Genomic DNA, 280,100 nt, shown 5'->3' with positions numbered 1-280,100 from the left:
ATTTTTTGTGACGTTCCATTAAGACGTGCGGCACTCAATTGCAAAATCTTTTTGAAGCCTAAATAGTCATGGACAATGCGACCAACAACATCTCTTGAAACATTAGGAAAAAGAAGGGCAGGTGAGAAATCGTTGGGCGACAATCTTTTCTGATTTCATCATCGACGCGTTTCAACAAATCCTCGGTGATTATCAAGGGCCTCCCCGAACGTTTTTCATCATGTACATTAATTCTATTATTTCTAACATTTTCGGACGTTTCTTTTATTCATTACATTATCACCGTACACAGCAACCAACTGCCTGTGAATTCAGCCGGCTTAACGTTCTGATGGTTTAAAGAACGTATCACTCCACGTATTTCACAATCGGCGGCAACATCGATTTTCCTATTCATTTTATAACGTAAAACCTCACACGTAATCAAAGATATTAAAACGCGACAACTTACAGACAGGAATGCAGTGTATACGTTACTAGCGTGGCAATGAATGACACAGGTTCTCCAACCTTAAGGAGAAAAATTTCCCAGCTGTCTTTAGCAGTTGTACTTAGAGATATCCTTCTTAGTATTTTATTAAATTCAATTTGAATGTTAAAACATTTGAAACAATTTCTTTCTTGCAAATATTTTGCCGTTGCAGAACGAAAGATATTGCAAATATCTTTTGTACTTTCAGTTGTTTTGCTTTTAGAATATACTATATATTCCGAAGGAATGTAAACGCCGAAATATATACATCAAGGATTTGTTGAATGCGTGATCTATGTATCGCATAAATATTGACTTGAATTTTTTTTTATTTTAAAAATTCAGTCTTGTCTTAATTTCTTATAAAGCTAACAATAATCATCGGTTGAAGGTTGGAAACGCGTTTGTTTCTTTTTTTTACAAATATTATCTCTAGTGAAATAGTTCAGTTCAGTTATTTAATCTATTTAAAAGGACTTCTAAATGTTCATTTTCTCTGACAGGGATGTTTGAAATCTTTATAATACATTTATCATATTAACTTATTACTCGTACATTATACATATACAGTATTAACTTATTATATTTATACATATAATACATCATATCAACTGATGATTAACATTTGTTTTAAAGCTGCTTAATGTTTTATTAATTTCCTGAGATTTTTATGATGTATCAGTTTATCAAATTCTTCTTCTATTTTATTAAAATTAACAATAAACTGACTTCCCTATTAGCATATATTGTGCTGAGCGGTGGAGCTGTGCACTCCACCGAGTAGATCTACTCTACCTGTTTCTCCTCCAGCAAACAGTGTTTGATTAACAGCATTGAATTTTTTTTTTCCAGCTTTACATTTTTTCTTAAATAAATAAGACTCAAAACCAACAATTTAAATGAAGTTAGCCTAAAGCTGGTTGTTGATTCAAACAGAAAAGTTTTTAAAACAAGAACAGTTCTATTTACCACTCGATCGAAAAATTTAAAACAAAATTCACAGTAAATACTAATTTACTATGAATTTGTCAACACAGTTGACAACAACAAAATTTAAAAACACAACATTTTTCAACAAAGTTTGAGCAATTTATAGCTAGTGAATCACTGGAAGTAATAAATAAAATAAGTCTATAATATTTGTCTGTTTAAAAACTGAACAATCAAATGATTGCAATTACCTTGGTTTGCTTTTGGATAGACAATTAAGATTAATTTCCCCATTAACGAGCTTTCTCTCTCACACCCCCCCTCCCCACACACACACACACACATTTTTTCCTATTTAGCCTCCAGTAATTACCTTTCAGATAATACTTGGATGAAATGAGGATGATATGTATAAGTGTAGTTTTGTACAGTCTCAGTTCGACCATTCCTGAGATATGTGGTTAATTGAAACCCAACCACCAAAGAACACCGGTATCCACGATCTAGTATTCAAATCCGTGTAAAAATAACTGACTTTAGTAGGACTTGAACACTGGAACTGTCGACTTCCAAATCAGCTGATTTGGGAAGATGTGTTCACCACTAGACCAACCTGGTGGGTTGCACCTAAAGTTTTCAAAAAATCAACTCTACGCTTTGGAAAATTTGCTCTGATATTGTTTTTCAAAGAATCGTTTGAAGATCATACCATTAAAATTTCATTAAGCAATATTAACATCAGGCTGAGATACAGCAAGTTACACAAAAAAATCATGAAAAAATATTTTTCCTTTTTTGGCAAAAATGTAAATTTTGACAGCATTTCTCCAGTTCTAGATCAAAATAAAGCTAATATTTAAATTCAGGATCCTCGAAAACATAAAGTAATGTGTAAATTAGCGATTAGAAGTATGCTGATCAGTTTTTCATGTTTCTAAGCGACATTTTGGGTCATAAGCTCTCCTATATTATGTGATGAATTAATAAACTCATGAAATTTGGTTTTCATCCCCTAACTCTTAATAATGGATTAGATAAAAGATTTTTCATTAATTCACTAGTAGTTTTCAATCTGCTTGCTCTACTTACCATATAAAATAGCTTCTATGAATTGAATCATAGAGGAATCATTATCACATTAAATTTAATGCTCATTTCTTTGTAGCTTTATAACTATTTTCCACGCTATTAATAAATTAAATTATAAAACTATGTACATACAGTAACAATGTTTTTAAAAATGTATAACTTAGTGAAAAATCTTTTGTATTGTTACTGATTGTTGAAAAAGCTTTTTTTAAATTGCTGCGATAGTCAAATAAATTGTCAGATAAATTAAAAAAAAAAAAAATTAACAGCAGATATAAATCTTCAATAGTTTTACATTAATTTTTTTTATGTGACTTCTAAATGAAGTTATATAATACTGAAATTGCAGTCAGAAAACTGGCAAAAAATGAATTACTTTTTATTAATAATTTTTACCGTTTTCTTTTAGTAAATTAAATAAAACTTTCAACTATATGTAGAAATGACAAAGATGTAATATGAAAAATAAGCCAATTTTTTCTGTTATTCATAAAATGTAACTTTTAAAATAGAAGTGTTTGTCAGGATGCATATAGTTGTCACTGTGCTATGCTATAGCCTAAAGATAAAAGAGCAATGAATAAAAGTTGGACATTTCATTTTCTTATGTATTTCAGATGTATCATTTGTTTTTGAACTCCATATAAATATAATTTTCTCCAATTTCTTGAGTTAAATTGTTTTTAGAAATTGCTTTTTTTAATAGTTCTATATTTATGTTATACTACTACTCTTTTAATTTACATTAATTGTGAGTTATAAAAATTACAGAATGAGTACACATTTTTAATATAAGTATTATTTTTTTGCCTCAAAAAATTTGGGTTTGAATAAAGAACAACATTTTGAAAGTGATTGGAATACTCAACAAACTAATATAATCTTTCTCACATGGATTAAGTCCTTTTACAATCATTATTTCTTCTCAGATTTTTTATCGTTAAAAATATCTTCAAGTTCATGTAGTGTTTTGCCTTCAGTTTCTGGAAAATATAAATATACATATGGTAAACCAAATAGTCCAATTGTTCCATATATAAATAAAGAACCATGAAGATGAAACCAAGTTGAAAGATTTACATATGTTTTAGTAAGCACAAACATCAAGAAGTAACTTAGAGATCCTGCTACTCCACTGGCTACACCTCGGCCCCTATAATCAAAAAACATAATCCACATAAGCAAACTATGGCATAAAGAAGAATATGCATTTTACATGAATGTGTATAAATCTGTAATTATAAATTTGTATTTACTATATATATATTACACAACTCAGCCTGCTTCCTAATGTTTAACGGGGTTTGTGGTTTGTAAATTATTTACAGTCAGTTTATAGAAAGGCTGGCTACATAAGTAAAGAAGAAAGAAGAATGAAAATCTGCCTACCGACATGGTCTGGAATCTGGCCAACTGAGCTCAGCCAAGATTCAGAAGCGAAGAAGACAACCCGAGGGAGGAAAGTCCCCAAACTTCACCTCATCAAATACCCACCATCCTTTTCCTAATACTTACAATTATGTCCCAGCCAGCACATGCAACTCCCTCTGGAAAGAGGAACGCATTGCTTCCTCCAAACACTAGGGCTTCTGAAAGGTATATTCCTGTTAGACCAAAAGGTGCTAGCACTGAAAGGACTTCAGGGAATGGACTGAAGTGGAATCACACTGGGAGAATGAAGCTCATGTGCGCTTATTCTTCCACAATAAGCCCCGGTCTACAAATTCTAACTGGTCTAAAGGATCGGATGTAAATACCTATTCCATCCATAAACAAAACAAAATAATTATAATCGCTACTAAATAAATAATGTTCCACCTGATAAATGGAAGATACAGCAGCAAGGGATATTTGTCTAGGTTCTGTGATTAGTAGGGAGACACAAACTCTTCCGCTATCCTTGTGTTCTGTTTCGTTCCTGTTTCACTGGTTCCCATTTGAAGCATCTGCTCAAGTTTATTTTACAGTAGTACTGTTTTTGGATCATTAGGACTATGTGCAAGGAATTCTCTAAGTTTAGTATCACATATTACTTGATTCTGTGACTATTATTTTTCTGAGCTACTCTCCAACACTAATATACATATAACAAATAGTGTTCAGATTTTGACTGAAAAATTGTGACTTGCTGTTTTCAGTGCAATATAATTATTTTCCTCCTGCCTAGAATTTGTAGCAAGGCAATATTAGGGATTAGGTAAAATTGTAAGATTCAATGTTTAACGATCTCATAGTTTACTAACTATGAGAATATATAGTTAGAATAAATATATATTAGAATAACTATATATTTTATAGTTAATCCAAGCCATATTATGAGACTATTAAATCATATTACCAGCATGTGAGTAATATCCCAACAATGTTGAGAACTAAATACTTAAACTCTCAATGACAAGACTTATTGCAGATTGCATTATTTAGAAAATACAGATCAATGAGGTTACCATCCCTACCCAGTCTCCCACCCAAAGAGAAAACCAGCCTCTTTATTATCAATAAAGGCCAGTTAATTTATTGTGTCTTTTCCTGTAGATATTATATTCTCCCTTCAGATGCTTTTACTTCCCAAAATATTATTTCACTATATTCTCATAGTTAGAAAACTTAAGTATATAGTTAGTTAGTTAGGTAACCTCATTGATCTGTATTTTCTGAATATTGCAATAAGTCTCAAATTGCATAGGACTGTTTACTTTAACATCAAGGATCATAGTAATTTGTATAATATTATTTGTACTTTGGGATAGCATCTAACAATTGTGAATCAAAATTTACCACATGAAGCAATGAGAATTTTTGCATGGTCTTGTAATTGAGAGTTTAATAGTTAGTTCTCAACACTGTTGGGCTATTACTTACTTACATGCTAGTAAAATGATTTAATAGAAATTAGGAAAATCTCATAATGTGGCTTGGATTAACTATAAATGTGAAATTAGAAAAAATGTTAGTTGTTTTTTACCTTTTATAATAAGTTTTGAATTGAATTTTGATGTGGTTAAAATCAGTACTGAAAATACTAATATAAATGAACAATATTAAACTATTCTAAGATTCGGATAGAAATTTTCAGAAGTATAGGAATTTCTAATCAATGGCCTATTGAATACTGTTACAGTCATGGTATCTAATTAACGCAAAAATATTACATTTTGTATAATAATTTTTCTAACAAATTATATTTGGCCTTATTAGTTTTTTGACTTCCATTAGGTGGAAAAACATTTTTTTAAATAAAAATAAATCATTGATTATTAACTTGCATTGAACAGAAAGTTTAACTCTTTAACCTTTGCTATTTTTAATTGTGTGTAAAAGATCTTATTTATAATTTCAGTACAATCATTGTCTGTCCATTTGTTCTACTCTCCCAAGATACTTTTGCTAAATGCACTGGGAGATAACTTAAAAGGATTAGAAAGTTCTTCATTAATAGGCTGAAAAATCATTCATTAGATATGCATTCAATCCCTTAACTTTAAATATGGACAAAAGCATAAAGTATGCTTCTCAGGACTAGAAGTGCAATTGCTAATTGCTTAGTTAACAGTAACAATAATAATAATATTAGTGCTTTTGTTGTTCATTGGGTACAAATTTCAAGTTCTTAGATGATAACATTTCAAAGAATGTTATCATCACGATTTCATTTATGTCTATCAAATTGTACCATTTTACTTTGAAACATCTTGATACAATGTTTTATTCATTAAGTTCTTTTGATACAAAAATATCAGCAAGAAGATCTTTCTTGATGATGATAATACGAGCTATGTAGACTGAAATTTAGAAAATTAATAATTCGTGTTTATGAATTCACAAAAAAATTTCCTTAATACTGTATATAGTTATTTATTCCTAAAAAGTAATAACAGTCACCTCTATAAAGTAAAACAAGTGAACTGTTTTTGGGTTTTATAGTGTAGTATTTATTGATTAATTCCAGCAACTATGGGCTGAAGCAAAATCAACCTATCCTAACCAATTTCCTTTCTGATCAATTTTTAAAATTAGTTGCACATGACACAGTTCTAGCCATATTCTTTAGTGTAGTTACTTTCTGGAACACCAAGTACTAAAAATATAAAAGCTCTTTACAATAAAGTTTTTAACCAACTTATTGAGGTAAGCCATACGTACACTAATATATATTTTTTCCCCTCTACTCCCCTGGGCCGGACCAACTTGATGGTATTACGCCACCCAGGGGAGTGTCTGTTACTCTAATTAGCCCTCCCCACCTACCGGCAATATACCGGCATGGCAGGTCAGGCTAACCAGTGGCTCTTTTGAGGTTTCTTTCATTTTTGTCCTTTATGGCACCACACCATACCTCAATGCCGTGGTGTGGCCCATGGATCTTTTGTTATTTTTTATTCCTACCAAACACACCCAAGGAGTCCTCAGCAGATCTTTGAAACCAGCACACCTCAGCATGCTGGCTCTCACTGCTGAGGCTGTCCACCCCACCTAAAAAACTAGTACCCCATATTTCTTTCATCTATGCTCTTTTGCTTTAAAACTGTTCTTATGTAATCAGCAACCTTTTTCCATTTTACCTCACTATCAAGCATATAATCAACTGTTTCCTTTGGCGTTTTCCCTCTAATACCTGCATACTGCCTTAACTCCTGCCATTTGTGGCACCTCAAAATGGTATGCTCAACATCATCTTGTTCTACACAGTACATACACATAGGCTGATCTCTTTTGACAATTTTATGAAGATATACATTGAAACAACCATGCCCTGTTAAAAATTGTGTAACATAATAATCTATTTCACTGTGACGCCTACTTGTCCATATTAATATGTCAGGTATTAATAATCTAGTCCAATTAGCTACCCCTGCATCCAGCCATCTTTGCTGCCATAAATTATATATCTCTTCTTTTACTTCATTATCTATTCTGCCTAAGTATTTCTCAACTCTGTGTTTAGCGATAAGATCTATAGGGAAAACTCCAGAAAGGACACAGAGAGCCTCATAAGAGACCGTTCTGTAGGCCGATACAACTCCTAAGAGTACCCCTCTGTGTTTCTTCTTCATTCTATTTCTATTCCTACCAATATTGAATGCTGACCACCATGCCAGAACGGCATACAACATTGCAGAAGTCAGTGTCGATGCAAGAAGTCTTCTCTTCGAAGCCCTTGGTGTTCTCTTCTTTGACATTAACGCATTCAAACTTCTCATCATTCTTTCTGCACTATCACATATTTTTAAAACATGTTCTGTAAAACGACAGTTCTTCTGCAATGTGACTCACAAATATTTTAGCATCTGTAATTACTTCCTCTATTCTGTGACCATCGATGTGTATATCAACCGATTCTAGTACCTTACGTCCGGTGAACTTGACATATTTACACTTATTCACAGATAATTGTAACCCTCTTGTACGCAACCATCTAGCTACTATTTCTAGTAACAGGTTTGTCTTACCTCTAACTTCTTCCATTGTTTAGCTTGTACGAGCACAGCTAAATCATCAGCATAAGCAATAAGCTGTACCCCTTCTGGATACCTTAAACTAAGTATGCCATCAAAGACCAGGACCCATAGTAATGGGCCCAGAAGTGAACCTTGCGGCACACCGCCTGGCATATTGAAGTGTACTTCATCTTCTTGTGTACTAATCTTACACCTTCTTTCACTGAGATATTCCTCAATTTGTCTCTGCAGGTATGAGCTGATTCTCTTCTCTTCCATGGCCATATTTATGTGTCTCCAAGCTATTGTGCCGAATGCATTCTTCACGTCAAGTGATACCATTAATGGAATCTGTCTAGTTCGCCAAGTACCTCTTCTAGACTCCTCGGCCCAATTAATCACCTTACTGATGGCCTGAACGGTGGATCTCCCCTTCCAGAAGCCATATTGATTTGGGCTTATGCCCAAGCCTTCCTCAACCTCGCTCACTATGCGGCCAGCCAGCATCTTTTCCACAAGCTTTCCCGTTGTGTTCTGGAGGCTCAATGGTCTATATGCCATATTTCCTCTTTCATCTGTGCTCTTCGGTAATAACACAACACTCGCCTCCTTCCAACACTCCGGGAAAGTCTTGTTTACTAGTCCATGACTGACCACCTCTAGCATCTCCCATGGAGGTGATTGATAAGTTTCTTGATAATTGCCGCTGGGATATAATCCGGACCAGGACTTTTCTTTATAGCTAACATACGTCCAGCGCATAAGAGCTCACTCATTGCAAAATGTCTGCTCTCACTTCAGTGTGTCTTCTCTCATCGGGCGGGAATAGGCTGGGGATTATCCTTTCTGTTTTTTCCTTTGTAATTATAGGGAGACACCTACCGAACCTTTTGGTAATTATTCTGTAAGCCATGCCCCAGGGATCTTTATAGAGTTCTTCACATAGCCTTGCCCAATGGTCTCTCTTTTCTTTTCTTATTGTTCTATTTAGTGTTCTTCTTGCCTCTATGTATCTCATGTTGGGCTTTTCATATCTCAGTCCGCCTGCTATTCTGAGCCTCTGCTTAATTCGTCTTTTATTTTGCAGAATCTGCCTAAGAAAAGCGATTTCTCCTGTTCACCAATACACCATTCGTTTTCTAACTCCATTGTGCATCTCCCTATCCATCTCTTGTTTTATTATATTAGCAAGGGTTTCTGGTGTCAGTTGTTCAGTAGCTGCTAATCTGATGGCAACCTTGCCTGTAATAGTCTTTATCTGTTCTGCAGTGAATCTAGGAACAGTTTCTCGATCATAACTATTAAAACTAATGTCTTTCAGTGTAACCATTGTTGCATAATGATCACTGGCTATATCCTGTTGTAGCACTTGCCAGCTCCACTGCTGTCTTCTCCATCTATCATCCAGGATAGTGAGGTCTAAGATTGAGGTATGACCTCTAGCCTCGAATGTTGGAGTGTCATCATTTATACATTGATATCCTACTGTCTCCATTAATTCCATCAACATTTCTCCTCTCCTATTGGTACTGCGGCTGCCACCAGCCTACTATTGAAGTCACCTAGCATTATGATCTTTTTGTCTGTGTTAGTAATCACATTTTGAATTACGTCAAGTGTCCTATCAAATTCTACATTATCCACATTTGGTGATATATAAACTCCAACGATTGTTGCCGACAGTGTTTCTGCAGCCACAACACCTTTACCTCTAAAAATAAGTTTCCAAGCAATCTTATGACTGACATCTTTAATTGCCACATTTCCTACAGTGTCAGTACGCCATCCTGTTCTTGCTACCTCATAAATATTTGGCTCAGTTACAATTAAAAAATCAACATTTTTCTCCACTATCAGCCTAGACACAAGATCGTGCGACAGCCTACTCCTGTTTACATTAGCCTGTAGCACTCTAAGCATCCTGGTGTTTTCCACATTGCCATGCCCCAGTCCTATATTCATTACTATCACATTTGAGACATTTTTTGGGCTCCTGACAATCAGCTATTGTGTGTCCTCTACCCCCATAGTTAAAGCACAGGTCGCTTCTATCAGGGCCTTTACATTCATGGCGTCTGTGTCCAGTTCCCCAGCACCTGTAGCATTTCTCAGTGTCTTCTCTTATGAATGCATAAGAGAAGTTAACCCAGCCTATTCTTATTCGCTGCTCTACTATTTTGCTCGCCGCCCTGTATGATGTGACAATAGTCACATTTTTAGTTTCAGCAAATCCTGATCTAATTGAGGAGATTTTCATATCCTCTGCTTCGCCAATCCTCATCTTTAATGCGGCTAGGATCTCTTCTTCTGTAGTATTACTTTCTACATCTCTTATATGTACTATCGTTCTTCTTCCACCTCTTGTTCTGAGATCGACTTTTAAATTCGCTACCTTATCTTTGAGGATATTTGTGAATTCTGTTGCCCGTTCTGGTCCTTGTATCCTTACTAAGACTTCTTCATTTCTCCCTTTTTTTACTGATATAACATCCTTAGCGTCATCTCTATTTTGCTGTTTTCATTGCCCCAAAAGTTCAGCATAGGTCTTACCCTCTGATTTTACCACTGTGGTTCTACTATTCTCCACAGGTGGGGTGGCCTTCATAATGCGCGGCTGTCCTGGTCTTACCTGTGTTGAAGCTACATCAAGTAATGTCAAGACTTTAGTGGTTTCCTCATTACTCCTATTCAGATAAGACACTATCTTCTTCATGTAATTACCTACATGATTATTAGGCACTATGTAGGACAGATTAGTGGTATTGTTCATAATTCTTCTGAAAGCTTTCAGAATTATCATCATTGTATTCTTTACCTCCATGTTTGAGTCATAAAAGATTTTATACTTATTTCTTTTAACCTCTGTATGTTCACTCAGTATCATTTGCTCATCCCTTAGTATGTCACCTGCCTTATATTTTAATCTACCAGATTTCATCATCACTTTTCCACAAATTTTACTGATATCACTCAAACTACAAGTATTGCCCACTTCAGTGGGGAGCTATGCAACCAAACTCAATTTAGACCTCAATGCATTCGGCCATCTCCTATTTAACATCCCTATTAATTCTTCATCAGATAATTCCTTATTAAGTATTTGCTCCTCGTAATCATCTCCAACCATAAAATCTGTTTGTGTTGCCTGCGTTATCTGAACTGCTGGCGAAGTAGGCATCTCAGCCAGAGCGTTTAGGCCCTAATAAATTTTTTTCAACTTCGACTCGTGTGTACCTATGTATTTAGTCAGTCCAGGACCAATGTGTTGCTTTAATGCAGTCATCGTCAGGCCAAGTTGGTATATCAGGCTGCCTAGTGTTTCTGGCAGCTCCTCCTCCTTCTCAGAGGATCCTTGACGGGCTCTCTTTTTACCTTTAAGATCCACTTTTTTCACATGTGGCAATTTCTGCGCACTGGTACTACTTTGTCCGGACGTACCTTCCAAAGGAAGCGATCCCCGGCGTGGCATTGTGTGGTATTGTACTCAGGAGACAACCCCGCTTCTAACGAGTACATGCAATAGCTTACGCTCAGCTATATAATAGCATACATATATAAGGTACTAATAGTCTCTATAATAATAGTCTGTTATCAAATAGATAACCAACTGCTTCTCGTTATCACTAAAATTGAAATTAATAAAAATTAAAATTAATGTACTTCTAAAAATGTTAAATGTAACCAACGTAGATAACAGTCAACAATATTTAAATGATATGCTATCTGTTATCAGCTGGAGATAACCGATTAATCACGTACAACGAAGAGATGCTCCACTATAATCCTTATTGCCTGTGACAATAAGGTTGAAACGACAAAAATCACAATAAAAAATCCTTCCGTTAACCAAAAATCGTAAAAATTTCAAAACATATCCAGTAAACACCCACCTAACAATACCTATTGTCCGTCTCCAAGAAAAAGACGGAAAAACCAGTCCAAAAATATTATAATTGCGGAGCAGCACAACAACATGTCCGTACGGTACGAGTACACTTACTCAACTACATACACTAATATTAACAACATGAAATGTTACAGATAAACATAAGTTGTAAGCTGCATGCACTTGAACAATCAAAATAATCAAACAATAAAACTCTTACTAATCAAAGTTAATAACATACTATCTTTAGTTAGATACATACTATACATAATAAGTTGGATACAAACTGCGTTTAAACATAGAGCATAAATAAAAACTGATGTGGACAACACATGACTTCCTTGTACACCTATTAAATTACATTTACACAAATTTTTTTTTTTAAATTGAAAAGTACATAAAATTTTATTTCATTAAAAACTTCTGATATGTTATCATATTTTTTTTTTGTTATTGAATTATATTCATCGTAAATTTTTTTTACAATGAGAGGTTAATAATTATTAATGAATCAATATATTTAAATAAAAAAAAAGAAGATGAAGTCTGATTCGAACCGATGTGACTTCTTCTAAGATCCAGATATTTCATTAATTAAAATTTTATTTGGCTATAATTCTGGAACCGATGAAAATAAGTACCACTTATGATATATCGTCGAAAAGCTCTCGATGAGGGCTTATTACTGCAGTTAAGAAAAGTAAAAAATCCAGTTTTTTTTTGATTTTGGGCTTTTTTTGAACACTTTTAGTACAATCGATTGCAATCAAAAGGGGAGGTGCACTACTAGATGTTACAACAGTCCTAAATCCAAAATTTCAACATCCTACGGCCAATTGTTTTTGAGTTACATGAGATACATACATATATATATATATATATATATATATATATATAATATATACATACAGATGTACTGCCGAAACTAGTCAGAGTGGATTCAGGGATGGTTAAAATGGATATTTCCATTGAAATGTGGAAACCGAAATTTTTTGTGATCACTATACTTCCATTACTTCGTACAAGGAAGTAAAAAGGATTTACTCATTGGACTGATTCTTTTTATTTAGGTATTATTATCATTAGTGCTCACATGACTATTATACTTAATGATATTATCTAATTTTAAAATAATTATGTTACCTTATTTATATTTTTTAAATTTTATTGTGGCTATTTTTCTGATTTCTAACTATACTATATCTGACAAACCTCCTTATGCTAAAGAGAAAAACACTTTAGTACAAGAAATATTAATTTTGCAACCATTGCAAAAGATAATATTTTATACCCTCTAAAAATGTTTATTTTTTCTGCAGTATCTTATATAGAATCAATTTAAATAAAAAGAAACATCTTTTTATCTTTATAAAAAGATACATTTTTTTACATGCTATTCTTTTTCTGTAAAGTTTGATAAAAAATGCAAAATTAAAATGTGCGTTAAATGTATGGATTTGATACATCTGTTTTTTTAATGTTTATTAATGCCGTAATGCCAGTCTTAGAATGACTGCAAACTAAAAAAAAAAAAAAAAACTTGTTTGAAACTTTATATGGAAATGAAAGATAGATGGATTTATTAAAACAATTGGGATATATATCTATTTTAATTACCATTATTATGTGTTTGTTAAAATATTAAAGACATGAAAGATGTTTAACATTTGATACCTTTCAGATTTTTTAAAGATTGTTGTGCTAATAGTTTAAACTAATTATTTGGCAGAGAGCTATCAGTAATCCCTTTGAAAATTAAAAACAGATGTATCCTTTATCAGTTATTGGAAGTTAGGCACAATAAATGTTTTATTATGAAATAATAATGTTTTATAAATTGCATCCTTAGGGAGTAAATTTTGTACTAACTTTTTTCTATTCAAGAGGAATCAGGTCACTAAAGAGAAATCATACCTTTCTACTGACAAAATTCAAAGAACCATTTCTTAAAGGAATTTTACAACTGCCCCTGTATTATTTCAATCTGTTGTAAACTAATAATTCCAATTTAAGAATTAAATATCATTATAAAAGTATTTATAAAATCTATTACTACATAGCTGCAAAAATGAAACTAATATATCAACAAATAAAAAGAAACAAATCACTGATCTTTACTAAGAATATGGCAATAAACCACTGTTACATGTTCTCAGTTACATAAAGAACTGCTGTTACATTTACTTAATGATACATTTATGTGTTTCCATAAATCTGGTCAATACTAGCAAGAATAACACTCACTAGAATGGTACTGTTAATTGTAATCAAACAATAACAGAGTTGCTGAGATGTACTGTGTGGTAGCTGCTACAACAGATAAACATATAAAAATATTCATGCTGTATGGTCTTTTAGTAGGTGTTATAAACCAGATAGGTTTCATATTAAAATTCTGATAAATATTAGGCTAATCATTTACTGCTATTAACTAATGTAAAAATATTCTAAAAAAATATGTAGATGAAAGTTGATATCTGTCAAACTACACTGATATGGTTTAAAAGAAAATCAATAAATACTAAACTTAAACACAGAGTGTATAATAATAACTACAACATAATATAATTAACAAAATCTTGATAAACACAAAATCTTATTTATAACCACATATGAAATAAAGTCCATGAAATTATAAGAGCAATTAACTCTGTTACAACATGTTTCTTATTAATGACTTTTATAAAAATATAATCAGCAGTATACAATACAATTGATGATTATAATTGTAAGAGGTACTGTTGGGTATCAGTGAGGCATGAATATATCAGATAATTACCCATCAGTTGTCATTGCTATTCTAATTTTTGTACTACCTTATTTAGCCTGATCAGTCATGAGCTAGAAGTAAAATTAATTTACAATTACTCGAAAAGTTGTGCAGATAAAAAAAGAAAATATAAAAGCTAATAGAGTTTAAAGCAGGTAATTGAGGATGAAAAATGTTTTTCCTTTAAAACTGACAAATATTTAATGTTAAATCCCTATAGTGATTTTATTAAACTAATCATTATTTTACATAGTTTCTTGTCAGGAAGGATATAATTTAAGAAGAATTAAACATTTACGATTCCAAAAGCTTTTAAATGTTGCAAAATGTGCATAAAAATCCAAGCATTTGTAATGGATATTGTTTATCAGTATTTAGCTTTTGTTTCTGATAAAAAGTATAATATATAAATTCATAATATTGAAGTTCTGTAAAACTATTTGAAGATGTCATTTCTTTTCTAATCACAAGGGTAAAATAAAAACACCATACATTGTAGGGCACACTCATCGCAAAGTAACATATACAATCCCATAAACAATATATGTTCAAACAAAAGTCAACACCTTACAATCTTATTAGTACTATTTATTAGCTAATATACGTACCCTTATTACCGAAAAGTTACACTAAAGAGCTCCATACAATATTGTATTGGGATATTTTATATGCATTTCAGAGGTTAGGGTTACTTATCCATTCTTACAGACAATGCACATTATTCAAAATTTAGAAACAGTAAAAGACACATGATAGAAATTACATGAACTCTAAAATAACAAAGTAAATTCATACAAAATTACCATACCAACTGCTGTAGCTACTTCTATTTGCACCTTCTGACCAGAAGGAAACTTTCAGCAGCAAATTACTTAGAATCTAGAGAAATCTACACAATCACAAAGTGGCCATTTTATACACATTAACATGATTGAACAATATAATTAAACAATCTAGATTTGACAGAGACATTATATTTAATTTAACAAATATCACTTATGTAATATATGATTAGACTTCACATTAAAGCAGTTTCCTTACTACATTGAGAGTCTTTATTACTGTACTACCTGCAATGCCAGCAATGTATCAGTTCTTAAATAAATCTAACACTTCTTCAGGAAGCACACAATTCCATGTATTTCATAATTATCATTTAATTTTGTTAGAAAATCAGTGATTAATATAATTAGTGTAATGTGTATAAATAATAAGATTTTCTATACATATTGCCTGCCCAAGATGGAATACACTTTACAAAATTATATTGAATGAGTTTAACAGAAACAATCTGGTGTGAACAACTTTGCAGTTTACATTTTATAATTGGTGGTTTTGTAATGTGATAAAATGCATTTAAAAAAAAAAAATCTGTTTGGGAGGTTTTACTGTATTTGATTTTATTTGATATTTTCTGATAAAATATACTTACTCTGAAGGGAATATTTCAGAAATTAAACTCCAAGGCAAAGAAATTACTCCAAATCCAGCAGCAAAAAATATAGTGTTGAAGCAAATAAATGGCACCCATGGAGAAATGTTTTCTATTATTAAGCTAATTCCAGTGGTGTAACAACATAAAACACATATTAAGATTGATGATAAATAAACTAGTCTCTTTCCAAAGAATCTTATGCAGACCATTCCAGAGAAACAACCAATCATATTCAAACCTCCTGTCATTACCTGAAAAGAAAATTCAGTTTTACTTTATTTGTATTAAAAAATGTTATAAATAAAAATTTATTTCATTATTGATACCTATTGTTAGACTATAACTTGCTTCCTAAGCTTTGTTGGTGATACACCTACAGAAGTATAGATAGATTCCTACAGCATGATTTTTTTTTTTTAGTTATTCTTAAATGGTATCAGTTAAATTTGTTGTAGTGACACTGCATTGCACCAGAAAAATATATTTAAAAAAAATAATTTTAATCAAAATTGTATGTGTGTACTAGTACTCCAATGCTACAGTTAATAACATGTATTATTACAAGCAAACTTTTTTTTTACCACTCGCCCCACGGAGGCCTGCACTATAAGCAAACCTGGTTTTATCTTGTTGGTTATAATGTATTACCACTTACTCGTAGAAACAAGTAATATTCCTATAAAAAGTTCATACAATGTACAGTTTTTTAACTTTTGTTATGCACAGGAGGAATAATTTGAAAATTGTTAGGCCAGGAATGCTATTTTATAAATATTTAATGGCAAAAGATAAATTACATTTTAGCGGTGGTATATGATTAATCTCCATGTAAGTTTTATTTAAACTGGTAATATGATTATTATGTGATAAGCAAAAGATTAACTAGTAGAGTAGTATAAAATGGAATGTGAATGACTAGTTTGCATCAGGTTTTTTTCCTAAATGTTTAGGTAAAAAAACTGTAATGAAAGGAATAGACACAAGAGTTTAATGTTATATGATAGATTTCAGTAATAATTAACTTTCATAAATATTATTTATGAAAACAAAGCTCTTTGTGGCAACAAAGCTCTTTCATGTCATTATGAAAGACTTCTTTCATGTCGTCTCTTTTATGTCCTGAATAGATATATTTAGCTTGAAAATAAAACTGAATAACATAAAATTTTATTAATTTACGTGAAGTAGTAGACTGGTTGGCCAGCAGGGTTCAAACTTTCATACAATAATGTTCTTACTGCTGCCAGAAAATAAGACACTTTGAAAAGAACATTACATATCAATTTTTCAACTTTTAATTAATGGGAGGTCCTGTACCTCCCATTGTCTTTTGTGAGTAAGGCAGTCGAACCATTATTTTTAGATAGAATACATTTATAAGTTAAATGTTCAAATTTATCAGTATTTATACTCTTTTTAAAAAATAGGTTTAGAGGACTAGAGCTCTTTGGTATTAACTACCACAATATTTAAATTATTCAATGGAGGGTGCTAAGGGACTAGAGCCTTTGGGGAGCAAGTGCATCTGAACCTATTTCCAAGACTTTTCTGAGTTTGAAGAAAAAAGAACAACATTAATAATGTAATATTTCAACTTTTATGAACTTAATGATTATAAAGTTATAGGCCAGTGACAAAAAGAGCAGGAGTCAAGGGACTGCAAGTTCATGGGTTTTTTGATGCCCATTAACATAGAACACACTTGAAAAAAATCCCTTTTGGCACACTGGAAGGTGGAGAGGTAGATTTCACTGGTGCTAAGTAGGGGATAAAAAAGATTTCCATCTTAAAGTTAAGAAAAACTTCAAATTTACTAATATGACAATGGTTGAATGTGAAAAAAGTTTCACATGTTTAACATATGACAGCCCCATCTTCTTACAATTCCAGCAACATTTTATCATCCTTGCCATAAGGGTTGGTCATATCAAAAATTGTTTCAGACAAAAGTTTTAGGTAATGCTTAGAGGACTAACGACCACTTTAAACCGATTCAATACTGTACCTATTAAGGGAGGTATGATTTTTTGCCCTTAAAACCCCATTTTTTCCACCTCCTGAGCCAATGGTTGATGATATCAGAAAACTTTATTTAGTTAAGTTTTAGGCCCTTATCCAAAGAATAGTAGGAACTTTAAAACGAATTTGATATTTTATTTAATAAGAAATTTATAGCAACATTTTGTTTATTCGAAAAAGCCCTCCTATTTTCATCCCCATGACCTGATTTTGCCCATTAACAAACTCGATCGAGATTTTGGGTCGTTATATTTTATGTATCAATTTGAAAGTGATTGGTGTAAAATTACGGCAGTTATCATATCCACAAGAAAGTGAAATATATATATATATACATAAAATTTTGAACTGATGGTGGTTTTGGAGCCTGAGGGATGTGAAGTGCAAAGTTATGTCTAAATTTTCCAGAAGTCAAATCATGGTATCCATTTCTTATGAAACCCAGATTTCTTATGAAATCTACCTAAAAGAATGGTTCTAATAACATAGTCTTTCAGTTTTCTATTTATGCAATCCTATAAGGGAAATTGAAAAGAGGTATTATATAATGTATATTTTGTATGTAAATGTATATTATTATATATATGTATACATAAACTTTTGAACTGACGGTGGTTTTGGAGCCTGGGGATGTGAAGTGCAAAGTTATGTCTAAATTTTCCAGAAGTCAAATCATGGTATCCATTTCTTATGAAACCCAGCTTTCTTATGAAATCTGCCTAAAAGAATGGTTCTAATAATATAGTCTTTCAGTTTTCTATTTATGGAATCATAAGGGAAATTGAAAAGAGGTATTGGTATTCAAAATCTTTTTACCCTCTTAAATAGAATGCTTCTGGACAAGAGAAATCATATTCCACAGCATGGTGATTGAATGATTACATTGTACAGTGGTTTTAAACCATAATTTTTTATTACCTTTGCAGTAAATGTAATAATCTATTATTAAATCAATTAATATGAATCGTAAATTAGTATGAAAAGAAACAAAGTTAAGTGTTGTATATATTTGGGTACTGGTCATATATTAGGTACTGGTATATATATATTTAGGTACAGGTCATATATTTTTGTACTGTCTTTGACATTTGAATCATTATTCATTATTATTACTGGTTAAAGAATCATAAAATAGTTTGAATATTCTGTGAATTTAAATTAGTTGTAAAACATTCATGGGGACTGCCTCCAGAAATTATAGCATATGTTTATCGGTACTGTTCCATCATTCACAATTCTGCTATAAATCATTTGCTAAACTTAAATTACAAAATTCTTGAACAAAGTATTTTCAGTAATCATGGTGTGAAGATAGTGTGATAGTCGGGTAAGGAGATTTCCACAGTGTCCTTATAAAGTTTGGTACAAGATAATTGTTGTTCTTGGAAATAGTTATATCATTTTAAAAGTCACTTTTTTCTTCTAATGCTTTAAATATGTATTAAATGATTTTTTGTGACAGGCATGCTTATGGTAATAATAATACACTCTTTCACAGATTGAAAAAAATTAATAATAATTTTACTAACCACAAGCTGATACTTGAATTCCTATAGTTGCACTAAAAACTCATAGTTACTAAGTGACAGATTTCAATAAAAATGGGTACAACTGTTGTAAGGTTCACACACAAACAAAAGTTCACATTTTTGGCTACCTTCTGATGGGTTATATGGAGAACATGATTGTACCTTCTTAGGTAATCACCTTGAATTTGTGTTCAAACTGACTACCTTGTAACAAAAGTCAGCATCCTGATGTTAAAATGATCAGTGAACCAGTGATGTTTCTGATACTGGTGAACATCGCCAGCACAGATCATTAGGAAGAATGGGATAACCTACAAAATGCTTAATGTAACTCGCTACAATCACTTGGAGCTGTATTGTAGTTGTAAATTGTCTCTTTGAATAATTTTATCACTCTCGCCAGTTGTTAGATGCTATTCTGTCCATAAATTTTTGGCCTAGAGTGAAGTAATGCTTACTATGAATTCTCTATCTGCTGGATAGAATGTTTTGCTTTGACAAATTTTTTTTGTTTATGAACATAGCCCAAAGGGAAAATCATGGGGATTAACTCCTATACTTCTTCCACCACCTTTGTCAACCTGTGCCTCGCAAGTTTGTTCTGCAGTATAATCCCCATGATGTCATCGGGGATGGTGAATTCTCTTAGGTATGCTTCCCTAAGAATCGGTTGCATCAGAACTACACAGATTCAGTGGGGTGTAATTTTGAACAATATATGATAATTATTATTTTCTTCAGCTTAAATAGTATTTTCTACAACTCAAATGATGAAAAATAGCCTAAGCTGGCTTAAGCAAGCTGTGGGTCTGTAATCTTGTTTTACTATGGGAGGCTATTGATACCATGCGGGGGGGGGGGATTCAAAAAGAACTTCACAATTTTAAAAGCAAATAAAAATTTATTTAGATAACTAACAGATTCATTTGAGGTCTCATTTCATAGAAAAACACTTCTAATTTGTCACACAATATTCACCTTTGTTCGATACGGGTTCCATTTGTAATGCGACATAATCTCACCTGAAGTCAATTTCATTACAGATTGTAGCCAGGAAGTTGAGCAATACTTCTGCAGCTGCGGCGTTAATTCCGCTGCGGCGTTTAGTTAAGTATTAGCTAACAAGATCTGTAGGCAAAGGTGGTACATAAACCCGATCTTTAATGAAACTCCACAAGAAAAAAATCTGGCGGGTTCAAATCTAGGGAGTGAGGTGGCCATGAAACTGGACGTTCACGATCATTCCACTAACATCAGAATCGAGTATCAAGCAAATCTAGGACTTGTAGGCGGTACTGAAGTGGTATCCCGTCATGCCGATAGTAAAGGCGTCCATGTTGGTCATTATCGTCTAACTGAGGAATTAGACAATTTTGAACCATGTTTGCTAAGGTACAAAAAGCATTGACCCTAGGGCTGACACGAATGTGCTACAAAGTCTCAATATGGTTTTCGCTACTCCTTATTCAGAATTTATGAATATTTACCTAACCACTGATGTGGAACATTGAATCATTACTTAAATTTACATATTGTCTGCTATTCGATTCATCATTTACACACAGAACAGCGGCCGAGCAATTTTTCTCGTGATCTGTAATATGTTGAAGCATGGTTAGTTTGTATGGCTTAAGCCCACCGGGCTGGTCTAGTGGTTAACTTGTCATCCCAAATCAGCTGATTTCGAAGTCGAGAGTTCTAAGGTTCAAATCCTAGTAAAAGCACTTACTTTTATACGGATTTGAATATTAAATCGTAGTTATCGTTGTTATTTGGTGGTTGGGTTTAAATTAACCACACATCTCATGAATGGTCGACCTTTTTTTTTCCTCTCAACTCCCCTGGGCCGGACCGACTTGTTGGTATTACGCCATCCAGGGGAGTGTCTTTTGACTCTAATGGGGCCTCCCCACCTACCGGCTGTACGTCCGGCATGACAGGTCGGCCCACCGGTTCAGCTCTTTTGAGAGTTCCTTATTTAGATTTGCCCATTTCTGACACCACGCCATACCTGATTTGTCGTGGCGTGGTGTCGGGTCTTTTCACTGATCTTCCTTTTCAATACTCCTAACTTAGAGCCCCTGGAGTCCCCAGCGGCTCATTGGAACCGACACACCTCGGCATGTCGGCCCTCCCCGCTGAGGCTGTCCTCCCTACCCTAGTCTATACTAATATCCTTGGCTTCTTAATATTATATCTATATTTCTGGATTAGAATCTGCCTAACGTAACCTGCTACTGTGTTCCAGTTATATTCACTGCTAGTCATAAATTGCACTATATTGTCAGGTGTTAATCCATTGATGTTCTGATTAAATCTCAAGACGGCCCACCTGTCGCACATGAAAAAGGTGTGCTCCGCATCGTCAAGTTGGTCACAATACATACAGGTTGTTTCTTCCCTTCTGCCTATTTTATTTAAATAATAATTAAATACACCGTGTCCACAGAAAAATTGTGTCAAGTAATGATCCATTTCACCGTATCCTCTTCTTACCCACGGTGTAATCTCAGGGATGAGTCGCCTCGTCCATCGACCCACACCATCATTGGTCCATCTTCCTTGCCACAAAGTATTGATTTCCTCTTTGGCCTCTTGTTCTATTTTTCCCTTAGACCTCTCAACCCTATATTTCGCGATAAGATCGATCGGTGGCACCCCCAGCAAGCACTCTGTGTGCTTGGTAGGACACCGTCCTATAAGCGGCCACCACGCCAAGTAGTATCCTCCTGTGTATTCTTACAAGTTTCTCCTTGTTACGACCAATGTCTATCGTCTGATGCCATACATGAGTGAAGATAGTATTGTTGATGCTAACAGTCTGCGCTTGGATGCCCTAGGGGTGTTCTGCGTTGACATTATGATGTTGAGACTCCTCACCATATTTTCGGCCTTCTTACAGATGTTATCTATGTGTTCAGTGTATTTACCATTCCTCTGGAGGGTGACACCCAAATACTTCAGACTGTGAACCTCCTCAATGACATTACCGTTGATAAATACAGCAACGGGGTCTAGTACCCTTCTGCCTGTTATGGCAATACACCGACACTTTTCATATGACAAACTCAGACCCCTAGAGTCCATCCACTCATATATAATGCGAGTGGCCGCGTTCGCTCTTTCTTGTACCGGATCAACCGTTCGCCCTCCACCAGGACTGCGAGATCGTCCGTATAAGCCAGCAATTCCACTCCATCAGGGAAACTTTTAAGCAGGAGGTTGTCTATGACAAGCAACCATAGAAGCGGCCCCAGGACTGTTCCTTGCGGCACCCCACAGTGCATCTCGAAATGTATCCTTCCCTCCTGGGCCTCGATGCTACATTTTCTATCGGAGAGATAATCCTTAATTTGTCTACGTAAATAAGGCCTCAGCCTATTTGAGGTCATCGCACTATTTATATGTCTCCAGCTAACTGATCCGAAGGCATTCCTTATATCAAGTGAGATTATCAATGGTATGCGTCTAGTACGCCAAGTTCCTCTTTTGACCTCGTCGGCCCAGTTCGAAATTCTACTGATGACCTGCACCGTGGATCGCCCCCGCCAAAAACCATATTGGTTTGCGCTGATCCCGACTCCCTGTTCTAATTCCTGTATAATTCTGCTCGCTAGCATCTTCTCTACAAGTTTAGCCATGGTATTTAGCAGACTCAACGGCCTATAAGTGGCGTCCTCAGTCGTAGGTGAACCTTTAGGGAGGAAGACCACTCTGGCCTCCTTCCAACATGCAGGGAAAAACTTCCTCTCTAAGCCATGAATGGTCGACCTGGAACTGTACAAGACTACACTTCATTTATACATTCAATTCTCATTCATCCTCTGAAGTAATACCTTACGGTGGTTCTAGAGGCTAAACAGAAAAAAAGAAAGAAGTTGTATGGCTTCAAGTACAATCGTTTAGGTAATACGCGCCAAGCAGTCGTTTGTAGAATACTACTTTCATGTAACGCACTTCAAAAAACGTTGATTTTTCCGGAGTAAGTGCGAAGCTTTCTCTGAATTGTTCCCCAACAACTTGAGAGATGTTCTGGTGATTTTGTATGTTTAACAGAATACCCTGTCTCAAAGAAGGTTTGGTGCCAAGAGTAAATTATATACATACTAGAAGGCTCCCTATCATACTCTCTTTGAAAATTACATTGAATTGCAATTGCTTACTGCAAATCATGGTACTAAACACTCAGCGAGCATGTTACGCACTAGTAAATGTATCCATTTTTAACAACACTGGTGACAGCAATAGTGACCGAATTCGGTAGTAATGAACTATGCGAGTCAAAACTTGACGTGTTTTGCTATGAAATGAAACTTCAACCGAATCTGTAAGTTATCTAACTAAATATTTTTATACTTTTAAATTTGTGAAGTCTTTTTTAAATAACACGGTATAATGTAATGTACATTGTATATAATATCTATATATATATTTATTATGAAATTAAACCGTACTAAAATTCTTAGGATAAAAATTAGGAGCAAATTTGGTGCTTCCTTATAGTTTTTGGTCTAAGAAATAGAATAAAAGTGGTCCCAAATTTCTATCTCACAGGTTTAAAAAAATCGGTGTAAAACACGAAAAGGTTTTGTCAGAAAATACACTTTTTTATTTTTGGAATAAAATAACTTTTTTAATTTACCAATAAACAAATAAAAATTTATAATTAACTTTGCAGAAAATTTAATTCTGAGAAAAATTTTTGAAAATAACGTCTATTAAAATTAAATATAAATTTGAGAAGTTCAACTTTAATTAGAAACAAAACAGACTCTGGGAGTTGCCGACTTTTTAATTCTTTCAGCAACTTAGATCAGAAGTGGATGTACGACTTTCAATGCGCATGTGTACAAAATTACGGATTTCTGTACGTGAGATAGATTAGGGCTAGGACTTTCCCACGCCAGCAAAGCCTATAGTGTTGGGTATTTCACACAGGGGCCGATAGTTATGGGAAATACTTCACCTTGCTCTGATCCTACATCTCTGTATGGATGGAAGCAAGCAGTAGAACCCGATGGATGATGGGAGTGTAATAAGGTGAATTCCATGCGTACCTGCCTTTTCAAAATTTCCAGATCCGTCTTTGCTTATTTCAGGATAACGAAAACGTAGGCGAGCAGCGGGACTACAAACGTGATCAGGGTCCTAACTTTATTTTGTGATCCGATGAGTCCAGGTATAAGGATTTCTTTGGATCGTAGCTAATTCCAATATCTTCTAGAAAACCCAGATAACGAAAGATCTCACCACGCCTCATGGCCGTCATGACTGCCTGAGGCTCCATGGAAGGAACAACAATCACCGTTCTACGTCCATCTCCCTTTGAGTAGCATTGATCCCGCATTCATCGACGACAAACCTCATTCATATGTTGTCTCTGAATTTCATGACTTGTTTAACATGTTCGCTGCTTGGGGTCATACCTGGTTATTACTGCAGTGTTGATTTAAATTTTTTTATTTGTTTAGAAAATACTGCAATGGAGATGGGAAAAATTTCTTAAAATATTTAAATCCTTCCTATTACAATTAAAAAAAACGCGTGACGCACTTGTGCGTCATCAGTACATTGCATCTATATTTTTGATATGCGGTCGACGCATAATAATTTATTAATAAACATAAAAAAAGGATAGTGCATGGGTTTGTTTGTTTTATGTATGTGCTCATATTTTTATTTTAGCTGCTATTGGCGGAGAGCGGACCACGTAATGTGCCGGGCAGTTACGCGCAGCGCACGAACGATTATATATTTTTTTATACGAACGATTTATCTAAAAATTATAATTGTGTTTTGGTAATAAAAAAGGAAATTATTGGAGTGTCATATCACTAATACGTTAAATAAAAACAAGAAAAATGGCAATATGAAACACGTTAATGATAATTAAACTATAACAAGACAAGCACGCTACAATTCGTTAAATTGGTTTTGTTAATTGGTTTGCTTGGCATTTCTCCCGCCACTACCCCATTCGGTCGCTCTAAAGCATGAAACCGAATATCTGTGCCAAGACATTCGACAACTGAGCCTCGAACAGTTTAGTGAATAGTATCCTATCATAGTTCCTAGAGCTTACCTAACAGCGTGAACGGAATAAGCGCGGTGCCATACACCACCGGCTTACGTGTCCCAACCGCTCATGTGTCATATATTTGCTGAAATGGCTAGGCGCACACGTCAATTACTAAAAAAATATGACATCGATAGTAAAATTTATTTCGTCGTCAGCAATTCGCTGCCACGCCTAGGTCGCTGAATGCCAGCTAGTACCTGTCCACTATTTTATAGCGCTTTGCCACAGCCGTTTTTTATGGCTATTTTTTATGTAAAACTCTTCCCCTTAGTCAAACTATGGATGCCGGTTGAACAAAGCAATCGAATTTAGGAACTCCCACACGGACCGACAATACGGCTCTTGCCACATTGACTCGTCGCTTGTGAGTGGCCGATTTTCTCCTTGACATCTAAGTTCCAGAGTGGCCCAGTCTCTGGTCGTCCCCTCTAAGAGCAGAGTAGTCAAACATCAGGTGTTCATTTGACTGGACCTCCCCGCAGACGCACAGCTCATCAGCTGCCAGGCGGAAGCGAAACAGATATTAGTTCATGTTAGCGTGGTTGGTGAGCACTCGGGCACCCGTTGCCCTTAAAAACGAGCTCGAGGCATACTATCCCTCCAAATCCTGTAAAAACTTGTACAAGGATCTTCCCTTAGTCGTGGTGTCCCATTCCAGCTGCCATGCTTCCATCGCGAGGCTCTGCAGCCTCTTTCGCAAGCGGGAGATGGGCAACTGAAAGAAATTTAGATCCGGTGCATTGTGATCTCCGTTTTGCTCCGGTACTGGCCCGGCACGAAACCGCATCCCAAATCCCGGCCTCTTCGCGATCTTCACATGCTGCCCGAACTTTCACCACTAAATAGATTGGGAGATCCTTTCCCAATACGGTGGTAGCCTCGTAGAAGGCTGTTTTAAAAATACCTGTGCATACAATTAAGGCCCTGCGCTGGGCACTTCTTAAATTTTGAAGAAGTGCTCTATTCATATCCAACCTATGCGCTCAAACGGGCTTCGCGTAAGAGATCATGCTTTCGAAGGCACCGTGGTACACCATGCACATTTGACGGCCCGACAACCCATACTCTTTCCGAGCAATTCTCCTAAGTTTGTGCATCACTGAGGCGGCATCCGCCGCTACTTGCAAATGTAGTTGCTAAACAGTAACTTTTTATCAAACAAAACACCTAGGTACTTATGAACTCTAACTCGGCTGATTACACAGGCTTTATATTTAATATGGGGATTACGACTGTACGATAATTTGTCTGCACCCTTGAGAATGCATTTATCTTTAAATTTTGAATGTCGATCCAGCCCTCTGCGGTTGACAAGGCCACTGCGCCCAGTCTTCTAGTTGTAGTTGTGAATTACCACGAACTAAAAGAAGACAGTCATCGGCAAAAGCCTGCGCCGTGACCCCTTTTGGAAATGTCAATCACAGAAAGCCGTCGAATACCAAATTCCACAGCAGGGGATCGAGAACGGAACCCTGCGGGCAACCCCTGGTAACGCGATTTTTCCACAACTAGCTATAATTCATTAAGCAAACTGATAAGTAATGACGTAATCTGCTTAAAAAAGGGTGGTGCGTGATTATTCGATGACTTAAAAGTGTGTCATCCGCATAATGCATTTATCGTCACCAACGCACAAGTGCGTTATCCGCAGCGAACGTGTTAATGAGGAGCTAGATCCCTTTTTCAGTGGCTGAAAATAGTTTAATATATTCTATATGCATGAGGTGGTTGTAACTGTATTGGCTGTATTGTAATTGGTTGGCCGACTTGAATAAATTTGAAAATGGGTTCAGTCCAAGACAAAACCAGAGATCACGAGAGTATCATCATGAAATATGTCTCTTGCGATGTTCACTTCACGATCTTTGTGATTGCCATATGAGGGGGAACTACTGGAAGAGTGGTATGTCACTCATCCACTCACAATCCAACCAGAGATTCCATAATCACTGGTCGGTATTCGACAGAACCATCACATGGATAATGAGTGGAAAGCCTATTTGTAATCTATATATGCTAAATACAGGTTATTTCAACTTTTCTTAGCTAAACTGAAGAGAACCATCCACTACCAACTGCTCCTTGCAATGTCTGCTACCTTTGTGACAGCAAATTCTGCTCCTCTGCCATACTTTGATGCCATTTAAGATATTCATTGATTTTAGCAAGTATGATGGACATTAATATGTTTACATCGTGAGATAGGTGATTGGGCGGTATTTGGAAAGTTCTTCTTCTGCTGGAACTCTTTTAGGAATCAGGTATGTACTTCCTCGATGAAAATTTGGCAGTAGATACGCATCCTTAAGAATCTCTCAATAAAGCTTAAAAAATGAGCGTACTGTATATTGCAGTAAAGCGTTTCTACAAATAGTTTTTCACTCCATTAATCCTGGGTGCTCTTCAGTTATGAGTTATTGAAACTATGATGTACATCAGCAGCAGTTATGATAAGATCTACTATTGCTGGTGTCCCGTAAATCCTATGGTGACCTGATCGGCGAACAGTTTTAATAGCTGACTATAGTAGGCATAGGTCGAAATATTTTCATAGAGTTAGAACAACTAAGAGAGAATCTTGGCGTTCTTTTGGTGGAAGGAAGGAAGGAAGTAAAGACCCATGAGGGTGTTGTGTATAGAATTCTAGGGCATAAGTATAAGAAAGATTTTCTTCTGTTGGCTCTCTCATCCCAGGTAGGTGTAGTTTCTGATAAAGCTAAGATTTAAAAAAAACTTATTAAATGATTTATTCTGGATGAATAAATAAAACTTTACATCATCTGTGAGTTCGAATGGAGGTTGCTAATTTCCAGTCTGATGTTTTATGTTTGGAGATTGCAGAGACTGTGGTACACCTGTTGATTTGTAGTTCTGGTAGGAATAAAGCCCTGAGTTTTGATGGAATCAAGGTGCAGCTCCATGTTCGTTCTGTTGGGATCTTTAATAGAATACTCTTTGCTGGTTACTTTTCTGTTTGTTGGAAAAAATATTCTTAAACCCTTATTTGAATGGATGATCAATATGGTTTTCACCCAGGCAGGAGCATGAGGATGTTATTTTTTAAGATTATAGACATTGTTTCCTCTAGTGAATCTGAATATGTGAAGCTTTCTTTTTGGATATATCCAAAAGCTTTTAATAATTTTGGTGGCCCTCTTCCTGTTTCAACTTCAGAATCGTGATGCAGTAAAAATATGGGCTTAATGTAATATTTAGTTATGCAATCAAGACTGCAAAGGGAGTGGTATGTAATTGCTGGCTTCCTTAGTTTTCTGGCCCTCTAGAGGGTAGCTGAATGGGTTTATACTTTAGTAGATAGAATAACAACCCAGGTGAGCTAGGGACCTGCTTGGGCGCTTACTTCGCTAAGAAATAAGTTTTTGTATTGTTTTGGCATTGAGCCCTGATTGGTTGAGATATTTGTTTTTAGGATAGAGGAAGGATGTGTTATGAACTCTTGGTGGAACTGTGGTGTGGGAGGATGACCTCGCTCCTGAATGTGAACCAGATCAAAATTTTATTAAATTTCTTGAATGTGTTAATAAATCAAGAGATGGATCTGGGTATTGGTATGAGAAAATTGTTGTTGTTGTGATTAACACCTGTTTAAGATATGTGAGAGTAGAATTTAGATGTTTCTAATAGATCCAAATGGATAAATGTTTGATAGTAGAGTCTAGTATGAAAATTAGTTTTCGGAATTATTTTTTGTGTGATTCCTTTGGTGTTAGAGATAGGTGCGGGGATTGTACTTCTGCGAAATGGTTAATCAGTTAGTTGAAAGGGCTACAAATATAAGGGTGAGTGATATTAGGAAAAAACCTAATACGAAGGCGACATAGAGTTGGTAAACACACTGATGGAAATGACTGTCGAGGTATTTGCATCAATGGCATCCTGACAGATGCCAAACTGATGACACGAAGGTAATGAGAATCATTGAATCAAGGAGCTCTTTCAATACATCATCAAAAAGGCATGCGATGTCTTCTTTGGTGTCCATAGAGTGGTCAATCCCGATTGGGGTTTAAATTTCAGAACCATGCATGTTCTTTTTAAAGGTGCCTGTGAGGCTAAATTGATGTATGGTGCATCTGTTTGGGCTCACTGAATAAGGTATAAAAGTTATAGAAATATTTTATTGAGAGTTCAGCATCTTGTACTACTGTCAGTGATCAGTGGCTATAGAACTGTCTCTGTAGAGGTAGTCCTTTTTATTGCAGGTGTTTAGCCTATTGATATCATTGCCCCTGAGCACCAATTATGATATAATGCCAAAAACATAGGCCAACTTATCTCCAGACACATGCAAGAAATAGAGGACCAAGGTTTTCCATTCATGTCAGATCAGATGAAATGAATTTTTTGATGGCTGTGACATGCATGTTATTTTCGTAGCTCTGAAAGGTGTACAATTTGCTAGGTGGATTTTTCCGAATTGTCATATTACTCAGTTTCTTTCTGGTGGAGTGGTAGCATTTCGGCCTTTCATCTGGAGGTCCTGAGTTCAAATCCTGATCAGGCTTGGAATCTTTCATACGCTTAAAAAATTTTCTTTTTCATATTCCAAATTTACACTTCACACTTCTGTGGTTCATCAAACATAAAAAAAATTCGCCATAATGGTAATGACTTTAAATACTGTTTTTCTAATTCATTCAAAAAATACAAACATATACTAGTATGTTAAAATGTTTATAGCAACTAACATTAAAATGCAATGCATTTATTTGTCACGTGGTTTTGTTTGAGATTAATTTTGTTATAAATAAAAATTTTGTAACATTAATGGTTTTTATGATAAAATAAATGAAAACATACCAGCAGCCAATTTGGATTCAGTGGTGTTCCAATTAATGTAAATATATTAATAAGAAATGGTTTAATACTGTATAGTGATACAGCGTCAGATATCATAAAACATATCATCAACATCCTTAGTGGTTTGTATACATTTGGTTGTGTTAAAACTTTTAATTTGCTGATTATTCCACATCCTTCATGTACTGTTCTTTCTGGAAAAGATAATGATTTTATTTAATGATATAACAATGTTCAGACGCAAACTTCATCTATAAATTAAAGATTCTATTAAATTAAAAGTGTACTACTAAAGTGTTCTTTATGAAGGTACGTGTTTTACTCTGTTCTATGTATTAGATATTTTGATTAAAAATATTTAATTGGTATACAATAGTGAAATTCGATGGGTGTCACTCTACCACTTTTTCCTTATGATTTATAACTTTGATTCTGTCATAGAATCAAATATGTATGATTGAGCTGTATTCAATCATATATATATATATATATATATATATATATATATATATATATATACTACTCATACTTCTGAAAACATTGAAGGAACACATTAGTTAGTCAGGTACGAATTATGGATGTAATGACTTGCATTCAGAACCATTAGACAATAATGCTCATAAATTTTAGTGTATCATTATGAAATGGTTGGAGCAATAAAAAAATGTGATTCTATACAGATTCTTTTTTTTTAAATGATTGAATCATTGAGAGATATTACAGCTCATAAACAAAGATCAAAATTAAAGCAAGTGTAGATTACAAATTTTTGAAGAAGAAATAGTGTTTTTAAAGGTATCTTTTGATTACTGACTATCACTAGTTTCATTCTACAGGATGATTCAAAGAAACGGGAAATTTTGAAAGTTATGTTAGTAGCCGTGGGCGATTGGTACCACTTGATGTGGCGCCAGCCTCCCTAACCTAATCTGCCATTTAGTTGTCATTGATCCTTTGAGTGGTGCGCCACGTGCATTTGCTATCAAAGCGTTTTACAAAAACAATGTGGAAGGAAACTGGTTCGGCAATGAAAAAGAAACCTCCAGGCCGTGAGCGAACCGTCCGTAAACCACAGAATGTTCAAGCTTTACAAGATTCAGTCACACGAAGTCCACATCGGTCAATCCATCGTCTCTCAGCATCTTTACAATTGTATAGTACAAGTGTTCGAAGAATGTAAGTGAAGGACTTGCAATACCATCCATATAAGCTGCAGATCGTCCAGGAACTGAAACCGAACGATGCAGTTGTGCGAGCACAATTCAGTAATGTAATGCTTCAGAAGATAAACGATAACGAAGAGTTTGTTCACGAACTGTGGATGTCAGACGAAGCGCATTTCCACCTCAGTGGATTTGTTAACAAGCAAAATTTCAGATACTGGGCACAAGAAAATCCTACGCAGCTACACCAGCTTCCGTTGTACAGCCAGAAAGTGACCGTGTGGTGTGCTATGTCATGTTACGGTGTTATAGGCCCTTATTTTTTTGAGGATGACAACGGTCTTGCAATTACACTGACGTCGGCTCGTTACGTAGCCATGCTTGAAACCTTTGTTGTGGAACAACAAAAGAGATTTCCACCAATTCTTAACCCAGCCTGGTTTCAACAAGACGGAGCAACGTCACATACTGCACGAATATCGACGGCAGCTGTACGCCGATTGTTTGGACAACGTCATTTCACGAGATGGTGACATTAGATGGCCTCCCAGATCGCCTGATCTCTCAGCTTGCGATTACTTTTTGCGGGGTCAGCTTAAAAGCAAAGTGTCCCACAGTAGACCTGCTACAACGGAAGAACTGAAGGCAAAGATCCGAGAAGCAATTGCGGAAATTCCAGTTGAGATGTTACGTCAAACCATGAACAATTTAACGAAGAGACCTCGTGAGTGTTTACGTAGAAGAGGAGGTCACCTGGAAGATGTCATCTTTAAAAAATAAACTAAAATGTATGTATCCTAAAATGGCAACATTTGTACAATTACATGAAATAAAATTCATTTTCTAAAAAAATTTTTCATTAACGTTATTTATTTTTTTAAATTTCCCGTTTCTTTGAACCATGCAGCATAATTTTTTGTAATTTTTAAGAAATAATATCTTTTATAACATTAACTCAATTTATCTTTCATAAAATTTTATAAGTTTTTCTTATAAGCTCCTTTTTTAATGACTTTTTTCTAAAAATAGTATGGTAGTATAAATTTGAATTTCTTTCATATAATTTTTGTGAATTCTGATTTTTTTTTTATTGCCAAATTTTTACTTATTGGATTTTTGTAATGCGTTACTATACAATAATAGACACTTATTACGTTTTTTTTTTATTAAATTGTATGTATATTAAGTAACTTCGTAATTTTTGTGAAATACATTTATTTTTTATATTTTCATCTTTTTATTAAGTGTGATAATATTTAATTATTCTAATTAAATATTATAATAAATTCAGTTTGTATGATAAACCTTTTTTTTTAATCTTCTAATTATCACAATTGCCCTCACAAAGGTCAATCCGAAAAATTGGGGTGCCACTGTACAAACAATTGCAGTAAAGCTTAATTTCATAGTAATAGAACTCTATACTGTCTGTATTTTTTCTGGCATTTGGCTAAGTTGCTTGAATGATACTTAAAAAGAATTTAACTGCATTTAGCTCTTATAAAAGGATATTGCACTTCTTGAGTAAGATGAATAGCAGTAAGTAGCTTTTAAATTACAACTGTGTGAATATTGAAAATCCATGAAAATAAATGAGTATGGATACTGTAGTATGTAATTACTCACTTGAAGTGGAATTGCCAAATTGCAATCAAAATGGACCAATTTTTTAAATTAGTTCTTGTTTTAACTTACTTTAATTAGCTGGCTGCAATATTTTTATGTACTATCAACAGATTTCATAACATATTCTGCTCTAATTGAATTGGATTTCGGTTAAAAAAAAAATATTAAAAGTTAATGGAAGGTAGGAATTTTCAAGAGAAAGTTACAAAACAGGTTAATATGAGTTGTTAAATATTTAACTATGTATAATTGCCTTTGCTATTGTTTGATCCTGTAATTTTTTCATTTTTTTTTGCATTAGATGACTTTGCGTATTCTTGCAACGATAAAAATTCTTCTCTTACTTTCGAAGGGTGCACCCAACCTCGTAACCGACATAGGGATTTTTCTGCCTCAGAAGTACGATTTTTTATTAATAACCATACTGGTGACTCTGGAATCTAAAAATAATTACATTTTTACATAATTAATCTCATGTTTTAAAATTTATATATATATATATATATATATATATATATATATATAAATAATACTTTTAAAGAGAATTATAATTAATTACTATAATTCTCTTTTATTATAAAATTATTTTATTTCTTTATATTATTTATGATTAAATAATGATATAATTAATTATATGATATAATGTGTCATATAATTTTAGTGCTCATATTGTGAAAACTATGAGCATCCCCATTAATAGAACCTCTTTTTGTTTTTTAAGAATTTTTTTAGAATTTGAGTGGATTTCAGAAAAAAGACCTGACAACCAATGTTTAATGAGAAATCATTTCTCTTGGCATAAATAGTTGTTTTGTAATATATGGCATGTGCTATAAAAGGCTGATGAATATAGATTAATGACAACAACCAAAATGGAAAGCCTACAACCTGAAGAACTTTCTAAATTGTCAAAAATTCAACTATTCATTCATAACAAGAGCTAATATCAGATTAATCAAGAACTATGTGAAGGATACAATTAATTGGATACAAATTATGTTATAAGATTCTTACCAAAGAATTGGGTATGCATTGAAAAATCATGCATATGTTTTTAATGGTGTTATTTTGTTGCATGAAACTCCACACAGTATTCAAGGAATGGAACCTTTTTAGAAAATTTTATAACTGTAGATAAGAACTTGGTTTGTGGTTATGACTATGAAACAAAGAAACTGCCATCACATCTGAAACGTCTTGCTTTACCAGTCTTCAAGAGAATCAGACAGATGAAGGATAAGCTTCAATTCAATTGAAGGAAAGCTTCTATTGATTGGATTGCAGTCAGAATTTGACAACTGGCTTCACTTCTGAGCTAAACTTCCACTGTAAAGGTCATTTTTATGTTTTGTAACAATATTTTATTACTTTTTGTGACTGCCTTTATTTAACTGTTAGCACTACTTCTTCAGCCATTTTTTACCTAGGCAGGAATCCTCAATCTGTTGTATTTAACTTGTTCTTTGTAACTTTTTCTGTTCTCAAAAAGGATAACCAAAGAATGTTGTTTTAACTACCCCTACTGGAAATCTTGGTCATCAATAGGAATGTTAGAAAACAACATCTTAAAAAATATTGTTTCAAAGAATTTAATTGTTACCATTCTTCGTGATTTAAGTAACATCTACCAATCATAACATGATACTCAGTTACGCATTATGTCTATGTACACAATACAAGGACCAAAAATTACTTACTGGAGAAAATCTTTAGAGGTACTTTTCCACTGAAATAAAATTTACGTATATAAAGGTTCAGAAATTGTAATTTAATACAGAAAAAATAAATTTCTTTTACAATTTTACATATGTCTTTTTAATAGGTATGGAGATCTGATTGAATATGATATTGTAGATTCATGAAAGAAAATTTAAATTGCTATTTCAGGATTAATTTAATCATTAATAACACAATTGATATTATTATAGTAAAATTTATTTATAAAACTTTTAAATTAAACATAATTTATTTTTGTTGAATTTAATGCAATGTTGGATATCATTATTATTTTTAGTGGTAAAATCAGTTTCTTCAGGTTTGCATCCAAAGTATTTTTTCAATAAGTTTATTAACTGATAAACATAATTTTTGTTTCCTTACATGTGATACATGATTTTAATCTGTTTTTGATTCTGAAAATGAATATTAACTAAGAATTTTTCTATCACCCACCATTTTTGAAAAATGTTTAAATTTTAATTAAAGGATTTTTTCATTTTTCAACATATAGTTACCATTTTAAGCTCCTATATTGTATTTTGTTAGCTCATTTTTTATTGTTTAATTTTGTTAACATAATTTGTAAGCTATAAATAAACAATACTAGACAAAGAATTAAATCATATTATCTTCACATATTATGACATCATATCTAATACTGAAGAGTGAGCCTTCATGGAGAAGATTAATCATGTCTGTGCAGATCATAACATGTAGCTGAAAACACAGCTGTGTTGTTTGTATTAAGCACTGGATTTAGGAATGAATTAATTTTGTTCAGTCTTATTGTTGTTTTAAGTTTTTTAACAGTAGAGTGTCATAATGCCTTGAAATTGTGTAAATGATGTGGATGCCTTTTGTTATGTATGTGCTTATCAAAAAACCAAATCAAATAGAAAAACCATTACACCTTTAATTAAAAAAGCATATCATTTGTACTTTTAGTGTAAAATTGGTGATCAGGATAAGATGTGGGCTCCTCATATATTATGCACTAATTGAGGACTGGCGCCTTTTCATAGATTCATCCATGTATAGTTTAAAAAGTGGTTCTACTACGCAGCGGTAACAAATATCTGTCAATACCAATCGCTTATTAATTTGAAAGAGACATACTATGTGATAAAAGATGTTCATAAAAAAATAAATTATTAAAAAACATAGCTGGAACATATGTGGTGATTTGAAGGTTTTAGCTATTTTGTTAGGCATGCAATTAGGCTATACTAAGTACATGTGTTTTCTTTGCGAATGGGACAGCCGAGCTAGGGATAAACATTATGTTATCAAAGAGTGGAAGAAACGAGACAACTTAACTCCAAATGGGAAAAATATTATTCATGAGCTATTAGTTGAACCCAAAAAAATATTTTTACCCCTCTCCATATCAAGCTAGAACTAATGAAAAATTTTGTATAAGCAAAGAAGAAGGATAGTTCCGGATTTTTGTACATCAGGAGAAATTTCCAAACGTAAGTGAAGGAAAAATTAAAGAAGGAATTTTTGTTGGTCCTCAAATAAGAGAGTTGTTAAAGATGATATATTTAACTCGATGTTAAATAATGTAGAAAGTGCAGCTTGGGCTTCATTTAAAGACGTTTGCAAAATTTTTCTCGGAAAACAAAAATCCGACAATTACCACGATGTTATTAATCAACTTCTTACTTCATACAGAGCTGTGGAATGTAATATGTTTTTGAAACATAATTGTGTGCCTTCACTCACATCTGGATTTTTCCCGGACAATCTATGTGACGTAAGTGACGAACACGGTAAACATTTCCACCAAGATTTTTCGGTGATGGAAAACCGCTATAAAGGGAAATGGAATACTAACTAACTAGCCAATTACTTTTGGACATTAATTCTGGATGTGCCTGAGGCTATTTATAAAAGAAAAGCATCAGCGAAATCATTCTAACACAGGTATGGCCATGCAAAATTATAAATTTTACAGATTTACTTCATATTTCTCCTTAATTTTTTTTGAAGCATAATTTATTTAAAACTAAGGGTGATAAAAAAATTGTATTTACAGATCTGTAATGTACGCAAAAAAGCAATTCAAGAAATATTATCATACTTGAGAAACATTAAAACAATTTTTTTTTGTTTATCAGTTTTATTGGAAGCTGAGCTACATTGTTTTTTCCTATGGATTTATGTTTTGTGTTCAGAAATGGAACACTGTATAATAAACTAAATATTTGAATTAACATAAGCATCATACTTTTTAATTAGTTATTTCCTTTACCATGAAGAAAGATTGAGTACAATTATTTTATTAGGTTCTTTAATTGTTTATATCAGGCTTTGCAATTTTTTTTTCGTTTTAACCTCCGGGACCACCGTTAGGTATTACTTCAGAGGATGAAATGAATGACAATTTTCTAGCGTGTGAAAAATGCCATACCTGACCGCGATTCGAACCCGGAACCTCCGGATGAAAGGCCGAAACGCTATCATTCACGCCACGGAGGCCGGCCAGGCTTTACAATTTATACAAATTATTCATCACTTCATTCTTTAGCAGGTGAAAAATTAAAAAAATAGCACATGCAGATCATTTGAGAGTATAAGTCTGTGAAAACAAAGTGTATGCTAAAAAGGATATAATTTAATGATTCAAATCATAATTATTCAAATTCACTAAAGGAAAAGGAATGTAATTTTTTAAGGTTACACAATCTGCTAATAATATTATTTTTAAAACTATAAACGCCCATTTTTTTTTTCAAGTTTTCTGTATCTTTCGGTTTAGATTATAATATTCTGACTGTTTGGCGTATGATGTTTCTGCTCAGAAATACTTGGATGTAATCCTTGATGAGAATCTTCGATTGAAGGAACACCTTCAATATGTTGCCAAGGAAGCTGTTGCTGCCTTTTTTGGAATTCGAAGAGTTATCCATGTCGATTGGAGGTTGAATTTCCGTACCATGCGCATTCTCTACAAGGGTGTAAGTGAGGCTATTATGTGAGCCCACACAGGCTTCACCTGTCTAGGCTCATCGCATGATCTTTAGGTGTTATAGGGACATTCTTTTGAGAGCCCAGCATCTCCTTCTTTTGGCTTTTTCTTTTGCCTTCTTTTGTCGACGGTTACGGAACTGTGTCGCGGGAGGCAGTCTATGTTATTGCTGGCATTAAGCAGATAGTTATTTTTGTCATAGAACGTAAGGAACGTTATATTTCCAAACAGGATGGTCTTCTTACTTCGGAACGTATGCGGGAAATTAAAGACGAGGGTTATACATCTTGGAAGGCCAGGTGGGATGACTCCCCTGTTGTTCGTTACCCGCACATATTTCTAGTTGTGTCTGATTTGCGCGCGGTTAGGTAGATTTCCTCCATCGGTATATTATGCAATTCTTTTCCGAGCATGGTGCTTTTCAGGAGAGACTGGATATGTTTCGTTTAGTAGATTCAGGTCTGTGCCCAGATTGCGGGGTTGATGATAGGGTGAACCATGTCCTCCATGTCTATCCTCTATACGCTGGTACGAGGCTGAATGTACCAGAGCAGTTAGAGAACTTGAGAGAGTGAACTTCTTTCTGGATCTTCGAGTTAATTAGAAGGTCCATGGGGAGTCAATAGTGGCTAGTTTCCTCAGTTTCCTTGCATTACTTAGATCGGCTGAAGGTGTTTAAACGGAGTAGGATCCCGGATGGCTAGAGTTTTAGCCGAAACAGGGGAGGGGTGACTGCGCTACCGAGGGCATAGTTGTTCATGCAGCCCATGAACAGTCACAAGCATTGGTATTAAAATTGGACTAGGCACAGTGTTCGCGCTTCCGTGAACTCGGTTAGCTAATTCAGAGAGTGATATTGTAGGAACAGCAGAATGAAGATGTCCAAAAGAAGCCTAAAGCGAAGGCATTAGCTGAGGTAATACATTTTACTGTTGTAAATGACTGCCAAGGCATTTACATTGGTGGCATCTTAACTGAGGCCTAGCTGATGACTGTGAGGTGTAATCAGTTAGACGGTCTAAAGATGACCTCTGGTAAAGCTTCTCAGGGCTTGGAATGGCTCGTGACAGAAATCACCACAAGGTGGGTGTCTTTCCCTGCGAGGTTGGGATGGCTGGAGCATGAGGTTTCCTTTTATTTTATAACTACAAAGTGAACTTAATGCTGAAAAAAAGTTAACATTATAGATATGGAACTTACAAATTTACAAGTAATAGAAGATATAATAATTATAAGTAGTTATAATATCATACTAGGGTCAGAGCTATGATGGCTGCCACTGCAAACGCAGCACTAATAGCACAAGTGGTACGCCAATCTGTTAATGCACCAATTAAACTTTCGAGCAACATTCCAATGCTTCCAAATACGCCTGTTGATATACACATTATTCCTCGTAGTCGTGGTTCTGAAATTTCACCAATATATGATAATGCAGGTGCTTCTATGAATCCAAGAGTTACTCCTAATAAAATTGCTGCACAATCAAGGTACACTACACTGGTTGAGAAATATATGAGAACCCATCCTATAAGAATAGGTATGTTCACTGCTTGTAGTGTACGTTTCCTTCCAAAGGTATCTTGACAGAAGCCAGATAATAAAGTTGCAAAAGGGTGACAACCATAAATTATACTTCCTGTAAAAAAAATTCAATACCAAATTATTTATTGATATTTTATTTTATCCACCATTCAAATGTACAATTGCTATTATCAGTAGGTATATTGCTATGTATCAATAGGTATTTTCATATCAATTGACATATATTAAAAAATAATTGACCTAGACTGTAGAAGTGTATATTTTCAATGAACAAGTCCTGACTGGTAATTGAAATTTTTTATCACAACTTGAAGAAAAGAATTTAGTCTAGATATAATCTTTTAAGCGTAGATACAGTTTCATTATTAAAAACATATTCTTCTGCTCTGTAACAAGAATTGTATGATAGCTAATGAAATTCTAAAATTTACTCATTCTCAGTAAATGTTTTACTAGACATATGGGTTCTGATTAAGTCTGAATAGGAATAAACAGATCTAAAGATTACTGAATTAGATAATGGGCACAATTTTAATAAAATTGTAATTTTCACATTCTCAAATTCTATTTTCTTACAATTTAAAGTATACCAATATTGGTACTTTTTTTTTTTTTTTTTGGTCTTCAGTCATTTGACTGGTTTGATGCAGCTCTCCAAGATTCCCTATCTAGTGCTAGTCGTTTCATTTCAGTATACCCTCTACATCCTACATCCTACATCCCTAAGAATTTGTTTTACATATTCCAAATGTGGCCTGCCTACACAATTTTTCCCTTCTACCTGTCCTTCCAATATTAAAGCGACTATTCCAGGATGCCTTAGTATATGGCCTATAAGTCTGTCTCTTCTTTTAACTATATTTTTCCAAATGCTTCTTTCTTCATCTATTTGCCGCAATACCTCTTCATTTGTCACTTTATCCACCCATCTGATTTTTAACATTCTCCTATAGCACCACATTTCAAAAGCTTCTAATCTTTTCTTCTCAGATACTCCGATCGTCCAAGATTCACTTCCATATAAAGCGACACTCCAGACATACACTTTCAAAAATCTTTTCCTGACATTTAAATTAATTTTTGATGTAAACAAATTATATTTCTTACTGAAGGCTCGTTTAGCTTGTGCTATTCGCCATTTTATATCGCTCCTGCTTCGTCCATCTTTAGTAATTCTTCTTCCCAAATAACAAAATTCTTCTACCTCCATAATCTTTTCTCCTCCTATTTTCACATTCAGTGGTCCATCTTTGTTATTTCTACTACATTTCATTACTTTTGTTTTCTTCTTGTTTATTTTCATGCGATAGTTCTTGCGTAGGACTTCATCTATGCCGTTCATTGTTTCTTCTAAATCCTTTTTACTTTCGGCTAGAATTACTATATCATCAGCAAATCGTAGCATCTTTATCTTTTCACCTTGTACTGTTACTCCGAATATAAATTGTTCTTTAACATCATTAACTGCTAGTTCCATGTAAAGATTAAAAAGTAACGGAGATAGGGAACATCCTTATCGGACTCCCTTTCTTATTACGGCTTCTTTCTTATGTTCTTCAATTGTTACTGTTGCTGTTTGGTTCCTGTACGATAGTTCCTTTTACTTTCTTCATCACTATCATTCTTATATTTTCTACGTTCATCCATCAGCTGCAGTATATCGTCTGAAACCTAAGGTTTTCTACCAGTTCTCTTTATTCCGCCTAAGTTTGCTTCTGCTGATTTAAGAATTTCCTTTTTAACATTCTCCCATTCTTCTTCTACATTTTCTACCTTATCTTTTTTACTCAGACCTCTTGCGATGTCCTCCTTTTTACACTAGCCCTGACAAAGCAAAATTTGCTTTCAATTTTGTTGCAGGGAAGAAATTTTGAGTTTAAAATTGGTTACTTGTACCTTCCTTGAAAAAACAAATCACTTTGCATTTTGAATTTTAAGTTATTCATTCATGACAACCTTTGTCATTTTCATATAATGTTCCCCAAGTAAAATAATGTCTTGTGAAACTAATGACTGTGAATTTTCTGCAGGTTATAACTGAATTTGACCAACCACTGAACGAGCTAATATGAGAACTGAGCCACAAATAGTTCTTCTGAAACAAACAGTTATCAGAAAATAAATATGAAACATTAGCATTTGCTGATAATGTAACAAGGATATATTTAACAAACTCATTACTACTTTTTCTGCTTGTATTTTTGTTGTAGATATTCTATGGCTTGTACATAAATATATAAGTTATTTTCTTAAGATTTTCTGCTATAAAGTATATTGCTGTGCAAGGTAAGGAAAACTTCTGCTGGAAATCAGAACACAAAAATTGTATGATTTGTCTTTTCAAACATACGCTTTTCTCTTAATGCTCCATATAATGTTAAATAAAGAAATGAATCATTGTTTTTCAAACAATTTTTTTTCAAGCAGTTATACTCTTATTTCAGGATCAGGGTCATTGTTTATTTTGACAATCACAATTTCTGGAATATGTGTGAACTTTATGATCCAAAAATATAATTAAAATTAGTTCTGACCCACCGGGTTGGTCTAGTGGTAAACTTGTCATTGTAAATTAGCTGATTTCAATGTCGAAGTTCTCAGGTTCAAATCCTAATAAAGGTAGTTACTTTTATTCGGATTTGAATACTAGATCGTGGATATCGGTGTTCTTTGGTGGTTGGGTTTCATACATCTCAGGAGTAGTTGACTTGAGCTTGTTCAAGACTACAAATTTACCAGTACACATTACACTGATAAGTCGCTAATGATGGATGTAATGATTTGGTGGGAAATTTTGATTTGACCATCAACTTCCTTAACATCAACAAATGATTCAATTCAGAAAATTTTTACCAAGCATGGTACAAATGTTAAGATATAATATTCAAAAGGTTTGAATGAATTTTACTTGTTTAATATTTTGTTACTGAAACTTTAGAAAAAAAACAGACTTACTGGAAATTCTTTTTCTCCAGTTCTTAAATTGTGCTAATATGAATATTGCTGTTGTGTTCAGTATCTGTTTGATCTTTGTCATTACATTTTAACATACATCATCCCACTAGGTTATAGACCTTGTTTATCTCTATTGCAACACTTTTGATAACTCAATAAAAAGTGCTTCTTTCTTATCAAAACTAATTTTTAAAACATTTTAATTTGTATTTACAATCTATTCCTATTTGCTTTTCATTAATGTTATCTCTTTCAAGTTAAAAACTGTTCTCCTTTAGCTCTTTTCATTATTTAACATTTTGTTTTTATAACTTAATTTACTACATTTTACACTTTCTACTGTGTTATTTCTGTAACGCTATTTTCACTTCCAGAAGAGATTAAATTCTGACCACTACAGGAAAATAAACTTTCATTATTAGCATCACTCATATTTCAAAATACTTTAAGAACTTGAAACTTGTCAGAAAAATGTACCACTCAATAAGACAAAAGATAAATATTAAAAATTAAAAAACATGACTGCAAAAAAACATTGCTGACAAACATTGCTCTTTAATAAAGGATAATTACTAATATAGGACAATTAAAGGGCATGTGGATAACAACTTTGTTTATAGCATTTGTATGTAGTATAATTTTTTTTTCAATTTTTTTAAAATTTATTGAAACATATATATGAAGGAGGGGAGACTGTTGTGTGGAAAGTTAAACTTAGCATTAAGGAAGAGATTAATGAAATGTTTTATTTGGAGTGTGATGCTCTATGGAGCTGAAACATGGGTGATGAGAAAACAAATTGAGGCTTTTGAGATGCGGGAGTGGCACAGAATGATAAATGTTAGATGGCAAGACTATGTAACAAGTGAAGTATTAGGAAGAATCAAAGAAAATGGGAGAATGCTAAATGTGATTGAATATAGGAAAAAGGAAGTGGCTAGTGCATTGCATGAGAATAAGTTATTTATTACTGGATGTGGTAGAAGGCAGGTGAATGAAAAGAAAGGAAGAGTTTTCAAATGATGAATGGGATTATGGAAAAGGGAAAATATGCGGAAACAAAGAGGTTAGCAAAGGATAGAAAGAGATAGAGAGCAGCCGCCATGACAGGACCTGTCCTAATGACAGAACACTATGAATGAATACATATATTCATATTTATGTAGCTCAAACCTTACATTACACTCTTGGTAATGTAAGGATTCCAATGCAGGGTCATAGTTATAAATTGGTTCAGCTGTAGAGCGGTGGTATAAACATACATACATACATATATACATACATACATACAAACACCCTAAATACGTTACACTCCTTTTTGGGCAGTAGTGTAAAAACAAATCAGTATCATACAAAAGTGAAAAGATTAATGAACTGTTCTTTATCAAGAGTTGGTCAACTCTGAAATTGGCTGGTACTTATTATAATAAAAAGCACATGTTAAAACATCTATTACTTTTATGTAAATATGTGTAATTTGATTAAATGTCTTTTATCATTAGGCTGGAAAGTAAAAATCAGCATATCAAAATAATTGAAAATCTAAAATATAATATAAAATAATACAATAATTTGTACTAACCAAACCAAGAGGCATCATTTTCATTTAATGAAAAATCTTCTTTATCATTGTTCAATAAAGCTCCAATAACAATGGTTGGCATGGCAGTTACTACTGTATTTCCAATTACGAAGATGCCAAAAATAAACATTGTAGTTATCTAAAATAAAAGCTCTTCATCAGTTAAAAATTTGTTTATATAATAGATGAGCCTATATGGTCTAACAAGTTATTTTCCAACCATCTCAATTTGAGTGAATATCTTATCTTTTTCTAACGTATTTATGTTGCAATATTCGTTGTAAATTTAACAGGTTTAAAATTAATTTTGGAGCTATTTTTTTTTTTACACATTTTTCACTTTCATTTAAACTTTGTGTTTATCCTTCCTTAGATTTAAAAAAAATGGAAATATATTTTTCAGTAATCCCAAAATATCTCATGACAAAATGGAGTAAACGTAGGCCTCAATATACGTTCCTTAAAACTAACCTATGCAAACTTAAAAAGTGATAAAATTATATGAAAAACTTGTTTCTCACGTTTTAGAGCAAGCTATGAATTTTACTCCTTTCAAACTTGAAATAATCCTTCCCAACTCAAAGGACTAAAATTAGACATTTTATTCAACTTCAATGACTTCAATTTTAAAAAAAATTTGCATTTGCAAATAGCTTACAGTATAATTGTAATGACAATTTATATAATTCTTAACAGAAGGATGTAAATATTGAGTTATTATGCAGTTACCTATAATGTATAATGTATTATTAAGGATTTTATTCACCTATGGCCTATATAGATTGCTCACAGTGCAATGTATTTACCTTTTTTATTTCACTGCAAGGGATATTATAAAATTCTACCAGATCCAGGGTCATTGGAAGTGAGAATAACCTAGTTTGAGGAAGAAGTTTTTTATAAACAAGAAGAATGATTAGCAGCCACATTAAATGTAAATAAATACTTCAAGTATTTTAGCAGTTTCATTTCAGATTTACTGAAAAAGGGTGGTCAAGATTTAGTAATTCATTACTTGAACATTGAGATCATATGCCGAGTTGCAAACTTATTTTATGCAGTGGTATATTTTCCACTTTACTCTTTCAGGGTCACCATAATCTTAAAGTTACTGACCTGAAATGAACTTATTTGGTTATTTATATTGTTCCAGTATACAAAGTATTCTAAATACTTTTGTATTGTGCAAATACCATGTTCTTGTCTGAGTAGAATTTATAAAAAATTTCATTAAACAGTAATCTTTAAATTTTGTATTAAGTAAAAATAAAAAAAATAGAAATTAAAAGTAAAATATCTGAAAATGAGAGTAGTAGTAACAGATAACTGTTTCAATGCACAAGTAGATTATGTATATGACATATTAGATCAACATAAATAACACATGTCAGTCCTTTTTACTAACAACCATTAAAAGAGTTCTTTGAAACAGTATAAAAACTGAATACACAATTTTATAGATAAAAGTATAAAGTGATAGACAACTCATCCTATCACAACGCTCAGATAGATAACAAGTCATTCTTTACAGTAGTTATCCAAAATCGATTAAGAAATCACAACTAATCTTTCAGAGACGAAGAGCTAAAAGTTGTACTGTATGAACAAGTAAAACGAACAAATAACTGTCATCGTTGAAGTGTTAACTTCAGAAAGAAACATAGAGAAAGAACATATAATTATTCGAATTCCTCGGTATCATACAGAATTTAACACGAGTGAACTGATTTGTGTTGTGTTATTTGTGTTATTTAACGGTAGAACAGGATAATATCTCACAACCAATGTTTAATCTGGATGATGTCATGCATTTGTGCAAACACAGAATTTCGAAATTGGAAAAAAGATGTGGCAAAGAAATTTTGCATTCTCTCCAAAAAAAGTGAAAGAGCACCAGAGAACAATTTAAAGACTGATTGCGACGTCATCGAGTCCTTTGTAGTTAATGTTAATGATTCAGAAGTTTTGTCTGACTACAGAAAATAATGACATAGAAGCTGATAAAGATTTTTCCATAATTGTAAAATCGGATAGCGAGTGGACAATAAAAAAAAAGTTAAGTACGAGTAACTTTGATTTTTCACTTTTTTTTTCATTTCAATCTTATCTGTAGAAGTAATACGCAAATGTTAAAACAACTGGTATTATTAACTATTCTATTCAGGCTAATATAATTAATCCACCGGGTTGTTCTAGTGGTGAACGCGTCTTCCCAAATCAGCTGATTTGGAAGTCGAGAGTTCTAGCGTTCAAGTCCTAGTAAAGACAGATATTTTTACACGGATTTGAATACTAGATCGTGGAATACCGGTGTTCTTTGGTGGTTGGGTTTTCAATTAACAACCACACATCTCAGAAATGGTCCACCTGAGACTGTAGAAGGCTACACTTCATTTACACTCATACACATCATCCTCATTCATCCTCTAAAGTATTATCTGAAAGGTAGTTACCGGAGACTAAACAGGAAAAAGAAAAAGGCTAATATAATTAGTCAATCTAACTTTTATTAGATTTAGACAATCAATTTATAAATTCTTTAAAAAAATAAGAATTTTAGATTATTTTATAAAAATAGTAACAAAAACGTTATAAACATGTTTCATAAAATACATTCTAACCAACCGATATAAAAGACTAAGTGAATCGTTATATAATAACATTGACATTACTAGTGTTGCTGTGACCAGACTATCGTTCAGAGCTCACCTGCGAATCGACGTACTCTACATACTGCTATAAAATTTTCCATTTAAAAATGACGGTTGCTAATTTTGTAGTCTAGGTGTCGTAAATTGTGGTAAAGAGGATTTTTTTTATTTTAAACAAAAATTAACTAATATTACCACCGCGTTTCAAAGATCCAACCTTCTGCCAAATTTTTTCTTTAACATACTTAATTTTAGTTTTTTATGCGAGATCTTAGGAAATTTGTTCAGTCATTCGAAATTTATATTCGATAAACAAACGGAAAATTCTGAAATGGAAAATTGTCAAAGAGAATTCGGTTAACAATAAATTGTATCTTAACGGAAGTATGTTGGAATAAAGAAAGCTACTAACCGCTACCCCTATAACTATCGGAACTGGTACACATTTCCTTTACTACTGATACGATGTGAATAACATCTGTTGATGATTACTTGTTTTAATTGATTAGAAAACGACCTATTTCAGGCTTTTCTGGATGCAGTGATCATCGCATTTTATGAGCCAAATTCACAAAGTATTTATATTTGAAATATATTTCATGTTATAACATAAAACATTTAAAGAATGAAATTAAATCACTGTTAGTAAATTAATTTCAGAAAAACTATTTACAAACTTTAATTGATAATGAATGTTATGGAATTAAATTTTGCAACATTTCAACATTATATTATACACTTATAGCTCATAAGGGCTCGCTTATAATAATATAATATACTCGTAAATATATTATACACAAACATAATGTAGGATAAATGTACACGGTTTAGTATAGTTAATTATAAAATATAATTTTATTTAATGTCGTATAAATAAATTATAATCTATGCATGAAATATATTCACCGTACACTCACTTGAGTTAAGGTTGACCGCAATGATATTACTTCGCTATCACTGCTAATATTACGAGTAGTATTAGGTAGGTCTTCTGATGTAGATAATTTATGTATTGTATATACCTCATTCGTATCATCTAATTTTGGATCCATTCTGTTAAATTAGAGAAAATCTGCAAAAGAAAAAAATTATAAGTTCTTTATTATTTTCATATAACTAGATTTGTAAAATACATTACAATAATTTTTAAATGATAACATAAGTATATGAAAATGTAATAAAGAAAATTAATAAGAAAAAAGCCCAGTTGTCCGGATACAGTTTTAAAATTTTATTTAAAGATCTACGTCAGTACTGATAGGTGGGTCTATCTGAATTTATGTAGAAATATTCGATTGAATAATTAAAAATTTAACATGAAAATAGCGTAAATATCTTTTGTGAGCGAAAAGAAAATACTGGAATTCAAAGTTTACTTATTTATATCGTGAATCATGATAACAAAATTCTAAGTTTTAAATAAATAATTATTTATAGTAAATATCCAAAGGTTTTATGATTTGTACGTTTTGTTATATATGAAGAGATTTTGTAAATCTATACTATTAAAAATAAAATAAAATTGAGCATGTGCGTGCGCGTGTGTGAGTGAGTGTGCGCACGTTTTCGTAACGCTAATACGTAATCGAGCAAAAAAAATCTTATATTCTAACAGAGAACCAAAAATGACTTGATGAGACCACCAATTGGCACTTTGCATCAAACTTGATAGTTTTACAAAAATAGTCGAGGAGGGTATGAACATTTCACATTTTCAGGATACATTTCTGTTATTCCAGGGAAAGCTGTTTTAAGCCATAGTTCGAGGTCCTAGTTCCCTTAGGGGGAGTAGGATGGAGGTTACGGAGGTTCTATGTCAAGTACGAAGGAAACTTTGGAAGAAAGAGAGCTTTTCAAGTTTTAGTGTTATTTATTAGTATTATTCTCACAATCATAAAGATAACGAACAAAGTGGGGGGTCCTATCGTCATAAGCTAGTCGTTCAGGGCTCGCTTCGATCGCCCTTCCAGGCTAGTAAAATTTAAATTTTTTTTTTTTTAGAAGGATTTGTTCTTATTTTTTCTTTTATAAACATTTACGCTACCCTGTTATTAGATTTTGCCTTTAGAATTATTCGATATAGCTCATACAGTGATGTATATCACCTTTTTTCCCCTCTACTCCTCTAGGTCGGTCCGGACTGTTGGGTATAACTCCAACCAGAGAGTGTCTGGTTACTCTAACGAGCCTTTCCGCCAATCAACTGTATATCCGGCACGGTAGATCGGCTCGCCGGACAGCTCTTTTGAGGAGTCTTTGTTGTGCCCTTTCTTGAAGCCGTGTCCGCACATATCTGCCCAAAACACAGCGCCGGGTCTTTTCTCTTTTACTGTGCTTCCTATCCCCTGGAGTTCCCAGAGGATCATAGGCACTGGCATACCTGGGCATACCAGCCCTCACCTCTGGGGCTGTCCTCCTCCCGTTCCTACACTAATAGACCCGGCGCCGCTCCTCTTGATATTTACTCCAGATTACCTCCGTGGCATATGTGTTGACTCTCCTCCAATGTTCCTTGTAACATGTAGTTCACAAGGGTATCTGATGTGCTCTGTGCGATACCCGCCCTATTCCGTTGTATGTCCCACTTTCGGCATTTGAAGTCTGTATGTTCAACAGAATGCTCGTCTTCGCAAAACATACATGACGGTGACGCACGTCTGCCTATTTTATGCAGAAAAATCATGAAAATTACCACACCCCGTTAATATCTGCGCTATGTAGAAGTTTACTTTACCAAACTTCCTGCCGTTCCTCGCATCTAGGTCATGAATACTTTGCTTGGTCCATTGTGCCACCCCTCTTGCGCGCCACCTGTTCTTCCATTCGGTCACCATAAGTTCTCTACCGTCTCTCCTGCTCGAGCCATGAGCTATATCCAGCCTTTCTCTCACTTGAAGGTCAACTGGCGGAACTGAAGCGAGGACAGAGGGCCTCGTACGATACCGTGCGGTAGGCGGAAACTACTCCTATTAGGGCTTTCCTGTGTACGCTGTTAACTCTAGCCAAATTCCTTTTTATGCATAAGGATGTCTCCCACACTGGTGCTGCATATAAGATTGACGATGTTGTTGTTGACACTACCAATTTCCTCTTCGACGCCCTTGGTGCACTTTCCGACGTTAGTAAAGCGTTCAGTGCTTTTACCATGACTTCCGCCTTCTTACAACAGTTGATGATGTTACTAGTAAATTTACCGTTCTTATCCAGTAACACCCCTAGATATTTTAGGGGGCTTGTCTCATGAATTGGTTGGTCTCCTACTACTAAACTTATCGGTCGAATTTGTGTTTTGCCTGTCATTAGAATGCACCTGAATTTCGTGGGTGACCCTTTTTTCCTCATCCAGTTATCGATCATTGCTTACGATTGATTACCTCTATCTTGTACTTCCTCTTCACGTCTTCCTCTCACCAAGATCGCTATATCGTCCGCATAGGCAATGATCTCTATCCCTTCTGGCAGGTTTCCCTTCTGGCAAGTTCCAGAACCCCGTCGTAGGCTGTAATCCATAATAATGGCCCCAAAACAGAGCCTTGTGGTACTCCGAATATGCAAAATCCCATCTGTTCTTTTTGCGCATCCACAGCGCACCATCTGTCGGATAAGCATTCTTTGATTTACCTACACAGGTACGGATGTATTCCTTTCTCAGCCAGAGCAGTCATTATAACCCTCCATGGTACTGACATTGTATTTTACCTTCTAAACTCTTAAAATGTCATCATTGAATAACAAAAAGAGAAGTGTACCCAATATTGATCCTTGCTTCATTTCTGAAGTCGCTGTGAAAACTTTACTTGAAGTTGACTTTCAAATTTTACAGATTTAAAGTTGCAACTACCATTAAGTACGAAGCAATCCATTTTGAAAAAAAATATTGCTAAACCCAAGTTTTGGTAGCTTGTTTAGTTGAAAAATAATCAGCACTTTCGCAAATTCTTTCTGAAAACCAAAGTAATTAACATCTACCTGATTCTGATTTTCTACAGTTGGTCCGCTACTGTTAAAAAAAAAGTTAAATCGGTTTCCATAAAGCAGTCTTTCAAAAATCTACACCGATTAGGTGATACAATATTTTCATTTTACTTATATACAAAGGAGTGTAATTACAACTTTCTCCAAACATTTCAGGAATTGTTCCAAGTATAGGAACTGGTCTCTAATCGTTTATAGATGATGAATTAAGTTTTCGAATCAAAGTAAAAAATATACTATTTTTAATACTCCTCTAGTTTCTAACTAAAAATCTACCCTAGAATAGCAGCAATGAGTTAAAAAATTTCTTTCTCAATAATCTCGGAATACCATCCTCCTACAGCCGATTTACTATTTAATCGGTTTATTGCTGTAGTTACATCTTTAGAATTTATCAAAGAAATATCGTCCATTTCACATCTAAGTCTGGTTTTTAACGATGGTTCTATCTGTTTTATTGCAAGGTCATTTTGATATACCGATGCAAAAAAACTTTCTAAATTCAGTTCAAATAACAATCGGATGTGCTATCACATCATCTACTAAAGAATATATTAGTGGAATTCATTTTTCATTTACCGATGTTTATCTAGAAATTTTCTTTTTTCATGATAAATCTTCATGATAGATTTTCTTTTTTCATGATAAATATGATTTTTCATATAACCATCGATCATATTTTAGTAGATTTGTAACCACTTTCTAGGCCTTACAAAATCGTCATAATCAACTTTTCAACTTTCAGATTGCTTACAGTATTTATGAGCATTTCTTTTCAAGCAATCCAACAACGTTTTAGAAAACTACAAAGGACTTTAATAACAGGATTTTTTCTTTATTTTCTCAACAATAACATCCTGTGGACTCGCTCCGGTACTATCCACAATTTTGGACAAGAAAACCTTACGCCGATCATCTGTTGATAAAGTCTTTATCTGTTTCAATCATCTGTTGATAAAGTCTTTATCTGTTTCAATCATCTGTTGATAAAGTCTTAAATAAGGACCTCGCTTATATTTGTACTTTAGAATATTTTACCACGCAAGGTTAATTAAATACGGATTAAATAAACATCTTTACGGGTAGAACTTGTTAGATCGAACTAAGCTTTCAACGGTCTCTTCAATGTAAAGATTATAGCTGTCAATCACTAAATCAAACATCGAGTCCAGAAAAATATCTCTTTCATCGTAAATGACGTTAAAATTGAATGAATCTGTTAAATTACAAATCAATTTTACTTTCCATTTTGCGTAAAAACCTATTTTGAAACAGAAAGACCTACAATTCCAAGGTATGTTGGTAATATTAAAATTACCCAAAAATATAATGGCAAATTGAAAACCATTTAAATTTTTCATAAACGAATCAAATTACGATTCGATATCAGACTGAGAACGACTTCAACCCACATGACCTCAGGTGTTACCTTTTAATTTGTTCTTACACGTACAATATCTTTTTTGTAGGGATGAATAAACTACTTCCACATTTAATAGATCCATTTGTATAATGACGGTCGGTTTTAAATACCTTAAATATATCAGAAATAAAATTAACATTTTTGAGCTGATCACAAAGGCAGCTTTCCGACATTGCCACTACAATAATGAAGAAGCAAAAGAAATATCATGCCGGATACCCGACTCAATTCAATCGTTACAATAATTCTTAAGGTATTCATTGCATCCATTAAGACAGTGTTCAAAAAGTGACGTAACTTTATGGGAAAATAAGTAAGTTACAATAGTAGTTGAAAGTGGTCTCCATTATGCGATTCACATAATTGAATATGACGTTGCATGCTCTTAAACACATGAAATTGTTGAGGAATTGCAGCGAATCTTCGTTCAATCTCGCTCTGCAATTCGGGAATGGTGTGAGAATGAGTTTTGTAAGCAGCATCCTTAAGGTATCCCCACGAGAGAAAGTCAGGAGGGGATAAATCAGGAAACCGAGGGGGCCACAACCCCTTCGAAATCACTTTTCCATGAAAACACTGATCCAAGAAAGTCATAATGTTGTTGGCTGTATGAGATAGCATTGTCCTGCTGAAATCACGTGTTCTCTAGTCGGCGTGCAGGTGTAGTGTTTACAAATTGTTGCATCATCTGAATGCAGTGTTCATTGTTCACTAAGCCATGAAAGAATGTCATGAAGATTCGCCTATGTGACATTTCACACCAAATACCCATTTTTTCCGAGTAGCTGACGTAGATTTTCCGTACGCCAAATACGTGAATTCTGTACATTCAGTTTCCATTAAGGTGGAACCGTGCCTCGTCAGACCGGTCATCGAGTACTTCCCCATCTGACGTTACAAGGTGACATGAACCACTGACAAAAAGCTACACGTTTTTCAGTGTCTGCAGATAACAACTTGTGAAAACACGGAATTCTGTACGGACGCACCTTTAAACACTTGCGCAATGCCATGTGGACACTCCCAACGGAGAGACTAAATCGGCGTCGCACAGATTTCTTGGGATTAACAGAATATGCAGCTTGCTCGTTGATCAACTTTTCTAGTGTTTGCACCTTCGGTCGACCAATTTTGGATGCATCTGCCACATTCCCTGTCTCTTGGAACTTGTCGTATAGCCGCTTGATGGAGGACTTATTTGTACCACACCGTACTTTTCTGTGAAGGCATTCTGGGTCTGGGTATAAATGGCACATCTAATGTATTAGGAGACAATGAATATTCTCTGCTACATTGTATAACACATTTTCCCTCAATTTTCCTCAATTAAACCAACAACAAAAGAAGGAAACATTCTTCCATAAGGTTGCGTCACTTTTTGAACACTTTGTACATCACCATTACTACTTACTTATTATTCTATCTAATACCTTTCCTGCTACCAATAAATAGATCCGTAAAATTATGTACCTAAAATTAGCTATATCCCTGGTGCTGGAGTTGAAATAAATGCGTCTATAAAAAAAAATCCTGACACATCCTTGACAGGTTCAATTAATGAATAAACATACCCATACTAAATTATACATAGTATTATTTCTCAATAATGGGTTTCCAATTATTGATTTTGATTACAAGCATTTTGTTTCAAAAATTTAGCTACGCTGAGTATTACCCATTTTATCCATTTCCGATTATATCGCCTCGTTCAGTAACAACTGTTTCTCAATATTTCATTCACAATCCAAGTTTCAGTCGCTGTCGTAAAATATAGCGATCTATCAAAGTTTGTACAAAAGTATTAAAAACAGAAATTTCCAGAATAAAATTGGTTTACTGTCTAAACTAGTAGAATTAGGAATTACATGATTTGAATAATTCCTTACTGCTGAGCATTACCCATCATATTTTCTATTTCCGATTATTATTCTATTCGAATAATAATTGATTTTTTTCGATTATTTATTCTATTTTTTTTATTTTTATATCGTCTCCTTCAGCAACAACTATTTCCGCGAACAAAAAAAGTCGCGCTTAAACTCTAATGTCACTTTATCTTGCTTAGTTTAAGAATTCCATTTTATCCAAATTCTTAATAAATTTAATAGCTGTTAGATAATTAATGTTTTAATTTTAATACAGAAATATAATTCGAAAGCTTTTTCAACAAGCTGAAAATTTATTGTCACAAAACCAATAAAAGGACTGTAACGCTTATCAAATGTTATTACTCTCTATATACGAGATAATTTTTTCTTAAATTTTGCAACTGAAATAATTTAATATTTCAGAAAAAATGATAGACGGTTGTGCACCAACAAGTAATAGAAATTTTATCTTGTAAAATAATTTAAATTTTATCAAGAAGTATAATTAGAACTCAAAAATAATGACAGTGAGCGTCATGTGTTGTACAAAAAATAAGAAACTAAAATTCTGAATTTTTACTTACATTATTAGAGCTACCTTCTTGGCCGCGATATTTTACTCCATCACTTTCTTTCTTATAAATTATTTTAAACTTTAATTATCTATCCTTAACAAATAATTAAATATCTGTTTTTTTATAAACGACACAAAAATTGTGTGTGTGTAAAACATAAACGGAACTGTATAAAATAAATTTAAAATACGATCCAATATACGAGAGAAAATATCTAACTTAATGTGGGGCAAATTTAACGTAATCTCTTGTTCTTAGCCTTCGCCTCGCGGAGGAAAAGGTGAAGGTGGTGGTGATGTTCTGTCAGTACAGCCTAGTACAGCCACAAAATACCTGGGAGTGTGGCTGGACAGGAATCGAACATTCTCCATAGATGTGGAAGAGGCAGCCAGAAAGGGGGGTTCAGGCATTGAGTAGAATCATGATTAACAAAGGGAGTCCAAGGACCATGAAGAGGGGACTGCTGGCAAGTGTAATCTCTTCAGTGGTTTTATACGGAATGCAGATTTGGCAGGGATCTCTTTCTAGAGCTCGAAATGTGAGTCGACTAATGAGGCTGGAACGCAGACTTAACCTACGGATAATTGTAGGATGCACGATCAGAAGCACAGAGGCGGCATTGGTGATGGCGGGGGTTCCTCCGATGGATTTGCAAGCTAGGATGAGGATCCTCATTGTAGACGATAGAAACAGGAGGTCAGCAGCAGATGAACTATACACAGAGTGGAACAGAAGGTGGCAAACGACACCCAAGGGTAGATGGACATACGGGCTCATCAGAGATGTCAGAAGTTGGGCGGCGAGAAGTCATGGAGACACAAACTTCGAGTTTACCCAATTCCTGACTGGCCACGGTGTTTTCGTGATTATTTACAACGGATGAGTAGGAAAATCACCAACCAATGTCATGATTGCGAGGAACAGGACACCGCGAAACATGTAGTGTTCGCCTGCCCATGATGGTGAGATTTGAGAGTCGGACTGGTGGAGCAAGGAATAGTGGACACTAGCAATATAATGAGTAATGCTTAGCAGCAAGGACAAGTGGGATAAAGTATTGACAGTGGTCTCCACCATGATACATGGAAAGGCGCATGAGGAGAGAATTCGACAGGGTATGGGTCAACGGATGAACCGAGGCACGGAGTCCGAATGATCGTGGGGCCTGTCCCTGGGGGTGGGTGGTGGGGGCTCCCCAGAGTCGTCGTCCGTCAATCGCTTCCAGGGTACGTCACGGGGTCGTTTCAAATAGGATAGAAGAGAGCCCGGGTGATCACACGGGGGGTGGCTTGGAACGGGGGGGATGGTGTGGTGACTGGAAGCGTCAAAAGGCGGGTGTTTCTCTGTGAGGTTGTGATGATCACGCGGGGGCTGAGTAAATGAGACAAGGATTAGTTTCGGCCCCTGCATGACTGGAGGGGGAGGTTTTTTAGCGGGTGAGAGTCCCGCACTGCCGTCAGAACCGACCTGGCGGAGGCTTGCAGAGCTTTTTCCTCCCCCTAAAAAAATCTCTGTTCAACAACACTGAACTAATTACTCGCTTTTAAAATTAAAGGAAGATATTACATTCAACTAGAATAATTTACGTTTCAGAAAATTTTCTCCTTCCTTTATTTTTATAGTGGTGTAAACACGAAGACAACAGATACTTACTGACTGAAAGACTCGACATTTTTATAACTCTGACTAAATGTACAATGTTATTGATTTTTATGTGTTACAAACATGAAAAAAATTAGGAAGAAGGGTGGCTGATTCGGGTATATGAAAGAAAAAATTAGTATTCACAGATTCATTTACTAGATAAGCTTGAGGATCACAAAGATTCAGTATTAAATTTCTGTCATATTTAAAAGTCTCGTTTAACAATATTATTTGCAGGGGGTGAAAGGGGATCATTGAAAATATCAGTAATGAGGAAACGTACTCGTTCTATGAGAAAATGGATAAAAGAAAAGTTGTTTCCTCCCAGCATGATCTTCTTTAGTCACAAATAATACTTACTAGCCCACGCCCACTCTTGGCTGTTGAGCTATCTTGTGACGCGCTAACCAGTGTAGACGGGCTTCTGTGTAAACGGGGCCTTCATTATCCTTCTGCGAGTGGTTCAGAGCTCTGCAGGTTCCCAGATGGTCTGCATCCATAGTTTCCATAGTTTCTCTGCATCCATAGTTTCGTGGCCGCAGAGCTGGCATTCTGGAGAAGTCAGAACTCGTATGCGATGTAGGTGCGAGGCCAGATAGTTGTGTCCGGTTTCTAATCTAAATGCAGCAACGCTGACTTCTCGAGGGAGGCTATAGCTTATAGGGCCATGTGTAACAAAGCTTTCCCACTTCTTGCCTGCCACTGATTCTTTGCGGTATTCCCCAATCCATTTATTGACTGATGAGTTTATTTGCGCTTTGACTGAGTCAAGTAATAAATAATACATAAATGTGCGGATGCTGAAAACAATTTCGTTTGGTAGTTATAAACATTTTATGCATGTCTGACTGCCGGCAAAAATATTCTTTTAATTAGTACATATAAAGATTGAATTTTCCAAATTTATACAATTACGTAATAGTATGAAGTAGACGTAATATTATCTGATGCTATATCCATGGTTTTACATAATTCACTCCACTCCACAAACAGAAAATACGTATGCAGCTTAGACTTTACGTACCAAAACGAGCCTACGTCCAGTACTCTTTAGGAGAAAGTGAACAGTATTTTCTCGCTTCTCACAGCAAATGCGTCTATATTAGACGCATGAGATTGTAGTATTATTGGAATTCAATATGTTGTTGCTATTTATGAAAAAATAAATAAGATTTACGATTAGTTTTTTAGTAAGTAATCGATATTGACCTAATAGACGGAAAAGAACATGTGAAGCTTTTATTTAATAGTAAAGAAAAGAAAAAGTAACCTATTTTTATTGATTTGATGTCATGCTTTATTCAATTGTTTTTATCATTTATAACACACAAAATAAAATTTTTTTACTTTATGAAAGTAGCTCAAAAATATTAGCCGTAGTATGTTGAATTTTTGGATTTAGGACTGTTGTAACATCTATTTGTGCACCTTCCCTTTTGATTGTAATCGACTGAACCAAAAGTGTCGAAAAAAACCCCAAATCCAAAAAAAATTGGGTATTTGACTTTTTAACTGCAGTAATAAGCCGTCGTTGAAAGTTTTTCAACGATATATCATAAGCGGTACTTATTTTCATTGGTTTCAGCGTTATAGCCAAATGGAATTTTAATTAATCAAATATTTGGATCTTACAAGGGCATATCGGTTCGATCCAGAGTTCATCTTTTTCTTTTTTAACTTTTTTTTTTAAATTAAATTTATTGATTTATTAATAATTGTTAACCTCTGTAAAAATAAATTGCTATAAATAATAATTCAATAATAACAATAAAAAAACATCAGAAATTATTAATGAAATAAAATTTTATGGAGTTTTCATTTAAAAAAAAATGTGTGTATGTAATTTAATAGGCGTACAAGGAAGTCATGTGGGGTCCATATCAGATTTTTAAATTTGGCGGATAACTTATGTACCAAATAAAATGTAGCTGGAAAGATTGTTAGGATTAAATTTAGAGTGTTCATTTAGTGTTTATATATTTCATAATGTACAAGGGTGTTAAGATGTAGCTAAATACACCCGTAAAGATGGGCGTATATAATAGCAAGATTGTCGTTAATGTTGATGAATTTGTGTTTTAATAGATGGACGGGAGATGTTGTGAAGCCTACATTGCTGTGAAGCCTTCTTCAGTTCATTACAGGGTGTTCTTGAATTTTATCAGTTTCGATATTCTAGTTTATAATTAATAATTTATTGTCGATACAAAATTTTAAGTTTAATGATACCTAATAAACACACACACACACACACACACACACACACACACACACACACACACACAGGGGTATGAAATTATTTTATTAGTTGTATGATAAATCACTAACAGCTAATGATGACTAAATCTGCAATTTGTAAATTAAGATAATTATAATAATAATAATTTTAATAATATTTATTTATGAATACAACGACTTACACTACCTGGCTTCGCCAGTTGTTTTGCTGTCTTTGATATTCTAGTTGTTTGTTTCATTTTTTATCTTATCATTTTATATCACTGTCAAAAGTAAAAATCATAATTTAATAATTTAGTTATATTTAAAGTTACCTGAGAGAAGAAGAAACCCTGTGGATAGAAAAATATTTACTTGTTTTATATCTGTTCGTTGTTCAGAACGATGGTTGATTGAAATGAGTAATGAGTTAAAAAGGTACAAACATTTATGTGAACAAAACGTACCTTGTCTGTAAACCACTTTAAAACAAGTATAAAAGTGTTAAGATACAATGTGTATCTTTAAATACAATGCATATTTCAATGAAAAAATAATTAATCTTTTAAATACTCTACTTGATACCAGTGTTAGTAATTATACTACTTTAATAACCTCTATTATGTAAAAATAATGATAAAGTATTTTTTATTTAAATCCGTGTGTAGGGCAGAATTCAAATCAGTTATAAAGAGTATAGATTATAGAAAATTTTGTAGTAGAGCTTTTATGACGTGATCAGATTTTATCACTCAAAAAAAAAAAAAACTAAATTTCTGTTGAGGTAAAGAACTAATTTGGAGATTAAACTACCATTGTTTTTGGAAGTACCTGATCCCCGTAGGGGAAGATATTCTCCGCCATCCCTTCGTTCCTAGCCCTTATAGGCTTTACCGGAGGTTATCTTCGAAACCACGGCTTTTGACATATTCCAGTCTGCCTCGGCCAGGATGCCACCGATGCGAATGCCACAAGTGACATTCCTATCGGTGTACTACTAACATAAACTCCAAAGAAAATACATCTAACCAAGTCTCAAACAAGACTGAAAGGACTGAACTAAACAAAGGAACTGAACTACCTACCCGTAAAAGGTAAAAGTGAGTTCAATACACAACACGAAGCATAAAAATATTACAATTAACAATAACAACGCAGTAACATTGAAAAAAAAACAACAACAAAACATAATAAAACAAAACATGAACAAAACCAGAATACAAGAAAACTCCACGCAGGGCTCTAGATCCCCTCAGCAATCCTTTAATTTGCTAAGTACACTATAAAACTCTCCACTATTGCCTATTCGGCCTGTCTCCTCCAGATAATACGGAGATTCAACGCCCACCCGATAAGATCAAGCCGACAAATGTCTCCGTGCTCATTAACTCGTAATTCGAGCACTCATAAAAAAACATAGTAGTTACCATCCAATTGTCCACACTGAGGACACATCCCAGAATCTACCATGCCGAATTTCTACAGTATGTCCCTAAAAGCACCGTGGTCGGAAAGAAATTGCGTCACATATTTATTAGGGTGTAGCCAAGAAGCGTCCCGCAAACCAATAAGATTTGGAAAGAGATCATGCGTATAACGTCCACCATCTGTCTCATCCTATCTGGCCTGCCGCAAGGCATTGCCATCTTCAATTTCTCGAACTTTATCCGAAGAAAACTCACCGGACTTCTTACCAACTTACTATTGCTGCTACTCAGACGCAATGAAGTCTCTCGGTTTCACGCCTGCAATCACCAAGCAATAAGCGACAATTTTATTTAAAGTAATTTTTAAGTGTAAGAAAAGAGATAACTGACGAGATAAGAAATAAAAAAAACTTGCGCAGTTCTGCGCAAGAAGACTGACTTTTCGTTTCCGACGGAAAACCAATTTTCCAGACAAAATGCACTGATTTTCAGAGTACAACGCACTACTTACGTTCGATTAACGAGTAGACTCTGTATACAAGCATCAAGTTTTAACTCACTCATCACTGTGATTCACTGCGTAAGTGCGTCTGTAAAATACACCACTACACAGCCAATATAATCTCAAATTGAGGTTTTCTATTATCGACCTAAAATTGAGGGTAACTCAGGAACGACTCAACTAATCTTCATCAAATTTTCACTTGCACAACTTAGATACACGCTACAGAAAATCTAAATTTCAACGAAATTGATTCAGTAGTTTTGGAAATTTTCGAGCCACAAATTTTTGAAATTTTTTGGAACAATTGAACCACCTAATTCAAGAACCACCCAACCAATCTAACTATCCAGCTATACTGGTGGCTCCGATAGCCTCCCAGTGTCGGATCGGCGTCGGTAGTCTTCTACCGGCGCAGCCGAGGCGGTTCTTCCCGAGCGGTGCTTTTACAACTTCTTCTTCATCGCTATGCTTCCTAGCGCTAGCGGGATTCATGCCGGGCCGGCCAGTCCTGCTGTTTTGGTGGGGGTTGTCCGCATCCACTGCCAGATTCCATGTTTGGCTAGCCAGAGGACTTCTTCCTTTTTTTTTGATCTCCTGATGGTGGTCCGAGAATGAATACCGCATCGCCGCTGTAGTGGGAGTGTTGCGCAGTCAGCTAGCTTGGCAGGAAGTACTCATGTGTAAGCGTATAGGTTGACTGCAAGTCCCCTCAACATCTACAGGCTATTGTCGCGATTGTCGATAGTAAGCACAGAATGTGGCAACAATATAAATATAGTCTATACTCTATTAATGAAGCTAAACTACAGAAGGAATACTGAGATCACTATACACGTTTGTTTTTGTATTATGATGTAATCTTTTTTTGAAAAATCTATTTAAAATATTGTGCCAGGCACACTAAACTGATGCATTTCTGAACTGAATTCTTCCTTTGTTTGTTAATCACGCACGGTGTGTGATGTTCGTTTATGGTAGTTTAAATATATTGCCGGCCTCAGTAGTGCGAATGGTAGCGTCTCGGCCTTTCATCCCAGGGTCCCAGGTTCGAATCCCGGTCATGGCATTTTCACACACGCTACAAATCATTCATCTCATCCTCTGAAGCAATATCTAACGGTGGACCCGGAGGTAAAAAAAAGTTACATTATATACTGTTGCTTTCTTTCTTTTTCTTTCTTTTTCCTGTTTAGCCTCCGGTAATTACCGTTTAGATAATTCTTCAGAGGATGAATGAGGATGATATGTATGAGTGTAAATGAAGTGTAGTCTTGTACATTCTCAGTTCGACCATTCCTGAGATGTGTGGTTAATTGAAACCCAACCACCAAAGAACACCGGTATCCACGATCTAGTATTCAAATCCATGTAAAAATATCTGGCTTTACTAGGACTTGAACGCTGTAACTCTCGATTTCCAAATCAGCTGATTTGGGAAGACGCGTTAACCACTAGACCAACCCGGTGGGTTTATATACTGTTGCTAGTTTTTTTATTCGATACATACATTTAATAGTATATTTATTACTCAATGCACTCCAAATATAATGTATTATAAGGGTATTTTTCTTTCAACTATAAATCCATGCCATGCATATATTTTCAAACTCAATTTTTGTCTCTGCTAAAACAATTATACATCATTATCAAATCTTAAAATTTTCTGTTTTCTCCCCTGGATAGTTACTATAAACAAAGTTATTTAGTTTATATATATCATCCAACTATTGTGTGCAAAGAAAGAAACACACATACAGCCTAACTTCCCAACTATCCAGCGGAAAATGACTCCCTTAATATCCTGTTAACCTTGACCCATAAGGCCTCAAAAGAGTTTTCATCAGATGCAAGCCAAATAATACTCTCAACTATTTTCTGTTGAGTAGCATAATAATTTCAACAACAATCGCTTTTTTCCAGCAATAGAAGAGTCAATAAAAAACAGATAAAGGCTCCTAACGAAAAATTTTTTCTATCATGAAATAGCGTGGTATGTAGAAGTATTCAACTGAACTATTAACTATTCAGCTGGAATCGCAGTAGATATAAAAATGTACAGCAAACAATATGGTTCCAACCCCCAACATATTTTGTTTTGATAGCTGCAATTTCATTTTACTTGCTGCATGATACAAGTTAATTGTAAAAGTTTGATTAGTTGTAATTTTAATTAATGTTGATATTTCTGAAATAAATAATAAATGCTAATTTATTTTTTTTCCGAGTCTTCAACCAATTCCCTTGATATGATCAGCATGATAATCTTATGTAACAACACCATTTCTTTCTTATCATTAAGAGTTACCATTGACTAAATTACAGTGTGAATATCCAAAACCAATCACTCCAACCTTTTCCTTCTCATTGTCGGAGTATGAAACAAGAATCACAAGTGAAAGTTCTCATTAAAAATAAAAAAAACTTTTAATAAGAGACATTTCTTTTTTATTTTTGTACATAGTTAAATTAATTCATAAGTATGTAAAAGAAATTTTAGAAATTCATTAAAAAGAAAGTGGCAAACTTTAGTGTTTATACAGGAATAGGTTTATTACTCATATACCTCTTGGCATTTTATCCTTAAGCAACATTTTAATTGTGATAAAGCTGTTTCCCAAGAAGCTCCAGGTATTTTGGAAGCATCAGATATGCTATCAGGTGCAGTTCTTCATTTTATACAGTACCTTTAATACTCGTATATGTTGTTTATTATTATATGCTCTAAAGTGTAACATTCTTTGTTGCTATTTTTACATAAATCATCCTACATGAATAAAAAATAAATTAATTTTTACGTCAGAATCATATGCAGTCACATAAAAAAATTGTTTATTTAATATTTTTTATCCAATAAATTACAATAACTAAAATTTGATGGCTGTACAAAATTTATGGAACTTATTAATAACTTTCAATATATAATTGTTTCAAAATCTAGTATATGTGGTAAATAAGTTACACTGTTGTTTCAGGATATTTCTAAAATCAATAACAATATGTTATCATATTTAAATCAGTTTAATTAGATGTATGGTCAAATCTTCTGATCCATATGTTTGAGTATAGTGTCATTAATTATCTTACTTTGATATATATTTTTTGGAGTCAGTTCAACTCTTTTAAAATTGATATAATTTTCATCTGCAGTAGTAAAAATAAAATGATAAACATACTTAGGTCTATGCTTAGCGATAACTATTATTATTTGTTAAAGTTCTGAAGTTAATTTTACAATAATAATAACAATAACTGGAATTTTGGTCACCTACAGATATGGAAATTTAAATGATGAAGGAAACGGAATCACACCATCTATAGAGTTGACGATGTGGCGACCAGGGTTGAAGTGATTGCAGGTGTAACGGAGGCCCTTCTGCTGTCTTTATGCCTCCTGCAATGGCAAGCATGTAGTTAAGAAGCCCATGTATGTTGGTGCATGGGAGCTCTGAAAACAGGTGTGTAACGGCCTAGAGTCAGTGCAGAGACTGTGCATCCGCTCTCTGCCAGAACATATGCCAGTTCCACTGGAGTACCGGACTGGACTGGACCTCCAGGGTTGGTTGCCTTGGAGTGGGGGTGTACTCTGGCGGCTAGCCTTGCTACTGAAGAGATTGATCATCATGCAAGTTGAACAATCAACAAACTGACAGAGGATTCACAAAAACACCCTTGTCTAGTACCAACCGTTTCGCCTGAAACAAAATGGAGGAAGAGTTTTGAAACCGCAAAGTTAGAGAAAGAGGCTAAGAGTATCCAGAGAGCTTTGTACAACAGTAGTTTTTGTAAACCAAAATACTTGGTTATTAGAAGAGAGGATGGTAATTTTTCGAGAATACGCCCTTTCCTTATTGCTTGAGAGATAAATAATTGTGTGCTGGAGGCCCAGTAAAGGAAATCCACAAGACCTACAATGGACTTAATGACGGTTAATGACAATTAGTCACAGAAGATCCTTGGGCTAATGAAGGTAGGTGAGTTTGCTGTACGAGGTGATCCTCACAGCACCCTCAATACTTCAAAGGGTGTTGTGGTTTGTCGGAATCTACTCAATTCCACGGGACAGGAGATTATAGAAGAGTTGACACCTCAAGGAGTTATTGAATGCTGAAGGCTGAACATGAGAAGGAACGGCATAATTCTTTCGTCTACCTCTCATGTCCTTACTTTTAACAAACTAACCCTGCCGGAGAAAGTGCGTGCAGGATACACAGATTAGATGTGCGGGCCTTTGTGCCACTACGAATGAGATATTTCAGCAGTCAACTTTTTGGCCACACCGATGCTCGATGCGAAAGACCACAAATATGCATGTGTGGTGAAGAAATTCATGAAGGAGAACGATCCAAGGATCCTGCTTCTTGAGTAAACTACAAAGGAGCATTCATGTATATCAAGAAACTGTCGTGCTTACGAAGACGAAGTGGCTGTGCAGGAAGTCAAAACCCTTCAGAAGGTCAGCTACTTCGAACCAAAGAAGATTGTAAGCGCACGCAAACCTAGAGAAACAACTTATGCTCTGGCTGCGGCTGCAGTTCCTGCTCCAACTGTTGTTGATACAGACCAGCTTCTCGCAAACTTTCGCCCACTTTGGCTACCATGATTGAGATAATAATGGACAATAGAATAAAGTCTCTCACTCATAAGGAATTTACAAAACCTTTGATAAAAGTACAGCCTCTAGAGAATAACCTGACTAAGAACAAAAATGCTCTTGAACATAAGAAGACAGATAGATACCAAGTCAGATGTTCAAGTTCGTCTGTGTGACCTATTGGATGATGGTGCGAGGAAAGTGACTGCATCGCAGACTTCTATGGAGGCTTCCAAGCCTTCTATAACCAAGGTGGCCTCTAAACCACAGAAGCCACAAAAAAACCACACATGGGGACCTGTTTCCCCCCTTTATGAGGCGGTGACTGGTGCGATTCCCTTCGTGGGTCTCCCAGGTTCCCGCCCCTCAATCGGCGCGTAGACCAAGCGCTGATCCATGTCCATCGTCGTCCACAACTTCGATGGTCTCCAATTTGGAGGCCGGGAGCTATACGGGCGATGACATTCTTAATGAAAATGAAGCTGTTCGCAAAATGGAAAAGAGAAGGATAAAAGGATGGCCGAAAGGCAAACCTAGGGATTAAATAATATAAAACATTAGGGAGTCTATTATCTAATGGAACATCAATGGATGTTTGTCAAACATTCATGAGCTCTAGCGCTTGGTACATGATGTAGACACAATTTGCATATGCCAGCAAGAAACAAATTTCTGCCGAAATGAAAATTTCTAATTAAGAAGATTCAAAACATTTCAGCGAGATCAACCGCCAAATATAAGAGTTAAAGGTGGAGTAACATAGACTACAGTTATTACCGAGGCGGTTGAAATAAACAAATCTGCGAGGGGTCGCAATCAGAATGAAGCGTCCGCTGCAAATCACTATCTGCAGCATATAACAGTCGAAGTTTGATTGGAAGGAGATGAAATAACACGTTTAATTGCTCAGCTTCCCCCATCAATACAACTGGTGTGTGACTTTAATCTGTGTGTGCACACATTTCTCTTTGGGGGTCGGATCGAGTAGATCCCCGTGGAAGAGAATTGGAAAAGTTTCTACTGAATTCTGATTTCATTTTATTAAATGATGATTCAGGAACGTTTTTCAATGCTAGAGATGGATCTACGTCCTGTAAAGATCTAGCACTTATAAGTGGATCGATAGCATTGAGGTATCCTTTCCATATTTTAGAGGATATACATGGAAGCGATCATTTCCCGGTGTAAGTTGTAAGTGACATTACAAGGAAAACATATTCCGTATCCAAAAGATGGCTGTTTGATAAAGCAGAATGGACGTGCTTTTTTAGCTGGTACGGTACTCCCTGAAACAAATTGATTTATCGAAGCCGATTTCAATGCTGTAACTAACGCCATATTTGACTCGATATCAAGATATATTCCCAAAACATCTGGGAAACTCAAGAAGCGATCTGTTCCGTGTGGAACAATGAAATCAGTAAATATATTAAAAGAAAGAAAAAAGCGTACTACGCTTTTAAGAAACGTCCAACATCAGAAAATTTGATGTCCTTTAAAAAATACAGGCAAAAAGACTTATGATAGTTTTTTAAAAAATCCAAGCAGCAATACGTGTCATCCATTAACAGAAACACGACTGCTTCAGGGAAGAAAGTGAAGGCGATCTGTGGGCGTAACAACTTTACTCCCATAACTGGCCTTTAATATGAAGATGAATTTAGGGATACTTCAAACGAAACTGCAGAATTACTAGCCAGTCATTTCGAATAAGCCAGCAAAACGGCTAAGTACAATGAATATTTTAGGACGAAAAAACAGAACTTGAGGGTGTACTAAATTTCAGAACTGAAATAAATTATTCATATAATGTACCTTTCAAAATAGAAGAACTTGTGAAAGCGTTGGAAAAAGCCGGCAACACAGCTGCTGGTTCGGATGAAATTCATTATGACATGATCAGGCAGCTGAATACCTCACCGAAGTCCTGTTATGATCATCAACGACTATCCAATATAATTCAAGGATAATGTGAGATTTTTCGGTCTATTATTAGATAAATCTCTTACATGGTGATTGCATATACTGGACTTGAGTGATAGATGCAAAAAAGCCCTAAAATTATTAAATGTTTGTTCGACATCAATTGGGGCTCAGATAAAGAAATACTTACTACTGATGTTGTATAAAGCATTGGTTCAATCGAAACTCGACAACGGATGTATTGTATATTCATTCCCTAGAAAGTCGCATTTACGATAGTTAGACGTAATACATAACAGCGGAAGATATGCCACAGGCGCTTTCCGTACAAATCCGGCTACTAGTCTAATGTCGGAAGCCGGTATAATGCCACTACATTACAGAATAGAGATCGTATTGCTAAGATATGCGGAAAATATATGGGCCTTTCCTACCCAAATAAATAATAAAATATTTAACAATCATCCTTTGGATGCATTACACGAACGTCGTGCTACCTATTCTAAACCAGCCGGAATACCGTATCACGAATCGATAAGAAAATATGAAATTGCTCTTCTGGAGACATTAGCAATTTCTACAAGAAAAATACCGCCGTAGATCTTATCAGCAGTAATTACATAATTCGATCTCTTCCGTGGAAAAATAAAAGAGAAACCAGCAGTAATCATCCAACAGAAATTTTTATCAACCGTCAGTAGTTACGAAGAATATATTAAAATTTATACTAACGGTTCGAAAATCGAACAAGGTGTTGAATGCTCCATATATGTAAATGGAGAAATGGAGAAAGAAAGAGCCCAGGACCGGATGGCATTCCTGCCGCGATTCTCAAGAGACATTTTAAAAGGGTCTCTTGGGAGATAACAGATGCGGCCAATTTTGGTGCCCAAAATAAGATGTTTCCTAAGTGTTGGAAATCCTCGAGGACGGTGTTTCTACCAAAGAATACTGCTGGTTTTTTTGAGATTGGATACCGTCCGCTTTGCCTCATTAACGGAATAGGCAACGTGGCGGAACGACTTATTGCAGGTTAATACAGGTTATAACAGGTTAATACAAGAACTGAATAACAGCGACGGGCTGCATAAGAATCAGTATGGTTTTATTAAAGGAAAATCCGCCCTGGATGCCATGAACAAAATAATTAAATGGGCTATTAAAGTAAAAAGCGGAACATGGCGGACCAGAAAGATACCGTTATTAATAACTCTAGAAATTAAGAACGCTTTCGGTTCTATCAGATGGGCTACGATTATTACAGCACTCAGCAAAAGAAATGTAAGCGCCGGTCTTCGGAGACAGATTGCTGAGTATCTCTCAGACAGATGGACAAGGGTAAACACGTGGGAGGGTACACTGAATTATCAAATCCACGGTGGTGTCCCTCAGGATCAGTCCTGGGGCCACTTTTGTGGCTAATTGCTTTCGATGACGTACTGCGATTGCAGATGCCAGCCGGGACTGAGGTTGTCGCATACGCTGATGACTTAGCTATAATGGTCAACGCCAAGACTGAGCTAGAACTTGAGACCTCTGGTAATAGAGCACTTGAAACTGTATGCGATTGGCTCACTGAACATGGACTGGCATTATCTCTGGTCAAATGCGAGTACATAACGATTGCGGGCAGAAGAAATATTCGAGACCTCGACTTGTGGATTGGAGAACATAGATTAAGAAGGGTGGCACATACTAAATATTTTGGCCTAATAATAGATAACTCCTTAAATTTTGGTTTACACGTCACTGAGAGATGTAAATCTGCTGAAAAAACTCTGAAAGCCATATTGATATTAATGACTGGACGTGAAGCCCCACGATCATCTAAACGTAGGGTTTTAGTCTCCACATGCACCTCGGCTTTATTGTATGCTGCACTTGTTTGGTATAGAGCCATATTCCCCCAAAGGAATGCTAAACGATTGAGGGGTCTACATAGACAGGCTCTAGGGGTGATGTTTGGATACCCCACAATATCTTATGAGACAGCGTGCGTTCTGTCGTCCACAAAATCCATAGAACTCCAGGTTTCGGAACGTAGGCTTCGCTTTCAGGGCATGGAACGGGGTGATGCTTCTGAAGTGGTTATGCAGGCATGGCAGCGTAGATGAAGTCAACATGAGGGGGCTATGTGGACAAAAAGGTTGATTTCAGACATTAGCCAATGGGTCAATCGAAAGCATGGCGAGGTCAGCTACTATGTCTCTCTGATGTTCTCTGGACATGGAAATTTCGAGCAATATTTATTCCGCTTTGGCAAAAGAAGCTCTCCACGTTGTTGTTACTGTGAATGCGATGACACAGCTGAGCATACAATATTTGAATGCGATAAATGGACAACACTTAGGTTCCGCACGGGAATACAGAATCTCACACCCGAGAAACTAATCAGCTTCATATTGAGTTCTAGACAAAATTGGAATAATTTGGAAAAATTCTCCTTTTATGTTTTAAAAGAGAAAGATGACACTGAAAGACGTATGGGGTACTAATAAAGTAATTGTAGAACTAGGATATTCATGAGTATTGTCTCTTTATGAAAGCTACAACCGCGAGTAGGCGTTACGAGATCGGACTGGGAATGTAAAGACCGAGACCCGGCTTCGTAGTTGGTGGTCGGGAATGACATAGTCGGGCCTGGCCTACTTTCTGCAGGGTTAGAGGCAGGCAACACCAAAAGACCGAGACCCGGTTCCCGGGGCTGAGGCTGGGGACGGCATAGCCGGACTCGGTTCCTGCCCTGGGAATTTGAGGCAGGCAATATAAAGAAAACAAAAAGAAAAGATCCGACCGCGGGGGGGGGGGGGCTGACCTACTGTGCCGGACATACAGTCGGTGGGTGGGGAGGCCTCCTTTGAGTAAAAGGACACTTGCTCGGGCTGCGTATACTTAATTGGATAACCGGCCCGAGGGAGTAGGGGGAAAAAAAAATGTAAATGGAGAAGCCCATTTATGGAAACTGCCACATATGGCCAGTGTTTATACAGCAGAACTTATTGTCATACCGCAAGCTCTTCGCTACTCTGAACATTTCTGCAAAGAAAGAGTGTTTATATGTCAATTTAGAACAAGAATATCCTATCCATTATGTACGTTTTAAATGGACAAGGACAGAGATGTATATTTGTATGGAGTCCATGATATGCTGGTATTACAGGAAACGAAAGCGCAGACGAAGCTGACAGAAAAGCAACAGTCTGTGATAACTTGGATAGAATTCCTGTACGAGTGGCAAATGTTGAAAATTGTCTAACTAATACAGTAAGAAACAGGTGAAGTAATGATTGGAGAAGATTATGTACGAAACTAGATGCAGTTAAAACTTCTCCATGTAAATGGTAGAGCCACGTGAAGCTGACTCGCCGAGATCAAGTGGCGGTAACCAGACTCAGAATCGGTCACACGCGAATAACAAATTCGTATTTGTTAACGGGCGAAGAAAGACCACCGTGGGGTGTTTGTAACAAGGCACTTACAGTCAAGCATCTAATGGAAGAGTGAACCATATATGAGGACCAAAGAAAGAAGTTTGGGTTAATAAATAATATTGCTGCAGATTTGGGTAATGGAAAAGAAGAAAAAATAGTTGCTTATCTATACGCCAGTGAACTACTAACAATCTATAAGTAAATTCAAGTTGTGTTAAGGAATCTCTAAATGAAGTAGTTTAATTCCGTGGGAAAAAGGGCGTCTTGAAGCGTGGTACGTGTAGGTCCAGGAGGTAGCCCTCTTGCCTAGGACGCCTTGTCTCGCCTGCATACAAGAATGGGGGAGTCGAGGTGTATCCGATGATGGTGTGGGAGATCCTCGAGGGTGGACGAAGGGCGCGGGGCAAAAGGTATGCGCAAGGCACGTCTGGAGCCAGGTAGGTCAGGATCGGGAAGGGCAGCCTTCCCACCGAGGGGTTCTTTGGCCATCCTGAACAGGTGGTCGAATTGGTCCTATGACGTGGGGGGTCCCCGATGAGTTAAGTTCTACGAGACAATTTACAGGGGGGCAGTCAACTGCCACAGCATCTTGGGGCGGCTGATGAGTTGCTTAACGGCGGTTTCAGTTGCCCCGGGGGTGGTTAAAAATGAAAGGAAGGAAAAGAATTCTATGGATATGGGCTCTTTTTTTAATAATATTGGTACTGTAAAGCCATTCGTTTTTTATTTTTGTTTTATGTTTTATTTATTGTTTCATTTTAATATCAGGGCTATTTATACTTGCAGTGTTCTCAGTATTTGTGCTTAAATGTTCTGTGTTGTAAATAAAATGTAAGGGCCCTTTACACCCTTACATATAACGAACCTGATGGTGATTTAAATATTTTTTAAAGAATGTGACGAGGGGTAATGACCGTAGAAGTCAATGCCCATATATCTATAAAAAAAAAAAATAATAATAGGCCAACTCGCTTAATTAAACTCACGTATAATTAAAAATGAGATGATCAAATCCATAAAAAGTGTTTTTTGAGTTATCAGTTCTATTTTTTAGTAAATTCTCTTTATGAAAAGATTATACACAAAGCAAATATTATATTCTAAACTCAAAAATAACTTATCTCTTATCAAAAATGTTAAATTATCAATAAAAAAAATTGACTTTAGGTAATGGGATTAAAGAAAAAATGTTTTTTGTTTTATTTTATCTTTAAGTACCACTATTAATAATTATAAATAAAAATACCCTCATTATCTTATTACCTTTAATTTAAAGACATAACATTTATTATTTTTTACTTTTTAAAAGGTTATCATTGTCATGATGTAGTTACTATTATTATTATCCAAAAAAAAAAAACAAAAAAAAAGAACCGATGTAATTCAAATACACTTTAAAAAACACATTGCGTATTTTTATTCGTTATTTCTAATAATATTTTTAATCTATCATTCATTTACTATTAATTTAATTATTGAATTAAAGCTTTAAATTATTTTAATATCAAATTATTTTTTATATCAGATTATTTATATCTGTCTTTCTTGATTATCTGAAAACTATTTTATTTTTTCTTATTCAATTACTCAAGTACTGTGCTTTTAAAAAAATAAGGGTTTTAAAGATATTTTACTGCATTTAAAAGAAAAAAAAATTAAATATACCTATATAATGTATATAACCTACTACACAAGAGCTGACCTTCCACTTTGGAAAATTACCTTCGACCATAGTTATAAACAACGCACCTGATTTAAGATAATTTAAAAAATCTGATGTGAACTTCCTTGTACGCCTATTAAATTACATAACACTTTTTTTTTTTAATGAAAAGTACATAAAATTTTTATTTCATTAATAACTTCTGATATTTTTTCATTTTTTTATTTTTATTTTTTATTGTTATTGAATTATTATTTATGGAAGGATTGCTTTTACAATCAAAGGTTTAATAATTATTAATAAATCAATGTATTTAAGTTAAAAAAAAGTAGAAAGTCTGATTCAAACCGATGTGCCTTCTCTTGTAAGATTCAAATATTTCATTAATTAAAATTTTATTTGGCTATAACTCTGGAACCAATGAAAATAAGTACTACTTACGTATATCGTTGAAAAGCTGTCAATGAGGGCTTTTATTATTGCAGTTAAGGAAACGTCCAAAATCCAAAATTTCAACATCCTTCGGCTAATCGTTTTTGAGTTAAGCGAGATACATACGTTATGTACGTATGTACGTACAGACGTCACGCTGAAACTAGTCAAAATAGATTCAGGGATTATCAAAATAAATACTTCCATTGAAATCTGAAAACCGAAATTTTTCGTTATCACAGTACTTTCTTTATTTACTTCATACAAGGACGTAAAAATGAATCAGATAGAGAAAATCAAATAATCTGTTTGAATAAATTAACTCTTTTATTAGAGAAAATTATTAAACCGAAAAAGATAAAAATTTTAATAGTATCGTTTAAGAAATTTATCTCAAGTTTTGGACCTGCTACATTTTAGCAAAAATGTTAAAAAATCCAGTTTTTTATTTTGTTTAGCAGGCGGAAATGTCATTCGTGTTACATTCACTTACATCGAATAAATTGATTTATTAAAACTTTAAGGAAGATTGTTTTGTTTGTTTAAAAAAAGTGTTAAATTTATCAAGAATAATTACAAATTAATAATATAATTTATTCATGCACCTGAAAACAAAATAAAAGCTACGATGTTCGATTTTTCTGCCTTAGCTTCCTCTATATTGATGTTGTTTTTGCACGATTCTGTGTAAGATCTATTACGTACGGCTAATTAAGCTTTTTTGTGTTTATTGATAAGAGAATTATGATTATTGTCTATCAGTTAATGACTGACTAACATTGTGTAGTTAAGCGTTAAAATATTTTTTCCCAATAATTATGATCGTAACTTAAATAGTTACATTATGCAGAATGCAGCAATGAATCGGGTGATTTTAAAATCGTTCTTAAAAGTAAATTATTAATTTTATTTGGTTTTAGCAAGTATAAGTATGAACACAACATACACATAAAAGCATTTACTATTTTTGATTTTAAGTCACCGAAAAAAAATTTATCGTCCAAAAATTACATCTTTTAGATCTCAAAATCATTTTAGATCTCTAAGTAAAATTTATCAGAAATTAGTAGTTTAGTAGTAGAAATTAGTAGTTTGACAAAAATTTACCCTGATTTTATAGCCACGTTCGTGTACTGGATGAGTTATTTGAATTTTATGCGGGTAAGGTTTGAGGTCATGGTGTAAAATTTTCTCTTTCTTGCGGTCAGAAAGTCCGAATGACACAGAATGGTGACGAGCGCACAGTGTGCAATTTTTCAAATCTAGGAGGAAAAAATTAATAATGTATATATGTATATGTATATACTTTATTTAAACTCTATATGCAAGTTTATAAGTATATACAGAATGATTGAAAAAGTTTTCACAACTTTAAAAACGTATTATTTTATTTATGTAACATACAGATTCGGTTGAGGTCTCATTTTATTGCAAAACACATCAAGTTTTGAATCACGTAGTTCATTAGTACCGAATTTGACCATCAGTGCTGTCACCAGTGTTGTTAAAAATGGATACATTTACTAGTGCGGAATGTGCTCGCTGTGCGTTTCGGTTTCACGATTTGAAGTCATCAACTGCAGTAGTTCAAGAGAGTACAAGCAGTTCAATTGCTATTCGTACAGAGTTCGGTAGGGAGATTCCTAGTAAATATACAATTTACTCTTGGAACCAAACTTAGTTGAGACAGGGTATTCTGTTAAATTTATAAATCACCAGGACCCCCCACGCGTCGTTGAAACTGGTGTAGAACAACTCAGAGAATGCTTTGCATATATTCCGAAGAAATTAACTTGACGTGCGTCATGTGAAATTGGCATTCCCCTAACAACTAATTGGCACGTATTACGTAAACGATTGCACTTGAAACCATGCAAACTACCCGTGGTTCAACACATTACAGATGACGACAAAGTTGCTCCGCTGCAGTTTTGTGTGGAAATGATGGATGGAATTGCAGACAACGATACATTTTTCGACAATGTAATGTTTAGTGATTAGATAACGTTTCATATTATTGGCAAGGTGAACACCCATAACTACCGAAAATGGGGTAGCGTAAACCTTTATGAAACTTTGCAGCACATTCGTGTTAGCCCTAAGGTCAATATTCTTTGTGCCCTAAGCAAACAGACTATACAGCCCGTTCTTCTTCCAGGAGGCAATTGTCAATAGTATCGTTTATCTGGACTCGCTTCAAAATGTTAAATTTCTCAGTTAAACGATGATGACCAAGATGGATGCCATTATTATCAGTAAGACGGGTTACCACCTCAGTGCCGCCTAGAAGTCCGAGATTTCTTGATACTCGATTCCCAGGTTGGTGGATTGGTCGTGAAGGTTCAACTGCATGGACATCTTGATCTCCAGATTTGAACCCGCTATTATTATTTTTTTTGTGGGGTTTCATTAAAGACCAGATTTGTATACTATTTTTGCCTGCTGATCTTATTCAGCTAAGCCTTCGAATTAATACCGCAGCTGCAGAAGTAACGCTCGACTTGCTGGCTACAGTCTGGAATGAAATCAACTTCAGATGGGATGTATGTCGCATTACAAATGGAAGCCATATCAAACTAAAGTGAATGTTGGGTGAAAACTATGAAATGAGATCTCAACTAAGTCTGTGAGTTATATAAGTAAATTTTAATATGCATTTAAAGTTATGAGGTCTTTTTTGAATCACCTGGTACGTTTATATATAACTTTATATATACAACATATATAGTTTACATAAAGTTTTACACACACACACACACATATATATGTGTGTGTGTATATATGTGTATATATATATACAGGATGATTCAAAGAAACGGGAAATTTAAAAAATTAAATAACATTAATGAACATTTTTTTTAGAAAATGAATTTTATTTCATGTAATTGTACAAATGTTGCCATTTTAGGATACATACATTTTAGTTTATTTTTTAAAGATGACATCTTCCAGGTGACCTCCTCTTCTACGTAAACACTCACGAAGTCTCTTCGTTAAATTGTTCATGATTTGACGTAACATCTAAACTGGAATTTCCGCAATTGCTTCTCGGATCTTTGCCTTCAGTTCTTCCGTTGTAGCAGGTCTTCTGTGGGACACTTTGCTTTTAAGGTGACCCCGCAAAAAGTAATCGCAAGCTGAGAGATCAGGCGATCTGGGAGGCCATCTAATGTCACCATCTCGTGAAATGACGTTGTCCAAACAATCGGCGTACAGCTGCCGTCGATATTCGTGCAGTGTGTAACGTTGCTCCGTCTTGTTGAAACCAGGCTGTGTTAAGAATTGGTGGAAATCTCTTTTGTTGTTCCACAACAAAGGTTGTTCCACAACATGGCTACGTAACGAGCCGACGTCACTGTAATCGCAAGACCGTTGTCATCCTCAAAAAAATAAGGGCCTATAACACCGTAACATGACATAGCACACCACACGGTCACTTTCTGGCTGTGCAACGGACGCTGGTGTAGCTGCGTAGGATTTTCTTCTGCCCAGTATCTGAAATTTTGCTTGTTAACAAATCCACTGAGGTGGAAATGCGCTTCGTCTGACATCCACAGTTCGTGAACAAACTCTTCGTTATCGTTTATCTTCTGAAGCATTACATTACTGAATTGTGCTCGCACAACTGCATCGTTCGGTTTCAGTTCCTGGACGATCTGCAACTTGTATGGATGGTATTGCAAGTCCTTCACTAACATTCTTCGAACACTTAAACTATACAATTGTAAAGATGCTGAGAGACGATGGATTGACCGATGTGGACTTCGTGTGACAGCATCTTTTAAAGCTTGAACATTCTGTGGTGTACGGACGGTTCGCTCACGGCCTGGAGGTTTCTTTTTCATTGCCGAACCAGTTTGCTCAAAATTAGATATCCATGTTTTAATTGTATGTGCTGATGGAACACGGTCGTGCCGTCCCAGATTAAAATGACGGCGAAATTCTCTTCGCGCTCCCTCCACACTGTCATTGTTTTTGTAAAACCCTTTGATAGCAAATGCACGTTGCGCACCACTCCAAGGATCCATGACAACTAAATGGCAGGTTAGAGAGGCTGGCGCCACTTATCAAGTGGTACCAATCGCCCACGGCTACCAACACAACTTTCAAAATTTCCCGTTTCTTTGAATCACTCTGTATATACGAGGGCTATTCAGAAAGTAAGGAACGGTTCCACCTGACGCCGCCAGGCGCACGCCAATCGCGTTTATGTTGGTGTGCTCGTGCTCGGCACCTCAGTCAGCGTCCAGCCGTGACAACGGGAACATCGCCGCACTGCCCGTTGTTTTATATACAAATTTGGAATGTGTCCTGCAATCGAAAATCCCGCCAGTTGTGAGGTGCGGTCTGTGATTCGTTTTTGGTTGGCAAAAAAATTAAAACCAATAGAAATTCATCGGGAACTGTGTGAACAACACACAGTACGTAATGAGACGGGAACAACACAGTACGGAAACAACGTAATGAGTGAAAGTTCTGTCAGGAAGTGGTGCATTCAGTTTAAAAATGGCCGAACAAACGTTCACGATAAAGAGAAGAGTGGACGTCCGAGCATTGTGACTGACGATCTGGTCTCCAAAGTTGACGAAAAGATTCGTGAAAACCGCCGTTTCACAATAACTGAGCTTTCTCTATGTTTCCCACAAGTTTCACGGACTTTATTGTTTGAAATTGTTTCACAGAAGATAGGCTGCCACAAATTTGTGCAAGATGGGTGCGTCACTGAGTGGTTGAGATCACAGGCGGTCCCTCTTTCGCATGTATATAATAAAAGGTTTTTCTTGTACTTGGTTTTTTTAAAATTCTAAAACGTTCCTTACTTTCTGACTAGCTCTCGTATATATATTTGTGACGGATTAGTAGCGCGCGTGAATTTATTTTTTGAAAAATACTTCTTTATCTTTACTCTGATTTTTAATTTTGTTTGATCACTTTTTTCATTTCCAGCGATAAGACTACGGTTATAAATTGCAGAATTTCTTTGGTTTAGTTTATAGGAAGGATTTTCCAACAATCCAGCAGCACCACGTGGAAGCAGTCCTCATCCTTTAGCCCTTGCAAAAATAAATTTTCTGCCAAAAACTCTTCGGACGGAGAGTTCGCGGATTTACAGCTGTTTATTATAATTAAGATTTACTTCTTTTCATGCATTATTATATTAATTTTCATTATTGAAGAAGTTTATTTAATAAATTCCTATACTCAATACATTTATTTTTTGTTTTATAGTTCTTCTGAATTTTCCCTTGATATCCGATACAATTTATTAATAAACCCTTTGTTATTAAAGTGTGAGTTTGGAACATTTTTTTATACTTAAAATTAGAATTTAAAGAAATAAAACAGTTAAACTTATTTTGGTTTTACAGTTAACGGTTAAACTTATTCACTCTCTCACCCCCCTCCCCCCCAGGGGGAAGAGAGTGCTCCGAACTCCTGCCGCTCATCTTCCCTCCAAAAAGGCTGTTGTCAGTTGTAGGGGCGAAGCTTCTTATCTCGGGACCTGTTCGGTCCCTTCATTCGTTAGCCGCTTGTATATAGCAACCAACTTTAGTGTATACAATCGTTTCCCCCCTCACTACTGCGGAAAGGTGAATTTCAGGATTTTCCCTTCATGAAATCTAAGACCTAATTGACATTTTTTAGATTCTCTAGTACTTTTAGAAAGATAAAGTATATATCAGGGTTGATTAAATTTCGGGAAGTTACGTTCTTTTTTATTTCATCCTGACCCCAAAGAGGAAGGCACCCACCGTGTGACATTTCCGGTCGCCACGCCACCCCCTAGCCTTGATGGGCTTTACCGTAGATCATCTTCAAAAACCTCGGCGGTAGACACATAGCATGCAGTCTCCCCTCGGCCAGAATGCCACCGATGGGAATGTCGCTTACGGCATTCGCATCGGTGTACTTCTAACAAAGGTGGACACGTAGAGTTAACTCGTTTGCTAAAGGAAGTTGGTGTGTGATTTGTTTTTAGAATGATTTCTTCCTCAATGAAAACAATGTACAAACCTTAAATTGTAATTTTCGACTATTAGACAACGTTTCATGTCAGTTTCTCAGGGATTAATACCGATAAAAGACTGATATGACCTTAACAATGTGGTAAGAAAATTGCCCAGAGTATTTAACATATTAAGGAAACTTAAAGTGTAAGTGATTAATGAACCGATGAGGATAGCATACTTTGCTTTCTTTCATTCCAGTTTGGCGTACGGATTAAAGATTTGCTTCATCAGCAGTTATATTCTTAATTCAAATTTTTACGTGTTTTCAATGTTTATTTGCTCTTAACAGCAACTGACAGAAGCTGTAGCCTATTACAAGTACTAAAGTGTTTGTAATAGGCCTTATTTGACATATATGTCGTGTGACTGAATAATTTTAGTAGTGGTGATAATTGTAAATTATGTGATTTGTTTACATATGAGTTACAAGCTCAATTTCTGACGAAGATAAGATAGAACTTCAGTAATTGGCGAAGAAATAGGATTATTATTATTATTATTAATACGAGTAATGTACAATATTCGTATAGCATTTCCTTCTTGTTATAATTTTGGAAAATATGAATTTTTTTTCAAGTTATCGATGTTATAGTCAGTGGATGGGTAAATTAAATACAATAAATAAATGTTACTAATCCAAATTTAAAAATTCTTAAACACTATAATACTCATCTTAAAATCTTTGCTGTTTTGGTGATTTTGGCAGTGCATTTGTTGCTTACCCCATTATAAGATATGATCATAGGATTATTGTAGGATATAATTATTCAGCGCAGCATATTTCTGTAGAATATGCTGAATAGCGTTCGCGGAGTATGTTATTTTTATCTATATCAACTACTAATTACTAGTTTTTATTTAATTTGTTTTCAAAACTTTATCGCGTAGGTATAGAGTGAATTTATTCTGATAGTAGGCCATAATTCGATACTCAGGAGAAGCCCAGTGTCAGATGACAGTATTTGTAACCTTTTTTTACGGTAATATTCTGAAAAACTGATAAGAACTTTCTTCTCGATCTCTTTAACAGTTCCTGAAATGATACAGTTTATTACGAATAAATGAGCTGAGGCCTGAATTGAACAGTACACTTAGGTTAAAAAAAAATCATATAAGTAATACATAAACATTAAAAACTGAATAATACTTAAAGTAAAAACTGAACTAATTAACATTAAGTCTGGAGACAGTACATATATAAGAAATAAAACAAAAAAAAAATTGTACCTCAAATTTTGATATAAAGAAAATTTCTACATTTAGTATAAAGTTATAACTGTGTTTTTGTAACTGGAAGTATTACATTTTTTTTGGAATCAATAAATAAATGGTGTCTTATATCAAAACATAATTTTGTCTCCTTTTTGTATTTTGATTGTAACAAATTTTGAAATCATATATCAGGCTTTTGTATTTTTATTGCATCTTAATCAAAACAGTACTGTAAATGTAGAGAACCCTTCTTTTTTATTTTTTTTTTTTTATGAAAAGCTGTTTTAGGATGAAGGTTTTTTATTCAACACCACTGTATGTATAGCGTTGTGGGTGTCAAACAACTGGATCTATCTAGTGTTAAATACATTCTAGAGCAAGTGAAGATTCTGGTTTTATTTTCATTCACTATAAACTAGTTTTGGCAGAACCATTTGTTAAAGCAATTAAGCTTATCACTACTACACCCTAAAAAATGTATGGCAAGTCAACTGTAAGAAAAAAATGTTAGCATCAATATTTATTTTTCGTAATTACTTATATTATTTGTATAATATATGTATATATATATATATATATATACACTCATAACTAGGTACTAAGGACCTCCCTTTAACGGATTTTGGAAGCAGAGCATAAAATTTGGAGCAGCTGACTCAATTTAAAAGTCCTGCGCGTTATGGATGGAGCTGTGGCAACACTGGACACGAACCTCTGCTTCGAGAACTGATCGCTAGTTGACAGGCAGTCACTTTATTTACATCAGTGTAAAAAAATGTGTAGCTCATTTTTCCATGGATTTTGCCTCTTTTTTATTTACTTTATTTGAGTTATCAGAATTTTCTCTAATCATGCCCTCTGGAGGAAAAGGGTGAATTTTACAGTAGCACAAAAGCTTGAGTGATCAAAAAGTTAGAAAGTGGTGCATCTGTGAATCGGGTGTGTGAGAGATATGGTGTAAAAAACAAACAGTTTCAGATATTAGTAAGACATAATCCAAACATACCATATTTGCTATGATGGATATTCAACTAAGTTTGGTTCTGTAGTGGCCCGAAAGCATACACTTGCTAGCTGTATTTTTTAGTTTCAATAGAATTTATATTTTTTATTTTGTAGTTTTTTAATGTAAAACCTTGTCACAGAAAAAAGAACATTAAACGTTGAAGGGCTAATCTAATTGGTTGTGTATAGCTGGAGTAAGTATAAATTTCAAATAATACTCACTGATTTTGAAATTTGAATATACTCATCGAATAATTATGATTCTTGTGTAATATTAAAAATATCTCTCCAGTCAGAGAGGGGGTCTTGTAACTGATGTATTTTAAATTGTTGAAATCTGAGTTATCAATTAAATTGAGTTTGAGCTATAAATATTTTATATATAAAAAAAATCACTGCCCTGATAATGCTATCCAAGGTGGCGGTAGTGATCCTCCAAAGATTAACATTCAATTTAATAACTTCAAATTTCATTATGTAGTAATAAAAACAACAGATTATTTCATTTTAGTGTTTCTGGAATAAAATTAGATAATTGAATTACAAAACTTGAAATTTCTTTATTAAAACATGAAAGAAGTTTAAAGATTCTAAAATACTGATAATTTTGTGGAATTTGATAGAAATAACTGCAAAGTCCTAACTGATTTAATTTATGCATAAAATTAAGTTTTTGGAGGGAAAACATATCTAGAGAATTTTTTTCTTTGAAGTGTAAAAATAAGTATTAAAAATAAATTTGAAGTAGCTAACTATAAGTTTAATTTTCAAATTTTTTATACAAATAACTGAAAAATAATTTGAAAAAGTGAAATTCATTCACCATGTGTAAATTAATGTTGTTAAGTCCTCCATTTTGAAAAGTTACCTATAGGTTTCTTTGAAAATTTAATGGAAGTGATTTCAAAATGTAGTGGAAGCGCTGAAACATTGTTTAGGGTATATAATTGAGGATCATGAGTTGGCACACAAATCCAATACGTTAGTTTTGTCCCACTCTTTTATTAGATGTCCCCCACCCAACATGAAAACTGGATTTGGTCAGCATTTGTATCAATTAATTTTCCCAGAAACTTGCTACAGCTCTCATTTAAACAAGAGGTTTTTTTTCTCTCTTGATTATGCTTTCAATTATTTTTGAAGGATTGAGAAAGTTATAGGGTTCAAGATAGAAAAAATAATAATGCTGTTTGCTAATTCTGGAACTTAACAGTAGCCTAAAGCAGCATTATTTTCCATTTTAGGTAGCTTCTCATAAAAAAAATGTTGTAAAAAGAAATTAAACAATCAAAAAAGTAATCACACACATCTTTATTACCAATAGAAACACTTAATTTCATCCATGTTCCCTTATTATCAATATCAGGTTGACTAAATCTAGTAAGTTGGACTTACTTACTTAATTAATTAATTAGTCCAACTTGTACAATTAACATCACTTTTCCTTGTACGTTTATCTGAATTCCAACTAAAGAAACCTTAGTTAATTTTAAACTTTAGAAGTAAGGATGATTATTAGTACAGCAAATTTGGATAAAAATGTGAATTTTTCTCAAAAAATAAATTTTACACTATTTTACTACTGAAAAAATAAAATATGTAAAACATGTCCTTTTCAAAGTATTATAAGGCACGATAATTACAGAAGATAGGTTGTATCACAACATTGTCATTTGCCAGCAAGCATGTGAAATAAGTGTACGAATGGCTATACGTTTGCTGTAAAGGATGGCAGCAGGTGGTGTACTTGTCGTCAGTGCGGCATGGTACACAGAGGGTGTTGCTTGCACCTGCGCTAGCCACCACTTTGAGCATTATTGCATATATTCAACAAGCCGAGCGTCTCGACTAACCAGAATGCATACTGCCAGCTGTCACAAGCATGAGCACTTAAGTCTGTTGAAGTTGACAGTCAGGAGTCTAGTTCTTGCTGTTGTACTATTACAATTTTCCCACTATTCTGTTGTTTCAGTGAAAGTTTTTATTGTGTGTAAAAAGTTTATAATATTTTTTAAATATAACTTGCTTCAGTTCAAATTGTATTCCTAGCATATTCTAGTGCATTATTTTGTAAGTAGTCAGTTCATTGATTTAGTATACTTTTGGTTTAAAAGTTAAACCAAACTGGTTGTATTAGTGGTCCAAAAAAAATGGATATTTGCAAAAGGCTTAGAGTCCAAAATACCAAAAAGTAGTGGGCGAGAAGAAAAATAAAGTGAATGAAATATTAAATAAAACTGTAAAATCAGATTAATGTTTTTTTTAAATAAATCTAATATAGGGGAAACTTCTTCCTTCAATCTGATTCAACATTTTTACAAAGTTCAAGGGTCAATGAAGAAATATATAGAGTTGAAAAGATTTTTGTTGTTCCTGTTATGCCTACTGCTGAACAAGAGGCCCGATTTAATGATCAACATAGTCTCTTATCATTTTCAACCAAGCCATGTGAAGGTCTAAATAATCCGACACTGAAAAAAATGAAGATGTCATTTTACAAACAGATATTCCACTACCAGTATTACTGGTAACTTGAAGCCAAGTAATGATCCAGTATTATGAAAAATGAAAGACACTATTAGATAATATTTTGTTAAGAATAGTTTTAATCAAAATAAAAATGGTGACTTTGAACAATCCAAAAGAGTGTACTCTAATAAAAAAAAAATTTTGAACAAAGCTTGTTTGATAGAAAACTTGCTAATGGAAATCTAGTGAAAAGGGGTTACCTAGTTTATTCCCCTTGACAGGGATCATTGTTTAGTGGCCCCTGCAAACTGTTTTGTTTAACTTTAAGTCAATTCAGTGACGGTGGATTTAGTGATTGGAAACATGGTTACTAGTGGGTTAAAGAATATGAGCTCACCTCGAAAGTATGTTAACCTAAAAACAGAGAGTTGATGATATAGGGTAGATTGATAATCAGTTACAAACTCAAATTGAAGAAGTAAAATAGTGGAGGGCTGGCTTCAAAGAGTGTTTCCCGTGACAATTTTACCTAGGTCAATGGGTGCAAAACAAATAAATCTGGCTCTGATTTTACAGGGTATTATTATTCTTCAAGGATATTAGGGCTGTTATAGCTAAATGTTCTGTTTGTAATATATTAATAAATCTAACAGAAGAGTGCCATTCTTACCTTGCAATGGAATTTGCAAGAAATTTTTTTAATATTTCTTGAATAGATGCTAAATTTACAAGATCAGTGTCATAAAAATTTGATTTGGATATTTAAATCTTTGGTAAAAAAAAAATAAATCAAATTCATTCATCTCATTTTGACTGGGTAATGAAAAAAATGATCTTGTTGATTTAGAATTCTTTATTAATGACAAATTTAATCAGTAGAATTCTACAGATTTAACAATTATGACCAAGAATTGTTAGACATGTAAGAATTACAGACCTAATAATGTCCATTCAATTTTTTGGTGACAAATAATGTGGTTATTTCAAAATTATCTGCTCATAAAAATAAGAAATTACAGCCATGAATTGATCAACAGGATTTAATAATTAATTCATTAACTGATTATTGAAGTAAATTTGAAAGTGAAATTAATATTCTTCAGCACGCAAGAAGAAAATTTAAGGTAGAAGGCCCTAATTTTCCTCTTCATTTGTTTCTGTTTAGCCTCCAGAACCACCGTAAGATATTACCTAAGAGGATGATATGTATGAATGTAATTGAAGTGTAGTCTTGTACAGTCTCAGGTCGACCGTTCCTGAGATGTTCCTAATTTTCCACTTACATCTAATGAAAATTTAACAGAAATAGTAAGAACGATAGCTAAAATTGCAGGTTATAAACTGAATACATCAAGGTTTGTGCACATCAAGTTGCTGCATTTAATAAAAATAACATTCAGCCAATAAATGGGCGATTGGATAACATGCATCCAAAATACTTTACTAGATAATTTAATAACAATAAAAATAGTTGATCTTTTGAAATTAACAATGGTTTAGCAGGTAAAAATTATAAAGTATATGAAAGTAATCATCTCAGTCCATACTTTAGGAAAATTTAATAAACACAAAAAATATTGAACTTTTTTTAAGTACTTGTGTTGAATTGTTTTCAGAAATTCCTTTTTTTAATAGTTCTGTTTTGATAATACTACTACCTCTCTTTCATCTGAATTAATGGTGAGGTGTAAAAAATATTAAATGTACATAATCTTCTTTTTTTTTAAGTAGCTGTAATATTTAAACTGTACTACAGTTTCTATTCTTATAAAATTTTTCTCACATGGATTGATTCCCTTACAGTCATTATTTCTTCTCTGTTTTTTTATCTTTAAAAATATCTTCAATTTCATGTAATGTTTTACCTTCAGTTTCTGGAAAATAAAAATATACATAGGGCAAACCAATGAGTCCAATTGTTCCATATATAAATAAAGAACCATGAAGATGAAACCAAGTTGAAAGATTTACATATGTTTTAGTAACTATAAACATCAATAGGTAACTTAGGGCTCCTGCTACTCCACTGGCAACTCCTCGGCCCCTATAATCAAAAATATAGTCTATTTAAGCAAATTGTACCGTAAACAAAAGTATGAACCTTACATTAATATAATATATATATAGTAGATCTGTAATTTTTAAATATTTAACTATGCCATATGTCCTCACAAACCAACCTGTTTGCTTCTTAATGATTCACTGTTTCCAGTTTCTCAAGTTGTGTTTTACAAAAGTACTGTTCTTAAATTATTAGGAATACTGCAAGAAATTCAGTAAATCACAGTGTCACGATACTTAATTCTGTGAAGACTATATTTCTTATATCTGAGAATTTGGTAATCTATGAAAGAAGTGGTATGCTTACTGTTACTGAAACCTTCATTTATTCCAATTCTTTAAACAACACATATTTTTCAAGAAATATTATGTAACTCTGGTATATGTATAAAGAAAAATGTTAAAAAACTTGACTGATAAGTTGCCACAGGTTGTTTTCAAATAATCATAATCATTTCCTCCTGCTTGGGCTCATGATTTAAACAATATTAGAGATTAGGCAAAACTGTAGGCTTGAATTTTTAATGACCTCATAGTTTCCTTATTGTAGAAAATACAATGATATAATTGTAACATCTTGGTTGATTAGCTTTTAGATATGATATCTTGGAAAATTAGCTAGCCTCTGTTGATCAGAATATGGTTTATTTTCTTTTTGGATAGGGTTACTTCGTTTTGCTAATAATGACCTCAGTAGTTACAAAAGCAGTGATATCATCACTCTATGGTCTCTGAATACTACAATGAGACTCAGATTATGTATTATGGTTACTTTAATATCAAGTAACATAATAATCTGGGGTGGTGTATAACTACTGACAAATAAAATGTATCGTAGAACATGTAATTTTTTCCACACTCTTGTCACTGAAGTGAGTTGCTGTCCTACAATTACTGGGCTAATCAATCACAAGTTAGTAAGATCTTCTAATAATTCCTAGTCAAAAGGAATCAGGCCATCTCAACACTCTCCTCTTTCTTGACAAAATTAAAATGAAACCACTTCCAAAAGGTGATTCTAGAACCTCCTTGTGTTAGTTTAATCTGTTTGTAAATAAAAAATTCTCATCTAATTAATTTATGAATTAACTACCACTATAAAATTATTTGTCAAACTAAATCAAGAAGATAGCAAGAGTAAAGATATTATAACAATAAATAAAAGGAAACAAATCACAGGTCTATACATAGAATATGATAGCCCTTCACATCAACAACCAGTAATATAAGGAGCTGCCATTACATTTACTTCATGACGCAAGTATGTGTTTTCATAGATCTGGTCAACACTAACTATAACAATATTAAATATACTCTACTGACAGTTGTAATCAAACAATAACAGAGTTGCTGTGGTTTACTGTGGGTTGCCTGCTACAACAAATAAATAATGTTTATCTGTTTTTATGTCATAACCAATTAAGAAACCAATTAATAATTAGGCTAATAATTTACAACTATTAACTTAGCAAATAAAATTATTCTATAGATGAAAGCATGTTTGTCAAATGTCATTGACATTATCATATAGAGTAAATCAGTAAATACTAAACTTAATCAAAGACAGAATGTTCATATTAACTACAATATGACTAAATGATAATATAAAAATGTAGATGATAATTACAAAATCCTAACAAACAAAATTATAATAAATAGATTACATGAAATTTTATAATTAATTAACTTTGTAACAAGTACCTTATTAATAGCTTTTTTTATAATAGCACCTTCAGCATTACACATTATTACTGATACTGTTTACAGCATTCATTCTCAAAGTGGGCGATAACACCCTCTTCTGGGTGCTGGAGGCTTTCAGGGAGGACAGTAGAAGGCCCACAGAAAATTGGGGGCGTTCAGGCAATCTAAGAAGGCAATGGCTGATTAAAAAAAATCTGATGTGTATACCACATGACTTCCTTGTACGCCTATTAAATTAAATATATATACTTTTTTTTGCTGGACTTCATTTAAATTTATTTCATTTGAAAATGAGATACAATCCTCCAATTCTTTAATAAAGTGGACAGTTACACAATTGCATTGTGTGGACACTACATTGCATCACATTTTTTTGTGGTGTTCGTATCAGCATTTATTAGTTTATATATTAATTTTGTTTCACGTCACTCAAGTAGTTATGTGGTGTAAGTGAGAATGTGTTGGATCCGTACCCATGGACACATTGGTTAGAACCCGACTTCATATACATATATTTTTTAACTTTTTTTTTTTTAAATATGTTAATTTATTAATTATTAACCTCTTTAAAATTTTTTGAATTAAAATGAAAAGTACATAAAATTTTATTTCAACAATAACTTCTGACTATTTTCATACAATTTTCTTTTTTATTGTTATTGAATTATTATTCATTCCAATAAGTTTTTACAATCACAGGTTAATAATTATTAAATCAATATATTTCAATTTAAAAAAAAGTTAAAAAAATATATGTACATGAAGTTGGATTCGAACCAATGTGCCTTCACCTTGTAAAATCCAAACATTTCATTAATTAAAATTTAATTTGGCTATAACTCTGGAACCAATGAAAATATATCGTTGAAAAGCTCTCAACGAGGGCTTATTACTGCAGCTAAGAAAAGTCCAAAATCCCAACGTTTTGGATTTTGGGCTTTTTTGGCCCAGTCAATTGCAGTCAAAACGGGAGGGGCACAACTAGATGTTACAACAGTCCTAAATCCAAAATTTCAACAGTCTATGGCTAATCGTCTTTTTGTTATGCGTACGTACTTACGTACAGACGTCACGTCGAATTAGTCAAAATGAATTTAGGGATGGTCAAAATGTATATTTCCATTGAAATCTGAATACCGAAATTTTTCGCGATCACAATATTTCCTTTACTTCGTACAAGGAAATAAAAAACGGATCAACATGTTAATGTAGTTCTGTTAATAAAAGTTACTTAACGGTAAACTGGGTAATATCAGTTGCCGTGAAACTTTTAATCCTTTGTTATCTCTCGAGGTTAAACTGAAAAATCGACTGGTATAAAAATAATTTATACTTCTTTTCTTTCCTATATTCGTTACTTATAATAACTTTACGCGCTTTATTTCTCTTTTTGGTTTTTGTTTTTAATATAAAATACTTACTATTGAAAGAACGTAGAAATTCATGACAAACTGTTGAATATGTTATTACTATTATTGCTGTGTAAGTATATAGATACAATTGTAATTTGTGTGAAAGCAATTTTAATAAAAATATTTCCAAATATGATTAAATATGCGTTTTAATGGCTCTATTTTAAAATGTAACTTTCAACTCAGAAATAGGATATGCCATGTTTAAAAACAATAATTGCAATTGTTGTTTTTAAGAGTGCATTGATTTTTAGAATCAATGGTTTACAGTTGTAAATAGCTGTCAGGTTTCAGTTAGGTATTACAATCAGATACTCATCAACCTTACTACCAATACCATTCTAATGTTAATATTACTATTCTTTTTAGCCTATTCTGAGATGAGCTAAAAGTAAAATTAATTTACAACTGGTTGAAAAGTTTTGAAGATAAAAAAAACATAAAAGTATTTACAGGTGGATTAATACTTAAAGGAGTTAACTGAGGGTGAAATAAGTATTTTCCTTTAAAACTGATATGTACAGACAAATCTCTGTATAAATTTTAACAAGTCGAACATTATTTTTCATCTCTTCTCGTCAGGAAGGGCATATTTTAAACAGAATAAAACAACTAATGACTGAATAAACTTATAAATATTGGAAAAATACATTATAATTCAAGTATTTTTAACATATTTTGTTTAACACTATCATTAGCTTTTCTTTCTGAAAAAACAATAGAATATTAGATTAAGTAATACTGAAGTTCAGCAAAAATATTTCACTGAGGGTAAAATATTAGAATCAACTTGCACTCATTGCTAAGCAATGTGTTCAATGCCATAAATAATATGCTCAAACAAAATGCAATATTTTACAAACATATTTGGCATACACATTTGCATATAATTGTTATCCCATAATTATACTAAAGGGCTCCATAATGCATAAATTTTATTTTATATTTATTGGAGAAGTTAGAGGCTATACATCCACTCTTATAGACAATGTATGTAATACTCAAAACAGAAAAAAATTAAAAAGCACATGACAGAAAATACATACCACTAAAAATATCAATGAAAATTCATCCAAAATTGCTACTCCAAAGAGGAGACTTTCAGAAGCAAATGACCTAGAAATTAATGTTATGTACAAAATCACAAAGTGAACATTTTATATACTGCACTTTATGACATAACTTCAAGAAGATTAAACAGTGTAATATTTTTAAACTATCTAGATTTGATAAAAAAAACAAAACATTATATTAAATGAACAAATAACACTTTTATTATATACAAAGTGCTTCATACTAAAGCAGTTTCCTCACCAGTTTGAGATGTCTTTATTACTGTACTAACTGTAATGTCAACAGAGTAGCAGTTGTTTAATAGATCTAAAAGTTATTCAGGAATCATTCCACCTATTTTGTAAGTCATTTTCACTTTCAGAGAAAATCAATGATTAACATGTAGTATAAGATATTAAAGTAATTAAGAAGATTCTTTGTCTGATAGAGATCGAGTGACATTCACATTTATGATATTCACATTTACCAAATTGTTCTGAACGACTTATAATGAATGTGGAAACAACCTACTGGGAACAACTTCAGAAGTTTTTATGACATTAATTTTTTTTCATAAATATTTTTGAATAAAATATACTTACTCTAAAGGGAATACTTCAGAAATTAAACTCCAGGGTAATGGAAGTACTCCAAATCCAGCAGCAAAGAATATAATACTGAAGCAAGTAAATGGCACCCATGGGCTAATGTTTCCTATCATTAAGCAAATTCCAATTATGTAACAACATACCACACACATCAAGATTGATGTAAAGTAAACTTGTTTCTTTCCAAATAACCTTATGCATAACATTCCAGAGAAACAACCAGCCATAGATAAAACTCCTGTCATTACCTGAAAAGAAAATTCAGTTTTTTTATTCACACTTAAAATATATTTTATTAAATAAAATTTTTCTTATTTATTGATATGTTTATCAAATTGAAACTTACTTCTTGTACTTACTCAGAAATAATAAATAATATTTCAACAAAAAGTTCATACAAAAAACAATTATTATTAACTTTTATTGTGGTGAGGAGAGGTCATAGAAAATTATTAAATTGGTAATGCTGTTCGCAAACATTTCATGGTAAAAGGTAGATTTTATTTCAGCCATGGAGTATGATTAATTTCCATGCACGTTTTATTTAAACTTGTCTTGTGATTATTATACAAGGTATGTGAGAAAAGTAACGAGATTGGTAACACTGCGAGCGATCTGGCAACGCTGTGTCTACCAGTCTGTGCTAGACTGGTTTTTTCATCCCTTCCACATGCTCAGTATGAGTTTCAACTCAGTTCAAATAGATTATTTTTTGCAGTGCCATCAGTGAAGTTGTGTTTTTGTTGTGTGCTATTCCGAAAATGGAGCATCGGAATTTAGAGCAACGTTGTGCAATCAAGTTTTGTATTAAATTTGGGGAATCCGCGAGTGTGACTTTTGAAAAGTTGAAACAGGCCTATGGGGAACATTGCTTATCAAGAGCACAAGTTTTCTGCTGGCACAAATCATTTTTGGAAGGCCGAGAACACGTTGAAGATCAACCTCGCTCATGGAGACCTTCAACTTCAAAATCTGACTAAAACGTTGAGTGTGTGAGGGTTCGTGTGAGATCAGACCGTCGTTTAACAATAAGGATGATGAGTGAACAGTTAAATTTTAACACTTTCACAATACATCAAATTTTGACAGACAATTTGGGCATGCGAAAGGTTTATGCGAAATTGGTGCCGAAAAACCTCACAACGGAACAGAAGGACAATTGAAGAAACGTGTGCGTTGATCTTCTTGAGAGGATTGACAACGATCAAGAATTCTTCATTCGTGTGATCACAGGTGATAAATCCTGGATATTTGAGTACGATCTTGAAACAAAGTGGCAAAGCGAAGAGTGGCATTCTCCATCATCTCCTCGACTGAAAATATGTCGAATGAGCAAATCAAAGATCAAAACCATGCTGATTTGCTTTTTTGACAGTGGGGTATCGTGCATAAAGAATTTGTTCCTCCAGGACAAACTGTCAAACAAGTGTTTTACAAAGGTGTCCTTGAAAGGCTCAGGAAAAGAGTGATTCGCGTGAGACCCAGACATTGCAGAGAAATGGGTGCTTCATCATGACAATGCCCCGTGTCGCACGGCTATTTCCATCACGGAATTTTTGACCTCAAAATGCATTCCTACGGTTCCTCAACCCCCCTATTCACTTGATTTAAGTCCTTGTTACTTTTTCCTGAAACGTGTCCGGAAACGTGTCTTAAAAGGACGTCATTTTGGAACTCTGGAGAACATTCAAAAGACTGTGACCAACCAGTTAAAAGCCCTACCAGTTGAAGCCTTCCAGCACTGCTACCAAGAGTGTGAACAACGACTTCGTCGGTGTATAGCTGCCCAAGGGGCACTTTGTAAGGTATAATATTGTTTGAAAAAAATAAAAACTTTGCTAAGTAAAAAGTCAAGTCTCATTACCTTTCTCACACACCTCTTACCATAACAAATGATTAACTGGTTGAATTGTATGAAGTGAGATATGAATAGTTTGCTTGCATTAATTTTTTATTCTAAATATTTGGCTTGTAAAAAAAAAATTAAGGGGAATAAATATACAAAGTTTAATTTTTTATGACAGATTTCAGTAATAATTAACTTCATAATTATTAATTTTTTGCTTATTATACGGGTCATTAGATTTTCATAATTGAAAAATTCTGTGGTGGGTGACAAGAAGGGAAAACTTATTATTCACAGACATTATTCAGATTTTTCTCACATTAAAGAATAAGGTATTTTGAGATGGAGTAGTTCGGACCAAATTTATTTTAATTAAATGAATACTAGGATTAATTGAAGGCTTGGCATCATAACAGACCTCTTTCACATTACTAACATGTCCTGGATAAATATGTATCTTGAAAATAAAACTAAATATCATAAAATTTAATTACTTTATGTGAAGGAGTAGACTGGTTGGTCAACAGAGTTCGAACTTTCATACAATAATATTCTTATTATGGCCAAAGAAATAAGACACTTCGAAAAGAGCATATTACATATCTATGTTTCAATTTTTAATTAATGAGAGCTACAGGTCCTTTGTGAATAATGGAGCCCAAACCTCTTTTTTTAAATAGAACTCTTATAGAAATTAATTGTTCCAGTATATCAGAATTTATAGTGGGGTTAATAAATGAGACTGGGGTAATAAATGAAATGGGGTTAATAACAAAATAACAGTTTTATTCTACGAAAATTAACTGAAAAATACCAAAATATTTAAATTATTTTAATTGAGGGTGCTAGGAGTCTACAGATTTTGGGGAGCAAGAACATCTGATCCTATTTGGATTATACTTTTTATTTTTTTTTTATTTTGAAGTAAAAATAACATTATTAATATTGCAATATCTCAACTTTCATTAATTTAGTGGTTATGGAGTTACAGGTAGGCAGAAAGAGCAGAAGTCTCTTAGACAACTTCATGTTTTTTAATTTTATTTTTTAATATAGAACACATTTTTAAAAGAATGGTTCTGGTATCACAATATTTTAGTTTTCTGTCTATAGAATCCTGTGAGAGAGAGAGAGAGAGTTATTGGGGATATTAGTGTTCAAAATCTTTTTAGCCTCTTAAATGAATGTTTCTGGACAAGAAGAATTAGATTTCAGAGCATATTGGTAGAACAATTTCATTGCTCTTTTGACAATTTTTTAATTATCTAGGTAGAAGTTTTATTAATCAATTAGTATGAAAAGAAAAAGTTAAGGTGTGTAGGGTGAGGTCACATATTTTCTGTACAGGCTTTGACACTTGAGAAGGAGAAAGATACCTGCTTGCTACTTGCATAAAACTTTACAGAGCTTACGTCCCGATAATTTGATCACAAATATATAATTTCATCTTTATTTTTAACTTGGGTTGTAAAGAGTGATTAAGTACAAATCTTTTTTTGTTCAGTTAGCATCATTTTTCTTTCAATTCTATGTGTACCTAACAAAATATTTCACATCATTTTCGCCTTTCTGGATTTCATTCTTATTATTTTAATTTTCTCTGGAGCTAATCTTTCCCCCTACGATTTAATATACTAATTAGGTGTCATTATTGAAACTCTCAAAGTAACTCTGAAAGAAAATATTTTTATGTCCAGAAGTTTTCTCTTAGATTTACAACGTACTTTAAACAAATTAACCTCTTGGTTAGAGAATCAACTTCTTTGAATGTTATGTGAATTACAGTAAGCTGTAAAATGTTCACAGGTTACTGTTTCTAGAAATGAGAGTAACTCCAAGATAAACTATTTACTAAATTTGACAGAATTTTTGAACAAAGTATTTTTGGTTAAGCGTGGTGTGAAACCTGTATAGTTCCTGTGTTAAAGACCGATAAGGAGAATTCACTCCACGTTTCCTTATAAACTCTGGTTGGGATGCAAAAAAACATAATCACTGCACTTTATTATTAAACAATAATCTCTGCACTCTATGTTTCATGCTTGTTATTGATTTAACTTCTCTTTAAAATAAAGGAAATCGATCGTAATATTGGTGCTGGATGTAAAATAAAGAGAGAATTTCAGAATCTCCCCATCACCCAAAGATCAAAAAGAGTCAAATATACGTTCATTGAAATAGCCCCTCAAACAAGGAAGAATGACGCAAACCGCATATAGTTATCTCAATTATAAAAAAAGTTAGGTGTAAATTGTTTTTCATCCACCCGGTATACCGTATGTACAAATTTTTAATGAAGAAATCGATAAGTCTATGTAGACAGTAATCTTTTTCTGTAAGTGTAAATATATAAATTACTACGATAGTTAAGTTAAAATTCTAAAAACTTGCAGACTACCATGGAAATTGTAAAACTACGGGTTAAGACAATTGTTCATTTTTTAATGTGAGCAATCATTTCTTAAAGTTTCTATTCAAAACTTAAAGAACAGAATTCAAATTAAATTAACACATTCAGTATATATAAATAACATAATATATAATTTTTATTTAGTTTCCTTTACTCACAATTTACTTTATTACAAGTGTATGTTTTTTCTCCGTACATTATCATGGTGATTCGTACACTTAGAATATACATATCCTGATAGAGAATCAACGGATTAAAATTAAAGAACCTTCAGTTAAATTACTTGAGAAAATTTGACAAAACATAAAAAAATCGTACATGAATACACTCATGTCGTTTACAAAAAGAAACTTCCTCAGAATTACAATACTATAAAAATGAAGATCTAGTTAAAAAACCCCGAAATAAATTTCGAATGAAAAATATAGAGAGCGATTACTAATGAAATATACAGTTTCGATAGCTTATAAAAAATTAAACTGGTATATATGAATGCAGTAAATGGTATGGTTTTACAGGGAATTTTTTAAAGTGTATGTTGGTATGTATATATGTTCGGCTGCTAATGTGATATTTTACCTGTATGGCAAGATGGCCGCTCCTGCAATTGATGAAATTTTTATGTTCTCTAATTAGTGAAAACAAACTCGGTTACTGTTGTGCAGCAACGTTTCAGAACAAAATATGGTAAATCATCACCAACAAGAAAATCAGTCTATGACTGAAATAAACAGTTTCAAAATAGAGGGTGTCTGTGTAAAAAGAAAAGTGCTGGAGGGCCTGTTTCAGAACAAATTCATCGTGTTCGTGATGTGTTTCAACGTAGCCCAGGCAAATCGATTAGATCAGCAAGTTTAGAATTGCAAATACCCCAACTGACTGAATGGAAAATTCTGCAGAAACATTTGAAAATGACGCCTTATAAATTACAGTTAGTACAAAGTTTAAATGTCGACGAAAAAGTTTTACGTAAACATTTTTTGTGGAGGTACAGGAATGTGTTGAAAATGACGATGGCTTTTTGCATCCTCTAATTTTCGGTGATGAATGTACGTTCACATTAGTGGAAAAGTTAATAGACATAATGTCAGAAAATGGGGTGCAGAAAACCTTTTTTTTTTCTTTTCCCTGTTTAGCCTCCGGTAACTACTGTTTAGATAATTCTTCAGAGGATGAATGAGGATGATATTGTATGAGTGTAAATGAAGTCTTTGTACATTCTCAGTTCGACCATTCCTGAGATGTGTGAACACCCAACCACCAAAGAACACCGGTATCCACGTTCTAGTATTCAAATCCGTGTAAAAATAACTGGCTTTACTAGGACTTGAACGCTGTAACTCTCGACTTCCAAATCAGCTGATTTGGGTAGACGCGTTAACCACTAGACCAACCCGGTGGGTTGCAGAAAACCTAAGAGAAAGTTTACATATACGCGATTCCCCTAAAGTGATCATGTTTTGCGCTGTATATCGTGAAAGGGTGTACTAGCCGTTTTTTTTTCACGAAGTGACAAGTAAAACGGAGTAATTTATCTGAACATGTTAAGTGAATGGCTAATGCTTCAACTCGAGGAAGATGACAAATTTGTTTTTGTACAAGATGCAGCTCCGCCCCATTGGCACTTACAGGTTAGAAATTATCTGGATGAACGCCTTCCCAGATGATGGTTTCCCAAGTGAGGAAAACATGGTGTATAAGCGTTGGCCACCATATGGTCCAGACTTAACGCCTTAGCAACTACTTTTTGTGGGGTTATGTAAAAAATAAAGTTATTAAACCTCCCTTCTGTTGATACCGACGACTTAAAACAACGCATCACAAATGCTACCGTTGACCGAAATTTGCTTGCACGTGTTTGGGACGAATTCGACTAACGTGTTGATTGATATCTGTCATGTTACAAACTGTACACACATTGAACATTTAGAAATAAAAACTTAATAAATTCTGTATAATCATGTAAGTAATCATCTCAACTCTTAAGAAATACATTTTTAAGAAGCTATCGAAAGTATATATTTCATTTATAATCACTGTATGGTATAAATGAATTGCTTTCTTACAAATCTTAGGTGGTAAATGTTGTTTATTCTAACGATGCCTTTTTAAATCAGGAGGTGTTTAAAATTTATATGGACAATCAATTACAAAAAAATATCAAGTTTACATTATAATCATAGCTTCTATTGCAGAAGGAGCAATATTAATTCATAATAAAAAAATCATAGCTAAAAATTTGTATCTGATTCAGGTTCTATGCAAATTTAATGTTTATATTAATAAGATGTTTTCTTAACTAAACAGAGGTAGAAATATATTATCAGTAAATGAGCCCCAAATGGTGTTTAGTTTGAAATTCAAACTGAAATTCTCTTTATTTTACATCCAGCACCAATATTATGATCGATTTCCTTTATTTTCAAGAGAAGTTAAATAAAAAAGAACACTTGTTATGTAGTGTTCTGAGACCACTTTCAACAATTCAAAAATATGTTTGCATGAATATTCAGTATTGTGAACCTAATAGAAGTCATATAATGAATCTTTAAATTTTTTTGTTGACTGTTGGGGATGTGAATAAAAACCATTACAATCGATTTTGGAGGTTCTGAGGGATCTTATTGATTAGAATTTGTGTAGTGAATGAATGGCATGTTCTTTTAAAAAATAGATATCCATTAAAATTAAAAAAAAAACAAACTAAAATTATTCCCCTTCAAATTACATGAAAATTGTTTTTCCAAAGGACATTTCATAACTAATAATGCAGTTTCTCTTCTATTCAATTATATTAAACTAAAAAATTTCATAAGATTCTTTTTAAGAATATTTAATATATAATTTGAAAATAGCCATTATTACACTAATATAAAACTATTATAATTTCATCATTACTTCAAAGATTATTTTTCCATTTAAACAAAAAGTAATCATGATAATTCCTTTTAATTCTGTTTTTCTAACTCATTCAAAAAATACAAACTTGTACTATTACATTAGAATATTTGATTGCAGTAACTAAAAAAAAATTTGATGCGTTTATTTGTCACTTGGTTTTGGTAAATTTGTAAATAAAAATTTTATTTGATCTACATTTTTTGTGATAAAATAAATTAAAACATACCAGCACCCAATACGGATTCAGTGGTGTTCCAATTAATTTAAATATATTAATAAGAAATGGTCTAATACTGCGCAGTGATACAGAATCAGATATCATAAAACAAATCATCAACATTCTTAATGGTCTATATACACCTGGTTTTGTTAAAACTTTTATCTTTTTGATTATTCCATGTTTTTCATATATGATTGTTTCTGAAAAAAAAAATGATTTCATATAATAACAATGTTCAAACACAATATGGAACCGTAAAATTAACAAAGTTTAGCGCTAATGTGTTCTTGATATAGATACTTTATCAGTGCTGTTGTTGAGTATATTCTCACCATTTTTATGTATAAGAAATTTTGATTAAAAATTCTGTGTAGGTAAGTAGGAGGGTGGGTAAATTAATATCCTTCCACCATCTACTTATGATTTATGATTTACAAATATGTGGAATTAAGTTGATATTATTAAGTTATAAAGGGTTGTTTAAAATTCAAACTTTAAGTTTTTTCTTAATATAATGAAGATAAGATCTTTAAATTTCTGAGTTTATGCATGTTTATTAGATGTGTTGATGGTTCGACAGTAAATTATATAAGTTCTCTTTAGTGCTTTTTTAAATATTCACGGATGAATATTTGAAAAGATTCTTTGAAATTATTTGTCAAATCGAATTGCTGTTCTTATTGACAAATATTATTATTGAGGCAGTCTTTAACGGTGTTCAAATAAATTTTTTCAAACAAATATCCACATTTCTCATTGTGTACTTGATTAAAAAAAAAGTAAAAATATGGAATACATTTAATAGCATCAAAGAATATGTATGCAGACATAATTTCAAAGATTTTACTTGTATATTAAGAACTAAAACTCAACATATTTGTATTAGAGCAGTTTGTCGTCTATAATTCATATATAGTCTAGGAATATTTGAAGTTGAGTATAAATTAAATTCTTTTTGTGTTCCTTTTGTGAAGCTCTCATCTGGAAATCTCAGTAGGGAAGCAGTTATCTCTAGAATATTTTATTCTAGAAGACAACAAATTCAGCTGCATTCTTGTTAAAGCCCAAATATGTGTTAGTTTCATATTTACTGTCCCGACCATAATAAATTAATTGGAGCCATCACCTACTGAAATAAAATAATTATTTAAATAACTTGTGGGGTATTCTATCAACTACTCCTGGATTATGAAAAACAGATATCTAATGATGTAAATAGTAATTATATTGAGGTTAAAAGATTGCCACAAAAAAAAATGAATAGCATAAAACCAGTCAAATGATGGTAATTAAAAAAAAATTTAAATACTGCTTACTCTGTGACACTATGACAGAATCATAAATTTCAAAACTACCTTCTCATCTTTCAACTTTGTTAAATATAGACATCACCTACATTATTCCCCACCCCTATATAGATACTACAAATCAATATCTGTTTGTAATAGAACAATAGAAATATTCTTGATATCAAAATCAACAACACTTTTTCATCTAGAACAAACCATTATTATAACAGTAAAGACTTATTAGTTATATTTATTACCCAGTATTTATTAGTTTAAAACAATATTTATATAAATTAAGATGTTGAAATCCTAGAAAATAGTAAATTAATTTCATTACCATTAAACGTGCAGTGTTGTAGTTACTTAAAGGCTCTCTATGTTTCTTAAATCTCAGATGTTAAATATTTGAGACAGATTTGTTTGTGTCTGCCATCCTGAAAAGTATTTTCTGATATTTTACTGTCTCGGTTATGAACAAATGAAATACGTAATAGAGGTAATAATTAATATTAATGGGAAACTGAATTGTTAACGTCTAAGAATCAGAAAACAAATTTATTAGAGTATAAGATAGTAATAGATGTGTCATATAGGAAAATAAGAGAAAATAAGAGAAAAGGAAATGAAACCAAAAAATAAGTATCAGAGGTGAGGGTGGAAATATAAAGTACAAAGAAGGAGAAACTGTATAAAACTGGCATGAAATATTGCATACAGGAGAAAGATTATCTGATAAGTACTAAAGGAGGTGAAAAAAATTGATGGTAATTTTAGAAGATACTATTCTATGATTTAAATTTGATGTAGTTATGAAAGATTTAAGTATGATTAAAGTTGTAAAAATTGATGAATTACCGTATAAAATACAATACTGCCTGAGAGAAGTAGGATTGAATAAGCTTTTTATATTAGTAGTGGAATTATCAAATGTTTTTATTATTATTCAAAGAAAGAGAGATTGGATGTATGTGAGACTCATTTCATTATAATTGTTATGTCACACAGTCAAAATAGGCTAGTTTGCAGGTGTGTACAGTGTATGTGTAGAAGACATACACATGAAGTCTATTCATTGTCAGAAAGAGTATGTTTATAACGAAGTCCATCTGGCCTATAGAAAGAATTCTAGAAGTTAGGCGTGCAAAGAATAAAAAGTCAACTGCATTTGTAGATCTGGAAAAAGCATGTGATAATTAGAATGGAATTTGAATTCAAATTTAAAAAGAATAATTGAACTTAAATAAAGGGAAAAAGAGTTTTTTTTTCAGTTGAAAAGAGTAACATACAAATAAATCATTTACAAACAGAAGAGTCACACACAGCTGCTGTTTTTATTTATTGAAAAATGATTTTTTAGCATGCAAATACTTTTATGTGTTTTTGTAGAATGTAATCCCAAGGATGACTGGAAATTGAGTCTCAACATATCAGACACTATTACAGCCATGGATTTTAATAGATTATGTCAAGAATCAGGAAGTGAACTGCCTCATGGGTAATAAGAAGTGTTATATAACATTTGCTTAAGCAAATTACAGGAAAACTTAAAGGAGAAATATTGGTCAGAGCATGTAAAAAGTATAATGATACGTAAAAGCAATAACTAAAATAAAAAGAGATTTTAAATAAAATAGTATGAAGATAAAATAAGTAAAGAATTAAAAACTATATAAATGTGTAATGAATTTTAATACAATTAATAATGTTATAAGAATAGAAGAATGACCATGCCCTTACTGAATATGTATTGAAAATGAACTTTTTACAACTTGTTTAGTTTATTTTTCAATATGTTCCAAGGCTTCTAGTAAGATTCCACATCATTGCAGCAAACAATAATGTCCTTGTACTGGAAGAAGAAACTTTCAAATCTATACTGCCTACCACAGAAAGCAGTTATTTTAATATTGCATTTTCATCCTTTCAGTTGTGATGTGAGAATTTCTGCTTGATTCTTGGATAAATTTTAATCAGAACAAAATGATTTAATTCTGACTTGATTAATTAAGTGTGGTTGAGTATTAGCATTTTCTAAAATGTCTGAGTCTCTTCTTTGCTCATCATCTGACAATCTGTACAACCTTTAACATCAACAGCTTCATTTTCATCTAATTATAATGTTTTTGATGATACTGGAACTGAAGACTGAACAGTGGGGCATTGGCCTTATAGCAAAGGGAGTATAAAGATATTTAACAGTATGTCTAGTATTAACTGTTTTCCCTGATATTTAAAAAAAAATAAAAATAGCAGTCGGTGAAGTGATCCTTTAGTTTTCTGAACCATTGGAATTGCAAATGTTGTGATCAGATCCATTCAACCAACCAGTCACCAGTGTTGCACATGAATTGCAGCAAATGTGAGGAGCCCAGGATCTGCCCTGATCTCCTAATTTACATTCAAAATGTAGTTAATATGATTTTTTTTTTTATCAATGGAGTTATATTTCTCCTTTAAGACTTTAATGTTTACTCACCACAGTTGTAGTAAAAATTGTCTGGATGGTTAATGCAACTGTGGAATTTTTATTAAAACATTCACTGTAATACACTCAGAAATATTTATTACAAATTTAAACACATTTCACACAGTTTCTGACCTTAGAGGGAGAAAAGAAATCACAAATTTGCAGGAAAAGTAACTGCATCACTAAATCATACACACTTGACTGATGTAGTTGAGATTTTTCACGGCACATTTTTTATTGTTTACCCTATTACATCTAGCATTGATTTACCAAAACAGAATTTATATATGCTGCGCAGTATGTGACTAATTGATGACATAATTACATTTAGAAAAAATATGATATGAATCATCTGTGTATCGTATGTAATTACTGTGTAAATAATACTAATACTTATTTTTCATTACTATTAATCAACTCAAATAATTTACAATTTAATTGCTGCAATAAATAATATGTTATTGTATTAGCATTGTTCATGGACATACAGTTGCTGGAAAAAAGTAGGGCAGTTACAAAAAGTCTGAGGTGGTTAGGGAAATTTGTTAAGTCAGAATTTCTCTAACTGCAAAATACTGATTCTGATTATTATCAGAATCAGTATCCAAAAGTAGATAACATTCACTAAATATCGACCATGAAATAAAATCACTGTTGACCAGTGTTATAATAGAACTTCTCAGTATTGGAATAAAACAGAACTCTTTGAGGTACTTCTTTTGATTTTACCTTTTCTGATGTAAATTACATGTAATTGGTGAAATAAAAATTACAACTAACTGGTAAAAAATATTCCAGTTAATTAATTACAGATGTTATAAGGGAATTAAGTAATAAAAACAGAAAATAAAACAATAAAACGCAGTTAGTTGGTATAATTTACAACTTGTGTATATAAAATTATTCTCGAAACTACATGTATATTTTCTTCTTTTTTTTTTTTATTGAACAAAGGTTTATCTACGAAATTGTCTCTACTATCAATCATCACCAAAACTTATTTAAATAGTATTTAAAAAAAAATTACACTAAATTTTTTAGTTTCCCGTTTTATATTGAGGGAAGAAATTTACTTGTAATACTATTGTTATTTCTGGGATTTGAACTTTACCCGGAGATCCCGGGATGAAATCCCGGAGAGGCATGGCATTTTCACACGCTACAATTCATTTATCTCATCCTCTGAAGCAATACCTAACGGTGGTTATGGAGGTAAAAAAAAGAAAAGAAATACTATTGTTGTTCTTTGTTAAATATGTGCACTGAGCTAATGCATATTTATCATTTGAATGCTCATACTTTTACACAATAAAACGTAATTTATACATACGAGGTCTGTAAATAAAGTAATGAGACTAGTTTTTTTTTTGCAGCCAAAGCCGGTTTCTGAGTTCCAACACTGTTATGAAGAGTTGGAAAACCGTTTGAAGCGTTGCATGGCTTTCCAAGGGAACTATTTCGAAGGTGATAAGAATGCATGGGTAATTGTATTGTAAATAAAGGTTTTCTGAACTAGTCTCATTACTTTACAGACCTCGTATACGAATACGTAAGTGTGTAGGGTTGTATATGTGTAGTTTGAAATAAGTAATAAAATTACAGTATCAACAACAACTTTCAAAATCTTGCAAAATTTACTTGAAACATACACCTATTTTTACCGCTTGCGTTTTATGCACTTCCATAGAATGAAATGCAGCCAAACAGTAATAAATGATTCCATCCGTACCATACATGAAAAAATTAATTTATCAAAGTATCTAATTACAATTATGTTCCTGTAGCTCTAAAACGAAATTGTAATTAAGAATTCAATACTGAATTGTTAGACGAATTATAATATACCGAACTAAAAACAATTAGAATGCTGTATTTACTTAAAAAATCACAAGAATGGATGCATTTGACCAATCGGAAAACACTGTATTAACACTGACCACAACACTGAATAGTTTGATCAGTTACAATACAATAAATTCCTACCATTAGCAATTACCCAAATCTTTAACGAATCATAAGGAGAATACTTCTGGACAATAGGTATGCACCAAACTTAACCGTTTGCAATACGCAATTCCTTTGAATATTCACGGGTATAAACGATGTTAACACCATACCTCAACCTATTACTAAACCATATTTTTTAATCAGCCATAGTAAGCATGTATATATTTTTAAAAATTCAGAAAATAGCAAATTTTGACCAACCACAGTACAGTTATCTTGACCTTACAAAATTAATATTTCAGATCGGGTTAAATAAAATTTTCTTAATCTAAACATGCTATAATTCAACATAACAAAACACATTACAATTTCGTCTATCTGTTGAGACTGTGATCTAAAATATGAAAAGATATAACTGCATGGCTTTAGTAGTCTACTTTTTTTAATTACAAGCAAGATGATATAATACAGTAAGGCTTTAATTAATGTTTTAGTGGTTTGATTGTTTTTTATTTCACTAGTTGTTCAATATATAGTTGAAATTTCTATAGATTATTTCGGCCATTTGATTGCCATGTAGTCCTTACAAAAATGTTTTAAATTTGTAATTAGGAAGTATGGAGTACATTTTGTTTATTGTTTGAAATCAAAATTTCACATTCTTTCGTTGAATAAATCTTAGAAACTGATTAGAGAATTTGAATTTTAATTGGTATCCTTTACCCACAAAGGATTTTAATCGCTACAGCAAGTAAAGTAAAAATTTACAAGTTGTTTGTAGATTTTTCTCTTGTATGTCGCCGTATTTGTGTTTTTATAACAATTGGAATCTGTAAGTTTTCAGAAAATAGTGAAATAGTTCATGAAGGTTATATATTATTAAAAAAATGTAAAGTTATCTTCAAGTATCTGATTTGGTATATCTGAAAGAATGGCTAGTTTATCACAACACTCATAGTGGTTCTGTTTAAGCGCCCTAAATCACACGCGCGCGTTCACATACGCGATTTTTTGTACTACATAGGTGATATAAATTAATAACGAAAACGTTATTATACTAAATTTATATAAAAAAATCTGATATGGACGCCACAAGACTTCTTTATACGCCGCCTATTAATTTACATAAACACATTTTATTAGAATGAAAAGTATAAAATTTTATTTCATTAATAACTGTTGGTATTTTTTCTTATTTCTTTTATTTATTGTTATTATTGAATTATTATTTATTGTAAAAGTTTTTCTGTCAGAGGTTAATAATTATTAATAAATCAATATATTTAAATTTAAAAATAAAGAAAAAGGAGATGAAGTCGGATTTGAACCGATGTGCCCTCCCCTTGTAAGATCGAAATATCTCATTAATTTAAATTTTATTTGGCTATAACTCTGGAACCAATGAAAATAAGTATCACATATGATAAATCGTTGAAAAGCTCTCAATGAGGGATTATTGCTGCACTTAAGAAAAAGTCCAAAATCCAAAAATTTGTATTTTGGGTTTTTTTTGAACACTTTCGGTCCAGTTGATTGCAATCAAAAGGGGAGGTGCACAACTAGATGTTACGACAGTCCTTTGAGCTGAGATTATGATTTAATCTAATTTTGAGAAGACTTTTGTAAGAAAATTCTATTTACATTTATAAGCATTAACATTAATATTTAATATTTGATCAAGACAAAAGTCACGATTACATGTTGATAGTCCTAACATATATATATATATATATGTGAATGTGTGAGTCTAACAATGACATTTTTTTAATATATAATAATTTACTTGCTATTATAATCTATTTTTATATAACTTCGATAAAGTTTAATTTCATTGCAAAAAAAATAATGTTTATTTTTTCTTGTAAGGTAAGTTGCTTAGCTAATTCTTAGAAAAATCTATTGTATTTCGTGGGTAAGGTGGCTTTTTAAATAAATTTTATTAAATATTAACTGAGAGTTAGTATTTTTGTAGACTGAGAGTTTACAAAATTAAAGGTGGTTTGTAGTATATAACCACTCACTTTATGTGGAGTCACCAAACTGCAATCAAACTAGGCTCATTTTTTAGTTAGTTCTGGTTTCCTTTACTTAGCTAGCTGCTATATTTTATGTTCTACGAGTTCTACTATTAACACATTTCATTACATATTTTACACTAATTGAAAATGGATTTCCATTTACAATAAAGAGAAAGTTATGATTAAACATGTTAATACGGGTTGCTTAGTACAAAAAATATGATTAACAGTATTACCTTTGTTATTGCTTGGTCTTGTATCATTTTCATTTTTTTTTGTACTAGATAACTTTGTATGTTCCTGCATAGCTAAAAACTCTTCTCTTACTTTTGTAGGATTTACCCAACCTCGTAACCAGCATAGCGCTTTTTCTGCCTCAGAAGTACGATTTTTTGTTATTAACCATACTGGTGATTCTGGAATCTAAAAATAATTAAACTTTTCATAAATAAATAATTAATTTATGTTTTAAGATTTGTGACTCTACAAATTAATTATTATAATTCTGTTTATTATAAAATTATTTTGTTTATTTATAAAATCTATGACATTATAACCTGTCATATCAGTTGAATCAACTGATACAGAAACTGAAATACAGAAAGTAGCACTATGAAACGTATGAATATATCAGATGATACATCTATTCTTTTTTTTTTTAAGGAAATAAAACATTTTTATTACTTTTTTATGAACTTTTTTCCCAAATAACTTAATAATAATGGAGCTAAAATACTCTGTTGTAGTTGTCTAGGTTAGAATTAAATGGTTGTATTATTGTAACACACAACTCACTATTAATACTATGATGTTGATACTAGAATATCTGCTGACAGAGGTACACTTAGGTTAAAAAAAGTAATTTTTTTGCAATTTTGTATGTGTTATTTATTGATTTTTTTAAATATATTTAAAAGAAACGGCAAATTGTATTTGATTTTGTTTAAATTTAAGGAAAATTATAAAGAAGACTTGGCAAGAATTCAAGAATTAAGTGTTTTAACGAGAAATCTCTTTGATCATAAGAAGTTAAGTAACATTTACCATGTGCTGTAAAAGGCTGATGAACATAGATTGATGCTATCAATCAAAAAGGGAGGCCTACAACTAGAATAAATCTAAAAGGCCAAAAATGTTGGCAAAAATTCAGCTGTTCATCCATAATAAGATTTCAACATAGATTAATCATGAACTATGTGAAGAAGTGGGCTGGATAAAAATCACAGTAAATAAGACTTGGCCAAAAAATTTGGTATGCATTACAAAGTTCTTCCATCTTCCTGATAGCTGAGAAATGCAGCAATATTACATCTTGTTCCACAAAGCTCAGGGTGGTATTAAAGGTATAATCTTCAGAAACTTTTGTAACTGCTATTAAGAACTTGCTTTGTGGTTATGACTGAAACTAAGAAACTGCCGTCGTAGTGTAAAAATCTAGCTTCACCATGATTCAGGAGAGTCAATACAGGTGAAGGATGATAAGCTGTGGGTTTTAATGTGATTAGCAGAGAATTTATCTACTGGCTTCACTATTGAACTAAATTTATATTGGAATATTTTAGTCATTATATAAAGATGTGAAAAATATCATTTTTTATGTTTTGTGACATGTCTCACTATTTCATCATGACTGACGTAGTTTAATGTTTACACTACCCCTCCAACCATTTTTACCTAAAAAAAAAATGGCTGTGATTCTCAACTCAATCCATCATGGTTGTTTGGGTTCCTTTTGTACCCAAAACTTATTTTCCCAAAAATGAAGATCAAAGGATGTTATTTTAACTGCCATTCCTGGAAATGTTGATCATCAGAAAGAATGATAGAAAAATATCTTTAAAAAAATAATTAAAAAAAAATTTTTTTAAATAAAAAAAAGTTAAACAATGTTGTTTTTTTATCATTCTTTATAATTTAAGTTACATCTATCACTAAAACATGATACTCAATTATGCATTCATTATGTCTATGATAAAACTTATTTATGGGTAAAACTTTTTTACTATTTTCTTTCTTCTGAAATAATGTACATAATTTTAAAGGTTCAGCACAGTACTTTATATTTTGATATTGAAAGAAAGGGACTTTTTTTCTGTTATAGAGAATTTCTTCTAACAAGTATAAAGAACATTTTAATATGATCTTGTTGGTTCATAAAACCAAATTTAAATCATCGTTTCAGGATTAATGTAATGATAAATTAATTATTCATAAAATTACTTATTATTAGAGTAAACGTTACTTATGAAACCTTTAAACTAAACATATAATTTTTTTTTAAATTTATTGCATGGTTGGACATCATTGTTATTTTTTTATGGTAAAATTAGTTTCCTTACGGAATTAATCAGTTTGTATTTAAAGAAAGTATTTGTTCCCAATAAGTTTATTATTGAAGAGTGAGCTGAAAATACATGTAAAATTTTTTTTTTTTGTTTTATGTGTTAGGGTCAGAAATAGAAATGTGTAGTAAACTAAACATATGGATTCACATACACTTCATATTTTTTAATTAGTTATTCCTTTACCATTAAGAAAATATGGAATATAAGTGTTTACTTTTTTTTTTTTTGCGATTGTACCAGGTGGAGACCGGATCCGCTTTTTAGGTTTAACTCAATCCCCACCCTGTAAGAGGTCACCACTCTGCAACAAACAGCCAAGTGTTTACGTAGTTCTTTAATTGTTTACTCCAGATTTTACAGTTCACACTAGGATTATTTGTGGCAAGTTGGCAAATTAGAAAATAAAGTTGGAGATCTTAAAAGAGTACAAGTGTATAGAAACAAAATGAATGACAAAAAGTGGTAATTAAATGACTTAATTAATAATTCATTGTTATCTTAATTCATTATTATGACTACAGAAGAAGAAATTAAAATTGTTAATGTTATACAATCTGTTTATAATGTTATTGTCAAACTCTAAAATTCATATTTTAAAAGTTTTTTGGTCAAGTTTTCTACTTTTTTCAAATTTAGATTATAATATTCTGGAATTCTGATTGGTTGGGCGTGCAGTTTCTCTTCATATTTTATAACTCAAAACTAAAGTTAATACTGAAAAAAAAGATTATGTATCTATCTGAAATATATGATCATGTTAAAAATTCATTATTGTAAATTTGGAACTTACAGGTTTATGAGAAACAATGGTAATTGAGGATATAATAGTTATAAGAAGTTATATCATACCAGTGTGAGAGCTATGATCGCTGCCACGGCAAACGTAGCACTGATAGCACAAGTGCTACGCCAGTCTGTTAATGCACCAATTAAACTTTCAAGTAATGTTCCAATGCTGCCAAATATGCCTGTTGATAAGCACATTACTCCACGTAGATGAGGTTCTGAAATTTCACCAATGTATGATAATGCAGGAGCTTCAATGAAACCAAGACTTAATCCTAATAAAATCGCTGCACAATTAAGGTACACTACACTGGATGAAAAATATATTAGAATCCATCCTATAAAAATAGGTATGTTCACTGCATGTAGTACACGTTTCCTTCCAAATGTATCTTGACAGAAGCCAGATATTAAAGTTGCAAAAGGGTGACTGGCATATATTATACTCCCTGTAAAAAAAAGTTATTCTACATTATTTAATTCACATTTTATTCTACTTACCACACAAACAACATTTGTGTATGTATCAATGGGTATATCGATAGATATACAATTTCATATCACTTGACATTGCTATAGAAGTGAACATTTTCAATCAACAGGTCCCCTAGCTGGTCATTGAAACTTCTAATCCCAGTTTTGAGGAAAATGTAATCAGCATAGATATAAAAATAATCTTTTAAATGCAAGCCATCAAATATAATTATTAAAAAAAAATTTCATATTGATTCTCTATGCAAATAATGGAGAGCAGCTAATGAAATTTCTAAAAATTACTCATTTAAGACATCATGCCGAAACTAGTCAAAATGGATTCAGGGGTAGTCAAAATTGATATTTCTGTTGAAATCTGAAAACCAAAATTTTTCAAGATAGTAATGAATTATTTTTTACATTGTTGGTTGGGCATGAACAAGGTAATATGAGAACTGAACTACAAATAATTCTTCTGAGACAAATAACTCTTAGAAAAGAGATATGAAGGTTTAAAATTTGCTGATAATTTAATATAAATATAATATGAGAAACTAATAACTTTATTACCATCTTTTCTGCCTGTAACTTCATTGTATAGATAGAATGTAGATGTCCAATGGGTTGTAAATAAATACATAAGTTATTCACTTTAAAATATATGTGCTCTACTTTAAAATAATATTGCTACATGAGGTAAGGGAAAAAATTATGGAAATCGGAACACAAAACTTTGATAACTTGTCTTCTTTTCAAACATTCATACTCTTTTCTTTTATTACTTCATGAGATCTTTAACTGTTTTTATTTATGATTCCTGTTCTTCAAGTAACTTTGGTTAAACTTCAGTATCTGGTTCACTGTTAATTTTCTTAAGACAATCACAATTCTGATAAAACATGTAAATTAAAGTAGTTCTGAATTAACATAAATAGAAATCACATGTTGGTTCATATCTTTTTAAGCAGAGTAAATACATTTTTATAATATTTAATTTTTCAAACAACAGTTGTCTCAAAAATTTCTTTGCTTTCGTAATGAAGTTTTAATTTTTCTTGGAACCATTTTTATGTAATGCTTTCTTAACATCAACAACTGATTCTATTTGGAGAATTTTATTCAATTTCTCCTTTTGAGTTTCCTAATTTTTTAATTAAAAATCTGTTTTCCTTTTGTTATTTTCATTATTTAACAATCTGTTTCTATACTTTTATTTTCCTTTGTTTTCAACCTTTCCAGTGAGTTATTTCTGCAATACTGTTTTCACTCCCAGAAGGCTAAATTCGCAACAGTTCCAGGAAAATAAACTTTCAGTTTTACCGTCACTCATATTTAAAAATACTTTAAGCATATTTGAAATTTGTAAGAAAAATGTATTACTCAATAAGAAAAAAAATCAAATACAGATGTGAACAGACAAGTTTCTAAATAACTACTAACTCTAATTAAACTCCTCTTTAGAGAAATTGTCTGCAAATTCTGTCACTGGAATTTGTCTTCCTTCAACATGTACTTTTCAAAAAGCACATGTTGAAAAAAGACAAATCCAAAATATCTATGACTTGTATATAAATGTGAATAATTTGATTAAATGTCATTTTCAAAAGTTTAGAGTGTAAAAATTCAGTTTATCAAAAATGAAAATGTAAGATACAGTATAAATAAATACAATAATTTATACTAACCAAACCAAGAGGCATCACTAGCATCAAGTAAAAAATCTTCTTTGTCATTATTCAATAAAGCTCCAATAACAATGGTAGGCATGGAAGATACTAGTGAATTTGCAATTACGAAAATGCCAAAAAGTAACATTGTAATTACCTAAAATAAAAGCTCTTCATCAATTAAATCTTCATAAATTTAACAAAAAATTAATAATATTAGATAACAGCTTAAATGAATAAAGCTTTTAATTAAAATATGATCTACTTTGTCTTAACCTCTTTCTGTCTTAAAGAAAGAGGTTTTAGGATAAATCAAGTAGAGCTCTGAATTTGTGATTCAAAGGTTACTAGCTCAAGTTTGAAAATTTATCTTCTAAAAAATTATTTTCCTACCATCTTGATTTAAATGAATCTTATTTTTTATACTGTTGCAATATCAATATAAATTTAACAGATTTAAGATTTTGGATATTTTTTTTTTCTTTTAAGCCTTGTATCTCACATCATCTAACCTAGGAGCTAGGTAGTAATTATTATCAGAGTAAAAACAGGAAATTAACAAATAATTTTTAAATGTACTTTTAGATTGCTTGTCACGCAAATTTCTAACAAAAAAATCATGGTGAGAGGGATGATTTCTGCTATACGTACAGTGTGTGTGAGAAAAGTAATGAGATTGGTAACACTGCAAGCGATCTGGCAACACTTTGTATACCGGTTTGTTCATGCCTTCCACATGCTCAGTACGGTTTCAACTCCGTTCAGCCAACACATTATTTTTGATAGCGCCATCAGTGAAGTTGTGTTTTTGTTGTGTGTTACGAAAATGGAGCATTGGAATTTAGAGCAACGTTGTGCAATCAAGTTTTGTGTTAAACTTAGGGAATCCGTGAGTGTGACCTTCGAAAAGTTGAAACAGGCCTATGGGGAACATTGCTTATCAAGAGCACAAGTTTTCCGCTGGAAGGCCGAGAATACGTTGAAGATCAACCTCGCTAAGGGAGACCTTCAACTACAAAATCTGATGAAAACGTTGAGTGTGTGAGGGTTCTTGTGAGATCAGACCGTCGTTTAACAATAAGGATGATGAGTGAACAGTTAAATTTAAACATTTTGACAGACAATTTGGACATGCGAAAGGTTTGTGCGAAATTGGTGCTGAAAAACCTCACAACGGAACAGAAGGACAATCGAAGAAACATGTGCGTTGATCTTCTTGAGAGGATTGACAATGACAAGAATTCTTCAATCGTGTGATCACAGGTGATGAATCCTGAATATTTGAGTACGATCCTGAAACAAAGCGGCAAAGCGAAGAGTGGCACACTCCGCCATCTCCTCGACCGAAAAAATGTAGAATGGGCAAATCAAAGATCAAAACCATGCTGATTTGCTTTTTTGACAGTAGGGGTATCGTGCATAAAGAATTTGTTCCTCCAGGACAAACTGTCAACCAATTGTTTCACAAACGTGTCCTTGAAAGTCTCAGGAAAAGAGTGATTCGCGTGAGACCAGACATTGCAGACAAGTGAATGCTTCATCATGACAATGCCCCCCGTATCACATGGCTATTTCCATCAGGGAATTTTTGACCTCAAAATGCATTCCTATGCTTCCTCAACCCCCGCTATTCACCTGATTTAAGTCCTTGTGACTTTTTCCTTTTCCCGAAATTGAAACATGTCTTAAAAGGACGTCATTTTGGAACTCTGGAGAACATTCAAAAGACGGTGACCGACCAGTTAAAAGCCCTACCAGTTGAAGCCTTCCAGCACTGCTACCAGGAGTGGGAACAACAACTCCGCTGGTGTATAGCTGCCCAAGGGAACTAATTTGAAGGGGATAGTATTACTGTTTAAAAAAAATAAAAACTTTGTTACGTAAAAAGTCAATTTCATTATTTTTCTCACACACCTCTTATAATATTGCACTTCACTAGCAGGAGTAAAATCAGAAAAAAACATCTTTAAATATAAAGAATTCAGTAAAAAATATGCAAAACAGATAAATCGTCTGATGTATTTCAAAAACACCTAAGGTGTATAGGGTGGAAGAGCTACCCTATAGACTTGCCATTTCTTTGATATCCTTCATTATATTTGAAAAAATGATAAAGCCAACATATAAATCTTTACAAACCGTAGGGCTTAATGGATCCAAATAACTCAATGAATACCTCAATGGATCCAAATTCAGAAGAAAGTTTGAAATTATAATATAGCTTATAATTGGAATGAAAATTTATGTAATTTTTCTTATGGCATTCAAGTTTTATAAAAACCTCCCAGTCTTCGAAGAATGTTTTTGTTGATCGTTAAAGGTTCTTATTGTTATCATAGAACAGCACAGTCATACCATCTTTATGTATTGATTAGTACAACATCTAATTCCAGGATATCAGTGGTATATGTAAGACAGAAACAGTGTTCAGCAATGTGCAGCAGAAAACTCTTAATGAAGAAGTAAAACCAAAACTTACATTCACAGTGCTGTATCACATCTAAAATCAATTTTCTTGCCTCATTAATAAGTTATTACCCTGAAAATATTGCAGCTATTGATTAGAAATAGCTTTTATATAACCTCTGAAACACAGAAAATTAGAAATTGATCTACAATTTCTAACATAAAATATATAAAATTTCTTGTAAACAGGAATCGTTGTACTGGGTTTAAGGAGTCTGGAAAGAACATATGAAGAAACAATCATAATTTTTACCTATTGACTTTGTAATAGCACAAGGAACATACTTTGGTAATTAAAGAAGCATCTCATGTTGTCCTATCCCATATCAGCTCGGGGAAGGGCTCAAACAAAACACATTATTTTCCACAGACTGCTCTAGTAGGAGAAAAAAGTTTATATAAAAGTTAGTATTGCAACAATTTAAAAATGAAACTCACTTCAGACCAATTTCATCAATGTTTAAATTAGATTTTTTTAAAGATATTGTTGACTATGTTAACAGGGTGCATACTTACTTAGTGTTAAAACGTAAAATCTATTTCAATCTATTGGGCCTCTAAATCTATTGGGTGTAACTGTAAATTATTTAAAATAATTTGATTAATTTTAAATGAATGATTTTTATTAATTTCTGAAGAATTTTTATTAGCTGTAGTTAGTTTTATGTACGAGAGTTGTTCAATAATAATTAAACAAATGAATGTAGATTAAATGACAAACTAACTCTACTTTTTAACATTTTCCCAGCTATATTTAAGCAATTGTCACGTCTTTATGTGAGCTTTCTTATTCCAATAGTAAAGAATTGTTCACTTGATGTTTGAACCATTCTTGTACTGCTCATTCTTGGCAAACTTAGTGCCACTTAAAAATACTTTGAGAGGATAAACAAAAATCTGATGATGGGAGATCAGGTGGATAAGGTGGATGCAACACCTCCTGACCCAAATTTTGAATACCACATGTTATAATCAATACTACATGTGTATGTGTAGCTTACCACATGTTATAATCGATATGGGATGGGGATTATCATGTAAAAAAAATACAATTCTGAATTTCAGAATTCAGCACTAATGTGAATTTGGGTGTCTTGATTATGCAGTTTTGCAAAAAATCAGTTGAAATTTCCAAAGGTCTTCTTTACGATAAAAATAAAAATAATAATTTATTTCTCAAATTTTCTTTTACATAATACAGTATCTAAGAAATACATCTGAAATTTACAACTATTTATATGCTCCATATAAAAAACACTTGGCACTGGAAAAGAGGTAGTATCCTCCATAGAATATTCCATGTTGGAGATTACCAGTAAAATTAAAAATAACAAAAAGGTATAAATTAAAATAATTAATTAATTTGTGCTGTTATTTATATTTGTATATTTTTTGTTATTTATATATTAATGGTATATTTTACACCATTCAAGACAATCCAATTTTCTTATTTTATGATCTTTTCCTTCAAACATTGCAATATATTAATCAAACAACTATTTCTCCATTTTATCTACTTCAAATAACCAGGAAAATAAATTTGTACTAATCTTAGTTTTTTGTTCCTAAATTTCTTGATTGCTTCAGAGAGTAAGTTGTTCATTTTTAGTACTAAAATGATGTAGAAATGTTTTTATTATTCAAGTCTTGTTGTAGACAGTACAAAAATGTATTTTCTCCATAATTTGCGTTTATCTTCTGCGTCATCACTCTATTATTTGTAATTCTATTAAAGAAGATCCTTAAAACTTTATAAACATGTGAATCCCTAAGGGACAATATATTAAGTTTCTTAAAAAGAAGAAAAGACTTCACCAGTTGATTTTTATTTGAAATTACTTTAATTATATATTTCTGAGCAATAAATATTGATTCTATATTTTCATATGATGCTTCCCAACATGACAGACCATACAGTAATCTTGACTCAGTGCAAATCGGTGAAACTTATTCTGCTCTATTTAAAATTATCAATCCAGTTATAAAAATGTTTACAGTTAATACATGTTTACCCATACTGTTTTTTACACGTGCGAGTGAATTTCAGCCTTCAAAAATGATGTTCCTTCAAAAACACTTTTAGAAAATAAAAATTTATCAAAGTATGCAGTTGTTTCATGCCACATGTTTCAAGTAGAATCAAAATTTTAAAACCAACAAAACAGGTTATGATAACTGAAATTCTTTTCTATCAACTAATAGTTTCTATGTTAGAGGTATCAACTTAAACGTCAGACAGTTTAAATTTATTCTAATAAATAGTTTTCCGTTGTTGTCAAATGTCTTGTTAATTATTGAACGATTCTCATAATAATTTTTTTTTAATAGTTTTATTGTAACCCTTAGGAATAGAAAATTTTAATTTCTAAAAATAGATGCAACATATTATGTTGCAGGTAACATAATATGTTGTGTTGTGTAGGTGCATTCTGCCTGAAATTTAAGAAACAAATATGAGGAAGATAAGGTGTATGCAAGGCAGAGTTCTAAGGAAGGTAAAAGAGATACGGAAAGTGCATGGCAAAAAAGAGTTGATGAAACAAACAAAGGATGTAAATTTCAACTATTAGTAATTGTAGTTGATCCGGCCCGGATCAACTGTTAACCCTTGGATTAAGTAAGCTTCACCTAACTAAGGTTTTGAATTTCACAACAAGAATGTTATAAAATTCTTGCAAATTCTAGGGAAGTGTGATTCCCTAGTTTAAAGAAGAAATTTGAATGATATGCTTCTTTTTTGTTACATACGTTGAAATAGAAATTGTTTTAATTCAGCATTTTAGCAGCTTGACTTCAGATTTACAAAAAAAGGATGGTTCTCTATGTCAATAAGATTTGGTAATTTGTTACTTACATATTGAGATTATATGCCTGTTTCATTTTTATTATACGCAGTGTATTTTCCATGTGTATCTTTCAGTGTCTCTAAATATTAAAAATACTGACTTCGAAACTGAATTTATTTATTTATCCATGCTGTTCCACTATATTCTAAATACTTTAGTAATGTGCCAATGCTATGTTCTTGCCCGAGTAAAACTTATAATCTGTTTCATTAGAAGTAATTGATAAAATTCTGTATTAATTAAAATAGAAAAATTACAAAATAAAGGTAAAATCTGAAAATGAGAGTAGTAGTAACAGATAAAAATACTATTTCATTGTAAAATTAGATTACGAATTTGATGTACTGAATGTAGATAAATCGCCCTTGACAATTCTGTTAACTGTGACATACATATTTATTTATATTAAATTATAAAATATTTAATAATTTATATTTTGCAACTTCAGTTTATTTCAATCTATAAGACTATTAAATTCAAATATTGTTATATTTTATGGAGTTGACGAGGGTTTGTGTATTTTTTGTTACTGTTTGTTGGTATACAGAAATAACTCTTTGAAATATAATATTTATATAAAACTAAAAAAAATGTTTCCATTCAGGATAAAAAATCGCTTGTTTCAAACATCACAATCGCTAAAGATTAGAGATCTGCGTGATTTGTATTAGTATTTAAAAAGTGTTATAAAAGGCTACAGACGGTAAGCTCAGGAAAAAAGCAATAAATAATTAAAGAGGTAAAGAGAAACTTTAATGGTAAGTTGGGAGTAATGAAAAAGCAGCCAGCCATATGTAAAAAGGGAATCCAGATGTTTGTTAAGGATTCATCCTTATCTACGCGTACATAAACCTTAACGATCAAAAAATCAAATCCTACCTTAGAAGTATTATTTTGGAAAGTGCGTGTTTATCACCCAGCTGAAAAGCGATCGGTTGGAAAGTGTATCATTAACAAGAAAACTGAAAAGAAAATTCTGAGACGGAAAGGGAAACTCTAGTTAAGATTATGAACTAATAAATAATTAAAGCGATGAAATATTTCGTCAACAATTAAAATTATACTAATTTACAATACATCTACCTAATGTTTGACAACTACGAGTACCAGTAAGGAAAAATGATACTAGTAACTACCATCGATCCGGTATGTATAGTTTTAACGGTTACATGACTCCATGAGATACCATGATATTGCATTAATTATTACAGTGCTCAGTACCTTATTTTCTTACTCTTCATATTAAACAAGAGATAAATAATTAAGTATATAATAAATAAACAAGGAAAATGTTAATTCAAAACATGGAATTTCGTATAGCATTTTATACGTAAAAAGAATTGTTCCGTTATTTTAATTTAAATGAAGGAAGACCCTTTTTCTTTATTTTTCTGTTTAGCCTCCGGAACCACCGCAAGGTATTACTCCAGAGGATAAATGAGGATGATATGTATGAATGTAAATGAAGTGGTCTTGTACAGTCTGAGGTCGACCGTTCGTGAGATGTGTGATCTCAGGATCGGTCGACTTGAGACAGAGATGGTCTCACTTCACTAAGAGATGGTCTCACTTCTTCATGGATGAGATGGTTGACACTTCATTTATCATCCTCTGAAGTAATACCTTACGGTGGTTCGGAGGCTAAATAGGAAAAGAAAGAAAGAGAGTCTTCCTTCATTTAAATTAAAAGAACGGGACAATTGTTTTGCATGTAAAGTGAAGGAAGAGTAATTATTATTAGTAATAATAATTCAGATATTATTATAATAATATTTTTTGTAAGAATTTCTTTAATTAAGAATTACCGTGCGACACGATCGAAAAACATAATTTAAATCGGTAATATAAGTATGCTGAATTACGTCTATTTTGTCGTCACTAAATATATGGATATAGTTTATCTAAGAATATGCTTTCACATTAATTTCTCATAACAGATGTACATTTGAAACAGTTCATTCATATGCTATTCAGCTTTAGCTAAGGTCCATTTCTGAGTATATCAGTTACAGTTAATTTTTGTTCTGGTTTGGTTTCATCATGATTTGTATTAACTAGCAAATACTCCGTTTGAATTTTGAAATTCGGAGGATTGGTTGCGAAGATATTGCATTCCCGAATAACCGTGATCTGTTATATAGAGTCGTGATCTGTTAGAGCTGATGCAAAAATTAGCCTTCAACCTACTGACAAATATCCAGTTTGAATTTTGAAAATTGGACGATTGTTTACAGAGATATAATAAGAGCATCCATGCACCTTCCAAAACAGCGCCCCAGGAGCACCCTGTTTGTTACTAATTGATGGTGATGATTGATCTAGCCTCGCATCACCTCACCATTCTAGTCTCACACGCAGTCCCTACAGGAAGACGTTTTGACGTTTCACGTCAAAAATCTCTGTTTGAGATTTTTGGCGTGAAACGTCTTTAAAATCGTACCGAAAAATACGGGTACCAGAACAGAAATTTTTAGCATAACGAAAAGGTCTATATCGTCCTGTCTTATTAGTTCCGTAACTGTTAGTTTCAGAGACGTAAATACGGTGTTATTTTATAACTTATGTGATCAGCTCGCTGAGGCACAGCGCAGATCGGCCAAAACTGGCGCTCTCGTTCATTTCCATTCAGTGTAGCTCACGACTTAGAAGTGATAGCGCGGTGATTCGTGTGTTTGTGTTTAGAGCTGTCGAGATAGATCGATTTAAGTAATAAAAAGTGAATTTTTGACAATATTTATACGAAATATACTCAAGTAAACGTGCAAAAAATATAAAAATGCAATATATCAGCCTCAGTCTAAAAGCTAGCCGGAAATATAAATTACGCATATCGTTGGAAAGGGGAGGCTATGGGGCACACACAGTTACCCCAATGTTCGGTGCCGAGCTAGCGAGAGTGTTTCGGGAGCGTGACAAAGCTGGCACGGCGCGCTCAGTGAACGACGCCGACAGCGCGAGCACCTCTATCGTTGCTGTACCCGAACTAATTGACATAATGAGTGAAGATAACACCCATACATCTGTCGGAAGACGTCCACGGGCTGATGGATATCAACATCAGTCGAATTGATGCGATGCAGGACCATTGGGGTGCAGCGGAAAAAACGCTTCAAAACGGTATTTGAAAACAATCCGTTTGGTTTACCTTGCAGCGTTTGTGATTTACTTTGGTCAGACAGATATTTAAAGCAGGCGAAAGCTCGCAATATTCCTCTTCTTCAGACTAAACTTTTCGGTGCCGTAATAGATCACAAAGCGTAGGTCGAAGATGTTAAGCTATGTCTTTATCAATTGCTCTTGCCGTATTCAGCGAACTCGACAAAATTTTTACCAAGCCCTCGACCAGACTTGAACGACTTCGATCGTTCTCTGTGGCGATTTCAATAACAATCCCGACACAACAGCTCCCTCGTTGACTTCATGAAGAATGAATTCGGAAAGGATTTCAACGCGATGACACTCCCGGTGATGTAAGGATTCCAACGCGGGATCATACATCTAAATCGGTTCAGCCGTTTAGTTGTTATGGTGGAATTTACATATACATACACCCTAAATACATTACACTTCATTTTGGGCAATTGTGTCAAAAAACATAATGTGTCCTAAAAAAAGTATCAATTTACTTATATTCTCAAAACATGATGAGTTTAATTTTTTGATTATTTTTACATTGACTATAAGATTTATATCTATTAATCTGTACTTTTTGTTTTATTTATAGTCGCATCAACAATTAAAGTCACTATCAGTGTAATGTAACTATACCAGTAAATGTGTAGTCTTGAACAAACTGAGGCCGACCATTCCTGAGTCGTGTTATTAATTGAAACCCAACCACTAAAGAACACCGGTATCTACGATCTAGTATTCAAATCTGAATAAAACTATCTTTATTAGGATTTGAACCTGAGAAATCTGCTAATTTGCATCGATGCATTTACCACTAGACCAACCCTCTTTTTCTTTTTCTGTTTAGTCTCTGGAATCACCTTTTTTTCTCTTTTTCCTGTTTAGACTTCGGAAATTACCATTCAGGTATTACTTCAGAGGATGAATGAGGATGTTATGTATGAGTGTAAATGAAGTGTACTCTTGTACAGTCTAAGTTCGACCATTCCTGAGGTGTGGTTAATTGAAACCCAACCACTAAAGAACACCAGTACTCAGGATCTAGTAATCAAATCTGTATAAAAGTAACTACTATCTTTACTAAGACTTGGATGCTGGAACTTTTGACTTTCAAATCAGCTGATTTGGGAAGACATATTCACCACTAGACCAACCCGGTGGGTTTCTGGAACCACATTAGGGCAGTGCTTCTCAGCCTTTCAGTATTTGTGACCCAATTTTCAATCATAATTTCCATCACACTCCCCCCTCTCATACAATAATAATGTATTTTGAGTATTTTGATGCTAAAGCTACAACTGACGAATCTTCAACTGTAAGGTGCAAATACACATATGTTGGATACAAGTGATAATGTTAATGCTTATTGTAGAAAATTGGTATTGTGTAGCATTAAATTAAAGCAAAAACAACCTAGAAATGTTTGCAAATGTGCATGAGTGAATTAAAACTTAAAAGGCTTAAGAACAACACGTAAAAATTGTTTTTGTAATCTTTGAAAGTCTTTTAGCCATGCTTCCAAAGAATTTTAAAAAGTATTTCCTTACTGATAACACCTTGGTAGCAAGTTACAGGTGGGTTAGAGATCCATCTCAAAATACTCCTTAAGGGCTCTCAACTGCAGAAGAAAAAATCTTTATAGACTTCACGGTAAGTGGCATAATCAAAAGACAATTTAGTAATAAATTACTCTGAATTTTTAGCAGGACTGGATGATGAGTTTTCTGCACTGAAAACAAGATCATGTTGTATGCTACACAACATCCTACCTTTGCGAAACCAGATTTTCTGTAGTGGCTGCTTTAAAGACAAAAAATAGATCTCAGCTAAATGTAGAAACAGAACTCAGAGTATTTATTTCTAATATTAAACCTTTCTTCAAAAAACATTGCTTTGCAAGACAGTCCCTAGGGAGTCACTAATAATTATTAAACTTTTTTTTAAATTTAGTATTGATAAGTTAATTATTAAATATATAGTGCAGTACTGATACAGTCCTATTTATAAGTATATTATATCAGTGTAAATTTATATTTAATATTTATTATGTCAGAATGTATTTTGTTTTGCCTTCCTTTGAGTAAATTAATAAATTTTTTAATAATCTTTTCTTTTTGAAATGCTTGCACCCCCTATTTAGTGTTATCACGCCCCTCTAGGGAGGTGCACCCCACAGGTTGAGAAACACTGCCTCAATGTATTACTTCAGAGGATGAATGAGGTTGATATGTATGAATGTAAATAATGAGTAGTCTTGTACAGCCTCAGGTCGACCATTCCTGAAATGTGTACTAGATCAATATGGTGAGTTAAATCTGTTCTTGTTATTCTTATAATACCATTTTTCAGCATGCTATAATAATGTTAGTACAATATACATATGCATATACATGTATATTACATGATATAATAAATATATACCATAAAAATATTACAATAAAGTTGTTTACTCAACTTTTTTTTGGAAAAATATAATTTTTCCAAAGTTTTTCCAAAGTTCAGTATTTGAATACATTCAGATTTTGTATATTATTGAAAAATCAGGCATGTATTTTAAATGACAATGATGTCATTATAATAATAATAATAATTGTCGTCATCGTCATCAAAAATACATAAATAATAAATAGTACACAGATTAATAAATACATAAATTATTTTTGATTAAATATTTAACAGTATTCTTAATGTTTTTCAGAAGGCATTTTTTTCTGTTTTATCCTTTTGTTAAAAAAAAGAAGACATTTGAACACAGAAATAAAAAATGCATGGGTTACTAAAGAAATTGTAAAAATTAGTTCTGTGGTATTGAATTTCCATGAAACATCAAAATATAATTTCTTCGATAATTTCCAAAATTTGTTGAAAAATTGTAAATTAATTTTTTTTTTTTTTGTCTTCAGTCATTTGACTGGTTTGATGCAGCTCTCCAAGATTCCCTATCTAGTGCTAGTCATTTCATTTCAGTATATCCTCTACATCCTACATCCCCAACAATTTGTTTTACATACTCCAAACGTGGCCTGCCTACACAATTTTTCCCTTCTACCTGTCCTTCTAATATTAAAGCGACTATTCCAGGATGCCTTAGTATGTGGCCTATAAGTCTGTCTCTTCTTTTAACTATATTTTTCCAAATGCTTCTTTCTTCATCTATTTGCCGCAATACCTCTTCATTTGTCACTTTATCTGATTTTTAACATTCTCCTATAGCACCACATTTCAAAAGCTTCTAATCTTTTCTTCTCAGATACTCCGATTATCCAAGTTTCACTTCCATATAAAGCGGCACTCCAAACATACACGTTCAAAACTCTTTTCCTGACATTTAAATTAATTTTTGATGTAAACAAATTATATTTCTTACTGAAGGCTCGTTTAGCTTGTGCTATTCGCCATTTTATATCGCTCCTGCTTCGTCCATCTTTAGTAATTCTTCTTCCCAAATAACAAAATTCTTCTACCTCCATAATCTTTTCTCCTCCTATTTTCACATTCAGTGGTCCATCTTTGTTATTTCTACTACATTTCATTACTTTTGTTTTGTTCTTGTTTATTTTCATGCGATAGTTCTTGCGTAGGTCTTCATCTATGCCGTTCATTGTTTCTTCTAAATCCTTTTTACTCTCGGCTAGAATTACTATATCATCAGCAAATCGTAGCATCTTTATCTTTTCACCTTGTACTGTTACTCCGAATCTAAATTGTTCTTTAACATCATTAACTGCTAGTTCCATGTAAAGATTAAAAAGTAACGGAGATAGGGAACATCCTTATCGGACTCCCTTTCTGATTAGGGGTTCTTTCTTATGTTCTTCAATTGTTATTGTTGCTGTTTGGTTCCTGTACATGTTAGCAATTGTTCTTCTATCTCTGTATTTGAACCCTAATTTTTTTAAAATGCTGAACATTTTATTCCAATCTACGTTATCAAAAGCCTTTTCTAGGTCTATAAACGCCAAGTATGTTGGTTTGTTTTTCTTTAATCTTCCTTCTACTATTAATCTGAGGCCTAAAATTGCTTCCCTTGTCCCTATACATTTCCTGAAACCAAATTGGTCTTCTCCTAACACTTCTTCCACTCTCCTCTCAATTCTTCTGTATAAAATTCTAATTAAGATTTTTGATGCATGACTAGTTAAACTAATTGTTCTATATTCTTCACATTTATCTGCCCCTGCTTTCTTTGGTATCATAACTATAACACTTTTTTTGAAGTCTGACGGAAATTCCAGTTTTTCATAAATATTACACACCAGTTTGTATAATCTATCAATCGCTTCCTCACCTGCACTGCACAGTAATTCTACAGGTATTCCGTCTATTCCAGGAGCCTTTCTGCCATTTAAATCTTTTAATGCTCTCTTAAATTCAGATCTCAGTATTGTTTCTCCCATTTCATCCTCCTCAACTTCCTCTTCTTCCTCTATAACACCATTTTCTAATTCATTTCCTCCGTATAACTCTTCAATATATTCCACCCATCTATCGACTTTACCTTTCGTATTATATATTGGTGTACCATCTTTGTTTAACACATTATTAGATTTTAATTTATGTACCCCAAAATTTTCCTTAACTTTCCTGTATGCTCCGTCTATTTTACCAATGTTCATTTCTCTTTCCACTTCTGAACACTTTTCTTTAATCCACTCTTCTTTCGCCAGTTTGCACTTCCTATTTATAGCATTTCTTAATTGCCGATAGTTCCTTTTACTTTCTTCATCATTAGCATTCTTATATTTTCTACGTTCATCCATCAGCTGCAATATATCGTCTGAAACCCAAGGTTTTCTACCAGTTCTCTTTATTCCGCCTAAGTTTGCTTCTGCTGATTTAAGAATTTCCTTTTTAACATTCTCCCATTCTTCTTCTACATTTTCTACCTTATCTTTTTTACTCAGACCTCTTGCGATGTCCTCCTCAAAAATCTTCTTTACCTCCTCTTCCTCAAGCTTCTCTAAATTCCACCGATTCATCTGACAACTTTTCTTCAGGTTTTTAAACCCCAATCTACATTTCATTATTACCAAATTATGGTCGCTATCAATGTCTGCTCCAGGGTAAGTTTTGCAGTCAACGAGTTGATTTCTAAATCTTTGCTTAACCATGATATAATCTATCTGATACCTTGCAGTATCGCCTGGCTTTTTCCAAGTGTATATTCTTCTATTATGATTTTTAAATTGTAAATTAATTTATGTTAAAATTATTTGTAATGCTAAAATATTATGTTACGGTAATTTAATATCTAACTAAAACAATAATGTGAAAACTATTGAAACAGAAATCATATTAGGAAATAAAGCAGGTCAGATAACTTCAACAAGAATACAAAAGGCTTGCCTTTCTTTATCTTATCCCCTATTCTTAAAGCAGAGGAAGTTAACAAATTCTTTTCTGGTATTTATACCACAATAATACTGCTCCATTTCTACTTTGAGAGGGTTAGTTGTTCATTCAGTATATTTATTTCAATTAATATTTAGGAAGATAAATGTATTTGAATACAAAATATTAAGTATTTAATTTCTGGTATTAGGGAAACTCCTGCCTCCTTTTAAAATAAATCCTAGATACAATTATTGTCCTTGAAGATTAATCAGTGAATTCAATTAACCAGTGAATCAACCTACAAATATTGTAATACACTTACTTGAGCTAAAGTTGACCGCCATGATTTCATTTCTCTCTGACTATGATTGTTACTTTCATGATTAGAATGTGGTAAGTCTTGTATTGCAATTGATTTATATATTGTATATACCTCATTTTTATCATCAAATTTTGGATCCATTATGTTAAATCAAAGAAATCTGCAAAAGAAAAAATGTAAATGTTCTTCATTACTCTCACATATCTAGACCTGTAAAATACGTCAAAATTGTACTTGTAACAATGAGTATATGAAAGTGTAATAATTAAAGTTAGTATTAACAAAATGCTTAGTCCTAGATAATGAAAAGCAGAATTACATTAATCATGTACATGGTGAAGAAATGAAATAAAGGAACACAAAGATGAGGAAGTGTAAAGATAAAATATGAATTTAAAACTTAAAGATTTAGCCTGTTTGCTTCAGCTTCCTTCAAAGTGTTTCTATATGTTATTCAAACTGCTGAAATTTGTTAGGCATTGTTCCGGATATAGTTTTTAAAGTTTTGTTTAAACACTTACATCAGTAATGGTTTAACTATAGGTCTCTTTGACGAATATTTCTGTAGAAATAAATAATTCAGAAAATAATTTTATTCATTAAATAATTTAGAATTTAGTATCCAAACTGCTTAAAAATATTTTTCGAGTGAAGGAAAAATACTGAGAATTCAAACTTTACTTATTTTCAAAGGAGTACTAAATTATTATTTGTATATTATTTATGATACAAAATACCTAAGTTTTAATAAATAATTATTTACATTAATCCCCAAAGAGTTCATAATTTGTTCGTTTTATTACATATGAAGAGTTTTTGTAAATAAACTTTTAATTTTTTTTTTCTGAGAGAATATTGCCCTTATTCACTTTTTTATGACCATCTATAAGTACTATAAGAATATCTATAATTAGACCATCTATAAGAATAGTCATTCTATTTTTAAGGTTATAGGTTTGATCTACACATTATAATAATTAAATTATGTACACACAACATTATCAAAACTTAAAAATACAAGGTTCTGTTTAAATGAATATACTTGTTTTTTGCATCTACTGGAGCTTTTCTGAAATGGGGAGTTTAAAATAACAAATGAGGAGTTTATATAAAAAACCCTACTTTATAAAAAAATATTTGTGATTATCTAAGATTGCTGCTTCTAATTTGTTGTTCTTTTTATCCTATATGTACTAGTCCTTTATAGTTTCTAGAAAAAATTAGTTTCTCCCCAAAACAGCTGTGTTCGTTGCTTTTTCTAGTTGTTCCTCTAGAGAAAGAGAAAGACAATTTTTGTGTTGAAAATGAAAAATATATAAAATACAAAGGTCAATGAACAAAAACAGCAACTAAACATGATAAAAGTTGCACTTAAATGAAATAATTTATTTATCGTATGAGCAAGAGGTCCCAGAATGAGTTAACTTGCAATCTTTATTTCAAAATTGTACCTAAGAACAATCTTTTGGATATAAAGATTGTGTGTTGAAGCCATTTCATAAATAATTAATTTGCATATGCAAGCCAATTATGGCAGTAAAAAAAGGCAGCACAATAACAAAGCAGTTATGGCTATATATTTTTGGAAGACATGATATACTGCTTGGTGATGTGACATTTTATTCATTAAGTTGATTTTTTTTTTTTCATCTAGAGGACTGTGATGAACCCATACTGCATATATCTTACTAGTATGCTCATGGTAACAGTTCATTGACTATCGCTTTGTATCAGTTCTCTTTACATGTACCTACATATTTTTATACTTTAAATAAATGATTACAGATTCAAATTAGACTACCATTAGAAAAACAAAATCTGATGTGGACACCACATGACTTCCTTATATCCTTTTTTGGACATTTTTGGTTTATTCAATTGTAAAACTAATCAAATTGGATTCAGGGATGGTCAAAATGGATATTTCCGTTGAAGTCTGCAAACTGAAATGTTTCGTTATCACAATACTTTCTTTACTTCGTACAAGGAAGTAAAAATGGATATGTATGATTTACTGCTGCTGTGATTAATAAATATTGATAGATTTAAATAAATCTATAATGTATATTATTATGTAATAACAATAATTAATTTTCATTGTGAGTTTGAGTCTCGGTTTGTTCAAAATATTCTATTGAACAAAGAAACAGATATTTTTACTTTGCTTTTTACTTTTGCTTTAACCTATATTGTTGGTGTTACCTTAATGAACTGGTTTTTGGCATTGATTTTAATAAAATTTCTTTTTTTTAATAAATCTTTTATTTTTTTAATGTAAAACATTAGGCAGGGTATATTTGATGGTGTAATTGAGTTAATTTAAAATATAAGTTTTGCAACTAGAAGCTGAACCATATTTTATTATAAACATTTTAAGTATCATACTTCTAAATGCTTATGGTTGTCATTACCTACTTCATTTATCAATGCTGTTGTTTTCACATTTTTGTTATCTGAAATTTTTTACCAGCAGCTGTTTTAAAAATTAAACAGATAAAATGTGTAGAATGTGATGGAAAAATAATTGGATTTGAATTGAGTCTAATCATTTAATATATTATAGATTTTTTTTTAATGTTTATGTATCATACTGTTCATGTGATAATTTACACAAATTAATTATCAAGACAAATGTAAATGTTCCTGGATTTTTAATTTATGTCTTTTAGTTGGTTGGCAGATAGATGTTAACCTTAAATTTCTATAGAGCTGTCTAGATTATCATTTTACTGTATCCTTGGTTTTAATTGTTGTTATTGTACTTAAAAAATTACTTCTTCTATTTCATGGTTTCCTATATATATATATATATATATATATACAGCGTGATTCACAAGGAATGCAAACCTTTTAGAACAAGGTCTATAAATGAAAATAAAAAAGTAAGTCTACATAAACATAGGTTCACAAACACTTGTGTTGGCTGATGAAAGAGTTCACCTTGATTTTTACCCCTTTGATAAAATTAAGAATTGTATTTCAAGTATTTTTTGAGAAATCTATAGTTCAGGAAAAAGATTGTAGTAAATACAAAAGACCGAGTCAAAAAACACACAATTTTATGTTTGGCAAAAAATACGTAAATGTTTAAATAAAACTTGTAGAGAATCTGATTCTAAATAAAATAATACGAATAAAATGTACAGAAACTAAATAAAAACATAAGATTTTCAAAGTTTATTAAAAACAAAGTACATCAAAATGTGGTAGATTTAAACGAAACAAAAATTTCAATATTGTTACCTGAGAGAAGAAGCAAATTCCTGTGGATAAAAAAATATTTGTATTGTTTATTGTGCTGCACAATGTTTATCTGAACTGAGTTATGATATAAAATGGTACAAATATGTTCATGTATATAACATAACTTATCTGTAAGCTAACTTACATATGTAATATGTATATTTAAATATGTAATATAACTTATCTGTACTTTTTAAAACAAACTTGAAGTTATTAAGGTATTACTGTGAATTTCAATGAAAGAAAGATTAATCTAATAATTAGAGCTAGTAATTTTACCTCTTTAATAACCTTCATTATATAGTGATAACAATTTTTATTCCTCATCCTCATTGAAGTATATCAGCTATCAAATCAAGTAAATAAAGAATAAATCATTAAAAATTATGTATTTTTAAGAATGATTTTATTACTTGATCAGACTTTGCCCTCCAAAAAAAAAAACAGTAATAAAAATTAGATTCCCATTAAAAATCTGTTGTAATAAAACTAATCCAAAGATTAGACAATAAAAAATGTTTGTTTTTGAGTATATTTTTAAGTGTAAGAAAAAATAAATGACTAAGAAGATATGAAATAAAAAAAAAAAAACTTTATGCATCTGATTCTAGAGTTAGTTTAACATAATTAAGTATCATCAAAAGGAGTGAAAATAGAATAAATAGTACAAGTAACATATATTCTTTTGGTAGCTGTGATATTTTATTTTAATTGATGCGTAATATAAGTTAATTACAATAGTAGATTATTCAAAATTTAAATTAATACAAGTGGACCCATGTGAAAATTTCACAATTTAAATTTTATAAAAATAAAAACAAATAACGTTAACTCAATAACGTTAAGTATAATGATTGAAATCTTACAGTAACAAACTATACAGAACATTAGAAAACATGAAAAGTACAGCTGCTACAAATCAATAGTATATTAATTGGTACACTTGCAGATACACTTCATTTACATTCATACATATCATCCTCATTTATCCTCTGAAGTAATACCTTATGGTAGTTCCAGAGGCTAAACAGAAAAAGGAAGAAAGAAAGTTACATTGATGAACAGCTGTACATGATTGAAGTATATATTCGTATAATGATCGAAATGTTACATTAACAAACTATACAGAATATTAGAAAACATGAAAAATATAACTGCTACAAAATATTAGTTCATTAGTACTAATTCTGGTTTATCTCAGTGACTACATGCACCAATGGGCCAGTGAAACAGACTTGAATTATATCTAACTCTTCTGCACTTTCAACACTTTTTCACTGTCTTTTTCATCTTAAATCTGTTTGGTGCACAACAGGAGGGTAATTCCCTATCCAGCAATACCACATTTATGAGAGTTTGTGTTGATGGCATCTTATAAATGGTGCAAACTGTTGTCTTTCGTTTTAGTATATACATTGTATATAGAAAAAATGTAGTTTTAAAATAAATCAAGTTTTCCTTTAAGTATCACTTTTTTCTTTAAGTATCTTCAACTGATTCACTTAATCCCAATTACCATTGTAATCATAACATATCTATACCATTGCCTTCTTAAAATTAAGTTAGGATTGTTTAAATTACAGTGTAAATATCCAACATCAATCACTCCAATGCATTCCTGCTCCTTATTAGAGAATGATACAAAAATCTTAAGTGTAACTTTCCCTTCTCATTAAAAATAAAATGATTTTCGTAAAGAAACATGTCTTCTGTTATTTTTATACAAACAGTAAAAAAAGTAAATTATAAGTATACAAAAAATTTTCATATATTCATTAAAAAAAAGTGAAAAATACCAAGAACCAGCTGACTAAAGGAAGCCAGTAATAAATACCCAGACCATGTAGGAAACTCTACCCTTTTTTTGTTTAGCTTTAATATATGAACAGGAATTAGCTTATTATACAGGATTTAAGCTTTTAACATTTTATCCTTAGCTAATAGTTTTCAATATCCATGAAGTTGTTTCTAAGAAGTTTCAGGTGTACTGGAACCACCAGCTTATACTATCAGATACAGTTCCCCAGCTTACCCAAGACTCTCTGCTTATATTATTTAATATTACATCCTCTTATATCATACATTTTGAACTATCCCTTATTTGATAATAGTTTTATGTTATAGCGATATCTACACCATAGAATGATTTTATAATCATCCATTATGAATAAATAATACTTTACGTGATGTTTCATATTATAAGCACATGCATTACTTCCTGTTATATCACCTTTTTCTGTCCAATAAACCAAATGAAATAGCTAAAATTAGATGACTCTCCAATACGTATGGAATTTTCAAGTAATTAGAAGTATGTAAACATTGTGTATACATGCAATCGTTCATTGGCAAGTCTAAGGATCTATAGGTGTGGGGTTAGTGCCACTGAGCACTGTACTACCTTGGTTTGCAGCTGACGCAACTCCTGTAAAGTTAATTTTATGTTTTACCCTTGTAATGGTAGAAAAAAATGAAAAATCCCCAAAGGTAAGTGATTATTTTTTAAAATTGTAATTTAATTTTAAAATTAATTTAAATTTTACTTTAAATTTTTAGTAATTGAAATTTTAAAATATAGCTAAATTATACTAAAACGAACAAATCCTGCATTGTTTTGAATGTCTTAAATACAACAGATGTTTCTCTGTTGATGATAATTATCATAAAATAAAGAATTTTTTAAAATGGGATTTAGGAAAAAAATGTATTTGTTTTCTTCTATCTTTAAGTACCATTAAACAATTAATGATTCCAAAAAAAAGGTAGAAATTGAGCAGATCAGGTATTTGCACTTACCCTTTATGTTTAAGAAGGGTCTCAGGGAAAATTAAGAACAGGACTGACCTTCGTAGACTTTTCTTCAGCAAACGACACTGTTTGAAGGCACAGACTACTAAATAAACTAATTAAGGTAATCAAGTGTAAAACCTTTAATAACATCATCAGTGAAATTCTGACAGATAGATAGATCATGGGTACATCTTGGTGAGGCTCAGAGTAGGCCAAGAATATTTTAAACAATGGTTTATCTTAGGGATCTGCTCCTGCATCTTTGTTGTTCAACCTGTAAGTGATCAACTACCTACTAGATCCATGAAATTCACGTATGCAGATGATATTGCTCTCGCTGCACAGTGTAAAACATTCAGGGAATGTGGGATAGTGATCGAGGAGGATCGAGACTGCTGGTATGTACTTCGATAATTAGGGTCTGAACCTAACCCAACTAATAACAGAAATAACTCTAACAGAGATAAGCTGCTTCTATTTAAGCAATAGTGATGCCAGAAAGTTGCTAAAGGTTTAATTTGCAAGGAAAGAACTGCAACACAATCCAACCCTGAAGTTACCTTGGTGTGACATTTAATAGAACCTGACCTACTAGCAACATATTATGATATTATGAATTCTGCTGCAAAATTGAGAAGTCAAAGTAACATAATTCATAATCCGGTTGGAAGCACCTGAGGAGTGATGCAAGCGTACTTCAAACATCACCATTAACTTTGGCCTATTCTGTGGCTGAGTACTTTGCACCTATATGGCTGAATAACTGCCGTAATGGTAAGGTGGGTATTAAATTTGAAAGCTCTAAAACATGTATGGGAACCGGCTGAAAAGCTTGTAGAGGAGGATTTTAATATCAAACAATGGCAGATCTCGTTGAATGATAACTACAGCTGCTAATGTATAGAGACAGTTCACGCGGAAGTCCTGGGTTTTAGTCTTCTGAGACAATTGTGGCGAAGACTTAATCGCATAAGAACTGAATGTGATAGATGTAATTACTTTTTGAACAAATGGGGTGTGTCACTAACAGCTGGTTGAGTGTGGTAAGCGACTCCAAACTGTTGAACATCTAATTAAGTACTGCCCACAGTGAGCATACAAGGGAAATCCACAAGATGTATATCGTGCTACCCTATCTGGATTCGAATGGCATTAATAATTGGATTCTTAAGCTACAATGTTAACTTTTTACTTTTATCTCAATTTGTAGCTATAAAGAAATTTGTAATTTTATAGATTTTGCATACACTCTGCTATTATAATTGTTTGAATATTTAGTTTTAATATTTCAGACACAGTACATCCATGTACCATACAATAAATAATTAAAAAATTACAAATCTAATGAAATACCCTTACTATGAGTATCTTTTACTTTTATTTAAAAAATGTAATATTGTATACATATTACTTTTTTAAAATTGTTGATCATAATCATTTTGTTGTTATTATTATTATTATTAGAGACTAAACAAACAAAAAACAAAAATATGTTAGATACACAGGGGAAACAATTGATATTATTGCTTATAGTTTTATATATTGTTCTAATGAACTGATTTCTACATAACAACACCACACTAGCATCAGAAATAAAAAAAACACACAAAAACAAACAATTATCTTTCTACTTAAAAATATATTAAAATTATCATTCAGAGTATTAACACTTCTTTATCAGTTCATAGTAATTAAAATATATACTTAACAATACAATGATGTTAACTAGTCCTGTGTTAAACTACTGTTTTAAAATTCTCTTTTCATTGATGTTAAACATTTTTCTTTTATGATCAAATGAGTCAGCACCGAAGTAAGTTTCAATGACCTTTATAATTGATCCAACTAAAAAGTAAATTCTGTGTATCAATCATTCTCTATCAGTCAGGAAAATTTAAGAAGTTTTTATAATAAAAAAAATATTACTTCAAAATTAAATATTGCATATTCAGAAAATAGAGTTCTTTGCCAATTAAGAGGTAACTGTTACAAGACATTCTTAATTCGAAGTTGTAGTATTTTGATTAAACAGATAGTGGAGACAAGTTGCATTTTTCTACTGACTTCAAAAACTATTTAAAAAATTAAACGTTTTTTATTCAAGGTTTATTCCTTATGAAAAAAATTATTAATTTAAATATTTAACATCTATAATAATATAAACCAGGAAGATACTACTAAACTGCGAAATCGGTATCCCGATTAAAACAATTTATACTGTATTTTTACCTTTTATTTAAATTAAACACGCATGAAATTAATTAATTAAAAATGGTGAACTTGATTTACAAAAATATAGATAAATTTCTATTTATTCGTACGTTTTAGAAATTAATTTTAAAGATTATGAAAAAGATGCTTTTAAATTTTCGTAAATAATAATATATTAGTATACATTTAGCGTGATTTGAAGAAAACGTTTCTACTGATAGTTAACTTTTCTTTTCATTCTGCACTTATTAATAAATTGAAACTTTTTTGGAATAAGCGGAGTTGTTGAATGTTGATGAATAAAGTCGTACTTCTCTGGCTGCAAAGAGGAGGCTGTTAGAATTTCATTAGAGAATCAATAGAAATGCAGATCCAAAGTCAAAACATAATAATCAACGTACCCTAGGAAAATATCCTAGACATTAAATTATACAATATGTATTAAAGGCATTTCTCATAATATTAGACCGTCCATTTTTACCTCGTTCGTAGATGATATAGCCCTTTTTATACCAAAAATTATATAAAAAGGATAGAATATTCTTTGTTAATAGTTCAAAAAATCATTCGTGAATCGATTTTAACTACGTGATTTTGAACAGTAGCTTCCTAAAATCTTCCTAGATGGACATAATATTATTAATCAAATGAAAGGTTTTCTTATAATGGAGTGTGTAGAAAATATTTTTACTTGTCAAGCTAGCGTCGATACTGAATTTACGAGATCAATTAAACTACTTTAATTTAACTATTAAAAGTTGTTCTGATTAAAAAATAAAACTAATTTTAAAAGTCAATCTAATTTAGTTAATATTTAGCACGTAAGACATTTTTTATTATTTAAATATCTTTAATTAAAAATTGGAAAAGTTTAATTGTTTAACGCACTTTTATACGGATCTGAATACTAGATCGTACTAAGCAGTACTTAAACTAAACAAATTAATATTTGTGAATTTTAGTTACTTTTTAAATTACCATAAAAACTTTTTTTAATAAAAATAAGGATATTCGTCTACATATACCGATATTCTTTGGTGGTTGGATTTCAATTAACCACACATCTCAGGAATGGTCGAACTGAGACTGTACAAGACTATACTTCATTTACATATCATATCATATCATATCATATACATATCATCCTCATTTATCTTCTGAAGTAAGATCCCGGAGGCTAAACAGGAAAAATAAAGAAAGGTGTTTTATAAATTAAGTATCTGTATAGACCTTTAACTCTTACAATGGTATTAATAATTTTCATTTCAAAAACAGAGCTTATATTCTCTGTAGAATTGGTATAATTAAGATTCTGTATTATAAAAAACTGTTGCTTTATTAGTTCTATTATAATTAACTAAATTAGAAATTTATTGTACCTTTAAGTGTATGACAAAATTAGGAAATTTCATGTTTTACCCGACACAGTAATGTCTATTTAATATCTCATAATATTCAATTAATTGAAAACATTATTGACATTTTCACTGATACTTTGTACATTGACTCACACAATTTTTAGATTATTTAAGTTATTATCAAAACTCTTGTAAAGAAATTAATTTTTAATATAATTAACGATATTTAATATACTCATTAACTAACAGATAATTATAATAATTGTATTATCGACGAACATTATTAAATAAAGAAACCTTAATAATCAGCTGCAGGAAGTGTTACTCGAACAATTCTTTTTTAACGATTACTTATTTAATATTTTCATAGATGTTTATTTCTTCCCTCCATTTTCACAAGCAGTACTTAAACTAAACAAATTAATATTTGTGAATTTTAGTTACTTTTTAAATTACCATAAAAACTTTTTTTAATAAAAATAAGGATATTCGTCTACATATATATTATGATGAGATTTAAAACAACAATTTTTTATTTTGGATGGAAAAAAACAATTTTTTTGTTGCTTAAAATTTGGGGAAAGATGTTTTTATAAATCAAATATTATCTGTCGAAGCATAGTTATCGGTTGAATGACAGTTTTATTAAACACCATAACTCTATGAGCAGGGCACGAAGTAAATTTTTAAGAGAATAACCGCATTACTGTGATTTCAGTTGCCGACATGTTCAGCAACTGAAATCACAATTTCAAGCATATTTTCTCCCGGAGTGGACGGAAAATTATAATTTTTAACGTTAAATTTTCTGCTTTTGTGCTGAAATATATTTAATTTTTACAATTAAACTTTTCCAATTTCCACAACGATTTAATTTAAGATTCCGTAGGTCACTGTGTTGAGGTAACTGATTATTATTTTCACTTTTAAGACCCACTATTTTAATTACACTTCATCAAATTAATCACTAGCGAATTGAAAAGATTTTTAAATTTCTTCAACTGCACAGTTTTCAGAGTGAGTTTATAATTAATTATTAATAAACTACCTTTACTAAGACTTAAACGCTGGAACCCTCGACTTCCAAATCAGGTAATTTGGGAAGACGCGTTCACCACTAGACCAACCCGGTGGGTTAATTTATAAAACAACTGCTTTTCTTGTTAGTATCCTAAAGTATGGATACTTTATGTGGTGTTTAAATATCACAATTTAAAAGACGACTACCTCGATGCAGTTTATTAATTAAAAATTTCGTATTAGAAAGAATTCTTATTCTAGATAGAATTCCTAATAGACAGAATTGACATGTCCTCTCACAAGCGATGATATAGAGGTAATATATTTTAATCATTTTGATGTAATTGAAATACACGGAAAAGTTATTGATCATTACTCTGCTCTCAGATCAATAGTTACTCGATCGGTTAGTTAGTAAACCAAATTAGTGATCAAGTTTTTTTTACGGATTATGTTTTCTTATGTAACAGCATTAAAGATGGAATTTATTCTGATGAGATTTTATCTCAGGATTATATAGATAAGAGTACTAAATATTTACTAAAAAAAAGCTTAAAACTTTGTTTTTTTTTAAATTCTAATTGTAACTACAAAATTTGTCGTAACTCGCACTTTGAATATCGAAGGATTTGTTAATAAACACTATCAGATATCATGGCAAAATTTACTAGAAGGATTAATCTCGACTTTAATAGAATTTTCAAACTAAATCTATTTAGTATAGGAATTTATTTAATAAAATTCTTAAATAATGAAAATTTAGTACAGTTAAATGACTGTACAAGATACTTCCAAAGCTATTTGAAATACAAATAGCTATAGCTATTATTCCGCCGATCTCCGTGGCGAAGTGACAGTGACTCAGCCTTTCACCCGAAGATCCTGGATTCGAATCCCGGTCAGGAATGACATTTTTCATAAGCTACAAAATTCCATATTCCATGTAAAAGCTGCAGAGTTTCTGTGTAATTCATCGACCAAAAAATGAATAACTGCTCTCGGAGTATTTTTGAAATTGTCATTGGAATTAAACATGGTTATGGATTCCAGGGGTGGCCAACTTTTCTGTATATAAGATCGACTTTTTATCTTAAAAGTGTGTTGCGATCGACTTGCTGTCATAGGCGTAGTCTATAGAGGAAGAAGGGGTGTGAAATGCATACTATGTTTATACAATGTGTTTCAGTATAAGGTGCATTCCAGCGAGGTATGGGTAGATAAGTAAAATATATTATTTTTTAAATCACTTATTAAGTTTTCGAGATATAGGCTCACGAAGAAAATAAATTTCCAGACCCAACTTTTGATAGCAGCACTCCGTACATGCGGTACTTAAAAAATTCGATTTTCCGACACTTTTTCAAGATGGATTTTTTTTACTAACTTAAAATGCAATGTAATTTTTTTATCAACTGCAATGTAAGTTGTTGTACTAATTGTTCGTAAATATGAAAAAGTTGTTATAAAAATGCACAGTATGGCTGATAATTTGATTTCAATATTTCACTTTCGCGTTTGTTTGGGCCAGGAAATTTTATAATCAAAGAATAATATGACTTACTTTTTGCTAATCTATCAATAGCTTGCTGAGTACACCTCGTACTGAAATATAGATATATGGCTTATCTATATACGTAAAAAACAACAACAATAATTATTTAAAGAGCCGAAAAACTCACGTCCAGGGGAATATGGATAATTATTAACAATATTTATTAATTCAAAGTAGCTACAGATAAAGACAGATTTAGAATTTACTTTGTTGCTTTAACATTAATGGGAAGACTGAAGTTGCATGTCTCTAACCAAGGAATCAAAATTAGGTGTATATCCTGACAAAGATAATAATAATGAGTCATCAGTATGGAAATCAGTCAGGACAGAACGTTGTTTAGTCTTCGTTAGCTTCAAGTATGAAAATGCCGATTCGCATAGGTATGTAGATCCGAAACAAAAATAGATATATTCGCTACATTTGGTGATACTGGGATATTTTTCTCGGTTGACATATTTCCAAAAATCTTCTTCAAATTTTCTGGCTTGTAAGATTAAGTCAGTTTGTAAAATTATAATTTCATTTTCTATTACCTTTGATCCATACGAAATATGTCTAAACTTTTTTTGCTAATGCGTTTCAAACTTAAATCTCTTTTAAAAGGAAAAAATATAAATTCCATAATTTCTTTAATTTTTTCAAAATCCTGGAAACTTACCTCAAAATCTTCAATTACTTTTTGGATTTCCGCGACGTATTTGTCGATTTTATAATTAATATTTTTATGTGTTTGTAGGTTATCTGCCATATTTGGAAAATGATTCAGATTATTTTGTTGCAGATCTTCTATAAAATAAATTTTGTTTTATATGCGTCTATGCAGCTGATCATATCAATTACTGTTTTATTTTTATCTTGTAATTCTAAATTTAAATGACTTAATATTGAAGTAAAATCGGTAAGAAATGCTAAGTCACTAAGGCAAGTTTCATCATTTAAATTTTCACAGTTTTCATCTTGTTCGTGAAGAAAATCTATAATTTCAGACAATAAATCACGAAATCGCTGCAGAAATTTACCTCTGCTTAGCCATCTCACATCGGTATGTAGTAATAATTCAGATTGGCCTTCATCGAGCTGCAGTTGGAAGAGACGCCGTTTGAGGGAACTTCCTCAAATTGAATTAACAATTTTAAATGCTATGTCCATTACCTCTTTAGTGTTTAGTCTCTTGCTAGCTAACACTTACTGGTGAATTATGCAGTGATAGCTCAAAAAGGCTGGGAATTCATCTTCATTTTGACATAGGGATATAAATCCATTTCTGCAACTTATCATTGCAGCTGCGCCATCCGTTGTTATTGAGACTAATTTAAAAAGTGGTACTTTCAAATCATTGAGCAAGTCTTTAAAAGCTTTGAATATGTCTACACCTCTAGTCCTTTCCTTCAAAGAAATCATACCCAACAATTCTTCTTTAGATGTAAAATCCTTAAAAACCATACGAACGAAAACAAGTAATTGTGTTGTATCACTTATATCTGTCGATTCATCACACTGAAGGGAAAAACAAGAATATCTATTAATATCATTATATAACTGCTCTTTTACATTCCCACTCATCCTTTCAATTCGTCGCATCACTGTGTTTCGAGGCAATTGTAGATCTTGAATTGCAGCAACAATTTCACTCTTGTTCTTAAAATCGTTAAAAAGTGAATCTGACATTTCCAAAAAAACTTTCTTTACAAATTCATCGTCGGAAAAAGGCTTACATGTTTTTGTAAGAGATAGCTTACTTTGATTGATGCAGTAGTTACTGCTTGTGATTTCAACCTTGGCTTTTTAAAAACGCTTTGTTGATTTGTTAATTGAGTTTTAAGATCCCTAATTTTATGTTTTCTCAGTTCAGAATTTGGTGGATAATCTGTTTGATACTTGTTATGTAAAGCTAAGAAATGTCTCTCCAGATTATCCTTTTTAGCAATGGCTACCGGGGTAAGGCATATTAAACAACAACGTTTACCATTTACCATTGTAAAAAAGTAATAGAGTTCCCATTCTTCATTGAAGTGATAAGTTTTCGATTTTTTTGGTTTACTACTCGTGTCCATGGGTATACTAGAATGGAAAGAAATATGACAATTTAAAGAATAAATATTGAATTAAATATTTTCCTAGAAAATTCAAAAACTCATGAACTGCGGCAATTATCTCCGTTACATTGAGAGAAATAATAACAATACTGTATATTACGATCAGGGACAGCAATACAAGTATATTAAAATCTAATGTAGATATATTCAAATTTACAAGAAGTATGTTAAAGTTATAATATATTTATTACGGTTTACAATACTCACTTCTTAATTTAAATAGAATTATTGTTATTCTTAATATATCTGTAATACTGTCCCTTATTTTTCTCTCAGTGTAATAACCGGAGTTTAGAGTTTTGTTGCCGAGAATGCTCACATATCAAGTAAATAGATAGGTAAGAAAAGCTATTTAATTTAAAACAAAGAAAAGGTACTTAAATTTTAAACAGAAGAAAAATTGAAACTCAACGATTTATATATATTGATTAATAATAATACTTTTAATACAAAAGAAAAGAAGCTACCGTATGACACTACCAAATATTCAAGCTAACTGACTGTGTTCTTATGAGTCGAGTCGTACTGCGTTCACGCGTTGCGTCCGGTGACAAGTATAAGACATAAGTCAAAATGTATTGTGCTGGGTGGGCGGAGATCACAGTGTCAGGCTGTCAGAATTCTAGGAATTTATGACCTTGGCAAATTCCAGAATGCATTATACTATTGCTAGAAAGTTTTGTCTTCTACAATCGCTTCAAAGTCCATGGTATACGGAATTCCATCCCAGACATTGCGAGAGATCGACGATCGACCTAAATTGACCTCGCGATCGACTTGTTGGCCACCCCTGAAGCATTCGATACTGTTTACTTTGTTCGTAAATAAACTTGAGCATAGTTTACAGGGAAATGTGATGAAAAAATTATTAGCTTTTGCTGAAGATATCGTAATGTTAGCATCATACACAGAAACGCTTCAAAATATGTTTGACAAATTTGAACAATATTGTAAAAAATGAAATTTACAAGTCAATCTAAGAAAGTCCAAAACGATGGTATTTCTAAATGTTGGCAGACGATCCAAGCATGAGAAAACGGGGTGTAAGAGAAATAAAATCGGGGTAATGAACACTAACAAAAATATTAATCTATAATAAAGAAATTCCTTTTTAGTAAAATTCAAGTTTTAATGCAGTTCTTAGAGCGATTATCTGTTATGGGGCACAAGTGAGGAGGTACAGGATGTCTAATAAAATGGAAATAAACGAACGATATTTTATTAACAAAATATTGAATTTGTCAAGAAATAATTCTAGTTATAGTTAATCTTAAAAACAAAATTATTTTCAGTTTTTATACAACTCTTGAAAATAATACACATAAGATTTATTAAGCGATGTTTGCGGTTACAGTCTTCTAGATATCCGAAAATCTTGTTGGTGCAAATTATACAACGAAAGGGTTGTACTATAATTTGTGTAAGGCTTTGTCACCTTATTATGATTTACCGGGTAACTTGGGGCTTTATTATTTTAACTCGGATGATTTTAACCCTAGTGTAAAGTAAAATTGAGTTTTATTTTAAAGATTAATTAGTAGTTAGTTTTTATAGATTAGTTTTAATAGTTTTAATATTCATTAATTATTACTGGTAAATGTTTATTACTTAAAAGATCTGATGTGGATACCACATGACTTCCTTGTACGCCTATTAAATTACATACGAGGGTAAGTCAATTATTATCCGCAATTTAGTTGTATTTTTGTTTATGTTGGTAGTACTGTCGTGTTGCGTAGATGACGCATGCGTAGTTTAATTGTTGTATGTCCGTGCAGGTTTGATGCTGCTAGGTTAGTTCCATTATCGCTGCCCTGCCGTTAACCATGGCTGCTCCGCTTTCTGTTTGCACCAAAGAAAAGCAACGTTCAGCGATCTGCTTTTTGTGGTCGGAAGGTGTATCAAGGGCCGAAATTCATCGAAGACTTTCGGTACAGTACGGGAACAGTGTGTTGCCGCAACGGAGTGTCTACGAATGGATTGAAAAATTCAAAAACGGTCGCACAAATGTTATGCACGACGAAGGAGCCGGACGACCGTTTACCGCCACAAATGAGGAAAACATTGAGCGTGCACGTGACATGTTTTTCTTAGAAGACTGATATATATCAGAAGGGTTTTTCCAAAAGGAACCATATATCATACTATGAACTATTTTCTGTTTACCAGCTTGAAAACTTTTCAAAAGAAAAAAAAAACTTTATTTCATAAAAAAAAAAAAAGCTAAAATAGAATAGATAAAAGAGGTTCGTTATGGAAAATTCTTAACCTTTCCTAAAACTGAAAAATGATTTTCTTATCTCTACAATTATCATTAAATACTAAAGTTTAATAATGGGATTTAGGGTAAAAAAGTATTTATTTTCTTCTATCTTTAAGTATCACTACTAAGAATTAAAAAAAAATACCCACATTATCTTATTACCTTTAATTTAAAGATATAACATTTATTATTTTTTTAAAGTCATCATTATCGTCATGATGTAGTCATTATTAATATCTAAAAAGGCAAAAAAAAAAAAAAACAACAAAAAGAACAGGTGTAATTAAAATACACTCTAAAAAAATATACATTGTATATTTTTAATCGTTATCTTTAATAATGTTTTTAAAATTTATCTTTCATTTACTAATAATTTAATTACTCAATTAAAGCTTTAAATTATTTTAATATCAAATTTATTTACATCTGACATTGTATCTATTTCATCTTGATTACAAAAATTATTTTATTTTTTCTGATATAATTACTCAAGTAAAGATTGCGCTTTTAAAAAATAAATATTTAACCAAAATTTAGGGTTTTACCATTAAAATTAAGTTATTTTACTGCATTTTAAAAGAAACAAATTGAAATATATACTAATAAAATATGTTAGTGCCCAAAGGCTAATCTTCCAATCAGGAAAATTGCCGTTGACCATCATGTATAAGGAATAGATCTGATTTAGATAATTTATAACTGCTATTTAAATCAGGAAGAGAATATAAAATAGTCTGCATAAAAATCACTTTTTTTAGGGTGTAGAAGCTATTAGGAAAAAAATCGATAATACATTGTTAGAGTATATCAGTATATCGTGTTAGAATTTTGTTGTAAGGCGTTGCGTTCAACCCAGCTCATTTTAGTAAAGATATTTTAAAAAATAACTATTTATTATTTAACTGCCGGTAAGGTCACTCGTGTTACGTTCATTTCCATTCAACATATTTCATTTAAGTTAGTTCGAAAAATTAAGATATTTAATTATGTAGTTCTAAATTTTGTTTTTGTTATGACACTGACATACATCTGCACTACTTACTACCTACAGAAATTTAAAAATAAATGTGCATTTATTTTTCTACTTATAGCATTTATTTTTTATTTATCATTCAAAGTATTAACATTCATTTTATCGTGTCATAGTAACTAAAGCAAAGAAACACTTAACAATTTTTGCTATTTATTATTTTATTAGTATTGTGTTAAACTATTATTTTTAGTCGTATTAACTATCTGTTACTACTTCAGCAATTAATAATTTTACTACTAACTGCCACTTTGTTTAACAGAATTTAATTGTATCTTAAAACATTTTAAATTCTAAGCACTAACACTTAAGGTGGTCACCATTTTAATTCAAATATTTTTTAAGTGGAGTTTTTTTTTGTTAATTGGTTAATTTGTCACTTAAGCTCAAAGATTATGATATGAAATACTTGCAGCGAGTGAAAATTGTCATGTCTGACCAGAATATGAACTCAAAACCTCTGCAATGAAATACTACGACTTTACACTGTGCCGCAGAAGTCGGCACAACATCACAACTATTTTATCACATCACTTAACATATCAGCAGGAATTGATGTAAAACAATGAAAAACAGTTTCTTTGAGTTCTATAAGGTAAATCACTAAATAACTTCTTTTATAAATAGCCTCACAAGAAAAATAATATCTAAGGAACATCGGTGTGTATGGTGAAAGGGTTTGAAAATATTCATTTTACTACATTTCTCCTAACCATGTGACTGGTCGCCTAATCCAATTAAAATCATGTGTTATAGTTGATTTCATGTTACTCTTCTATTTGAAGAGATAAAAATTCTTCAGTCATCAGGAAATATTACTCTATCCTAGAGGTTATAACATTCAATTTATTTTCCTCACAGAAATTCAAACCAATTAAAGAAGTCTATAAGCTTTGTTACAAAGGTAATTTTGGCTTATTTTTTGTACGTTTTGATGTTGATCGAAATATGACCTCAAAATTTATCCTAATAACTTCACATTTTTTTTTAACTGACTTGTAAAAACTTAAAAATGGTAATAAATGATTAATTTTCTCTATTAAGACTAAACACAACTTGTAAAGATTTTTTGTGAGGCAAAGGTTATATTAATAATGAAATATGAATGTCAGAAGATATTTATAAATGATTGAGAGTAGAATAATTTGGAGGAGTGACCAGTGTGATTAATATGGTATTTCATCACAGAATAACATCGATACTAAATGTTTACTAAGACTCAATCCTTCTAGGAAAGATAAATTTATTACAGTAATATGATTTAATAAATAGCCTATATTAAAGACTCAACAATTTATAATCATTTTAATCTCTGTTTTTACTGTTAAATAACTTGATTCATTCTGGCTTTCACGGGAGTACCATAACAAGTTTGGTCTTTTGTTTTATTCATGCTTTTTCTGATACAGGCATATATTGTTTTTGTTATATTTCATACATATTGCTTTTTATATATTGTTTATAATATATATATTACTAACAATATTCAAATAATAATTTGAGGTATATATGTATTGTATTATAATACACAATGAAGCATTTATATATACGTAACTTTAAATTCCAAAGCAGAAATATCTGTTGGATAAAAAGTAATATGAACTACTAAGCACTGTTGTTATTTATGATAATGGGAGAGTAGAGATGGTTGAATCCGGATACCGGTGTTCTTTGGTGGTTGGGTTTCAACTAACCACACATCTCAGGAATGGTTGAACTGAGAATGTACAAGACTACACTTCATTTACACTCATACATATCATCCTCATTCATCCTCTGAAGAATTATCTAAACGGTAGTTACCGGAGGCTAAACAGGAAAAAGAGAGAGAGTATATTAAAAGAGCCATTGTCCAGGAAAAGTTGAGTGGGAGAACTCGGACTGTTAAGACGTGCTATTTTCGCTCCGCTGTTTTTTGCTTTTTGATCGGGTTTTTTCGGCTTTATCTATCAGGAAAGTGCTGTTTAACATTGTGATTGGACTACTGGACAAGTCTATAGAAAAAATAGAATTTTTGGTTAACGGATTACTAAGATTTTTAAAAAACATTTTTGTTTTTTTTTTTAAACGGAAATTTTGGATTCACATCGAGGATGGATATACAAATAAGTGTTTAAAATTTTGTGAAAATTAGACAACGGACAACTGAGTTATTTCTGTTTTTTATAGTGGACATTTCGTGCAAGTTAATACAGGAGAGTGACGTCACTGTATTTAACGTAAATAAGGACTTGGAAAATTTTCACTAATAACAGTAGGTATACTGAATTCTTTTAGTCTACAGACTTTTATAGGGGTAACTTTAAAGTTCATATCTTGTTACCCGTTGGTCGTAGACCAAAGCTGTTCAGGATCTATACGAATTGGGTCATTTCCTATCGATTGACTCCCCCTTATTTTTTTTTTATTTTGGGGGACCGTTTTGACCCCCCCTTATTTTTGACCGCCCCGTTGGTCTTGGATCAAAACCGTTCAGGATCTATACGAATTGGGTCATTCCCGATTGATTGACCCCCTAATTTTTTTCGATTTTGGGGGACCATTGACTTCTCCTTATTTTTGACTAACCCACGTGTGGGGTATCAAATTAAAGGGAATTACTTGGAGAACACAACTGCTACATAGTTGTTGAGTTTATTTATCATCCATGGCGGATAAAGCAGAACAAAGTTATGCTAGTGGACAGGGATCCTCAGGCCTTCCACCGCTGAAACCGACTGATCCCAAGGGCAAAAAACGAATTAGACAATCCTCCTCTGAAGAAGAGTTCAATACTGGTGGCTTAAAGGAGGTTACTCTTCGACTAGGACAAGCGATGATGCGTTACAAATAACATCTGGGAAAAAACATGTTAAATTATATGTATGACCATAGTAAAGAATTAAGAGAAATATACACTGCTTTAAAACATCTGCAGGAGACTACGACTACTCCAGAGACCAGTTCGCAATATATACAGACTGATATGCCCCCTGGTGCAGATCAGGAAGACATATTAAGTCGTGAACTAACTGATGAGGAACTTCTGGATATGACCGCTAAGAGATGGTCTGCCTGGACAATGTCTAAAGCCAAATTAATTACCTTGCCTGCAGAGGGCGTTACAGATACCCGTCAATTTATTGATATCATTTAGTCCAAAAGGGCAATGGCAGAGGGCAAGAAGCCTGGAATGATAGCTGTATACACTTCTGTCATTATGGATGACGAATACGACACTCAGATCAGTAAGTATACTGTTTTTTACGACTCGACAGAGGGCGACAGGGCTTCTGCTGGGTGTATACTAGGCGCGGTAAAGAAGATCTTACTAAGGGCCCCTAATTCGGCGTTCGTTCTGCCAAGTGGTCCTATTGGTGTCATGATTAAGAAGATGGTTATCTATCTGTTCAGGACTAGTGAGACGCCTGCATTGATGGTAGCGCCGAAAATACTGAAGAGAGTAGGACGCGTTCTAGATCCGCTTCTGCTCGGCGACCAACACCTCCTGTGGAGGGCAGCAAAGTGGTGGTTGTCCGGTCACAGGACAAGTCGTATGCTGATCTACTCCGGACTGTAAAGGATAAGATCTTTAAAGAGGAGGCAGGGGAAATCCTGTCCCTGCGCAAGGGTAGAAATGAAGACTTGGAAGTCAGAATTAAAGATTCTAAAGATGCGCCTCAGTTTACCGCAACATTGAGAGACAGGGCTTCTGACCTTCAAGTGGATTTTCGTACTAAGGCTGACCGACGCGCAGTGGTACACGTTAAAGACATGGAAGAGGGTACCACAGCGCAAGAATTAAGCGAGGCTATTACGGCTGTTATTGGAGAGACTGAGTCTTTCAGAATTACCTCATTGCGGCAGGCTTATGGAAATACTCGAAATGCGACAGTAATAACCAATCAGAGGGCTGCAACTAAGTTATTTTCCAGTAGAATTAAGGTCGGCTGGGTTCACTGCCGGGCTTATATCAGGACTGGTAATGTGAGGTGTCAAAGATGCTGGGCCGCTGATCACACGAGTACGGTATGTAAGGGCCCGGATAGGTCAACCCTTTGTTACAACTGCGGTCAGAAAGGCCATTTGATAAGAGACTGCAAGGAGGCCACTAAATGCCTTGACTGCAACGGCACAGACCATCGCACGGGAGGAGTGCAGTGTAGACTACCTTATTTAGGTAGTATTAAAATAATAGTATATTATTATAATGGCGTTAGATAGTATTAAAATAATACTATCTAACGCCAACAGGAGCATTCTTTCCCACGATCTGGTGGGGGAGACTGCGAACGATCTTGAGGTTGACTTTATAGTCACCACAGAGCCCAACCTGAGAACGGCGGCCAGAGGTGACTGGTGGGCTGATGCGGTTGGGGATGTTGCTATCAGTAATGTCTCCGGCCGTCTTGGCTGGCACCTACTTCATAGAGGTGAGGGAATTCTGGCAGTAGCACTCCCGGACTTTGTCCTTATAGCAGGTTACGTAAGTCCAAACATTAATATCGGGGACTTTGCGCAGTACATCAACGATTTGCAGCGAGTCAAACAGCGGGCACCTAGTAGACCTATACTCTTAGGCGACTTTAATTGTAAGTCCATTTTAACTGGCAGCTCTTATACCAATGCAAGGGGACGAATCTTCATTGACATGATGATGACCACAGGGCTGATCTGCCTGAATGACTGCACTTATACCTATGAGGCAAGAGGCCATAGATCAGTGCTGGATCTTACGCTGGTGGACGGCAGATGGAATCCTTCCGTCTTTAGTTGGAGCGTTCTTGAATCTGAAACCGGAAGCGACCACCTAGCAACTTTGCTTGTTATGGAAGGCGCAAGACCTTAAACATCAGCCACTGCACACGATTTAGACTTAGTCCAAGACAAGTTGAGGTGGTGGTTAACAAGATTGCCAGGACCCTATCTGATGGAAGAATAGTATCGCCGCAAGTCCTTCAAGAATCAATTATTACAGAACTGTCTAGAGTCCCACAGTTTGGAGGGGGTCATCACCCAGTATATTGGTGGACGTCTGAAATTGCAGATCAGCAAAGAGTGTTACAATTTTGGCGTAGGAAAAAGCAAAGGCTGCGGCCCGCTGGCGGTGCGCCATATGACCAGGAGAAGGAAAGATTTTTCCAAGCTAGGCGTACTTTGAATCATCTAATAAAGACTAGTAAAAGAAACTGTTGGAAACAGCTGTATGCTGACTTGGATTCAGACCCGTGGGGAAGGGCATACAAAATAGTAATGAAGAGACTAGGACGCCGCTTGCCTGTCCTAGTTACAGAAACGGCCAGACTGTATCTTCATAGCCTCTTCCCTGTTCAAGACGAGGGACATACGGACATAATAGACTGTGAAGCTAAACGCTTTACACAAAACGAGGTCGCTATTGCCGTGTCTGGTCTGAAGGATAAAAAAAGTCCGGATCCGGATGGAATCCCGGCTGCCCTCCTCAAAGGATTAATGAAGATAATCCCCTGGGAAATCACTGACGTAGCCAATTATGGAGTACAAAACAAGACTTTCCTCGCATGCTGGAAGGAGTCACGGACTGTTTTCCTGCCTAAGAAGTCCGGCAATCAAGAAATCATTAGCTATCGGCCGTTGAGTCTCATCAATAATATGGGAAAGGTTGCCGAGCGCTTGGTAGCGAACAGACTTATCCAAGAATTAGAGTCCAAAGAAGGGCTTCATGATAACCAATTTGGGTTCAGGAAACATAGATCCGCGCTGTAAGCTCTGGAAAAAATTACCAACTGGGTATTGTCTGTCAGATCTGGTACGTGGCTTACCAGAAGAATCCCGCTGCTTATTATGTTAGATATCAAAAATGCCTTTGGATCGGTCCGGTGGGATACGATTATGGCAGCTCTCACGGACAAACAGATTAGTTCCTATATCAAAAGACAAGTACGAGAATATCTGACTGATAGGTGGACTTTGGTCGAGGCGTTCGAAGGTAAATTTAGATATCAGCTTCATGGAGGAGTGCCGCAGGGGTCTGTGTTAGGCCCCTTGCTTTGGCTAATAGTAATTGATGGAATACTCAGACTAAGATTACCTGAAGGCTCGGAAATAGTTGCTTATGCCGATGATTTGGCTATATTAATTGAAGCCAAAACTGAACGTGACCTTGAAGTTACCGGTAATGAAGTGCTAACATTGGTTAATATCTGACTCTCGGACCGAGAACTATCTTTGTCTTTAGATAAATGTCACTATATTTTTCTGGCTGGAAGAAGGCGACTCAGAGACCTAAATCTCCGCGTTGGGGATCGCAGACTAGACCATGTGGCAGTAACAAAATATTTTGGTGTCATTACAGACCCAGCTCTAAAGTTTAGTCCTCATCTCGCACAGAAATGCAAAGAGGTCGAGAATACCGCAAAGGCTTTAACAAGATTGTTGGCTGGACATGAAGCTCCACGTGCATCTAGGCGGCGGGTCATTACCTCAACTTTAACCTCTGTAATATTGTATGCTGCACCTATACGGGAAAAAGCACTTTGTGTTGCAAGAAATGTCGTAAGAATTAGAACTCTGCATAGGCAAGCTCTTATAAACATCACTTCTGCATACCGCACCATCTCTTACGATAAGGCTTGTGTATTATCATCGGTTCCCCCTATCGACCTCTTAGTTAAAGAGCGATCACTTAGGTATCGTGGCATGCCAAAACAAGAAGCCCAAGCCAACATCAGGCGCATATGGCAGGACAGATGGAATCTTTCCACTAAAGCTACCTGGACCAGGAGATTGATACCCGACTTGGGCATGTGGCTTGATAGAGGACATGGAGAGGTTGGTTATTATCTTACTCAAATACTTTCTGGGCATGGTAGTTTCGAATATTATTTACATCGATTCGGTAGAAGACCAGCACCTATTTGCATGTTCTGCCAGGATTCGGATACTGCCGAACATACTCTGTTCCACTGTAATAGATGGACTATACATAGATGACGTGCAGAGCTGCAAGAATTAAATCCGGAGAATCTGCTTCTTTTTCTCCTGCGATCCGCTGACAATTGGAACAAAATGGAGGAGTTTGCCAAGATAGTGCTAAAGGCCCCGTGGTAACTTAGTAGTTTAATATTTTCGTTAAGGCAAGCAGCTATGGGGAGAAGATCATTCCTTCGTTTGGGGATCATAACAACTGGGTAATGAAAAGACCGAAACCCGGTTCCCTCGGCGGGGGCTAGGGACGGCTTTTTCGGGCCTGGTTCTCTGTCGGCGGGGCTTGAGGCAGGCACATTAAAACAAAAGATCCAACCCCGGGGGGGGGGGGGGCTGATCTGCCGTGCCGAACGTACAGCCGGCGGGTGGGGAGGCTTCCTTTGAGTTTAAAGGACACTTTCCCGGGCTGCGCATACTCAATTGGATACCCGGCCCGGGGAAGTAGGAAAAAAAAGAAAAAAAAAGTATATTAAAAGAGACTAACTGAAGAGGGAAGCGCTCACAGGTGAGCAGAAAATTGTTATTCATCAAGCTTTGGTGAATTTAAAGAATGTATACCTTCCACCATTACATATAAAACTTAGTTTGATAAAAAATTTTGCAAAAGCAATGGATTATAATGGCCAGGATTTCTTATAAGTTAAGACCAAGTGTGAAAAAAATTAAAGAAGGAATATTTTTTGAAAATGATAAAAAATTCAGATAGTTCGTTGTTGCACCTGATCTGGGAAAAACACTCATAGAGGTACTTCTGCAAGACTAAATAGAATGGTTGAGGAAGCATGTGTTTTAACTTATGGAGCAGCCCAGGCAGCCAGACCTGGTCATAGGTCTGCCCAACATCCAAGAAGGCGCCGAGCAGAACCTCTCTTCTTCCATACATTTGGTTATTTACAGCCCTGTGCGTTGTTCAACGGTACAATGTCCGCTTCTGAAACCAAATTGGTGATCTAGAATGGATATTTAAATGACGTAGAAACTATCGTTAAACAGCCATATAAATAATGGCACTTTTGTACAATGTTCTAATCACAAATGCATACTGTTTATCCGTCTAACGCTCTATCATAATAAACGCAGTAGGAAGAATAACGTATTCTTTACTGAATATAACTTACCCGAATTTTGCCGGGAAAAAAATATTTATAAGCACCATTTATGTTTGGCTCAATATTTTTATTTAATGGCTCACTATTGCTTATTCCTCCTCTATGAATCATGAGACCTTGCCGTTGGTGAGGGGGCTTGAGTGCTCAGGGATACAGAGTAGCTGGACCGAAGGTGCAACCATATCGGAGAGGTATCTGTTGAGAGCCAGACTAAGGAATGATTCCTGAAAAAGGGCAGCAGCTCTTTCAGTAGTTGTTAGGGGCGTGAGTCACAATGACTTAAACGGCCATTTCAACATCACTCAGTCCTCTGAGTACTGCGCAGCTGAAAGCAATGGAAAACTACAGCTGTTTTTTTTTCCAAGAAAATGTGGCTCTCTGCATTTTCACATAGAAATAATGGAGGCGCCTTCCTTGGTAAAATATTCCAGAGGTAAAATAGTCCCCTGTTCGGATCTCCAGGTGGGGACTACTAAGGAAGGGGTCACCAGAAAACTAAAAAATAACATTCTACAAGTCGAAGCGTGGAATGTTAGAAGCTTAAATAAGGTTGGTAGGCTAGAAAATTTAAAAAGGAAATGGATAGGGTGAATGTGGATATAGTAGGAATTAGTGAGGTTCGGTAGGAAGAAAAAGGCGACTTTTGGTCAGGGGATTTTAGAGTAATTAACTCAGCGTCAAATAATGGGCAGGCAGGAGTAGGTATCATGATGAACAAGAAAATAGGGAGGAGAGTGGAGTATTTCAAGACGCATAGCGATAGAATCATTGTAATAAGGATAAAATCAAAACCTAAACCGACAACGATTGTTAACGTCTATATGCCTACAAGCGCCCATGATGATGATGAGGTAGAGTGTGTATACGAAGAGATTGATGAAGCAATTAAACACGTAAAAGGAGATGAAAATTTAATAATAGTTGGAGATTGGAATGCAAGCATGGGAAAAGGCAAGGAAGGAAATATAGTGGGTGAATACGAGCTGGGCAAAAGGAATGAAAGAGGGGACCGACTTATAGAGTTTTGCACGAAGTATAATTTAGTAATTGCCAACACCCAATTTAAAAATCATAATAGAAGAATATACACTTGGAAAAAGCCAGGCGATACTGCAAGGTATCAGATAGATTATATCATGGTTAAGCAAAGATTTAGAAATCAACTCGTTGACTGCAAAACTTACCCTGGAGCAGACATTGATAGCGACCATAATTTGGTGATAATGAAATGTAGATTGGGGTTTAAAAACCTGAAGAAAAGGTGTCAGAGGAATCGGTGGAATTTAGAGAAGCTTGAGGAAGAGGAGGTAAAGAAGATTTTTGAGGAGGACATCGCAAGAGGTCTGAGTAAAGAAGATAAGGTAGAAAATGTAGAAGAAGAACGGGAGAATGTTAAAAAGGAAATTCTTAAATCAGCAGAAGCAGACTTAGGCGGAATAAAGAGAACTGGTAGAAAACCTTGAGTTTCAGACGATATATTGCAGCTGATGTATGAACATAGAAAACATAAGAATGCTAGTGATGAAGAAAGTAAAAGGAACTATAGGCAATTAAGAAATGCTATAAACAGGAAGTACAAACTGGCGAAAGAAGAGTGGATTAAAGAAAAGTGTTCAGAAGTGGAAAGAGAAATGAACATTGGTAAAATAGACGGAGCATACAGGAAAGTTAAGGAAAATTTTGGGGTACATAAATTAAAATCTAATAATGTGTTAAACAAAGATGGTACACCAATATATAATACGAAAGGTAAAGTCGATAGATGGGTGGAATATATTGAAGAGTTATACGGAGGAAATGAATTAGAAAATGGTGTTATAGAGGAAGAAGAGGAAGTTGAGGAGGATGAAATGGGAGAAACAATACTGAGATCTGAATTTAAGAGAGCATTAAAAGATTTAAATGGCAGAAAGGCTCCTGGAATAGACGGAATACCTGTAGAATTACTGCGCAGTGCAGGTGAGGAAGCGATTGATAGATTATACAAACTGGTGTGTAATATTTATGAAAAAGGGGAATTTCAAAAAAAGTGTTATAGTCATGATACCAAAGAAAGCAGGGGCAGATAAATGTGAAGAATACAGAACAATTAGTTTAACTAGTCATGCATCAAAAATCTTAACTAGAATTCTAGAGGAGAGTGGAAGAAGTGTTAGGAGAAGACCAATTTGGTTTCAGGTAAAGTATAGGGACAAGGGAAGCAATTTTAGGCCTCAGATTAATAGTAGAAGGAAGATTAAAGAAAAACAAACCAACATACTTGGCGTTTATAGACCTAGAAAAGGCATTTGATAACGTAGACTGGAATAAAATGTTCAGCATTTTAAAAAAATTAGGGTTCAAATACAGAGATAGAAGAACAATTGCTAACATGTACAGGAACCAAACAGCAACAGTAACAATTGAAGAACATAAGAAAGAAGCCGTAATAAGAAAGGGAGTCCGACAAGGATGTTCCCTATCTGCGTTACTTTTTAATCTTTACATGGAACTAGCAGTTAATGATGTTAAAGAACAATTTAGATTCGGAGTAACAGTACAAGGTGAAAAGTTAAGATGCTACGATTTGCTGATGATATAGTAATTCTAGCCGAAAGTAAAAAGGATTTAGAAGAAGCAATGAACGGCATAGATGAAGTCCTACGCAAGAACTATCGCATGAAAATAAACAAGAAGAAAACAAAAGTAAGGAAATGTAGTAGAAATAACAAAGATGGACCACTGAATGTGAAAATAGGAGGAGAAAAGATTATGGAGGTAGAAGAATTTTGTTATTTGGGAAGAAGAATTACTAAAGATGGACGAAGCAGGAGCGATATAAAATGGCGAATAGCACAAGCTAAACGAGCCTTCAGTAAGAAATATAATTTGTTTACATCAAAAATTAATTTAAATGTCAGGAAAAGAGTTTTGAAGGTGTATGTTTGGAGTGCCGCTTTATATGGAAGTGAAACTTGGATAATCGGAGTATCTGAGAAGAAAAGATTAGAAGCTTTTGAAATGTGGTGCTATAGGAGAATGTTAAAAATCAGATAAAGTGACAAATGAAGAGGTATTGCGGCAAATAGATGAAGAAAGAAGCATTTGGAAAAGTATAGTTAAAAGAAGAGACGGACTTATAGGCCACATACTAAGGCATCCTGGAATAGTCGCTTTAATATTGGAAGGACAGATAGAAGGAAAAAATCGTGTAGGCAGGCCACGTTTGGAATATGTAAAACAAATTGTTAGGGATGTAGGATGTAGAGGGTATACTGAAATGAAACGACTAGCACTAGATAGGCAACCTTGGAGAGCTGCATCAAACCAGTCAAATGACTGAAGACAAAAAAAAAAATTCTAATTATGTAGCTCATATTATATTGTTATCTGTTGAATTTTTTATATTCATCAACAATTTGTCCAGTTTAAATAACCGGATACAATTTGTATTATAACAAAAAAAAGGTACTGTAAAGTAAGAATATTTACTTTATAAAAACGGTTTGCAACATTTTTCAATGTTGCGCTAGTCCCGACGTCTAAATGTTTGACTACGGGCGATTCTTCCTAGAGAAATCGTTAACGAGATACGTAATCGTTAAATTTTGAAACAGTCTGTATAGTAGTCATTATACACCATTGCGGTGTAGTTGAGAAATTTGTATAATGAAAAATATAAGTGTATTTATTCAATAATAAAACCTTAAGATGGGTAAATGTAGGTATAGTACGACTGGGCACCCTATAAGTTACTTGTTTTGCAGTCTTTTGGAGTTCATGCAAACCTTGTGATTGATGTTATGTTTCATACTTATAATGGTGAAAAAAATCATCCTTAGATTTAAAATGGTGATGGCTATTTTATAATTATTATACATAGATCAGTAAACTCAGTTTTAGTTAATGAAATGGTCTAATTCATGAGTAGGTGTATTTCAGAGAATTATTTTTTTGAAAAAATCATACAACTACACATTGTTTTCTAAATTCAAATATAACTTAATTACAGTAAAATAAACAGATGCTGTAATGAGTAACTTAAATACAAGTGTTTCTCTTATCACTAGTATCATAAAATATTGACGTTTTAATAATGCGATGTAGGAAAAAAATAATGTATTTGTTTTTTTCTGCGTTGAAGTACCACTACTAACAATTTAAAAAAAATCCATATTACTCTAAAATATTCATTGTGCATTTTTATTTAATAATATTTTTTAAAATCTATCATTCATTTACTATTAATTTAATTATTAATTTAAAGCATTAATTTATTTTAACATCAAACTTATTTTCATATGATTTTCTTGATTACAAAACTTTTATTTTTTCTGATTTAATTATTCCAGTAAAAATTACGCTTCTAAAAAAAACTATTAAAAAAAGTTTGGGTTTTATCATTAAAATTAAGGTATTCTACTGCATTTTAAAAGAAACAGATGTTAAAATATACTGATGTGATATGTTAGTATCTAAAGGCTGATCTTTCAATCAGAAAAATTAGCAGTCAGGATGTACAAACAATAGCACATCCTGACTAAGAGTATTTAAAAAATGAATCATGTATAGAATAATGAGCAATTTACTTAAAATGTCTCTGTTATCAGTGTATCATTGATATCAATTATCAAAACCTAAAAGATAAAAATTTCAGTAGTGTTAAGTATTACGTATTTCTGTATTAATTTCAGTAGTAGTAGAACGTAACACGAATGATGTGTTGCATTCATCCTATCGAATAAATTTAGTTTATTAAATCTAATGAGGAGTATTGTTTAAACAAATGAAAATTACCTAATAATAATAAAAAATCCCGGCAATTAAGGTATGCATTTCTAATAATAAAAATTAAAAGAGTTAGAGATAAAAAAACAGAATACATATTTTTTACAGGTAGGGAACAAATTTTAAGAAATATTTCTAAAATATTCATATACTGGTTAATCTCAAGAAATTTGCTTAAATAAAATTTTCTTTAAATCTAACACCCCCTTCAATAAACACTAAAATAAGTATACTATTTTCAAAAAATACTTTTCTGAATTTTTTGTACTGGGTCTATAATTAAAAAAAAAATTATACATTTCTTGGTAACTCTATGGGTGTAGTATAAACTTTCAAAAAATATTTAAACCGAACGGAGCTAAAACAAAACACATATATCTCAGTTTTAAGAGTTGGGGATTGTTTTTTTTTTGTAAAATTTTATTTGGATTATTTATAAATGCGATTTTAGGTAACAGACTTACTTTAATAAAGTTTTCTCTAGAATGTCTCTGAAGAAAATTGAAATTGGTTTTATTACGATATCCCCTTAACGAATTTTTAAAAATTTAATATTTTTAAAAAAATGATGAACAATGCCTCACTTAAAATTTAAGCCAATCTTGAAGAAAATCGATTTTCTCAATCCTGAGATTTAAGGTCAAAAGCAACACATAGTATAGCGGGCGACGTACTGTACACATAAGCTGACGGCTGGCTTACCGTGCTATTAACTATCCTGAAAATATCTTATACTATTTTCAGTATACGAAGCTATACCACATGTTTCCGTAAAGAAATGACTATCTAACTCCTCCATCCGTCCTATCAGTCTTTCTCTCTCGCACGCAATGTGCACAGCTATATGCCGCCCGCTATACTGGTAACGTATTTATGTACGCGTATACATACATATATATATTCTTTAGTCCAGATGAGCTAGTATAAGCTAGAGTTGATGTGTGTGGGACTCTCGCTTTTTCCCGTTTTCGAGTAGGTGTAGAGTTAGTTATCAGCTCAATCGAGACGGTCTTACTTAGGACTATGAAATTATTTCTAGGGTTAACCCGGTGGGTAACTTATTACCCACCGGGTTGATCTAGTGGTGAACGCGTCTTCCAAATCAGCTTATTTGGAAGTCGAGAGTTCCAGCGTTCAAGTCCTAGTAAAGCCAACTATTTTTACACGGACTTGAATACTAGATCGTGGATACCAGTGTTCTTTGGTGGTTGGGTTTCAATTAACCACACATCTCAGGTATGGTCGAACTGAGAATGTACAAGACTACACTTTATTCAAACTCATACATATCATCCTCATTCATCCTCTGAAGTATTATCTAAACGGCAGTTACCGGAGGCTAAACAGGAAAAAGAAAGAAGGGTTAACTAAGTTAGTGTAGTACAGAGATGGAAATGTCATACGTGGCATTCGCATCGGTGACATCCTGACTGAGGTAATCGAAACTGAAAGATGTCTGTTGCTGAGGTGCTGAAGATAAATGACAAAATCAAACATAGGCAATGAAATGAGCATCTTTATTGCTACCTGTTGTTTCATCAAGCTGAATTAAAAACAATTTGTCACGCAAGTTCCCAAAAAGCTGATGCTGTACATCTTCAGTATATCACCAATTAGACCGGCAACAGTATCATTTGATAGACGTATAGATTAGAATTGTTTGAGAAAATTGTTTCCAAACATAGTTTCTACAATCTCAATTGCAGCTGGCAAAATGAGCTCTTCACCAATGGTGTGAGGCTTTTTACATCTGGTTATTTTATATGAAACTTTGTAAGAGGGAAGTAAAGCTTTTTCACTCACAAAGTTTTTTTTTTAAAATGGTGTTTGCTTTTCATATGATTTTAATTTTAATTCGAAGGATTCTTGGGGTTTGTTAGCGTACTCATTATGAAGCGTTTCCAAATGTCGTTTAAGTTTATTAGCTTTCATGCTTTTTGCTGCCAAAAGTTTTGAGCAAATGACACACAGGGGGTGCTTTCTTCTTCATTTACTTCAGTAATGGTAAACTCAAAATTTAAGTATTCTTGAAAATATTTTCTTGATTTTATTTTCGAAACTACATTTGCACTTGTTGATGCTTCTCTATCGTTTAATCCTCGCTAAAAAATTTATCCCTGATTCTGTATAAATCTACTGCCGTAAATATTTAATACCGTGAATTGCAATTAACACGCAAATTACAACATACACATTCACGATAGATTCGATGGCGATAGAAGGATCGACTCGACTGAGACTGGCTGGAATTGAACTTAGTGCAGCATTTAAACACGTTTGCGCAGACGTTTCAGAATGTTCGCCACAAATCGGAACTTCTCGCGAGTTCAATGCAGCGGATCGGTGTTGCCAAATATCAATACTTATTACTTGGTAATTACTACTTATTCTTGGTAATTTGTAAGGTTTGTTATTAAGGTCGTAGTATAGCTTTAGCGTCAAAATACCCAAAAATATATTATTATTATTATATACATTTTTATTGTATGAGAGGGGGGCGCGATGAAAATTATAATTGAAAATTGGGTCGCAAATTCTGAAATGTTGGGAAACACTGAGTTAATGAGTATATATTAAACGCTATTAATCGTTTTAATAATGTATTTCATCTCAATAATTATGATAGTGGCTTAAATAATAGTGGTGGTGTAATTATTCAAATATGAGATATAAACCAGACATAACTGCCTCGGCTTAAATATGAAATGTACGATCTTATACTTATTAAGAGATAGAGATACTAAGAGAAAACATAGTAAGATTAGATATACTAATCATAATAATTTTCTCCATTGAGCTAAGTGTAATAGTGCTACGTAATCGTGTAAGAAATATAACAAATATTACTAATAAAAATTTAGAAAATTATTAAACGCTTTAAAACTCTTTTTTTCAATTTTTGCCTTTTAGTTGTTTTGGCAGTGTATGTATATCGTTTACATCATTACAATACAAAGATATTGCGACAGATGATAATATTAAAAACCTTCTTTTTAGGTGATATTCTGTAAAACCGAAAAATTTCTCCTCGATTTCTTTAACAGTTCCAGAAATTTTACAGTTCATTAGGAACAAATTAGCCGAGCCCTAGTGTGACCTAGTTCATGCTGGCCAAAGAGCTTTTTTCTTTTAAAGTGGGTTTCAGATCTTAACATTTTATCACGATAGTATAGAAAAAACTAGCTAATTAAAATCTCATATAAGTGCGGCTTAAATAGATTTGAACAGAAGTTCAAATTGGATTAAATATTTTTCGAATAAATGAGTAACGAAAAGCGAACAATAAAAAAATACACATATTATTATTTTTATTCATTTTCCTACAACAAATCAGCAAAATAAATAGCAGTTTTTCTTTAACTTAACCATAATTAACAGAAATTGTTATGCAGATAGAACAAAGCTTAATCATGCAGATAAATTTAAAAATAAAATGAGCATCTTATACTATTATTATTATAAAATAATAATTACAATACTGTGACTGAATCTCTTCCTTCCAAAGCACTGGGGAAGTGGTTCCGACTTCATCAATCTTTCCACTTAAAATAAAATTTGATAGTATAATTGTATATTGAAAATAAAAATCCTTGTGCAGTTCTGCTCAAGAAGAGCGACTTTTCGTTATTTTATTTAAAAAAACTATCAACTCATTCTAATCTAAAATTAAAAAAAAAAAAAACATTACCTCAAAAAAGTACTGTAATAAAAAAAAAACAAGTTTCAAGTCAATAACCACTGTGCTCACTACATAAGCGCGTATGAAAAATACACCACTACGCAGTCAACATAACCTCCATATGTTGTCGACCTTAGATTAAGCGCGTAACTCAAGAACGACTAAACCAATCTCCATAAAATTCTCAAATGCACAACTTCAGATACACTTCTACAGCTTATGAATATAAATTTCAGTGAAATTGATTTAGGAATTTTGGAAATTTTCGAGCCACAAAATTTTATACATTGGCCTGTATACATTAAGGCCAATGTATAAAATTTATATATATATATAACAGTATATATATACTGTTATATATATACTGTTATATATATATAACAGTTATATATATATATAACAGTATATATATATATATAACTGACTGAATCTCTTCCTTCCAAAGCACTGGGGAAGTGGTAATCCGACTACATCAGTGTTTCCACTTAAAATAAAATTTGATAGTATAATTATATATTAAAAATAAAAATCCTTGGCAGTTCTGCTCAAGAAGAGCGACTTTTCGTTAATTTTTTTTAAACAGTATCAACTCATTTATATATATATAACTGTGTGTGTGTGTGTTTTATTAATTTTTAATTCTTTTCTTGAGGTTAAACACAAATAATTAACTGAAGTGTTTCTCTTTAAACCAAGGTAAATTTTATTTATTTACAAATTTTACAATTGCTAATTACATTAATTATAAAGCTTACCTGTAACCAAAGAAACAACGTTCAAAGTCTATTATTCACTATGTTGTTCCCCTCTTTTACAAACGGTTTTTTGTTAGTCTTAATTCAATTAGTCATTATCGCGGCACATGTTCATTAATTTCTTATTTTTTTTATCTCCTGTACCATCAGGTGTTTAACTTACCAACCCATCAAACTTGTGCGGTAAATTCAATCGTATTAAGGAAGTAATATACTTTCCTTACTTATATGTATATGTATACCCGACCTAAAGTGAATGATATTTCCGTATTCCGCATACCCCAAAAGGTAAAGAAAATGAATTTTCAATCCCCACTCCCACTATGCGACCGAAAGCAATACCATACTTTTCTTCAAAAATTCAGTAACAATATTTTTCTTAACTTCTCAGCTTTTCTCAGAAACTGTACATATAGCAAAAACTACAACAAAAAAATAATGACTCAAATTTTCAGATAAAACATTACTGCACTTAGAATATAAAATGATTCTAATTCTCTTCGTTATTTATATTTTCTTTTGATCTAATATATCTTATATCTTTATATAATAGATATATCTTTTGAACCACGATTAGATTAAGATATACACTTAATCAATAATATTATTGTAAGTGTAGACAAAATTTTTTTTTGTACGAAAAGCTGTGTGATGGACGACGGTACTACAAAACAGCGGTGTTTATTCAACACTTTTGTATGATAAACAACTGGATCTAGCTTATCTTATACGCTTACCTAAAGCCTTTTTACCTCGTGCAATGTAACTTCATAAGTAAGAAAGTTATACAATGTTAATTTCTTTAAATAAGATTACAGTATAGTTGATTGAACATGTATTTTAATTTTCTTATTTAACTTTTAATAATCACCAAAACTAACCGTCTCACTTGATTTAAAATTACATATAAATATTCGTTTCCTTTCTCAATTTTTCCATAAATCACATTTTTTTAAAAGTGTTCAAGTAGTTGGAATTTCATTCATCTCACCATCTATATCTCTGCAACTCCTAAAATATGTTTGCCTGAATTTCGTTTTATTTTTATAAATTATAAACAAATTTTGTTTAAATAATTTCTTAACTTTATCACTACAAAATATACCGTATATAAAACACAAAAAATAAGTTATCTACAGTGATCTACATCAATTAGTGTCAGTTTGGTAATAAAATTGTTTCAATTAAATCAGGTTTAGCCTGATCCGAGAAAACTAGAAGATATTGGCGTATTGCATTTCTTATGGAAATCTCATGTTTACAGTTGTTTTGTTTTCACTAATGCAAATTGAATTTAATATATTATTATTATTATTAGGTAGGTTTCATAAGAAAGCTATCTATCGTAATGGATACCATGATTCGACTTCCGGAAAATTTTGACATATCTTCGTGAAATATATATACTTCACTTTCTCGTGAACACAACTGCCGTAATTTTGTGATTAATCACTCTCAAAATGATATATAAAATATAACGACCCAAAATCTCGGTCGTGTTTGTTAATGGATAAAATCGAAACATGGGGGTGGATATGGGTTTTTTCCGAAAAACCAAAATATCGCTATAACTTTCTTATTAAGTAAAACATCGAACTCGTTTAAAGTTCCTACTATTCTTTGAATAAGGGCCTAAAAATGATCTAAGTAAAGTTTTGATATCACCAACCATTGGCTCAGGAGGTGGAAAAAATGGAGTTTTGAAGACAAAAAAAATCATACCTCCCTTAATAGGCACAGGATCAAATCGGTTTAAAGTGGTCGTTAGTCTTCTAAACATTACTTAAAACTTTTGTTTGAAACAATTTTTGATATGACCAACCCTTACGGCAAGGGATGACCAAAATATTGCTGGAATTGTAAGAAGATGGGGGCTTGTCGTATGCTAAACATGTGAAATATTGTCACATGCAACCATTGCCGTATTGAGTAAATTTGAAGTTTATCTTAACTTTTAGGTGGAAATCTTTTTTTCTCCTACTTAGCACCGGTGAAATCTACATCCGCCTTCCGGCATGCCGAAAGGGATTTCTTTTTAAATAACAACTGTATCTTTAGCATAATTTAATTTTTTATTTGAATGCTATAATTAACGTTATATTTTAAAATTAAAATATTTCATATGTAAATTTGGTTTGATTTAATTTTATTTACAAATAAAATTTTACATAATTATCAATAAAATTTATTGAAGTTTGCTTAGTTTTATAGGTTGTAATGTTACTTAATTGTTTTCAGTTAATTTTTCAAAATGTTTATATAATTTATATTGTTTATTGTGTGGTTTTATGATGTAAAATATTGTCCCAAAAAACAAACAAATAAACAAAAAATAACGTAAGATTTTGAAGGGATATCTTAATTCAGTCCATACAAATGGAATAAATATAAACCTGTCATCCTAATGAAAATGAAAAATTTATTGGAATTTCTTTGTCAGATACTTATATTCAGAACGTATCACGAAGTTCTCCTGGGACTTTCATAATTTATTCTACTCAAGAAAATAATGGAAAAAATTCATAACATCCTAAAATGCTTCGTTTGAGTGTTACGAATAGTGAAAGATTTTGCTCCGATTTCAGCTACCCCGATAAAATGAGCTCTTACTGAAATTTTTAGGACTTAATTAAGGGGAAAAAATAGTGATCTTTTATGGTTTAAAATAAAAATCGAATAGAATAAATATCAAAACCGTATCTGCAACAGTTTTTGAGAAATCTGGGGTGAAAACCAATAAATTGTGATAGAAATCCTGATTTTTATGTTTGACGTACAATAACTTTGTAAAATGAATAATAAACATATAGAACTTAAAAAAAAAAAACTTGTAGAGAATATAATTCTGAACCAACTGGTGTAAGATAAGTTGAATAAAACAAAGAAAAGTTAGAAAAATTCGAATTTTATTTAGAAACAGTATATTACTACATTTGAAAAACAAAATTTTGTTCTTCAAATTTTTCATTACACCAAAAAATAATTTGGTTTTTGTTCACGTTAAATAAGGCAATTTTCTGACAAATGTGCTGTTTCTAAATAAAATTCGAATTTTGTTTTCAACTTATCTTACACCATTTTGTTCAAAATTTTAATTCTCTTCAAGTTTTGTTTAAAATGTTTGTTTATTACTCATTTAACAAAGTTATTATTCGTCAAACATACAAAAAAGGGTTATTTACCTCAATTTATAGGTTTCCACCCTAGTTTTTTCAAAAGATACGGTATCTGGGACGTATTCTTTTCGATTTTTCAGGTCAAAAACCATTTAACGCTCTAAAAGTTTTAGTACGAGGTTATTTCACTGAGGTAGCTAAAATCAGAGCGAATTATTTCACTAGCCGTAACTCGCAAACGAAGCATTTTAGGAGATATGTTTATATGAACATTTTCCATTATTATCTCGAGTAGAATAGGTTATGAAAGTCCCGAGAGAACTTCGTGATACACTCTGTATACGGAAAACTTGAAACATCTTTATCGGATATTGATAAACATCGTAAATAAAAGTAATGTAGAGAGTTCGCATTACTTTTTTTCTATTTCAAGACCTAATTTTTTATTTTCGCAACACTTATTCTCTCTTCCCCATCGTAGCGCGACACTTCAACGTCCATACTTGGAGAATAATAACCTATAATAAATCCTGTTGCCTGGTCCTCTCGGGTAGAAGACCATTAAGAAGTGTGAATCTAAATATCAGAGGACAGAGAATTGATGAAGTAAAAGAAACAAAATACTTGGGGGTACTTCTGGACAAATGTTTAAGGTTCAGCAAGCATATTGATATGATTTGTGGGAGAGTTACTCCTGCTGTAAAGGGATTAAGAGGATTATTTCAAAACCACGGCACACCTAAAATGGTTATTCGAAGATTGATAACCACGGCTATCACTTCGGCGGTACTGTATGCGGCTCCCATATGGGGGCGGCAATGAACATACAGCGAAATAAAAAGAAGTTGAGAAGTGTCCATAGACTGGCATTGCTGCGTGTAGCTGCTAGTTACTGTACGGTATCGTATTACACGCTGTGCGTACTGACCGGGGTCCTACCCATAGACCTTCAGATAAAAGCCAGAACCCTCAGACACAGCGGTATGTCGAAAGAAGAGATGGAAGGGATTATAGAACAAGAATGGCAAGAAGAGTGGGCAGGGTCCAGAGTGAGAGAATGGACCAGACGCCTAATCCCTAATATTAAAACCTGGAATAACAATAGACTCGGAGATGTCAATTTTTACATGACACAGTTACTGTCGGGGCACGGCTCTTTCGGTCAGTATCTGTATAGGATCGGGAAGAGAGCCACCCCGCAGTGCATCTATTGTCCTGAGATCGACGATGCCGAACATACGTTGTTCATATGTCCAAGATGGGCCGTTAACAGAGGTCAAATAGTAATTAATGGTCTTACACCAGAAAATCTCATAAACTGGTTGGGGTACAACAATGAGAACTGGGAATGGTTCCGCAGGTTCACCGGGGAGGTCCTGCGGGCCAAAGAGGATGAAGACAGAAGAATGGGAGTATAAACAGTAGGGTAGGGCGGACAGTCACTCCATGGAGGGCCTGTACGCCTTGGTGTGCGGGTACCTGAGAAGGGGGTGAACTCCAGGGGAGTTTGAGTTTGGGTTAAAATAAAAGACCAAGTCCCGGTCGGCGGGGTCGTCCCTGCGGGAGCCTAGGCTCTTTGTGGGGTCGGCGCTGTCGATTAGAGGCCAAAGGCGTAAAGACCGAGTCCCGGTTCCCTGCTGAGGCGCTGGGGGACGGCATAGCCGGACCTTGGCTCTAAAGCGGGGGATTGGAGGCAGGAATGTAAAACAAAAGATCCGAGACCGGGGAGGCCAACCTGCCGTGCCGGACGTATAGCCGGCGGGTGGGGGACGCCTCCTTTGAGAGTAAAAAAAAAAAAAAACTTTTTTTTATTTCAAGACCTAATTTTTTATTTTCGCAACACTTATTCTCTCTTCCCCATCGTAGCGCAACACTTCAACGCCCATACTTGGAGAATAATAACCTATACTAAATTGGTTTGATTGCAGGATCACATCAAATAAGTTGTGTACAACCCGATTTTCTTGATTTCAGTCGAAAAAATCGACTGAAATCAATCGTGTCTTTACCTAATCGTGTCTTCCAGATACAAAGTTTTTTGTGCGGCTAATTGCTTTTAGATTGGTCTCTTTGTTTCAGTACCGCTAGTAAACGAATGGCCTTAGATTATCAGATTATGATAAATAATTTCTGATCTGAATTTATTGTAGCAGAATGTTTATTTATTCGTACGTTTCTTTACACTCAAATTTCTAGTTCCCATAAAAAAAAATATTAGGACATCAATAAATACCATCAATTCTTAAAAATGCAGCTATCATTTTTTAACAGTTGAGTAATTCAAGATATTAAAGAGATCTACTAGAAGTTTCACGCAAAAAATAAGAGCACCCTAATTGCATCAGTTGATTTTGAGGTAAAACTTCCAAAATATAAGCTGAAAAGATTTATTAAAATAAAGAACTATACAACTTCAACATAGGTAATCAACTGCTTATTTTACAAATTAATACATTACTATATTTAAATTATTTATTTTATTGGGTTAGGCCATTGCTAGGGGGTCAGGAATGACGTATAACTAAATTTAATTTGACAAATGAACCAATCTTTATGCTGACATCATTATTTTTTGTTAAAGTGAGTCTGTTGGGCAAAGTTAGGTGAGTAGTGAGTATTTTAAGTTACATTATAATTATTTTAGTACCCCTTGATCGGTCCCATGATTCTGCTGGCCGTCTTGCGCCTATTATGAGGTAGTTAGAATATTGGGCAGAAGAATGTTCATTTATCTAAAGGCTTAAAGAAAGCAACCGCCGTACACAAAGACAAAAAACCGAATCGTTCGGAAGAAGCATCGGAAATATCCTTAGTTCTAAAAAGTAAAATATAATGTTTAGTCATCAGCATTTCTACTATACTTTTTATATGTTGTTTTTCATAAGTTGAGCTAAAAGTCGCTTGCTGAAAAGAATCCGTTTAAATTGCATTTTTCTTTAATCGAAAAAAGTACGGCCATTCAAAATTATTCATAAAAAAATTGAAAACACCACTTGAAAAGTGCAGTAATTGACTGTGTATTGAAATAAAATGACATGAATAATTTATGACATCTTATCTATGAGCATGCACTTTAAAGTTGTTAAGATAATGAGTGCTGCAATGAATTTAAACATAATTAATCTTTAAAATACTTGTTAAAAAGTGTAATTAACAGATTTTTATAAGTTTTAATGATTAAATTTGTTAAAAAACCTGGGAACGTCTTTTCATAAAAATTATTATTCTACTTAAATTCCTAATTAAATTCTACGGAAAAAATAATTGGTATATATGAAACGAAAAAATGTATTGTTTCATTCAAGTAATTAAACTGCATTTTTATAATAAATTAGTTTTCAGTGTAATAAAAAAAATATATATATAATTATTGCTAAAGTGAACAAAGAAATTAAAAATTTCTATAATGGTAACTATTAATGCACGAGTGCAAAGTCAGTTACGTCAGAGCCTTGCGAATTTTTTAAACTTGGCAAGAGTGTATTAATGACCATTATAGAGAGCTGCATACCGTATTTTTTCTACGGCTGAGAAAATACAGGAATTCCTGATTTAAATCAATGATAAAATCCATTTTTAAGGAATCTTTTTAAAAGTTTTTCACTAATTTATTAAACGATATAAACAGTGTAACACAGTAGAAACTTGGTTACCTGTTGGTGTACTTCTAAATTAACCTCTTCTTGCTAACTACTAAATCGGATTAAAATCAAACTAAACACCATTTTTTTCTTTTTTTTTAACATTCGGGATCACCGTTAACTATTGCTTCAGAGGTTGAGATGAATGATTTGTAGCGTGTGTAAAAATTTCATCTCTGACCGGGATTCAAACCCAGGACCTCCGGGTGAAAGGCCGAGACGCAACCACTCGTGCCAAGGAAGCCGGCAAACTAAACACCAGCTTATAAATTAAACAATACCCGCTTCTGATTGCTCAGTGGTTGAAAATAGTAATCTTTTGATTGTTTGAACACCTGTATCTTAATGAAAATCTTCCATAATGGTATAGGTTCCAGCCGCGTAATTCAAACATTATAATAAAGCGGTAGAAAAATAGATTAGATTATTATTCTAAACCGAGTTTAAAATAGAACCACTTTAAACAGAGGTGAGATCAAAAATGCCGGCCTCCGTGGCGCGAATGCGTCTCGGCCTTTCACCCGGAGGTCCTGGGTTCGAATCCCGGTCAGGCATGGTATTTTTCACACACGCAAAAAAAAATTCATCTCATTCTCTGCGGAATGAATTGCTTGACTGCGGACCCGGAGGTAAAACAAAAAACAAAAATAAAATAAAATAAAAAAAATAATTTCTTCTTTTTAAAATACCTAAGAATTAAAATTAATTCTGTTCAAGCTCATCCTTTATGAGATTAGGAGAATTTGAACAAAAGGTCTTCTTAATACTTTGTAGTTGAGAAAGTATCATATATAAGTAAAAGATACGTGAAAGAGTACATTTTTATGTTACATATTACTGTATTATGTATTTTCAGGAGGCTGTTTGAAATAAAAGATATAAGTGGTAAAAATAAAATAACAGATTTCATTCAATTTTTTAAAGAAAATTTCTTTATATAAATAGTATTTTTCTTTGTAAAAAAAGTAGCAAGAATGTATTTGAAATTGTTTTGTAACAATACAAATAAAAAACATATAAAATATTATCTTTGTCTAGTTTGAAGAAAAACGAACAATAATAATGCGTGAAAAGGAAACTTTTACCAGTAACTAGGTAATTTTTTTTTTTGATTAATCAAAAACGTTTCATCTGAAATTTTCATCCGGAAGGAATCATGAGCAGGTATTATCACTTTTCCGCAAATTTAGTTATCTAGATGGAAAACCTCTAGGGATTTATCTGAGCCATATGCTCTGTCCCTGTGTGGGACATACTGTGATTCTTTCGACGGTAATAAAGATAATTCAAAATAAAAACTTTTCTCTTGATTTTTATTAAAGGCCTTTACAAACAAAAATATCAGGGATTTCTGCAATTACTGGATAAGAAGACGTAGCTAGAATTTATATATCCACTATGTATTTTTCACATATAAGTCAATAAATCATTATCTTCTTTTTCTTGCAAAAAATATTTTTAACTAATACTTCTTTCAACGGGCTACGCTCCTCCATTATAATAAATTTACAAAACGATATAATTTTTAAAATATTTTTTATCTTAGGGTTACAAACGATGTAGTAATGCAGTTTTTTTCTAGATTTTCCTCTTAAAAAAAAATTGCGGGAAAGGGATGAAGTCCATGGATGAAGCACAGTCAGATCTGGTTAACAAGCATAAATCCAAAGAATCTATACGATTATCCATTTTTACTTTAATGAGCTCAAAATTTACACAGTTTCTGCTTCACGGACAACGTAACCTAAATTTACAAAACATGTCCATTTTGTGAAAAAAAATCATATCGTTATTTAAATTCTAGGCTATTTGATTATATTTTATAATTTATAACTACGTATATTATCAAAGTTTTTTTGAATCTACTCTCAGCGGGCTGAGAGAGTAGAATCTCGATTTGATTTTTGCCATAACAGACATAATTTATCAGTTCTCCAGAGCAACTGAGTCGATTAAATTCTTGTGTACCTTTTAAATTAGATAGAAAGACAATGTTAGGTTGTAATTTCTCCGAAAGGTTCTCCAGTATGCGTAAAAACGGTTTTTAAACAACTGGTCAATTCAACCACCAGCACAAGTAACCGCCGATCTGGGAAACGATTTCGAGAATTTCATGTTACGTCCGTTCTAGAAGTTATCAGCAGCTTCCTCTCAACGGATTATTGGTAGCATTATCATTATTGGTGCTCGTCGATTTAATATGCAACTCAAATATTCATTCAGTCTAGTTTGTTCATTTGACAATTGTTTTTTTGTCAAATTTTGTGTAAAATTTAATATTGTTCAAGAATGTTGAAATCTTTTCTATGTTTTATGTGTAATTTTGGTTTGATACTGCCATATAATATACCTATCCTGGTTCTTTGAGGTGATTTTCAAAATGTGATTTTGTTTATTTTTCTAGTGTCTGTATATGTTCCTCGTATTTATGGGTGAATATATCCAGCAAATGCGATATTTAATTTAATAATTTCATTTTATATGATCTTCGGTCGTTTTGTTTATTAGTATATATTTTTATTAGTGTTCTATTATTATGTTTTTATTGTGCGAGAAAAAATTGTAACCTTTTTCTTGAAGAATCTTTTTCGATTTTAACGTTATTTTACATAGCTTGCTGTCTTTAAGAGTGAACATTTATGCCTGTGGCTTATTGCATTAAACCCACCCGTTTGGTCTGGTGGAGAACGCGTCTTTCCAAATCAGCTGATTTGGTAGTCGAGAGTTCCAGCGTTCAAGTCCTAATAAAGTCAATTATTTTTACACGGATTTGAATACTAGATCGTGGATACCGGTGTTCTTTGGTGGATGGGTTTCAATTAACCACACATCTCAGGAATGGTCGAACTGAGACTGTGCAAGACTAAACTTCATTTACACTCATATATATCATCCGCCGAAAGGTAATTACCGGAGGCTAAACAGGAAAAAGAAAAAGAAAAAAGAAAAGGCTTATTACATTAAATATTTAGTTATTGTCTAAGCGGTTGATGACTGAAAATATGTAAAGAATGTTTAACTGGACATGTGCTGTGTTGGATTAGCTGGTTTACAATAAATAAGTGTATTGGCTGTAGTGGGTTTCCTGTAAATTTTAAAGGTGTGGTTATTTCAGTTTTGGATATTTTAAGGTCAAGGGTAATTTTTGTGAATAACTGTAAATAAAATGTTTTAAAAAAAAGAAGGTAAATGTGATATTCTTACTTTTTCTTTGTCAAATAGAGAATTCAAAGGATGTCAGCGTTTAGTTTTGTAGGATGTGTATATTCTAAATTCTGTCAGTAAATTGTTTTATATTTTTTATAATTGAGCTGTTTTCAAATGTAGGTGCGTCCTAAAATTGGTTCTATTTATGTGTGTAATTTATATCTTTGGAGGGGCAAACTTATAATTGATGAGAGGTCTAACAGGTGTATTTCCTATATAAATATAAATAAATAAATATATATATATATATATATATATATATATATATAGTGAATTGTGCTTTTAATATATCTTGCAATGTAATTTACAGGGGTAAATTTGTTTGAAAAAATGTATTTGTATTAATGCTTGTGTTTTGAGTTATTTATTAACTGTTTTCTAAACAGCAAAAATAAACCGATAAAATCTGATAAAACATTTTTTAATAAGTACCATTCATAAGATCACCATCATAAGAAGATTCTACTAGTTAGTAACAAAGGAGCCTTCTAATGAAAAAAAAAAATTTTTTTTTTAATATTTCAGTTAAACATTTTACTACCATCACCTTGTTTCAAAATGTAATTCAGATCCGAGAGAGTTAAGTCATGAATGCTGTAGCTGAAGAACCTGAAAGGCTATTCTACTCGTGCCATTTTGAAAGGGCTGTTCTACTCGGATCATTTTCCTGATCCACTAATATGAAGGTCGATATGGAGTATACACTTACAAACTTCAACTAAGACGCAAAGTCAAATTGGATGATCGTCTCAAACTTGCCGACTTAAAATGTCACGAAAGGCAAGAAAGACGACGATGAAAATTTATTTATACGGGTTATTTTCACAGGAAATATAACTCTGCTGTGAACCAGTTGCTGTTGAACTGGTGGACAGAGCAGACAAATGGGACAGTTGAGTTTATCGTAGATTCTTCGTTGGTTCAAATTAGAAAGTTATAGTATCATTTTTCTTTGAAAAGAAAACCGTTACAGCTACTGCTACTGACCTTTTAGACATGCTTCGACTAATTTCTTTCTAGCAGCAGTACGAAAATTCCAACCACAAACTTATAATATTTTACTTTAATCTCATTGCGTAGGCCTTGCCGCTCAACTATCTTTAAATATCTTTTCTCTTTCGGCATAGTCAACCTGAATCTGCTAATAATTTAATTTGCTTTTTAATAATTAAAATAATTGTAGTACTAGATCAGCTGCAGTCGTCGTCTACTGGTAGCTACCATCTTGTGCTTTGAAATCAAAATAAATTAATTATTTTGGACAGAAAAAGGAAACTAGTTAAAGTCATCTTGTAATTGATTTTTTCAAGTCTAAAGATGTAGTAATACATTAACAACGTTTTAGACGAATGTGTAATAATATGAATGTATTTTGCACGCAGTCCGTGAACTTGAGTATCATGTTTGTTCGCCGTGTTTACTCGCGTACTTTAATATTTCTAATTTAAGAAATAGTTATATGCAATTATTTTTAAAATATTAAATATTTTAAACGTATTTGTCTTGCCTTCCATGTAATTTACTAGATAAGAGAAGAGAAAGTTAAGAAAAAGATAAGAGAAAGTTTCGAAGAATAAGACTAAAGAAAAATGCATTATCATTTTATGTTAGTCAATGATAAAATGTAAGCCACTATTCTGGTATCATTTGAATAAATATTAATTTGATGAATTAAATTAGTATTTGCAGAGTGTCTAATATCTTGCTGGGTGTACGAGGTCTGTTCAAGAAATACGTAGACTGTTTGAATTGCTCGGGTCCAGTTGGTTCCAGTCAAATCCGCTTGCCGCCATCATGTCCGTATAGATCAGCTGATTACAACGCAGTTTTTTTATTGCAAATATCATTATTGATCGCTTAGCTACGCGGTTGTTTGTGAAGTGTGTATTTTCATTTGGCGGATTTTAGAATGAGTGACTTGAACGAGCAAAGAGTTGCTGTGAAATTTTCTGTTAAATTCGGAAAATCAGCGAGTGAAACTTTTTATATGCTCAAGACGGCTTACGGCGACGTTGCTATGAAGTGTGCGACATGTTTTAAGTGGCATGGACGTTTTAAAGCTCATCGTCTTCAATCGTCAGTCGATTGAAGACGATGAGCGTCCTGGACGTCCTTCCACGTCAACTGACGGTTCACACGTAGACAAAATCAACAGCCTGGTTCGGGCAAATCGACGTCTGACCATCAGAGAGCTTGCTAAAGAATGTGGGATATCAATTGGATCATGTTACGAGATTTTGACTGAAAACTTGAAGATGCATCGCCTGTTTTTTCATCACGACAACGCTCCAGCCCATTCAGCCCTCAGAACTCGTGAGTGTTTGACCAAATATTCGATCACTGTTCTTCCCATCCCATCCTACTCACCTGACCCCTCTCATTGTGACTTCTTGTTCCCCAAACTCAAAAGATCTTTGAAAGGAAGAATATTTGAGACGATTCTCGAGATAGAGGCAAACGCGATGAAGGAATTGAAGAACATCACAAAAGAAGCGTTCCAAGAATGTTTCCAAAAGTGGAACCACCGTTGGGATAAGTGTGTGCGTCGGGGAGGAGAGTACTTTGAAGGGGACCCAGACAAGTAACTTCTAAATAAAGTAAATTTTGTTTTATGACGTTAGTCTACGTATTTTTTGAACAGACCTCGTAAAAAGATTAGAAAAACGTTTTCTTGTGAGTGATAAAACACACACACACACACAAAAGATCATAATGTATCTTTTTTATTGTTGAAGTTTTAGCAAATTGTTACTCAATATTTATTAGTTTTAATATAAAAAAGAGTGTTTTTTAAAAAATAAATATTTGAGTGATTTCCGTTTATGTTTTATCCTCTCACTCATCAAAATATTTAAAAAGAAAAAACCAGGCAGCCAATTTAAAAAATTAATACAGAAATAAATAAATTTAAAAAAAATTGTTAATTTATATCGGTTGTTTAATGTGCATTGAAGTGTTTTAAATAACAAAACGTCTCTTTTAAACAATTTTTCAAATACTAAACGTCAAAAATCGAAAGACTGAAAAAGAAAATTTAGAGGACATGCATGAATTACTTTTTACAAAGTGTGACTATAAATTCTCCCAAAATTTATTATGTTGATTAAAATGTGGTTTTAATTGAGATTCCATCCTACTCGTAAATATTTCAAGTGATATTTAATTATTTAAATAGATATATAAAAATATAATTATACATTCCATTAACCAACAATTTTGAGTAATTAAGTACGTTAAAGCGTTTTCGGAAATATTATTTTCCATCTTCAGGAACATATCTGAAAGCGCTTGAACATACTTAATTACACAAAGTTGTTGGTAAGGGAATCTTATAATTATATTTTTATATATTATTTATACCAACGGGCATGCTAAATAAAATTAATCTAAAATTTAAACAGATATTTCTATGATTTCAATCGTATAATTTACTATGTTTGGTTTAAATAAATCTATTCTTAACGTTTTCTTATAAATACTAACGTCGTTAATTTAGTTGTATAAGTTAGTTATACAAATTCTGCAATGGAATGTCGAAATGACTGTAACAAATTTGAATAGCTAAAATCTTTGAATCAAAAGGCATCGGAATTAATTTAATTCAGTATTAAAAATAACATGCAAGTAATCTCAGTCTTAGTAATTAGAGAAATAATGTTAATTACATTAGTGTATGTAGATATCACTTGCAAAAAATTGTGATGGAAAAACCTTCTACTTAAAGTTGATACTTTGAATACAGTGAATTGAATTAAACTAAATACTAAATTTTAATTCAGACTTTATGCTGTAACACCAAAAGCGAAAAGTATAAGTTGTTACCTCTGATCAAGCTTGATTTATTTATCTTGTTTAAAAATTACAACACGAGAAATGAGGTAATAAAATAGTACTCACTATCATTTTAAGTCACACTAATTAATGGAAATATCTGAATTATTTAACAACTTCACACATTATAATTATATGTCAATACGGACGAGTATTATTCCTTGTTAATATTATTAATATAAATGAACAACTTTGTAATAACAGAGTTGTTATGTCCTAAAATTACTTTTAAAAACAAAAAAAAAATCATTCACAGTATTTTGGCATTTGTGGGAAAAGCATACACATATCACATTTATTGGACATGCTGATACTCATAAACTGTAAATTGTTAAAGTTATTAGTAAATAATGTACTGTCACTGGCAGCATTTATTATTACCATTGAGGAACTGTTTAATTCAAGTAAATTTTTGCGGTTTCATGTTACTAATTTTAATAGTGAGGTAATATTTTTATTAGTAGTATTTTGATTACTGGAAATTCCATTGCCTAAATTCATCCTTACTTAAATGTTCGAACGTGTGACTTTTTACGGAAGTATTGAAATCGCGAAAAATTTCGGTTTTCAGATTTCAATGGAAGTATCTATTTTGACCATCCCTGAATCCATTTTGACTAGTTTCGGCGTGATGTCCTTACGTACGTATGTGCGTATGCATCTCGCACAACTCAAAACCGTAGAATGTTGAAATTTTGGATTTAGGATTGTTGTAACAACTAGTTGTGCACCTTCCCTTTTGATTGCAATCGAATGGATCGGATCAAAAGTTTCCAAAAAGCCCAAAATCAAAAAAAAATTGGATTTTGAACATTTTCTTAACTGCAGTAATAAGCCCATTGAAAGCTTTTCAACGATATATCTTAAGTAGTACTTATTTTCATTGGTTCCAGAGTTATAGTCCAATAAAATTTTAATTAATGAAATATTTGGATCTTACAAGGGGAAAACACATCGGTGAGAATCCGTCCCCATTTCTTTTTTTTTATTTTAAATATATTGATTTATTAATAATTATTAACCTGTGAGTGTAAAAAAAATCTTTAGAATAAATAATAATTCAATAATAACAAATAAAAAAAAGAAAAGAAAAAATATATGTAAAAATATATAGATATAAAAAATATATGTAATTTAATAGGCGGTCATGTGGTGTCCACATCCGATTTTTTTACTCTATGCTACTTTATTTTTCGTATACGTACACAAATAAAATAAGCTGTGTACGTCAAAATTTATGTTGGCCGTGCGTAACAGTCATCCATGAAGAAATAAATAATTAAAATATCTAGAATCATTATTGTTTGTCAAACAGATTTAATTGAAAATATATTGAAATTCTGCTCAACAGCGAATTAGTTTGGGTAAAAGAATAAAATATGAATCAACCAAAATAAATGACCCTAATCCTTACTAATCGAAACTGATAAAGTCATAAAAAATCAATTAACCGATGAGATTACTTATATTTATCCTAGTGTAAACAGATTCCACTTAAGTGTCATCAGCCCCAACGCGGAATCTTTTAAATAAACCAATACTGATTCATTCAAAAATATCAGATTACGAGCGCACCTATTTAAAAAACAAAATTTTGTTAACCAGTCACTAGTATGAATAAGTTTGACCAATCGAAAACAATTAACCAATTTACCAAATTATTGGTCAAATAACCAAAGCAGAAAAGGAAACTTATCAATTATTAGCATCCCTACCACGGTTTCTCTCGTGCTATTTACGTATAGAACTTCAAAAATTGGATATATTTGTTTTTAATAATTACGTGTGGACTGCTGGTCTTCAACAACTTACCGGATAAGGTAGATTGATTCGGATGAATAGTAATTTTCACTTATTAAATTTGTAAAATGGTTTTCATTCCCTTTAATTTTATTGTCGACCTAATTTGTTTTTATGTATATTAATAACAAAAACTGATATTTTTATAAAGACAGTGACATTAGATTTATTAAATCACATAATAACTGCCTGAAAAAGTTGATTTTGAGATAGACTATAATCGTTATAGAATAACAAAAAAAAAATTACAATGAAATTGTAAACCGTACGGTAAGAGTCTCACAGATATAATTTCTTCCGCTCAAAAATGTAACAAAATGATACTGATATCAAAAAAGGTTAAGAGAATCCATTTGTGTTATCAAAATCTGTTATTAATTAAGAATTCTGTTCAAAAAAAAAAACATATTAAATATATTTAATAGATAATAGATATACAATAATAGATAATAAAAATGTTTAAGCGTTTCATATAATAAGCAAAAGATAGAAAAAATTGTTACAAAACTCTTACCGGCCCGATTTCGTTGCTTAATAAATGAAATCGGGCCGGTAAGAGTTTTGTAACAATTTTTTTTTTTACTTCTTATATGGAACGCTTAAACATTTTTTATTATCTATTACTAGCAGACCCGGCAATGCTTCGGTATTGCTAGATTTGAGTATATGATTAAATGAACACAATTGAAAATTTGATGAAACATTAACAAAATGAACATTTCAGAACTTCAGAAAGTTTAACCTTTTCCCTTTTACCCTTTCACCATTTCCCCCTGTTTCCTTTTCCCTTTCCCAATTCATTTCCCCATTTCTAATTTTCTGTTTCCCCATTTTTCATTTTTACCATATTCTCTTTCCATTTCCCCCTGTTCCTTTCATCATTTTCCCCTTCCACCCCCTTTTCCATTTCATTCAACCCTTTCTGTTTCCCTTACTTCACTATCACCTTCCTCTTTCCCCTTTCCCTTTTTCTTTTTTCCTTTCCCCTTTCCATTTGTTTTTTCCGTTTTTCCTTTTCCCGTTTTCACCTTTTTTATTTTTTCCATTTTCCCCTTCTTCCCCTTTACCTTTTTCGATTTTTTCCTTTTCCGATTTTTCCCTTTCTCCATTTTTCCCACGCGCGTAAATCAGTCCAGTAGTATTTTAGTCTATAGCGGACATACCGGAAACACTGAAATGGAATCATAAAATATTTAGCATAGCGAGTGTTGCTTTTACGTCCAACAGATATAGCTGTTTTTCAAAAAAAGCATGTTTTTACCTGTCACAGCTGTGACATCTTAGGTAATAAATAGTAGGTATATAAAACACGCGCGTATTCGAATGCAACGTTGTGTAAAGATTTCAAAGCAATCGGTGAAGAACTTTTGGAGATTTAAGATTTTGAACAAACGAACATTTACATTTTTATTTATATAGATTGTATATCTATTGTTTATTACATATATTTAAAATGTATTTTTTAAAAATAAAATTCTAAATTAATAACAGATTTTGATAACAGAAATGTAATCTCTTAATCTTTTTTGATACCAGTATCATTTTGCTAAATTTTTGAGCGGAAGAAATGATATCTGAGAGACTCTTATGGTACGGTTTATAATTTCATTGTAATTTTTTTCTGATATCACTGCATTTTGTTAGATTATTCTTTAATTTTTTTTGTGAAATACTGATTGTTATCTTTTGGATTTATTATTAAAATTTATTCCCTTTCTAGAACAAATATACATTTTTTGAATTTCTTGGTCAGTTTAAATTTCAAATTTTATTATTTCAAGCAATTATTAATTAACTTTCTGTACGCTACCAAGTACTATCAAGTACTGTTACCTAGCGACGCAATTCATAAACCGTCCTTTTTGAGGAAACAATGGCATATTCGAGTCTCGGGGTTCATCAAATTAAAGAAAAAACGTTGTCTAACAAAAGTTGAGATATTTTTTGATAGTGTTCTTTATTACACACCTAATTGACTGAAATATAATATTTTCATGGTTATTTTTTAATTTTCCCCCATTTTTTTCAACTTTAGGTTAGGTCATGCATGTTTAGAATTGTAAACATAGTTCGTTGACTTAGCCGTCTGTCCAGTTTTCTGCGGACTCTTACCGGCGAAGTCGAACGAACTTCTTGATATTAAATTTACTAAAAGAAATTCTAGGTTATTTATTTATAATTTTTTTATTTATGATTTATATAGTAGTGAGATTGGTGAGGTTTGAACTGTATTAAACATTCCTAGGATCTTAAGAAAGCAATAATTAAAATTATATAATGATTGATTCAGTAGATTTCGCGGTTATCAGGAACAAACGAAAAAGATTTATGACTTATAGTGAAGAGAAAGATTAAAACGTTTAGATTTCTAAAAACACTGTTAAAACTTCATACAATTCTCTAATTAATTTGTCTCATATATTTATTTGTTCAGTGTCTACAGGTACCACAACCTTACGATTGTAGGTGACTTGAAATAAGATGCAAATAGCTCCTAAAAAATGTTATAGTCATACTCAGTGGCGGCCCGTAGCTAAAATTAGTGGGGGTGCTGCTCCAGAAAAGTTATATCTGGGCATTTTGAAGTTCATGGTTAAAGTTCTCTGTAAAAAAAAAAACCAAAAAAAATGAATCAAATAGAATAGCTGAAAGCAGAATAATAATCTAATTCTACACTTTATCACATTCAAGAATATGGTGCATACGGTTTTTAAACACAATGTTTTTAATGTATTCGGTTTAACCGAATAAATAATGAAATGTCAATACAGATAATATTTTTTAGTATTATTAGATAATAACTTAATAAAATGTCCGCTTAAAAACATTATAGTCCAACGATGCTTAATTTAAATTTCTATGTACACAGAAACGAATACATAATTCGTTTTTACTAATTATCTTCTCTTTCGCTCTTCCAGCGTGTTTTTGGGCATATTTGGCAATCAAAAGTCCTTGCTCTTCGCCGTCTTCTGATCACTACTGAAAAAACAACTAAACCGCTTTGATATTCCTTCCATCGACTAAACTAGAAAAGGGAACGAACAAGGAACGTTCCATACATACGCGGATTTAAAAAACTACCTTTCACCAGCACGCCAGGGTCAGTACTGGGGGAGCGACAGTGCTCTCTCTCTCCGTCGTAGTCTCGCATGCAGCTTACTATGTGCGCATGCGCACAACAGTCAAAGACCACGCCGCTGAAACTATGAAGCACACAGTTCCACATAAAGATTTTTCAAGTTAAGGATTATATATTGTACAAGTATAAAAAAAGAATTAAAGAAAAACGGACTCCTTATATTAAATTTTATCGATAATATTACTTCGAAATAGGCGTGCTGCAGTTGCAGAGTGCCTATATGCAAGCCGTTATTGGTAATCCTAATAAAAGACTTGCATACCATGCCATGTCTAACAGCAAAAGTGAGAATAAAAAAAGATTACCCATGACAGTCACTGAGCATAATATCAGAACCCAAACCCACCAAATTACAGGTCAGCTGTAAGTAATACCTTCATTCTGTTCTACACAGCTTCTGGCTGTATAGTGAGTAGCATTACACTCAGAAAAATCAACTCTGAGAATCAGTGCCATATCTACGATTTATCGTAAATTTTCCACGTCAATATTCCCTTCACTGTCGAGCTAAAGATTGAATATCTTTATGATATAACTGCTGTAAATTTTTTATTACTTTAGGAGATAAATTACGGGTATGCTACTGGAAACGTGAAGAATTAGTATAATATTTTGATAACTAAGGGTATTAAAATTGGCTTCACATATGATGGGGTTGAGGATCGTACAACTATGCGATTAGTGTACTTAGCAATATGAAAGATGAATCATTACTGCTTCAAAATTCATATCAAGTACCCCCAGTGGTGTCAGTGTATTTGATATATACTATTAAATGATTAAACGGTAAACTAATCAATATGCTCAAAAACGGGAATAATTGGTAAAAGATTTTTAGTTTTATTACTAGTAATTATAAACATAAATTAATCTGTCGATGAGTCAGATATATGTACAGAGTGATTCACTAAGAATGTAATCAATTTTCAGCACATGTTCCACTAGTGAAAATATAGAAGAAAATTCATATAAACTTAACGACACTTGCTAACGTAAGTAGTTTTTTGAAAATTCTGGGGTAAAAGTAAAAGAAACCAATATTTTATGAAAAAGAAAAACCCAATATTTTATGTTTGGCGTAAGATATCTTTGTTAAATGGGTAATAAACACATAAATGTCATAAACAAAACTTGTAGAAAATTTGTTTTTGAGTAAAATGGTGTGAATAAATTCTATAGATACTTAATACAGTCGCCGAATGGCTTCGACGGCACATAATTCATAACCTTGCGGTGGCCCTGAAAAGGGCCATTTTTTTGCATTAGCTCTGAGAAGAGCTGTTGTTTCCGGAAGCTGGTCTCCGGCGATGTCGGGGAGTTGCGGCTCATCCATTGAAGTCCGACCGGGCTTTCCCTCAGCGGCAGTTTGGTCCCCACTACAGCGTGACAGTGTTGGCCCCCAGAGCCCCCCAGTGTCGGGTCGGCGTCGGTCATCTTTCGCCGGCGCAGCCGAGGCGGTTCTCCCCGAGCGATCTCATGCTGGACCGGCTCTTTCTACTGAGCCCGGCCAGCTGAAGCTGGAGCGGAAATGTAGCGTCCGTGTCCAGCGGCTCCGTCAGCGGGCCGGCCAGGCCTGCTGCTCCAGCGGAGTTGTTGGGATCCTCCCGGAGGTCCCACGTTGAGCCGGCCAGGAAACTTCTTCAGGTGGTGGTCGAAGACGAATTGTCAATTTGGAATGGAATGGAATGCAAAGTTGGCGGGAGTTTATTACTCCCTACTTTATCGCAGAACCCGGACAGAGTCCCCCGCTGCTAGATGATTCTAATCGGGCTTGGTTTTTAAAGGGGTTATTTTATATCTCGGATCTAATTTATTCAAGTTTTGTGTATTATTATTTTAGTGAATTTAAGACGGATTTAATTGCATTCCAACGTAATTGTCAATTTACTCTCGTGCACGTTCTTTTATAGGAGCCTGAGAGTGGTGGGGCTGCAGCGCCGCTATGGAAGGAAAAGTGCGTGGTCATCTGCGCGGTGGGAGTGATGCTTGTATCTGCGCGTCCGTACACTGTGCGCCCCTCTCACATCGTTGCTACCGTTATCGCCCGCCGATATAAAATTAGGCATATATGTGGTAACAATACAAACAGAAGAATTTTGAAGTCTATTAAAAACAAAAAATTCGAAGTTTGTCGAATTTTAAGTAAGTATTAAATTGCGCGCGCAATTTAATACTTACACTAGAGCAATTTTTGTACGAAGGGGAAAAATAAAGGTAGTATTCAGCCCTATAGGTTCATCACCTCAACAAATTTTGTATTTTCCTCTTTAGTTTTTTACTATTGAAATTAAACAGGCCTAATATCATGTTACTAACTTACTTGCTGGCTTACAGAATTTTGTTTAATCCATACAAATAGATGCTTTATTTAATTTTCACTATCAATATTTTATTATGAAACTGGTTAAAGTTCTGTATTTTTAAGTCATTTACTTTAAGAGATTTGAGCTTTTCTAAGGTATGCGATATGAGACAATAAATCTCTGATTAATTGTTTACTTCAAATTAAAATATAACGGCGTTGTTTTTGATCGAGCTAGTCCATTTGATTTATAATAATACTAGTCCATCTATGTACTTTTTTACTAATTTCGTTTTGAAAATCAGTAATAACAAAACTGATTACTTGAAACTTTGTAAAATTTTATTTGAAATAGCTTATTTATCATTATACAGATGACTGCAATTTAATAAAATTATTTAGTACTTATTCATACCACCATGACCTCAGAGAGTGTAAATAGCAACTTTAATAACGTTTAATTTTAATTAATTACTTTTGTGGTTTTAGATTTAAGTCAATCTGTGGTATTAACATTTTTGCAGTACAGTCTTATTTAATTAATACGCTATTAAAGAATATTTCATAGTAAAACAATTATGTATGCAAGTTTAATTTTGACAAACGAACCAAGGAATTAAATTAAACAATTTTCTTGTCTTAATTTACATTCTTTTAATTGTAATTTGTATTTTATGGAATAGTGCTTTTGAATAAAGACTTTGAAAACATATAATTTACCGGAGTTTAAGTCGTTTTTAATGTTAGCTTTTTTATATTTTCTTTCACATAGACTAAATTTATCTGTATATTTTTTAATGTACAAGGTACATGAGAATTGAATTAAAAATTTATTGACTTACGTAATTTTTATATTTCCATCGTAATATTTTTTATGCTTATATTTCTGTTATTATAATAAAAACATTTTAAATTTTAATTCTATTATTCCATTTATTTATTATGTATAGTAGAGCGACAAAATTCATTTCTATTAAAAAAGAAAAAAAGAGTCATTTGGAAAAGATAACACTAGATGTGCATCGACCCGTAGTTCCGTAGTAAATAATTAAACCTAAAATCATTTATATATAGGTAAAAAATCTGATGTGGACGCAATTTGACCTCCTTATTCGCCTGTTAAATTACATTTACACTATATTTTTTATATGAAAAGTTTATAAAATTTCATTTCATTAATAACTTTTGATATTTTTTCATTTTTTGTTGTTATTATTGAATTATTATTTATCGTAAAACGTTTTCTACAATTAGAGGTTAATAATTATTAGTAAATCAATATACACATATTTAAATTTAAAAAAAAAAGTTAAAAGAAAAAAATTCGAAGAAGTCGGATTGAACCGATATATCTTCCCCTTGTAAGTTCCAAATATTTCATTAATTGAAATTTCGTTTGGCTATGACTCTCGAATCAATGAAAGTAAGTACCACTTACGATATATTCTTGAAAAGCTCTCAATGAAGGCTTATTACTGCAGTTAAGAAAACGTCCAAAATCCAATTTGTTTTTGGATTTTGAGCTTTTTTGGACACTTTTGGTCAGGTCGATTGCAATCAAAAGGGGAGGTGCATAATTAAATGTTACAACAGTCCTAAATCAAAATTTCAACATCCTACGGCTAGTCGTTTTTGAGTTATGCGAGATACATACATATAAACTAGTCAAAATGGTTTCAGCGATGGTCAAAATGGATATTTCTAATGGAATCTGAAAACCGCAATTTTTTGCGATCACAATATTTCCTTTAATTTGTACAAGGAAATAAAAATAAAATTTATGTATGCAGAAATGTACTTTAGTGTTATATGTATATAATATTTAATATATATGTATGTATATATATATAATTTGTAAATATGATTGTGCTTGCGCGCGTGTGTGACTGTGTTTGTACATACAGCAAATAATCATAGTTTCAAAAATTTTGAAATGTAAGTGTAAAAATTGTATGAGTGTGAACTAAAGAATTAAATTTTACTTTAAAGTATCAAAAAGTTGAAATTTAAAGAAAATTAAAACATTATTACTTTTTTGTTATTTTTAGTTCCTAGGTCTCTTTTATGTTAAATGCTGTATTAGTATTTTAGTTAACTAAAAGGTCTAAGGTTTAAAAAAACACGTCCGTATTTTAAAAATTCATTCGCACAATCTAAAAAGCCGAGAGACCTAAGTCTTGACAAAAATATGAAAAAGGATGCAGAGAATTAACATACAATGAGGATCAATTAGCATAGTATTGCTTCAGCGAGTTTGAGTAACGCAGCCAAGGTGTCAAATTTTTCATTGATAATCTCACATCCTGGATTCTACGTAACAACAGTTCCTCATATGATATTTATTAGATTATAACTGCATTATCCATCATTAATAATAAAACGAATTATTAATTGTATTAATGATTAACTGTATTTCTGTTTATTTATTACAAATATTTTATTTCGATAATTAATTACAGGAAATAACAAATAATACGTTATTTGATAAATGGTACGTTAATTAATTAATTGTTAAATTCAACTAAAAAACAACTGCATTTTTAATGACACTTTATACCTCCTGCGCCGGCAAGAAAAATTCTAGTCTTCTTCCATTTTACCGAACATAAACAAATAAAAAAAATATAAAACTTACTGAAAATGGTGTATTCTAAATAAAAAAAACAAACAAGCGACGCTCCTTCCTTTTTGTCTAGTGAAGTAGTGACGTAAATTTACTCATTAACTAGATATTTTAAATATTTAAAAAAAATTATTGTAGTATGTAAATAAACTAGAGATTAGATCCTGAACTCAAATAATAATAATTAAATATACTAAGATAAATAATGTAGTAAATAAATAGAGTGAAATATTTCAAATACAACAACTTTTTCTTATCGAAACCATTATTTTGAAATGTTGACATTTTATTAATGGAGTTAAAGAAAGAAAAAAAAATTGTTGATTTTATTTTATCTTTATTTAATTCTATTAATAACTAATGAAAAGTCCATAGATCATCTTATTCCTAATTTCCGTGTATGATAATTATTACTTCCAGTACATTAATAGTTTGTCCATTGCTAATTTTATTTCGTAGTAAATAAGGTTTACCATATGAAACCTTATCACCGATATAATGAGCATCATATCACTTATATCAACAGTTTTCAGATTTACAAGTTTACTAAATGTAATAAATACAATATTAAATGTAATAAATGAAACTTTAACAGCTGAGCACGCTGATTTTAGGAAAGGATTTTCATCAACAGATCATTTGGACACTATAAGGTAGTTAATTATAAAGGCTAAGGATACAATCTTGATCTTTATTTATGCTTTGTTAGTTTTTACTAAAGCTTCATAGTTTTTATCATGATTCCCTTTTTTCAGTTCTAAAGGTAGGTAACATCTGTTTTTATGATAAGTGCATTTGTAGCATAAAAACCTGTAATCTATTTTTGTTTCATAAAAATAAGGATGAAGAATTTAAACTTAGAACTATCAGATGAAGACGATATTATCAATTCCCATTCCAATTTTGGATTGTGTTAGAAATGGGCAGTTAAACTACCCTGAAGGTAATGAAAAAATCTGCTTCAGAATTTTCCAAAGCAAATTATAGAAAACTGTAGAAAAATCTTGGCCCATTCTTTCATAATTAAGTTTGATAGAGCTACATTCCCAAAGCCGGGGTTCGAGGGAATTGTGGACTGAATCCATTCGAAACTGCCATATTGTACAGCCGGGAGTTTAGGAGTCTGGAGAAAGTATCAGTATTCAAGCCTATGGAACCCCAAGAACTAAACCGAATACACGGTCTATGATCCGTGTTGCACATGGATGGTTTAAAATTAATTGGAAGAAGTAGAGCTGAAACGGCTGATCACAACGCTCGCTAACTTTAGCAAGGATATTAACACGTAGTTTGGCCTTGAGAAATGCGCTGAAACTTACATTGTTAAAAGTATCGAGGCTCAGCTGAATGTGAGTAATGCTAACAATAGGGACGATCAGGTTACCCGCCTACTCTATCCACAAGAATCTTATAAGTACCTTAATATAGAGAAAGACCCAGAAATTTGCATAGAATCAATAGCAGGTTACAAAAAGAATATTTTCCTAGAGTCTAGGCTGTTATTATTTCGAACGTACAAGAAAAAATAAAATTTCGATCATTGGGAGCCTAGTAATCCAGTTTTGGAATACAGCTTTGGAGTGATTCGATGAAAGATCAGTGAATTGGAAGAAATGGATCATAAGACCAGAAACATTATGACGATTTATGGATTAAAGCACCCAAGAGCTGATATAAATATATTATACATCTCTAGAAAACAAGAAATAAGAGAAATCCGGTAAATAGGAGCAGTTCACTATTTAGCCATAATAAGATTAGCTCGGTTCATTATAAGTCACCAAAACTATATATTTATGAAACAGGTCTTAAAAACAGAGAGGAAGCCAACATCCGCTGGTATCTTCAGTAATGCCATCAAAATATGTGATACAGCCTGAGGACAAAAATCTTGAAAAGAATTCAGATGATGAATCGTAGTGGTTAATATGAAAGCGCTTAAGCAAAAACTATTGAGGAAGAAGTGGAATGAGAAAGGATTGAATGCATGATAAAGATGAATGCACCGGAGATAAACGAAAATAAGACCCGTGCATAGCTCACAAGAGAGAATTAGATCGGGGAAACGGAGGCCCTGAGAATAAGGAGTTACAAAGAAACCGTTTTAGAAACAAGAACGGATGATTAGTGCTCGCTATGCTTCTACAACTGAGACTATTGACCACATAATTGCAGCATGCCCCCCAACTTGCTTAGCACGTATATTTAGAGACATATTAAGGTGTGTCAGAAATATGTACAGAGTAATTTCTGTGTAATCATACGTAAATACATCTATGGACAGTTTTATTATTTGCTTAATCAGTTATTACACTCGTTAAGAATCTGAAAAGACATACAAATTGATAGCTGGCTCAGCCAATCTGAAAACAAGTAACCTCGGATTTTTCTATAAGTATGGACGGTTACCAAAACTGAGTACGAATTTGAGAAAAAGCAGACAGTAATTTAATCATAAATACAAAAGGACTAAACTTCCGTAATCTCATCCTCCATTCAGGTAGCAGAGATATTTAATAATTTCCTTTTCATTAGTTCAAACTTATGTTCAAAATTATTTTTTTATCATTTCAATGTCAAAAATTTTGTCGATAAATCAGTATTTTTATTTCCTGTTGATACATATAAAGTTAAATTCTATTTTAAATATTAAGAGTAAATATGCCGTGGGCACTAATGGTATAGTGGGCGGCGTATTGCTGTGAACATAGGCTGATGGCTGGCTGGCTTACCGCGATGTTAACTATCCTGAAATTCTGACAATGTACTGAATAGTATTGATTTGCTTGGCATTTCTCCCGCCACCACCTGATTCGGTCGCCCTAAAGCATAAGACCGATTGTTTGTGCTACAAACGGCTACTGAAACTCGAAACAATTTAGCGACCATTTCCTAACTAGCTCCTAGAGTTAACCTAAAAGCGTGAGCGGAACAAACGTGATACCACACACCACTCGCTTGCGTGTCCCACCTCTCACTTGTCATATATCACTAAAATGGGTAGGCTCACCCCGTCAACTACTAAAACATATATATCAATAACTATCAATAATTAAATTTATCTCGTCAGACAGCAATTCGCAGCCACACCTAGACCGCTGAATTCCAGCAAGTACCTGTCCACCATAAAGCGCTTGGAGTCTTAATCTGGCTGGTAGCCAGCCATATCTCTCGGTTAGCTTCCTACAGCAGCGAGGTAAGAGTCTTTTCCCTTAGGCAAACTACAGATGTCGGTTGAACAAAGCATCCGCATCAAGGAACTTCCACATAGTCCGACAGTGCGGCTCTCGCCACATTGACTCGCCGCTTGTGAGTGGCCAATTTTACCCTTGACCTCTAAGTTTCAGGGTGGCCTGAGTTCTGCCCCCCTCCCCAAGAGCTGTGCAGTAGAACATCAGGTGTTCGTTCGACTAGACCTCCCCGCAGACACTCAGTTCATCAGCTGCCCAGTGGAACCGAAACAAATATTGGTTTAAATTTGCATGGTTGGAGAGCACTCGGGCTCCCGTTGCCTTTAAAAATGAAGGAGAGGCATACGATCTCCCCAAATCCTCACACAAGGATCTTCCCTTAGTCGTGGCGTGCCATTCTTGCTGTCATGCTTCCATCGCGAGGCCTCCTCCGCAGGCGGAAGATGGGCAACCGTTTGAAATTTAGAACCGATGCATTGAGACCACCGTTCCGTTCCGGTACTGGCCCGGCTCGAAACCGCATCCCAAATAGCCTTTTGGCCTTTCTGCCTCTTCGCAATTTCCACATGGCCGCCCGAACTTTCACCACTAAATCGATTGGGAGAGCCTTTTCCAATACAGTAGTAGCCTCGTAGGAGGTTGTTTTAAAAACACCAGTGCATACAATTAAGGCTCTGCGCTGGGCACTCATTAAATTTTGAATAAGTAAAGCATAGTACGTAAGTATACGGAGCTGTACGAGATGCTTTCGTAAAGAAATGACTATCTAACTGTTCCACCCGTCCTATCAGTCTATCTCTCTCGCACGCAATGTGCACAGCAATAGCCGCTCGCTATGTTCCTGCTAGTATTTAAAAGAAGTCGTAGGTGTTATTGATATTTCCTTTACAAATTTAATTAATGAATATTTCACCAACGGCGCATTTCTAATCTGCCTTAAGACCTTAAGACACTTAATTTAAAAGAATTATAGGCCAGTATTGTCCCTATTTTCTAAAGTATTTGAAAAAAATACGAAAAGTCAACTATTAACTTTACTTAAAAAGCATTCCATAAGCACGTTTTAGGAAAAAATTGTCTACTGACAGCCATTTCCCAGATTTTCGAAAATATTTAAAATTCTATAATCAAAAAAGACTCCATTTTCAATTTCTTTTCGATCTCAGTAAAACATTCAATTTAGTTCCACATTTTTTACAGATGAAAAACTTAGCAGTAATGGTATGAAAGGAACTGTTTACAGTTTGTTGAAGGCATAACTTATTAACCGTAAACACGTAGTTGAAATTTCATCTTTTGATAAGAATCACATGTAAATTAAGATCCTCATTTCAAGATGAGAGTGCGGAGTGCCTCAGAAAAGTTTTTCTGTCTCTTGTTTATGTATCGTTTATTTATGACCTGCCTCAAACTTTTGTGTCATTCATTTTAATTCTTTCTGCAAACACAAATATATGCACATCTGAAAATAATTATTTAAAAGGATTTGAAAATTTTACTATAGCACTCAAAAAATTATTCTCTGGATTATTGTAAGAATTTAACTTTAAATATGAATAAAATTAAATAGAATTCCTATTAACGATAACGTAGTATTTCTTGTCGTACATATAGCGAAATTTCTGTTGTTTTATTAGATGACAAGCTTCCGTGTGATGATCAAATTGATATTTTTGTAACAAAATCGAGCCGTACTGTTTTGCTATAAGCGCTTTGATAAAACGCTAAGCTTATCATCATTATTGAATATTTATTATGCTTACATACATTCTCGAATGAAGTATTATGTCATCCCTTGGGGCTACCCCAAAAAGGCAGAAAAAACGTTTAAAATACAAAACTGGGGTTCCAGATCTGACTCCAATAATTATGAATCGTGTAGGCCTACATTTAAAAAAATTGTATGTTAACTTATTCTTGAGTTTATATTTATAAATGTGCAATCCCTGCTAAAAAAAACTCACTTATTCTTGTAAAATAAAAATATTTAGCTTTACCATCATTCAACGAAACTGTTTTCGCATAACTCAACATATTACTTTTGCTTACGAGGCTAACTTCGGCTTACTTATAACTTCGACTTATTATGCTCCCATTGCCATCCAAAAAATTGCCGAATTAATGAAAAATCTTTTCACCAATTTATTTAAAAAACAATTAAAAGATTTTTTCCGGAAGAATTAACATTATATTAAAAATGTAATGCAGTGCAATTGTTTAGCAATTACATTACTAAAAATCCTTTTGTATCAATTAGAATGAAATTAAAGAAGATAGAAACCAATGCCAAGAATAAATCAAAGATAAAATTGACAAGATAGTTGTCTGTTGACGTTAGGGTATTGTGCTTGTTTTCTGGTAGTGAATCTTTAAACAATATTAATTAAAGAAAAGCATAATTTATCTGCATCCCATTCAACTTGTACATAAATATGAGCTCAAAATAATTTTCGGTGGTGGTATCTGAATTGTGAATTTTGTAGTAATTTGTTTAATTTATTCTATTTACCTTAACATTATTTCATGTGTTTTACTTAAATAATTAGTGTAGATTTAAAGCATATCTTAATTAACTATTTTAACTAATAGCTTGTTTTTATATTTATAATTTAACTCAATGCTGACGTGATCTAAAATATATATTTATTTTCCCAACAGAAAAAAAAAAAATTTTTATATTCTTTTCTCTGAATGTAAAGGCCTGACGAGACAATTGTCTGTACTGACAAGACAATAAGTGTTTGCAAGTGCACGCGCGCTATTACCTTGATTTGATCATAAAACATTTTCAAGGAGACATGGCCTATTTATCAATGTCGCGATACTCTAACCTAGTAACTATGGGAAGGAGAAAGGCTCAAACATCTGCCAATAGAAATGAAAAGAATATGGGCGAATATTCATACATCGTACCGGCTATCATCGGAGCGCTTAGACAACTTCACTGAATCTACAATTAAACTTGAACAAGTTGCTCAGGGAACAGGTTTGGGTACCAATCCAAGGCATAGTGCTGAATGTCATTTTCTCTTCTACTTCGAAAAACTCTGTAGTAGCTATATATGTATGAGCATATGTATGCGCGCGCGTGCGTAATTTTTTAAACTGCGAAATTTTTAGTTCCCTCGTACTAAATATTTACTTACTTTTATTGTTTATTTAATTTATTTCACCCTTAAAAGATATAGAACTTTGGAAAAATATTACATAATAATACATTTGGCGATTCATTTATCTTTCACTGTAAACTACTTTTTTATCCGATTTTATCTTCTCTTTTGTCACTGGAAATAACAGGCGTGAAGAAAATTCTATTCTTCTATACATTATAATACTCCACATGAATAATAGCTTCCGTCATGGTTTTAATTTTGTAAATCTTTTCTGCAGTTATTTTAAGGAATTGTGATTACACGGTAAATGATAATAACTTGTTACGACCTTGATAAAATTTAATACTTGTCTAAATACAGGAAATCCTGATTATTAATTAATACTAATTCTGTATTATCATCTGATTTGGAATTTATATAATTATTTATTAAGTGTTTTGTCTTATCATTTATAAAATTAGATTACAGTTCCATACCGCATGTTCAACTACAGTTATATTGATTTACATATGTATTAACGTTTTATAAATATCTTTTGTTAAAATTAATGAAATACGTGGTTGGCAGAAAAAAATAGTAGTTATTGAGGAATAAATTTAATTAGTGTATTGGTAATTCAGGAAATATCCTTGCTTGTGGAAAATCATAAACAAGGATTACAAAAGTCAAAATTTGCTAAAATGTAGCTTACGAGAAACTAAAATAATTAAATTTGTACAGGTATCATTGAACATTCCGGTTACTCCTCAGCAGTTATGGATTTCCTCATAACAGTGTTTATATTTAAGTTCGTTTCATTTTGCATTTTGTTATAAATAAGTGTAAAAAAGATAAAATTTATTTTATGATGGCAAAAAATAAATTGAATTGAAATAGTGTTTCGTTTTTTACTTCCTTGTACGAAGTAAAGTAAGTACTGTGACCGCGAAAAATTTCGGTTTTCAGATTTCAACGGAAATAACATTTTGACCATCCCTGAATCCATTTTGACTAGTTTCGGCGTCAAATCTGTACATACGTATCTCGCATAATTCAAAATCGATTTGCCGTAAGATGATGAAATTTTGGATTTAGGACTGTTGTAACACCTAGTTGCGCACTTTCCCTTTTGATTACAATCGACTGAACCAAGAGTATCCAAAATCTAAAAAAAAATTGGATTTTGGACGTTTTATCAGCTGCAGTAATAGGACCTTATTGATATCTTTTCAAACATATACCTTAAGAGGTACTTATTTCACTGGTTTCAGAGTTAATAGCCAAATAAAATTTTAATTATGAAATATTTGGATCAAAGGGAAGGCACATCGGTTCGAATCAGAGTTCCTTCTTCTTTTTTTTTAACTTTTTTTTAAAATTTAAATATATTGATTTATTAATAATTATTAACCTGTGGTTGTAAAAAAAAACTTTACGATAATAATAATAATAATAATAACCCAGGGGGGATCCTGTCCCCCTTCTGGGCGCGTCCTCAAGGTGGCGGATAGAGGAAGGGGGTGTTCTTCAAAGGCCCACCCGCGGACCATAACAGGTACTTTAAATCCAACGCGTCTGTTCCAGATTGGGTAGCGTTTGGTCGGCGTCTGTTTCCCATGTTAGGGACGGCCGTTTCTAGAGGTGTCGGAGCCTTGCCCGCAGGAACTTATCCTGTTACCCATTTGTTTTGAAAATTAATACAACGATGTGAATAAATACCGGGACGGTAGGGTGTTGCGGGCTGACACCCTTCGGAGCCGTTGTGATGTTCAGTCTGGGGTTAGGAGTGCTGGAGCGAGTGGCGGCGCCTCATCTAATGGTACCACAAGGCCTGGAACGTCTTCTGTGGCTTCTGTTGTGGCTGAAGTTCAGTCACCCAGTGCTGTAGAATCCCAGGGTAGGAAGCGGCATAAATGGACAGATGAACATAATGCCTTCCTTTACCGTACCTAACTATAACAAAAATGGAATAGGACATGAAACCATATAGTGTTCCGCTGCACCAAGCGATGGTTGAGAAGTTCGCTGAGCTACGATGTAAGTCTGTCCAGAACATCCTGGATCAGCGCAGATCCCTTTTTAAGTCTAATAGGGTTCCTGCGGATGTGGTGGCGATAATCCGAGCTGGTGTTTCTAGGGAGTTACAGTTGTTGTCCAGCCCATCTTCAGATGGAAGTGCTGTAGAAGAAGCGATAAGAGCCAACAATCCCCTCTCCGATCAATTTGCAGAGAAAGAGATGCTGTATGGTGGTATGGATCTGTCGGCCAGACAGCGTATACCAAGGCTGAGGGTTAATCGCGGCACGAGAAACATAGTGGGCCTTATTAATGAGATTCTTGAAGAAAAATTAATATTAGTACCATAACTGAGCTCCATGAATTAGTGTACATCGGTGCGATCACGGCAGTCAAAGCGGATGGCCCGCGAATCGTCGCTGCAATGCGTAAGAGTTCCCAGCGTCCACCTTGGGAGGAGAGACTGTGTAGGAAAATCGATAAGCTGAGGAAAGAGACTGGTCGTTTGTCCAGTTTATTAACATCTGCTAACCCCAGTGGAAGGATCCGATCGGCGGCGGAGTCGATAATCCGAACGTATGAGAACCCGGAAAACACCACCGGCCATGAAATCCTCGATTTTTTAAAGCAACGATTGATGGTACTGTCATGTCGGCTACGGCGGTTTCGGCAGAGTAACATGCGCCGGGAACAAGCTCACTTGTTCCGTACCAATCAAAAGGAGCTCTATAAGCAGTTGCAGGTTTCACCTCAGCAACAACCTCAGACGAACGCGTCCGCTACTAGTGAGGAGGTCTTGGGATATTGGGAACCGCTTTGGTCGTGTTTCTCACAGCATAACATGGAGCAAGGTGGATCCGTAAGGAAGGAAAACGAGTTGATAGAGTCCAGACAATGGTAGATCATTTAATCACTCTAGAAGATGTACAAGAGGCGATTAGGAAAACCCATAATTGGAAGGCGTCTGGGATTGATGGAGTGCATAACTTTTGGTACAAGCTCTTTTCTTCTGTTCACAAGCGTCTTGTAGAATTTTACTCTGCCATCTTGCGAGATGCAAGTCTAATGCTGACCTTTTTCACCCAGGGGATGACCTATCTGATCCCGAAATCTTCTACTGCGACGGCAGACCCGTCCAAGTACAGACCTATTACCTGTCTCCCTGCAATATATAAGCTTTTTACTTCTGTTCTCACTGCCAATATCAGTAAGCATCTTGAGAGACATCAGATCTTAGCTGAGGAGCAGAAAGTGTGTCGTCAGGGTAGTAGGGGCTGCAAAGAGCAGCTAGTGATTGATAGCGTTATCTCTGTAACGGCAAAAAAGAGTCGGAGCAGCCTATATACTGGTTATAAAGACTACAGGAAGGCCTTTGATTCAGTTCCGCACTCCTGGTTGATAGAGGTCTTACGTCTCTATAAAGTCGATCCCGTTGTCGTTGAGTGCCTAAGTGTCGTTATGGGAAAGTGGTGCACAAATCTTTTGTTAACTATTCCAGATAAGAACCCCGTTAAGGTCGGAGTAACACAGATCAACCGAGGCATTTTTCAGGGCGATTCCTTGAGCGCTCTATGGTTTTGCTTAGCGTTGAACCCTCTGTCTTCCATCTTACAGAAGTCCAAGAAGGGTTTTGCTCTTGGGAAGTACAGTTTTAGCCACCTCATGTATATGGATGATATTAAGCTTATTTCTGAGACTGAAAAAGGGGTCCGGCAACTTGTCAAATTAGTCGAGAGGTTCAGTGTCGACATATGCATGAATTTTGGTCTTGACAATTGTGGAGTCAATGCCATGAAGAGAGGAAAATGGTCACAGATTGAGGCATGTGAAGTGCCGCAGATGGATGCTCCTGCACTCATGAATGCAATGCAGCGTGGTGAGACATATAAGTACCTTGACATATAAGTTCCTGCAGGATATTGGAATTAGCCATAGTCGAGCGAAAGAGTCCCTTACATCTGGCTTCAAGAGTAGAGTAAGAGCCGTCATGGGTTCCCAGTTGAGTGGTTCTAATAAGTTAAAGGCCATTAACATATTTGCCGTTTCGTTGATTTCCTATAGCTTTGGCGTGATAAATTGGACGCGGACAGACCTTAAAGGGCTTAATAGAATGATGCGTGTATCGTTCTTGTGACACCGCTCCCATCACCCACGCAGCTCCGTCGAGCGGTTTCACCTGTCCAGGAATAGAGGAGGAAGAGGCGTTGTGGATTTGCGGAGGTTCATGAAAAACAGCTGCTGAATCTCCGAAAATACTTCCTAGAGAAGAGCCAATCCAGCTTGCTCCACGGGGTTATAGTAAAAAGTAGACAGTAGTCTAACCCCACTGCGCCTCAGTGATGAGAAATTCCAGCCCCTTGAGGATACCTTCTCCGAGATCAGTGTGAAGGACAGGTGGCGTTCGAAGGAGTTGCATGGGAGGTACTATGCGGCGCTTTTGGATGAAGCAGTTGATCGAGATGCATCTGTGGCCTGGCTGGAGTATGCCGAGTTGTTTGCTGAGACGGAGGGCCTTGTATTTGCTATACAGGATAGGGTCGTCAGCACACTCAGCTACAGAAAGCATGTCGTTAAGCATCCTGCTGTAACCATTGATCCGTGCCGTCTTTGTAGATCGACCAACGAGTCCATCGAACATGTCGTTAGCGGGTGTCAGTTTTTAGCTCCAAGGGAATATACAGTCCGGCATGTACAACGTCCGGCATACAACGTGGCGAAGATACTTTATCAGAGACTCGCTTTGGATCTAGGTCTCCTTGCCGTTTCAGTCCCGTATTTTAAGTATGCTCCTCAGTCTGTATTAGAGGACGATCAGTATAAACTGTACTACGATCGTACTGTTCTGACGGACAGGACAGTGGAGCATAATAGGCCAGACATCGTTCTGACCAAGAAGCAGGAGAAGATCACCTTCCTGATTGATGTCACAATCCCATTGTCCACCAACATAGTGAAGAAGTACACGGAAAAACTAGTGAAGTATCTTGATCTTGCAGATCAAGTCAGAGAGATTTGGGACCAGGAGAGCGTAATGGTAGTCCTGGTGGTTTTAGGCGCGATGGGAGAGATTCCACGTTCTCTGTATGATTCATTAAGATCCGTTGGAGCACCAGCAAATCTGTTCCGACCAATGCAGAAGGCTGTGTTGCTGGATATATGCCGCTTGTTCCGTCGGTACATCACAAGCTCGAGCGATAAGATAACGCCTGTTATTGAAGGGGACGATCAGGTGGAGCTGAGGGCGGGGGACGGTGGCCGTTAACATCTGGCAGTTCATAAATTTTCATATCTGGTATTTTGTCTCATTCATATATCTCACCCATAGTATTCAATAGTTCACCATATACAATGCATGTCAGAACAATAGTTATAGCTCCTGCGCCTTGCCTTTGGGCCGGCCAGGATGCTTTTTACTGGGCTTGCCCAAGAGAATAATAATAATAATGCCCTGAGGTAGGTAATCCCCACGTCCGGAACACATCTATGTTCCACGTCCAGGGCGGCAACAGGTGTACTTATGTATAATACTTATAGCTGGCTAACGGGGCTCCGAGTAAATTCCTCGGTTATGCTTTTTTACGTTTGACTTGTTTCTAACTTCAGGTCACTAAACGGACTGGATTTTTCGGCTACCTGCAGGAAATGGAATAATAAACGATTTTGGAAATGGACTCATACCACTTTTAGAGCTGGCGATGTGGCGGCCAGGGTCAATGTTATTCCAGGTGTAACGGAGACCCTTCCGTTGTCCACGTGCTCCCTGCGATGGCAAGCATGTAGCAATGGTGCCCATGTATGTCGGTGCATGGGAGCTCTGAAAGCTTCGGTGAGTAGAAGCCTGGAGTCAGTGCAGAGATTGCGAATCCGCTCTCTGCCAGGACATATGCCGGTTCCACCGGAGTACCGGATCGGACCTCCAAGGTTAGTAACCCTGGAGTGGGGTTGTACCCCAGCGGTTTGCCTTGCTACAGAAAGGATTAACACAATGAACATACTTCAACAAACAAAAGTGGCAGAGGGTGCACGGAAACACCCTCGTTTAGAAACCTCCGATTCGCCACAAGCGAAGAGGAAAAAATTAAGGAGTCTGATAAGATAAAGAAAGATGCTGATAGAATCAGTAAAGACTTAAAGAAAAGTTTATTTGTCTATAACGAACCTAAGCCAAGATTTTAATTATTACGAAGGAGAATGGAAACTTCCAAAAAGTTAGTCCATTCTTAATCGCTAGAGAGATTGCTAATTGTGCTGGTGGTCCTGTTAAAGAAATCCGAAAGACTTTTAATGGATTGCACGTCGAAACTATCAACGACATGCAAAGCCAGAAAGTCCAGGCGTTGAAGAAGATCGGTGAATTTGCGGTTTCTGTCCAACCGCATAGCACACTTAACTCATCCAGAGGAGTTGTTGTTTGTCGCGATCTTCTAAATTGTACAGAAGAAGAAATTGTACGAGAGATGTCGAGTCAGGGAGTGACTCAGTGTCGCAGACTAACCATGCAAAGAAATGGTGAAGTTCTTCCTTCGGCCTCGCATGTTTTAACATTTAATAGGCCGAACCTTCCTGAAAAGGTGCGAGCTGGCATCCATCGGCTTGATGTACGGGCATTCATTCTGCAGCCGATGAGATGTTTTAAGTGTCAACGATTCGGACACACAGCAGCTAGATGTGAAGCGCAGGAAATATGTATATGTGGAGTGAAAACACATGAGGATGACCCACGTAAAGACCCTCCAATCTGCGTTAACTGTAAAGGGCACCACAACTGTCGTTCAAGGAACTGCCCTATATATAAATTAGAAACGGCCATTCAGGAAGTTAAAACGGTTCAAAAGGTCAGTTACCCTGAAGCGAAGAAAATTGTTAATCAGCGTACACCTCGACCATCAACTTCTTATGCAGAAGCAGCGGCTGCTCCTTCCACATCTAAAATTAATGTGGAGCAGTTGCTTAACACGATGGCACCAAGTCTTGCGACAATGATAGAAAGAATCATTGATTCCAAGATTGAGTCGACTCATCGCATAGAACCAACTAAACATGAGAAGGCTCATACCCGGACTGACGCCGTTGACTCAAGAGACGTATCAGCACAGCCTAAAAAACTAGAAAAACCAGCGATTATAACGCCACCAACTGACGTATTAAATAAAAGTCTTGAAAAAGGAAAAAAGATCATTCCGTCGTCTAGTAATAAGACTAAAGAAATTGTTCCAAGAGTACCGGAAAAGTCTGAGTCTACCAAAATGGAGGTGCAAGTCATTATTGAAAAAGCAACAGACACAGACAATATACGAATTGCAACAATGGAGCCTCCAAAAGCTCAAAGAACAGCTTCAGCGAGAGCATCAACATCAGCTGGACCCAGCACTCCATTAGAGATCAAATCCAGCTCATCAGCCGTCGAAAGTGCATCGCTTGCGAGTTTAGACTCAATTGCAACGATGCTTACAGCACCAACGAAGCTTTCATCACAAGATGTTAGCCGGCGAACGTCATTGGCATCAGAAAGAAAAGAAGATGCCATGTCCGAGGCCTCAGACACACTGTCATCGGAAGTTGAGGCCGTTCGCAGAATGGAAAAAAGGTGCAAGAAAGGATGGCCGAAAGAAAAGCCTAGGCGGTAAACTTTTTTGGATTCGAAAGTTATCAGAATGTGAAATTTTGACGATTTTTTAATTTTTTTTAAGTGGGAAGGGGCTAATGACCCAAGTAGTCGATGCCCCTAAATCCTCAAAAAAAAAAAAAATAAAAAAAAATATGAAAAAATATCAGAAGTTATTAACGATCTAAACCTGAAAATGATAAATGAATATGCCGAATTAGTGTTTATACAGTCGTTTCGGTCCAGGGAAATGACTAAACCGTGGACGGTCATGTGCAATTAAAAAACCACGCAGGTAACGCGCACACACCACTTTTTAAATGACTAAAAATATGCATTTTACTGATATTTCTTATTTATATTCTAGTCACGTCGAACTCACAAACCAACAAGAAATACTTATATGAATCTATTAAATAGAGAGCACTCAGTTAAAAATTAATTATAGCTTAGAGGAAGCATTTTTACTTTCATAATGCATATTGTGACTAGACACTTACGCTCTATTGTAGATACTTACGCTCTTTCTCCTTATTTAGAATAAGGAGAAAGCGATCGGTCCTTAGCACTATATCTAATGTAAATAGTATATTTCTTCGTTGTTACTTACCGGTATTGTAGAACAGTTAAAATAATGTACATTATGATAAAATAAAAACCTATTAAAATGTAATAATGATTAAAAATTATAAAATTTAATAATTATAACTTTTAATTGCTGATGATTAGATTTAAGTTTTTCTGGTAATAATTTTAGCTGGCTAATATTTGCAGTCACTTGAATTGGAGATCGAATGGCTGGGGATAAACATAATTAATCTTATTTTTAGTGATGGTTATAAAAATATCTTACGAGCAGTGGCGGCTCGCGTATAAGCACTGTGGAACTGTAGTACTCCCTATTTCCACTTGATATTGTCGATAACATTTAATATGATTCCTTTTTTCTTTATACTTCTACAATATATAATCCTTAAGCTAATTCAGCAGCCATCCCCCAGTTTATGAAAAAGATACGAAAATCTTTGTATGGAACTGTGCGCTTCAGGATTCCAGCGGCGTGGTGTTTGCTGTTGTGCGCATGCGCACATAGGAAGCTGCACGCGAGGCTGCGACGGAGAGAGAGAGAACTGTCGCTCCCCCAGTGCCGACCCTGGCGTGCTGGTGGAAGGTAGTTTTTTTTTAACCGCGTGTGTGTGGAACATTTCTTGTTCGTTCCCTTTTCTAGTTAAGTCGGTGGAATATCAAAGCGGTTTAGTTGTTTTTTCAGTAGCGATCAGAAGATGACGGAAAGCAAGGGCTCTTTGTTTGCGAAATCTATCCAAAAACACACTGGAAGGGCAAAAGAGAACGTAATTAGTAAAAAATAATTATGTATTTGTTTCTGTGTACATAGAATTTAAATTAAGCACCGTTGGACGTTAGTGTTTTTAAGCGAATATTTTATTAAGTTATTATTTAATAATACTAAAAAATATTATCTGTATTGACATTTCATTATTTATTCGGTTAAAACGAATAGATTAAAAACATTGTGCTTAAAAACCGTATGTATCATATTCTTGAATGTGATAAAGTGTAGAATTAGATTATTATTCTGCTTCCAGCTATTCTATTTGATTCATTTTTTTCAGTTCTTTTATTTTACAGAAAACTTTAACCATGGCCTTGAAAAGGCCCAGAAAAAATGTTCTGGAGCAGCACCTCCACTAATTTTAGCTACGAGCCGCCACTGCTTATGAGTGTAACAGATATAGGCTAAAAAAAGTTTCTCTTCTTTTCTTGAAATAATATTTACGATGACGTATTTGTTAAAAACCAGCAGCACAGTCCTCTTAATATTCGACCAGCTATTTCCAAAAAAAAAAATATGCTTACTCGTCAAAGTTTTCTGATCAAACTTACCCGATGTCTAAAACCAACAGTAAGCTTATAATAACCGAAAACCAAAAATATTTAAACTTAACGTGGGGGGGTAAAACGAAAGTGACTAGAATAATATACGTACAGAAAAATCAAAGAAATTTGTCTCGTTTAATCGAAATAATTAAAATAACTAAAAGTAATAATTTAAACATCATATAAAAAAAAATTCTAAAGATTAATACGAAGAAGATATTAACAAAAATTAAATGGCGTAAAAGTGTATAAAAATTTTTACCGACAAATTAGAAAAAAACATACCTTATGAACGATAAAGCTTGATATTCTTTGAGAGAATAGCTTATTTACTTTAAATTCGTAAAATATTTTTTGAAAAATTTCAATATTAAATTATTTTGAAAAATAATTTAATAATGAATTTTTCAAAACTTGAAAAATCCTTAAAAGTAATATTTTGCCTTCTGAATCCTTTAGCCAGTAGCGTCCTATCAAAACCCTCATCAGAAGTCAGTTATATGTTCTAATTCTATTTCTAATTAGCTTTAAAAGGTTCTCGTCAGCGACCAGATGCGATTAAGTTTACTTCCGTAAAACGAAACCAAATAAATTTTTAAGATTATTTTTTCAGTTTAAAAAAAAAAATAAGAAACATTTTTTTAAATGAGTTTTGTGGGAGCAAATATAGTAAAATATTGTTTCGCTAAACAGATAGAGAAGAAAAGCTCAACTGAAATTTAAAAAATGTTTCCACCAACGTTACTGAAAATTTTATACGTTTTGTTTTTTTGTCATTTATTTATTTTGTTTAAACTCATTTTTTGTAATTAATCAGATTTTTTTTAAAGTATTAAGTAAGGGACTGACCTTCCATAAACGTTTTATAATCAACAGTAAAATATATTACGGTTATTTTAACATTAACTTCATATGTAGTTAAGTTGAAATCGGTGGCACTGTTGTTATGTGATGATTAAAATATTAATGGATATAAATTTTCAAATGCGAAATAAATGCTTCTATCTGCATAAATTTTTTTTAAACACTAAGATATATGAAATACCTAGTCGTTATGGAGCTGTAAAGAAGAGTTTGATTTCATAATTTTAATTTCAGTAATAATAATTGATAAACCCGATTTTCGGAATAGATACGTTAATAATCGGCGTCTAAGTATTTTTTATGCTGAAACAGAAAATGCAATCAAAAATGCTCTACCACGTTTTTGAATTATTTTAATTGGAAATTCCTACTATGCCACTTTTTCGCTTAATAGAAACGATCTGAAACTCATCTTAACGCATCTAAAAACTTATGTTAAAAATATAAGTAATTATTAAGGTTGTGGCTAACCGCAGAATAAGTAAAAACAAAGCTATCTCAATTTTACAATATCATCCCAATCACAATTAACTAAAGAATCATCGTAGAAAAATATATTCCTCTTTGAAAACATTCAATCTCTCAGAGCAACTAATCGATTACGATGCTCACTTATGGCATATCTGTGGCTACCTCAAATTTATTGATATTCTTCTCGGTCTGCAAGGTGGCTTTACAGAAATAGAGCTGTAACTTATATTTGTGGAAAAGTCATGCAACAGACGTTATGTTGTTAAAGAGTGAACAAACATTCCATTTTTAATTCTGGACAAAAAAAATATTAAGTATGTTCCTTTAGACAACCCTCAGAATGATATTTTGCTACCCAAAATTACATCTTTTTTGATGATTTTAAAATATTTTTACCTTCTTGTACCAAGTAAAGGAAGTATTGTGATCGCGAAAAATTACGGTTTTCAGAATTCAACGGAAATATCATTTTGACCATCCCTGAATCCAGTGACTAGTCTCGGCGTGAAGTCTCTACGTACGTATGTATGTATGCACGTATGTATCTCGCATAATTCAAAAACGATTAGCCGTAGGATGTTGAAATTTTGGATTTAGGACTGTTATAACATTTAATTGTCACCTCCTCTTTTGACCACAATCTACTGGACCAAAAGTGTCCAAAAAAGCCCAAAATCCAAACAAAAATTTGGATTTTGGACGTTTTCTTAACTGCAGTAATAAGCTCTCATAAGCAGTACTTATTTTCATTGGTTCCAGAGTTATAGCCAAATGATATTTTAATTAATGAAATATTTGGATCTCAGTAGGGGAAGGCACATCGGTTCGGATCAGACTTCATCTCCTTTTTTTTAATTTAAATATATTGATTTATTAATAATTATTAACCTCTGACTGTAAAAAAAAAATTAAAATAAATAATAATTCAATAATAACAATAAAAAAAGAAAATGACAAAATATCATAAGTTATTAATGAAATAAAATTTTTTTTTTTCATTTTAGAAATTAGTGTATATGTAATTTAATAGGCGTACAAGGAAGTCATGTGGTGCCCACATCATATTTTTTTATTTATTTTGAAATCATCGTTACTTAGTGAGGGATTATTATGACGCAATAATACATAGAGACTGATACAATGATATTCAAAGCAGTTTTACTAGAAAATTCAGGAAAACTGGTTTAAAAACTTAGTGTAAAAGTAATACGTACTCCAGCATTCCAGAAAACATAAATAAAAAATAAAGATTAATGAATAATCTTAACATCTATAAAAATTATTAAAACAAAGTTAAAAAGAAAATAATTACTAATTAAAAAAAAAATCGATATTTTTATATTGTACTATAACCTTTTTTTTTTCTTAACTTATAATTATACAAGATTATTTAAAGTAAAAATTTTAAATAAATCAAAGCTACGTGACTTATCTTAACTTTAAGAAAAAGCCAGATAAATGCATCTAACCTAATCTTACTGTAATTACTTCAAGATTATTTTTAATATTTGAGTACAAAATAGAAAGGCATATTATTTAAATAAATTTATAAGCGATGCTTCATTTCTCAACACTTAAATTATTCTGTTGCATATTATTCGAGAAAAAAATTGGGATTAGAGATACAAACCACTTTGCATCTATTCTTTCTATTAGATATTTATTTGCAAAGATTATTAAATAAAAAGAAAAAAAAATAGCTAAACGAATGATGTCGAGATCATACGTACTTTTTATTTTGATAGGAGATAAAAATTATTGTAAATATCCTCCAAAAAAAAGAAAACAAACAAATGTAAATAAAATTATTCACTTTACTAATATATATAAATATTTCCCTGAAAATCTTTCTGAAACTTTTATTCAACTCCTGTTGACTAGACTCTTCACACAGATGAAGAAAATAAATTTTCAAGTTTAGGAATCCTCTAGTTTTTCGTCCCACTAAATTCTCGATTATTTTCAATTTATGCTGAAGAAAAATTTTCAAAAAGGAGCACAACAACATATTTCCTGATAATTTAGGGATTTCTTATTATTAGTGGAAATTAAAGTAAACTCTGACCGACAGACTGATCACTAGTTTAGCGTAAAACCGTTTGAAATGAACCTTGATGAAAAATATTTAGACCCTCTAATAGAATGTATTAATTCTGTGATTTATTTTTGGAAAATTGTATAGCAATCTTTGATGATAAAGTATAAAATAATTTTAATTATTTCATTTATTAAAAATATTGTTAAAAACTTTTGTTAATTAAAGCTATTTCATGATGAATAGTAGTAGAATATTTGTAAAATTAATCTTTTATATTTATCGCTTTTGTTTCTTACTCCAAGTTTAATACTTTTGCATCGATCTCTGATTTATTAGTAAATGTTTTTATGAAATTTAATTTAAAAACATAGCTTCATTTAATTGTAATTAGGAATGGTGAAATTTCAAGTCACTAATGTCGGTATGGTAGCAGATTAATAAGAAAGTTTTTAAAGACTTTGAAAGCAACAAAAAAGACTTTAAGATAAGACAACAATACTATATAAGAAAGAAGCTGACAACAATATTTTCCTGGTATTAGTTATTTATTCTTATACGGTGGAAAAATAATGGTACATGAAAATAAACCAACAAAAGTTTAAAAAAATTCAAAATATCGATATTTTTAAACTGATTAGCACCCCCGCTCCCAGTATTACCCCAGAATATTTTTTTTGTCAGTTTCACTACTACTATGTCTAGGAAAACATAAAAAAATTTGGTTGAAAAATATGTAATGAATAAAAAGAGAGCTTTTTTCGATTTTTTGGAAAGGGAAAATGTTGGGATAAGCTGTTTTTTTTAATGAAAAGATACGCATGCACAAATATAATAATTTTTTTTTCTGTTTAGCCTCCCGGAACCACTGTACGGAATTGCCTCAGAGGATGAATGAGGATGATATGTTCTGAATGTAAATGAAGTGTATGTAGTCTTGTACAGTTTCAGGTCGACCATTCCTGAGATGTGTGGTTAATTTGAAACCCAACCACCAAAGAACACCGGTATCCACGATCTAGTATTCAAGTCCGCGTAAAAGTAACTGCCTTTACTAGGATTTGAACTTTGGAACTCTCGACTTCGAAATCAGCTGATTTGCGATGACGAGTTAACCAATAGATTAACCCGGTGGATTATGTACTGAATTTAATATAAAGTAAGATTGTGTTTGAAAAATTTTGAGAAAATTGACTTCAAAAACTACCAATCTCCCTGAAGATATTGACCTCAAAATTTTACCAACAGATTTCCTCATATACACGAGGGTCTCTACAATATTTCATCAAGATCAGTTGATCCAGTCAAAAGTTATTAAGCTTAAAACACGCCAACACACATACATTCGTACATACTAACGAACATTACCCCCCCACTTTTTTTTTGTTTTTGGGGCTCTTGGATCATTATATTTGAGAAATGCAAAAAAAAAGCCCGTCTCCCATTTTTTGGCAGCTTACCATACTCTCTTGCAGTACAGATCCAGTGCTATGATGGCAGGAAAGTAAAAATAAATAAATGATGTTTTGTTGCCGGTTTTTTTCTACCAACATTAGTGAATTAAGGTTGTCACCTTTCCTATTTAGAATTAAATTGGGGTGTTTTAAATTAAATTTCATATAAACCACTGCCAACAAAAAAAATGCAATGCCAAAAAAAAAATCTAATAATTTTAATATGCATGGTTGTTTGTATGCGTAACTACAAAAAAAATCGCTAAAAAAGTAATACTTTTTCAATTATTCTATTAAAAAAAAATTGTTTTTTGAAATTTATAAAAAGATTTCATTTTTTAATTTTGACTGTAATTATTTTTTAAGTAGATATTTTTCTAAAAACGTTTGTTAAGTTTTTATCATAAAAAAATGTTAATACAATTTAAATTGGTACAAAAAATAACATTTTTCTAATTCATTGTAATAAAACATGATTTATATAGAACTAGCCGTTAATGATGTTAAAGAACAATTTAGATCCGGAGTAACAGTGCAAGGTGAAAAGATAAAAATGCTACAATTTTTGACTATTTAGTAATTCTAGCTGAGAGTAAAAAAGATTTAGAAGAAACAATGAATGGCATGGATAAAGTCCTGCGCAAGAACTATCGCATGAAAATAAACAAGAACAAAACAAAAGTAATGAAATGTAGTAGAAATAATGTAGATGGATCACTGAATATAAAAATAGGAAGAGAGAAGATTATGGAGGTAGAAGGATTTTGTTATTTGGGAAGTAGAATTATTAAAGATGGACGAAGTAGGAGCGGTATAAAATGCTGAATAACACAGGCGAAACGAACTTTCAGTCAAAAATATAATTTAGTTACATCAAAAATTAATTCAAACGTCAGGAAAATATTTTTGAAAGTATATGTTTGGTGTGTAGTTTTATATGGAAGTGAAACTTGGACGATCGGAGTACCTGAAAAGAAAAGATTAGAAATTTTTGAAGTGTGGTGCTATAGAGAATGTTAAAAATCAAACGAGTGGATAAAGTGACAAATGAAGAAAGAGGTGTTGCGGCAAATCGATGAAGAAAGAAGCATTTGGAAAAATATAGTTAAAACAAGAGACAAACTTATAGGACACATATTAGGCATCCTGGAATAGTCGCTTTGATATTGGAGGGACACATAGATGGGAAATATTGTGCAGGCAGGTAACGTTTGGAATATGTAAAACAAATTGTTAGAGATGTTGGATGTAGGGGGAATACTGAAATGAAACGAGTGGCACTAGCTAAGTAATTTTAGAGAACTGCATCAAACCAGTCAAATTACAGAAGACAAAAAAAAGATTTATTATATAAATTAAAATTGACTGAAAACAGCCTATTAAATGTTAAGAGAAAACTAAATAATTGCATTTAATATTATTATCTTAATATCATTTAATATTAAGTTAAGGTAGATGTATTTAATGATAATTCTGAAACGGACGCAAAAACTTAGTTTTATATGTATATAGTGTATCACAAAGTTCTCCCGGGACTTTCATAATGTATTCTACTCGTAAAAGTAATGAAAAAAGTTCATATAAACATATTTTCTAAAATGCTTCGTTTGCGAGTTTCGGCTAGTGAAAGATTTCGCTTGGATTTCTGCTACCCCGGTGAAATGAGGTCGTTTGACATTTTTAGAACGTTAATTAAGGGGCAGAATTAGTGATTTCTTATGGTTTTTGACCTGAAAACTAATAAAGTAGGTCCTAGAACCGTACTTTTAGTAGTTTTTGAAAAATCTCTTGTGAAAATCAATAAATTCGGATAAAAATCCAGTTTTTTTGACGTATAATAACTTTTAAAATGGGTAATGGATACGTAAAACTTTTAAACAAAACTTCTAGAGAATTTAATACTGGACAAAATGGTATAAGATAAGGTGAATAAAACAAAGAAAAGTTAGAAAAATTCGAATTTTTTAAAGAAACAGCAGGTTTCTGACATTTGTCAGAAAAGCATCTTTAATGGAAACAATAAACACCTTATTTTTTTGTGATGTGAAACATTTTTGAAACCAAATTTAGTGTTACAAATTTCCGCTAACAAAACGGAAAATATTTTTAAAAAATTTAAAAAAATGGATATTACACAATTGTAAAATAAAAATAAATAATCAGAAATGACTTGCGTAATAATTTTAAACAAAATATACTTTTATTGAGCATTTTTCTGTCGTCACAGGTAAATTAAGCTATAAATTATAGGCGGACAAAATTTTAAATGTTGTAATTAAAAAGATTCCCTGTGTAATTCCCCTGTGTAATTTAAAGTTTATTTGCAGGCTTTCTTTGTGTGCGAGTGAGGCCTTGCGTACGCATGTGCGATTTTTTTTTTAATCTCCGGGACCACCGTTAGGTATTACATCAGAGGATGTGATGAATGACAATTTTTTTAGCGTGTGAAAATGCCATTCCTGAGCGGGATTCGAACCCGGGATCTCCAGATGAAAGGCCGAAACGCTACCACTCGCGCCACGGAGGCCGTCGAATATGTGTGCTTAAAGTAACATAAATCAAATAGAATATTTTTTTTTAGAGTAATTTGATACGGTAATCATTTGAAGACGGAAGAATAAAAGTAAGTACTTACACTTCTATGATTAATTACTTACTATTAAAGAACAATTATTACTTACCATATACGTTTATTTATTTCAGAGTAGTAAATCATAAAAAGTAAGTTGTAAGACTAATCAGCTGTTATTTTGATCTTATCTTGTTTCAGCCGAATGATTTAATTAATAATACCGGTAACTGAACCCTAATGAGCTTAAAACATACTACTGTGGTATTTCAAATTCTTCTGAGAAATTAAAAATATTTCGTTGACAAAATTTCAAATGTAATTTGAAACTGATTTCAAATCAGCGTTCTGCGAAATTACAGTTAACAGATGTTTGCAAAAATTATTGTGTTAGGAACTTTACAACACATAGTTACGACAAAATTAAACACATATTGGTAAATGTTATATCGGTAATCACCTGACACGTCGCGCAGGGAGCCGGATACTTACGATAGCTAACTCACTACTGATACAGTTAACGTACTGTCAGCCTTGCTGGAGGTCGAGCGATTTCTTTATTGCAACAAAACAAAATTATAAATTCTCTAAACTCATATGTTGTTCGCATATTTAACCTTTCCTTTCAACAGTTTAATTTTATTTAAAACAATAATTATTCCTTTATACGAGTGTACGGATTAAGTATTCAACTTCATCCGTAGAATTTGTCGGTTAAGACTGCCCACTACAACCTTAATCCAATTAATAGACTTCTTTACGCCCGTGCACTCGCTTATAACATTCACATCTCATCACCAGGATATATACTCATCCAAGGTTATATCCATTACAACCTTAATCGATTTAATTCTTTACGCTTACACTCGTTTATAATATTTACATCTTCATATCAGCATATACGCACCTGCGCATGTGTGTTTTTTCATCTCATTAAATTGTAAAACCCTCTGTTTTTGATTAATTTAGAATAAAAATTAAAAAAAATTATAATACAGTACTATTATGAATTTGCTAAAAATTAAACAGTATTTAAGTTGTTTCCGGTATGTCCGCTATTTTTTTTCTGTCAAATAATTTAATAAAATTATTATTTTTTAAATAAATGTACAATTTTTAGAAGATTTTGCTAAGAAAATCCAAAAATAAAACAGTTATAAATTATAATTTTCAATTAATATTAAATAATCATATATAATATACATGGTTATTACCAACATAACATTCAATTCTAAATGTCGATTGCCCAGTCGATTGCAATCAAAAAGGGTGGTGCACAATTAGATGTTACAACAGTCCTAAACACAAAATTTTAATATTCTATGGCTATTCGTTTTTTGAGAATGTGTAAAAGGTAAAACAATTTTTAAATAGAATTATTCTAATATACAAGATCGTAATTAATGCTTAAAAAAATCGTTTTTCGTAAGCAAATTATTTCTAATTCTGAAAGAAAATAACTACAGTGACCTTTTTCTATAAAAAGTTAAATCAGTATAAGGCACACCTACGATCCATATTACTGTAGCTAACAAGGGGAAGGCACGGGCTTCGGAACGCCAAATTGAACCGTATTGCGTGTGTGAATAGTACACTGTTTACGTGTCTTCATCACAAAATACAACCCGCAATATTCAATCATACTCAAGAAAAAAGGCCCTAAAAATTTCCTTAGCATTTTATATTAGTTTAATTTTGTTTCACGTTGGTCAAGTAGATATGTGGTGCAAGTGAGACGTGTCGGATTCGTAGCCATGCATGCATCGGTTCGAATCCGCCTTCATACGTATATTTTTTAAACTTGTTTTAATTTTATTGATTTATTAATAATTATTAACCTCTGATTGTAAATTTTTTTGAATTAAAATGAAAAGTACATAAAATTTTATTTCACTAATAACTTCTGAATTTTTTATATTGTTATAATTGAATTATTATTTATTGTTAAAATTTGTTTTACAATCAAATAATAATTATTAATAGACCAAAATATTTAATTAAAAAAAAAGTTAAAATAAAATATCTGCATATGAAATCGGATTGGAACCGATATTAGATTCAAATATTTCCATTTATTAAAATTTTATTTGGCTATAACTCTGGATCCAATGAAAATAAATACCACTTATGAAAAAGTTCTCAACGAGGGCTTATTACTGGAGTTAAAAAAACTCCAGTTTTGAATTTTGGGCTTTTTTGGCTCAGTCGATTGCAATCAAATGGGAAGGCGCGCAACTAGATGTTACTACAGTCGTAAATATAAAATTTCAACATTCAACGGCCAATAGTTTTTGAGTTATATGCGAAATATATACGTACGTACAGACGTCACGCTGAAACTAGTTAAATGGATTCAGGGAAGGTCAAAATAGATATTTCCGTTGAAATCTGAAAACTAAATTTTTCGCGATTACAATACTTCCTTTACTTACTTTACTTACTAACAAACCCTAAAAATCTAAAATACCCAAGAACTAAAACCCTTAAAAAGGATTAAGGATCAATCTCTGTTTTGAACAAGTCGATTGATGAATTTTGTAAAATCCTTAAATCAGTAAAAAGTTGAATTTGGAAATTTATTTATTAATAATATGAGTTAATATCAAACCCCATAAATCAGTGAACTTTGTTGAACTTTTATTTTTATTTTTACCTCTATCCTGCAGTTTTTTTAATAATTCACATTCAAGTTAAGCCTCAAGGGATCAGTTTGAATCATATACTCGCCAATTGCAAGCAATTTAATTCTCAATGGTGAGTATAAATTGTTTCTTCAGATGGGAAAATGGATTAAAAACCATCAATTTGATTATTCTGACCTTCCCCCATTGAATAAAGATTAGATAGTTAAAAGATAGGTTAGATATGTAAAAAACCAAATGGATAAACTAATACAGATTTAAGAGGCCAAAAATAGACTGGAAAGAGAGAATATTGATAAAAAATTTTATCTGATTTAGAATAAAGACTTTTGAAATGAAGGTTGTTCTAACTTAATTATTTGATCTACTAAGAGAAGAAACGTAAGAAAGTTACTTTTCACCAACTTCATAAATATGCGTATTTAAGATACTGTCAAAAATTCTTTAGAAAATCATGAAGTAATCAGTGTAAAAAGGATAATAAATTGTGTAGGGTTTACAGATGGTAGTTTTATGAGATAACATCAATAATAGTAAACAGATGATTTAAAAATTAGATTTCTGATAGAATATGGCATGATAATTACTATAAGAAAAACCAAAGTTAAGAAGATAGAAGATGAGCAAGTAAATGTCTGAGCAAAAAGACAGAACTGAACGATTAAAACAGCACAAATACTTAAGTAAACAGATGACTGCAAAGGGAAATTGAAATAAAAACAATAATAACAATGGCTGACAAAGAACTTAATAGAAACAGTTAATGTTATAAGATGAAATTAGATTTGAAGAGGAATCTTGTTGTGTCTATATTATTTCTTTACACATGTAAAACATGGAACCTAAAAAAATGAGGAAGAAAAGACTGAAGGAATTAAAAAACTGGGACTCAGAATGATAAAAATAAGTAATGAGGTCACTCAACAAGAATATAGCAAAAAATTAATTAAAACAGTGCTAGGAAGGTCAATAAAAGATACAAAAAATAAGAAGGAGAAGAATAAAAATTACTGGCGGTTTAAAGGAAATGGGTATTTAGATACTCCCATTATAATACTCTACAGAAACGACCTTTTAAGTGAATCAAAAGCCTTTTGATAAACAATGAAGACACAGGGCGCCTGTAAATTAAACTCCCGTCTCTTTTTTCTGTTAATAATTTTAAAGAGAATATATCGTCAACACAGAATCGACCCTTCCAAAAACCTGCTCCTCCAACAGCAAAATATTGGAATGCATGAATACTTATTCAATTTTCATAAACACTTATTTAAATTTTCTACAAATTTTGAAAATAAAATTTATGCAATTATAAGTAATTTAACAATGTAACAATGTTACATTGTTAAATTACTTACAATTAACTTCAAACCTAAAAAACGTGTCTTTTGTCATCGAATTTTTCTATTTTACTTTGGATATCATGATAACTGCGGGGAATACAGTTTTGGGGCCTATTTTTTCAGGTCAAAAACATAAGAAACTATCAAGTTTATCACTTATATAACCCCATAAAAATTTCAGTATTACCTCACTTCACCGGAGGACTGAAATCCGAGCGAAATATTTTGCTAGCTGTAAGTCGATAACAAGGCGTTTTGAGACATACTCTTATTTTTAAACTTTTTTCTTTATTTCAAGTTCTAAAATTAGCTCCCAGTTATTTCCCTTTTTTCCTGAATCACCCAGTACTTTCTTCTTCATATTTCAAGAAGAAGTATTTTACTTTGATATCCAAAGTAAAATAGAAAAATTCGATGACAAAAGACACGTTTTTTAGGTTTGAAGTTAATTTCTTTACTCCCATCACCAAAATGTCTAACATTTTTCTCGTTTGAAGATGATCTTTCATCTCTTGAAATTCGTGTAAATGAAATTTTGTTTACTGGAATTCAAATCAATAAATAGTTACAAATTTATTGAAATTATAATAGTTTGTTTCCCTTAAATCCAATGTTGTGTGTAAAAAAAATACTCAAAAATTTTGTAGCTGTAACCAGTTGTACTGACTTGCAAAGGTTGTTTTGTTTTCTTAAATAATTTTTGTTTGGTATTGATACAGTAATTTAAAAAAAATTACAGTTTATGTAAAATGGTTTTTCCAAAAATTGAAAAAATCATTAAAAAATTCAATAGAATACGTTTCAAAAAAGCAGTTTTACCAAAACGTTCTATGAAAACATTAATAGTACCTGTAAAACATTTATCTCCAATCACAACCGTCGTAATAAAATTGTTAAGCTTGATGTAAACTCTTTTTGACATCTCATTTAAAATTTATTTTATTACCATTGAATTAATACGTTTAGACGTAGACAAATTTTCATTTAAAGAGCTTCTTCAAATGATATCTTTTATACAGTGCTTCTTAACATAGTTAAAGCATTTGCACCCCGATTAATTAAATTAACGGAATATAAATACTCGTATAAGCTGTAAGATATTCCTTTTATTTTATTTATATATTTTTTTTTTAGATATAAATTATATCAATACAAGATGAAGTGGCTAGACAATTGCTCAAACCCACAAGACAAAATTTACTATAAGAAATAAACTAAAAGAGACAAATGGTTTTTATCAAGCGAATTTGGTCAAAATGATTCCCTTTTCTTGATTAAAAAACACATAAATACATATTGACTGAAATCAATTGCTTTTCTACATTTGCTTTTGTGATACCGTAGAAAAATAAGACCGTAAAAAAGATTTCCTCAATTTAGATTCCCTCAAATCTACATTGAAAATAAGGAAAATTAATCATTTTAAAATTGTCTGAAGAATTTTACTATTTATATATCAAACTTTTAGTAAAAGCATACAGCATGAAATCATTTTTTCACGTTTTTGGATTAAAAAAAAACAGCCGTATTTAAAAAATTCAAATAAATTTTTACAATAAACATATAAAGTAACTTGGTTCACCACCCGATAAAAATGAAATCAAAATATGTAAAAAAGGGGCAACGAAGATTTGTTGAAAAATCTAGATAAAAAATATGAGATTGCTGAATGGAAACTAATATTTAAAGTCGATGATTATTTGCCATTCTTCTTTTCTTTTTGGTGGATCTGACTTGCGACAGGCTTCAAGACAGTTTTTTCCTCTTTTCTTGATCCTGAGCTTCTCTTTTCGTTTGCAATAACTTCTTTCCTTTCTTATTTCCGTTGTCATTCCTATTTTTCTCTACCATTTCCTCATTTTCCTTCTATTTGCCAATAAGTAAAGATAAAAAGCAATTTGAAAACGATTACTTGCCCGATTGAACTAATGAAAATTTTAAAGGACACTTTGTTTTTAACCGTTTCTTTGTGAACTGTTAGTTATGAAATAATAAATTTTAAAATATACATCTAAACTAAACACAAATATCCATATCTCATTGACATATCCCATAGTCGATTTTGATCCAAATACTAGTGAGGAAAACGCGTAAAAAAATATAAGTCTTTTATATAACAATAAGATGCATAATCTCCAGTCGTTCTAGATGTTGAAATCTTATGTGTTGTACAGTTTATTGGCCGATCTACTCGCAACTTTTTATGGTTGCAACATAAAAATTTGTATTCATTTCTAAAATCACTGTATCAATCAAAATAAATACTTATCAAAACTCAGCTATTTTGAAGTATTGGAAAATTATCAAGTACTACCTAACAAAAGATGCTTTACCGAGTTTAATATGATATTCAATGTTTTATTCACGTCTTTCATGAAAAGCAAAAAAAACAAAAAAAAACCCTTTAACAGTTTATCAAAGGCAGACAGTGCTATGGTTTGTTTTTATCTGATTTGATCTTAGCGTAAATTACCAAACACTTAACATAAATTGTTTGAACAAGACTAATAAAATTTACTACATATTTTCAGGAATCATGTTAATTTTTTTATATGAGTTTTGAAGAATAGAACCTATATGTATCACGGCTTGAACATATCTTATACATATAATTTTGATTGATATACTATAATTTTTTAGTATGATAAAAACTACTGCTTATTAAAACGATGAAATAATTATAATACTGAAAAATACTGTAATAAAATTTATCTAAATACTATTATCAAAATTAAAAAAAAAAAAAAAAAACAAGAATAAGTAAAAATAATCATAGTACGATTAACAGTGACATCATTTCGTTAAAAAAATGCTTTAAATATAAGTTTACTGTAATTACAGTAAAAGAATTATAATAATTAAAATACTTCTAAAAAAATTAAATTGCCAATAAGTTTAAGTTTACAATTACATCTAGATAAGGAGGTAGTTTTTAAAAAAATAATATATAATAATTAAAACTGTAAAATCAATGGAATATTCTGAAACAAATTACGTATAACAACAATTAAATATTTATTGCGATTATTTATTTCTTTTGATTGTGTACATCTTTTTACTGCTTAAGATGGAGAAAATCATGTTTTCTTCTGAATAATTTATTTTTTAATAAATCTCCTCAAACTTAAATTGTTGTAATATTTGATTTACTTGATATAAATTTATTGCAGCACAGCAACACACAAATTTATGAAAAGACATCTCTTAATCTGCTGATTATATTTCAACAATATTTATTTTAAAATTTAGCTATTAACAACAAACAAAATACATTCTTTCAGAAGTAATACTTGTAAAAGTACAATGAATATAATTTAAGTTTCTCTTAAAATAATGTAAAAAATGATAGGCTATCTTTAAGAATGGAGAATTTGTATATTTGCCTTTGTTACATGTACAATTACAAGTCCAGGAATAGAAAAAACAGTTAAGTGAGAAGGGCAAACGTTATATTTGTCATTTTGAAGTCATAACAGCGGAAAAATTTATCAAGACAAAAGGGCAGGTGTTCTCATTCATCTACAGTTTTAATTCATATACCACTGTAATTCTTGCAAATTGTGATGGAATAAAATGGAAGAATCGCAACAGTTTTATTCTAGAAATCCTGAGAAATAAAAGGAGAACTGATCTATATATATATATATATATATGTGTCTCAGGCTCCTTAAAACTTAATTCATTTTAATTAGTTTAATCTTTGTTTTTAATCAAATTTTTATCTCAAGTCTATGTTTATTAAAATAAAATTTTCTCAATTGTAGTTTTTTTTTGTATTCATCTTGGTTCATTGTTCATCTTCACGTAGGTATTTTAACAGTGTCACAGAATATAAAATTCTAAATTATTGTAGATGACTAACTTTCAAATTAGAGTATTTAAGGTGGTGTCACTGTTTATTCAGAAAATTCTCTTAGGAAGGCATAGTTGAAATTATTATCGTGACAAAATAAAGTTATTACATCCTTTATGAAACTGCCATTTCAAGAAAAGAATGCTCAGGTACAATATCAGACTGATAAAGTTGTTTGTGAAAAACAAACTCATCCTAAAATTATTACCCATTCTTGTGATATCCAAGTCAGTAACTTTAAGTAAAATGCTCCCTTGCACGCATAAGCATATGTCTGTATAAGATTTATAAATAATATATTAAAAACTGAAATTATTATGAAACAGAATCTGTATATAGAAAGCATGTAAAGCTTGCTCCATACATTCCTTTGTTGAAGTAAACTTTTCTGTCATGTTCCCACAGTTCCTATTCCTAACATTTTGTTTTTAATTCAGTAAAGATGTAATGTTTTAAATTTTTTTCTTCATTTAGTTTTCATTTTTATGAAAATTAGAGATGGAATTTTAAAAGAAAATATTCTTACATTTGAATAACACAATTTGTCACTCAAGTAAATTAAGTTAATCACAAATTAAAATGAGTGAAATAGACAGTACTAATATATTAAAAAGCCTATTTTCTAAAGCTAATTACTTCATTTTATGTATAATGTTGGTCTTTCTGCATATCAATGAATATATATATATATTTGTATTTCCTGGTAATAATTGTTTATTTAGTTATTATGATAATATTATTAGTGAAATGTAAACTGGGATAGTCATTTTTTTATAGATGTGAGGAAGATATAATTTTACTTATATCCTACATCAACGTACAATATAATACAAATGATAATACATAAAATACAATATAATATGCATACATATGCTAGGATATAATTTTTTCTGCATGTTTTTCATTTGTAATACATGAATGTTTGAAGGATTGTGGAATTATTTAAACTAGGAAACTAGAAATAGATGAACTCACTTTAGGACTTCCTAAATGTAGTAATCGTTGTTCATCAACTAATTTTGTTTTGTTATGTATGGTGATGCACGGTAAATTTTTATTGACTCATGCAGTAATGATGATGGTTTCCTTTACAGATATTTTAATATAGAGAACAGCTGTACGAAAAAATATAAGTATTGAGTTGTGTAGAATAAGTTCATCTTTAATGTTATCAAAAGGTTATTTGTGCTCTTTATGTATTCTATGTATATTGTGTTCTTTTTATATGAGTTAATGGTTCTGTCCCTTTGTGTAGTTAGTCTTTATGTAGGGGCGGCAGTGTAGCCGATGACAGGTCTGATTGATTTGTTTTGTTTCTATATTGATGTGTCTGATTTGTTTTGTTAATGTAGTTCAGAGAAGTATATTTGTACGGTAAAACATTTGCTTGGGGTTTTAATTATGCCTTTTGAGTTTATTGCTTCTCATTGAAACCAAATTTCAAGAAAAAAACAATTATTAAAAAATTCTTTCAAAACATAATTGTTGGTAAAAGCACCAACAGCAAGGGCATAAATTCTAAATTTACTAGCACAGATTCTTCTAGAGAAAGTGCCACAAGTTAACTGCAAAAGATTCTTCAGAAAATGAAGTACAGTATTCTAAAGGTATATAATTTTAATATAAATGTCTTGTTTGAAAAATTAATTTACAGAGAGGTATGTTAAGACTTAAATGCTATACCTGAAGAAGTTGAAAAGATTTAAAGTGGTTTTTGTACTCTTTCATTTATGTGGCAAATTAAAAATGGTTACGAGTAATGTTTTTTATTTATTTATTTTTTAAATTTGCTACATTGAATAAGTATATACATATACATATTCACTGACAGCAAAGTTTTTCTCATGTTCAACAATCCCTTTTACAACTATTATTTCTTCTGTGGTTTTTTATCTTTAAAAAATTCTTCAATTTCTAACAATGTTTTGCCTTCAGTTTCTGGTAGATAAAAATAAGTATATACTAATCCAAAGAGACCAATTGTTCCATATATATAAAGAGAACCATGTAGCTGAAACCAAGATGAAAGTATCGGATATGTTTTAATAACTATAAACATCAGTACATAACTTAAGGCTCCTGTTACTCCAATTGAAATACCTCGGCCCCTGAAAACATAAATAAACAACTTAAAATGTAGCATGAAGTTTATGAAAGCAATATTCTTAGGTAAGTAGCTACTGAATTTCTTACTACTATAATTATGTTCCACATAAAACATCTCTTACAATGGTTCAAATGATTCACTGCTTCCTATTCAAAGTTGTGTTGACTAATTAGTTAATTGAAACTGTATTCTTGAAATATTTGAACTGATCAGTGCAAAATTCACTTTTTACTTTATTCTGTGAAAGTGTTTACGTTTTATATTTTCAAGAATTCAATATTCTATGAAAGAAAGGGTGTGTTTAATAATCACACATGTTAATTCTCGTTTCCTGACATACACAATGTATACTAAAAAAATTTTTAATGACTAATCTTTCGTAATGGTAGTTTATAAACAAACATATTTAGAATAGAAGTTTATTTGACAAGTATTTTCAAAATCTTTTTGAAATATTATTACAAGTTTGTTCTATTTCTACTTTCAATGCAAACCATAGTAATCTACCACTCTTTTTGGTAGTTCGCTATGAGAAATTTTAAACCATATTTTTTTGCAACTTCTTGATTTCATTAACTTTAGGAAATCTAACAATTGTAATTTGGAAATTAATTAGATATAAGGTAGATACAGAATACAGAAGAAGAGATGATAAATATCTATTGATATAACCAGAAACTGGTACAGTTTCACCTTGGATAGGCAATCATATGTTGTAGGTTTTTATTACGTGTCACATTAAATATAACAAAATAGAGAAATCAATCCCTTATCAATGCTATTTTTAAAATTAAAAAACTTTCAATTTAGTTGAATGAGCTGTAATACCGTAACTTTTTCATCAGTTGCAGATCCAGAGACTCAATAGGGCAATTGTCCTCCAAAACTATTTTATCTAAATATGTTTTATGTGTCATTACCATAACCCCCATTATCAGTGGTATACAGTTTAATATAAACTTCAAATGAATTATAATATAATATAATAAAATTTTCTGAACAGTTTGGCATCTGTTTTGTAGATATATATGGTGAAATTTTAAAACTTGGACAAATTACTTATGAAGATGAATTAATTAACTTAAAATGCTTGTCATAATCCTGACTGGTTTCTTAATCTGACATAGGAAACAGAATCGTTCAGAATCATGAGAATATGTGTACACATTTATAAAGGTTAACAATCAATGTATGTTCCACAGCCTCAGATACATCCATAGGATTCAGTGGCTTATTAATTGCATTTGGTGTTTTGGCTTTTGGTAAAGTGTGTATCTTCCAACAGTTCAAGGCATGCTATTTCCATTTTGTGGCTGCTGTGTAGCATTGTTCAAATTAAACTCAGGTTGCAGGGTCGCCTTCGCATCGAACTTGAATGCATCTATGCTTTTCTTTGCGGTAGTCTCAGTCTTTGGGTCCTGGTAGAGTTTTTAATCTCTCTGCGGTTTCTAATACTGTGATTCTACTATATATTTTTTGACTAGCTTACTTCTCCTTATAATCTGCACTGGAAACTGTATTATGGTTAGTATTCTGGGTGGCAAGGGTTCCACTTGGGCATTCTAGGCACTCTGCCTTGGTTAGAGTAGTTTCGAGTTTCAATAGAGGTTGTGCCAGTGAGAGTGATTTTCACTCTCCGTGGTGTGATTTTTACTGACTTAGCATGGCATCTTGCAAATAAGTTAAATGTTGGTTGCAATCAACCTAGCTGCAAATCCAAGAAATCCTCAAAGTTGGAGCTGAAGTGGGAGACTAGAAGTTATACTCAACTCCTGAACGAACCAGACCTGAGGTCCTTTATGACATTTATTTATTTTCACTGGCAGCACTTCAATCATTAATTAATTATAACGATATGCCGTCATGGCAATGAAATTTTGGCTGAATCTGTTATGCTGTTGTGGCATAAACATTATATTGCAACCGTTTGTAAAGTGGGTACTTATGTATGTAGGTGGTGATAGAATTGGTATAGTTAGGTGCGGGGTCTTTGATCTACCGCATGTAGGCTTTTAGCTTAGTTCCTGAGGGCTACATGGTAGAGTTAGGTGTCCGATGTCTTCTTTGAAGGCAAACTTGACTGGAGCAGAATTTACCGATGTGGATGTCCCTCAGGGCATCTGCATCGGTGGGATCTCACAAGGTCAGACTGATGACTGTGGAATGTGATCAGTTTAAGGACAAGAAGATGTCCTTCGATTAAGCCACTCACGGCCAGGAACGGAGGGGGTGGTCTAGCAACCAGACACGCTGCGAGGCGGGTTTTCTTCTCTGTAAGGGGGGGGGGGGGGAATTGAGATGTTCTACATGATATGATTTTTTTTAAAGTTTTTCATATCTTTTGAAAATCATGCATTTATGAGATAACAAATGAAAACCACTATTGTTAGAATAAAACTAGTTGTCAATCCTGATAATCTGAAAAACTGACTAGCCAACTTTAATTATGTAGATAATATATTTTAACATATTAGTCACCAGAATTGGTACATGATCCTCATATTTCTAAAATTAAATGTATTTTCAAAAAGGAGGAGTTTAAATTGTATGAGAACTTTGATAAAACAATTAAGTTTAGTGTATAATACCATTTCTATGAATAGTGATCAAATATTCAGCTATTTTGAAGGAAGAGTACAGTTTCATGATTAAATAACATACTCAGCTTTTGTAAATGATTTGACTAATTGAATTAAATAAACTGAATTTTATCAAATCTTTTATTAATTCTCAGTGTACTTCATTTATGTGCCAAATTACAAACTGTTATGAGTAATGGTTTTTTATTAATTTTTTAAATCTACTACATTGATATATATCAATATATATATATATATATATATATATATATAATGATTTTTTTTATTTATAAAACAAGCTATTAAATTAAAGAGTCTTTGTTTAATTAAATATTATTTAATTGTTTCTGCTGAAATAATTTGCCATTTAAATAATATACAATGCAAGAAAAGTGTCGTTTGTTTCTGAATAAGTTGTTTAAGAACACATACAATGCATGTATCATTATTAGAATATCAGAAGTAAAAATAAGTATCCTGAAATTTTTTGACATATTGTTTACATTATTCAAGTGAGCTGACATACTTCTATGACGAAATTCTTATCCACTACTATTTTGAAATTTTGTACAAAATTAGGCATTTTATCTATTTGTCTGATTATTTGGAAATAATGCAAAATTTTTCTAGGATGTGACTTATGGAGGTCAATTTGTGGTATATGACCATTATTTTCATTCATAAGTTAGTGTATTATGGAACAATTTATATAAGTATCGAAAATTTTCTTTTATTGTATTATATAATATAGACTTTTTATAAATTAAAACGAAATTTCACAGTTTATTTACTTTATTTTAAAAATTTTAAGGGAGTGAATGACTTCTGAAAAATGATTACCAAATATGACAAAATAAATAAATCAGACGTGGTAATAAGAGATAGCTAATATGAATAAGGTAAATGTTGATTATAATTCTTAACCATTTATTTTTGTAATTTAAAAAAAAACCAATATACAAAAAAATAGAAAAGATAAATGAAAAGAATGAGGTTTGAGTAATAAAATAAAAGCAGCACTAAAAGAAATTAGACTGGAAAGGATGAAATGTGACAGATTTTAGGATTAACATTCAGGTGTATGATTAGAAGAAAAATTTGATAAAAGATATAAATGAACTAAGGACTAAGGAAGATCAAAGAATTTTTAGGGCTGATAATTTAGAAAACAAATAAAGCAGTTAGAAAATCAAATACATGTAGATAAAGAAAAACTGGATAATTTAGGGATAAAATTAGATAAAGTTGTTTAGATTGAACAAAATTAGATTATTTAGCAATTTTCTGAAATTATAAAAAAAAAAGAAGCTGTTAAAGTTGACCTCACCATATCTAAAATTGATAACAAGCACATCTACTATGGAAAAACCTACTATTTCTATTATACTTATCCATAACACAACTAACCACATCTTAAAGCACAAACATGCAGCTATTTTTCACATACTGAATCCTTAAAGGTAAATGCTTTTATCACCTGACAGTTGCACTAAAGAACTAAGCAATAAAATGTTTATCACTGTTTTATGGCTACCCATCAAAACTAACAGTCAACATACTATGCAGCCAGATGTTACAACAGTCCTAAATCCAAAATTTCAACATCCTACAGCTAATCGTTTTTCATTTATGCAAGATACATGTGTACAGATGTCACACCTTAACTAATCAAAATGGATTCAGGAATGGTCAAAATGGATATTTCCGTTGAAATCAGGAAACTGAATTTTTTTTGTGATCACAATACTTCCTTTACTTCAAACAAGGCAGTAACAAAATGAATGAATACTGTGAATGAATGAATGAATCAGTGAGTGAATGAATGAATCAGTGTACTGTGGTACACTGATTGTATAATCACCCATAGAAGCAAGGAATTTATAGACACTATTTATACAACAGAATCAAATTTGCTAATCGCCTCATACAAACCGAATGAGCATGCATACAAAAGCATTAATCAAAACATACAAATTTTAAACAAAGTATGTAAAATCAAAGAATCTCTATACATGTGAACAACATTAAATTTACAAACACTCAAAATTAATAAAAACAACATATTACATGAACAAACAACAAATTTTGAATATATTACTAATGTAAATGCTTAAGGTGTTTCTTAACCTGTTTAATGTGTGTGCTACAACAACACCTAGTAAGTCTAACCCAGCCAAAAAATCTACTCTGTCTGTCCATTCTTCCACAATTTGTTCTTATTTCATTAGGTCAGAGAAATGAAGGAGAAACTAGGCCTTCATATTTGTTTAATAAATATAAATGAATGATATGCCTAATATGAATAGTTTTGCAGTGATGGTGGGGAAGTACTCATTTAAATATTAAATACAAGGATGTTTTATTATTCCTTACTGAAATGCTAGCCCCTTGAATATTTTTGCTAAAATGCTTTCAGAATCACAAATGTTAAGTAATTGTTTCATTGAATGAGCATCAAAGTCCCTTTCTAACATTTAAAATATACTTCTAAAAAAAAGTTATTAAAATTTTACAGGCTTTAATTTTTATACAACTGCCCAAAACGGAGTGTAATATATTCAGGATGTATGTATGTATGTATGTGTGTTTTTTCAATGTAGTAGCTCAATGGCTGAACCAATTTAGATATATGACTCTGCATTAAATCCTTACGTTTTGGTAGTGTCATAGGCTATATAAATATAAATATATAAATTGGTAGTGGAGATTTGCCAGTTGAAGCAAAAACTTGAATGAATTGAATTAATGAACTGTGAGCCTCTATCACTGTGTAAGTGGGTTTAAACTGAATAATTTGAATCAATCGAATGAATAATATTATTCAAAAATAATAGAATTAAATTTACGCTAAATAGAATAATGATTGAGCACCTCATGCGAGACTAGATCAGTCATTACCATCAAGTGGTAACAAAGAGGATACTTCTGGGGTACTGTTTTGGGTGGTGCAATGGGGCTGTTCTTATGATATCTCTGTAAACAATTGTCTGATTTTTAAAATTCAAATGGGGTATTTGCTAGTATAATACAAAATCATGATAGACCCAAACCAGAACAAAAATTAACTGATGTACTCAGAATGGACCTTATTTAATGCTGCATAGCATACAAATGTATTGTTTACAAAGCTACATCTGTTATTAGAAATTAGTGTGATAGCATATTCTTAGAGAAAACTACAGAATATCCCATTTGAAATGTCCTATTTTTATTTAACTATAACTCCTAAAATATTACACATACTGACACGAAACAAAAATTAAATTAAAGCCTATCTTATCAAGTTATAACAAAAAATCACATCACTTCCACATGTGTCTCACCAGTCACATGAAGAATAGAGATCGTCACATAAGAATATAATGGCAAGAAATCGCCTATTGTGGCGATTTCTTGACAATTTCATTGAAGCATTTCTGGTATGATAGTAGAAATGGCATTCTGAACCTCTCACATAGCTCCTGGATGTTTGCTACTTTTATTGTACACACCCTGTCTTTGACATAACCCCAGAAGAAGAAGTCCAGAGGGATTATGTCTGGCAATCTGGGTGGCCTGGGATTTGAACCACCCCTTCCAATCCACCTACCAGGAAACATCTCATCCAGCTTTTACCTTACCTCAAGGAGTCAGTGCAAGGGAACCCCATCTTGCTGGAAGAGGATATTAGGATGCCTATGCTCAATTTGTGTGAACGGAAACTGCTCCAGCATGTCAGGATATGAAATCCCATTACAGTACCTTTAGTGAAGAAGAAGAGTCCATAAAAATAGGACACCATACATATATCCATAGAGTTAGTGAAAACAAAAAAGATGAAATTCAGCAAATTATAATAATAATTATTATATTTATACCGATTTAAATGATGTTCTTTGATCATGTCACACGGTAGTTATTAATAGAAATTTTTACAAATTAAAACTCATAATCATGAAATTCCTCGTCTATGAATCATGAGACCTTGCCGTTGGTGAGGGGGCTTGTGTGCTCAGGGATACAGAGTAGCTGGACCGAAGGTGCAACCATATCGGAGAGGTATCTGTTGAGAGCCAGACTAAGGAATGATTCCTGAAAGAGGGCAGCAGCTCTTTCAGTAGTTGTTAGGGGCGGGAGTCAGAATGATTTAAACGGCCATATCAACATCACTCAGTCCTCTGAGTACTGCGCAGCTGAAAGCAATGGAAAACTACAGCTGCTTTTTTTCCAAGAAAATGTGGCTCTCTGCAATTTCATATAGCAATGATGGAGGCGCCTTCCTTGGTAAAATATTCCGGAGGTAAACTAGTCCCCCGTTCGGATCTCTGGGTGGGGACTACTAAGGAAGGGGTCACCAGAAAATTAAAAAATAACATTCTACGAGTCGGAGCGTGGAATGTTAGAAGTTTAAAAAAGGTTGGTAGGCTAGAAAATAGAAAAGGGAAATGGATAGGATAAATGTGGATGTAGTAGGAATTAGTGAGGTTCAGTGGGAAGAGGAAGGCGACTTTTGGTCAGGTGATTTTAGAATAATTAACTCAGCTTCAAATAATGGGCAGGCAGGAGTAGGTTTCATAATGAACAAGAAGATAGGGAAGAGAATAGAGTATTTCAAAATGCATAGCGGTAGAATCATTGTAATAAGGATAAAATCAAAACTTAAACCGACAACGATTGTTAACGTCTATATGCCTACAAGCGCCCATGATGATGATGAGGTAGAGTGTGTTTACGAAGGGATTGATGAAGCAATTAAACATGTAAAAGGAGATGAAAATTTAATAATAGTTGGAGATTGGAATGCAAGCATTGGATAGGCAAGGAAGGAAATATAGTGGGTGAATACAAGCTGGGCAAAAGGAATGAAAGAGGGGACCGACTTATAGAGTTTTGCACGAAGTATAATTTAGTAATTGCAAACACCCAATTTAAAAATCATAATAGAAGAATATACACTTGGAAAAAGCCAGGCAATACTGCAAGGTATCAGATAGATTATATCATGGTTAAGCAAAGATTTAGAAATCAACTCGTTGAATGCAAAACTTACCCTGGAGCAGACATTGATAGGGACCATAATTTGGTGATAATGAAATGTAGATTGGGGTTTAAAAGCCAGAAGAAAAGGTGTCAGATAAATCGGTGGAATTTAGAGAAGCTTGAGGAAGAGGAGGTAAAGAAGATTTTTGAGGAGGACATCGCAAGAGGTATGAGTAAAAAAGATAAGGTAGAAAATGTAGAAGAAGAATGGGAGAATGTTAAAAAGGAAATTCTTATATCAGCAGAAGCAAACTTAGGCGGAATAAAGAGAACTGGCAGAAAACCTTGTGATTCAGACGATATATTGCAGCTGATGGATGAACGTAGAAATTATAAGAATGCTAATGATGAAGAAAGTAAAAGGAACTATCGGCTATTAAGAAATGCTATAAACAGGAAGTGCAAACTGGCGAAAGAAGAGTGAATTAAAGAAAAGTGATCAGAAGTGGAAAGAGAAATGAACATTGGTAAAATAGACGGAGCATACAGGAAAGTTAAGGAAAATTTTAGGGTACATAAATTAAAATCTAATAATGTGTTAAAAAAAGATGGTACACCAATATATAATACGAAAGGTAAAGTCGATAGATGGGTGGAATATATTGAAGAGTTATACGGAGGAAATGAATTAGAAAATGGTGTTATAGAGGAAGAAGAGGAAGGAGGAGGATGAAATGGGAGAAACAATACTGAGATCTGAATTTAAGAGAGCATTAAAAGATTTAAATGGCAGAAAGGCTCCTGGAATACCTGTAGAATTACTGCGCAGTGCAGGTGAGGAAGCGATTGATAGATTATACAAACTGGTGTGTAGTATTTATGAAAAAGGGGAATTTCCGTCAGACTTCAAAAAAAGTGTTATAGTCATGATACCAAAGAAAGCAGGGGCAGATAAATGTGAAGAATACAGAACAATTAGTTTAACTAGTCATGCATCAAAAATCTTAACTAGAATTCTATACAGAAGAATTGAGAGGAGAGTGGAAGAAGTGTTAGGAGAAGACCAATTTGGTTTCCGGAAAAGTATCGAGACAAGGGAAGCAATTTTAGGCCTCAGATTAATAGTAGAAGGAAGATTAAAGAAAAACAAACCAACATACTTGGCGTTTACAGACCTAGAAAAGGCATTTGATAACGTACACTGGAATAAAATGTTCAGCATTTTAAAAATATTAGGGTTCAAATACAGAGATAGAAGAACAATTGCTAACATGTACAGGAACCAAACAGCAACAGTAATAATTGAAGAACATAAGAAAGAAGCCGTAATAAGAAAGGGAGTCCGATAAGGATGTACCCTATCTCCGTTACTTTTTAATCTTTACATGGAACTAGCAGTTAATGATGTTAAAGAACAATTTAGATTCGGAGTAACAGTACAAGGTGAAAAGATAATGATGCTATGATTTGCTGATGATATAGTAATACTAGCCGAGAGTAAAAAGAATTTAGAAGAAACAATGAACGGCATAGATGAAGTCCTACGCAAGAACTATCGCATGAAAATAAACAAAAACAAAACAAAAGTAATGAAATGTAGTAGAAATAACAAAGATGGACCACTGAATGTGAAAATAGGAGGAGAAAAGATTATGGAGGTAGAAGAATTTTGTTATTTGGGAAGTAGAATTACTAAAGATGGACGAAACAGAAGCGATATAAAATGCCGAATAGCACAAGCGAAACGAGCCTTCAGTAAGAAATATAATTTGCTTACATCAAAAATTAATTTAAATATCAGGAAAAGATTTTTGAAAGTATATGTTTGGAGTGTTGCTTTATATGTAAGTGGAACTTGGACAATCGGAGTATCTGAGAAGAAAAGATTAGAAGCTTTTGAAATGTGGTGCTATAGGAGAATGTTAAAAATCAGATGGGTGGATAAAGTGACAAATGTAGAGGTATTGCGACAAATAGATGAAGAAAGAAGCATTTGGAAAAGTATAGTTAAAAGAAGAGACAGACTTATAGGCCACATACTAAGGCATCCTGGAATAGTCGCTTAAGTTAAGTTTAATATTGGAAGGACAGGTAGAAGAAATTGTGTAGGCAGGCCACATTTGGAATATGTAAAACAAATTGTTAGGGATGTAGGATGTAGAGGGAATACTGAAATGAAACGACTAGCACTAGATAGGGAATCTTGGAGAGCTGCATCAAACCAGTCAAATGACTGAAGACAAAAAAAAAAATCATGAAATATATATATATTTAATATATATGTATGTTTGTTTCACTGTAGGAACTCAATGGTTGAACCAATTTAGATTTATAACCTCGAATCCTTATGTTACCTGGGAGTGTCATAAGCTATATATATAAATATTATTATTATTATTTTAAATAAATTTAAAATAATTGAAAAAAAAATAATACTACAGTATGTACAAATACTATATATAAAATCCACGCGTCCTTTAATTCTCCTATATTAAAGAGTAATATTTTTCAGTAATGTTTTTTTTGGCAGTTGTGTTTTTTAATTTTTAATATTTGTCTCTTGTTGTCTAATTAATTTTGTTTTTTATAAAATACATTCTGAAGGAGTAAATGCAAAAAAAGTATTTCCATTAAGAGGGTTCAGTCACCACAAAAAGAATGCCTACAAATCTCCTACAAAATCAAAAGAATCTCCCTACCAAAAAGGAACATCTGTCTTAGTCTGCAAATTGGTAGGCTGTTAATAGACTTTCTCAATCATCATCTAACTAGTTTAAGGAGAAACTACTAGTATTGAATTATTTACCACTTAAACTTAGAGAACTGCTGAGTGCAAAATTTAAATTATAAGATTCAAATAAAACTAAATCACAGGCATTTACCCAAGGAAATTGCATTCACTTTATATTACAAACATATATTTTTATAGGTTTGGCCAATAGATAGTATTTGTAAAAATATGTAATATAAAAATCTTAGTTATTGATAGCAGTAATAAATATAATGTCTATAATTTACATAAATAAAATATTCATGTAGCTTTTCTATTATTAGATGGTTTAAAACTAGACTACTTTAATTTTAAATACCTGGTAAATAATTTAATAATGCAATATCACTAACTTAAGAAATAAAAGTAATGTAAAATTTACAGCAGGAAACAGTAATTTGTTCTTGCTCTACTTTAATTTTCAGGAGAGAAAATATAAAATGTTCTCCAATTGTATACCAAATTATTAAAATCATGATGATAATCAAAAAATGCTCTTCAAAAATACAGTGATAAACTGCTCAGTGATAAAACAGTGATAAAATGCTCTTCAAAAATAAACTATGTGAAACCAAAATATATAATTAACTATTGGATGGCATATCCCGCACACTTTTTCATAATAGCAAAATCATCTTGGCAAAATTGCACTGTATGATGGACATTTTTTTATAATTTTAAATGTATCTAATGTATTGATTTTAGTAAAGCATTACAATGTGATAGATACTCATCAGTACAATTCAGCCAACACTATTATAATTTTAAAACTACTATTATTAGTTGGATTTAAAATCACCTATGTAGTACAATGAATCTACAATGAAAAAATGGAAATCTCTTTTATTTCTTTAACCTTGGCATGAGCTGAATACGAAGCAAAATTCTGAGCATACTGCACAATGCTTTACTCATCTTTATATCAGGAAGAGTCTTTGTAAAAAAATATAGAACTTTAAAGACTTCAATATCAAAACTTTTTAACTTTTGAAAAATACGTCATTAATTTTACCTTTTTACACTACCATTAATTAGTTATTAAGTATTTTGGAAGTGCTGCAAAAACATTTGAATATATAGATTTTTTTTTAGTGAGAAAGTTAAAACAAAAACAATATATGATGCACAGTAAAAGTTGCGCTCATCATGCAAAAATCAACACAATTGAACAAACAAAAGTAATAAACAATTTCCATTATGTTGAAACAAAAGTAAATATCTCATATCCTTACTTATACACTTTTGGTTTAACACTTTTTGTTTAATACATACACTCTTATCACTAGACAAATGCAGTAGGACTGTAATGCGAGTATAATAACATATATAACACAGGTTAGTAGCAACCTCTCCAAACACTCAAGCCACATAGAACATTGAACAGTATGAAAATTAAAAACTCACAAATTTTGAGAAAAAAAAATTAAATGATTTAACACTGTAGACAAATAATACTGAACTGTATACTAAACAGGTTCCAGAGTAATTAAAGATATGACACTTCACAGTTAGTCTTACCAATAATTTCACAGAAAAACATACGGAAAGATCATCCGAAAGCATATTTTCTTGTATTTTGATTTAATGATTATAATTTTTTCAGAAAATCAATGGTTCATTCTTATTTAACAATGCATGGTATCAGATTTATTATAATTTTATCTAATTTTCCATACTCACAGACAGTAATGGTTTGACATTTCAGAATTTTAGCAAAATAGAGAATATATTATAATGAAACTGAAAACAACTTGGCAGGAACAAATTTCTGAATTTTATTACCTTTTATGACTGATTATTTTAATATATAAAACTGTTAAAAGAAATTAAATAATATTTGTTAAATATTCTTTAATAAGAAGGTACTTACTTTAGAGGAAACACTTCAGAAATTAAAGTCCAAGGTAATGGAATTATTCCAAATCCAGCAGCAAAAAATAAAATGTTGAAAAAACTAAATGGCACCATTAAGCTGATTCCCATCATTAAGCTGATTCCTATTGCATAGCAACATACAACGCATATGAAGAGTGATAGAAAATTAACTACTCTCTTTCCAAATAATCTCAAGCAGATCATTCCAATGAAATAACCTATTATTTGCCAACTGACTGTAATCACCTGAAAAGAGTATTTAGTTTTATAATACGTATTAATATTGCATTTATTAAATACGTTAACTTACTTATTTACATTGTTACATTGTTACAATATTTACATGTTACATTGCATTTTTTTAAATATTAAAAATACAAATATCCATTTTCTAATTATACTGATATTGCTTTTATATAGAATCTTTCACAGACAATTATAATTCTCCCTATTCAATGATGTAATCATTTTATCAGTAGCTCCAAAAGGTTGCTGGAAAGTACAGTTTCCACGTATGAATTTTGAAAGTCATCACTTTGAACAATTTTTGTTGTAGGTGAGATCAATCACCCAGTTAAAAAATTTGGATATACTGGAATATCAGTACACAGTAGTTAACAACAAAATTCAAGAAATTTATTTATCATTTGGTTTCATTTGACATTAATTTTGTCATCAAAATTTTAAAACGTATTGAAGGTTATAATGATAGAATAAATAAAAACCTACCATCACCCAATTTGGATCCAATGGCATTCCAATTACTTGAAAAATGTAAATGAGGTATTGTCGAACACCCCATAATGATACACTGTAAGATATTGTCATGTATATCATTATCATCCTTAATGGTCTGTACACATTTGCTTGAGCTAAAACTTTTAATTTGTTGAATATTCCACATTTTTCATGATTTTTTCTTCCTGTAAAAGATATGATTATTTCACTGAATGACAATTTTTTACATCCTTATCTCAGCAATGAAACTTAAAATTTTATCTAATAAAAACAATGTTACAGCATAATTTATTAATTCATTCTTTATGAACTGATATGTTTCACTCTGATACTGAAGATTCTCACTCTTTTAATTCTCCAGTTAAAGAAAATTAACTGTAATGCGAAGGGAGAAGTAAATGGATTCAATAGATATGGTTGGAAGAAAATGTTTTTTTACCTTATGATTCTATCATAGAAATAAAGAACCACTACAAAAATAGTAAAGTAATTTCATTTTCACATCAAGGGTGGATATAAAACTATTCAGAATATTCTGTAGTTCTAAAATCCTTTGGACAGATAAAAGAAAGTATTTAACATCATTTTTGTTCATAATTCTGAGTCTTGTGATTTTTTAACATTAATTCACTTCCTAGTTAGTTGCATAAGTGCTGAATTTCTCTAACAGTATACAGTACTTGCAGTATCTAATATTTTTTTCACATCAGGGCTCCATCACTGTTCCAGTAATCAGATTAATAATTTTCATTAAAAACCTAAAAATTAGGTTTTATTATAAAAACACAAAATTAGATAACTGCTGTTATAGAACAGCACTTCTATGTATAAAAAATAAACCGTGAAGTTATCGCTGTAAAATAACAAAAACATTTATTTTTATTTTTTTTTTTAAAATAACACTAATAATGTAGGGTGACTACTATGCAGTGATCTCAGTGTACAACTGTTGTTACTTCTTTCTATTTTAAATGATGAATTTTTTCAAACAGTTTCAATTTTTAAATTCCACTCAGTAAAATAGAAGTACTTAATTTTTTAAAATAATTATTTATTTATTAAATAAAATAACTATTTTTATGGTTATATGAGATAATTTCAAATATCTCAGAAAATGGATTAGTTAGAATTCTTTAGATAAAACAATGTTAACAGTTAGAGCTAATAAAATGGAATGAGCCTTCCAGCTAACAAAAAATACATATAACAAGCAGTCTTTATTATAGAATTCAAAATTTTGACACTATAGAACTGTGATAAAGCTGGAATCACTCTATGTGGTAGAAATCCTAAGACTGTGCAATAAAGGTCTACTAGAAAACTTAGAAAAAAAGAAAGGGAAATTAAAAGAAAAATTTTACATCCTAAATTTCAGAATAATAATGTAAAATTAATTCGAAATAACAAACTATATTAAAATTGAGAAATCTGTCGAACATGATAAGAAAAAGACGAATTGCACGTTACTCTCATTTATTTAGAATGAATAACAATAGATTGATTAAACAGATTTCTGTTTCCTTCCAAAGTAAAAAAAACTAAAGTCAAATGGTTTACACAAGTCCAAAAAAACCTAAAAGAAATTAAGATAACTGAAGAAATTATAAGAGAAAGATAAATTTTAAACTGAATATTAAAAGATGAAATATTATAAGAACCGCCAAAATGCAAGAACAGAGCTGAATGTTCTGAAGAGTGTAGGAAAGAGATATCAGAAATAATGAGGAAGTACTGGACAGATAGGAAAATAAAAAAAAGAAGCAATCGACAATCGCAAATAAATAAATGATCTAACATGTTCCAAGGAGAACTATTCGAAGAAGAAAAAAAAGAAAAAGGTATAAATATATATATATATATACACACACCAGATTTTATAAAATAACTCAAAATTAGTTTCATAAATCTATGAAAATAATCTATTTTTATTATTTATTTTCTAATTTATCTACTGCTACTGCTACCTAAAACTTACTATTTTATATTTTATCCCAAAAATATAATTACTTGATTTTCTTACTAAAAAATCTAATCTAGTACTTCTACTGCATATATTACTACCTATCATTTTTCAAAGGTTTTCTACAACCTGTAAAAACTTTGTTTTATTTATTTATTTATTTTTACTGATAGTTTACATTCTATTTCACACAATTTATTTTTAATCCAAGTGAGGCTGTATTCTTGTCTCATTTTCATTAAAGAAATTTATTTATTTTACCATTGATTTTATAATTATATACATTAATATTGAAATATACACATAATTTTGTATATTAGCAATAATAATCCAAGCTACAAATTCACTCAGTTCCTGTCTGGACATGGATGTTTCCAGGACTATATGTACAGGATGGGCAGAGTCAATACAAGTTGCTGTCATGAATGCGGCTGGCTAGATAGAGCAGAGCATGTGGTGTTCTTTTGCCCTAGATGGTGCGACTTAAGAGTAGTGCTCCAGGATCAGGGTGTGGAGGGTGCCAACAATATAATCAAGGTGATGCTCAGCAATAGCAACAAATGGAAATGTGTCTTGACTACAATCGCAACAATGATACGAGAGAAGGCCAATGAGGAGAGGTGATGGCAGGCTGAGAAGGTGCAGATCAATAGATACTTGGAGTATGATGATGGGTGAATACATATGTATGACATTACAAGTGTTAATATTTTAACCTAACAGTTTTAAATTATCTATTTATTCATTAGTAATAACAGACTGATGCTAATTGTAATTGTTCGTTGTAGTGTGGAAATGTGTAGTATATTTTTGTCGCATGAAATACCAAGCCAGACCAGAATTAAAACCTAGAATCTATCATGTGCCAGCAAAATCATAGGGATCACTCACCCATCTGGATGATCACTCAAACTGTGGTTATTGCTAAACCATTGTGGAGATTTTGTAAAGTGTGGCTAGCTGTATAATAAGTAATGAAAGGAACTGCTTCAGTACTTGCATAGCGTAATTATATAGGAAAACTTAATTAGAATAGAGTCAAAAATGTAAGGATTAGTAAAGACAATAAATAAATTAACAATATCTAAATAAAAAAATCCCTTTCAGCACGCTGGAAGGCAGAATTAGATTTCAACTGTGCTAACTAGGAGATAAAAAAGATTTCCACCTTAAAGTTAAGAAAACTTCAAATTTACTCAATACGACAATGGTTGCATGTGAAAAATTTTCACAAGTTTTGCATACACAAGCCCCATCTTCCAGCAACATTATGGTCATCTCTTGCTTTAAGGGTTGGTCATATCAAAAATTGTTTCAGAGAAAAGTTTTAGGTAATGTTTAGAGAACTAACGACCACTTTAAGCTGATTCGATACTATGCCTATTAAGGGAAGTATGATTTTTTTTGTCTTTGAAAACCCATTTTTTCCATCCCCTGGGCCAATGATTGGTGATATCAAAAAACTTTACTTAGATTAGTTTTAGGCCCTTATCCAAAGAATAGTAGGAACTTTAAACAAATTCGATATTTTTTTCTTAATAAGAAAGTTACAGTGATATTTTGTTTTTTCAAAAAAGCTACCCCATTTCCACCCCCATGGTCTGATTTTGACTGTTAATGAACTCGACGGAGATTTTGGATCAAGTTATCTTTGGGGAACAATTGGAAAGTGACGCATAAAATTATGGCATTTATTGTGTCCACAAGAAAGTGAAATATATATATATATATACGAGGTGCGACAATAAAGTAATGAGACTGATTTTTCTTTGCAAGATGTGGCAACCCTGCAGCTTGCGTAGGCACATCATCTTTGACCTTGGTCTATAAGCTACTTCTAATCCAAGCGGCACATTGATGCAACTGCTCAGTCGTGAGTTGTGCTGTAATAAGTGAACATGTGTTTGTGTCCCTCGTCAAAGCTTTTTGGACATCTTGTGTTGTTTGAAAATGGTGTTCCTTGGCCGCCATTTTGACTCTTGGAAATAGAAAAAAGTCGCATGGAGCGATATCTGGTGAATAAGGTGGCTGTGGTAGTACTGAAATTTGTTTTGAGGTTAAAAATTTCTGTACTGACAGAGCAGTATGGGATGGCGCATTATCGTGATACAGAATCCAATTATCAGCAATGTTGGCACGGACACGAAGAACTCGTTTACGAAGTCTTTCTAAAATTTCTTTGTACAAATGTTGGTTAACTGTTTATCCAGGAGGCACCCACTCTTTATGAACAATTCCCTTGGAATCGAAGAAGCACACAAGCATGCATTTCACTTTTGATTTTGATATGGGAGCTTTTTTTGGTCTGGGTGATCCCTTTGAGCACCATTACGAACTTTGGCGTTTTGTCTCTGGATCGTATTGAAAAAACCAACCTTCATCACCAGTGATAACACGGCTCAACAAATCTGGATTGATTTCCGTTTGCTCGAACAGATCGGCTGCCACATTTTTCCGTGTTTCTCGCTGTTGTTGTGTGAGATTTTTGGGGATCATTTTTGCACAAATCTTTCTCATACCAAGATCTTCTGTTAATATTAGACGAACAGTTTCTCGATTGATGTTGAGTTCTTCTGCAATCATTTTCACGGATAATCTTCGATCAGATCGTACGATTTCACGCATCTTGGTCAAGTTGACATCTGTCCGTGAGGTTGATGGTCGTCCACTGCGGTCTTCATCTTCAACATTCGTTCTGCCTTCACTAAAAATTTTATGCCACCAAAAAACTTGAGCTCTTGACATAACCTCCTCTCCAAAAGCCTTCTGAAGCTTACCATAAGTTGTCATCGCGTTTTCACCCAATTTAACGCAAAAAGAAATGACACACCGTTGCGCAATATTTTGCGGTTTCATTTCTGTGACGAGAGACACAAACACTTGTTCACTTATTACAGCACAACTCACGACTGAGCAGTTTCATCAATGTGCCGCTTGGACTAGAAGTAGCTTATAGGCCAAGGTCAAAGATGGTTTGCCTACGCAAGCTGCAGGGTTGCCACATCTTGCAAAGAAAAATCAGTCTCATTACTCCATTGTAACACCTCGTATATATATAAACTTTTGAGCTGACGGTGGTTTTGGGGTCTCGGGATGTGAAACGCGAAGATATGTCAAAATTTTCCGGAAGTCAAATCATGGTACCCATTACAATAGATAGTTTTCTTAAGAAAAATACCTAATAATTAGGAACACATGTATGAGGATAAAGTAAAAAAAAAGGTGAGCTATTGATGTGCACAACTTCATTGTGTAATCACAAGTATCTGCAGTTAAAGCATTCTAGTACAAAATTAAAATAGTTTTACATTGTTCAAAGGTTGTTTCAACATACATCAGAATGATGAGATGCTGTAAGGCCATGCCATTTAAATCTGGTATAAAATTTTGAAGAAACTGGATTTACCTTTAGCAAAAATCCATGTGAAATATGTATCCCTCAGGAATATACTACACCTAAGACATAGATGGTGAGAGAAATGTCATACTGCAAGGACTCAAACAGTTTGCCTTTTGTCATTCATCTACATAAAATTCAAAAGTATATGATGGTGATAGAATTAATTATATTCCCCCAAATTTTTAATCTTATTAATGTAATTGAAGACATTATTCACAATATGCTAATGAGTAATGAATCACATGAATCTTTACTAATGTAAAGAAATAAGATTTTCTAAAAAATAAATAAATAATTTACTTGTAATATTATATATATATATATATATATATATATAAAAGTATATATCATACTTATTATATTATAATTATTATATATTTAATTTTTTTGTTTATTTACATAATAAAGTCATTAGTAATAACTTTGTATTATGTAAATAAATAAAACTTGGTAAGAAACATTTATTATGATATACATTAAGAGCCACTGCATAATTCTAAAGTCACTATACATTATGAACAATATCATCTTCAAGAATAATCAATTCGTACTTCTTTTAGGTCAGTGATGGGAATGCTGTCACTGTACATCAGAACAATATATCTGAATGATTGAACAATTTTTGGCTCCTCTAACAGAAAACCTTGAAATCAATCCAGACAGGATTCAAGAGCATGTGGTTAATGAATCCAATTAAACAACATTTCCAGACTTTTTTATGCTAATATTTGGCGATATTCCTCAGAATATTCAGAACTTCGAATGTTTTTAGGGCATGGTATGGCTAAATAAATTTTTAACTTGTACTAAAAGTTATTTTTTATGTGTATAAATAAAAAATCATAAATTAAAAAAAATGTAAAATTCTATTGTTTCATCTGCTATTTAACAACTAGTATATTAATGGAAAAAAAGTAAAAATATTTTTAATTATTTATAATTAGTAAATTAACAGAAAGTAACCAAAACAAGTATTGGAAGTGGTTTTAATAGTTTATTTACTCCTAATTTCAGTTATTTTTCATCTACAACCTTATATATATTATTACAATTTTATACTGTTACTGAAATGAACAGCATTACATGATAAACAGAAACATTAAATAAATATGTACAGGTATTTAGAATTTGATCTACTTATTAACTTGCTACTTGTAATATATCTACACTATTTTTTAGGATGTAAACTTCTTTATTAATGAATGAACTACCTTATTTAGGAATCAGGCAGAGTTTAACATCTGAGGATGTCTTTTAAATGCACAAAACAAAAATTGCTTTCAGTCATTTAATTTTAAATGTACACCTAAATAACACATGCAACAAATAATAGATAAGATTTAATAAAAAATTAATATTAAAAATGAATGGCATTTAAAATGTGAGTTTATAAAAAAAAAAAGATAAATAATATTCATAAACTACATACTTGATTTAAACTCATGCATTCCATTTAATGAGAATGGAAACTTGTAAAAAATGTTTAAATTAAAAAAAATATGTATAGTGAAAGTAGTAACTGATCATAACTTCCTTTTATTAGCTGATTACTACTACTATCACAACTGGTTTTTTTCAGTCACAGCAGATTATGAATTACAGTTAAATGGACTGTGAATACTTAACCATACCATTAAGATAATTGTCTCTTTCCTGGTTTGATGCTTCTATATCTTCAGATTTTTTATCAGATGACATTATATATTCTTGTAATGCTAAAAATTCTTTTCTTACTTTTGAAGGATGCACCCAACCTCTTAACCAGCATAAGGCTCGTTCAGCTTCAGTATAACGATCTTGTTTTAATAACCACATAGGTGACTCTGGGATCTAAAAGTAATTAGATTTTTAATTAAGTAAAACAAGAATTAATTTTGTGTTTTAAAATGAATCACTAAAAATACATATAATCTGTGAGATAATTTATGATATGCAATTCAAATAATTGATAAATTGCACTTTGAAAATATAAATTTATTAAATTTTTTTAGATATGACACATACCAACTGGTATCTTCTAAACATATGTGTATATACATACTTATGAAACTGCACATTGAATCAGTGAATCAGATTTTGAATGAATTTCAAGAAAAGTGCAAAGAAGACTGTGTCAAATATTAAGCAAATATTTGATGAGCAATCTGTTGGCCATATGTAGGTTAAGGGATGTAATATACTGTTATAAAGCTGATAAATATTGACTGGTAGCACAACAAAAGGAGGCTTAAAATCACTGTAACTTTTCAAAAAGATGCCAAAAAATTAAGTTGTTTAACCATATAAAATCAGCATCAGCATGACCTTTGTACATAGATATAAATTGGCATTGGAATATTATGATTAACTGAATATACATTGTGCATTATAATCAACATTTTCCAAGTATCTGACAGGTTGACAAATGTAGCAACAAAATACAACTTGACCTTTGCAGCATAAAGCTTAGTGCAGGATGAAACCTTATTTAAAATTATAGTGCTGATGAGAACTGGGTTATGTCAATTATCATAAAAGGAAACAAAAATTGCCTCATTGGAAAAATCCAGTTCACCATAACCCAACAGGTTTAGAACAGTAAATAACATGCTGATTGTATTTGTTTTAATATGAAGGCAGTTGCAAAGAATTTGTTAATTGGCAAAATAACCAACTTGAACTTCTGTAATATTTTACAGGCACTACATAAGATGTGAAAGGTTCATTATAATATTTGGTAACACAATAACTCACTTTTTCGCCATGTATCATGAGAATGTTCTGACCTACAGTATGCTTCCTCTCAAGCAGTTTCAATCTAAAAGATAAGATTATTCTGAAATTCTGACCATTTTAACATAATATTTACTAGTTTTCTAATTTCAAATTTAAAAGTGCAGATAAGTGAGTATTGAAAAAAATGATTAAGCACCTTTCTCAATTAATTGTTCGTATTAAACCACCAACATACTTATGGATCTTTAATAATAATAATAATAATAATAATAATAATAATAATAATAATAATAATAATAATAATAATAATAATAATAAAAACGTGACAAAGAATATTATCATACCAATGTCATAAATATGATGGCTAAAACTGAAAACATAGCACTGATAGCACATGTATTGTGCCAGTTTGTTAATGCACCAATGAAGTATTCTATTAACATTCCAATACTAGTAAATATACCTATTAACAAAGACATCATTCCTCGTAATCGAGGTTCTGACATTTCACCAATATATGAAAATGCAGGTGCTTCTACGGAGCCGAGACTTAGACCCAATAAAATTGCTGCACAATTAAGGTACAGAACACTGGATGAGAAATATAAAAGGATCCATCCTATAAAAATAGGTATGTTTATAAACAACAATAACTGTTTCCTTCCAAACATATCTTGATAGAAGCCAGATGATAAAGCTGCTAAAGGTTGGCTAATGAATATTATACTTCCTGCAAAATAAATTATTGTGTGTATATATTTATACATAATCATTTAATAACATATTTGTTGTTTATTAAATAGGTAAACAATTTCTGAAATAACTTCATTCATATATAACACATTTTAAATATTGTTACAATACCATTAAACAAATCAGTCCAAAGGTTTTATGAAACCAATGTGAAAGGTTTTATGAAGTAGTAGTGAACTAGCAAATCAATAATTTAGCATAATAATGCTATAAAGTTATTAAAATAAATATGTTTAACTACTTAGCCTGCTCGGAAATAGCTGTCTGATGGGGTACTGAAATTATATTACTGAGTGAGCCGGATTGAAGAACAATCTCCGATGATAGATGGGTGGTGCCGGCTGATTCTGGTGCAGCGTTATTACACTACTGTGGTACAGCAGCACTGTGTATGGGTGAAGCTGGCGAGGGTAGTGATGTTTAGTGTATATCTACCATCGACTTTTTAGTTTACGCAAGAATGGTTGATGATATAGTAGAGGAAATTGCCAGATGGAGGTCGAGAATCATCGTGGTGGGTGGAGATTTCAACGTTAAGGCAAGGAATTGGGAGTCAACCATCGATGATCACAAAGGTAGAGTTCTTGAGGGCGCTATGGCTTCAGTGGACTTTCAGTGCGTCAATCGAAGAGATGAAATGACGTTCGAGAGTGGAGGAGTGGGGGCCTACGTCCCGGATCTGACATTTGTCAGCATGACAGGCTTACAGATATCGTTTAGACCACTTTGTTTATTAAATTGCTTCCCGAATTTATTTGAAAGACTGGCTCTGGAGATTAAACGATGGTCTAAAGATAACAGGGGGACTTCATGAGTACCAATTTGGTTTTCGGCCCCAGGGCTTGATGCGATCGGGCGCATGATAAATATTATTCGATCAGCTACGCAAGGAACGTGGAGCACGAGGAAGAAAGGAGCGGTCATGATGTTAGATATACGTAATGAGTTTAATGAGCTGCCCCTGGGAAGAAGTTATATTTCGTGAACTAAAAGCCAGAAATATACATATTATCGCGAGGTATCGTATGATCAGCGTCAAGGCTGCATCGGTTGTTGCTACGGTGCCGCCGATTGACTTACAAGCGCAAATGAGAGTTTCAATAGTGGCCAGATGGGACAGAAAGGAAGCAACTGACGGCCTCTACATGACTTGGCGTGACAGATGGCGGGATTCGGACAAAGGAAGGTGGACGTATGGGCTCATAAGCGATGTTAGGAACTGGGTGGAGATTCAATACAAGTTGCTGTTATGATTGCGGCGGGCTGGATACAGCAGAGTATGTGGTGTTCTTTTGCCCTAGATGTCGCGACTTGAGAGTAGTGCTCGAAGATCAAGGTGTAGAGGGGGCCAACAATATAATCGAGGCGATGGTCAGCAATAGCGACAAATGGGAATATGTCTCAACTACGATCGCAACAGTGGTAGGAGAGAAGGCCAATGAGGAGAGGCGACGACAGAGTGAGGAGATGCGGATCATTAGAGACTTGGAGTTCAATGACGGGTTATCAAGAAGGACCAGCTTCTAGGGGTGGGTGGCGGGCTCCAACAAGTCGTCGCTCATCGATCGCCCCCTGAGGACCCCTTCTGGTCATCTAGATTCAGGTAGTTGAGTGCCTGGGTGATCATGCAGGGGCTGTGTACATACCACATGGTTTAGATCCTACCACTGCATGATAAGAGGGGGAGGTTTTTTAGCTGGTGGGATCTCGCACTGCTGCCAATGTGGGCCTGATGGTGGCTGGCAGAGCTTTTTCCTCCCCTTCGAAAAACAAAAAAAACTACTTAGAAAACAAAATAAAAATAAACATGCACACTCCGCTTTCTATTAAAATCTTAAAACTATTTAACCTGTTTTTACTATTAAAATTTATACAATTTTGTATTCTCTTTTCACAACAAAACCATCTACCATTTTGCAGACTGGTTTTTGCAGAATATTTATATTTATATTTTTGAAAAATCTTGAAAAAAAAGAATGGAAGTATAAATAATGTTGTGATACTATTAGAAAAAAACAGAGCCTTGATGCTCTATAAAATATTTTGTAGATTGCTGAAAATGCTTCATTTACTTTAACATAAATATTTCAATGCTCTGCTTAAACTGATACCAACCACAAATGAAAAATAAACAACTTAGATATTGTTGTCAGTATACTTTGATAATACGTGCAGTCTTACATAATAGTGCGTCACCACTCCATATTTTTTTTTTTAATATTTAAACTGATATCATAGTGATATATTTCAGATAATACAATTATCAGATTATAGTGACTGTAACTTCTTTTTTTTTTTTTTTTTTTTTACTGTTTAGCCTCCGGTAACTACCGTTTAGATAATTCTTCAGAGGATGAATGAGGATGATATGTATGAGTGTAAATGAAGTGTAGTCTTGTACATTCTCAGTTCGACCGTTCCTGAGATGTGTGGTTAATTGAAACCCAACCACCAAAGAACACCGGTCGGTATCCACGATCTAGTATTCAAATCCGTGTAAAAATAACTGGCTTTACTAGGACTTGAACGCTGGAACTCATATATATAGTGACTGTAACTAAAAATAGTAATCTTAACTATGAATTCTTTAATGAATAACAATTAGATGTATGTAATAGGTAGTGTTACTTCCTCTTGTATAATTTTCTGTACTGTTATTTATTTTTTTTAAATATTCTTTAATCTAGAATTTCTAATAAAAAATCTGTATTGTCATACAGATCAGGTACTGAGAGTAAGTATCTTTTCAGAAAGTTTGCAATTGCAAAGAATAATACATCATATAGATTATATATTCATTTTGCTTTCCTGAAAATATAGCTAAAATAGCTATAAGCTATAATTAAATGGGAAAATATGGTGTTTATGTCAAAAATGGGGTATCAGGTTTTTTGCAAACTTTTACATTTTAGAATCCAACTAGTTCATCAAGACCAAAAACCATGTATGTATTTATCTACTTATGTATATATGGTATATGTATATGTATATGGTTGTGTGTGTGTGTGTGTGTGTGTGTTTCGCGTTCCTTTTGGCCTTATATCTCAGAACTGACCAAACCAATTTTCTTCAATTTTTTTTATTTTTTTCAAAGCAATTTTCTATGAATTTGATCATATTAATTTTTTTTCAAAATTCATTAATAGGTTGGGGAATATCACGAAAAAACCATTTTAATTTTTTCAGAGGAATTTTAGAGAAGAGTTTTGAAAAGAATAATTTCAATGCAAATATTTATAGTTAAAAAAAAAAAAAAATGAATAAGATCTTTTCAAAAACTCAATTCCCACCTCTTAAAATTGAAATATATGTTTCTTATTTTTTTGCTTTATCTCCCTTCAGTATAAATATTTTTCAATAATCTAAGTTTATGATTCATTTATACGATTGTAAAAAATGCAGACAATTTTTTTAAATTATCGACACAGGACCTAAAATAAAGAAAAGTTTTTTGAAAAATTTCTTTTTCTTATTTCAGCTTTCACTGAAGGGTGTGTTACATTCAGAGAAAACTTTACTTAAGCAAATTTGCTAAGCTCAACCTATGTATGAATATTTGTAGAAAAATTTCCTTAAAATTTATTTCTCTCCTCTAAAAAATATATGTTCTGATTTTTTTTTTTTGTTTTTTGATTCTAACTCTTCTAATTTTTATTATTAAACAAGAGATAAATATTAGAAATTAAAAAAAAGTGACTGCAAAAAAAACATTGCTGACAAACATTGCTCTTTAATATAGGATAATTACTAATGTAGGATAATTAAAAAACTTGCAAGTGACTATTTTGTATATAGTATAATTGTTCTATCAATTTTTAAAAATTTATTTCATCATGTATATACATATTTATATAGCCTGACACTCCTGGAAATGTAAGGATTCCAATAAGATGTCATACTACTAAATTGATTCATCCATTGAGTTGCTATGGTGGAACAAGCATACATACATACACCCTAAATATATTACAGTCCTTTTTGGTCAGTCATATAATAAATTAAAGAGCATGCGGGTGACAATTTTGTATATAGTATAATTTCTTAAATTTATTTTAATGTATATAAATACACATATTAATATAATCTATGACATTCCTGGTAACATAAGGATTCCGTCACGGGATCATACATCTAAATTGGTTAAGCCATTGTGCTGCTACAGTGGAACAAACATATATACATACATACATATACCCTAAATACATTACACTCCTTTTTGATTCATGTAAAAAACATTTTTTGTATTTTCTTCATCACTGTATTTTAATCTCAAGGAAAATAATGGGCATTTCTATTAAGAACTCATTTTTTATGAAAACATTTAAAAACTGAACTATGGGTAATTTACTTATTCATGGGTCTTCTCAAAGGAGTGATTACTTACTTGAGTTACATGAATGATCAAAGCCAAAACAAATTAAAATGTTTTTAATCATTCTTATTGATGCATTGGAACAAATATTTAAAACAGTAAACCAAAATTCCTACACTGAGAATAATAATATTTTCCAAAGTTTGCTTGAATATGAAATAAAATCTTAAAAGTAAACATCACAGTCTATAAGTGACACTTCAGCTTTTCAAGCAAATTTATTGATATAATCATACCCGTTCACCCGTTTTTCCACTCAGTGAGACATTGCATTAAAAGTTAGCTTGCAAGAGGAAGGAATAGTGCTTCAGAAATTTTTTTTGTTGTTTTCTTTTTAAAACTTGATATACAGAAGAAGGACCTAAAACACTATTAACAAATCATTTCTTCACCCAGAATGGCAAAGGAAATTTCTTTTTTCTTCCTTTGGTAGTGATACAGATTTGTATCATGCATGTTTAAAAATAATGTTCAGTAATTTTCAGTCATTAAAACACTCGTAATTAAAGTATAAATGAAACTAATATAAAAACTGATTTTGTGTATATGTAAAAAGTTTTACTTTTTACATAATAGACAATATAGCTTGTTTTGTTTATTTATAAGTTTTTGCTTTTGGCTTAATGAGATTGACACGTGAAAATATATGTTTCCTATTATTTTATCGATATATAAAGAAAAGTGACTGGGTTTTAGTTGAGACAAATATCTGGTGTATGCCTTGCTTAATGAAGTAAATTTAATAATTCCAGTGATAAACATAATTTTTGTTTCCTAACATGCGATACATGATTTTAATCTGTTTTTTGATTCTGAAAATGAATATGAAGTTAGAATTTTTCTATCACCCACAATTTTTGAAAAAAATTTTAATTTTAATTAAAGGAATTTTTTTCATTTTTCAAGGTAAAATTAGCATTTTAAGCTCCTATATTGTATTTTGTTAGCTCATTTTTTATTGTTTGTTTAACTTTGTTAACATAATTTTTAAAGTATAAATAAACAATACTAGACAAAAAATTAAATCATATCATAGTCACATTTTATGACATCATATCTAATACTGAAGAGTGAGCCTTCATGGACAAGATTAATCATGTCTGTGCAGGTCATAACATGTAGCTGAAAACACAGCTGTGTTGTTTGTATTAAGCACTGGATTTAGAAATGAATTAATTTTGTTCAGTCTTATTGTTGTTTTAAGTTTGTTAACAGTGCAGTGTCATAATGCCTTGAAATTGTGTAAATGATGTGGATGCCTTTTGTTATGTATGTGGTGAGTTTACAGTAAAATCAAATAGAAAAAACATTACACATTTAATTAAAAAAAGCATATGATTTGTACTTTTAGTGTAAAATTGGTGATCAGGATAAGACGTGGGCTCCTCATATAGTATACATTAGTTTTTCTGTATATTTAAAAGGATGGCTGAAAGGTACACAGAAGGCTTTGCCATTTGGTGTACATATGGTTTAGTGTGAACCAAAGGATCATGTAACCAATTGTTACTTTTGTTTAACAAGATTTTCTGTTAAAAAAAGTTAATTTTTAAAAAATCTAAACATATTGTAAAATACCTTCATTGCAATCTGCAATCAGACCTGTACCTCACAGTGAAATTATTCCAGTTCCTGAGCCACCTGTGAGTGTATGTTTCGAAACCACCAGTGAAGAATCAGGTACTGAAGAAGACAACAATGATTTTGATTTTGAATTATGTTCCAACTAGCCACATCTTATATCACAAAGTGAATTAAATGACTTGGTTAGGGATTTAAATTTATCAAAAATCAAGCTGAACTATTAGGATCAAGACTGCAAGGTAGGAATTTACTTAAAAAAAATACAAAACTTTTGGGCTTTTGAAGCCAACAAAAAGAACTTTCTCAGTACTTTATTAATGAAAATAATTTGGTTTATTGCACAAATATTGATGAGCTTATGTTGCACATAGGACTAGTTCATATACCTGAGGACTGGCGCCTTTTCATAGATTCATCCAAGTATAGTTAAAAAGTGGTTCTACTACACAACGGTAACAAATATCCTTTGACACCAATTGCTTATGGTATTAATTTGAAAGAGACATATGATGTGATGAAAGATGTTCTTGAAAAAATAAATTATAAAAAACATAGCTGAAACATATGTGGTGATTTGAAAGTTATAGCTATTTTGTTAGGCATGCAGCTAGGCTGTACTAAGTACATGTGTTTTCTTTGCGAATGGGAAAGCCGTGCTAAGGATGAACATTGTTACTAAAGAGTGGAAGAAATGAGACAGCGTAACTCCAAATGGAAAAAATATTATTCATGAGCCCTTACTTAAACCCAAAAAAATATTTTTACCCCTTATTCATATCAAGCTACGACTAATTAAACATTTTGTAAAAGCAATGAAGAAGGATAATCCCGGTTTTTTGTACATAAGGCAGAAATTTTTGAATGTAAGTGAAGGAAAAATTAAAGAAAGAATATTTGTTGGTCCTCAGATAAGAGAGTTGGTCAAAGATGATTATTTAACTTACTGTTAAATAATGTAGAAAGTGCAGCTTGGGCTTAATTTAACAATGTTTGCAAACTTTTCTCAGCAAACAAAAATCCGACAATTACCACGATATTGTTAATCAACTTCTTTCTTCATACAGAACTATGGTATGTAATATGTCTCTGAAAATACATTTCCTCCACTCACATCTGGACTTTTACCCTGACAACCTCAGAGACATAAGTGATGAACACGGTGAATGTTTCCCCCAAGACATTTTGGTTATGGAAAGCTGCTATAAAGGGAAATGGAATTTTAACATGCAAGCTGATTACTGTTGGTCATTAATTCGGGATGTGCCTGAGGCTATTTATAAAAGAGAGGCATCAGCGAAATCATTCTAACAAAGGTATGGCCATGCAAAATTATAAATTTTACAGATTTTAACTATATTTTCCCTTAATTATTTTTTTGAAAGGTAATTTATTTAAAACTAAGAGTGATAGCAAAATTCTATCTACTGTAATTATTATTATTGTAATTGTATTATTGTAATTATTATTATGCAAAAAAGCAATTTAAGAAATGGTATCATACTTAAAGAAACATTAAATTTTTTTTTGTCTATCAGTGTTACCTAATTCAGTTTATTACATTTTATAATTGTACATTGTACTTAAATAATATCTATTATTTACTTATTTATGGTTTAAATTTCAATAAGAATTAATTATTATTAATTTAATAAAATAATCTTATGTTACTTATAAATCTAACGACAATGATGTCAGCAACAGCCTCATGATACTTAAATCTATATTCTAATAGAACAACAAGAATAGCAAGTGAATGTGCAAAAAAATTTAGAAATATTAATATATATTAGTATTAAATATCAGTAACTTAAACTGACCAAACCAAGAAGCCTCATTAATATCAAGCGAAAAACTTTCTTTATCATTATTCAATAAAGCTCCAATAATAATGGAAGGCATGGAAAGCACCAGTCCGACTGTAAAAAAGAAGACTCCCAAACCAGCCACTGTAGCTACCTATAATAAAAGCTTTTCATCAGTACTCAAAACTTAGAAAAAACTCTTTAGTAATTGATGACAGCCTAAATAAGTAAAGCTTGCCACTAAAATAAATTAAGGAGTATTTTATTTCTTATTAGAATATAAGTTAGAAAAAGGAATCAGATAATTCAGTATAAAGCTTTGGTTTTCTTATTCAAGAGTTAGGGATTCAGCCTAGTTGTTGAATGGGCATATCATTTTAACCAGGAAGTGACACCATTCATTGTCTTAAATATGCTATAAAAAAGGTACCATTTATAGTTTCATTTAACATCTTTGGTTTAGGGAAAAGTCTACCCTTTAGTTTAGGGAACGACTCTTTGGTTTAGGGAATGAGGTTTAGGGACTAAGTGAAAAAGTTTGTTGCCAAAACTGTATATTGGCCTATAATAATATCAGTAAAAACTGCTATTAGAGACTATTTCTTATTTTTGTGTTGTAAAATAATTAAATAAATAGGAATAGCTAACAAAGATTGTGAAAACCAAATTTTACTGGGTTAAAAATATTGTATATTTTTAAATAAAATTATACAGATTTTAAATTATTATAATAAATTTAAGTTTAATTGAATTGTACAACAATCACACCTACAACATAGCATTGCAGTACAATCATGCCTTATTTAGAAAACAGTTGAACTTTACAATCAACTCTAAAACAGTAAAGATAATGGAAATAAATATAGTACAAAAAAAGAAGTTTCCTTATTAGATGCTGAAGATTTGTCAAGTCCTCTGGCTTTGCTTAGCCTTGAACCCTCTATTAGACAGATTTGCATGCTGTATGGCTTCAACATTAACCTTATCAGTATTAAGAATGAGCATCTTATATAGTCACGTTTACAATACATGGATGATATAAAAGTCTTTGTTTCCACAAAGATACAACGTATATTTTTTGAACATGCACATAATAGTCTAACTAACTTTAGAACTATACAGTAAAAGCAGTGTTTCTCAACCTGGGGGTCACAGTGATGTGAAAGGAGGGTCGCAAAATTAGCCTACATGTTAATGAAATCATTTTATGAGAAAAAATCATTTATTATAAACATTTTATTAACATTTATCAATTCACATGTACAGAGAATAAATTGATGAAATGGTAGCTGTTGTTTTTCATTTAAAAGTTTCTCTATACATGGATCTATATTAGAAACACACGCAAAAGCAAATTGTTTCCAAGTAATAAAAGACGATTCCTATATTTAGTTTTTTGCATGACTATAGCGAAAAACCCTATGCACAGAAATAAGATGTGGCAAAAGGGATTCATATTTTCAATGCTTCCATAACTAAATTTCCATATTCACTTCAGCAAGCCAAAATATATGTAAATATTCAGATGTGAATTGCAGTTGTAACATTTTATCGGGAGACATTTCGATGAGCTGGTTATGAATCTCAACTGGTTACTTAGCGGCTGCAACAACATTTTCACTAAAGGGATTCAGTACCCATCTCTTCGAGAAATCATTTTTATCTTCCTGGAAATACTCTGCTAACTGAATTTTTAGCTCACGCAAATGCATTTTCATGCTATCAAACTGTGGTGAAACATAGTGTCTTCTTCATCCAAATTTTTCTCAATATAACTGAATGGGAGTGGAAAAATATCAAAATTTTTGCTTTGAAGGCGAATAATCCAGATATCAAGCTCTTAATGAAAAAATGAACTTTTTCTGTCATTAATAAAATGTTTTTTCACATCCTTGTAAATTTTCATTTAAGTTGTTTAAATGCGAAAATATATCAACTAAGCAATCCAGCAGCGACATATACTCATTATTCTGTAAAAACACTGAGAATAGCATTTGTTTATCCTGAAAAAATATTGTTAATTAATCTCACAATTCCAATGACTGGGTTAACATTTTCCCCTGCGATAACCATCTAATTTCTGCATGGAAAAGAAAGAATTTCTTCTTTTTTAGCATTCAGATTATTCTATAATGGTGGTCTTTTAATAAAATTAACCATTTTTACAGATTTACAAAGAAATTGTTTGAGATTTTCCAGCATATTTTTTGTGGCAAGAGCATGTCTGTGATGGAAGCGGTGCATCTATTCTGCCCTTGGTATATGACAATCTTTTAATTTTTTCATAAATCAACTGTTCTTTCTTGTTATCGCCTTTGCACCAGTTGTAGTTGTTTTGTTCAATTTATGTTGTAGATTTTAGTAGCTTCATAAAAGACATCAAAAAGACATTGTCCTGTTGGACAACAGGAACTGATTTGCAAAACAACATATTTTCTTTGATTGTTCTGTCCCTATCGTATTCGTAACTCACTTAACATAAGAACTGAGACATGTTTGCCACATCTGTTGATTCATCAAAGGAATTACTAAAAAATTCTCTTGAATCACTAACTGAATTATCAGATCTGTAGGTGGAAATCGGCAGCCATGTCATCGATTCGCCTTGATACTGTGTTACTGTGTTGATTTCACAAAGTATGTAATTTTCTTTCTAAAAAAAACAGTTAGCTTTTATGATCCGGATATTTAATTTCTAAACTTCAAATTAATTTTGATGGCTTCATGCTTTTACTGGAGAGGACTTGAAACAAACAATGGACTGTGGCTTCCCATCTGATGAGTAAAACCATAATTTAAATAATTGTCATTGTAAATTTTTTTTATTTTACCAGTGGGTCACTTGAATGTAGATTTGTCACTTCATTTTTTTCAAAAATTTATCTATTTTGTGTAAGACTATAATTGGAAAAAAAAAAAACAATTACACCGTTTAACCGCAGACTAAAAATCCGAAACCTCAATTATTATTTTCAGTGAAACTACGCTTTTAAAACTTAACTACAGGCACCAGACACACGCTTCGTATTCAAAACTAAACTGATGTTCTGCAATCCCTTATGCCTCTTTTATACTGTTATAAAAGCACAACGTGTACAAACATATCATATGCATGTTCGAACATATGCCTTACAGACCAAATTACAAGGAGCATGTACACATCAAGTTGGAACCAGTAAATTGCTCATGGTTGTACACTTCATATATGCATGTTCATACTCGTTGCTATCAACACAGCTAAGTAGTTAGTTGTAACTAGGTTTCATTGGGTTGCAGTTGGGTGGGGTCACAAAACATTCATTATAATTTATTTTTACTTTTTGGGGATCATGGAGCTAAAAAGGTTGAGAATTTCTGAATTAGAGAAACTAAGGTAAATTCAATGAAGGAGGATTTAGTCATATAGAGTAATAATAACTCTATAGGTGCTTGAGAGTAAAGTGATACATAAAAGAATACAGTGTTCTAATACACCAAATTCACTGAGAACACTAACAATCAAAAACACTTTAAAATTATTAAAAAAATACAGTCAAGAAATTTAAACAATCATAAAAACTAAATAATGAAATACATTAAACTCATTTAATGGGTTTGTATCCCATTCAGGCACATTTTCATAAGCTATGACATTCATCACTCATCCAAAAGAAAAAAAGAATAATAAAGAATGACAACTGTAACTGAGCACCTAGTAGTTATGTGCTTGAATAAATAAAAATAAATAGTGTAAAATACACATTCAAACAACACAAAATTTCATAAATCATAAACTTAACTGTTTGAATTAGATTATCTACATTTATAAATCCACCATTGTATTTACAGTTCATTTCTTTACAATATTATACTAAAATATATACACAATTTTTTCAATGAATAAAATATGTTTAACAACCAAAATAGGCCTGTACTTCTTTGCAAAAAAAATGAATCATCATTCTTCAAAATGGACAATGCAACACCAGTTTTCTGAAGTAAAATTAGATTTCAAAAAACAAGTCAGATGTAATAATGCACAAAAGTGTCCATTAAATATTACATAATTTATTCGTATAGGCCCCACAGCATTTTTCATTATCTATTAAAATTTCAGGGTGTGGGTCTTATTTGATTCATTATAACGATTGAATGATCATTGCATGAACAATGTATTATATTTGATTACTATTTTTCCAATATTTGTATACAATTATGACTGTGAAAGATTATAGTAAAACAGGTACAACATGAAAACAAAGATGAATTTTATTGTAATACCTGCCTTTGCTACTAGAGGAAAGTACAAGGGTTAATATTGTTATGTCTCTAATATTAGTTCTAAACCTGTAAACCTGATACATCTGTCACATTTCTCTTCTTTTTTAAAAGATATCTTTTGATTAGAAGTTATGTTTTCAAACGATAAAAAGGTTTGTTCATTTACAGTTGCAGAAAAATTAAAAGTTGTGTCAGAAGCTGAAATTATTGGTAACTGAACAGCTGGTAAAAAATATGACATCAATGAGTCGTTTACTCGAGATAAAAGGCGAAAGAAAAAGGATTTATTGCTTAGGGCTTCTTCAAAAAGATGATTGTTTTGTGGAATCCAGAAAATTTCCCGAATTAGAGCAAGTGTTTATCTTTCTATATTAAAGAAAAAAGGGAAAATTGTTTTGCACTTTCTACAGAGATGTGAATAATAAAGGCGAAACAAGTAGCTTTAGCAGCAGGTAATATTGAGAATTTTACAGCTAGCAGAGGTTGTTTTCAAAACTTTATGTATAAATCTGGTTTGACTATAAGAAGATGGACCATTGTTTGTCAAAGATTGCCAGATGCATAAAAAGAAAACTTATAGAATTTCAGTGATATGTAATTGGCTTGGGCAAAAAATTAAATTTTGAATTATCACAAACAGGTAATGCTGATGAAATGCCTGATTACTTGGAAATTTCATAGAATTCAACTATAATTTGACTGGTGAAAGAAGTGTTCCTATTTGAACAAGTGGTTGTGAAAAAAAAATGTGTCAGTTATGCTTGCCATTTTACCTTTTGCTTATTTTCAAGCGAAAGACTTAGCCCAAAGAAGATTTCTCTTTTAGTTGTTAGTACATAGTAATTATTTTACTTCAGTAGTGTAGTATTCTAATAGTGCATTGGTTTTCAATATTAGTTATTAGTTGCATTTCTTGATATTCTGGTCTACTTCCTGTTGCTATTTTATATATAAAAATAAAAAAAACTAAATATTATTAAACTGTTAATAAACAGCCAATCTAAATCTCTCATTAAATTTGCAATATGTGTTAACAAAGATGCTCAGTTTTTATTCTTACACATCAGTTTTATAAGTTTTGAAAATTTTGCATCTTCAAATTTTAAAAGTAAGAAATTTATTAAAAAATGACAATACAGAAAATGACACAGAGTTATGCAGTAGCATATTTCATAGATAGTAAATACCATGGTTTTAGTTGAGACCACCAAATTTTGTTGAGATTCTTCAGAGAAAAGACCTAATTTTTTTTATTTACTGTATGTATATTTTTTCATAGTGAATTTTAAATCTTTATTGATTGTCAATTATTTAAGATTTTATACTTCTCCAGTTATGTGATCTTCCATTTTTATATTTAAGTGTTTTATTGTATCTTTACATTTTTTTATTCCAAAATACTATAATTTTTTTGTAGTTTACTTTCAGTTTGTTCATCTGAAAATATTCATTCAAATCATTTAACACTTTCTCTATTTTCTGAAATATATTTTCTATTGAGAATGTAAATTTAGAATTTGTAAACAAGAGAAAGTCATCAACAAATGCACGTATTTCACAGTCTTTAATATCATTTATAAACAAAAATAAACTTTTGTCATTTTTATTAATAAAAATTTAATCTGATTAAATTTTGTAGAAAAAGTTGTCTTTGACACAGTTTAAAAAATTCATATAAGGTCTATATGAACTGCCACATCACAATGATCTTCATGTAATACTTTCCTCTGTTATTCAACAACTTCATTATGGGCCATAATTGTGCAGTTTATTAAGGATTCATAATTTGTGATTAGGTTTTATAAATGATACCTTCATTTATTTTAGAATTCAAAATGAAAATTAGAGGGCAAATTCTGTATGTGAGGAGCATAGATTCCACAATCTATGCTCCTCACCAATATCAGGGGTCAATCTTCAATTATGAGACCTCACTGTGTCTAACAGTCTGAAATTTCTCTTCTCTGATTCCTTTCCATTCAAAAAATGGGACCCAAGTATCCCAAGTGCATCCACATACCCAAAAAATCACTAAAAGAAAGCAAAGAGAGAGTAAATACGCATGTTCAGTTTGGAATGGATATCCACAGTGCCATGTTTTGAAAAATGTGTTACATTTATGGTTTAGTTGCAATTTTGTTTTTTTTTATTCAAATATAACAATAATAGGTTCAGCTTTATTGTAACTACTTGAAATGTATATAATTTTCTATTTTAATTTCTAAGAATTTTTTAAAGCTTTATTAGTTGTAAAAATATCAATAATCATGTCAGATTAATGAAATGAGGTGTAAAAATACTGTCTCTTGGTGATTATTGTAAACCAAATGATTTAATCTTGTTTTAATATTTTCAAAAAAAAAACTGATGTATAATCTTTACTTAATCAGCTCCTTATGCATGAAAATTAAAAAAGATTTCACTAAAATTGCATTTCACTAAAAAAAACAATTATAACAACTAAAAATGTAACATATTTTTCAAAACATGTCAGTACACACACTCCATTGCAAACTGAGCATATGTATCTGCTCTCTCTTTGCTATCTTTTGGTGATATTTTGGCTTGGGATACTCGGGATACACTTGGGATATTCAGGTCACTGTCACACACACACTTTTATATATATAAATTTTTATAAATGTTTTTTTATGTCAAATCTTAACATTTTATATTACTCTTTGTCAGAATATATCTTGATAAATCAATTTTTTCTAATGTTCTATAAAAGTCAGAAAATTAAAATGTTACATTATCAGAAACAGTTTGGATTCTTAACGTACATCAAAACCTCTGAAGCAGACATTCTAATAAATACTTTAGATTGTTTAATCTACTTATTTTTTTTTACTATTTAATTATAACATACTTCCAATGAATAAGTAAGTTTTAATTCAGGATAAAATTATAATGAAGTTAATGACCAAAATCTGAGGGAGGAAGATCACCACTTCCAAGTTTCATACTCTTAATAGTTTGTACTTTCTACCAGTTTATCTCTAATAAACATATTTAATGCCAATATTAATGAAAAATTCTGACTGTTTTTAAGAAATTTTGTCTACTGTTCAAAATTTATCAGACACACATAAATGGGAATTCCTCAAGATGTGTCAGAATCATAACATTATTCAGTAAACAATTAACTCTGTACTTAGTGAATTTCATAGTATATACATCGCGGTTAGGCTCATTTGGTCAGTTGTTATCAGAAAGAAAACAACTGACCCCACCTATCTCTATAGTTAACAGAACTTGAGTATATGTATTTCTCTTGCTATTAATAGTGAAACTATGAATGTTTCTGTAAATAATTATTCTTCCAAACTCACTTGAGCTAAGGTTGATCTCAGTGAGCCTTCACTTTCACTGCTGTTTTTATGATTAGAATTAGGTAGGCCATCTTCTGAAGATCTCAGAGCATTATTTTCTTGCTGAATATCCATAACTTACAAGCCAGAGAAAAGTCTGAAAAAACAACAAAAAATCACATAGTAGATCTAAAAAATACATCTTTTTTTAAATTTAACAATTTTTCATTAAAAAAACTGCAGCATAGTAGTATGAAAATAAATACATTATCTTCAGGAGAGAGAGAGAAGAAATGAAATAAAATAGGGAATAAAATCAGTATTTTCCTTATCTTTTATTGGATCTTATCACTTAACATAATTAGATTAAAAAGGTTTAGATCCCAGTTTGTAATAAATTTGAATTCTCATTTAAATTATTACATTTTTATACAAAAGATCTAATATATAATATTTATACAAATATTATTATACAGTTTCTTAAGTGTGCAAATTTTTATTGGATCAAGGACCATCAGATAGCATACTCACAGACTTGAGTTTAACTATTATAAAGTTATGGTTAAATTGATCTACAAACTGCCTCAAAAACGTTCATTTTGCTGAAAATCCAAAATTACTATTGGAAACATTATGTAGTGTATTTAATGCATATTTAGCATAATTTTTTTATTTTTATTGAAACAAAACAAGTCTGCCTTGACAATACCAACAATAACTACATTCCAGAATATTTATATTCACAACTTCTATCTTTTCTTTTCCAAACTACCAGCTATCCAACTTCATCTAATACTATTTGGAAAAAAATGTTCAATTTGTTTAAATCGACTTTGCAATTTACAGACCAAATAATATATAAATTTTTGAAGAGTGAGGTTTATATAAAGTATTAAACCTAAAAATTAATCCCATCTCAAGATATACATAAATGTAGTTTGTAAATAATAATGAAAATATATGTGAACTTAAAACACATTCCTGGTTAATTCCTGTGCTAGTTACACATTTACCTTACAATCCTCTTTTTTTTCAGTAACAATGGTTTCTTCATACAATTCCTTAAAAAGTGTAACACATTTTGAAGAAAAACATAATCTTAGAGCTTGTAAAATAAAATAGTTGTGTCCAGTCTATTGAATGCAAATAATAAATCAACAAAAAATCCAAAAAAATGTTTGCAGTTTGTTTTTTTTAAATTTTAACATTGTTCATGGATTTATTGTGTTATCATTAGTAAAGTATAATTTTCTCTTAATATCTGACACAAAAAACTGGACAAGCCTTTCCCCTACATGTTCTTAACATATGGATGCAATTCACTTAATTTTCCTTCAACTCTATTATCAAAATGTTATTACAATGATCAATGAAACTATCAACAATCAATAAAACTAAACTACTCCTGCTTCCTTTGAAGACATCTCGTTGGATTCAAATTTCTTCTTAAGCTCAGCACTTTCTTTTTCCAAATGGATAATCCTTTTAGCCCACTCATTCAAACAGTTTTGTTATTTAATTTTCAATTTCATTTCTCATAATAAGTTTCACATCAAACTTCATTTCATTCTCAAACTTTTTTCACAACTGTGGCAGTTGTTTTTTTATTGAGGGAGTTGCCAAGTTGCTCCAAAGGTTAATGGATTAAGTCTTACTTTGTTGAGCTGCATTGATGGTTAAGATAGGAAATAAACTCGATTGAATTGCTCCATCTATTATTCTCAATCAGCTCTCAATTGCATGAGCGCGTGTATGTGGGTTGGTCAGTTTACTAAAATCAACTATATTTTACTTCAAGCATTTAATTATAAAAAATATTTAATAAAAAAAATACATGTAAAGTAAATTGAAAAAGAAATTAAGAAAATTCTCATATCTTCTATCTAATATTACTCAAACAGCTGACTGAGTAATAAACTTGTGATAAACTAGTTTATCACTTAGCCAATAAAAATAAAACACTAACTGATAAAACTTAAGATTTAAAACCAATCCATTTAATAACTAAAGTGGCTTTGAAGCCTTGTAGAATGATTAGATTCCTGTAAATGATTAATCTTCTTATCTAGATTTTAAAGTGTCCTTCTTCTTCTTCCTGTTTAGCCTCCGGTAACTACCGTTTTTAGATAATACTTCAGAGGATGAATGAGGATGATATGTGTGAGTGTAAATGAAGTGTGGTCTTGTACATTCTCAGTTTGACCAATCCTGAGATGTGTGGTTAATTGAAACCCAACCACCAAAGAACACCGGTATCCACGATCTAAATTTTAAAGATCTATAGATTTTAAAGTGTCCACCCTCCTCTTTCATAACCCTTAAATTTACAGACACCTAATACATTCACTCACTTTATGTATTACTTTTTGTACATTAATTTCTCCTTCTTTTCTTTCTATCCTCAACCTAATAAACATTTCTTGTCATTCTTACTCTATATTAACTTTGGTAAAGAGGTAAGCAGTGATATGGAGCCATCACCCTGTCCATAATTAAAAGATTAAGAGGTGCGGCTATTAAATAACAAGACTAATACTGTAAAATATTTTACTTTAAATTTATACATATTTGGTTATTATCCCCTTCAATGTACACCTCTCCTCTATCCCCACAATGCTCCATGTGAATTTTCCATTGTTTGAAACAGTGCTGGAAATCTTCTTCTATGAGCTCTTTCATAATTCGTGCTGCTTTTTCTTTCACAGCTTCAACGATCTGAAATCTTGTTCCTTTTAAACAGATTTGACCTTGGGGAACTGATAAAGTCACATGATGCCAGGTTAGGCGAATAAGGCGGATGGTCTAACATTGGGATGTTATACTTTGCTAGAAACGTCTTGACAGACAATGCAGTTTGAGCCATTGCGTTGTCCTGATGAAGAACCCATGACTTGTTCTTCCACAATTCAGGTCGTTTTTTTCTTATTTTTTCACAGAGTTGACCAAGGACCTCAAGGTCATGTTGATTAATAGTTAGTCCTTCAGGAAACCATTGAAGTTACACAAGCCCATGAATTTAAAAAAAAAAACAATCATCATCGCTTTGAATTTTTATCATCATCTTTAACGTCTTCTCGGCCATCTTGGAAACATTTAAACAACTCAAAAACCCGTTCATGTGATAAACATTCATTGCCATATATTTTTTTTTAATAAATTATAAGTTTCAGTAGCGGTTTTTCCAAGTTTCATATGTAATTCCATGACAATTCTTTGCTCTAATAAAACACTTATCTTTTTGGCAAAACAAAAAAAAAAAATGTTATCCAAACCAAGGTCACGGTCAGACTAATATACCTACCGGAACTGGAGTGGCAGCAATCGAAAGAGAAAGCTTCATGCTACACAGCTGTCGGTCGTAGGAATTGGCGCATGAGCAGTTCTTCTATAGCAGCATTAGTCTGGTTATTTAATAGCCACACCTCATATTTAGATCATAGAGTGATCAGACCACATTTGGGAAATAACTTTAAAATATTTATTGAGTTAAAAGGTATTCCAACAATGTCATTTAGTGACTTATCCATCGTACCAATAATAGTGAACTCTTCTTCTGAATCTCTGTGGTTATACAGTTAATCATGATTAATACCTCACACATATTCTGGTATCTCTGGCAGCTAGAATCTATAATTTCATCTTTTCATTTTCTCACATCCCAAATACACCATTCTCTAGACCTAGAGAGTGAACTTCAAAAACGGTCAGCTCAGGTTCTATTCTATCGTATTTATCCCTCATTAATATAATATTTTCAGTACTATGTTCTTGTAAAAATTCTCATAAGCCATTAAAATCATTTTCCCAATTATTATTATTGTTAAGGCACATCTCAGAAAGTTTACTTTCTTCCCACTTTCCACAAGTTGGCTTTCTATTTCCTGCAGTTTTAAAATCAAATGCATTAATATTTAAAATGGCCTTGTTAATTATTAAAAAACTCCGCTGATGGAGATGGACTTCCTTTATACAGTTATCTCTATTTAAATTTTTTAAACCTTCGAAGATGGCATTATTCAGATTCGATCTTCCTTTCTATTAGCTTTTCTTCAGTTTTTTTTTTTTTCATATATCCATTAATCTTTTAATTTCTTCTTTAAAAATTCCTACAAATTTTTTTGTTTAAATTTGAGATATTCCTTGGTAGCAACATCCACCAGTTCCTAATCGAAAAGTTACTCCCTCCAGTGATATATTTCATCCTTTTAAAGTCATTGTTCCAATTAATTTATCATCTTTTATTTTATTAGATCGACACCTTTTAATTATATTCTCCGTAAGTGACTGTGCCAATAGTCACTCTGTCATACTGTTTTTCACTTATTTAGTCACTATTCATTAAAATCAAAAAATTAGACTGTGTGTAAAAGACATAAAAGCTCAAGAAAAAATGTGTTCAAATATTTTTATCACAGCACAGTTTAAGTTTTTGTATCTGATCCATAACATTGACAGCACAAATTTATATTTAAAATTTTAATTTCAAATTCTAATAAATATTTTTTTTCATAATAAAATATTAGCCACTTTTGGAAAACTATTTTCTAAAATTCATCACTTAGAATAGAAAAAAGAGTATTTTATTTCAACAAAACTTGTTCAAACAATACTTCAAAAAAGCAATTAACAATAATAATAAAATAAAATTATTTAAGTAGGCTGTACTGACAAAGGACAAATACTTATCAAATTCCAATCAATACTTTAGATAGATAAACTTCAACCTCTACCAGGTTTTTTATGCAAATCTTTACGTTTTAGAGTTTAATCACTTCATCTAAACAAAAAATCATGTATATATGTACACATATGTATGTATGTGAATACACGTATTTGTATGTATCACTGCTTTTTATCTTATATCTCAGGATTGTGGAAACCGATTTTCTTCAAATTTGGATCAAATATTTCTATATATCGAGCATTAATCATATTAATGTTTTTTTTTTTAATTCATAAAGTGTGCGGGATATTGTGAAAAAGTAATTTGATTGCATTTTAGACAAAGTTTTACAAAAATAGATTTGTTACCTACAATCCATTTATAAATAGAAAATTTTTTTCAAAAAATCAATTCCCACCTTTTGAAGTTGAAATATATGTTTTTATGTTCTTTTACTCTATCTCCTTATTCTTTAAATGTTTTTCAAAATTTTTTTGTAGTTTATACTTCATATAACTGTAGAGCTATCAAGAAATGTCACAATTTTTTTTTAATATAGACCATGGTACCTAAAATGCAGAAAAGTTTTTTGAAAATTTTCTTTCTTATTTTAGCCTTTATTGAAGGAGATGTTACTCGTAGATTTAGAGAAAGCTTACTTAAGTAAATTTGTTAAGATTTTCCTTCATATTAATATTTTTAGAAAAATTCTTCTTAAAATTTTTCCCCACCTCTAAGAAATATATATTCTGTTTTTTGCTCTAGCTCTTTTAATTTTTATTATTAACAAGCCGGGTAAGTCATGCAATACATGGCATCCTTTTTCCCGAATATTGTTGTAATTGCAACTCATTATCACCTTTTACTGAAAATCATCATGAAAGAAGTCAATACGAGTAATATTTAATAATATAAAATATCTAATTCGGTAATATCAACATGTACAATTTAAAAATCTTATATTAGTTTAAAGAGGGTGTTTGATCTACATAGATAATTTGTTTATTAACAGTTTTTTAATTACGTATCATTAAGATTGTATAGTTTCTTAAATCTATTTAAATCATTTTAAAAATAGTATACATCAAAATGCAATAGATTTCAGAAAAGCAATAAACTCTTATAATAAGCAGAGGTCACTTCTTAATGTCTTACTAGATATATGATTTAATACTGACAGTATAATCAAAAGGTTTTATCTAAAATGTTGTTACAAATTATTTACTTAAAATTTATTTAAATCTTTATCAGGATCTATCATAACATTTTATTTAAATCTGTTCGTGTATAATATATCAAAAATAATTTAGATTTAGAATTTTCAACTAAAATACAGGAAAAAATAAATCAGTTTTATATATTTCATAAAAATTTTAACTAAAATTACCCAACTTCATAATTTCAATTCAACAAAATGAATTATGTTCTTGAGAAGTTGAACAGAAGAGGATTTTTATTAACATCACAATTATAATTAAGAAAAAAAAATACATCACCAAATTGAACATTTTAAGAACTTAGTGGTACCCTACAGTTAATAAAATACTTTTACTTTTCCGGCTATATCGATATATGTGCTGCTATAGCAACGTATATTTGTTTCACTTTGTTTACTACATGTTGTCAGTAGCTGATAATATCAGTTACAACCGTGAAGATGCTAGTTTCACGTACTAAACTAAGCTCAAAATGAAAAGAAATTAAGTTTATCACATTTTTACTCAGACCTCTCTATTTCTCTCTTTTTCTGTTTAGCCTCCGGAACCACTGTAAAGTATTACTTCAGAGGATGAATGAGGAAGAATATGTATTAATGTGAATGTAGTCTTGTACAGTCTCAGGTCGACCACTCCTGAAAAGTGTGGTTAATTGATACCCAACCACCAAAGAACACCGATATTCCACGATCTAGTATTCAAATCCATATAAAAGTAACTGCCTTTACTAGGATTCGAACCTTAGTACTCTCGACTTCAAAATCAGCTGATTTGCGATGACGAGTTAACTGTGATTCAGGACTCCTTGCATCTTCTTGGTATCCTATATCCCTTGTTTCGATAAATCTTTAAAAAAGATATGTTAAACGATTATTTTTCATCTTTTTAAAAGAGTTATAACTATTTACACAAACCCTGTATGTCGTAATTTCTGCTGTTATTTTAAACTTTTGTTATATAATGTGAACCGGAGTTGCCTGGTGTGAAACAGTACGTGATTTACTTGTGGATACATTAGTGGGTGTACAGGTCTGACTTCCCCGCCCACCGGGCTGGTCTAGTGCTTAAATCGTCATCGCAAATCAGCTGATTTCGAAGTCGAGAGTACTAAGGTTCGAATCCTAGTAAAGGCAGTTACTTTTATATGGATTTGAATACTAGATCGTGGAATACCGGTGTTTTTTGGTGGTTGGGTTTCGATTAACCACAAATCTCAGGAATGGTTAATCTGAGGCTGTACAAGACTACACTTCATTCACATTCATACATATCATCCTCATTCATCCTCTGAAGTAATACCCTACGGTAGTTACGGAGGCTTAACAGAAAAAGAGAGATGTCCAGTTCAAAAAGTATTAAATAATATAAATATCATCCACACAAGATTCAATTAGTACAAGAACTTATTGAAGATGATTATGATAGGGGAGTTGAACTTAGAGAAATTTTGACAAGAGAGATTAACAGAAATATAATCAGGCGTAATATTTCAGAAGATGAATGAGGATGATATGTATGAATGTATATGAAGTGTAGTCTTGTACAATCTCAGATCGACCATTCCTGAGATGTGTGATTAATTGAAACCCAACCACCAAAGAACACCGATAGCATCTAGAGCGGTTAAATATATGGGCTGGAATAACAGGAGACACATTCCAATGATAATTAATGGTAACTTAGTTACCATTAATGATATAGGATATGAATAAATATGCTATGCTGAACGAGCAAATAATTCCTGCTCTCAATAATTTTATTAAGATAGTTTGTAGACCAAACGGACAACATTTATTCATGAGATATGTTTTTCCAACACAAAAGGATTTTTTGAAATTCCAAATTTAAAGGGTTAAAATGGAGTAACAGTGAAAATTATAATTTTTTTCTCGGTAAAAAATGAAAATTTCAACTTGATTTTTGATATGTGTAACCTTCATATGGATATCTATAAACCAAAGGGGTGAAGAAAGGTAGAAAATTTTGAACAATGATTGCAAATTTTTCCCATCTCCGTCTATACTAAACGAGATATTCAGTAGATTGGGGCTTGCAAATACTCTTCAGATAAATATCTAAAACCATTCTCGGGTTTTTTGAATTTCAATTTTTTAAGGGGTGCGACGATGTACAGCTCATTATGTGCGACGCGACTGATTGCGCCTCCGGTTACTTGGCTAAAAAACATAAAATAAAAAAAATTGGCCGCGATGGGAAACGCAATCATTATAAAGCACGGGCGAAGCCGCAACGGCGATGCTGTATGTATATATTTTTATTAATTTTATTATTACTATTTACTGCTTATTATAATCTAACAATGAATTAGACTGAAGATGTTTATGATATTCTATATAAACTTTTAGTTAAATATTTATGAAAATTAGCTGGAAACTTAGGATAAATAATAGATATTTTTGCATTGTGAAAAGGAATCTTAATTTAAGCTCCCGTTAATAAGCTACCATTGTTAAAGAGCTTGGTCTCGTTAACAATGTTCATATATTTGCATGCGTTTTCGTATCATTATCAAGATACAAATTTACTTTATTTTCATTCCTTTCGAGTACCATTTACCATCAAACGAGCCATGATTTTAGGATACATAAATAAAAAAATTTCTTTATATTTTAATTAGGATCAAAATTTAAAATAGAAATAGAAATTAAAATAGAAATCTGATATGGACACCACATGGCTTCCTTGTACGCCTATTAAATTGTTTATACACATTTTTTTTAAATGAAAAGTAAATAAAATTTTATTTTATTAATAACTTTTGATATTTTTTCATATTTTTCTTTATTACTGAATTATTATTTTAAATAATTTTTTTTTGCAATCAAAGGTTAATAATTATTATTTAATTAATATATTTAAATTTAAAAAAAAAGGAAATGTCTGATTCGAACCGATGTTCCTTCCCCTGTAAGCTCCAAATATTTCATTATTTTATATTAACTCTGGAACCAATGAAAATAAGTACCACTTATGATATATCGTTGAAAAGCGTATTACTGCAGTTAAAAAAAAGTCCAAAATAAAAAAAAATCGAATTTGGGCTATTTTTGGACGCTTTTGGTTCAGTCGATTGCAATCAAAAGGCGAGGTGCACAGCTGGATGTATCAAACAGACCTAAATCCAAAATTTCAATATTCTACGGCTAATCGTTTATGAGATAGTAGTCAAAATGACTTTCAGGGATGGTCAAAACGAATATTTCCAAAATGTAATTTAAAAAAAAATATATAAAAATAAACTAAAAAAAATAAAGATTGGAATCTGGCAACCGAAATTTTTTTACTTCGAACAAAGAATTAAAAATAAAAAATTATATCTTTGATTTTTGAATAACTTTCGACCTTTAAATATCGGCCCTAAATTAACTATTTCTGGTGTCTTTTTTTTATTTGGTATGAAATTCTAATAATCGAGTTTTATAAAGTAATCTTTAATATTTTATAAAATAATAAAATATATAGGTAAAATATAAAGGTATATTATTATTTTTTTTAAAGTTATTTTCCTTAAATAATTACGTTAAAATTTATTTTGAATATATATCTTTTTATTTTTATATTATTACATAAAAAATGTACATACCTTTTACAATTAAACCTCTAATGTACCTAGGTATAAACCTAAAAAGTTATACTTTCAATTTTTTAATAAATTTTGATATTTCGAAATCGAAGTCAAATTAAGGTTTAGTTAGTTGTAAATTTTCTCTTTAATTTGGGACATTCTAATGACATAAATTTACAATCTCGGCATTTCGTGGAGTGATCTCGGGTTTGAATTCCGGTCAGGCATGGCATCTTTTCATACTCTACCAATTTCCACTGCGCTAATGACCATAGCTGTTGATGTTAGCTCTTTCAAACGAAAAAAGAAGAAAAAGATTTACAGAAGAATTAAAAAAGTATTGTTTTTAGTTATTAATGTAGTTTTTTAAAAATGTGATTTATTTTCTTAAAAGAATCTATTTTTCGTTAAAATTCTATGATAACATGATGTTAAAATTATTAAAATAATTATTAGAATGATTATGTTAAAACATGTACCATTTAAAATGAAACCATTAATGTTATTACGTACAATTTTCATTGTAATTAGTAAATTATGTATTTAAAATAAGAAAGGAAAGTAAATAAAAATTACCTGAAAATAGTCCTTTAAAGCGAAGATAAGTAAACACTAAATAAATACATTTAATATATTGTTACCATTATGTTGTACATACTTCAAGGGTTCTTTAAATACACTAAACTTAAATGAACTGTTATCATCAAAGGCCGTGTTACAATGAATAATTTTATTAGCGTCCTGCAAAGAAAAATGATGTTATATACGCAAACCAGTTGACCTTAATGCAATTTATCAAAATTTACAGAAAATATAATCATATACAGATGTTGGAAGATTGCTACGTAATCATGAATGAACGTTTTCCTGGTAGGTATGGACCAATCGAATTAGCCTTTCCCCTCCTTTGATCACAAGTAGTTTGAAATGTACCCATTCCACTAATACAATTCTATTTTTAACACACAAATCCTTCTATCGAATAATTTCAATCAAATTATATTTATTCTGACAGTTCTTAAAAAAAAAAAAAAATATAATAATAAAAGTATTACTTTAAAACTTCGAAAGTTTGAGCAGTCAATTATAAGAATAAGGAAATGTGGTTAAATTTTTGAGAAAAATAAATTAATCGACGCATTTTATTTGTAAATATATGGAAATGTTTTTCCACAAAATCTTTTTCAAGCCGTTATTCAACTCCTAAATCACTGGAATTTTAGGTGCGTTCTTTAATGGCGTTTATTCTGAGTTAGTCAAAACCACTTTTTACATTTGGAACATTGAAGATTATGTTTGGTGCTTTCCTCTGATATTTTTTATTTTATTTTTAATTACTGACGAAGAAAGATTTGGGAGGAAAGAGTTATGCCGTTGTTTTAGTGAAAATTATAAACTTCTGAATTACTATATGTATTAATATCGATTCTCATCTATTGACTGATCATTATTTTTCTTAAAAACCTTTTGAAATGAAATTCGGTGCAAAAATTCCTTTTCTCTGAGGAAATGTAAGATTTAGAACTGCTTGAATTATTAAAAAAAAAAAACATCAGAAATTTTTTGAAGATAAAATAATAAAGCAATGATAATTATTTCATTCATTAAAAACTTTGCAAACGTGTAATACTATGAAAATAAATGATAATGATTTACTAATTGGTTAGGTTTTTACTAATTCAGCAATGAGAACAAGACCAGAAGTGAAATTTTATCGTGATGGTGAAGCGAATAATACTAATAAAAAATTTGGTAAATTAATAAAAAAAATTAAAAAAAAATAGTAAATAAAAATTTGATGCTCGAGTTAATTACTTTACAAAAAATTATGTAATCCAAGTTTTTAAAAAAAAATCTTAACATTTACTTACATTATAAGAATTGAATTGTTGCAAAAAATGGCCGAATACATTTCCTGTACAACGATTCCCTCTCCGAGTTTTGTACAGTTTACGTAATCTAGGTTAATTGGGTCCCCCCATTTCAGCAGCTTGCCACCATGCGGACTGGGCTTCTTCAAGGGATCGGTAAGGCTGAGATGTAAGATCGGATGTTCCAAGATTGACAGGCTCGTTGGGATCGCTCTTTTACCGGGCGGTGGACTCACCGCCTGATTCTGTAGGTGAAGCCACGGGTCAGCCGTAGATTTGGCGAGATTTCTGGCTGCCCAGTTCCTGTCTGGCCATGGCGTGTTCCGGATGTATTTGAATGCACTACAGAGGGCTGATGACCCCTTTTGTTTATCCTGCGGGGAGCTCGACAATCCGGAGCACGTCGTGTTTGCCTGTCGGACCTGGGACAGGGATCGCTTGCAATGAGAGTTGATTACTGGGCCACTTACGGTGGAGAATATCGTGGGCCGTATGTTGGCGAGTGAAATAAAATTCCGTGTTATATTTGATTCTATCACATGGGCTCTTCAACAGAATAATAGGACTGCTGGGGCAACGAGGCGATGAGGGACAGCACCCTGCTGTCCCTCATAGAGTATGAATGCGAAAAGGCGACGAATACGAATGCACAAAGGCGACAAATATGAATGCACAATTTTCTTAAACTTGGAAAGAGGTATGAGAAGGATAGGAACGTGGAAGGCTGATGGACCATTCCACCAGGAATCGCAAGAAGGAAGCTGTGAGGGAGATGTTCCTTGAGACGCGATGTCAGAAGCGTTACTTGAAGATTTTACATGATGCCAAGAATGAGGTGAAGTAATTTCCAAAGAGTGACTGACACGGTTAGCCTCGTAGGTCTGTAACTTGTATGGTCTGTTGCGGTTGCTAGTCACAGCCGTAGCATCTGAAGCAAGAGGTAGAGCGGCAACGTATCGCCCTTCAGGAGTTCGAGTGGTTGTAGAGTGAAATAAATCCTCACAACGTTGATCTAAGCGAGGTGCCATACATCACCTGCTTACGTGTTCCAACCACACTTGTCATACAATAAAACTAAACCGGGGAGGCGCACTCCTTGTTATTATATTAAAAAGACAGTAATTTTCTGTCACGCCTCGATCGATGAATGCCAGCTAGTACCTGTCCACCATTTAAAACGCTTGGAACTTTATTTGGCTGGTGGCCAGCCATTATCTCTGGATTAGCTTCTCACAGCAGCACGGTAGGAGTCCCTACTAACTGATTTAATACTTTACCCTAAACTAATTTACCGATGTCAGTTGAACATCGCAATCTCATCGAGAAACTCCCACACGGTCCGACAATGCGGTTCTCACCACACTGACTCGCCGTTTATGAGCGGCCAATTTTCCCCTTGACCTCTAAGTTCCAGGATGACCCGGTCTCTGGCCTCCCCAAGAGCAGGGCAGAGAAACATCATATGGTCATTTGACTGGATCTCCCCGCAGACGCACAACTCATCAGCTGCCAGGCGGAACCGAAACAAATATTAGTTTAAATTTACATGGTTGGAGAGCACTCGGGTTCCCGTTGCCCTTAAAAACGAAGGAGTTGCATACCATCCCCCAGATCCTGTATAAATCTATACAAGGACCTTCCCTTAGTCGTGGTGTGCGATTCTTGCTGCCATGCTTCCATCGCGAGACCGTAAAGCCTCCTTCGAAGGCGGGAAATGGGCAACTGTTCGAAATTTAGAACCGGTGCATTGAGATCACCGTTCCGCTCCGGTACTGGCCCGGCTCGAAACCGCATGCCAAGTACCTCGTCCTTTCTGCCTCTTCGCAATTTCCACATGGCCGCCCGAACTTTTACCACTAAATCGATTGGGAGAGTCTTTCCTAATACAGTAGTAGCCTCGTAGAAGGTTGTTTTAAAAGCACCAGTACATACAATTAAGGCTCTGCGCTGGGCACTCCTTAAATTTTGTATAGCAAACAAGGCAAAAAGACCGAGTCCCGGTTCCTGGGGCGGGGGAACAGGAACGACATAGTCGAGCCTGGTAACCCTACTCTGGGAGTTAGAGGCAGGCATTAACAGTTAAGATCCAACCAGCGAGCCAACCTGTCCTGCTGGTAGACGGGGAGACTCGTTAGAGTAAAAGGACACTCCCCCGGATTGCGTTATGATTCACTGTGGAATCCGATCCGTGGGAGAGAGGGAAAAAATCTAGGTTAATGTGTTTAACGAAAAAATCTTTTTATGGAGATTTCATTTTTCAATACGGTTTCCACAAAAAAATTCAATTATTTATTTTCTCTCTAATTTGTTTATTCATTTAGAATTTTTATGTCTGCGGAATATTTCAAAATCCATTTGAATTCTCCTGTGAAAGGTGATAATTTTTCATCGAAAATTTACTAAAGACTTACCAAAATAATAGAGTTTCATAAAAACATTCTTTTAATTTATAATAATCATTTTTAGGGTATACGAAAATTTGTTTTTATTTTTTAAGAAAGTATTTCATGAGTTGCTAAACGGTTTGCGAGTTCAAAATTAACCATTATTAAAAATGTTGCTATAATAAAAATCAGTTTATAAATCAAATCTAATAAAATCAATCTATAATAAAAAATGAAAGAAAAAAATTTTTTTTAATATTTCTACGTCGGTTATGTTTAACTGATTATAATGCAATACGAGTCTCTAAAGAGAAGCATCATCCTTGGAGTGTATTTAAAACGGTTTAGTTGCGTTACGAGTATAAACAACAAAAAAAAATGTATTTGTTCGTAAACAAGTTATTAGTACGCACAGATTTAATAAATGCAGATGATCTACCTGTATAAATAAATGATAATCTTCGTTTTGTGTATGTCCGAATAACTCGAAAACTACTTAACCGATTTCGCTGAAAATTTCACAATTTATTATTATTTGTCCCGGGAATGTTTATCTGTTATTAGTATCATATATTTGTTAGCCTGACATGTTTTTATACAAAGGAGTGACTAAACACTCAAATTTGGCAATATCTAAGTATAGTCGAATCCACAAGCCGAAAGATTAAAGAAATATTAAACCTGAAATATTGTCTGTTTGTTCTCGCACCACGTAAGAACCAACCGACCGATCGGTTTCAAATTTTCAGGATTCATTCGTGTTATCCATGGAGGGTTTTAGGCCAAAGATCAAGACCATAGCCTCCTCGTGGTTAAAGTTGTGAATTAAAGATATTCATTAAAAAAAAGAAGATAATTCCTTTTACTTCATTATTATATTTCTGTCACCACGTCAACAGATGTAAGTTAAGAATTTTTTGTTGTCTAAGGTTGTATTTACTTTAGTTAGCATAGTTACTACTATTCTTTTTTTTAATAAATTTCTTTTTCAGGTATTTGTAGTGTCTGTATACTTTGTTATTTATCAGTATTTTCATAATCCATACTGCGGGGTCCAGAAACGGAGCCCTCTGGCTAGAAGATCGGTTGAACGAAGCGAGCCCCTACCGGCTGGTTGGTAACAAAATAATTACCTAAGCGGAGCCAAATCAGCTGACTTTCATAAAGTTTTAAATAATTAACAAGGATTTCCCCTCCATCAATTTAACAGTTCCACAAATTCTTTTTTTTCTTTCTTTTTCTTTACTTCCGGGACCACCGTTAGGTATTGCTTCAGAGGTTAAGATGTGAATGATTTGTAGCTTGTGTTAAAATGCTATGCCTGACCGGGATTCGAACCCGGGACCTTCGGATGAAAGGCCGAGACGCTGCCACTCGCGCCACGAAGGCCGGCACTCTACAAATTCTTTAGTACAGTGGTAATCAACTAGATCGTGGATACCGTTGTTGTTTGGGTTTCAATTAACCACACATCTCAGGAATGGTCGAACTGAGACCATAAGCTTCCTGAATTTTGTTGTTGTTTTCGTTCGTAAAAACATACTCATTCGAGTTATGATTTTCGCTCATTCAATTTATCGTCAGTTAAAATGCCGAATTTGGATGATCTATATATTTGTATCATGTGTATACATATTTCGATGAGTCTAATTTGGTTGTATGTTGAATAGAAAAGGTTTTTTCTGTCGAGAAGTAAAAATAATTCATCTCGGTGGACATCAAATGATATCATCTCCTAAACTTTTATCTGCTCACCGATGTTACATATTGGTCTACGCTTAAATCAGAATTAATGTGAATGAAGTATGTTCTAGATTTGGTATAGTTATTACAAATGATCGAATTAATTTTTTTGAAATATGCAATTTTTTATAACAGAGGCATTGCTAAATTGATTAGTGTAGTTCGGAAAAAAAATGTAATGTTAAAAATTAGCTCATCTCTAAATTATTTACGAATAACCCCCGCATAAGGAACAATTCTGATGGAGACCCTCATAAAAATATTGCATTTTTGGCTATATAAATTTCGAAGGAGTGACGCTGATGCATCAGGGTAGATGCGTATCTTTTGGGTACGTATTTTGTTCGTACTGTGTATTTTCTCTGTGTATTTTATTTGTTCGTACTGTGTACTGTATTTTATCGGCGACTGGAGGACGTTAAGATTGGACCGGATGTTGTCGGATTTGTGGATCGGAAGACGCCTTGATTTTTAATGAAACGCAACGTCTGGCAAACAAAATCAAAATTTTGTGCTCATTATTTTCCAACATTTTACTTGCCTAGTTTTGTTAACAATTTAACTTTGTTCTTTACAACTATGTTATACGGGACCATTTATCATTGTTGCTGTCTATAATTACTAGTTGAATTATATGCACTTTTTTACGGACTTTGTGCACTTCGTTAGTTATTTTTATTCGTTGGACTTTTGTTTTATTGTACTTTGTTCAGACATTTATTATATTGTCTTGGGAGGTATCACTGGATGCTTCTCTTTTACGTTATTTGTACAATTTATTAGTAGTCTCATTATTTAGGAAACTGTAAATAAAACAGTATAACAAAGAAAAAACTATTTTTCAGCAATGATTTTACAATGTCCGAATATTTACACTTTACATCAATTACGTTTGCATATATAATAGGTACATGTCGAATAACAGTGGATAAAATGGTACCAAATCTGGAAAAGTAAAATAGTTTATCAGAAAAAAGGTAACTTGTTTCGGAATACTAATAAAACTGCTGTTGGAATCGGGGCAGGCAAAGGAATAATAAGAGTAAATTGTTTAGTTTTTGCAGATAACTTGGCTTTACTGTCAAATTCAGAAGAGTCAATTTCTCAAGTTAAGAATTTTAAAATAATTGCCGAAAAAGCTGGTTTATAAATCTTCCTTTTCTAAAATAGAAAAAACGACAAATTATAAACAAAACAAGAAATGTATAGAAACCAAACTTGGAAAAATTAAATACACAGATAAATTTAAATATGTAGGCTAAACAATAACCTCAAAAGGTTCAGATAAGAAGAAAGCAAAATTTAGTTTTTGGGAGATGGAAATTTTTTTACTAAAAATATACACAAAAGAAAGATTTATTCATAAATCCATTATAATATGTAAACACATAAGACACTATAATACAATATTGAAACTACAGAGTGATTTTTTAGTCCTGTTAACTACCCAGTTGTTAATGTCTGGTAATTTTTTTTCTAAGAAAGGGAAATTTTGTTTTGTGACACGAAGTTGGTAGCGCTACTCAACCGGTATAGATACGGCAGTGTGAGTTGATTCTCCTTGAGCTACGTAAACTTTTGTGCCGTTTCCGGTCGTGTTACGAACAGAATGTCTTTTACCATAGAACAACGAGTTTTCATTCTTGAACAATATTTTGCTACGAAATCGTACGCGAATGTAAACCAATCATTTCAAATTAAATTTGTTGGTGTTCCTCCGCCAGAAAAAATGTCAATTTCTAGGCTAACAAACCGATTTCGAGAGACAGTGTTTGCGACAGAAAACGTAGTGGTCGACCAACTCGCTTGGCAGATGACGTTTTAGAGAATGTGAAAACAAGATTGCTCGATTCTCCACGGAAAAGTTTACGAAAACTTTCCACGCAAGTTGGTTTGTCATATTCGAGTGTTCAGAAAGCTGCTAAAAAATTGAAATTGTATCTGTATCGCGTACGATTAGTCCAAGATTTAACTCCAGATTTAAACAAGCGATTGCAATATTGCCGTTGGTTTAAGTCTCTCGTAAATGATAACGGAATCGAATTTTTAAACACAGTGTTCTTTAGTGATGAAGCTTGGATCCATCTCGATGGTTATGTGAACAGTCAAAACTGTCGAATTTGGGCGGATGAAAATCCTAACGCGTTACAAGACAAATCATTCCTGAAAGAATTGGTGTGTGGTGTGCGATATCTCGTCATCGTACAGTCGGACCCATATTCTTCGAACAGACAGTAAATGGTGAAGTATACAGGAATATTGTGCGCCAATTTGTGTCCCTCCTGGAACCTCAAGAACGGTATTGCTGGTTTCAGCAAGACGGCGCTACATGTCACGCGTTTCGAGAAACCATGGATTTTCTGCAAGAGTTCTTTGATGATCGAATAATAAGCAAGGGCTTATGGCCTCCAAGGTCTTCAGACCTCAAGGAGACCTCAGGAGACCTCAAGGTCTCCTGACTACTTTTTGTGGGGCTATATTAAGTCCGAGGCCTTCAAAAACAATCCTCACACTATTGATGAACTTAAAGTCAATATTACAAACTTAACCACGAATATTTCCGATACAACTCTTAAAAAGGTTTCTGCTAATATGCTGAAAATAGTCCGTGCGTGTATAACCGCAAGGAGTGGGCATTTTGAGCATATTCTTTAACAATTATATGAGTAATAGCTTTTCATTAAATCTCTTTTGTAAGTAACAAATACATTTTTTTATTCCACCTAAATTTCCCTTTCTTAAATTACATTTAAAATTGGGTAACAAGACTAAAAAATCACTCTATAGTAATCCTTTATGGTATAGAAAACGCCACTAGTATTAGAATCACAGTATAGAATCACTTTAAGAGCTGAAAGAAAAATCTAAGAATGATCCATCGCCTAGGAAAAAAGAAAGACTGATACAGAATGAAGTCAAGAAAAGAAATTTACAAAATTTAAGAGAAAAATAAAATAAAAGAGATAAAACTTTTGAAGATTTGGAAACCGCAATCCAAAACAGAAGAACTAAATTTTGTGGAACATATGATACTAATGGATTGGGATAGATTGAACAAAAAACTTAAATTTTGAAAATATAAAACTCCATCCTCATACATAATACAAGTAAAGAAAGATCTAATAAAGCAAATAATGTAAACAAAACAAATATAGAAATAAAAATTATCAAGATCCAAAAATCAAGTCCATAAAATAGAGGTTCTTGTGAATGCAAAAAATAAAAGAGGGAGCATGTGCTGATCACGACAATGAAAAACACTGCATAGTGAAAAAATTAGATTTTTAGAGGAAAAAGAGGGAATATCGGAACAGAAGGAATTGAAATGATATTTGTGTCAGTTCTCTGCAGGCCTGTTTGGAAAAAGGATTAAGTAAAAAGTAACACTTAAGCTTCCTGTTAAACTACTTCTTCATTTGACAAAGCATCATTTGAATTTTGATCTTTGAAACCATATCCATTACTGAACAAAGGCCTCTTCTCCAATATTCTATGCTTCTCTGTCTAAAGTCAGTCTACATAAATATAATTTGTAGTCGCCTTCAAATCATCCTCCCACGTTTTCTTCTGTCCAGCTATTTTCCTTTCTCCATAAATGGTTTCCAAAACCTAACTTGTCTTGTCACCTCCTACCTCTCAACCTTCTCAGATGGTCAGCTCATTTCTACTTCAATTTTCTTATTACTTTAACCACATCTTTCACTGTAGTTTGTTGCCTAATATTTTCACAATAATTCTGGTCTTTCCTTTCCATACCAAGCATGTTTTTCTCCATTGGTCATTGGATAACCTTCATAATTTGTATGAATTTTTCTGGCAAAGTTGTATTTGTGATACGTAGGTGAGACAAGGTGTTACATAATCTGTATACTGTTCACCAGGTTGATTTTCATAATGAATTTCAGGGACCAGTATATTTTCCAAGCAACTGCTATTCTTTTTTGGGTGTCCTTTCTTGTTCTGTCCTCAAAGCTCACCAATTGCCCTAATACATTTTTTTGCTTGCCTAATGTAGTTTCTTTCCTAGCAGTTTTAATTGTTTCTTAACTCCATTTGTTAGAAGTGCAGTCTTTTTTTCATTAATTATTTAACCAGATGACTAGCCTTTTACTTTTCCAATTGATTCAACATATCTGGAGATGAAAAAAATTATACCAGATCATCTCAAACCTTTGATTTGTCAATCTTCTATTGGTAATATCAATTCCAAATTTTTTTCTGTTCAATTTAATTGTATATCCTCCAAGACTATATTGAACAAAACCGAGTGATAAAGGATCTCTCTGTTTTACTCCTTTTTCTATTTTAAAATATGAACCAAATTGGTCCACCATTATTCTGGTCTTACTCAATGACTACATCTTTTTTATTAAATTTAAGTATTTCGAAGGCACGTTTAGGGAGCTTATACTTTGTTTTTCAATTGGTGGTTTATGGAATCAAAATCTTTATGATAATCAATGAATACTACTTATACCTGAATTTGAAATTCTATTAGTTTTTTCAGTAACCTGATTAATAACCTGGATGTGATTTATTGTAGAGAGACCTGAGCCAAATGCTGTTTATTCTGATGATTGATGTTTTTCCAGTTCATTTTAATTAGTTTAAAAATAATTTTCATAAATATGTTGCTTACGGCAGAGGTAAGTGCTGTTTAAGTTTTGTTTCTTTTTTTATGGAACAAAATGTTATGAAACGATAATCTGCTGTTGTATTTCTTCTATTTCTAATATTTTAATGAACAGTTTTGTACACAAATTTTTAAGTATTAGGTAAGATTTTTATCATTTCATTCGTAGCAGAATCACTTCCTGGTGCTTTTTCATTTTTTAGCCTTTTTTACTATGACCTCCACTTCACATTCATTAATCTGAGGTACTGGCTTTGCACTTTCTTCATAGCTGATATCTCCATAACATCCATCACTATACTGTTCTCTAAAGAAGTTTGGTGCTGTTTGAACTATGCCTTTCTTCTTTCTTTCCACCGTTCCGGTTTTAATTGTTGATGCAATTTTGGATCACATTGTATGTTAATATTGGATTTGTTAAATCAATAATCCAGGAAACTCCTTCGTTTATCTGTTTTTTTTTACTTTTCTGATTGATTTATTATCTAATGCTGCATTGATCAGCTATTTAGTCAACTACATCCTATTGAATTTGTATCTAATTAATCTACAGAGTGCAATAAAGTCAGTTTTTTCTTCTCGTGATTTCCTGTCCCTCTTCTTTATATCTTCTTTTTGCCTTATTAAGTTTTTGGATTGATGTGGTGAATAAATTTACATGGTATATATTGAAAAGTATTATACTTTAGTTATAAAAATGTTCTATTGTCATTTATATATACTTATATTTAGATCCATTTTAGACACTTCCTTTTCTACTTTACTTCTAATCTTTTGAATGTTTTCTTCTGTTTAAATCCAAATCATTTTGTTCCAGCTTGGCTTTGTTTCTATTATAATCTTTGGCTTTAAATAAGCTGTAATTAATCTGTGATCTGTAATAGTTTTAAAATTGGAGCAGACTTCAATATTTGTAATTATTTATTTATTTTTTACCAGAATGTAGTCTATTTCTGTTTTAACTTAAATATGATGTTAATTTCTTAAATATGATGTTCATTATGGAAAATTGATTTTCCTGGCAGATATTGAGTAACTTTTCTCCTCTATCATTCCTCTGTCCATACCCATAAAGACCTGCCATAATTTCACTCTCTACCTCTTTACTCCCAAGCTGGCTGTTAAACTCTTCTAATACTGCACTACATCTGTTGATTAGTTGAAGTTTGAATAAGTAGACGAATCCATAGAGTTTATGTAGTATTTATTCATTTGTAGAATACATTTTTGATTAGATGTATTTGGTAGTCTTGTTTGTTGTAATTGATTTCAGTTTAGTAATAACACATTGAATATTAATAATACATATAATATTTTGAGTATTTGAAGTATATTAAATAGAATTATGTAAATGATTGATTGAATTGCTTAATGCATTGTATGTTACCATCCCACTACATAACATCTTGTGTACTGAGTCTAGAATCGAATCAGCTGAGCTTTAGCGTTGAGAAAAAGAATTACAACAATCAAGGCTGCCTTTACAATATTTTAAATAAGAAGAAAACATGATATTAAAACTTAACAACATCCTTATAGTTATTCAAGTTGCCTAAAACTATAGAATTCTTTGCATGTTTCTTCATCTGATTCACTAGTAGGTGCATAAACTTGAATTAATGTCAGTTTTCTTATTTTTATCTGAAGTAAACCTATCGTATCTGTAATACCTTCAAATCTTATAAATTTATTTTTTAGAGTTAATTTAATTAGGAATCCAGTACCTCTCTGTCCAAAAATTATTCTATAATATGCAAATAAATATACAAACTTTCAGGTAATTATTCTCTCAGTTCCCATCCTTACCTCTGTAATACCCAAAATGTCTGTACTTTCTGATAATGAGTATTCCAATTCAATTAATCTGTCTTTTAAAGGAAGTGACCTTACATTAAGAGGTCCAATTGTCAGCGTGGATTTATTATTAATCTTATTTGTTTGTTTTTTTCCTTAATAAAGATCATCTATCAGGAAGGAAATAGTCTAACATTTCTCCCTTGCTGACAAACTTTCCAGGAGGATGTGGATGATTTTTTGAACAGATCTAGTTTCAGTCATATGCTTGTCTTTCTCAATTGTGCTCAGTGAATGAGATATTCCACTGAAGAAATCATGCCTTATTTTACTTTGATTATTCTTATTCAATTTTTTCCCTGAGTTCTAGATTATTAATCGTACAAAATTTTCCATGATTTAATAATCGAGTAAACTTTTTTACTTACATATTAGTTGGTTTTCATTCCTTCTTATTTTTTAAGATTTAAATTTTTTTATGAATAGAACTGAGGAGCAATCAATATAGGTCTAATCTTGTTCTCCTCTAGCTTACCTAATATTCTAACATTGTCTTATCTTCTAAAATTTTGAATTTCAAATCTTTTTCCTTTTGACTCACCTGTTGTGTTAATGTTAAATTTGATTAATTTCTTTTAGGCCATGGATCAATATATCTTTCTTAATCCTCGTTCTAAAGCTTCAATTTTTATTTCCTGACTTTCTGTCTTATTATTAATTTTATCTTTAAAATTGCTTGTTATGATTTCATTCTCTTGCTATATCTCATTTTTAATACAAATAACAATTCTTTTATTGGATTTAAATCTATGTTCAAAGTTGACAACTTATTAAGAACACCAGATATTAAATAATTCTTACTTATTGACTTTGCCTTTTTTATATGTACCTTATCAATCCTCGTTACTTTAAATGTCTGTAGTTATTCTTTAGTTTCAATTTATAGAGATTATATTATTTCACTTATTACATACTATTATTCTTGATGTAATTACATTAAACTTGTAAAATATCTCCTTCAATATTAAAATAAAAATATATTAATAAAATATTATTAAATTATTTCAGTATCTTTACTTTGTATCTTTTTGTTCATTATCTTATTTATTATAAGGAGCAGATTTCTAGTTAATGCTTTTCTTTAAAACAAAATAAAATTTTAAGAAAATGGTAAAACCTATTTAAAAAACTGCATTAAAAACTATGAAATTTTAAATTGTAATTATATTACTATATATTAAGAATATTTACGGTGAGTGAACATTATGATCAGATGAATCTGTTTTATTCCTGGAGCTCTGAAAATAAGAGATAAAATTGCATCGTAGATTATTTATTTTAAATAAATAATAATTTGGCTCCGATTTTGAACTCTTAAAATTTATTAAACAATTAAAAGTACTTTCAAAACTTTGAAAAGAGTTCAAAATCGGAGCCAAATTATTATTTATTTAAAATAAATGATCTACGATGCAGTTTTATCAATTATTTTTAGAGCTCCAGGAATAAAACAGATTCATCTGATCATAATGTTCACTCACCGTAAATACTCTTAATATATAGTAATATAATTACAATTTAAAAATTAATTGAAATTTTTTCACGTTTTGTGAATGTTAGACATAAAAATAAATAAAAATTTAAACTACCTACAAAACAAAATTACTATGCTTAATACCAAAGTGACAATTCAGTGCTCTTTCTGTAATATGAAATACTAGGACCATGGATTCTGTTTACTCTTGAATCATGCGCACTTATATAATCTTCATCTCGAAAACGTCTCTATGAGATTAATTAACAGTTGTACCTTAAATCAGAAGGACCATGTCTTTACGCTCCTTTGTTTTTTCATCTACAACATACTTAAGAACTCTATTTTTGCTCTCATACCAAGTGTAAAATCTTTGTCTTTAGTGGGTCATCTTCGATCTAGGTATTCTTCGTTGAGAGATATTCCTTGTTTTCGTTTTATCTCTATAGTGTTGGCATCAACTTACAACATGATTCTTTCTTGAACACAAAAAAAGTCAAGGTTACTTCATTCTATTCGTTTATTTTTTTATCATGTGAAGTAAAAGTATATTTCATCTTTCATTGTTTGAAAACATCTTTTAAAACTGTTTATTTTTATTTTAGATCTCCGTCTTTCTTGTTGTTTCCAATCCCTTTTTATTATTTCGATTACAGCTGTTTTAAACAAAGACTGAAATTTTTCCTTGCAACGAAAATTTAAATAAAAAAATATATCCCGTACCATAACACACCTAGTAAAATTACGGAAAGCAATAAATCTATAGAATAATTATTAATAGATAATATCAATTAACATAAATACGAAAATTGAAGGAAAATAAAATAATACAATAACGGTAATACTGAAAAATTACACGCTTCATCTAAAGGGTATTAATAAAATTAAAATTAAATCATAATTTAATTAAATTACAATTAAAATTAGTATATCAGTGCAGAACATCTAGACTGGACATTATTGGTCGTAACGTTGGTGTATTCGCAATAATCGAGAAAATAGTTGATAAAAAAAGAAATCTATGGTTAAATAAATAAATTTTAAAATTTATTCTCCTTTTCACTTGTTCGTTTTACGAATTGCAAAACCCTAACGGCATATATCCTTTTAATTTGTATCGTTAACCAAAAAGGGAAGTTGGTCGATACACGAGTTCAACGGCGGAAGAATTTAAAAGTGAATCCATTTTGATTAGTTTCGGTGTGATGTCTTTGTGTTCGTAGGTATGTATAACTAAAAACCGATTAGCCGTAGGATGTTGAAATTTTGGGTTTAGGACTGTTGTAACATCTAGTTGTGCACATTCTCTTTTGATTGCAATAATAACTGACTTGTAAAAATAACTGACTTTACTAGGACTTGAACGATGGAACTCTCGACTTCCAAATCAGCTGATATAGGAAGACGCGTTCACCACTAGGCCTACCCGGCGGGTTCACGTATCATTATCCAAATATCAAAAACTTCACCATTATTACTTGACTTTTAGAATTTTACTTAAGTAAATAAAATTACGATATTAATAAATATAAAAAAACTAAAAATTAATAATCTTTGATTTACTTAGTGATTTTCTTAATAGTGATAACTTATTCATAAATGTAGTAAAAAATACTAATTTATCTTTTGATCAATCACATATGATAAGATTATTGTTGTTTTTTCTACGTTCTTTAGGTGTTAAGTACTCCGCGACTTTTTTCTTTTGTTTCCCTTCTGCTTAAAACAAAGGTTTTCATCATTTTTGTGCCCTATGATATCCTGTTATTTTTATAAAAAGGTTACTAGGAAATGAAGAAGGTTCTCATGTCTATCAGTTAGAACTTTTTTTTATCATAAATATTGTAATTTTTATATAAAATATTGTCAACTCAGTATAAATTAAAAGAAAATTGATCGAAAAATATTTATTTTTTGTTAAAAAAAGTAAAAGTTGCAAATAGTTTGAAAGTATTTATTTACATTGTAAGTAAAAAAATGTGGCGTTTATGAAAATGAGTTGTTTCACTTACAAAAAATTTAAAATAGCTATTACCGACTGACGGCATTAATATTAATAATATTAATATTAATATGACGGCATCAATAACATTAATATTTAAAACTGTAATGAAAAATATAAATAATTGGAATTGTTACAAACGTTACATTATCTTAGCAGAAGCAAGTGATAAGATTTTTAGCAATATTGAAATAAATTATTCTGTAATCAGAAACCGTAATAAATACAGCTGTTCTATTTGGTCATAAACCAACTGTTCTTTCCTTGATAAATTTTCGTTCCAAATATTCAGTTTACATAAAAGAAAAAAATTACTTACAATTCAATCTCGAAATTAATCAGTAAAATATAAATGTTCCCCAGAATTTATAGTACAGTTTAACTCTCTCGAGTATAAAAAAAATTAATCACATAAAAACGGAACAGATTTAAGAGTTCATTAAGTGTAGTACAGTTTGATAACTCTTTCGGGTATAAAAAAAAAATTAATCATATAAAAATGCAAAAGATTCAAGAGCTCATTAAATATAATGCACTGAATAATTCTATCCCCTCCAATATCTAACTACATTTGGAATCTGAAGCTAGACTAAAACAGAAGCGATCCTTGGATGTTCACTTTTAAAATATTCTGAAAATATTTGTTGGCTCTGATATGTTGTCCAATCGATCGGCTAAATGCATTGTTGAAAACAACAGATTTATAACAGGATGGCTATAATAGGAAAAGTTTATTTTGAATATAAATTTTTCGGTAGATGATAGAAACGATTAAGAGCAAGATCGGAGATTAGAAAGAGCAAATAGAGTGCTTTCATTACTACTATTCTGAATGTAACTTTAATTTAGGTGTACGAGGTGGGTGAGAAAAGTAATAAGACTGACTTTTTACTGAAAGTTATTATTTTAACAACAATATTATCCCCTTCAAAGTAGTTCCCTTGGGCAGCTATACACCGGCGGCGACGTTGTTCCCACTCCTGGTAGCAGCGCTGGAAGGCTTCAACTGGTATTGCTTTTAACTGGTCGGTCACAGTCTTTTGAATGTTCTCCAGAGTTCCAAAATTACGTCCTTTTAAGACACGTTTCAATTTCAGGAAAAGGAAAAAGTCACAAGGACTCAAATCAGGTGAGTAGGGAGGTTGAGGAACCGTAGGAATGCGTTTTGAGATCAAAAGTTCCGTGATGGAAATGACCGTGTGACACGGGGCGTTGTCATGATGAAGCATCCACTTGTCTGCAATGTCTGGTCTCACGCGAATCACTCTTTTCCTGAGCCTTTCAAGGACATCTTTGAAAAACACTAGGTTGACAGTTTGTCCTGGAGGAACAAATTCTTTATGCACGATACCCCTATTGTCAAAAAAGCAAATGGGCATGGTTTTGATCTTTGATTTTCTCATTCGACATTTTTTCGGTTGAGGAAATGACGGAGTGTGCCAGTCTTTGCTTTGCTGCTTTGTTTCAGGATCGTACTCATATTCAGGATTCATCACCTGTGATCACACGATTGAAGAATTCTTGGTCATTGTCAATCCTCTCAAGAAGATCAACGCATACGTCTGTTCCGTTGTGAGGTTTTTCAGCACCAATTTTGCACAAACCTTTACAT

At 32.3% G+C, this 280,100-nt stretch overlaps 4 protein-coding genes across 8 annotated transcripts; all 4 read right to left on the bottom strand.

Annotated features, from left to right (window-relative positions):
- Window positions 1-3,256: 3,256 nt before the first annotated feature.
- Window positions 3,257-30,656, bottom strand: LOC142318163 (facilitated trehalose transporter Tret1-2 homolog). Its single transcript, XM_075354708.1, has 3 exons — window positions 30,469-30,656; window positions 16,018-16,271; window positions 3,257-3,644 (listed from the first exon to the last, which is right to left on the bottom strand). The coding sequence occupies exons 1-3, from the start codon at window positions 30,580-30,582 to the stop codon at window positions 3,407-3,409; spliced, it is 606 nt and encodes a 201-aa protein (XP_075210823.1). The 5' UTR covers window positions 30,583-30,656; the 3' UTR covers window positions 3,257-3,406.
- A 2,840-nt stretch (window positions 30,657-33,496) lies between these two features.
- LOC142317604 (facilitated trehalose transporter Tret1-like) lies at window positions 33,497-58,856 on the bottom strand. The gene is made up of 5 exons (XM_075354160.1): window positions 58,718-58,856; window positions 47,598-47,752; window positions 44,030-44,168; window positions 39,201-39,586; window positions 33,497-33,697 (listed from the first exon to the last, which is right to left on the bottom strand). Exons 2-5 carry the CDS (start codon window positions 47,730-47,732, stop codon window positions 33,497-33,499), a joined length of 861 nt encoding a protein of 286 aa, XP_075210275.1. The 5' UTR covers window positions 47,733-47,752; window positions 58,718-58,856.
- A 23,022-nt stretch (window positions 58,857-81,878) lies between these two features.
- On the bottom strand, window positions 81,879-206,817 carry LOC142321454 (facilitated trehalose transporter Tret1-like). 4 transcript variants are annotated; one of them, XM_075359553.1, is made up of 8 exons: window positions 206,151-206,817; window positions 124,360-124,519; window positions 110,278-110,416; window positions 108,182-108,567; window positions 105,224-105,410; window positions 97,273-97,466; window positions 89,884-90,137; window positions 81,879-85,095 (listed from the first exon to the last, which is right to left on the bottom strand). In XM_075359553.1, the coding sequence occupies exons 2-8, from the start codon at window positions 124,498-124,500 to the stop codon at window positions 84,858-84,860; spliced, it is 1,539 nt and encodes a 512-aa protein (XP_075215668.1). In that variant the 5' UTR covers window positions 124,501-124,519; window positions 206,151-206,817; the 3' UTR covers window positions 81,879-84,857. The 4 variants fall into 4 exon arrangements, with proteins under 4 accessions (XP_075215668.1, XP_075215677.1, XP_075215682.1 ...); XM_075359562.1 differs by lacking the exon at window positions 206,151-206,817 and adding an exon at window positions 158,221-158,358; XM_075359567.1 differs by lacking the exon at window positions 206,151-206,817 and adding an exon at window positions 127,603-127,622.
- Window positions 206,818-215,633: 8,816 nt separating this feature from the next.
- Window positions 215,634-263,367, bottom strand: LOC142321444 (trehalose transporter 1-like protein). Of its 2 annotated transcripts, none has more exons than XM_075359531.1 (8): window positions 263,104-263,367; window positions 253,083-253,218; window positions 245,506-245,644; window positions 237,324-237,709; window positions 235,896-236,094; window positions 228,896-229,089; window positions 228,162-228,412; window positions 215,634-215,984 (listed from the first exon to the last, which is right to left on the bottom strand). In XM_075359531.1, the coding sequence occupies exons 2-8, from the start codon at window positions 253,194-253,196 to the stop codon at window positions 215,747-215,749; spliced, it is 1,521 nt and encodes a 506-aa protein (XP_075215646.1). In that variant the 5' UTR covers window positions 253,197-253,218; window positions 263,104-263,367; the 3' UTR covers window positions 215,634-215,746. The 2 variants fall into 2 exon arrangements, with proteins under 2 accessions (XP_075215646.1, XP_075215654.1); XM_075359539.1 differs by lacking the exon at window positions 263,104-263,367 and adding an exon at window positions 258,143-258,259.
- Window positions 263,368-280,100: the final 16,733 nt, after the last annotated feature.

The sequence above is a fragment of the Lycorma delicatula genome, chromosome 1 (assembly GCF_047948215.1).
Source record: "Lycorma delicatula isolate Av1 chromosome 1, ASM4794821v1, whole genome shotgun sequence".
Taxonomy (NCBI): Eukaryota; Metazoa; Arthropoda; class Insecta; order Hemiptera; family Fulgoridae; genus Lycorma; species Lycorma delicatula.
The sequence above is the reverse complement of the archived record's forward strand: the minus strand, read 5'-3'. Positions and strand labels throughout refer to the sequence as shown.

Excerpts from the sequence above, each read along its gene's own strand:
- LOC142318163 (XM_075354708.1), bottom strand. The coding sequence starts at position 30,582 with ATGTTGATGATATGTTTTATGATATCTGACGCTGTATCACTATACAGT. Across the intron at positions 16,272-30,468 it reads TGAATCCAAATTGGCTGCTG|GTAATGACAGGAGGTTTGAA; the intron begins GTATGTTTTCAT and ends TTTTCTTTTCAG. Across the intron at positions 3,645-16,017 it reads TCTGAAATATTCCCTTCAGA|GGGCCGAGGTGTAGCCAGTG; the intron begins GTAAGTATATTT and ends TTTTGATTATAG.
- LOC142317604 (XM_075354160.1), bottom strand. The coding sequence starts at position 47,732 with ATGGATCCAAAATTAGATGATACGAATGAGGTATATACAATACATAAA. Across the intron at positions 44,169-47,597 it reads TGCGGTCAACCTTAACTCAA|ATAACTACAATGTTTATTTT; the intron begins GTGAGTGTACGG and ends CTTTTATTTTAG. Across the intron at positions 39,587-44,029 it reads AAATGATGCCTCTTGGTTTG|GAAGTATAATTTATGGTTGT; the intron begins GTTAGTACAAAT and ends TTTTTTTTACAG.
- LOC142321454 (XM_075359553.1), bottom strand. The coding sequence starts at position 124,500 with ATGGATCCAAAATTTGATGATAAAAATGAGGTATATACAATATATAAA. Across the intron at positions 105,411-108,181 it reads CGATCATAGCTCTCACACTG|ATTCCAGAATCACCAGTATG; the intron begins GTATGATATAAC and ends AATTATTTTTAG. Across the intron at positions 90,138-97,272 it reads TGAATCCGTATTGGGTGCTG|GTAATGACAGGAGTTTTATC; the intron begins GTATGTTTTAAT and ends TTTTCTTTTCAG.
- LOC142321444 (XM_075359531.1), bottom strand. The coding sequence starts at position 253,196 with ATGGATATTCAGCAAGAAAATAATGCTCTGAGATCTTCAGAAGATGGC. Across the intron at positions 237,710-245,505 it reads TAATGAGGCTTCTTGGTTTG|GAAGTATAATATTCATTAGC; the intron begins GTCAGTTTAAGT and ends TTTATTTTGCAG. Across the intron at positions 229,090-235,895 it reads AAGAGACAATTATCTTAATG|GAAGAAAAAATCATGAAAAA; the intron begins GTATGGTTAAGT and ends TATCTTTTACAG.